The sequence below is a fragment of the Salmo salar genome, chromosome 25 (genome assembly GCF_965601325.2).
Source record: "Salmo salar chromosome 25, fSalSal1, whole genome shotgun sequence".
Lineage (NCBI taxonomy): Eukaryota > Metazoa > Chordata > Actinopteri > Salmoniformes > Salmonidae > Salmo > Salmo salar.
This window is the reverse complement of record NC_138315.1, coordinates 35,337,840-35,587,963: the sequence shown is the minus strand read 5'-3', so window position 1 is coordinate 35,587,963 and position 250,124 is coordinate 35,337,840. Positions and strand designations below refer to the sequence as shown.

General features: G+C 44.7%; 5 protein-coding genes, 1 long non-coding RNA gene and 1 other non-coding gene across 9 annotated transcripts; 2 read left to right on the top strand and 5 right to left on the bottom strand.

The window, feature by feature from the left end:
• The first annotated feature begins 21,390 nt into the window (after positions 1-21,390).
• LOC145864072 (uncharacterized) lies at positions 21,391-25,047 on the top strand. Its single transcript, XR_014382647.1, has 2 exons — positions 21,391-21,653; positions 24,181-25,047. It is a non-coding gene; the product is annotated as an uncharacterized LOC145864072 (long non-coding RNA).
• Positions 25,048-35,622: 10,575 nt separating this feature from the next.
• Positions 35,623-41,135, bottom strand: LOC106586573 (cell surface glycoprotein CD200 receptor 1-A). The gene is made up of 7 exons (XM_014174003.3): positions 40,665-41,135; positions 39,429-39,509; positions 38,759-39,064; positions 38,328-38,594; positions 37,836-37,944; positions 37,697-37,730; positions 35,623-37,602 (listed from the first exon to the last, which is right to left on the bottom strand). Exons 1-7 carry the CDS (start codon positions 40,780-40,782, stop codon positions 37,510-37,512), a joined length of 1,008 nt encoding a protein of 335 aa, XP_014029478.1. The 5' UTR covers positions 40,783-41,135; the 3' UTR covers positions 35,623-37,509.
• Positions 41,136-62,619: 21,484 nt separating this feature from the next.
• On the top strand, positions 62,620-126,560 carry nr1i2 (nuclear receptor subfamily 1, group I, member 2). Of its 2 annotated transcripts, none has more exons than XM_045707778.2 (9): positions 62,620-62,950; positions 68,807-68,979; positions 70,010-70,140; positions 71,471-71,637; positions 71,721-72,091; positions 72,170-72,315; positions 121,477-121,593; positions 123,661-123,766; positions 123,928-126,560. In XM_045707778.2, the coding sequence occupies exons 2-9, from the start codon at positions 68,813-68,815 to the stop codon at positions 124,073-124,075; spliced, it is 1,353 nt and encodes a 450-aa protein (XP_045563734.1). In that variant the 5' UTR covers positions 62,620-62,950; positions 68,807-68,812; the 3' UTR covers positions 124,076-126,560. The 2 variants fall into 2 exon arrangements, with proteins under 2 accessions (XP_045563734.1, XP_082825251.1); XM_082969125.1 differs by lacking the exon at positions 62,620-62,950 and adding an exon at positions 65,258-65,353.
• trnat-ugu (transfer RNA threonine (anticodon UGU)) lies at positions 70,590-70,666 on the bottom strand. The gene has a single exon. It is a non-coding gene; the product is annotated as a tRNA-Thr (tRNA).
• A 520-nt stretch (positions 126,561-127,080) lies between the features above and the next one.
• Positions 127,081-182,143, bottom strand: LOC106586650 (glycogen synthase kinase-3 beta). Of its 2 annotated transcripts, none has more exons than XM_014174159.3 (11): positions 181,252-182,143; positions 155,384-155,577; positions 140,754-140,837; positions 135,082-135,192; positions 134,843-134,973; positions 134,526-134,632; positions 134,267-134,364; positions 133,856-133,963; positions 130,995-131,181; positions 130,645-130,749; positions 127,081-130,477 (listed from the first exon to the last, which is right to left on the bottom strand). In XM_014174159.3, exons 1-11 carry the CDS (start codon positions 181,337-181,339, stop codon positions 130,407-130,409), a joined length of 1,284 nt encoding a protein of 427 aa, XP_014029634.2. In that variant the 5' UTR covers positions 181,340-182,143; the 3' UTR covers positions 127,081-130,406. The 2 variants fall into 2 exon arrangements, with proteins under 2 accessions (XP_014029634.2, XP_014029636.2); XM_014174161.3 differs by having other exon boundaries at positions 133,868-133,963; positions 181,252-182,142.
• Positions 182,144-195,767: 13,624 nt separating this feature from the next.
• LOC106586649 (probable G-protein coupled receptor 156) lies at positions 195,768-227,340 on the bottom strand. Its single transcript, XM_014174158.3, has 9 exons — positions 226,544-227,340; positions 212,694-212,848; positions 201,708-201,835; positions 201,432-201,567; positions 201,061-201,171; positions 200,654-200,875; positions 200,283-200,519; positions 198,585-198,743; positions 195,768-198,253 (listed from the first exon to the last, which is right to left on the bottom strand). Exons 2-9 carry the CDS (start codon positions 212,808-212,810, stop codon positions 196,748-196,750), a joined length of 2,616 nt encoding a protein of 871 aa, XP_014029633.1. The 5' UTR covers positions 212,811-212,848; positions 226,544-227,340; the 3' UTR covers positions 195,768-196,747.
• A 15,005-nt stretch (positions 227,341-242,345) lies between these two features.
• Positions 242,346-249,843, bottom strand: lrrc58b (leucine rich repeat containing 58b). Its single transcript, XM_014174157.2, has 4 exons — positions 249,099-249,843; positions 244,296-244,424; positions 243,745-244,022; positions 242,346-243,601 (listed from the first exon to the last, which is right to left on the bottom strand). Exons 1-4 carry the CDS (start codon positions 249,557-249,559, stop codon positions 243,408-243,410), a joined length of 1,062 nt encoding a protein of 353 aa, XP_014029632.1. The 5' UTR covers positions 249,560-249,843; the 3' UTR covers positions 242,346-243,407.
• Between the last annotated feature and the right edge of the window lie 281 nt (positions 249,844-250,124).

The following is a 250,124-nucleotide window of genomic DNA, read 5'->3' as shown; positions in this document are numbered from 1 at the left end:
GTGGATCAGCGTCACAATTTACAAAAATACTAGTCATAAAAGTAGATACAAAATTAAACTGTCATTCAAAGAATTATAGATGAACATTTCCTTTATGCAAACCCTATGAAAGATTTCAAAAAAGCTTCACGAGGAAAGCACTCTTTGCAATAATCTGAGTACTGAGCTCAGAAAAATACACTAGGCTATACAGATAGCCGCCATCTTGGAGTCATCTAAAATCATAAATTGCATTAGAAATATTCTCTTACCTTTGATGATCTTCATCAGAAGGCACTTCCAGAAATCCCAGGTCCACAACAAATGTTGTTTTGTTCGATAAAGTCCATCATTTATGTCCAAATAACTCCTTGTTGTTCACGCGTTCAGTAAGCTACTCCAAATGTAGGAAGAGCGCGGACAATGTCACGACGAAAAGTAAAAAAAGTTGTATTTACGTTCGTTCAAACATGTCAAACGTTGTAAAACGTCAATCTTTAGGGCCTTTAGAACGTGAAGATTCAGTAATATTTCAACCAGACAGTTCATGTGTCTTGAAAAACGTTTTGGAACGGAGGATCCACCCTCATGAACGCGCGCCAAGAAGTGATGTCATTCCCTGCCTCACCAACTTCCCCACCTTCTCATTCGGTCTCTGTTCATCGTAGACGACTCAAACAACTTTGTAAAGACTGTTGACATCTAGTGGAAGCCGTAGGAAGTGCACAATTATTACTACGTCACTGTGTATTCAATAGGAAACGACTTGAAGAGAGCCCATGCATCCAGATTTCCACTTCCTGGTAGGATTTCTCTCAGGTTTTTGCTTGCCATATGAGTTCTGTTATACTCACAGACACCATTCAAACGGTTTTAGAAACGTCAGAGTGTTTTCTATCCAAATCTACTAATAATATGCATATCCTAGCTTCTGAGTTTGAGTAGGAGGCAGTTTAATATGGGCACATATTTTTTCCCGAAATTGTCAATGCTGCCCTCTATCCTTAAGGAGCTGTAAGAGATTGGCTTGGCGATTATAGGGGCAGCAACCTTAAAGAAGAAAGGGTCTAAACCATCTGACCTTGAGTTAAGTTTAAGGAGCTCCTATAGCACCTCGGACTCAGTTTGGATGGGGAGTGCTGCTAAACAGCTATTTTCAGGTCTCTCCAGTGATGTTTGATTGGGTTCAAGTCCGGGCTCTGGCAGGGCCACTCAAGGACATTCAGCGACGTCCCAAAGCCACTCCTGCGTTGTCTTGGCTATGGTCTTAGGGGCCTTGTCCTGTCAGAAGGTGAACCTTTTCCCCAGTCTGAGGTCCTGAGTGCTCTGGAGCTGGTTTTCATCAAGGATCTCTCTGTACTTTGCTCCGTTCATCTTTGCCGATCCTGACTAGTTTCCCAGTCCCTGCCACTGAAAAACATACCCACAGCATGATGCTGCCACCACCATGCTTCACCGTACGGATGGTGCCAGGTTTCCTCCAGACGTGACGCTTTGCAATCAGGCCAAAGAGTTCAATCTTGATTTCATCAGACCAGAGAATCTTGTTTCTTATGGTCTGAGAGTCTTTAGGTGCCTTTTGGCAAACTGTCATTTTACTGAGGAGTGGCTTCTGTCTGGCCACTCTACCATAAAGGGCTGATTCTTGGAGTGCTGCAGAGATGGATGTAATTCTGGAAGGTTCTCACATCTCCACGGAGGAACTCTAGAGCTCTGTCCGAATGGCCATCTGGTTCTTGGTCACCTCCCTGACCAAGGCCCTTCTCCACCGATTGCTAATGATGGAGGCCACTGCATTCTTGGGGACCTTCAATGCTGCAGAAATGTTTTGGTACCCTTCCCCAGATTTGTGCTTTGACACAATCCTGTCTCGGAGCTCTACGGACAATTCCTTCGACCTCATGTCTTGATTTTTTCTCTGACATGTATTGTCAACTGTGGGACATTATATAGATAGGTGTCTGCCTTTCCAAATCATGTCCAATCAAATGAATTTACCACAGGTGGACTCCAATCAAGTTATAGAAACATCTCAAGGATGATCAATGGAAGCAGGATGCAACTGAGCTCAATTTCGAGCGTCATAGCAAAGTGTCTGAATACTTATGTAAATAAGGTATTTCTGTTTTTTTCTTTTTAATACATTGGCAAAAATGTCTAAAAACCTGTTTTCGCTTTGTCATTATGGGGTATTGTGTGTAGATTGCTGAGGATTTAAAAACATATTTAATCGATTTTAGAACAAGTCTAATGTAACAAAATGTGGAAAAGGTCAAGGGGTCTGAATACTTTCCGAAGAAACTGTTGCCAGTTAAATTGTTGTCATTTCTTTAGAAACCTTAAGGACCCATGAGCAGATATGAAACCACAACCTGTGGGGATTCTTTCTGCGAGAAACAGATGATTTTGTTCAGAGACTATCTATGGGTTTATTTGGCTTCTTTACAGAGGCAACTCATTCTGACAAGACCCAGCTACCAACCACACCACTAACACCATGGGCTTATGCCAAAGAGAATGTCTAGTAGTGCAAAAGAGAGAGATGAGATGTTTATCAATTGTAGTTGAATTACGTTTGAATTGTAAAAATAATTATTTTTCTTGCACAAATCTATTTGAATGATATACAGTAATGTGGGAGCGGGATTGGATTTGTTTTGTGAACTGGTTTTAGATGTTTCTCAAAATCACCAGCAATTGTCTTATCGTATATACGTATCCTATAAATTATTGACACAAAGATGGATTAAACGTCAACATTGTTAGAAAAGGCCACGTTTGTATCATGTTGTTTATAACATCAACGGCAACAGTAAACTACAGACTTTTTTCTGCAAATTCAAGATTAAATCATTGAATATTTTGTAGTTCCTTTGCAAATTTCTATAAAAGGGGAAGTCTTTGTGAGATCTGTGAGTTCAAAATAGATCAGGTTAGCTTCTTCTTTAGCCACCAATACAGAAATCACATAATAGTCTACAGCCTAAGCATGCTAACCAAAACATGTAACAATTCACGGTCCAGGAATCATGCTCATCAAAAGATATGATATGGACTGATAACCAGAGGCTGACTAGTTCAAATCCCAGGTGAGTCACAGTGACAGTAAACCTGTAATGTGATGGAGTGTCACTCTGTATCACTGAACCTACTTATACAGGCCTTCCTTTACTAGTCTCCTACACTACTTCCTGATCTGTCATAACAATGGGTCTCTAACATGAAAGTGTGATGGAGGAATGTCCACCCAAGGTTTTCACATTATTCTATTCCCCTGTTCTTTCTCTTTTAGATTTGTGGTTAGGAAAGAGATGAGGAAAAGTAGATCTACAAATTTCTCATTAACTGAGTTTACCAATTTTCTCCAGCAGAGGGTGCACATACAGAGAGCACTAGTTTATCATGATGATGTCACATGTATGAGATGGACCAATACAAACAAGCAGAGTCTGAATTACGCACATTTTTGGGGAAGCATGGCTTCCCTTGGCATCCATGAATACACGCAAGTAGCCCTAATGACAATCACTTAATGTCATTACACAGGGCTCTATCTTTGTCTGGTGCAAGTGTCACATTTCGTCATGTAAAAACAGGCGCATTGGCATTTTCCAGCCCTAACGCCAAGTTCGGCAATTTAACTGTCTAACATCAGCTCGCTTGCCATGAAGTGGGAGGGGTGGCAATATTTGAGCTGTGTCCTTAAAAACAATTGCAAAAGTGAGAATTTCATGATACGTTTTAAGACCCACAAAAAGCAGGTCTTGCAATTGATAGCGGCATGGATTGAGAGGGGAAGCCAGGCTCTCCAGCCATGACACACAGTGCCCATGGACGAGAGAAGTGACTTTTTGCCAGGTGAATCTCATATTTAGAAACATAAAAAAGCAATTTGGTTTAATTTAAATGAAAACCAAGCATAACCTACACTCTAAAAATAAAAGGTTCCTAGAGTATTCTTCAGGGGTTTTAAAACATTGAAACTGTGGGGGGAACCCCTATAAGTTCTTCAAAGAACCCCTTTTAAAGGATCCTCAAATAACCTTTTGGGTACATTTTTGAACTACCCCCATTATTATTATTAATAATACACATAACAATAACAACAATAACACAATATTTTATTATGATTTTAGTGGTAAAGCAGAATAAAAAAAACGAAATATGAGGTTAACTCCCAGCAGAGGCCCAAGTCCAATGCATATATCCTCTGGCATGTTGATGTTAATGTGTTGATGTTCTCCGTATCCATAGCCAGAATTATTTTGCAATGCATGGTGATTGAACAGGTTTCCTGTTATATTCATCAGAGGTGTAGGGAGGGTGAAGTCTGTGAATCCCAAAAATTGTAATTATGCAGATGATTAACAAAACATGCACACAACAGTATTCATACCTTGGTTTTTGTGGTGAATGTGAATGATTTTTATTTTTTTTTATAATGGTTTTCATACACATTCCTTGTCCATAATGTAGAGGCCTATGGGATATTCATTGACGAGGTAAGGAAGGAGGATGGTAAATGTGATCTGCATAACTTACCAATACCAATTAAAATACCTTTATATGCCTCCTTGTCTGTATACCTGCAGACACAGACACAAAAGTGAGCAGTTCAGTCATCTCTACCCAAAAGAGCTAGCCTATCCATTAAATTGTGTCCATTTTCTAATTTAGAAAAATTTGCACAAATATGAAAAAATAGACGGTATCATCATAAAACAATATCAATTCAGATCATACAAAGGACAAACCTTACCTTACATTGAGGTTAAGTGCCTGCACTTGCTGTCCATTCAAATTCAAATCCAAGTGTTTCTGTTGAGCAGTTAGGTTCTTGCAAGAACCCCTCACCATCTAAGGAGGTTCCTCGATTAACCCCATCTCCTATGAGGTTCTTTGAAGAACCGTTTGGGGGCCATTTTGAAGAACCCTTGTTGAACTACTAATTTTTTGTGTGTACTCTCCCCTTAATCAAGGCTGGTTTAGCAGAATCCCATAGGAGCGTCTTTTTATCCTGATCATTAGCCAAGTAGTCTATGAATAAAGGGTTTTTAAATGGTCTACTGAAATATTTAGGATTTTTTTGCCATCATAATTTTTCATTATTCACAATTCACATACCTGCATCTGCATACTTAATTTCGATGTTCAAGTGGGCTATCATCAAACATTTTCAAAGAGCGCCCCTCGTCCGATTACCAAAGACATGCTCCTCCAAACAATTCAGTCCTCCTTTATTATATATTTTTTATTATTATATAATTTTTCTTGTTTCAGGTCAACATCGTAAACAAGTTGTACATATGTACATATATTTGAATCCCAAAATTACACAAGTTAACATAAAACATAGCATAACCAACAAACACCAAAACAAAAGAAAAATATACTGCGGTTGAAACCGGCACTTTTAATGAAACGTTGATTAATGTGCACTGTCCCTGTAAAAATAAAAAATGGACTCAAACTCAAACATACAAAAACAATAAGATTATACATCCCCTTTGAGTGTTCTGCTCTTAATTTTTCATTACTTTAATCATATATTTTTTTTATATTAACATTATCTGTATTTTCCTTACACACCTTTATTAATTTGACTGTGGCAAAATGTGTGACTGTTCCCGACGACACCCAGTACAAATAGCAACCGGTCCATTCCTATACGACATATGAACATGCCCTCCAGCTCCGTTTTAACATTTTCCCAGAAAATTGGAATTAATGGGCAAGTCCAAAACAGATCGCCAGGAGTGGCTTTTCCCTTCTTACACTTCCAACAGGTTTCAGATAATTCTGCTTTCATGTTCATCCATATAATGGGAGTCCTATGAACCCTTTGCGTAATCTTATATTGCATCTATTGCACATTGTTGCAGGTGAACAGTTATCTTGCTTTTAGCAAAGCCTTTGTCCAATTTTGAATATGTGGGCCTCTTCCCAGCTCCGTTTCACATAACCTAACCAGAGCACTTGAGTTACTTTCAACCTTAGATTGTATAGCCACATAAAATTAAGAGATAAAGTGTTTAGGCCATTCAGCTTTCAACATCAGGGTTCTTGTTGGATTTGTTGGATTTGCTGAAACGATAGCAACGTGTCAACATCAAACATATCTGATATTGACCTTATACCTTTCTGGTACCAGATGTGAAACATACTATCAGAGACGCCAGGGGGAAAGACCTTGTTATTAATATGGGGAGTCAGAGCAGAAAAGTAATCCTTTCTCCCAAGGTGTTTTCAAATATCTCTCCAGATCTTAAAGGTACTGTTAAGAATCGGGTTATTTTTAACTTCTGTGCTGACTGAGTTTCTGTCATCAGTCATAACACTGATTAATGAGTATCCGAGATGTGAAGCAGGATTCATTACTGACCCAATTAGAGCAATGTTAATCTCTGAGCCATTCTGCAATTATGCGAGCATGACATGCCAGGTTATAAAATAGCAAATGAGGTAGTGTTAGGACTCCTAAATTATATGGTAGCTGCAGTTTACACATTTACGAACTTGGTCTTTTACTGTACCATATCAAATCTGAGAGGTATTTAGTGAGTTCATTAAAAGTATTTTTCGTTATATGTAATGGGACCATCTGGAGAGGATACAGTCTGGGGAAAACATTCATGTTAATCAGATGAATTCTACCCAACCATGATAATGGCAGGTCCATCCAACTATCTAGGTATTCCTTAACTGCAAAGTTGCAAAGCTTGCTGTTAGACAGGTTGTGAATTTTTTCAAAATGTTCTGTCACGTCCTGACCAGCAGAGGGAGTAATTGTATTAGTTTTGGTCAGGACGTGGCAGAGGGTTTGTGTTTTGTATGTATTTCTACGTTCTGTCTAGTTAAGAGGCAGGTGTTTCTAGTTGCCTCTGATTGAGAGTCCTATATATAGGTGTGTGTTTGGTTCGGGTTTTTGGTGGGTAGTTGATTTTGCACTGCTGTATGTAAGTACTTAGCCTGTAAAACTGTCGGTCTGTCGTTCTCTTTTGTTTATGGGTTTTCCATGTTCACGTTTATTTAATAAATTATCATGATGAACACGCAATCCGATGCGTATTGGTCCACCTTTTCTGACAGTGATTTTAACATATCGTCAGATGAAGGAGAAGACTGTTACAGAACTACCCACCACAACAGGACCAAGCAGCGGAGGAAATCTGGCGAGGACCGGGGAACACGGCTGGTAAGGGAGCCCGAGAGGCAGCCCCAATAATTTTTTGGGGGGGGGCACAAGGGCAGTTTGGCGGGGCGAGGACGGAGCCCCAGGCCAGCTCCCCGTACCCTTTTTGGGCAGAGACGAACTGGACAGGTCCCGTGCCTTGGGGTGATGGGTACGGTGGCGAGGCCGAGCATTTTCAGGCCAGTACGTGCAGTACCAGCACCCCGCATGTGCCAGGGGAAAGTGAGCATCCAGCCAGTAGGGGTGATGCCAGTCCTGCGCTCGAGACCGCCAGTGCGCCTCTACGGTCCAGTGTGTCACCCCAGTCCGACTCGGCCTGTTCCCGCTCCCCGCACTAGCCCTGAGGTGCGTGTGCCCAGACTGGCACATCCTGTACCAGCCCCACGCATCAGGCTTCTAGTGCGTCAGCCCAGCCTCGCCAGTCAGGAGCCGCCAGAGCTGCCAGCCAGTCTGGAGCCGCCAGAGCCGCCAGCCAGTCTGGAGCCGCCCGAGCCGCCAGCCAGTCTGGAGCCGCCAGAGCCGCCAGCCAGGCCGGAGCCGCCAGCCAGGCCGGAGCCGCCAACCAGGCCGGAGCCGCCAGGGTCATCAGCCAGGTGAGCGCAGCAAGTGTCGCCCGCCAGCCGGGCGCAGCCAGGATCGCCCGCCAGCCGGGCGCAGTCAGGGTCGCCCACCGGTCCTCCGAAGCGGCCAGGGGCGCCACCTAAGTGGGTGACGCCGAGGGTGGAGCGGGGTCCACGTCCCGCACCCGAGCCGCCTCCGATATAGGTGGGTTGGGGAGGGGGGGTGTAACACAGTGCCGTCGTTGATGGCAGCCACCCTCCCTTCCCTCCCTTTAGTTTAGGGGGATAATTTTGTTGTTTGGGGGTTTTTGTCTTTTCTTTTAGGTGCTGTCGGGGTCTGCACCTTTAGGGGGGGTACTGTCACGTCCTGACCAGCAGAGGGAGTAATTGTATTAGTTTTGGTCAGGACGTGGCAGAGGGTTTGTGTTTTGTATGTATTTCTACGTTCTGTCTAGTTTAGTTTTTCTATGTTTAGGTTTGGGTGTTGGACTCTCAATTGGAGGCAGGGGTTTCTAGTTGCCTCTGATTGAGAGTCCTATATGTAGGTATGTGTTTGGTTCGGGGTTTTGGTGGGTAGTTGATTTTGCACTGCTGTATGTAAGTACTTAGCCTGTAAAACTGTCGGTCTGTCGTTCTCTTTTGTTTATGGTTTTTCCGTGTTCACGTTTATTTAATAAATTATCATGATGAACATGCAACCCGCTGCATATTGGTCCACCTTTTCTGACAGTGATTTTAACATATCGTCAGATGAAGAAGACTGTTACATGTTCATACCAAGATAAACAAAATAATTTTTTGGCAAATTGAACAGGAAGTCATTCAAATTGTGTTTGTCTGATTTATTGAAATTAATTTTGTAGCCAGAAAAATAGCTAAACCTCTTAAGGCAATACAAATGGGAATAGGGGTTTCTGGGTTAGAAATGAATGGCAAAATATAATCTGCATATCGGTCGCGTCATGCCATTGTTATGAATTATCTCAAGTCGCCCTCTACCGGCGATGCAATTGTGGTGCCCTAAAGTCATGATAAAGCCAGTCATTCTGGACGAAGGCTAATGACTGTCTAGTTTAAATTACACTATAGTGCCTGGAAATACGATCACATTGCTAAAGTCAAATGTTTAGTAGGAAACAACTTTGCCAGCATTATCATGTCATAAAACGTACTTTAGACAGATGCCAATGTTGTCATTAGCTAGCAAAGTTCATCCAAAAATTGCTAGCAATGCTAATGTTAACTAGCTAAAATCAGTTGACCTCCCCTCAATCTCAGCTAACTAGCTAATGTTGTAGCTAAACTCCATTTGGCGACATCAAAATGATGACAAAAGGTTTTACTACAAATTATTTGCCTCCCTTTGAATGTCATATTTTCCAAGCCACTGTAACGCACTCTTGATTAAATCTAATTCAGTGCTCATTGACAGTGCATTGAGTAGAATGCTCAGTTGGGCATCAGTACAAAATGAATGTTCAAAACAATATTGTGATGAAACATGCAAAACATGAATAGCCTCTGTCAGGGGTTCTAATACCAAGGCAAATAACAGAAAGACAGTGGGCAACCCTTGTATGTCCCTCGACCCCAAAATAAAGTGGGTGACTGCATTCCATTTGTTATCACAGTGGCCTAAGGTGCATGGTATATCAACTTTATCCAGTTAACAAAATTCTCTCCCACTTCAAATCTGTTAAGTACTTTCAATAGGTGGGCCATTCTACTCTAATGCCTTCTCGGTATCCAATGATAGAGACACTGCTCTATGTTGTGACTGCTTACAGTGTTGTGTTATGCTAAAGCTGGACTAAACTGGTTTTATAAAGTTGATAGAAATCTTTCTAGTCTCCTAGCTAGGATCTTAGATAAGATCTTACTGTCCACATTAATAAAGGACACTAAATCTAGGGCAGTTTTCAGCTGTTTTTTTTCTTCTTAAGAATGAGCGCAATATTAAAGGAATATGTATACATTCTGAAAAGTGGTTCCGTTATGAAATCCTGACAATTCTTATAAAACTCTTGTCCAAACCCATCAGGTCCTGGGGATTTCAAATCAAATCAAAGTTTATTTGTCACATGCGCCGAATACAACAGGTGTAGACCTTACAGTAAAATGCTTACTTACAGGCTCTAACCAACAGTGGAAAAAAGGTATTAGGTGAACAATAGGTAAGTAAAGAAATTAAAAAAGCAGTAAAAAGACAGTGAAAAATAAGAGTAGCGAGGCTATAAAAGTAGCGAGGCTACATACAGGCACCGGTTGGTTAGGCCAATTGAGGTAGTATGTTCATGAATGTATCGTTAAACTGATTATGCAGATATGATAAACAGAGAGTAGCAGCAGCGTAAAAGATGGGTTGGGACGGGGGGGTGTCACACAATGCAAATAGTCCGGGTAGCCATTTGATTACCTGTTCAGGAGTCTTATGGCTTGGAGGTAAAAGCTGTTGAAAAGCCTTTTTGTCCTAGACTTGGCACTCCGTTACAGCTTGCCATGCGGTAGTAGAGAGAACAGTCTATGCCTGGGGTGGCTGGGGTCTTTGACAATTTTTAGGGCCTTCCTCTGACACCGCCTGGTGTAGAGGTCCTGGATGGCAGGAAGCTTGGCCCCAGTGATGTACAATGCCGTACGCACTACCCCCTGTAGTGCCTTGCAGTCGGAGGCCGAGCAATTGCGTACCAGGCAGTGATGCATCCTGTCAGGATGCTCTCGATGTTGCAGCTGTAGAACCTTTTGAGGATCTGAGGACCCATGCCAAATCTTTTTAGTTTCCTTAGGGGGAATAGGCTTTGTCTGCCATCTTCACGACTGTCTTGGTGTGTTTGGACCATTCTAGTTTGTTGGTGATGTGGACACCAAGGAACTTGAAGCTCTCAAACTGCTCCACTACAGCCCGATCGATGAGAATGGAGGAGTGCTCAGTTCTCATTTTCCTGTAGTCCACAATCATCTCCTTAGTCTTGGTTACGTTGAGGGATAGGTTGTTGTTCTGGCACCACCCGGCCAGGTCTCTGACCTCCTCCCTATAGGCTGTCTCGTTGTTGTCGGTGATCAGGCCTACCGCTGTTGTGTCATCAGCAAACTTAATGATGGTGTTGGAGTTGTGCCTGGCCATGCAGTCGTGGGTGAACAGGGAGTACAGGAGGGGACTGAGCACACACTCCTGGGCTGGCCCTGTGTTGAGGATCAGCGTGGCAGATGTGTTGCTACCTACCCTCACCACCTGGGGTGCGGTGATTTCCAATTTATAAGGATTTTAATCGCCTCTTGTATTTCTTCTTTGGATATCTCCTTGCATAATAATTCTCTGTCTCCCACATGTATTGTTGTGAGAGATAGTTTATCCAAAAAGGATTGCATGTCAACCAGATTATTGCTGGTCTGAGCTGTAGAGTGACAGGTAGTAGTCCCTCATAATGGTATTTATTTCCCTAGTGGTGAATTGTTCCACCCCTGATATATGCTTTAATGAAGGTATAGTGTGGTGCAGTTCTATTCTTTGACAGTCTTGAGAGGAGTTGACTTGTTTTATTTCCATGTTCATATAATCTGTGTATAGCCTGGAAAATAGATGCTTCTGCTTTCTCTGTAAACAGTTGGTTGAATGCTGATCTTGAGTAAATTGGGTAAATTACTATGCTGACCTGGGAATGCTCCGACAAACATATGATATCACAAGCCTGTGTTCGGTCTAATAACAGTTGTGAAGTTATACAAGTAGTCAATTCCTTTTCATTTGGATACATAATCACCCAGGCATCATGCAAACAGAAATCATTACAAATATTATGCATACCCTTCAGTGGTGTGTATTCATGGTTGCCAAGGGAAGCCAGGCTTCCCCAAATACTTGACCAATAAATGAATTAAAATACTACAATTATTTATATTTCGTCTCTCTCTGTGTTTTCATAATTTTCCAGCAATTCGAAAGTGGCTGAATCTCACCGGAGAAATCATTGGAGCGAGGGAAACAGAACCCCTCTGTCTCAGTATGTGTAGCCCATGTATCTGATGCTGTCTCGACCAAAAGAGTATAACATGTTGCCGCCACAGCATTTGATTGATTGATGAAAGCAGCATTTGGCCTTCCTTGATAAAAAGAATTATAAAATAATTAGCCCATCAGCTTTGAGTTAAGCTAAGTATGGGTTTTCCCGGTACAGCAAAACACCCCCCAAGGCAGGCGAGTTTGAATTTGGCTTCAGACCAATCAAATCACTTCCTTTGCAAAACGTCAATTTCAGAAAAACTTGTCTCTTTCTGGTCTGCATATGTTGATGTCCTGCAGTAGCTAGCTAGCTAAATCAGCCCTCTCCTAAGACATGGATGGAGATGGAGATTTGGACTTGTGGCTTTGACTGTACAGATTAGATTAGCAAATTTAGGCATGACATGCCAGCAACAAACGCTGACCCTACACATCCAAGTATAACTGACCAAATGATGAAAGACAAGGATTGTAATTTTGAATTCCGAAAAGTGAGTGTGGAAGAGGTGAAAAAAATATAGTTGTCTATCAACAATGATAGGCCCACCTGGGTCTGACAACCTGGATGGAAAATTACTGAGGATAATAGTGGACGATATTGCCACTCCTATTTGCCATATCTTCAATCTACTCCTACAATAAAGTGTGTGCCCTCAGGCATTGAGGGAAGCAAAAGTAATTCCGCTACCAAAGAATAGTAAAGCACCCTTTACTGACTCAAATAGCAGATAAGGATTAGTGAAAAAAGGCTACCTAAATTCTACCAGAACATTCAACCATGGAAAGATGTCGGGGAATTTGGCAGAATATAAACATTGTAGTTATTCCCTCCCCAAGGCAATCAAACAAGCGAAATGTCGGTATAGGGACAAAGTGTAGTCGCGGACTACAAAAAGAAAACCAGCCACATCACGGACACCGACGTCTTGCTTCCAGACAAACTAAACACCTTCTTTGCCCGTTTTGAGGATAATACAGTGCCATCGACGCGGACCGCTACCAAGGACTATGCCCCCACCCCTCTCCTTCTCCATGGCTGACGTGAGTAAGACATTTAAACGTGTTAATCCTTGCAAGGCTGCTGGCCCAGAAAGCATCCCTAGCCGCATCCTCGGAGCATGTGCAGACCAGCTGGCTGGAGTGTTTACGGACATATTCAATCACTCCCTATCCCAGTCTGATGTCCCCACATGCTTCAAGATAGCCACCATTGTTCCTGTAGCGAAGAAGGCAAAGATAACTGAACTGATTGACTATTGCCCCGTAGCACTCACTTCTGTCATCATGAAGTGCTTTGAGAGACTAGTCAAGGATCATATCATCTTCACCTTACCTGCCACCCTAGACCCACTTCAGTTTGCATACCGCCCCAATAGGTTCACAGACAATGCAATCGCCATTACACTGCACACTGCCCTATCCCATCTGGACAAGAAGAATACCTATGTAAGAATGCTGTTCATTGACTACAGCTCAGCATTCAACACCATAGTACCCGCCAAGCTCATCATTAAGCTTAAGGCCCTGGGTCTCAACCCCGCCCTGTGCAATTGAATCCTGGACTTTCTGACGGGCCGCAGGGGTTGAAGGTAGGAAACAACATCTCCACTTCGCTGATCCTCAACACTGGGGCCCACAAGGGTGCATGCTCAGCCCCCTCCTGTACTTCCTGTTCACCCATGATTGCATGGCCATGCACGCCTCCAACTCAATCATCAAGTTTTCAGACGACACAACAGTAGTGGGTTTGATTTCCAACAACGACGAGACAGCCTACAGGGAGGAGATGAGGGCACTCGAAGTGTGATGTCAGGAAAACAACCTCTCACTCAACATCAACAAAACAAAGGAGATGATTGATCGTGTACTTCAGGAAACAGCAGAGGGAGCACACTCCTATCCACATCGACAGGACAGTAGTGGAGAAGGTGGAAAGTTTTAAGTTCCTCGGTGTACACATCAAGGACAAACTGAAATACTCCACCCACACAGACAGTGTGGTGAAGACGGCGCAACAGTGCCTCTTCAACCTCAGGAGGCTGAAGAAATGTGTCATGTCACATGTCACAGGAAGGCCAAAAAGATCATCAAGGACAACAACCACCCAAGCCACTGCCTGTTCACCCCACTACCATCCAGAAGGCGAGGTCAGTACAGGTGCATCAAAGCTGGGACAGAGAGACTGAAAAACAGCTTCTACCTCAAGGCCATCAGACTGTTAAACAGCCATCACTAACACAGAGAGGCTGCTGCCTACATACAGACTCAAATCATTGGCCACTTTAATAAATGAATCACTAGTCACCTTACATAATGCCACGTTAATAATGTGTAAATATCTTACATTACTCATCTCATATGTATATATTGTATTTTATACCATCTACTTCATCTTGCCTATGCCGCTCTGTCATTGCTCATCCATATATTTATATGTACATATTCTTATTCCATCCCTTAACATTTGTGTGTATAAGGTAGTTGTTTTTGCGGAATTGTTAGATTACTTGTTAGATATTACTGCACTGTCGGAACTAGAAGCACAAGCATTTCGCTACACTCACATTAACATCTGCTAACCATGTGTTGACCAATCAGCCTATTAGCAACCCTTACTAAACTTTTGGAAAAATGGTGTTTGACCAGACACAATGCTATTTTACAGTAAACAAATTGGCAACAGAGTTTCAGCACACTTATAGGGAAGGGCATTCAACATGCATGCCACTTACACAAATGACTAATGATTGGCAGAGAGAAATTGATGATAAAAATGATTGTGGGGGCTGTTTTGTTAGACTTCAACCGTTGACACTATCTGCTGCTGGAAAAAACTTGTGTTATGGCTTTACACCCCCGTTATATTGTGGATAAAAAGTTACCTGTCTAACAGAACGCAGAGGGTGTTCTTTAATAATGGAAGACTCTCCAACATTATCCAGGTAGTCAGGATTTCACCAGGGCAACTATCTAGGCCCCTTACTTTTTTCAATCTTTAATGACATGCCACTGGCTTTGAGTAAAGAGTGTGTATGTGATGACTCAACATTAAACACGTCAGCTACTAAAGTGTGTAAAATTACTGCAACACTCAGTTTCAGAATGAGCGGCAAGAAATAAGTTAGTCCCAAATATCTCAAAAACTAAAAGCATTGTATTTGGGACAAATCACATAGATGTTGTATTGTAGATACGTGATAGTAGAGTAGTGGCCTTACGGCACACACTTAATGTGCTGTGAAAAGTGTTATGAAATTAAATGTCATGTAATATTTTTTAATAATGTCGCTGGACTCCAGGAAGCTCAAGGCAGCAGCTAATGGGGATCCTTAATAAATACACATTTGTCAAACATTAAAATATAAACAAAACATATACATCCAACTTTACATAAGTTAAAAACGCCTGACAAAGATTGAATCAGTACATGATACTGAAGCCGGCATGGAGGTGATGTCTTGAAAATTCAAATAATTTCTCTTGCCCAAACCGTTCACTGAGCTGAGAAGCATGGACGCAACCTCTCAATCTTCCAATTCTAACCTTACATTTTGAAACCAGGAGAAAAGAAAATGCATCATTGAAAACCTCCCTCAAATAAACAAGCTCATAGTGGAATAAGAACACAGTAAAATTAAGAAAAAAAAGGTATTTGTTCATGACAGCTGGCTTCTTAATCAAATATCAGTGAAAATCCAATTCTGCTCCATACAAGTTGACAGTAGATGCGCTCGACCCCACCCGCCTCGAGCCACCGGGCATGGAGACGAGCGCACCCACAAACCCCACTCCAAAATAACATTAAAAAAACAAAAAATTACAAATAAATCAGTCAGATATTATTTTCATCAACACAAAGAATATATATGCAGTTAGCCTATATTTTCCTATTTTAATGACATGAAGCATGTGACCAGAGTGCAACAGTCACCGTTCGAATACCTCGCCAGTAATTCATATCTATTTGAAGTGTGTAGTCGTATAACATACAGTTGAAGTCGGAAGTATACATACACCTTAGCCAAATACATTTAAAGCTTATTCACAAATGGGTCTTCCAAATGGACAATGACCGCGAGGAAACTTCCAAAATTGTGGTAAATTGGCTTAAGGACAACAAAGTCAAGGTATTGGAGTGGCCATCACAAAGCCCTCAATCTTATGGAACATTTGTGGGCAGAACTGAAAAAGCGTGCAAGGAGGCCTATAAACCTGATTCAGTTATACTAGCTCTGTCAGTAGGAATGGGCCAAAATTCACCCAACTTATTGTGGGAAGCTTGTGGAAGGCTACCCGAAACATTTGACCCAAGTTAAACAATTTAAAGGCAATGCTACCAAATACTAATTGAGTGTATGTAAACTTCTGACCCACTGGGAATTAGATGAAAGAAAAAAAAGCTGATAAAAGCTGATATAAATAATTCTCTCTACTAGTCTTCTGACATTTCACATTCTTAAAATAAAGTGGTGATCCTAACTGACTTAAGACAGAGCATTTTCACTAGGATTAAATGTCAGGAATTGTGATAAAATGAGTTTAACCTGTTATGGATAGGGGGCAGTATTTTCACGGCCGGATAAAAAACGTACCCGATTTAATCTGTTTATTATTCCTGCCCAGAAACTAAACTATGCATATACTTGTTTGATTTGGATAGAAAACACCCTAAAGTTTCTAAAACTGTTTGAATGGTGTCTGTGAGTATAACAGAACTCATATGGCAGGCCAAAACCTGAGAAGATTCCAAACAGGAAGTGCCCTCTCTGACCATTTCTTGGCCTTCTTTAGCCTCTTTATTGAAAACAGAGGATCTCTGCTGTAACGTGACACTTTCTAAGGCTCCCATAGGCTCTCAGAAGGCGCCAGAATGTTGAATGATGACTCTGCAGTCCCTGGGCGAAAAACAGTAGCGCATTTGGATAGTGGTCGATCTGAGAACAATGAGACGGGTACACGCGTGCACGTGAAGAGTCCATTTTACATTTTCAGTCTTTGAATGAAAAGGACGTCTCCTGGTCGGAATATTATATTATATTATAATTGATTTTAAACAACGTTTGACATGCTTCGAAGTACGGTAATGGAATATTTTGAAATGTTTTGTCACGATACGCATCCGCGCGTCACCCTTCGTTACCCATCGGATAGTGTCTTGAACGCACAAACAAAACGGCGCTATTTGGATATAACTATGGATTATTTGGAACCAAACCAACATTTGTTGTTGAAGTAGAAGTCCTGGGAGTGCATTATGACGAAGAACAGCAAAGGTAATCCAATTTTTCTTATCCTCTCTAGGGTATGTGGGACGAAATCGTCCCACCTACTCAACAGCCAGTGGAATCCCGTGGCGCGTTATTCAAATACCTTAGAAATGCTATTACTTCAATTTCTCAAACATATGACTATTTTACACCATTTTAAAGACAAGACTCTCCTTTATCTAACCACACTGTCCGATTTCAAAAAGGCTTTACAACGAAAGCAAAACATTAGATTATGTCAGCAGAGTACCCAGACAGAAATAATCAGACACCCATTTTTCAAGCTAGCATATAATGTCACATAAACCCAAACCACAGCTAAATGCAGCACTAACCTTTGATGATCTTCATCAGATGACAATCCTAGGACATTATGTTATACAATACATGCATGTTTTGTTCAATCAAGTTCATATTTATATCAAAAACCAGCTTTTTACATTAGCATGTGACGTTCAGAACTAGCATACCCACCGCAAACTTCCGTTGAATTTACTAAATTACTCACGATAAACGTTCACAAAAAACATAACAATTATTTTAAGAATTATAGATACAGAACTCCTTTATGCAATCGCTATGTCCGATTTTAAAATAGCTTTTCGGCAAAAGCACATTTTGCAATATTCTGAGTAGATAGCCCAGCCATCACGGCTAGCTAATTTGACACCCACCAAGTTTGGCCCTCACCAAACTCCGATTTACTATTAGAAAAATTTGATTACCTTTGCTGTTCTTTGTCAGAATGCACTCCCAGGACTTCTACTTCAATAACAAATGTTGGTTTGGTTCAAAATAATCCATAGTTATGTTCAAATATCCTCTGTTTTGTTCGTGCGTTCAAGACACTATCCGAAGGGTGACGAAGGGTGACGCGCCCGACGCGTTTCGTGACAAAGAATTTCTAAATATTCCATTACCGTACTTCGAAGCATGTCAACCGCTGTTTAAAATCAATTTTTATGCGATTTTTCTCGTAAAAAAGCGATAATATTCCGACCGGGAAACCCTGTTTAAGTTCATAGACGAAAAAATAAAAACATGGTGTCGCCTCGTGCACGCGCCTCAGTCTCATTGTTCTCTGATCGACCATTATCCAAATGCGCTACTGTTTTTCAGCCAGGGCCTGCAAAGACATCATTCAGCATTTTGCCGACTTCTGAGAGCCTATGGGAGCCGTAGGAAGTGTCACATTACAGCAGAGATCCTCAGTTTTCAATAAAGAGAGTGTAGAAGCCCAAGAAATGGTCAGACAGGCCACTTCCTGTAAGGAATCTTCTCAGGTTTTTGCCTGCCATATGAGTTCTGTTATACTCACAGACACCATTCAAACAGTTTTAGAAACTTTAGGGTGTTTTCTATCCAAAGCCAATAATTATATGCATATTCTAGTTTCTGGGCAGTAGTAATAACCAGATTAAATCGGGTATGTTTTTTATCCGGCCGTGCAAATACTGCCCCCTACCCTAGAGAGGTTATAGTAAATCTGAGTTTGGTGAGTACCAAACTTGGTGGGTGTCAAAATAGCTAGCCTGTGATGGCTGGGCTATCTACTCAGAATATTGCAAAATGTGCTTTCACCGAAAAGCTATTTTAAAATCGGACACCGCGATTGCATAAAGGAGTTTTGTATCTATAATTCTTAAAATAATTTATGTTTTTTGTGAACGTTTATCGTGAGTAATTTAGTAAATTCACCGGAAGTGTTCGGTGGGAATGCTAGTTCTGAACGTCACATGCTAATGTAAAAAGCTGGTTTTTGATATAAATATGAACTTGATTGAACAAAACATGCATGTATTGTATAACATAATGTCTTAGGAGTGTCATCTGATGAAGATCATCAAAGGTTAGTGCTGCATTTAGCTGTGGTTTTGGTTTTTGTGACATTATATGCTAGCTTGAAAAATGGGTGTCTGATTATTTCTGGCTGGGTACTCTCCTGACATAATATAATGTTTTGCTTTCGTTGTAAAGCCTTTTTGAAATCGGACAGTGTGTTTAGATAAAGGAGAGTCTTGTCTTTAAAATGGTGTAAAATAGTCATATGTTTGAAAAATGGAAGTTTTGGGATTTCTGATGTGTTTGTAATTCGCGCCACACCCTATCATTGGATATTGGAGCGGTGTTCCGCTAGCAGAACATCTAGATGTAAGTTCACTTCCTGACTGATGGTTTTTGAGATGTTGCTTCAATATATCCACATAATTTTCCTACCTCATGATGCCATCTTTTTTGTGAAGTAAACCAGTCCCGCCTGCAGTAAAACACCCCCACAACATGATGCTGCCACCCCCGTGCTTCACGGTTGGGATGGTGTTCTTCAGCTCGAAAGCATCAACCTTTTTCCTCCAAACAAAACAATGTTCATTATGGCCAAACAGTTCTATTTTTGTTTCATCAGAGGACATTTCTCCAAAAAGTACAATCTTTGTCCCCATGTGCTGTTGCAAACTGTAGTCTGGCTTTTTTATGGCGGTTTTGGAGCAGTGGCTTCTTCCTTGCTGAGCGGCCTTTCAGGTTATGTCGATATAGGACTCGTTTTACTTTGAATATAGATACCTTTGTGCCTGTTTCCTCCAGCATCTTCACAAGGTCCTTTGCTGTTGTTCTGATTTGCACTTTTCGCACCAAAGTACGTTCATCTCTAGGAGACAGAACGCATCTCCTTCCTGAGCGGTATGACGGCTGCGTGGTCCCATGGTGTCTATACTTGTGTACTATTGTTTGTACAGTTGAACGTGGTATTTTCAGGCGTTTGGAAATCGCTCCCAAGGATGAACCAGACTTGTGTAGGTCTACAATTTTTGGGGCTGATTTATTTTGATTTTCCCATTATGTCAAGCAAAGAGGCACTGAGTGTGAAGGTAGGCCTTGAAATACATCCCCAGGTACACCTCCTATTGACTCAAATTATGTCAATTAGCCTATCAGAAGCCATGACATCATTTTCTAGAATTTTCCAAGCTGTTTAAAGGCACAGTCAACTTAGTGTATTTAAACTTCTGACCCACTGGAATTGTGATCCAGTGAATTATAAGTGAAATAATCTGTCTGTAAACAATTGTTTGAAAAATGACTTGCGTCATGCACAAAGTAGATGTCCTAACCGACTTGCCAAAATTATAGTTTGTTTAACAAGAAATTTGTGGAGTGGTTGAAAAACGAGTTTTAATGACTCCAACCTAAGTGTATGTAAACTTCCGACTTCAACTGTACTTAATAGGGAGAAGAAAAGAAAACTAAACAAGAAACAAAATAATTACATCACATGACTGCCATTTCCTTTAGTCTACATGCCGCTTTCAAAACAACTGGAAACTCTGAAAAATACGAGGTCAAATCATGACGTCAATGAACTACAGGTCAGACGGTCAGAGCTGTAGAAAGAGGCTCGAGTTCCCGAGGTGGAATTCCCAATTGGATGACCATTCAAATAGATTTTTCCCAGTCAGAGCCTGTTTTTTTCCAGAGTTCCCAGTTGTTTTGAACGAGGTATTGGTAGCCATGTCTAAAATAATTGAGTTAGATTAACCCCTTCGGTTCATTCTCTCAGTTTTGACATTAATATTGCCTCTGAGACTTCAGTCTCAAAAATAGACAAGAGTTTCAGTCAGTTTTTCCACCATTTTCTCCAGTGTTGTAACCCTTACAGTTAGCATGGTGGCGGAGTCCTCTTGACATAAACATATAGTTTAGTTTCAATTGTAACAAGGGTGGCAAAAATATCTTATATTTCTCGTCAATCGTGGTGCTCAGGTTTTCTGTAATTGCTTTGACAAGTTCAGGGTTTGGTGCAATTTCATCCAACTCTGCCATGCTGTCAGTGTAGGCTTTGTCCTCCCGTTACCCCAAAGTTTATGTCTGTTTTTCTCCCCTCTGTGTAATGCTTTGGGTCGATTAATGAATAATAACCTGGATGTCACATTTAGATGCTGGAATCTCCCGCCCAAAAATTGGGTTACATGCTAAATAAACTTAAATGAAAGTATTTTCAGGTTGAACAGGGTAGCTCGGTCGTGTTGATCAGACCCAACTTCACAAAGCCACTCATGAGAAGCGATTTATGAGATCATGCTTCTGACCCCATCCTACTTAGAAATATTGTTGTAGTTTTTCAAAACAGATTGCTTGTTTTCCGTTTCATATCAAGTCCCCCATAGGCTACTCTTACCCTAGGCTAAGGCTGGTTCAACATCAATGCATTGTCACTTTTTTTCCCTGGCCACGCAATGTAGCCTATCCATAAAATATGTTTTAATGACCTGTTTGTCAGAGTGGAAGGGAATTGAAAATATACTGCACATTCTAAAACATACACTTATATATGGAACGCCGTTTGAGTCTTAAAGCACGTGGTCAAAACGCAATCTTTTTAATTCTACGTGTGTAAAGTAAACAGGTGCAGGCGCTAAATTAACGCCTACATGCGTAAAATAAGCACATGCAAATGTGCTTGCAGGCGGTTCAACAAACAGTCCTGCACACGTCAAGTTAACGCCTACAGCTGCTAAATATACACCTACAAATGCTAACTTAACACGTTCTTTAATATGCTCATTTTACTAGCCAATTTCCCTAGCTCCTCTTTTCAACCAGATTTCACAGTTTGAAGAAACTTCCTTTTCCACTGCAAGCAGAGTTTGAACCTTTACAAGGTAACGGTTTTGTCTTTGAAATTTGTTTTTTACTGAATCGTAAAGTTTATCATCTAGTTTACAGTGGAAGGATCTGTTTCTCATCACTGGCTATAAAATTCAGCTAACATTCATCTAGCACCAGGATCAGCAGTGCTTAGCATAAACTAAGTCAGATACTTGCTAGCTAATTTAGCTAACGTCGGTAGCTTCGAACCCTGGCCATATTATATCATATAGTTAGCCTCAAACTTTGCCCGGTCATCTGCTAGCTGCAGAGAACGGCATCTTCTTGTGTTTTATTAAAAGCCCTGCTGAAAAAACATGTAAACTATAACAGCCACGGAAACACATTGGATTGTGTTAATACTATCAAGGTAAATTACATACTAGCAAGATTGTTGCTTGAATGCAGGGCCAGGCATACATAGATTTGACAATGGAGATGCTCACAATCCTGGTAGTTCTCAATTTTTGGACTATTGTCTTTATTTTGCTTTATTATTGACTTAAGGAAGACGAGCTACTTAAATGTGACTTATCGGCAGTACTGAAGCAGGACATGTTTTTGAGTTATGTTTTTAGCCCAAAGCCTTGTATTTAAGCAAAACAACAATTTAAGGTAGGCAACTTCTTCAGCCTGACTGGCCTTCATTTAAATGCTAGCGTTAGCCGCGCTAGCATGAAGACACAGAAAAGCTCACGAAGCAAATTCGGCTAGTGACAACCATGTTAAACCTTTTCTAACGTCTAATGTAACGTCAGCTTTCGAACAGAGTATACTTTAATGTGCACGTTCACTTTTTGAATATTTATATTCCGTCGAAGCTTATTAGGTAAAAATAACATCAGGCATATACCCAGTACTGCTTCAGAGGAATAGGGTTCACATTCCTTCCGCATTATTTTTACACAATTGTGTCTTGCAGAAGGGAAGCATGAAGAGGAGCTTGGAGTGGGCAAGGGGGGGGAGGCTGATAAAGCAGCAGAGAAGACCTGATTCATCAAGTATCAATTAATTCTGGTGATTCTCACCTGGTTGGCATGCATTCGCAACATTAAGCCCAATAAAATATCCAATGTTAATAAAACATGTATCCCAATTTACAGTCAAGCAACATTTGTCAGTCGTGTTAATGTTATGAACTACAAACAATCTATGGTTCTTGGAGTCAAGGAATCAATTGAAAGTGACTACAATTAGACATTTTAAAACTGTGCCAGTAAAGAAATCTGCTCTTATGATTCTGTTTACATTTTTTCCCAGACACTTCTGACACTCTTGTTAATGTTTGACGTCAGGCAAAACGTCTTCAGCAACCGTAGGACGGAGAGCCGCTGGTTGGCATTTGACTGCAGTGTCTGTGGGTGTACCAGAAAGGACGCTAGACGTTAGGTCCCCATGATATCGAAACTTCTTACCATCTCCACTGCAGCCCAGTCGATATCGATTTTAAAAAACTGGAACAACAGATAGTGTAGCACAATGCACAACTCCAGTTTGCCTATTGTCCCAACAAATGTCAATTATACATGTTTACATACGTCAGAGTGCATTTTATTTTATAGCTCTGCTTTCAACGACATCCTGACCCACAAACTGGTTAGCAGACTCAGGGCTCTGGGTGTAAATCCTGTAATAACAAATTCGATTTTTTACATTATAAGAATGTGTGTCCACAGAATGGACCCGGCACTACCATGGTACACATGAGTACATGGAGCTGTGGGACCTGACATAATGGTGATAGGAAAACAGTCTCAGCGTAAACAAACAAAGTAGGTGGTGATACTTGACCATTTTCCCATCTGGTGAGGAGACTAGGATACTGGTGAGGAGAGAGGGAGGAGACTAGGATACTGGTGAGGAGAGGGAGGAGACTAGGAGCGGGAGGGGGGGGGGCTGGGCTGGTGAGGAGAGAGGGAGGAGACTGGACGGGAGGGGGGGGGCTGGGCTGGTGAGGAGAGAGGGAGGAGACTAGGAGCTGGGAGGGGGGGGGGCTGCTCGGCATTGACATGGAGATGATCAGCAGCTTCAAGTTCCTGGGCACCCTGATATCCTTTTCTGCCCTCAGTTACTTCACTCAAAGTCCCACTTGTGCTTCTCCACTACCCTCAAACTGGCTGCTCCACGACCTATGTACCAACTACAGTGTATTTTATTGCCATTACACATGTAAATGAAATGTCCATATTTACTGTAAGATTTATTGGGTTGGCGCCCCCCCTTGGGTTGTGTTGTGGCGGAGATCTTTGTGAGCTATACTCGGCCTTGTCTCAGGATGGTAAGTTGGTGGTTGAAGATATCCCTCTAGTGGTGTGGGAGCTGTGCTTTGGCAAAGTGGGTGGGGTTATATCCTGCCTGTTTGGCCCTGTCCGGGTGTATCATCGGATGGGGCCAAAGTGTCTCCTGACCCCTCCTGTCTCAGCCTCCAGTATTTATGTGTCGGGGGGCTAGTGTCAGTCTGTTATATCTGGAGTATTTGTCCGGTGTCCTGTGTGAATTTAAGGATGCTCTCTCTAATTCTCTCTTTCTCTCTCTCGGAAGACCTGAGCCCTAGGACCATGCCTCAGGACTACCTGGCATGATGACTCCTTGCTGTCCCCAGTCCACCTGGCCGTGCTGCTGCTCCAGTTTCAACTGTTCTGCCTGCGGCTATGGAACCCTGACCTGTTCACCGGACGTGCTACATGTCCCAGACCTGCTGTTATCAACTCTCTAGAGACAGCAGGAGCGGTAGAGATACTCTCAATGATCGGCTATGAAAAGCGAACTGACATTTACTCTTGAGGTGCTGACTTGTTGCACCCTCGACAACTACTGGGATTATTATTATTTGACCATGCTGGTCATTTATGAACATTTGAACATCTTGGCCATGTTCTGCTAAAATCTCCACCCGGCACAGCCAGAAGAGGACTGGCCACCCCTCATAGCCTGGTTCCTCTCTAGGTTTCTTCCTAGGTTTTGGCCTTTCTAGGGAGTTTTTCCGAGCCACCGTGCTTCTACACCTGCATTGCTTGCTGTTTGGGGTTTTAGGCTGGGTTTCTGTACAGCACTTTGAGATATCAGCTCATGTAAGAAGGGCTATATAAATAAATTTGATTTATTTATTGTAACATTGCACATATTGTAACAGTCCCTTGACTAACATGACTTAACTACTTTGCATAATGCTCAGTTTACCCACTAAGAAATCATACATTTATTAGAGCTGCATTATCTATTATTGTGTCCAATTGATTCTGGTTGGTTGTAATGTTTTTGAAAACTTTCACTACACAACTTTTATTGCTGATAGACAATCCTGTTGGAAACTTTCATAATATCAATTATTTTGGGACACATCAATTAACATTGGCTGCAGTATTCCGAACTTACTAGGTAGTCATGCAATAAACGTTTTGGATAATTCCCCTTAAATTAATTCTTCAAATCAAACTGTATTTGTCACATGTGCCAAATACAACAGTGAAATGCTTACTTACAAGCCCTTAACCAACAATGCAGTTAAAAATACAAAAAAAAAAAGTACATAATTAAAAAGCATCAGTAAAATAACAGCGAGGCTATATACAGGGGATACTGGTACAGAGAATGTGCGGGGGCACCTGTTAGTCAAGTTAATATATACATGTAGGTAGAGATATTAAAGTGACTATGCATAGATAGTAGCAGCAAATAGTCTGGGTAGCCATTTGATTAGATGTTCAGACTAGACTTGGCGCTCCGGTACTGCTTGCCGTGCGGTAGCAGAGGCGTAGCTGTGGCTCCACTGGCAATCCCAGCCTAGGGAATGCTGAAGCCCCCAAAGTGAAAATGAAAACCTTCTCCATGGTTAAAGGGTATGTTTTCCCCCCTGAAAAAAGGGAAGGGGGGACGTTAAAGTCCGTAAGTAACACTTGTTGGAGAACACAATACTCTAAGTGAAAGTAGTTTGGGATTTTATTCATCTATTACATTATTAGGGGGCCCATGGAAGAATATGCTGTCCCACAGTTGTGAGAGTGATTAGGTGATGTTTTACTGATGTGGGCCGTGTTACTTCAATGATCATTGTTTTGCATCTAACCTTCCACCTCCAGAAGCCAGTCCCTCCAGAAACATATGACTCTTCTCTCTATTGGTCTTTGATTGGTACCAGGTGGGGAGCGCTCTGCTTTGAAGAGAGAAGCTATGTCTGGCCAAAAGAGGTTTCTCAGCATAGATGAAAACCTCTCTGAAGAGGCTTGAGTGTCTATTCATGTAAGGCAGGAGACCTAGACACTCCAGACCCTCTTTGAATCTATAAAGTCAAAAAGTCAATGAATTTACCCTGAAGAATATAACTAAACTTCAGATTCCTTAGATATATGGAAACTCACTACTCAAGAGCATCCCGTATCCTGCTTTCTAAGTAGAACTTTGTGGCTGACTCCACCAGGGCATCCCTCCCCAACATGACCGCTTCCTGTGCCCCGTCAACAGTTTGTGCTAACTGGATCTTAGATTGTTTATTGAACTGTGTTTTGGGACAAATTAGCAAAACAATAAACTGATTATCATTACACTTATAAAAGATTGACTGCCAGCAAAAGGAAACCAAATCCATGTGGAAAAGTATTCATGAACTACGACCCACATTTTTTTCAAACTTAGTGCAAATTAACAGTAACATAACATCCATCACAGTATAAAGTCACTTACCTTCTCCAACTTCTCTCTGAAGTCATATTCCACAATGTCTTTCAGTTCTGGCACAGGAGGTTGTAGGCCACACACTTGCCTGTATAGCCTCTCAGAAAAAAATGTGGCTCTACACCCCCATGTACCAGACAGCAATCATACGGCACACCTGCTTGTATACACCATCATAGAGTGCTGTCACACAGAAGACAAACAGTAAATAAAGGACACATTACATACAAAAATCAAATATCTTACTCAAGTCATATATATTGCCATAAACAAATGTGTCTTTGTTGGTGTAAAAGTGTAACTCACCTTGAGAGTTGCAAGAAAGGCATTTTTGCCAATCAGGTCCCTCAAATATTGCAGAGGAATGGATGGCACTCATTAGCAGCCGGAGAAATTCTCTTGAGGGACCACCCTCATCAGCTGCCCCTTTTCTGTCAGCATCCCTAAAAACCATGTCTATTTTTGCCTCAGGATTAATGCGGGCTCTCTTAAAGCCTGTCATTGCACAATCATAAACGTTGTCCCTCATCACATTAATTCGGTTGGCATCTCATTAACTTCAGCAGTGTTTGGAGGTCAAAACTAAAAGAGACATTCAGAATAACAAAGCTCAGATAGTTCCCACAATTCATCTGTAATAACAAGACATTTAATATATTTGCAGGGATGACTTACTCATTGTCATCACCAACATCAACAGAAGAGTGGTGAAGGTGGACGATAAGCCTCTGGGAATGGTGGAGGGGAGGCCACAGGAAGTGGTGCAGAAGATGGGGGGCCACAGGAATAGGTGCTGCCACAAGTGTAGCCTCGTTTGTAGAAGTCGTCTGTAAAAGGTCATTTAAAGGCTTTTACATTTCAAAAACATGGAGAAAGCAATAAAGCTGTCAAACATAATGTAATTGCGTTCTGAAAATGATTTTCAGAAAAAAATAAATGTAGCCGCATGCATCACTCACTATAGAATGTAATCAATGTGTAGGTCAAGAAGACATTTTAAGGATGCATGTAGCTCTATTTTTTAAATAATATTTTCAATATGTATTACATTCAACAAGCAGACAGTGTTGTTTTCTCTTCCATGGTCCGTCCTAACTCTGGAGGGAACGCCATATCTGGAGACAGCATTCATGAAGCAATCCATTACAGTACTGCTGCGATTGTTGTTGGAAGCACAGAGAAACAACGAGCCGGCTGAACCCATCAATGCCACCATGTATGACTATCCTCCACCTAAATCAGAAAATAAGGCACTGGTTGATACAAAAGCTGAAGACACATTAATAAATATACAAACATCACCATCCTCCTTTACCACTTAAATGCTGCATCAGGTTCCTGCAGTATATAACAAAGCAGCAGACCAAATATTAAATTAACATCCAAAATGTGGAACAATGTTATTGAACAGTCTACCGCGGATCACAACTATAAGTACTTCCGTTAGCCGTCTGAAGGCTACAACAAGGGTTTGTTCTAGACAGTTTCCTGCAGCGGAAGATGTGTGATTACAATATCTACTCTTGATGAGTCAAGAGGACACTCTCCTGTTGTTCACACTTAGGCACAAATACTTCGCTCCAACGGTTTTTTCCTCCATATGTCCTCAATATAAGCATGTTTGTTAATTTCATGATGCAGATATTCTATCAATCACAGAGGTAGCAGAAACACAATAAAACAATTATCCACATGCTTACTGAACTGTTAGTTGTTGATGAACAAGTTGAGATGTTACAATGTACAACTTCTCACCAGTGATATAGATACTTGTGTCTATCACAAAGATACATCTACCTTATCAGTTTGTGGTTTCCATCAAGGTGCCATAACGAGTTTGGTCCAGCAACACGGTATGACCTTCTATGCAGCCTCTGCGACATGGCTCTGAGGGCAGCCGCCCTCGGGTTAACACGAACCATGCTGTCCCTCACTCTGCGTCTCTGCACCCAGAGCCCTTATTTGTGATTGAACAGCCTCCGGTCCACGTTTGTCGTTCCCAGCCTCCAAGTCCTTAATCTTTTCATCCAGAGCCAAGTCTGACATGTCAGAATATAATGGTGCATGTGACAGATTGAAGTGTCTGGAAAAAATAGTAACAATGGACAGGGATGAGGTAATGTATATCATCATAGTCATTTTAAAGTCCTGTCTTGATTGTAGTCATTCTAAAGTTGTTTGATTGGTAAGAAACTGGAAACCATGCATCTAAAGTCTGTGGTTTATAGCAGTACTCCCAAGCACAACTGACCTTAGATGACATTTGACTGTCGATCGGGACACATGTAGAATATCTGCCATCTGAGACACACTGAAAGCACATGACATCAGAAACCTCAGTTGCTCTTGAGTGATGGCATAACAAGGCGCACCTCTAGCTCCTCTCCAAGTCCGAGGAGCCCGGTAACTGGAACTAGCTGTGACAATAATACACTGTGTTTAAGCTGCTTAATGTATTGTGACACAGCCCACCCCCCTCGTTCCAAAAGCACTTTTAAATTATAGTAACTGTCACAAATTGTGGCCAAGTAATGTTTTTATAATATTGGATTTTAAAGCCAAGACATAAATAGAAATGTTGACCAAGAACGAATAGAATGGGCAGCAGGAGAACAGAGAGTGAAAAAAACACACAAAAAAAAAACAGTATAATTAACCACACCCAACATTTAACAGCTTCCCCCTAGCCCACTCAAGGCTCCTCTGCACGGTTTCCATTCTGCAAGGACACAGTTTTGTGAAAATAGAGACCATGGATGGGACCACGATTCCTGTTCAAACAGTGCCATCATAGGCTTAGATGAAATATTCATAGTTCAAAGGGTATTCAAAAATATATCTGTGCTGTTGGAAAGCTGATATGTTATTATATGTTATTATATTAGCAAAGTTTTTACTAGGTTGTGCTAGGTCAAATGAGCATTGTGAGCTTTGTAAATGTTTTCATGCTAATTGCGAGCTAGCGCGGCTTAAGGCTAGGTAGCATTGACATTATAGCTAGCCAGACAGCCTGCCTGAAGTTTTAGACCTTCAGTTGTTATTTTGCCTAAAAATACAAAAACATGTTTGACGTCAGTACTCCTCGATAATAAGTCACCTTTACGTAACTAGCAGGTCTGTAAAAATATTACAAGACGGTGCCGTTCACTGTGGCTATGGCCGGGGTGTGCGGCTAAGGAATGTTATCAAGCGAACTAGTAACTAATTAGCATTAAATACCAGCATTCATTACAACAAAATATACACTGCTCAAAAAAATAAAGGGAACACTAAATAACACATCCTAGATCTGAATGAATTAAATAATCTTATTAAATACTTTTTTCTTTACACAGTTGAATGTGCTGACAACAAAATCACACAAAAATAATCAATGGAAATCCAATTTATCAACCCAGTGGAAAACCACACTACAGGCTGATCCAACTTTGATGTAATGTCCTTAAAACAAGTCAAAATGAGGCTCAGCAGTGTGTGGCCTCCACGTGCCTGTATGACCTCCCTACAACGCCTGGGCATGCTCCTGATGAGGTGGCGGATGGTCTCCTGAGGGATCTCCTCCCAGACCTGGACTAAAGCATCCGCCAACTCCTGGACAGTCTGTGGTGCAACGCGGCGTTGGTGGATGGAGCGAGACATGATGTCCCAGATGTGCTCAATTGGATTCAGGTCTGGGGAACGGGCGGGCCAGTCCATAGCATCAATGCCTTCCTCTTGCAGGAACTGCTGACACACTCCAGCCACATGAGGTCTAGCATTGTCTTGCATTAGGAGGAACCCAGGGCCAACCGCACCAGCATATGGTCTCACAAGGGGTCTGAGGATCTCATCTCGGTACCTAATGGCAGTCAGGCTACCTCTGGCGAGCACATGGAGGGCTGTGCGGCCCCCCAAAGAAATGCCACCCCACACCATGACTGACCCACCACCAAACGGGTCATGCTGGAGGATGTTGCAGGCAGCAGAACGTTCTCCACGGCGTCTCCAGACTCTGTCACGTCTGTCACATGTGCTCAGTGTGAACCTGCTTTCATCTGTGAAGAGCACAGGGCGCCAGTGGAGAATTTGCCAATCTTGGTGTTCTCTGGCAAATGCCAAACGTCCTGAGCCACCTGAGCCACTTGTGTGGGTTTTAGACTCCGACTCATGCTACCACTAGATTGAAAGCACCGCCAGCATTCAAAAGTGACCAAAACATCAGCCAGGAAGCATAGGAACTGAGAAGTGGTCTGTGGTCACCACCTGCAGAACCATTCCTTTATTGGGGGTGTCTTGCTAATTGCCTATAATTTCCACCTGTTGTCTATTCCATTTGCACAACAGCATGTGAAATGTATTGTCAATCAGTGTTGCTTCCTAAGTGGACAGTTTGATTTCACAGAAGTGTGATTGACTTGGAGTTACATTGTGTTGTTTAATAACTAACCTCCAGACGAGACTTCAATGCCATACAACACTCCTTCCATGACCTCCAACTGCTTGTAAATGCAAGTAAAACTAAATGCATGCTCTTCAACCGATCGCTGCCCGCATCTGTCTGCCCGTCCAGCATCACTACTCTGGACGGTTCTGACTTAGAATATGTGGACAATTCCAAATACCTAGGTGTCTGGTTAGACCGTAAACTCTCCTTCCAGACTCACATTAAGCATCTCCAATCCAAAATTAAATCTAGAATTGGCTTCCTATTTCGCAACAAAGCATCCTTCACTCATGCTGCCAAACATACCCTCGTAAAATTGAATATCCTACCGATCCCTGACTTCGGCGATGTCATTTACAAAATAGCCTCCAACACTCTAATCAGCAAATTGGATGCAGTCTATCACAGTGCCATCCATTTTGTCACCAAAGCTCCAAATACTACCCACCACTGCGACCTGTATGCTCTCGTTGGCTGGTCCTTGCTTCATTTTCGTCGCCAAACCCACTGGCTCCAGGTCATCTATAAGTCTTTGCTAGGTAAAGCCCCATCTTATCTCAGCTCACTGGTCACCATAGCAGCACCCACCCGTAGCACGCCCTCCAGCAGGTATATTTCACTGGTCATCCCCAAAGCCAACTCCTCCTTTTGCCACCTTTCCTTCCGGTTCTCTGCTGCCAATGACTGGAACAAATTGAAAACATCACTGAAGCTGGAGACTCATATCTCCCTCCCTAACTTTAAGCATCAGCTGTCTGAACAGCTCACAGATCATTGCACCTGTACATAACCCATCTGTAAATTGGCCATCCAACTACCTCATCCGCATATTGTTATTTTTGTTTTTGCTCCTTTGTACCCAGTATCTCTACTTGCACATTCATCTTCTGCACATCTATCACTCCAGTGTTTAATTGCTAAATTGTAATTATTTCGCCACTACAGCCTATTTATTGCCTTACCTCCCTAATCTTACCGCATTTGCACACACTGTATATAGATTTTTTTCTATTGTGTTATTGACTGTACGTTTGTTTATTCCATGTGGAACTCTGTATTGTTGTTTGTGTCGCACCGCTTTGCTTTATCTTGGCCAGGTCGCAGTTGTAAATGAGAACTTGTTCTCAACTGGCCTACCTGGTTACAGTTTTTTACAATAGCTAGGACCCATTTCTCAATACTTAGGTCACTTTTTCAAAACTCTTCTCACAGTGAGTACAACCGCAGTCTATGTGGGCTAAACTGTGGATCATTTTTCATTGCTTTGGCACAAAATGCATTCAAGGATTACATCTTTCAAATTTCATGAATTCTTTTCTCACACAGACACAACCACCACCAAAACTCTATGTACCTACAGGCCAATTTGCACATGTTAACATACTGTTCCAACATACTGTTCCAAATCTAAAAGATGAAATACTATCAAAACAATTAGACCAACCACAGCTGATTTGTCACACCCTGACCATAGAGAGCCCTTGGTTCTCTATGGTGTTTAGGTCAGAGCGTGACTAGGGGGGTGTTCTAGTCATGGATTTTCTATGTGGCTGGGTTGTATGGTTCCCAATTAGAGGCAGCTGGTAATCGTTGCCTTTAATTGGGGATCATATTTAGGAAGCCCTTTCTCCCACCTGCTTTGTGGGATATTGTTTTCAGTGAGTGCATGTAGCAATACGGTACTTCACGGTCGTTGTTTGTTTCTTGGTTTGTTTAAGTTTCACTAAAATAAAGATGCGGTACTCCAATCACGCTGCGCCTTGGTCCATCTCTCCTCACGACTGTGACAGAATATCTCACCAACGCAGGACCAAGCAGCGTGTTATGGAGGTTAAGGAGTTTTGGACATAGGAGGAAATCATGTCTGGATGTGAGACCCTTCCTTCGAAGGCGACACAAAGGAAGGTGGAAGGACAGCGACAACGCCGGGGACCGTGGCCACAGAAACACCAAGATTTTTTTTGGGGGGGGCACGAGGGGTGGTCGGCGAAGCAGCGGAGAGTGGAAGAGCGGGTCATCAGTCCGGTGCCATCTGTGCCAGCTCCCCGTACTCACCCTGAAGAGCCAGAGATCGTCAGGGAGGCGATGGAGAAGTTGGGAGAGAGAGAGAGAGGAGAGAGATGTTGGTCAAGCGTGTTCTGCTCTACATTCGACCTGAAGAGCCTGTCAGCAGTCTGGTGAAGTCTGTGCCGGCTTCACGCATCTGGCCTCCAGTGCACCTTCCCAGTCCGGTACGTCCTGTGCCAGCTCCCCGCCCTCGCACTGAAGTGCGTGTCACCAGTCTGGTGCCACCTGTGCTGGCTCCATGTACCAGGCCTCCAGTGCACCTCCCCAGTCCGGTACGTCCTGTGCAAGCTCCCCGCACTCGCCCGGAAGTGTGTGTCACCACTCTGGTGCCACCTGTGCCGGATCCACTCACCAGGCCTCCAGTGCGCCTCCCCAGTCCGGTACATCCTGTGCCAGCTCCCCTCACTCACCCTGAAGTGCGTGTCACCAGTCCGGTGCCACCTGTGCTGGCTCCACACACCAGGCCACCAGTGCGCCTCCCCAGTCCGGTACGTCCTGTGCCAGCTCCCCGCACTCACCCTGAAGTGCATGTCACCAGTCCGGTGCCACCTGTGCCGGCTCCATGCACCAGGCCTCCAGTGTGCCTCCCCAGTCCGGTACATCCTGTGCCAGCTCCCTGCACTCTCCCTGAAGTGTGTGTCATCAGTCCGGTGCCACCTGTGCCGGCTCCACGCACCTTCCTCTGCGCTGGTGCCCAGTCCAGGCACAGTGTCCAGTCCAGCTCCAAGGCCGGATCCTTCCTCGGTGCCCAGTCCGGGCGCGGCGTTCAACCCAGCTCCATGGCCGGAGCCTTCCTCTGCGCTGGTGCCCAGTCCAGGCACGGCGTCCAACCCAGCTCCATGGCCGGAGCTCTCCTCTGCGCCGGTACCCGGTCCGGGCGCAGCGTCCAACCCAGCTCCATGGCCGGAGCCTTCCCCTGCGCCGGTGCCCAGTCCAGCCACAGCGTCCAAGCCAGCTCCATGGCCGGAGCCTTCCTCTGTGTCGGTGCCCAGTCCGGGCGCGGCGTCCAACCCAGCTTCATGGCCGGATCCGTGGTCGGCACCGACACTAGTCACCCCCCCCCCCCCCCTACCCTCCCCATTTGGTTTCAGGTTTTGCGGTCGGAGTCCGCACCTTTGGGGGGGGGGGGGTACTGTCACGCCCTGTTTAGGTCAGAGCGTGACTAGGGGGTGTTCTAGTCATTGATTTTCTATGTGGCTGGGTTGTATGGTTCCCAATTAGAGGCAGCTGTTAATCATATTTAGGAAGCCCTTTCTCCCACCTTCCAAAAGGGAGAGGTAGATTTTCACTGCTGTGCAGGAAACTGCAACTTTGATATGGTAATCAGAAACAATGGCATAAAACTCATAGATATTCGGGACAGTGTTGGCAGACAACATTACATTTGGAAATATTCACAATGTAAGCATGGCAACTATTTCTAGAGTCCGGAAACAACATCAAGTCAGGATGAAGCAGTTGTACACTGTTCCCTTTGAGTGGAACTCTGAACAAGTCAAGCAACTCAGGAACCAATATGTCCAGGTAAGATGACTATAAAATACAGAACTGGCCTTGATCAAAACCAAACAGGGCAGAGGCGCACAATGGCATGTTTTTAGGTATAATGTAAACTAACATAATAGCCTAAATCTTATGTTGCCTTGTGGATTTATTTTAGAGAGTCATGGAGATTGAAGCCAGGCAAACACCCCACATATTCATCTTTGCGGCGAGGAAGAAATGTGATTGGGAAAAGAGCCACAGTGGATGTCCCGGGTCAGAAGGGTGCCAACATCACAATGTGTGCAAAAATATCCTCTGATGGATTGCTGTTACACAAACTGATAATTGGGCCATACAACACCAAGCATCTCATTTCATTCCTGGATGACCTCTATGGAAGGGTTGTGCCAGGTGAGGAAAGAATTGCAGTGAGGCAAAATCGGGCAACGTTTGTAATTGTATGGGACAATGTGGCATTTCACCACTCCCGTGCAGTCACAGAAGGGTTTGCAGCCCATCCCAGGATGGTGTCGCTTTTCCTCCTACCTTACTCTCCATTCCTCAACCCCATAGAGGAATTATTTTCCTCAAGGAGGTGGAAGGCTTATGACCACCATCCACATGATCAAATGTGTATTGCCCAAGATGACATAAGATGTGATGTGGATGAGAACCTGTGGCCAAATGCAGAAGACAGGGTTGACTAGCATTGCTACTGTATCTGTATCAGTAGATGGTGTATATACAAATTCTTGTATTTTTCGAATCACTCAATGCCAAAAAATGACATAAAACATATTGAAGCATATTGCATCATGTCTGATTCATTCCTGTAACATATACTGCAGTGAACATATACTGCAGTGAATAGAGAGGTGTTATTCTTGTTTTGTAAAGAAATTTGACAAAAGAAAACATTGTGTAATGCTACCTGTTGTTAGTGTTTTTTAGGTCATTGTTTTATGAGTGACAAAGTGTGCTTGTTGGGTGACAACCTTTGCTAGTGTTATGGAAGAACGAGTTGATTTGAGACATGTATGAAGTGTTTTGGTACTTTCCGTGCATTTTGGATGTGAAATGAACTGCTGTGCCAAGCTGAAAGTTGGTTAAGAGAACTGTGTGGAAAGTTTAGAAAAAGTGAACTAAGTATTGAGAAATGGGTCCTAGCAATTGTAAAAAACGGTAAATTAAGGTGAAATTTAAAATAAAATAAAATAAATAAATAAACATGCTCCTCCAAACGTATTTCAATTATTCAGTTTTATAATGCAGTAGCAACGGTAGGCCTAGGTTATATTTTGCTTATTGCGAACATGCCTTACACATACAATACAACATTTACAGGAGTTTAGTATTTTTTATTTTAGGTGAAGTATGATGCGTAAAGACATGTAGGCTAAGCTCATTGAAGCCAATTATAACAATGTTAACTGCCAACACTCCAAACATAGGCTTTTGAGTACTGGATTTTTTTTTTTACTGTTGCTATTATTTGTTATTGTACACTAAATAATAAACTGTAGTATCAATCCACAATGGACCAGAACAAAAATATTCCGTGCCCCCAGCTGAATTGGAGTTGGTGACAATGCAAAGACAGTCAATAACCTACAAAACTTGAGGCAAGCACATGCAGTATTAAGCCAAGGAATGTGTTGATTGGCTAGTGAGTGTCCAAGCCCTCAGCACACCTACAACTTGTTTATTCATCAAAAGGCAGCCCTTTTGCACCACCTCCAGCTATTGCGCTCATAATTATGGCTGTGAAAATGGCCCAAAAATATTTCTGACACATCCCAGGAACTATAGCACTACCAATAGAACTACAGATGTCTCCTTACATTAATCAAATTCCGCGAGCACAGTGCACTGTTTGGATTGGAATTTTTGGGGATGAACGTGGGCAGCCGCAGGTAGCTTACTTTTAGAAGTGATTTGTTTGACAAACAGATGAAAACATTGTGACTGGTTGTGTTCATTCCACATTAAAATGTAATACATTTTTACCATTAAATGACGTCTTTACCAGGACAATTTTAAATAGAGGCTCCCCCAAATGTCACAGTACAATTTGCACTCTGCAAACAAGCATACACATTTTCTAAATCAAAAGCAACTGACTCAATTAAAAAGCTTAGTTGTAAACTTAGTTCTCAGATTCAAACTCTTCTCTCCTGAATGAAACCACAGAGAATGTGGTGTGTGCTTTACGTCCTTTTCCCATCAGCTCAGGATGTACGTTTCTAATGTTGTTATTATAAAGAAATTTAATAAACATGATATTTAAATTCAATCATAAATATTAACTCAACAAAAACAATGTAATCATACTTCAGTGTGATATACATTTTGATTTTGATTAAACATCTCAAAATTGCACTCTTGCCCACGAGTAGCAGATGATACACAAGTGTGTGAGAACAGTCAAATGTGTGTGTTATGAGAGCTGTGGTATACAGTTGTGGTATACAGACTACACACAGTCATAGTTCTAAGTGTGCAAATTAGGAAACTGGAAAGATCATCTCTGATCTGCCCACATGTCACTTTGGTTGTAGAAATCTCTGTAGAACTGTCTAATGTTTGGCCATTTTCTCACGCCTCCAGGATGTCATTATTATATAGTTATCTGTAAGGAAAGTTTATGAGTTGTGAGGTAAGTTCTCCAGGTTATCATTGAGACAGAGGCCTGTGGTTCGGTAGAGATGCAGGGGGAGTGGGGGCTGTGTCTGCACTGGTGACACACGTCTGCTGGGTGGAATCCCTTTTTCATCTGCCTCCACAGACCGGAGTGATCTGTGAGGTTTTCCTCTCCTACCTGAAGCTCTGCATCATGTCCTCCGTTATCTACCTGTTTCATTTACTGGCTCATTGTGGCCTTTCTTAGTTTCATCAACCTCCAACTTTGTAAAGACTGGTGTACAGAGGTCTGTCTGTCTGTCTGTCTGTCTGTCTGTCTGTCTGTCTGTCTGTCTGTCTGTCTGTCTGTCTGTCTGTCTGTCTGTCTGTCTGTCTGTCTGTCTGTCTGTCTGTCTGTCTGTCTGTCTGTCTGTCTGTCTGTCTGTCTGTCTGTCTGTCTGTCTGTCTGTCTGTCTGTCTGTCTGTCTGTCTGTCTGTCTGCCTGCCTTCTGTCTGTCTGTGTGTGTTTGTGTGTGGTTGGGTGTGTGTGTGTGTTTGTGTGTGTGTGTGTGGTTGGGTGTGTGTGTGTGTGTGGTGTGTGTGTGTTATGTGAACAGGTCTGCAGAGGAGTTGTAGATGGAGTTTACACGCTGCACATAGCTGGCATAGGGCTCTACTTCCTCCACATAGTCCTGTGACTGAGAGAGAAACACACACAATCATCACCATTTACAGTAAACTGTTAGCTAAGACATGAAGCATAATGCAGGATACGGTGCATACTCTACATACCTGAGGAGCCTTGGACTCAGATGGTGTGGCGGGGCTGTGAATACACAGATAAAGCTCTTTATTACACAAGCAATGATATTGAAAAAAACGTTTGCATTCATTAATGATGTAAAAAAAACGGAATAATTCGTATTCATACCTAATTCTGCAGAGGTGTTTTCGTGTGAAGTATAAACCACCCAGAGTAGCCATAATGACACTGACGGTTACCACGGAGATGCTGACATGTAACCAGGATATTAAGGCCCCTGAAAGGGAGATGGAATTATAAATAATAATAGTCATAATAAACCTATTATCCTCCCATCGTATATCAATTACATTCAATCTGATAAACATCTAGATTTCAATTCTATGTCATATTCACAGTGAAATTCACAATGAATTAATTTCAAGTAATATGCCAATGCAGCAACGTCGTCTAATAGACATTTGAGAATAGGGGTTATTTATCCCTCCCAACTCCCATACCTCATAATGCCTCAAAATAGTAATCTGATATTCCCGGCCAAAAAAAGCTATGATGTTAACTCCTATTCTAAAATAGTGATATATTAGTCATACAGTATCCATCCGACCCAACCTGTATTTTATAGTCCCAAACAATGTGGTTCACAATAGCAGTCTTTACCTTTGGGGATCGGTAGTGTCACAGATTGCACCTCAACCCAGAAGGGATGTCTGACATCACAGGTCAGGTTGTCCATAGGGATGACCTCTGGCAGGACCAACTGACTCTCCACTCCGTTGGAGCCATCATGTTTCCATGTGGTAGTTGAAGTAAAGTTCCATGGGTTCCTCCAGGAGACGGAGGCAGCTGGTTTCCCCCCTTCAGCCAAACACAGAGCCAACCTCTTATTGTCCTCCCACTTCAGCGAAGTAGACACTGTGGGAGGGGCTATTGTTCACACAGGGGGTAGGAGGGCGGGAGAATCAGCCCTACTGTATAGGCCAACACTACACAACACAGGCTACACTAACTTGGAATAAAAATATGACATACATCACATAATCCTAAAATGTAGGCTACAGATTAATGCATGGAAAAAAACTGTTTCTTACCTATAACTGATACCTTAATGTTTGCAGAGTTGCTCCCTCCTCTGTATACTGACTCACAGTAGTAGAATCCCTCATCACTGATTGAGAACTTAGGAATGCGTAGGTAAGATTCACCACTGGTTGTGTTTAGCATGACTTTTCCATCATTGCATGAGTCAAGAGGTTGGTCATTATCACCTGATGATATTTGACACACTGTTCCACGCCGGTCTATTTTCCAGATGGTGTAGATCATTTCACTCCAAGTCTTATTGCAGCACGTTAAGATGACCTCACGGCCTTGATGAAAATGTTCACTTCTGGCAACTGGGGAAATTATGTTAAAAGACATCAGATTGAATACAAAATTAATAAAAAGATGACTACATGCATAGATGCAAATTAATTCTATGGTATGTGAAAATCATATTTTGATACCACTGTAAAAATGTACAAGACTGGTCTACAGTATATTGAGAAGCTTGATTGGGCTATGCCGGTCTAAAGCCTTATCTCTGAGAATCATGCAGACTAACCGGTCTCGTCCCAGGAACAGGAAACTAATAAAGATAATTTTCTCTTTCTCCTCTTCTGACAATAAAGTTCCATTCCTCTCTGAACATGAATGTGACCCCATGCCAGTTAATAGAGTGGCACCAGTGAAGGTTTGGTTAAACATAATGATTTTTACCATGCAGTCGAAGTTCTGTAGATGTAATTGAAGTGGAAGGAGGTGTAGTGTGAGAGGTCACAGAAATGTGGTTGTTATGTCCTGAGAGACGAATCAAAGTGCATGTTAGTGGTATACAGTAGCATGTCAGAAAAATGTTGTGGCAGTCATTAGCATACACCGATAGGGATTTCATCAAGTGTAAGAACAATAAACAATCCAGCAATCATTGAAGCATGGGCCTGATAGAAGAGTGAATCAAAACAGTTGATTATAAGGCTCAGTATCAGAAAAAGTGTTGAGTAAGGGAAGTAGGTTGACTTAATTATTGACTTTACCAAAAATGTCCAGTGATAGTATTTTGGCCATTATTGAAAAGTTCATTAGTTTGTTAGTAAAAGCATTTTAGATTTTTGTTTTTGTGAGGAAATAAAATATTACATACAGTATTTAGCTTCCAAGACATATAAGTATGGTTATAACCATACGTTCCACTCCTTAAACAACCCCCAGTGTCATACCTAAGACATGATATCATGGGAAGTTGACTGTTAGGTTACTGAACTTTCTGAAGTGTTTTTTTTTTCTGGGCCACAGAGTGCTCTTTTATTATTGTCTATGTTTACTTTCGACAGGTGCAATCTCTATGGTGGTTACAGAAAGCCACACGACCCCCATACAGTGCCTGACTAGTAATATCACTTCCTCCTCAGAGTCCCCCCATCATGGAGAAAAGCTGTATCATTGTCTCAATCTCCTCTCAAACACAGGAGAAAACATGCGTTCCTTCCTCTGTAAAGCATGCCACCACCCACACACTCAAGTCTTTACTATGTGGCACTCTGCATTTTCCTTCCATTGGTAGAATCAAATGGAACTCTTTTTTTAAAAGGTTCCATTTGATTTTTTTATAATCATTCAAATCTGTTCCACTGACTTGGTTTTTAGTTTGAACTCGAAATAATAATCAGAGCAGAGTTCTCAATTCATGTCACAGTAATCTACAGCCCTAGGGGATTCTACAAGCAGCCCACACAGTCTACAATTTAAAGCAAGGGTCTCCCTAGTCAGAGCATAGTTTTCAGCAATATTATTCAGTCATTAAATACATATTTTGACTGTATGATATTTCATCATATCATATTAAAGCTATAGTAATGCTTTGAATGTTTTATGAATAATTGAACTCTTAACGCGGTAGTCAACAGAAACCAAAACCAGACAGATAAACAAAATGAAGTAATGAGATGCCCAAACCGGTTTCCAAACTCCAGGTAGCAGAAACAGCCAGGAGAGAGATGACTCCTATAATCCATGTGTTCCCCATCTCTGTGCTTGTTCGTTCTATGACTCCTGACAGCAATGCTGTACTCATCAAGACACTGCTGTTCGTTCCACCTGTCCACACCCCCCAAAAAACTAAAATAAACCCTAAACTCTCCCCCTGGTCCCTATACCCTTATCCCTGAACCCCAAAATGACCTCTATTATTGTTCAATTCGGTCTCCTCGTCTCAATGTGTTATAACTGTACTGTTTGTCTTGCCTTGCCTCTGTACCCCAAACTCTAAATCTGACTTGATCTCTCTGCTCTCATAAAACCTGTCTGTCTCTGTCCTGATCTACACCTTTCATCCCTTTACTGATGTTACTCTACTGTAACAAGCCCCTACATAAACTAAATAATCCTTCCCTCTCTCCCCCTTTCTCCTCTGTACATCTCTCTTTCTGAAAATCTCCCACACAGGGGTGACGCCTGTTTCCTCTCGCGCCTGTCACATGATCACAGAGTACAACACAGCCTCTAAACTCTATGAAACAGCAATAACTGTTGTGTGGGAGATGAAACTCAAATCATAGTTCTTACTGTCATTCTGTTCCAAGTCATTGAATTTCATTTGTTTAATGGGCCCTAACATGTAGAGGAAACTCTTTCTCTAAGTTATTATTACCTTCGTAATGAAATACTATTATGCATGTCATAGAAATATCAGATTGGAAACTCAAAAGCCACAAGTGGCAGACCAGCCAATAGGTCATTGAGGTCCTTACATTACTTGACTTGTTACTTTAAGTCAAAGTCATGTCATTTTCCTAATGTCATGTTGCCTTTATAATTACTAATCAGCTCAGAGTGAACACTGTCATTACCAGCTAATAGATGTTAAGCTGGCCTATGCTATATGTGCATAAGTGTTTGTGTTGAACAAATCTAGGTAACATTTACATTGTTTGCAGTGTACGGAGAGTACACTGCAAACAATGTAAATGTTACCTAGATTTTTTTTGTATTGTAAAATAATTGCTTGTTTTGAGTTGATCTCGCTCACCAAGAAAATGCATTTACTTGTTTTGAGTTGACTTAGCTTACCCAGAAAATGCATCCAGATCATTTTTATTGTTTTAAGATATTCTGACTTGTTTCGAGCCTTGTTTAGGTTAAAGTAGGAAAAATGAGCTGCCAGTGCACTAAGATCATTTGTCTTGGTAAGATGTCTTATTAAGATCAAATAACTTGAAGATAATGTATCTTCCCCCACTTGTATCACATCTTTTTGGGGGTTAAAATAAGCAATATTATCTGCCAGAGCACTAAGATAATTTACCTTGGTAAGATAAGTCAATGCATTCTAATGGGAAGAGATACCTAGCTAAGATTTTTTTAAATTCCAGTTTATGACTGTTATCTCACTCTGCAGAGATGATGTAACTGTAATGCCCCACGTGACATGGGTGGGCGTTCTAGGTTTCTTTTTCTATATTGGTGGTTTTCTTTGTTTTGGCCGTGTATGGCTCTCAATCAGGAACAGGTGTAGATCGTTGTTGCTGATTGGGAGTCATACATAGGCAGCCTGTTTTTCCTTTGGGGTTTGTGGGTAAATCATTTCTGTTTAGTGTTTGCACCTGACTGTACTGTTTGGCTGTCAGTTTCTTGTTTTTTGTCTAACGTGTTCTTTCTTGAATAAATTCATTTAAGATGAACACATCCTCCGCTGCACCTTGGTCTCATTCTGACGACGGCCGTTACAGTAACACTTACTGCGGTGTGTTAACGAAAGAGGGAAGATGTTGATGACTATCACATTGAGCTTTTCAGATGGGGAGATTAGTGAACATGAACAAACATTTAGCTTGTGCGGTTTTGACAGAGACATGCTGTTTTACAGGATGTGGTAACAAATACCCCTAATTAACATTCAACAGATATTAACACCATCAACAGATAGGATATAGTCTAGCAGAACAACAACCCATAACCTTTTACCCCTTGCAATCCTGTTGACATCAGCACTGTTTTTCTGAACCGCAGATGTGATAGAAGACTAAGATGTTGAGAAGAGGGGGGCTTGGTTTTGTCTGTGTCACTTCTCTGTTCTTTGGAAACTTGATTGTGTGCAAGCTGGCAAATAAATAAAAAAGAGCTGATGATTATGAATCTGATGCCGAGTCTAAAACATATGCCCTGGCCACAACCAAAATAACTTTTGGCCTTGCCCAGTAATATCTGGTATGTAAATTGATGTTCAGTAACTCCTTGTGTTCTAACTAAGGATGGGTATAGGTAGGATTAGAGTAGGATATTCAAATATGCTTTGTGGTTCAGTGTTCAGAAATTGTACTAAACTGTTCTATAAATAAATCGATGTGGACATTATTTACATAGTATATTAATACATTTGGATCTGATCTGGTCTCACAGTGTAATATCAAACCCCAGTTAAAGCAATTCACAAAACATCAAATGCCTGCTTTCTTTCTACCTGGCAGCCACATTTTGAAAGACCTACTGCATAGGTTAATCAGCAAGCGTGGTGGAATTGCCTTAGTGTGCCTTGCTCATAGGCTGAAGTTAATTGGTGAATGACATTCCGCACGCTTGCTAATAGTAAAGGAAGTGGAATGATGTGACGCTAGGCTGATGAGGTACAATTATGACACTACCATATAAATACCTGATATGCCTGAGGTAACGGTATAATAATTACAATATAATAACTGCTATGCTAATGAGGTAACATCATAAACACTACCCTATAAATACTGGCTATACTGATGAGGTAACATTATAGACACTACCTTATAAATACCTGCTATGCTGATGAGTGAGTTTTATGAGTTTACTAGATGAATGAAAAGTGAAGATCCATTTAGACCAGCCTTACTGATTGAACTTCCGTAACTACATTTCAATTGAGTACAGGGTTAACTAAATACAATATGGAATTTTATTGATTAGTTTGGGGTAGGCCTCATCTCTGAGGAATGCTCCTCAAAGCCAGATGCTGATGACAGGTTGCCCTATGCTGGGCAGCTGGCATCAAAACCCCCCCAAAATAGTTAAGTTACTCATCATGGAGGAGGTACACAGCAGAGCAATGGTTGGATATAAAGATTGAAGATAAATAGATGTAAAAGAGATGCATGTGAAGAATAGAACAAAAGCTCAATTATGCTTTAATGGAAAGTATCATATGGAATGTTAATTATTGCAATCTCGCTGAACGCAGGAAGAAAATCGTGTAATGTGTTTTGTTGAAATGAGACGTCTGTGTGTAAGTCTACCCAGCTACGCATGCTGTAAGAGATATGTATGAATAAGATGAAATGTTAAACGAGCGTTGATCCCAACAGTGCATGCCGTAATGCTATAATGCTAGAAACAGGAGACAAAGGGCTGTGAGACATGGGTTTGATTCCAGACACATGAAAAGTAGGATGTATATGGAGCGTACGGGGCAACAGGAGACGAACAGCAGAAGGGCTAATGACCTTGGAGATGGGGAAAGGGCGGATAAACCGGAGGGAAGGGTTGCGGAGGTGGAGGTGGTCTTGAGAAGGGCCGACGGGTCACTCTTCCAGGTACGACGACAGTGCGGACAAATATCTAGGCTGAAGATATTCCGACCTCTTCCTCTTGCTCAGGAAAGAGCGGGGGCTGATAAACCAGGAAACACTCAAAGGGCGAGAGACCCGTGGCAGAGCAAGGAAGGATGTTGCAGGCGTATTCGACCCACACTAGCTGCTGGCTCCAGGTGGTGGGGTTGGCGGAGACCAGACAGCGAAGAGTCGTCTCCAGGTCTTGGTTGGCTCGCTCCGACTGGACGTTGGACCAGGAGGACAGGCTGGCCGACGACCCAATGAGTGTGTGGAAAGTGTTCCAGAACCAGGACTACAGCTGAGGACCCCGGTCAGAGACCATGTCCACTGGGAGTCCATGGATCCGGAAGACATGCTGCACCATGAGCTGGGCCATCTCTTTGGCAAAGGGTTGCTTGGGGAGAGGAATGAAGTGGGCAGCTTTGGAAAACCGGTACGCTACTGTCAGGGCGGCGGTGTTGCCATCAGACGGGGGGAGACCCTAAAAGTAAAAAAATGGAATTTAGAAATATATAAATTAGATCGAGCAATGTCGGAGTTATGAGGGCAGACGCTGGGAGTCGAGAAGCAAGTACAGGAAGTGACTATTTAATAAATAACAGACATGAAACAAAACACGGACAGCGTCTGGACAAGTGAAACATAACAGCATTAATCCTGACACGTGGATTAAACTGAGGAATAGACAGATATAGAGGAGGCAATCAATAAAGTGATGGAGTCCAGGTGAGTCCAATGAAGCGCTGATGCACGTAACGATGGTGACAGGTTTGCGTAATGATGGGCCGCCTGACGCCCTCGAGCGCCTGAGAGGGGGAGCGGGAGCAGGCGTGACAGGAGTGGCATTGGCTAAAATACAGTAGAACAGAATATAGTATATACGATACATATGAGATGAGTAAAGCAGTATGAAAACATTATTTAAACATTATTAACCCTAGGATGCATAGTAAACATGGCCCCCCAAGAGTGCATATGCCGGGTCAAAATGACCCGATAAAGTAATCTGTGTTTTATTTATATGGGTCTAAAATATTATCAATTTTGTCGAACATAATTGTTTTTAGTGATGATTTGGACCTTTCAATAATTATTTTATTGTTTGAAATGTTTTTAGTCGCTCTTCAACAGTTTGATACACATTTCAATGATAACATATTATGAAAATGTATAACAGCTATTGAAAATTTTAGCATATTTTTCTTACAATCAATCTTACTGTCAAAGTTTCACATTCAACCTTTTAATGAGTAGAACAAAATAAAACCACCTTAAGCATGTTTCATAGTATTTCAAAACATTTATTTGAAAATACAAAGTTCATCATCAATATAAACGACAACACTAACAATTGTGAATTTAGAAAACATGAACACTACAAAGTAACAAAGTGTGTGTGTGTGTGTGTGTGTGTGTGTGTGTGTGTGTGTGTGTGTGTGTGTGTGTGTGTGTGTGTGTGTGTGTGTGTGTGTGTGTGTGTGTGTGGATGCTTACTTATGCTGTCTTAGTCCATGCATTTGTTATAAACCACAAGCACGTGACTGTGCTCTTTGCAGACGGGTGTGTTACACTGAGAACACCAGCAGCTGACTTTTATGCTTGGTCGGAGCTGGCACCTCTTCCTCTTCTGGCCCTGGCTGCTCTGAGTAGTGGTGGCATGGCTCTATTTCATCAACCCACATCTTTACATTTCCTCAGTTCTTCTGTGGAGATGGGAGAACCTTACAGAAGGACAACCATCTCTGCAGCACTCAAACAATCAGTGGCCAGACGGAAGCCACTCTTCAGTAAAAGGCACATGACAGCCCGCTTGGAGTTTGCCAAAAGGCACCTAAAGGACTCTCAGACCATGAGAAACAAAATTCGCTGGTCTGATGAAACCAAGATTGAACTCTTTGGATTGAATGCCTCCTCATGTCTGGAGGAAAGCTGCTCATCCACTGTGATGCAGTTGATGGGAATGAACCTTCCTCTACAGTTTGCTAGGAAAAGGTCCCACACATACCGGAAGGCTGCCAGGTGGTCCGTTGCCTCTCTGAACACTCTGGTCCTCTTGTCATGTCTCAGGTAGCAACGGATATCCTCATATCTTCCAAAAGACATGGAAGTCATATACATTGGATCCTGCGGTGGATCAAAAAATAGCTCCCGTGTGGAGACAACCCACTTTTTCTCCATGCCGGCGAGGAAGGTTATATCAATAAAGGCCTTTAGTTCCTCTTTATTGACCTCTCTCCACTCTGTCCCTTTTGCTGTCACTTTTCTCTGTCCTTCTACATTTGTACACTTTAGGACCTCCTCAATGATGTTGTCACTAATGAACAGATCCCAGGCAACTTTTGTACAGGTTATTGTACAGGTACAGGAATAAGTACAGGTTATTGACACTTCCCAAAATACTGTGACCCGGAAGTATTGTTGTTGAAAAGATGCTGATGGGAAGCATGACCTGAAACATATCAGAGTTTTAGTAAAGAAGTTCTGAGTTCTGTGCCAAACACTTGGACAAAACGAGTATCATAACGTATATGGAGAATTTTCTCAATACGATTATGACACAGGTAAAACAATTTTTTACCATGATCGTAAAAAAATTATGCATCTCTCTTTTACTCAAACAGTGTGAAGCGCTGTGCACTCTAAACAACTATTGGCTAGTTCTTCTGTCTGTAAAGAAACGGGTGTGGTATCGGTTGAGCCTGCTGCAACTATTGGATTAGTACAAGCTGCTCTCCCTCTGCTCTCATTTCCCTAGACAGACACACGTGTGGCTCTGTTTCACTCACTCACAGTCACTCGTCTCAGTGCAAAAGTCTCCCCTTCTCCAAATATTGTGTATGAATCCGTATCCGTAGCTAGTCATTGTTGTTCAATGTACAGTAGATATTTCCTGTTGACATTGCTGACATGATGTGGTTGTTTTGTGTGTCAACTTGACATTGTTTAGTAGGCTTAGTTTGTCTGTATGTATAATTATATTGGGAGTAGTGCCTTTCCTCAGGCACAGTGTGTTATATGTGCAAAAGTACTATCTCCCAACTCGATGAAACCTTCACTCTTGCGCAGACATTTAGAAACAAAACATGCCAATTTGAAAAATAAGCCACGGGAGTTTTTTGAGAGAGAATTAAGACGACTTTCGAGTAGTAAGACATGTATAAAAGCAACAGATACCATTAATAAGAAGGGGCTAGAAAGTGTCTTATATGGTGAGCTACCAAGTGGCTAGGACAGGCAAGCCCCATACTATTGTGGAAGACTTCATTCTTTCTGCTGCTGGGACAATGCTGGGGGATAAAGGCAAAAAAAACTATACAGACAATGCCTTCATCAAACAACACTGTTTCACGACACACCAGTGATATGGCAGGAGATGTTTTGAAACAATTACTGCTTCACATACAAGCCAGTGAATTCTATGCATTACAGCTGGATGAGTGAACAGATGTGGCGGGCCTGGCACAGCTCCTGGTATATGTCCATTACGTTAATGGAGGGTCATTTAAGGAAGACATCCTCTTCTGCAAACCGCTGGAAACCAGGACAACAGGAGAGGATATTTTTAAATTACTGGACCTCTTTGTGACATCAAATGGACTTTGTTGGTCAAGATGTGTTGGTATCTGTACTGATGGCGCAAAAGCCACGACAGGGAGACATAGTGGAGTGGTAACGCGCGTGTAAGCAGTTGCTCCCGCCTCCACTTAGGTACACTGCAGCATCCACGAGAGGCTCTTGCTGCCTAGACAGCCTGACAGGCCTGACAGCTTGAAAGACGTTTTGGACACTACAGTGAAATTGGTTAACTTTGTTAAAGCAAGGCCCCTGAACTCTTGTTATTACACAATGATATGAGCAGCGACCATGTAAAGTTTTTACAACATACAGAAGTGTGCTTGTTATCAAGGGGCAAAGTATTGACTCGTTTTTTTAAAATGAGAGACGAGCATAATGTTTTCTTTACTGACCATCATTTTCACTTGTCTGATCGCTTGCATGATGACGAGTTTCTCACACAACTGGCCTATCAGGGTGATGTTTTTTAATCGCCTGAATGATCTGAATCTAGGATTACAGGAACTCTCCGCAACTGTATTCAATGTGCGGGACAAAATTGAGGCTATGATTAAGAAGTTTGAGCTCTTCTCTGTCTGCATTAACAAGGACAACATACAGGTCTTTCCATCATTGTATGATTTTTTGTGTGCAAATTAACTCAAGCTTACGGACAATGTCAAACGTGATATAGCGAAGAACCTGAGTGAGTTGGGTGCGCAATTATGCAGGTACTTTCCCGAAACAGATGACACAAACAACTGGATTCGTTATCCCTTTCAAGCCCTGCCTCCAGTCCACTTACCGATATCTGAACAAGAGAGCCTCATCAAAATTGCAACAAGTGGTCCTGTGAAAATTTAATTTAATCAGAAGCCACTGCCAGATTTCTGGATTGGGCTGCGCTCAGTGTATTCTGCCTTGTCAAATCTCTCTGTTAAGACATTGATGCCCTTTGCAACCATGTACCTATGTGAGAGTGGATTCTCGGCCCTCACTAGAATGAAAACTAAATACAGGCACAGACTGTGTGTGGAAAATGATTTATGACTGAGACTCTCTCCAATACAACCCAACATTGCAAAGTTATGAGCATCCTTTCAAGCACACCCTTCTCATTAACATGTGGTGAGTTATTCATAATTTTTGATGAACAAATAAGATTTTATATGTAAGATAGTTAAATAAAGAGCACAATTATTTATTATTATTATTATATTATTATTTGTGCCCTGGTCCTATAAGAGCTCTTTGTCACTTCCCACGAGTCACGTTGTGACAAAAACACTCATTCTTATGTTTAATAAATGTATCGTGTGGCAGGCTTACAATGATGGTAAAAAACAACATTTGAGAGTGCGCTGACCCTGGTGCTAGAGGGGGTATGCAGCTGGAGGTTAAATGTTTGAAGGGGTACATAGGAATGAAAGGATTTCTTCAGTATTTCAATTAAAATGTTTCTAGGACAAAATGACATGTATTTAAGTATTTTTGTTGTTGTTGTTGTAGTGGGGACAGTAACATTAGTAATCTCAAAAAAAAAATACAAGTATGCATAAAAGTCTTTGTAATAGAACAAATGTGGAAAAAAAACTAATGTAGAGATAAATAAATGAATTTCTATAGCGTCCGACATATTTTTTTTTACAATGGTAAGGGAGTGCCAAGATGGAGGCGGTGGCTAAAAATGTCTTGCATTCATTTGCATACGTGTGTGTGGAGACTCTCTGTTTCTCTGATAAAGCTCGGCAGTTTCCTGTGCAGAGTCACAGTCTATTCTCTGAACTGAAACAATGCCATGAGTGGAGTCTGCCATGATAATCACAAAAGCCACAGGGACAATACAACTGCATGGACATGGGGAGAGTCCCCAAGGAGCTAACATAAATGGTGGCCTGATATCAGCTATCACAAGCACCTATAACTTCTGAAAATGAAAATAAGATTCAGCAAAACATCAAAAAGATTACTTCCAACCGTGGTCTTGTGTACAGACTTAGACTTAAGACATGTGCAAACTTTACCCTGATGTCCCTGACTTTACCCTGATGTCCCTGACACGATGTGTTGTCATTTATAGTAACTGCATAGTGTTTGTTGGTAAAGTGTGGTTGGAAAATGATGTGTATGTGGGTGGGTGTGTTATTCTTTTCAAAGACGTGATCCACATAGGCCCTACTATGTGATGTTGCAGAGATGCGTAACCCCTAATTAGTCATGTTTCCATTTGGTTGACACTGTGCCCTCTATTTCTTTGAACACAGCTTTTCGTTCTTGATTACTTCAGCCAAACTGTAGGAAAGACACAGGCATCCCTGACCCAAATACAACAGTCCAGAGCAGTTTTTCTATGTGAAGGAAAAAATGCAAGTTAGGATGTTTGATTTGTTTCTTTTAGTCTTCATATGGAATTTTTCATTAAAAAAAAAAGATAATTAGAAAAATTCTAAATAACTTCACAGATGTTCATTGTAAAGGGTTTAAACACTGTTTCCCATGCTTGTTTCCCATGCTTGAACCATAAACAATTAATGAGCATGCACCTGTGGAACGGTCGTTAAGACACTAACAGCTTACAGACGGTAGGCAATTAAGGTCACAGTTATGAAAACTTAGGACACTATAGACGCCTTTCTACTGACTCTGAAAAACACCAAAAGAAAGATGCCCAGGGTCCCTGCTCATCTGTGTGAACGCGCCTTAGGCATCTGCAAGGAGGCATGAGGACTGCAGATGTGGCCAGGGCAATAAAATGGCCTTTACCGTGAGACGCCTAAGACAGCTCTACAGGGAGACAGGACGGACAGCTGATCATCCTCGCAGTGGCAGACCACGTGTAACAACACCTGCACAGGATCGGTACATCCGAACATCACACCTGCGAGACAGGTACAGGGTGGCAACAACAACTGCCCGAGTTACACCAGGAACGCACAATCCCTCCGTCAGTGCTCAGACTGTCTGCAATAGGCTGAGAGAGGCTGGACTGAGGGCTTATAGGCCTGTTGTAAGGCAGGTCCTCACCAGACATCACTGGCAACAACATCGCCTATGAGCACAAACCCACCGTCGCTGGACCAGACAGGACTGGCAAAAAGTGCTCTTCACTGACAAGTCACGGTTTCTTCTCACCAGGGGTGATGGTCGGATTCGCGTTTATCGTCGAAGGAATGAGAGGCCTGTACTCTGGAGGCCTGTACTCTGGAGCGGGATTGATTTGGAGGTGGAGGGTCCGTCATGGTCTGGGGCAGCGTGTCACAGCATCATCGGACTGAGCTTGTTGTCATTGCAGGTGATCTCAACACTGTGCGTTACAGGGAAGACATCCTCCTCCCTCATGTGGTACCCTTCCTGCAGGCTCATCCTGACATGACCCTCCAGCATGACAATGCCACCAGCCATACTGCTCGTTCTGTCCGTGATTTCCTGCAAGACAGGAATGTCAGTGTTCTACCATGGCCAGCGAACAGCCCGGATCTCTATCCCATTAAGCATGTCTGGGACCTGTTGGATCGGAGGGCGAGGGCGACGGGCCATTCCCCCCAGAAATGTCCAGGAACTTGCAGGTGCCTTGGTAGAAGAGTGGGGTAAGAGTGGGGTATCTTACAGCAAGAACTGGCAAATCTGGTGCAGTCCACGAGTAGGAGATGCACTGCAGTACTTAATGCAGCTGGTGGCCACACCAGATACTGACTGTTACTCTTGATTTGGACCCCCCCTTTGTTCAGGGACACATTGTTCAATTTCTGTTAGTCACATGTCTGTGGAACTTGTTCAGTTTCTGTCTCAGTTGTTGAATCTTGTTATGTTCATACAAATATATACACATATTAAGTTTGCTGAAAATAAACGCAGTTGACAGTGAGAGGACGTTTCTTTTTTGCTGAGTTTATAAATGTAGGCTTCTTCAGACATTAAAAGTAAAGGTATGTGTTACGCTTGTCGATGGAAGGATCGGACCAAGGTGCAGCGTGGTAGGCGTACATCTTACTTTTATTGATGACACCGAAAAAACAACAAATACATTTTTTTTGTTGTAAACGCAACAGTTCTGTAGGGCTGGAAAGCAACAGTACAAAAACAAGATCCCACAAACTAAAGGTGGAAAAAAGGCTGCCTAAGTATGATCCTAAGTATGATCCCCAATCAGAGACAACGATAGACTGCTGCCTCTGATTGGGAACCATACCCGGCCAACAAAGAAAGAGAAAACATAGATTGCACACCCTAGTCACACCCTGACCTAACCAAATAGAGAATAAAAGGGATCTCTAAGGTCAGGGCGTGACAGTATGTAAAGGGATGAACAATTCCCCTAGGCTGTTTGACAAGGTTTGAATCCTAAGCAACCTGCATATACATTGTTTGAAGTACAATAGACCAACATAGCTACTGTAGTAGGTCAACACTGTGTGCTGGAAAGCCTTGGTAGAGCATTGGTGGAGTAGGCATTGTGGTGCTCATGTCAATTTCCTTTCTTTTATGGCTTCAGACCATTGCCTACTTCTCAATTAAAACATTGTTTTTTGTTTTTAATTTGAAATTAAGATTGTGCTCAAAAGTGATAGAAATGTGGCCGAAACGCCACATAAACTTAGTACTTATACTCCAAGTCGATATTCACATAATTCACATAATAATAAGGAATTCCCCTCTACCAACCCAGTTGGGGAAAACAAACGTTCTTTCCAACTGACCCCCATTGTAAAAGAGACAACTTCATCTTAGATATTTTGTTATACAGAAATAACAAAGCATGTTGAAAAGCTGCTATGTTGTTGTAGATGTAGATGTATGTAGATGTAACCAGGTCAAAAATCCCGATCGACGGTTTGCAATGGTCCCACGTAGGGAAATAGAACCTACGAGAAGAGCACGGTGTGGGCGAGTGGGAAATGTTGGGACCCAGTGTCCAAGTAGGCAACATGAAAACATTTCATCACAGGCAAGACATTTAACTTGTTTAGTATAGTCCATTTTTAACTCCACTCACTACTTGTACAGTGTGGGAGAGTGGGAAATGTTGGGACCCGGTGTCCAAGTAGGCAACATGTAGCTACAGTATGTGTGTGGAAAACATTTAATCACAGGCAAGACATTTAACTTGTTTAGTATAGTCCATTTTTAACTCCACTCACTACTTGTACAGTGCATTCGGAAAGTATTCGGACCCCATTACTTTTTCCACATTTTGTTACATTACATCCTTATTCTAAAATGGATTTAAAAAAATGTTGCCTCATCAATCCACACAATACCCCATGAGCAAAAACAGGTTTTTATAAAATTTTGCAAATGTATTACAAATAAAAAATGGAAATATTACATTTACATAAGTATTCAGACCCTTTACGCAGCACTTTGTTGAAGCACCTTTGGCAGCGATTACAGCCTTGAGTCTTCTTGGGTATGATGCTACAAGCTTGGCTCATAGCGAAGGGTCTGAATTCGTATGTAAATAAGGTATTTCTGTTTTCACTTTGCCATTATGGGGTATTGTGTGTAGAATGATGAGGGAAAAATGCATTTTATCCATTTTAGAATAAGGATGTAACGTAACAACATTTGGAAAAGGTCAAGGGGTCTAAATACTTTCCGAATGCACTGTAGCTGTATAGTCCATTCGTTTGTGTTGTTGGTCTTGGCTAGCTTAACCAGTCGGTAGCTAATGCTGTGACCACACGCAGCAGTTTTAGGAGCTGGAGATTCACCGTGTTCAGGTGGCAGGTGATGTCAGTTAAAAAAGCCAGCTTTAATATCCACCGTGGATCATCCAGCTCTGGCTCCTCTCTCCCCTTGCCTGCAACCTATTCACGGATTTGAGGGAGGAGTGAGAGAAATCGTTCCAAAACTCTGCCACGAGACAGCCATCTCACCTCATTGTGAATTATTAAGTCGCCGTATTCTGTCTGGTATTCCTCCAGCAACTCGTGGAATTGCCGGTGATTCAGTGCCCTCGCAATAATAATTTTCACCACACGCACAAATTGCTGCATCACACTCTGTAAGTCACAGTCATAATCATTTGTTGTTTTCCTTTGAGCTGTCCTTTGAGTTGCACTATTTTGTTGTTTCTGAGGTTGCTTTGTGGCGGATATGTTTTGTCAAAATGAACATGGTGTGACTGGAAATGACGCTCTAAGTTTGCTGTTTAAAACAATTGACTTCCTTCTTTTTAGAAACATACAATATACCTGCAGTGAAGCGGCTCAACAACTACATCATACCAGTCATCCAACAGATTCCCATTCAGAGCGACACACAGAAGCATCCAGGATCAATGCCCTGCTCAAGGGCACGTTGACAGATCTACCACCAGGCCAAAAAACGTGAACCTGAACACTCCAAGATCCCCCCACAGTTCCCCAATAGCTGTCCCTCAACCATTCGAGACCCCTCCCACAGTCGTCCTCCCCAAGAATAAAATAAAAAATACTATGAATTCCATTTCACACCCCCAAGAACCCCCCAATGCACCAACAACCAAGAGAATGAACTAAAGAGAAAAAAGGAAAATACAGAAGAAAACAGCAAACAACAATGCAAAAAAAGTATAAAACAAAATATTAAACTTAAATAAAACGACATCAAGGTCAACTAAAATCATAACAGCAATGCCAACTGTATATGTTTGTGTACATGTCTGGCACTATTACATGTATGTGTGTGTTCTTGTATGTGTTTATTTGAATGAGAGTGTGTGTATATGCATGTGTCACGACTTCCGCCGAAGTCGGTCCCTCTCCTTGTTCGGGCGGCGTTCGGAGGTTGACGTCACCGGTCTTCGAGCCATCGCCGATCCACTTTTCATTTTCCATTTGTTTTGTCTTTGTTTTCTACACACCTGGTTTCTATTCCCCAATTACATGTTCATTATTTAACCCTCTGTGTCACGACTCCTGCCGAGGGAGACTCCTCTCCCTGTTCGGGTGGCGCTCGGCGGTCGTCGTCACCGGCCTACTAGCTGCCACCGATCCCTTTTTCCTTTTCTGTTGGTTTTGTCTTTATTGGTTTCACCTGTGTCTCATTAGTGTTTAGTTGGGTATTTAAGCCCGTTTCCCCACCTGTTCTGTGTGCGGGCTCATTTCTGTCGTTCACTGTGTTTCGTGTAGTGGAATGTGTTTTTGGATCCTTGTGTTTTTTGATTACACTCTGTTGTTGTTCTTGGGTGTATATTCTTTTGACGGTGCATTTATTAAAGCCCGATAGCAAACACTCTTGTTTCCTGCGCCTGACTCCACACCCACTACATCAAGCGTTACAGAAGCCCGCACCTTCAAGTATGGAGTCAGCAGGAGCAGCTGCCACCCCTCTCCCCTCTATGGAGGAACGGGTCCTCCACCACACCACCGTACTCCATCGAATCGGGTCAGCGATGGACCAAATGATGGAGAGGATGGACCGATGGGAGAGGAGTGGTCTCCTCTCTTCGCCTCCGACTCACCAGATGAGTCCAGCTACTCCGCTCCCTCCTACGTCTGGTTCTGGAGCATTACGTCTTGCACTCCCAAAGGAGTATGATGGAGCAGCAGCGGGGTGCCAGGGGTTTCTGCTTCAGATTTACTTATACCTGGCTACCGTGAGGCCGACTCCCTCGGGAGAGGAGAGTGTGAGCCTCCTCGTCTCCTGCCTGACGGGGTGAGCGTTGGAATGGGCCAACGCTATCTGGAACAGCCCCAACTCAGCGAGAGAGAACTACCCTGAGTTCAACCACCATTTCCGGGCCGTATTCGATCACCCTCCAGAAGGCCGGGCGGCGGGTGAGCGACTGTTTCATCTCAGGCAGGAGACGAGGAGCGCGCAAGACTTCGCTCTGGAGTTCCGGACCTTGGCTGCGGCGGCCGGGTGGAACGACAGGGCCCTAATGGATCATTACCGGTGCAGCCTCCGGGAGGACGTCCGCAGGGAGCTAGCGTGTCGGGACACTACACTCTCCCTGGATGAACTGATTGACATTTCAATCCGACTGGACAATCTGCTGGCTGCCCGCGGGCGTTCAGAAAGGTTCCTGTCAGTTCCACCTCCTAGCCCTCCCGCGCCCATTCCCATGGAGCTGGGAGGGGCTGCATCTAAGGGAACCGGAGGAGGGCGCTCCTCCTGCACCAATTGTGGTCGCCGAGGACACACGGTCGACCGGTGCTGGGGGGGTCCCTCTGGGAGTCGAGAAAGCAGGCAGAACACTCCTCGTTCACCCCAGGTGAGTCAGCACCAAACTCACCCAGAACCCTCTGTTGGTCATATGTTTGTTTTAATTTCTTTTCTTGATTTTTTCCCGTTCCCAGCATAAGGCGCTAGTCGATTCAGGCGCAGCGGGGAACTTTATGGATCGCGGACTCGCCCTCAAGCTGGGAGTTCCACTAGTACCGTTAGATTCCCACTTCCCCGTGCACTCCTTAGATAGCCGGCCATTAGGGTCAGGGCTGGTCAGGGAGACTACGGTGCCACTGGACATGGTAACACAGGGGAATCATAAGGAGTGTTTCCAGTGGTGCTGGGGGTGCCTTGGCTGGCCAGTCACAATCCCAAGATTTTGTGGAAACAGGGGTGGTCAGAGGAGTGTTCGGGTAGGTGTCTGGGAGTTTCCATCGGTGCCACATCGGTGGAGAGTCCAGACCAGGTTTCCACTGTGTGCATTCCCCCTGAGTATGCCGATTTGGCTCTCGCCTTCTGTAAGAAGAAGGCGACTAAATTACCACCCCATGTGTGATAAACCTCCAGGTAAACGCTGCACTTTCCAAGAGTCACGTGTACCCATTGTCCCAGGAGGAGACGTTGGCTATGGAGACATATGTCACGGAATCTCTGAGACAGGGGTTCATTCGGCCCTCCATCTCACCCGTCTCCTCGAGTTTCTTTTTCGTGAAGAAAAAGGGGGGAGGTCTGCGTCCGTGCATTGATTATAGAGGTCTCAATTCCATCACAGTGGGGTTTAGTTACCCACTATCTCTCATCGCTACGGAGGTGGAATCATTTCACGGAGCGCGTTTTTTCACGAAACTGGATCTCAGGAGCGCGTATAATCTGGTGCGTATTCGGGAGGGAGACGAGTGGAAAACCGCATTCAGTACCAAATCGGGCCACTATGAGTACCTCGTCATGCCATATGGGTTGAAGAATGCTCCAGCCGTCTTTCAATCCTTTGTAGACGAGATTCTCAGGGACCTGCATGGGCAGGGCGTGATAGTGTATATCGACGACATTCTGATTTACTCCGCCACCCGCGCCGAGCATGTGTCCCTGGTGCGCAGGGTGCTTGGGAGATTGCTGGAGCATGACCTATACGTCAAGGCTGAGAAGTGTGAGTTCTCCAAACGAGCCGTCTCCTTCCTGGGTTATCGCATTTCCACCTCGGGGGTGGTGATGGAGTGTGACCGCATTAAGGCCGTGCGTAATTGGCCGACTCCAGCCATGGTGAAGGAAGTGCAGGACCTCTCTCTAATTCTCTCTTTCTCTCTTTCTTTCTTTCTTTCTTTCTCTCTCTCGGAGGACCTGAGCCCTAGGACCATGCCTCAGGACTACCTGGCATGATGCCTCCTTGCTGTCCCCAGTCCACCTGGCCATGCTGCTGCTCCAGTTTCAACTGTTCTGCCTGCGGCTATGGAACCCTGACCTGTTCACCGGACGTGCTACCTGTCCCAGACCTGCTGGAACCCTGACCTGTTCACCGGACGTGCTACCTGTCCCAGACCTGCTGTTTTCAACTCTCTAGAGACAGCAGGAACAGTAGAGATACTCTCAAAGATCGGCTATGAAAAAGCCAACTGACACTTACTCTTGAGTTGCTGACTTGTTGCACCCTCGACAACTACTATGTTTATTATTATTTGACCATGCTGGTCATTTATGAACATTTGAATATCTTGGCCATGTGCTGTTATAATCTCCACCCGGCACAGCCAGAAGAGGACTGGCCACCCCTCATAGCCTGGTTCCTCTCTAGGTTTCTTCCTAGGTTTTGGCCTTTCTAGGGAGTTTTTCCTAGCCACCGTGCTTCTACACCTGCATTGCTTGCTGTTTATGAACATTTGAATATCTTGGCCATGTGCTGTTATAATCTCCACCCGGCACAGCCAGAAGAGGACTGGCCACCCCTCATAGCCTGGTTCCTCTCTAGGTTTCTTCCTAGGTTTTGGCCTTTCTAGGGAGTTTTTCCTAGCCACCGTGCTTCTACAACTGCATTGCTTGCTGTTTGGGGTTTCAGGTTGGGTTTCTGTACAGCACTTTGAGATATCAGCTGATGTAAGAAGGGCTATATAAAATTTGTGGAGTGGTTGAAAAATTAGTTTTAATGACTCCAACCTAAGTGTATGTAAACTTCCGACTTCAACTGTATAATGGGAAACTTGCTCAATTTGGCCTCAATGTGCAAATATGCAGGTCATCAGGGTCAATATTACGAGAGCAACATAAACTTGGTTTTATTAGCATTTAGCACTAGTTTAAGATCAGTAAGCAATTTTTTCATTGTCACGGATGTCGTAGGAAGGAGTGGACCGAAGCACAGCGTGTGTCGTTCCACATTTTATTTTCACTGTGAAACTATGCAATACATATAACTAAACTGAATACCAGAACAACAAACCGTGACGCAGAGGTGAAACATACACTAACTCAAAGACAATCTCCCACAAACCCAGGTGGGAAAAACACCTACTTAAGTATGATCTCCAATTAGAGACAACGATGTCCAGCTGCCTCTAATTTGAGACCATCCCAAACAAAACCCAACATAGAAATACAAAAACTAGAACTTAACAACATAGAAAATCTAAACTAGAAAAAAAACCTGTCAGCCCTGACCTACTCTACCACAGAAAATAACATCTTTCTATGGTCAGGACGTGACATTAATTCAGTCAAAACCATGCTGAAAGTCATAAATGGCCTGCTGTACTGAGTGGGCACAGGAGTAAATAACTGTATAATCCGCACAGAGATGAATGTTACAGGTTTTAACAGATAGACCAATATTATTTATATAAATAGTGAAGAGAACAGTGCCCAAAATCTACCCCTGCGGCACACCTTTTGTAATATTGAGGAAACTCGAATTGATATCGTCAAATTGTGTCCTGTCCGTTCGGTAGATATTGAACCAATTGCAAGATGCCTGATCTAGGCTTATTTCAGACAACCTTTGAAGATTTAAGAAATGGTCAACCGTATCAAATGCCTTCGACAGGTCAATAAATAAGGCAGCACAATGATTTGTATTCTCTAAACAATATAACACATCATCTAAGACAAGTGTAGCTGCTGAAACAGTGCTATGTCCAGGTCTAAAACCAGACTGGTGCTCATTAAGAATAGAATGAGAAGTAAAACAAAGTTCGAAACTGAGAGTTCGCCAGGGACTCTACAACTTTGGCAAGGTAAGATTGCTTGGATATTAGACGGTAGTTGTCAAAGTCAGACGTATCTCCGCATTTGTTTAGGGGGAGGAATGCTGCCGTTTTAGAGATCTTAGGGATAACCCCAGAAACAATTTTCAGGTAAAAAAAGATATGTTTTACTTGACAATCAATGATTCTGCAACTAGTGGGGCAGAAAGCTGCAACAAAAAATGGATCAATTGAGTTAGACCCAGTGGATTGTTTTACATCGATCTTCAATAAGGCACTAAGTTCATCATAGACATCAAATGCTTGGAATGAAAATGAGGAATGTGTATCTGGGAATGTATCGTTCCCTGCAACCTGGTTTGAGGTGAGTAAAGGACTTCATCTGCTGCAATCAAAGTTTTAAGAAGCTATTTTATCAAATAGGTGGCACGCTGAGGCAAAGTGGTTATTAAATGCACCATAAATGTCCATCTTATCTGTTATGGGACCAGAGGTTGTCATAACCTGCTGGGATAATGAATGGACAGAGTTTTGTTTCAGAGATTTGACTACATTCCGGATGGCAGCTGGATTCCCACCATTCTCAGATACACAGTTCAAGAAGTATGACGAATTTGACGAATAGTATCCAGCAGTCTTATTTAGCCAAGTTTCAGATATTATCAGAATGTCCATGTTGGTTTGAGAGGTCAGAGTTCAAATAAAATAGATTTTCGAGATCAAACTTCTGGCATTGACATGAATCAATGACGCAGCTGCAGGATTTCAGTCTGTAATACAAGCATACTATGCTCAGTTGGTAACCCCTTATTTGAAAATACCAAAGGGATAGCTTGAATTGGTTCAGATACAAGATAGTCTAAAACTGTACCATTGGGCCTACGCTTTGAGCAAAGATGTGGATTTAAACAAGAGTCAATGAGGGTTACCTGTTGTGGGCTTGAAGTATGATGATAATGCGGATCATTTATGGTTGGGCTTACCTGAGCGGAACCTGTTTCCAAAAGATTAAAGTCAGAGACAGGGGTGGGTTGTCTATCCCCACCACACAATAATAATACATGATAGCACAGTAACACAGTAATAACATAATATTACCTTCCCTCTCTTTCTTTCCTTCTCTCTTCCCTCCCCACGGGAGTGAAAATCAATTAATGTCCTGTCTTGTACTGTCAGTTTTTTTCCCGTGTTGTCCTGATCCTGCAACAGTTCTATAACATTCCTGTCCTGTCCCGATAAGCATCACTCGCCTCCCGTGCTAATTTTTATGTGCAGAAATCAGAAATAGTTTATTATGTTAGTTGCTCGTCTGTCTGTCCCCCGCTCTGCGTGTGAGTAGCCATAGCAACTGCTCCATTGGGCTGCTGCTCATGGTTCACTAGACAGTAAAAAAAATAATTGGCTACAAAGGGATCTTTATATAATTGGGACAGTGCTTCTGTCCAAGGCAGAGGACCTGTCTCGCTTTGTGTACACCTCGTTATCTTTATTTGTAAGTCCCTCTGCCTGTATAGAGATCAACAAGACCTTTCTTGACTTCATCTGGAAAAATAAGTCTCACAAACTAAAAAAGTCAGTCCTCTCATATAAAAGAGTTGAAGGAGGTCTGAAGCTGTTGGATTTTGTTGACATAAATAACACTTTCAAGATCAATTGGTTGAAAAGATGTTTGGTCAATACAGAATCAATTTGGTATTTCATTCCAAACAATGTGTTTAATAGGTTGGGAGGTCTTCAGTTTTTACTGCAATGTAATTATATTCCTGAAAGATCACCAGCTAAATTGGCTAGGTTTCACCAACAAGCTTTAATGGCCCAGAAAAGATGTTTCCTGCACAATTGTCCACCACAAAGTTATTTTGTGGAATAATTCAGACATAACTGTAAGGAATAAGTCATTGTTCTACCCTAGCTGGCATGAGAGGAATATTGACTTTGTTCTTGATGTTTTTGACAACAGGGGTAATATTCTTGAATATGAACAATTTCTGACATTGAATGAGTTTCCAATACCTTTAAGAGAGTTTATTTCTGTGATTAAAGCCATTCCCAGTGGTCTAACTACAGCTTTGGTGATGATCACAGAGCTTATCCAGAACTGAGTTTGGAAGGTGTGGGCTTACTTGAGAAATCTTGTTGTAATAAATACATAACACTAATTTTCCATTCACGGAACCGACTTTAATTAGAGGAACATTTTTCTGGAACTTGTGTATTCCTAACATTGTCTGGAAAAAAACTTTGTTAATGCCTTACAAATATTGTATACTTAACAAATTGAAGGAAGTGCACTTTAAAATTCTACATAAGATATATCCATGTAATTCTATGTTGTCCAAATTTGTGGCTATTGATGATATCTGCATTTTCTGTGAAAAAGAAGGTGAAAATCTGACTCACTTGATCTATGAATGTAAATTTGCGTTAGAAATTTGGGAAAACCTTGCAGAATACTTATTTACCATTTTGAACACTACCCATGTTTTTGACATGAAGGATATAGTATGTTACTATTGCAATGATAACAAGACCATTGAAATTATTGTGAATGTTTTTATTCTTGTTGCCAAAAACTTTATACACAAACAACAATTCCATAATTCCATACCAATAGTAAAAAATATGTTTGATTGAATTGAATCATCCTATTAAGACATTATGAATGAATAACATCAAGAATAACATCTTCCTAAATCATTATAATGAGATTTTTTCAGAGTGAATACAATTGCACTCGAATTATTATTTTTTATTATTATTTATATATTATATTTTTTGGTATGTATTTAGTATTTTCATGTTAATACCTGTGTTTAGTTTGTTAGACGTTTTGACGTAGCGATGTAAATTGTTGATAATAAAAAAAAATAATAATAATAATTTAAATAAAAAATTAAAAAACCTCCAGGCAGCTCAGCAGATCATTGGGTTTGGCTTGTTTTTCTCGTGCTGCGCTTGAAATTGAAGTGAATTGATTCGAATTGTATAAATTCAGAGATTTCATGGGTCTATGGTTGAGTAGGTTTAGGATCTTTCTTGTATGGGTTGTGTTACTACAGTTACTATTACAGGCTACTACAGATGTAGGATCTTAATTCGAGCCAGTTTGCTACAGCAGGGAATTAATCCTGCAAAAAGGAAATGTGAAATATTATGTGGATTATAATTATGGACATGTTTGTAGGGGTGAATGAAATTCAAGACTAACATTTCAAAGTGAAAATTACAATCTTCAGAAGACTATTAAACTTCAAATACACTACAAGTTTAAAGTGTCCTGCTTTGCAGGAAAGTTTTCCTGCAACAGGGTGATCCTACATATGTACAATACGTCATCCTCCTAACACGAGTATAGTGTGTGGGAAAGCCTGCAATGTGGATAGGCCATTGGCTGAGAAATCAGTCCGTCTCATGTTGAGAGAGCTCGGCATTTAACCTGATACTGTAGACAGCACAACTAATAAACCTGAATTACTAATACAGTGGTTTTGTTGTATTCAACTTTTGAGGCGTTTCTGTCAGTTTAACCTAGGTCTAAAAAATATAATTATTATTGTCATCATCAACCTAGAGCGTAACCAGGAAGTGAGTGGGCGCTCTGGAGACGAGGGAGCTTTGGTGTTGAGGAGTGCGCTTCTCAGTCAGTGATTCTGGATAAACACTTTCACTTGAAAGTCGCAGCTACAATGTTTTCTTCAAAGTAGTCATGGCCCACGGGAAGTCGCCTTCCAAGACCCGGGGATTATGATATTAGTGCTGTAATGTCTTTGTAAGTAAATCAGTCTTTCATGCTTTATGTTGCCTCTAAAATGAAAAAGAAAGACCGTAGGATAGGCTCGTGCTCTACTCCGTGTATACACAGGATACTTTGTAGTGAAATTCACAGCTTGGATCGCTCGCGGCTGCAGTAATAATTGTCATATTTTTTGCAACATTCATTCACTGTTAAAATGCAATGTTTTGGCTATTGCTACGTTTGTGAAGTGGACCATTTTGTGTCACTGCAATCAGTGTTCATGACAAAGTACCGTAGGCTGCTATACCACCTGCTTGTCTCTGTTCAGAGAAGTATTTCAAACGTTTACACAGAACTTTGGACCCGAGCCATGGCATAGAAGTGTGTGTGTACGCGCATGTGTTTTGTCTGTGTTTTTGTATCTGTGTGTGTGGCAATTGCTTCATAGTTATACCATTGTTATTCTCACAATGGTAGGACCTGGATTACGAGTCCAGATTCCAGTTGTTGTTCTCTCTCTCTCTTTCTCTCCCTCTGTGTGTGCTGTTATTCAGAACACTAACTTATTTCCTGTCTACATGTAATTTGAATCATATCACAAGGTGGCACACTGACATTTTTCAACATGAATGAAGTCCTAGATAGGGAGAGCACTGAAGGCCAAGCAGAGAACCAGTGAAAGTTAAATTACACTATTTGAGTGACATGTCCCCATAATGTGTGGGTAATGGTACTATGTAATTAAAGTACATTAAACAAAAGCACTAAAAGGGTTGTGATTGGCAGCAGGTCTTGAGCAGACCACCCCCACCAGCCTGGTCTCATAGACTATACGTAACATAGTAAAGATACATCCTCAATACCCAAATTAGTATGATATGTTACATTTGACATGGTTACGTAAGACAGATTGTTACTTAAAGGGTTAAGGTTAGGTTTAGCTAACATTTTAAGTAGTTTCAAAGTAGATAAAAAGTAGTAGAAAAATTGCTAATTAGCTGAAATGCTAAAGTTGTCCGTGATGAGATTTGAACTCGTAACCTTTGGGTTGCTAGACTTTCGCATTAAACACCTACCCATCCACCTCGAACAACCACCCACCTCGAACAACCATACATTTTACATTAACCTGTTATGGCTAGGGGGCAGTATTTTCACGGCTGGATAAAAATACATGCATGTTTTGTTCAATCAAGTTCATATTTATATCAAAAACCAGCTTTTTACATTAGCATGTGACTAAATTACTCACGATAAACGTTCACAAAAAACATAACAATTATTTTAAGAATTATAGATACAGAACTCCTTTATGCAATCGCGGTGTCCGATTTTAAAATAGCTTTTCGGTGAAAGCACATTTTGCAATATTCTGAGTAGATAGCTCGCCATCACGGGCTAGCTATTTTGACACCCACCAAGTTTGGTACTCACCAAACTCAGATTTACTATAAGAAAAATTGGATTACCTTTGCTGTTCTTCATCAGAATGCACTCCCAGGACTTCTACTTAAACAACAAATGTTGGTTTGGTTCCAAATAATCCATAGTTATATCCAAATAGCGGCGTTTTGTTGTGCATTCAAGACACTATCCGAAGGGTAACGAAGGGTGACGCGCCCGGTGCGTTTCGTGACAAAAAAAATCAAAATATTCCATTACCGTACTTCGAAGCATGTCAAACGCTGTTTAACTTGTTATGGATAGGGGGCAGTATTTTCACGGCCGGATAAAAAACGTACCCGATTTAATCTGATTATTACTCCTGCCCAGAAACTAGAATATGCATATAATTATTAGCTTTGGATAGAAAACACTCCAAAGTTTCTAAAACTGTTTGAATGGTGTCTGTGAGTATAACAAAATGCTCTGAAACCAGGTGTACCCCACTTCAATCTCTGTTTCTCGCTCTCACTCACTCACTCACTCACTCACTCACTCACTCACTCACTCACTCACTCACTCACTCACTCACTCACTCACTCACTCACTCACTCACTCACTCACACACACACACACACACACACACACACACACACACACACACACACACACACACACACACACACACACACACACACACACGCACACACACACACACACACACACACAAACCCGCACACACACACACACACACACTGGACACCAACATAATGTCATTAACCTCAGGTTATTACACAATATCAATTAAATGTCATTACATTCCCTAATATATTGCTATTACAGTTTTGTTACAAAGCAATAAAGGAATTCTGTGTCAGAGAGTCATCAGTGGTGCAACATATAGGTACTCTCATGCAAAGAGTGAGAGTTTTTCTCCATCTCTCCAGCTCTTAATTTTGCCTGACATTGGAGCTCTCTGTCCTTCTGACAACAACTATGAGAGATTGAGAAGGAAGAGAACTGAATCAGAAGCAAAACATCATCTGGTAAAATGTAAATAAAAACACTTTATCTACATATTTATTTCACCTTCCCACCCCTGTTGTGTGTTTGTCTGCATTTGACTGTGTGTACATGTGTGTGTTGTTACAAAACCAATAACTAGCCTATTTATTTTTCTTCTCTCCTTATGTCTAGGGGTTATAGGCCTAGCTACATGGTACAGTTGAAGTCGGAAGTTTGCATACACCTTAGCCAAATACATTTAAACTGTTTTTCACAATTCCTGACATTTAATCCTAGTAAAAATTCCCTGTCTTAGGTCAGTTAAGAGCACCACTTTATTTGAAGAATGTTAAATGTCAGAATAATTGTCACGTCCTGACCAGTATTTAAGTATTATTTGTATTATATTTGGTCAGGGCGTGGCAGAGGTATGTTTGTTTTGTATGGTGGTGTTTTTTGTGTGTGGTTTAGAGGGGTGTGTTATTTAGGTGTTCCTGGGTTTTGGGTGTATGTTTCTGAATTAGTATGTTCTAGGTTAGTTTTTCTATGTGTAGGTTTGGGTGCTGGACTCTCAATTGGAGGCAGGTGTTTCTAGTTGCCTCTGATTGGGAGTCCTATAAGTAGGTGTGTGTTTGGTTTGTCATTTGTGGGTAGTTACATTTTGCACTGCTAAGTATTATTGCTTTTGCCTGTGAAACTGTCCTTCGTCGTTCTTGTTTTTTGTGTATGCTTCATTATATCTAATTAAAAGATGAGCATCCACATTCCTGCTGCGTATTGGTCCTCCCTTCAACACGGCAATAATTGTGACAATAATAGTAGAGAGAATGATTGATTTCAGCTTTTATTTCTTTAATCATATTCCTAGTGGGCCAGAAGTTTACATACACTCAATTAAATTGTTTAACTTGGGTCAAACGTTCCGGGTAGCCTTCCACAAGCTTCCCCCAATAAGTTGGGTGAATTTTGGCCCATTCCTCCTGACAGAGCTGGTGTAACTGAGTCAGGTTTGTAGGCCTCCTTGCTCGCACACGCTTTTTCAGTTCTGCCCACAAATTTTCTATAGAATTGAGGTCAGGGCTTTGTGATTGCCATTCCAATACCTTGACTTTGTTGTCCTTAAACCGTTTTGCCGCAACTTTAGAAGTATGCTTGGGGTCATTGTCCATTTGGAAGACCCATTTGCGACCAAGCTTTAACTTCCTGACTGATGTCTTGAGATGTTGCTTCAATATATCCACATAATTTTCCTCCCTCATGATGCCATCTATTTTGTGAAGTGCACCAGTCCCTCCTGCAGCAAAGCACACCTACAACATGATCCTGCCACCCCCGTGCTTCACGGTTGTGATGGTGTTCTTTGGCTTGCAAGCCTCCTCCTTTTTCCTCCAAACATAACGATGGTCATTATGGCCAAACAGTTCTATTTTTGTTTCATCAGACCAGAGGTCATTTCTCCAAAAAGTACAATCTTTGTCCCCATGTGTCCCCAGATTTACACATCTAGTTTTTCTGGATCTATGTCAAGTAATGCAAGTGGAAGAAATGGCACAGCAGCCATTTTGGGAGGCGGTGTGGATGACCACACACCATAGCAGTCATCTTTATTTAGTCATCATAGCAGTCATCATAAATATTATTTTTGAAAATGTCTAAAAGGTACATATGGATCCACCTATGAGCTGTTGCTGGTCCTAACAATAATCATACACATTGGCTACTCATAAGTGTTTGCTCTTTAAGCTCCTAATTTCTATCTGCAAACCATAGTCTGGCTTTTTTATGGCGGTTTTGGAGCAGTGGCTTCTTTCCTGCTGAGCGGCCTTTCAGGTTATGTAGATATAGGACTCGTTTTACTGTGGATATAGATACTTTTGTACCTGTTTCCTCCAGCATCTTCACAAGGTCCTTTGCTGTTGTTCTGGGATTGATTTTCACTTTTCGCACCAAAGTACGCTCATCTCTAGGAGACAGAACGTGTCTCATTACTGAGCGGTATGACGGCTGCGTGGTCCATTGGTGTTTATACTTACGTGCTATTGTTTGTACAGCTGAACGTGCTACCTTCAGGCGTTTGGAAATTGCTACCAAGGATGAACCAGACTTGTGGAGGTCTACAATTTGTTTTCTGAGGTCTTGGCTGATTTCTTTTGATTTTCCCATGATGTCAAGTAAAGAGGCACTGAGTTTGAAGGTAGGCCTTGAAATACATCCACAGGTACACCTCCTATTGACTCAAATGATGTCAATTAGCCTATCAGAAGCTTCTAAAGCCATGACATAATTTTCAAGGAATTTTCACAGATGTTTAAAGGCACAGTCAACTTAGTGTTTGTAAACTTCTGACCCACTGAAATTGTGATACAGTGAATTATAAGTGAAATAATCTGTCTGTAAACAATTGTTGGAAAAATTACTTGTGTCATGCACAAAGTAGATGTCCTAACTGACTTGCCAAAACTATAGTTTGTTAACAAGAAATTTGTGGTTGAAAAACGAGTTTTAATGACTCCAACCTACGTGTATGTAAACTTCCGACTTCAGCTGCATGTAACCTGATTTGATGTGTGCATAAATGTGGGAAGTAAGTGTGTGTGATCATTAAGTGTTGAATGTGTGCCCAGGAGACAGCCACCTTAACTTAGGTCCAGGGCCAGCTCCGTCTTGACAACATGGGCGGCCAGTCCAAGCGGATTATTATGTGTTCAGATGGTGACGAAACATAAATATGTACAAAAAGTAAAAATACAAAAAGGCATGCCCAAACTAAAGACCCAATAACAAAGGTATTGTGTGGGACTGGGATTGTGTTGGTTTCAGTAGCTGTCAGCTTTGTATTTTTTTGACAGGGTCAGCGGATGGATTAGTTATCTCCAGTTTGATTGTTAGTTGATTTCAAATGTTCAGTTTTCTTTAGACATTTAGACATATTGTCAGTCTGTCTGATTTTGATGTGACATTCAGTTTATTAAATGATTGGTTTTGTGTAATTGTTAATCTGCCCCATCTAAAGAGAAGCTGAGGTGTCCCTGTTCTGCATGCTGCAAATAATAGAAATATATTCTATAGAACTGACAGAGAAGTGCATGTCTGTTCGTTCTATTTTTATATATAATTCAGAACATTATGTAACAGACATGTAGGACAGACTCTTTCAAGACAGAAACTCATGAACCACCTGTTTAATGCCTGACCTAAGAAGCAGGAGCCTATTTTATTTTCCGTCATAGATCTAATGACTGCTATATTTAGAAGAACCGACTGACCCTTACATTTGTAAATAAGATCACACCAAAGCTCTTATAATATAAATGTTTATCTGTTTTGACCTGATAAGACTGTGATGTTTACCTGAAATTGAATATTTGAAAAAAAGATTTACTTCAATTAATTAAAAATGATATTCATCTCATATTGAATAGTCAGTAGTTGGTCTGATTGGAATCTATTCCATTCTCATTAGTAACAGTGCTGAGGGCTCTGTTATAACACCTCCCTCAGGTCAGAATGAGTAAGGAGAACCTCAGCGACTGGCCCTCTTCCCAGACCTCTGCAGAGGAGGAAGAGGATGAGGAAGATGATGGGGAGCCCAAGGTGTGTCAGGTGTGTGGAGATCGGGCTACAGGCTATCACTTCAACGCCATGACATGTGAGGGCTGCAAGGGATTCTTCAGGTAAGTGAAACACACACACTCAAGCATTCAGTACTGTGTTAGCATACACAAGGAATTGAGTGTTTGAGAACGTTTGTGTTTTACAAATTAAGTGGTTAATACATTGTGGCCAATAGTTGCTCACAGGTGAGAGCAGTAGATACATCTCCTGAATTATGTGGAATATAATTAATGGTTGATATAGTTTTCATTTGGGCAAATCTAGTCTGACATTTTAAAGTGGAAATTACAAACTTTTGAAGCCCTTTTTAAGCTGCAATATGTAACTTTTTGGGCGTCCTGACCAAATTCACATAGAATTGTGAGTTATAGATATGTCATTCTCATTGAAAGCAAGTCTAAGCGGTAAATAGGTTTGGAGCATGTCTATCAGTGGTATCCATTGGCGATGAAGATACGCAGATGTCAAATTAGCTCATTAAAACACACACACACACACACACACACACACACACACACACACACACACACACACACACACAATCTGTCTCTTATACACACGCATGCACATGTATTTTCTTAAAAAGCATAGTTAAGATAATAACTGAATCCATGTAATTGTCACACCCTGATCTGTTTCAGCTGTCTTTGTGCTTGTCTCCACCCTCCTCCAGGTGTCGCTCATCTTCACCATTATCCCCTGTGTATTTACACCTGTGTTCTCTGTTTGTCTGTTGCCAGTTCGTTTTGTTTCGTAAAACCTACCAGAGTTTGTTCCCCTGCGCCTGTTTTCTAGTCCTTCCCGGTTTTGACTGTTCTGCCTACCCTGAGCCTGCCTGCCATTCTATACCTGCCTGCCGTTCTGGACCTTTTGCACCCTCTCTGGATTACTGACCTCTGCCTGCCTTTGACCTGTCGTTTGCCTGGCCCTGTACTAGAAAAATGTTGTTTCTTCAACACTGTCTGCATCTGGGTCATACCTGAAACCTGATAGTAATAATGTTTAAATCTGTGGCTGAAACTCACCTCTTCCACATACAGTATAGTATATTTATAGTATGTGTATCATGTGCCTCTGATGTTGTGCCAGGCGTGCCATGAAGCACCCCACTAAGTTCTGCTGCCCGTGGCAGGGTGCCTGTGTCATCACCAAGAACAACCGCCGCCAGTGCCAGGCCTGTCGACTCCACAAATGCCAGTCCATAGGCATGCTGAAAGAGTGTGAGTTCACACACTAACACGAACACACTTACACCCATACACTGGGTTACCGTTGGCTTTTTAATAATCTTTCTGTAGTGACATGCAGACCTGGGTTCAAATACATGTGTTATTTAAATACTTGTATTCTTTGTATTTGAGTATTTTAAAATAATGTGGTGCTGAATCAACTACTTCTACTACAAGTATTTGAAAGTATTTTCTAATTTCCTATAAATAGGCTGTTATTTGAAAATATTTTCTAAGACTTATTTCAAATAACCCTAGGATCAATCAGACCAGGGTTCAAATGCATGGAGTATTTCAATATTTGTATTCAAATACATGCCAATACATTCCAAGTGTCTGGAACATATGAACCATTTTACATTTTAGTCATTTAGCAGACACTCTTATCCAAAGCGACTTACAGTAGTGAATGCATAATTTCATACATTTTTTCTCCATACTGGTCCCCCATGGGAATCGAACCCACAACCCTGGCGTTACAAACACCATGCTCTACCAACTGAGCCACACGGGAACCCTCTATCGCTGTCCCCTGGACCATATGAACCCTCAATCCCTCTCCCCTGGACAATATGAACCCTCTATCTCTCTCCCCTGGACCCTATGAACCCTCAATCCCTCTCCCCTGGACCATATGAACCCTCTCCCCTGGACCCTATGAACCCGTAATCCCTCTCCCCTGGACCATATGAACCCTATATATATATACTGAGTGTACACAACTTTAGGAACACCTTCCTAATATTTTGTCCTCAGGACAGCCTCAATTTGTCGGGCGTGGACTCTACAAGGTGTCGAAAGCGTTTCATAGGGATCCTGGCCCATGTTGACTCCAATGATTCCCACAGTTGTGGCAATTTGTCTCTATGTCCATTTGAGGTGGTGGACCAATCTTTATACACACGGGAAGCTGTTGAGCTTGAAAAACCCAGCAGCGATGAAGTTCTTGACAGAAACCGGTGTGCCTGGCATCTCTACCATACCCTGTTCAAAGGCATTTTGTGTCTTGCCCATTCACTCTCTGTATGGCACACATACACAATCCATGTCGCAATTGTCAATCCTTTTTTAACCTGTCGCCTCCCCTTCATCTACACTGATTTGAAGTGGATTTAACAAGTGACATCAATAAGAGATCATAGCTTTCACCTGGTCAGTCTATGTCATGGAAAGAGCAGGTGTTCTTAATGTTTTTTATATACTCAGTATTCCAATATATTAAACTTCTTCTTCAAACTTAAAAATGTATGTAAAAGTAATTGAAATAGTATTTGAACCCAGGTCTGCCGTGGTGGCAAAGCATTTGTCTCTGTTGCCATAGTGATCATGTCAAAGGAGGCTGTGGAGAAGAGGAGGAGTCAGATCAGGAGGAACAGGATGGTTGAAGAGCCCCCAGTCCTCTCGCCACAACAGGAAGCTGTCATACAGGAACTGTTCAACGCCCATGAAAAGACCTTCGACATCACCTTTTCCCACTTCCAGTTCAGGGTGTGTGTGTGTGCGTCTGTGCATTTGTGTCCTGTGTTGCATATTGGGTGGATGATATCTGATTGAGTTTGTGTCTGTTTCAGCCCATCGACAGAGACCTCAACCCCATGTCTGTGTGGAACCAGACTGCCACTGGGCAAAGTGCAAAACAGACTAGAAGAATGGATAACTTGTCATCATCTTACTCCACTTCCACCTCCACCAGCTTCTCCTCTTCCTCCTGTTCTTTAGAGGATGAGGAGGACAGGAGTGATGGAGGGAAGAATATGGTTTTCACCACTCTGCCCGATGTAGCTGACCTTACCACCGACATGGAGCAGGAGAAGGAGAAGAAGGAGGACAGGAGTGATGGGGGGAAGAATACGGTTTTCACCACTCTGCCCCACATAGCTGACCTCACCACCTACATGATCCAAAACATCATCAACTTTGCCAAAGGACTCCCCTCCTTCAGGTGTGTGTGTTTGCGTATGTCCCTCCTTCTCTCTCTATTGCTCTCTTATCTGTGAGGGTGTGTGGGTGTATCTGACAGGGCCCTGGCCATAGACGACCAGATCTCTCTGTTGAAGGGGGCCATGTTTGAGATGATGCAGATCCGCTTCAACATGATGTTCAATGTCAAGACGGGCATCTGGGAGTGTGGTCCCCTGACGTACTGCATGGACGACGCTGTCCGGGGTGAGTGAACCTTCATACTACATAGCCAAACATACATACATAGCATACATAACCATGCTGAATACGGAGTCCCAAAGTGGTAGAATGTCCTGTATTGAAGGCCCATTATAAACTAGTCACACGGTTCATGGCTGAGAGGGGTGACTTACTGCAGGTTAATAAGCTGCATGGGGCTCACTATGGAACCTCTCTAACGAGGAGGAAGAGAGGTGGATATGCAGGTAGAAGGAGAATAGAGGAGGTGGAGGAGAGGGAGGTGTGTCAGCAGGTTTAATTACCTCTGGTGGAGGAGAGGGAGGTGTGTCAGCAGGTTTAGTTATCTCTGATGGGAGGTGGAGGAGAGGGAGGTGTGTCAGCAGGTTTAGTTACCTCTGGTGGGAGGTGGAGGAGAGGGAGGTGTGTCAGCAGGTTTAGTTATCTCTGGTGGAGGAGAGGGAGGTGTGTCAGCAGGTTTAGTTACCTCTGGTGGGAGGTGGAGGAGAGGGAGGTGTGTCAGCAGGTTTAGTTATCTCTGGTGGAGGAGAGGGAGGTGTGTCAGCAGGTTTAGTTATCTCTGGTGGGAGGTGGAGGAGAGGGAGGTATGTCAGCAGGTTTAGTTATCTCTGATGGGAGGTGGAGGAGAGGGAGGTGTGTCAGCAGGTTTAGTTACCTCTGGTGGGAGGTGGAGGAGAGGGAGGTGTGTCAGCAGGTTTAGTTACCTCTGGTGGGAGGTGGAGGAGAGGGAGGTGTGTCAGCAGGTTTAGTTACCTCTGGTGGAAGGTGGAGGAGAGGGAGGTGTGTCAGCAGGTTTAGTTACCTCTGGTGGGAGGTGGAGGAGAGGGAGGTGTGTCAGCAGGTTTAGTTACCTCTGGTGGGAGGTGGAGGAGAGGGAGGTGTGTCAGCAGGTTTAGTTATCTCTGGTGGAGGAGAGGGAGGTGTGTCAGCAGGTTTAGTTACCTCTGGTGGAGGAGAGGGAGGTGTGTCAGCAGGTTTAGTTACCTCTGGTGGGAGGTGGAGGAGAGGGAGGTGTGTCAGCAGGTTTAGTTACCTCTGGTGGAGGAGAGGGAGGTGTGTCAGCAGGTTTAGTTATCTCTGGTGGAGGAGAGGGAGGTGTGTCAGCAGGTTTAGTTACCTCTGGTGGGAGGTGGAGGAGAGGGAGGTGTATCAGCAGGTTTAGTTATCTCTGGTGGGTGGTGGAGGAGAGGGAGGTGTGTCAGCAGGTTTAGTTATCTCTGGTGGAGGAGAGGGAGGTGTGTCAGCAGGTTTAGTTATCTCTGGTGGAGGAGAGGGAGGTGTGTCAGCAGGTTTAGTTATCTCTGGTGGAGGAGATGGAGGTGTGTCAGCAGGTTTAGTTATCTCTGGTGGAGGAGAGGGGGGTGTGTCAGCAGGTTTAGTTATCTCTGGTGGGAGGTGGAGGAGAGGGAGGTGTGTCAGCAGGTTTAGTTATCTCTGGTGGAAGGTGGAGGAGAGGGAGGTGTGTCAGCAGGTTTAGTTATCTCTGGTGGGAGGTGGAGGAGAGGGAGGTGTGTCAGCAGGTTTAGTTACCTCTGGTGGGAGGTGGAGGAGAGGGAGGTGTGTCAGCAGGTTTAGTTATCTCTGGTGGGAGGTGGAGGAGAGGGAGGTGTGTCAGCAGGTTTAGTTACCTCTGGTGGAGGAGAGGGAGGTGTGTCGGCAGGTTTAGTTATCTCTGGTGGAGGAGAGGGAAAGTGTGTCAGCAGGTTTAGTTACCTCTGGTGGAGGAGAGGGAGGTGTGTCAGCAGGTTTAGTTATCTCTGGTGGAGGAGAGGGAAAGTGTGTCAGCAGGTTTAGTTACCTCTGGTGGAGGAGAGGGAGGTGTGTCAGCAGGTTTAGTTACCTCTGGTGGAGGAGAGGGAGGAGTGTCAGCAGGTTTAGTTACCTCTGGTGGGAGGTGGAGGAGAGGGAGGTGTGTCAGCAGGTTTAGTTATCTCTGGTGGGAGGTGGAGGAGAGGGAGGTGTGTCAGCAGGTTTAGTTATCTCTGGTGGGAGGTGGAGGAGAGGGAGGTGTGTCAGCAGGTTTAGTTATCTCTGGTGGAGGAGAGGGAGGTGTGTCAGCAGGTTTAGTTATCTCTGGTGGAGGAGAGGGAGGTGTGTCTGCAGGTTTAGTTACCTCTGGTGGAGGAGAGGGAGGTGTGTCAGCAGGTTTAGTTATCTCTGGTGGGAGGTGGAGGAGAGGGAGGTGTGTCAGCAGGTTTAGTTACCTCTGGTGGAGGAGAGGGAGGTGTGTCAGCAGGTTTAGTTATCTCTGGTGGGAGGTGGAGGAGAGGGAGGTGTGTCAGCAGGTTTAGTTACCTCTGGTGGGAGGTGGAGGAGAGGGAGGTGTGTCAGCAGGTTTAGTTATCTCTGGTGGGAGGTGGAGGAGAGGGAGGTGTGTCAGCAGGTTTAGTTATCTCTGGTGGGAGGTGGAGGAGAGGGAGGTGTGTCAGCAGGTTTAGTTATCTCTGGTGGGAGGTGGAGGAGAGGGAGGTGTGTCAGCAGGTTTAGTTATCTCTGGTGGAGGAGAGGGAGGTGTGTCAGCAGGTTTAGTTATCTCTGATGGGAGGTGGAGGAGAGGGAGGTGTGTCAGCAGGTTTAGTTACCTCTGGTGGGAGGTGGAGGAGAGGGAGGTGTGTCAGCAGGTTTAGTTACCTCTGGTAGGAGGTGGAGGAGAGGGAGGTGTGTCAGCAGGTTTAGTTATCTCTGGTGGAGGAGAGGGAGGTGTGTCAGCAGGTTTAGTTACCTCTGGTGGAGGAGAGGGAGGTGTGTCAGCAGGTTTAGTTACCTCTGGTGGGAGGTGGAGGAGAGGGAGGTGTGTCAGCAGGTTTAGTTATCTCTGGTGGGTGGTGGAGGAGAGGGAGGTGTGTCAGCAGGTTTAGTTATCTCTGGTGGAGGAGAGGGAGGTGTGTCAGCAGGTTTAGTTATCTCTGGTGGAGGAGAGGGAGGTGTGTCAGCAGGTTTAGTTATCTCTGGTGGAGGAGAGGGAGGTGTGTCAGCAGGTTTAGTTATCTCTGGTGGAGGAGAGGGGGGTGTGTCAGCAGGTTTAGTTATCTCTGGTGGGAGGTGGAGGAGAGGGAGGTGTGTCAGCAGGTTTAGTTATCTCTGGTGGAAGGTGGAGGAGAGGGAGGTGTGTCAGCAGGTTTAGTTATCTCTGGTGGGAGGTGGAGGAGAGGGAGGTGTGTCAGCAGGTTTAGTTACCTCTGGTGGGAGGTGGAGGAGAGGGAGGTGTGTCAGCAGGTTTAGTTACCTCTGGTGGGAGGTGGAGGAGAGGGAGGTGTGTCAGCAGGTTTAGTTACCTCTGGTGGAGGAGAGGGAGGTGTGTCGGCAGGTTTAGTTATCTCTGGTGGAGGAGAGGGAAAGTGTGTCAGCAGGTTTAGTTACCTCTGGTGGAGGAGAGGGAGGTGTGTCAGCAGGTTTAGTTATCTCTGGTGGGAGGTGGAGGAGAGGGAGGTGTGTCAGCAGGTTTAGTTATCTCTGGTGGAGGAGAGGGAGGTGTGTCAGCAGGTTTAGTTACCTCTGGTGGAGGAGAGGGAGGTGTGTCAGCAGGTTTAGTTACCTCTGGTGGGAGGTGGAGGAGAGGGAGGTGTGTCAGCAGGTTTAGTTACCTCTGGTGGGAGGTGGAGGAGAGGGAGGTGTGTCAGCAGGTTTAGTTACCTCTGGTGGGAGGTGGAGGAGAGGGAGGTGTGTCAGCAGTTTTAGTTATCTCTGGTGGGAGGGGGAGGAGAGGGAGGTATGTCAGCAGGTTTAGTTATCTCTGGTGGGAGGTGGAGGAGAGGGAGGTGTGTCAGCAGGTTTAGTTACCTCTGGTGGAGGAGAGGGAGGTGTGTCAGCAGGTTTAGTTATCTCTGGTGGAGGAGAGGGAGGTGTGTCTGCAGGTTTAGTTATCTCTGGTGGGAGGTGGAGGAGAGGGAGGTGTGTCAGCAGGTTTAGTTACCTCTGGTGGAGGAGAGGGAGGTGTGTCAGCAGGTTTAGTTATCTCTGGTGGAGGAGAGGGAGGTGTGTCAGCAGGTTTAGTTATCTCTGGTGGGAGGTGGAGGAGAGGGAGGTGTGTCAGCAGGTTTAGTTACCTCTGGTGGAGGAGAGGGAGGTGTGTCAGCAGGTTTAGTTATCTCTGGTGGGAGGTGGAGGAGAGGGAGGTGTGTCAGCAGGTTTAGTTACCTCTGGTGGGAGGTGGAGGAGAGGGAGGTGTGTCAGCAGGTTTAGTTATCTCTGGTGGGAGGTGGAGGAGAGGGAGGTGTGTCAGCAGGTTTAGTTATCTCTGGTGGAGGAGAGGGAGGTGTGTCAGCAGGTTTAGTTATCTCTGATGGGAGGTGGAGGAGAGGGAGGTGTGTCAGCAGGTTTAGTTACCTCTGGTGGGAGGTGGAGGAGAGGGAGGTGTGTCAGCAGGTTTAGTTACCTCTGGTAGGAGGTGGAGGAGAGGGAGGTGTGTCAGCAGGTTTAGTTATCTCTGGTGGAGGAGAGGGAGGTGTGTCAGCAGGTTTAGTTACCTCTGGTGGAGGAGAGGGAGGTGTGTCAGCAGGTTTAGTTACCTCTGGTGGGAGGTGGAGGAGAGGGAGGTGTGTCAGCAGGTTTAGTTATCTCTGGTGGGTGGTGGAGGAGAGGGAGGTGTGTCAGCAGGTTTAGTTATCTCTGGTGGAGGAGAGGGAGGTGTGTCAGCAGGTTTAGTTATCTCTGGTGGAGGAGAGGGAGGTGTGTCAGCAGGTTTAGTTATCTCTGGTGGAGGAGAGGGAGGTGTGTCAGCAGGTTTAGTTATCTCTGGTGGAGGAGAGGGGGGTGTGTCAGCAGGTTTAGTTATCTCTGGTGGGAGGTGGAGGAGAGGGAGGTGTGTCAGCAGGTTTAGTTATCTCTGGTGGAAGGTGGAGGAGAGGGAGGTGTGTCAGCAGGTTTAGTTATCTCTGGTGGGAGGTGGAGGAGAGGGAGGTGTGTCAGCAGGTTTAGTTACCTCTGGTGGGAGGTGGAGGAGAGGGAGGTGTGTCAGCAGGTTTAGTTATCTCTGGTGGGAGGTGGAGGAGAGGGAGGTGTGTCAGCAGGTTTAGTTACCTCTGGTGGAGGAGAGGGAGGTGTGTCGGCAGGTTTAGTTATCTCTGGTGGAGGAGAGGGAAAGTGTGTCAGCAGGTTTAGTTACCTCTGGTGGAGGAGAGGGAGGTGTGTCAGCAGGTTTAGTTATCTCTGGTGGGAGGTGGAGGAGAGGGAGGTGTGTCAGCAGGTTTAGTTATCTCTGGTGGAGGAGAGGGAGGTGTGTCAGCAGGTTTAGTTACCTCTGGTGGAGGAGAGGGAGGTGTGTCAGCAGGTTTAGTTACCTCTGGTGGGAGGTGGAGGAGAGGGAGGTGTGTCAGCAGGTTTAGTTACCTCTGGTGGGAGGTGGAGGAGAGGGAGGTGTGTCAGCAGGTTTAGTTACCTCTGGTGGGAGGTGGAGGAGAGGGAGGTGTGTCAGCAGGTTTAGTTATCTCTGGTGGGAGGTGGAGGAGAGGGAGGTATGTCAGCAGGTTTAGTTATCTCTGGTGGAAGGTGGAGGAGAGGGAGGTGTGTCAGCAGGTTTAGTTATCTCTGGTGGGAGGTGGAGGAGAGGGAGGTGTGTCAGCAGGTTTAGTTACCTCTGGTGGGAGGTGGAGGAGAGGGAGGTGTGTCAGCAGGTTTAGTTATCTCTGGTGGGAGGTGGAGGAGAGGGAGGTGTGTCAGCAGGTTTAGTTACCTCTGGTGGAGGAGAGGGAGGTGTGTCGGCAGGTTTAGTTATCTCTGGTGGAGGAGAGGGAAAGTGTGTCAGCAGGTTTAGTTACCTCTGGTGGAGGAGAGGGAGGTGTGTCAGCAGGTTTAGTTATCTCTGGTGGGAGGTGGAGGAGAGGGAGGTGTGTCAGCAGGTTTAGTTATCTCTGGTGGAGGAGAGGGAGGTGTGTCAGCAGGTTTAGTTACCTCTGGTGGAGGAGAGGGAGGTGTGTCAGCAGGTTTAGTTACCTCTGGTGGGAGGTGGAGGAGAGGGAGGTGTGTCAGCAGGTTTAGTTACCTCTGGTGGGAGGTGGAGGAGAGGGAGGTGTGTCAGCAGGTTTAGTTACCTCTGGTGGGAGGTGGAGGAGAGGGAGGTGTGTCAGCAGGTTTAGTTATCTCTGGTGGGAGGTGGAGGAGAGGGAGGTATGTCAGCAGGTTTAGTTATCTCTGGTGGGAGGTGGAGGAGAGGGAGGTGTGTCAGCAGGTTTAGTTACCTCTGGTGGAGGAGAGGGAGGTGTGTCAGCAGGTTTAGTTACCTCTGGTGGGAGGTGGAGGAGAGGGAGGTGTGTCAGCAGGTTTAGTTATCTCTGGTGGGAGGTGGAGGAGAGGGAGGTGTGTCAGCAGGTTTAGTTACCTCTGGTGGAGGAGAGGGAGGTGTGTCAGCAGGTTTAGTTATCTCTGGTGGAGGAGAGGGAGGTGTGTCTGCAGGTTTAGTTATCTCTGGTGGGAGGTGGAGGAGAGGGAGGTGTGTCAGCAGGTTTAGTTACCTCTGGTGGAGGAGAGGGAGGTGTGTCAGCAGGTTTAGTTATCTCTGGTGGAGGAGAGGGAGGTGTGTCAGCAGGTTTAGTTATCTCTGGTGGGAGGTGGAGGAGAGGGAGGTGTGTCAGCAGGTTTAGTTACCTCTGGTGGAGGAGAGGGAGGTGTGTCAGCAGGTTTAGTTATCTCTGGTGGGAGGTGGAGGAGAGGGAGGTGTGTCAGCAGGTTTAGTTACCTCTGGTGGGAGGTGGAGGAGAGGGAGGTGTGTCAGCAGGTTTAGTTATCTCTGGTGGGAGGTGGAGGAGAGGGAGGTGTGTCAGCAGGTTTAGTTATCTCTGGTGGGAGGTGGAGGAGAGGGAGGTGTGTCAGCAGGTTTAGTTATCTCTGGTGGGAGGTGGAGGAGAGGGAGGTGTGTCAGCAGGTTTAGTTATCTCTGGTGGAGGAGAGGGAGGTGTGTCAGCAGGTTTAGTTATCTCTGGTGGGAGGTGGAGGAGAGGGAGGTATGTCAGCAGGTTTAGTTATCTCTGATGGGAGGTGGAGGAGAGGGAGGTGTGTCAGCAGGTTTAGTTACCTCTGGTGGGAGGTGGAGGAGAGGGAGGTGTGTCAGCAGGTTTAGTTACCTCTGGTAGGAGGTGGAGGAGAGGGAGGTGTGTCAGCAGGTTTAGTTATCTCTGGTGGAGGAGAGGGAGGTGTGTCAGCAGGTTTAGTTACCTCTGGTGGAGGAGAGGGAGGTGTGTCAGCAGGTTTAGTTACCTCTGGTGGGAGGTGGAGGAGAGGGAGGTGTGTCAGCAGGTTTAGTTATCTCTGGTGGGTGGTGGAGGAGAGGGAGGTGTGTCAGCAGGTTTAGTTATCTCTGGTGGAGGAGAGGGAGGTGTGTCAGCAGGTTTAGTTATCTCTGGTGGAGGAGAGGGAGGTGTGTCAGCAGGTTTAGTTACCTCTGGTGGAGGAGAGGGAGGTGTGTCAGCAGGTTTAGTTATCTCTGGTGGGAGGTGGAGGAGAGGGAGGTGTGTCAGCAGGTTTAGTTATCTCTGGTGGGAGGTGGAGGAGAGGGAGGTGTGTCAGCAGGTTTAGTTATCTCTGGTGGGAGGTGGAGGAGAGGGAGGTGTGTCAGCAGGTTTAGTTATCTCTGGTGGAAGGTGGAGGAGAGGGAGGTGTGTCAGCAGGTTTAGTTATCTCTGGTGGGAGGTGGAGGAGAGGGAGGTGTGTCAGCAGGTTTAGTTACCTCTGGTGGAGGAGAGGGAGGTGTGTCAGCAGGTTTAGTTACCTCTGGTGGGAGGTGGAGGAGAGGGAGGTGTGTCAGCAGGTTTAGTTATCTCTGGTGGAGGAGAGGGAGGTGTGTCAGCAGGTTTAGTTACCTCTGGTGGGAGGTGGAGGAGAGGGAGGTGTGTCAGCAGGTTTAGTTATCTCTGGTGGGAGGTGAGGGAGGGAGGTGTGTCAGCAGGTTTAGTTACCTCTGGTGGAGGTGGAGGAGAGGGAGGTGTGTCAGCAGGTTTAGTTATCTCTGGTGGGAGGTGGAGGAGAGGGAGGTGTGTCAGCAGGTTTAGTTATCTCTGGTGGAGGAGAGGGAGGTGTGTCAGCAGGTTTAGTTACCTCTGGTGGAGGAGAGGGAGGTGTGTCAGCAGGTTTAGTTACCTCTGGTGGGAGGTGGAGGAGAGGGAGGTGTGTCAGCAGGTTTAGTTACCTCTGGTGGGAGGTGGAGGAGAGGGAGGTGTGTCAGCAGGTTTAGTTACCTCTGGTGGGAGGTGGAGGAGAGGGAGGTGTGTCAGCAGGTTTAGTTATCTCTGGTGGGAGGTGGAGGAGAGGGAGGTGTGTCAGCAGGTTTAGTTATCTCTGGTGGAGGAGAGGGAGGTGTGTCAGCAGGTTTAGTTATCTCTGGTGGAGGAGAGGGAGGTGTGTCAGCAGGTTTAGTTATCTCTGGTGGAGGAGAGGGAGGTGTGTCAGCAGGTTTAGTTATCTCTGGTGGGAGGTGGAGGAGAGGGAGGTGTGTCAGCAGGTTTAGTTACCTCTGGTGGGAGGTGGAGGAGAGGGAGGTGTGTCAGCAGGTTTAGTTATCTCTGATGGAGGAGAGGGAGGTGTGTCAGCAGGTTTAGTTATCTCTGATGGAGGAGAGGGAAGTGTGTCAGCAGGTTTAGTTATCTCTGGTGGAGGAGAGGGAGGTGTGTCAGCAGGTTTAGTTACCTCTGGTGGAGGAGAGGGAGGTGTGTCAGCAGGTTTAGTTACCTCTGGTGGAGGAGAGGGAGGTGTGTCAGCAGGTTTAGTTACCTCTGGTGGGAGGTGGAGGAGAGGGAGGTGTGTCAGCAGGTTTAGTTATCTCTGGTGGGAGGTGGAGGAGAGGGAGGTGTGTCAGCAGGTTTAGTTATCTCTGGTGGGAGGTGGAGGAGAGGGAGGTGTGTCAGCAGGTTTAGTTACCTCTGTTGGGAGGTGGAGGAGAGGGAGGTGTGTCAGCAGGTTTAGTTACCTCTGGTGGGAGGTGGAGGAGAGGGAGGTGTGTCAGCAGGTTTAGTTACCTCTGGTGGGAGGTGGAGGAGAGGGAGGTGTGTCAGCAGGTTTAGTTACCTCTGGTGGGAGGTGGAGGAGAGGGAGGTGTGTCAGCAGGTTTAGTTATCTCTGGTGGAGGAGAGGGAGGTGTGTCAGCAGGTTTAGTTACCTCTGGTGGAGGTGGAGGAGAGGGAGGTGTGTCAGCAGGTTTAGTTACCTCTGGTGGGAGGTGGAGGAGAGGGAGGTGTGTCAGCAGGTTTAGTTACCTCTGGTGGGAGGTGGAGGAGAGGGAGGTGTGTCAGCAGGTTTAGTTACCTCTGGTGGGAGGTGGAGGAGAGGGAGGTGTGTCAGCAGGTTTAGTTATCTCTGGTGGGAGGTGGAGGAGAGGGAGGTGTGTCAGCAGGTTTAGTTATCTCTGGTGGAGGAGAGGGAGGTGTGTCAACAGGTTTAGTTACCTCTGGTGGGGGAGAGGGAGGTGTGTCAGCAGGTTTAGTTATCTCTGGTGGGAGGTGGAGGAGAGGGAGTTGTGTCAGCAGGTTTAGTTATCTCTGGTGGAGGAGAGGGAGGTGTGTCAACAGGTTTAGTTACCTCTGGTGGGGGAGAGGGAGGTGTGTCAACAGGTTTAGTTACCTCTGGTGGGGGAGAGGGAGGTGTGTCAGCAGGTTTAGTTATCTCTGGTGGGAGGTGGAGGAGAGGGAGGTGTGTCAGCAGGTTTAGTTACCTCTGGTGGGAGGTGGAGGAGAGGGAGGTGTGTCAGCAGGTTTAGTTATCTCTGGTGGAGGAGAGGGAGGTGTGTCAGCAGGTTTAGTTACCTCTGGTGGAGGTGGAGGAGAGGGAGGTGTGTCAGCAGGTTTAGTTACCTCTGGTGGGAGGTGGAGGAGAGGGAGGTGTGTCAGCAGGTTTAGTTACCTCTGGTGGGAGGTGGAGGAGAGGGAGGTGTGTCAGCAGGTTTAGTTACCTCTGGTGGGAGGTGGAGGAGAGGGAGGTGTGTCAGCAGGTTTAGTTATCTCTGGTGGGAGGTGGAGGAGAGGGAGGTGTGTCAGCAGGTTTAGTTATCTCTGGTGGAGGAGAGGGAGGTGTGTCAGCAGGTTTAGTTACCTCTGGTGGGGGAGAGGGAGGTGTGTCAGCAGGTTTAGTTATCTCTGGTGGGAGGTGGAGGAGAGGGAGGTGTGTCAGCAGGTTTAGTTATCTCTGGTGGGAGGTGGAGGAGAGGGAGGTGTGTCAGCAGGTTTAGTTATCTCTGGTGGAGGAGAGGGAGGGGTGTCAGCAGGTTTAGTTACCTCTGGTGGGAGGTGGAGGAGAGGGAGGTGTGTCAGCAGGTTTAGTTATCTCTGGTGGAGGAGAGGGAGGTGTGTCAGCAGGTTTAGTTATCTCTGGTGGGAGGTGGAGGAGAGGGAGGTGTGTCAGCAGGTTTAGTTACCTCTGGTGGGAGGTGGAGGAGAGGGAGGTGTGTCAGCAGGTTTAGTTACCTCTGGTGGAGGAGAGGGAGGTGTGTCAGCAGGTTTAGGTATCTCTGGTGGAGGAGAGGGAGGTGTGTCAGCAGGTTTAGTTACCTCTGGTGGGAGGTGGAGGAGAGGGAGGTGTGTCAGCAGGTTTAGTTACCTCTGGTGGAGGAGAGGGAGGTGTGTCAGCAGGTTTAGTTACCTCTGGTGGGAGGTGGAGGAGAGGGAGGTGTGTCAGCAGGTTTAGTTATCTCTGGTGGGAGGTGGAGGAGAGGGAGGTGTGTCAGCAGGTTTAGTTATCTCTGGTGGAGGAGAGGGAGGTGTGTCAGCAGGTTTAGTTATCTCTGGTGGAGGAGAGGGAGGTGTGTCAGCAGGTTTAGTTATCTCTGGTGGAGGAGAGGGAGGTGTGTCAGCAGGTTTAGTTATCTCTGGTGGAAGGTGGAGGAGAGGGAGGTGTGTCAGCAGGTTTAGTTACCTCTGGTGGGAGGTGGAGGAGAGGGAGGTGTGTCAGCAGGTTTAGTTACCTCTGGTGGAGGGGGAGAGGGAGGTGTGTCAGCAGGTTTAGTTATCTCTGGTGGGAGGTGGAGGAGAGGGAGGTGTGTCAGCAGGTTTAGTTATCTCTGGTGGAGGAGAGGGAGGTGTGTCAGCAGGTTTAGTTAACTCTGGTGGAGGAGAGGGAGGTGTGTCAGCAGGTTTAGTTACCTCTGGTGGAGGAGAGGGAGGTGTGTCAGCAGGTTTAGTTACCTCTGGTGGGAGGTGGAGGAGAGGGAGGTGTGTCAGCAGGTTTAGTTATCTCTGGTGGAGGAGAGGGAGGTGTGTCAGCAGGTTTAGTTATCTCTGGTGGGAGGTGGAGGAGAGGGAGGTGTGTCAGCAGGTTTAGTTATCTCTGGTGGAGGAGAGGGAGGTGTGTCAGCAGGTTTAGTTACCTCTGGTGGAGGAGAGGGAGGTGTGTCAGCAGGTTTAGTTACCTCTGGTGGAGGAGAGGGAGGTGTGTCAGCAGGTTTAGTTACCTCTGGTGGAGGAGAGGGAGGTGTGTCAGCAGGTTTAGTTACCTCTGGTGGGAGGTGGAGGAGAGGGAGGTGTGTCAGCAGGTTTAGTTATCTCTGGTGGAGGAGAGGGAGGTGTCAGCAGGTTTAGTTATCTCTGGTGGGAGGTGGAGGAGAGGGAGGTGTTTCAGCAGGTTTAGTTACCTCTGGTGGAGGAGAGGGAGGTGTGTCAGCAGGTTTAGTTATCTCTGGTGGGAGGTGGAGGAGAGGGAGGTGTGTCAGCAGGTTTAGTTATCTCTGGTGGGAGGTGGAGGAGAGGGAGGTGTGTCAGCAGGTTTAGTTATCTCTGGTGGGAGGTGGAGGAGAGGGAGGTGTGTCAGCAGGTTTAGTTATCTCTGGTGGGAGGTGGAGGAGAGGGAGGTGTGTCAGCAGGTTTAGTTATCTCTGGTGGGAGGTGGAGGAGAGGGAGGTGTGTCAGCAGGTTTAGTTATCTCTGGTGGAGGAGAGGGAGGTGTGTCAGCAGGTTTAGTTACCTCTGGTGGAGGAGAGGGAGGTGTGTCAGCAGGTTTAGTTACCTCTGGTGGAGGAGAGGGAGGTGTGTCAGCAGGTTTAGTTACCTCTGGTGGGAGGTGGAGGAGAGGGAGGTGTGTCAGCAGGTTTAGTTACCTCTGGTGGAGGAGAGGGAGGTGTGTCAGCAGGTTTAGTTATCTCTGGTGGGAGGTGGAGGAGAGGGAGGTGTGTCAGCAGGTTTAGTTATCTCTGGTGGGAGGTGGAGGAGAGGGAGGTGTGTCAGCAGGTTTAGTTACCTCTGGTGGAGGAGAGGGAGGTGTGTCAGCAGGTTTAGTTACCTCTGGTGGAGGAGAGGGAGGTGTGTCAGCAGGTTTAGTTACCTCTGGTGGGAGGTGGAGGAGAGGGAGGTGTGTCAGCAGGTTTAGTTACCTCTGGTGGGAGGTGGAGGAGAGGGAGGTGTGTCAGCAGGTTTAGTTACCTCTGGTGGAGGAGAGGGAGGTGTGTCAGCAGGTTTAGTTACCTCTGGTGGAGGAGAGGGAGGTGTGTCAGCAGGTTTAGTTATCTCTGGTGGAGGAGAGGGAGGTGTGTCAGCAGGTTTAGTTATCTCTGGTGGAGGAGAGGGAGGTGTGTCAGCAGGTTTATATATCTCTGGTGGAAGGTGGAGGAGAGGGAGGTGTGTCAGCAGGTTTAGTTACCTCTGGTGGGAGGTGGAGGAGAGGGAGGTGTGTCAGCAGGTTTAGTTATCTCTGAGTGGAGGAGAGGGAGGTGTGTCAGCAGGTTTAGTTATCTCTGATGGAGGAGAGGGAAGGTGTGTCAGCAGGTTTAGTTATCTCTGGTGGAGGAGAGGGAGGTGTGTCAGCAGGTTTAGTTACCTCTGGTGGAGGAGAGGGAGGTGTGTCAGCAGGTTTAGTTACCTCTGGTGGAGGAGAGGGAGGTGTGTCAGCAGGTTTAGTTACCTCTGGTGGGAGGTGGAGGAGAGGGAGGTGTGTCAGCAGGTTTAGTTATCTCTGGTGGGAGGTGGAGGAGAGGGAGGTGTGTCAGCAGGTTTAGTTATCTCTGGTGGGAGGTGGAGGAGAGGGAGGTGTGTCAGCAGGTTTAGTTACCTCTGGTGGGAGGTGGAGGAGAGGGAGGTGTGTCAGCAGGTTTAGTTATCTCTGGTGGGAGGTGGAGGAGAGGGAGGTGTGTCAGCAGGTTTAGTTACCTCTGGTGGGAGGTGGAGGAGAGGGAGGTGTGTCAGCAGGTTTAGTTACCTCTGGTGGGAGGTGGAGGAGAGGGAGGTGTGTCAGCAGGTTTAGTTACCTCTGGTGGGAGGTGGAGGAGAGGGAGGTGTGTCAGCAGGTTTAGTTATCTCTGGTGGAGGAGATGGAGGTGTGTCAGCAGGTTTAGTTACCTCTGGTGGAGGTGGAGGAGAGGGAGGTGTGTCAGTAGGTTTAGTTACCTCTGGTGGGAGGTGGAGGAGAGGGAGGTGTGTCAGCAGGTTTAGTTACCTCTGGTGGGAGGTGGAGGAGAGGGAGGTGTGTCAGCAGGTTTAGTTACCTCTGGTGGGAGGTGGAGGAGAGGGAGGTGTGTCAGCAGGTTTAGTTATCTCTGGTGGGAGGTGGAGGAGAGGGAGGTGTGTCAGCAGGTTTAGTTATCTCTGGTGGAGGAGAGGGAGGTGTGTCAGCAGGTTTAGTTACCTCTGGTGGAGGAGAGGGAGGTGTGTCAGCAGGTTTAGTTATCTCTGGTGGGAGGTGGAGGAGAGGGAGGTGTGTCAGCAGGTTTAGTTATCTCTGGTGGGAGGTGGAGGAGAGGGAGGTGTGTCAGCAGGTTTAGTTATCTCTGGTGGAGGAGAGGGAGGTGTGTCAGCAGGTTTAGTTACCTCTGGTGGGAGGTGGAGGAGAGGGAGGTGTGTCAGCAGGTTTAGTTACCTCTGGTGGGAGGTGGAGGAGAGGGAGGTGTGTCAGCAGGTTTAGTTACCTCTGGTGGAGGAGAGGGAGGTGTGTCAGCAGGTTTAGTTATCTCTGGTGGAGGAGAGGGAGGTGTGTCAGCAGGTTTAGTTACCTCTGGTGGGAGGTGGAGGAGAGGGAGGTGTGTCAGCAGGTTTAGTTACCTCTGGTGGAGGAGAGGGAGGTGTGTCAGCAGGTTTAGTTACCTCTGGTGGGAGGTGGAGGAGAGGGAGGTGTATCAGCAGGTTTAGTTATCTCTGGTGGGAGGTGGAGGAGAGGGAGGTGTGTCAGCAGGTTTAGTTATCTCTGGTGGAGGAGAGGGAGGTGTGTCAGCAGGTTTAGTTATCTCTGGTGGAGGAGAAGGAGGTGTGTCAGCAGGTTTAGTTATCTCTGGTGGAGGAGAGGGAGGTGTGTCAGCAGGTTTATATATCTCTGGTGGAAGGTGGAGGAGAGGGAGGTGTGTCAGCAGGTTTAGTTACCTCTGGTGGAGGAGAGGGAGGTGTGTCAGCAGGTTTAGTTATCTCTGGTGGAGGAGAGGGAGGTGTGTCAGCAGGTTTAGTTACCTCTGGTGGGAGGTGGAGGAGAGGGAGGTGTGTCAGCAGGTTTAGTTACCTCTGGTGGGAGGTGGAGGAGAGGGAGGTGTGTCAGCAGGTTTAGTTACCTCTGGTGGGAGGTGGAGGAGAGGGAGGTGTGTCAGCAGGTTTAGTTACCTCTGGTGGAGGAGAGGGAGGTGTGTCAGCAGGTTTACTCTGGTGGAGGAGAGGGAGGTGTGTCAGCAGGTTTAGTTACCTCTGGTAGGAGGTGGAGGAGAGGGAGGTGTGTCAGCAGGTTTAGTTACCTCTGGTGGGAGGTGGAGGAGAGGGAGGTGTGTCAGCAGGTTTAGTTATCTCTGGTGGGAGGTGGAGGAGAGGGAGGTGTGTCAGCAGGTTTAGTTATCTCTGGTGGAGGAGAGGGAGGTGTGTCAGCAGGTTTAGTTACCTCTGGTGGAGGAGAGGGAGGTGTGTCAGCAGGTTTAGTTACCTCTGGTGGAGGAGAGGGAGGTGTGTCAGCAGGTTTAGTTACCTCTGGTGGAGGAGAGGGAGGTGTGTCAGCAGGTTTAGTTACCTCTGGTGGGAGGTGGAGGAGAGGGAGGTGTGTCAGCAGGTTTAGTTATCTCTGGTGGAGGAGAGGGAGGTGTGTCAGCAGGTTTAGTTATCTCTGGTGGGAGGTGGAGGAGAGGGAGGTGTTTCAGCAGGTTTAGTTACCTCTGGTGGAGGAGAGGGAGGTGTGTCAGCAGGTTTAGTTATCTCTGGTGGGAGGTGGAGGAGAGGGAGGTGTGTCAGCAGGTTTAGTTATCTCTGGTGGGAGGTGGAGGAGAGGGAGGTGTGTCAGCAGGTTTAGTTATCTCTGGTGGGAGGTGGAGGAGAGGGAGGTGTGTCAGCAGGTTTAGTTATCTCTGGTGGGAGGTGGAGGAGAGGGAGGTGTTTCAGCAGGTTTAGTTATCTCTGGTGGGAGGTGGAGGAGAGGGAGGTGTGTCAGCAGGTTTAGTTATCTCTGGTGGAGGAGAGGGAGGTGTGTCAGCAGGTTTAGTTACCTCTGGTGGAGGAGAGGGAGGTGTGTCAGCAGGTTTAGTTACCTCTGGTGGAGGAGAGGGAGGTGTGTCAGCAGGTTTAGTTACCTCTGGTGGGAGGTGGAGGAGAGGGAGGTGTGTCAGCAGGTTTAGTTACCTCTGGTGGGAGGTGGAGGAGAGGGAGATGTGTCAGCAGGTTTAAGGAGAGGGAGGTGTGTCAGCAGGGTTAGTTACCTCTGGTGGGAGGTGGAGGAGAGGGAGGTGTGTCAGCAGGGTTAGTTACCTCTGGTGGGAGGTGGAGGAGAGGGAAGTGTGTCAGCAGGTTTAGTTACCTCTGGTGGAGGAGAGGGAGGTGTGTCAGCAGGTTTAGTTACATCTGGTGGAGGAGAGGGAGGTGTGTCAGCAGGTTTAGTTACCTCTGGTGGGGTTGCAGCGGTTTGAGGTGGAGGAGAGGGAGGTGTGTCAGCAGGTTTAGTTACCTCTGGTGGAGGAGAGGGAGGTGTGTCAGCAGGTTTAGTTACCTCTGGTGGAGGAGAGGGAGGTGTGTCAGCAGGTTTAGTTATCTCTGGTGGGAGGTGGAGGAGAGGGAGGTTGTCAGCAGGTTTAGTTATCTCTGGTGGGAGGTGGAGGAGAGGGAGGTGTGTCAGCAGGTTTAGTTATCTCTGGTGGGAGGTGGAGGAGAGGGAGGTGTGTCAGCAGGTTTAGTTATCTCTGGTGGGAGGTGGAGGAGAGGGAGGTGTGTCAGCAGGTTTAGTTATCTCTGGTGGGAGGTGGAGGAGAGGGAGGTGTGTCAGCAGGTTTAGTTATCTCTGGTGGAGGAGAGGGAGGTGTGTCAGCAGGTTTAGTTACCTCTGGTGGGAGGTGGAGGAGAGGGAGGTGTGTCTGCAGGTTTAGTTACCTCTGGTGGAGGAGAGGGAGGTGTGTCAGCAGGTTTAGTTACCTCTGGTGGAGGAGAGGGAGATGTGTCAGCAGGTTTAGTTACCTCTGGTGGGAGGTGGAGGAGAGGGAGGTGTGTCAGCAGGGTTAGTTACCTCTGGTGGGAGGTGGAGGAGAGGGAGGTGTGTCAGCAGGTTTAGTTATCTCTGGTGGGAGGTGGAGGAGAGGGAGGTGTGTCAGCAGGTTTAGTTACCTCTGGTGGGAGGTGGAGGAGAGGGAGGTGTGTCAGCAGGTTTAGTTATCTCTGGTGGAGGAGAGGGAGGTGTGTCAGCAGGGTTAGTTACCTCTGGTGGGAGGTGGAGGAGAGGGAGGTGTGTCAGCAGGGTTAGTTACCTCTGGTGGGAGGTGGAGGAGAGGGAAGTGTGTCAGCAGGTTTAGTTACCTCTGGTGGAGGAGAGGGAGGTGTGTCAGCAGGTTTAGTTACCTCTGGTGGAGGAGAGGGAGGTGTGTCAGCAGGTTTAGTTACCTCTGGTGGAGGAGAGGGAGGTGTGTCAGCAGGTTTAGTTATCTCTGGTGGAGGAGAGGGAGGTGTGTCAGCAGGTTTAGTTATCTCTGGTGGAGGAGAGGGAGGTGTGTCAGCAGGGTTAGTTACCTCTGGTGGAGGAGAGGGAGGTGTGTCAGCAGGTTTAGTTACCTCTGGTGGGAGGTGGAGGGGGGGGTGGCAGCAGGGACCGGTGGGGGGGGGGTGTGCAGCAGGTTTAGTTACCTCTGGTGGAGGAGAGGGAGGTGTGTCAGGGGCCGGGGAGGGGGGGGTGTTAGCGGTTAGCCTCTGGTGGAGGAGAGGGAGGTGTGTCAGCAGGTTTAGTTACCTCTGGTGGGAGGTGGAGGAGAGGGAGGTGTGTCAGCAGGTTTAGTTATCTCTGGTGGGAGGTGGAGGAGAGGGAGGTGTGTCAGCAGGTTTAGTTATCTCTGGTGGGAGGTGGAGGAGAGGGAGGTGTGTCAGCAGGTTTAGTTACCTCTGGTGGAGGAGAGGGAGGTGTGTCAGCAGGTTTAGTTACCTCTGGTGGGAGGTGGAGGAGAGGGAGGTGTGTCAGCAGGTTTAGTTACCTCTGGTGGGAGGTGGAGGAGAGGGAGGTGTGTCAGCAGGTTTAGTTACCTCTGGTGGAGGAGAGGGAGGTGTGTCAGCAGGTTTAGTTACCTCTGGTGGAGGAGAGGGAGGTGTGTCAGCAGGTTTAGTTACCTCTGGTGGAGGTGGAGGAGAGGGAGGTGTGTCAGCAGGTTTAGTTATCTCTGGTGGGAGGTGGAGGAGAGGGAGGGTGTCAGCAGGTTTAGTTATCTCTGGTGGGAGGTGGAGGAGAGGGAGGTGTGTCAGCAGGTTTAGTTACCTCTGGTGGAGGAGAGGGAGGTGTGTCAGCAGGTTTAGTTACCTCTGGTGGGAGGTGGAGGAGAGGGAGGTGTGTCAGCAGGTTTAGTTACCTCTGGTGGGAGGTGGAGGAGAGGGAGGTGTGTCAGCAGGTTTAGTTACCTCTGGTGGAGGAGAGGGAGGTGTGTCGGCAGGTTTAGTTACCTCTGGTGGGAGGTGGAGGAGAGGGAGGTGTGTCAGCAGGTTTAGTTATCTCTGGTGGAGGAGAGGGAGGTGTGTCAGCAGGTTTAGTTACCTCTGGTGGAGGAGAGGGAGATGTGTCAGCAGGTTTAGTTACCTCTGGTGGGAGGTGGAGGAGAGGGAGGTGTGTCAGCAGGGTTAGTTACCTCTGGTGGGAGGTGGAGGAGAGGGAGGTGTGTCAGCAGGTTTAGTTATCTCTGGTGGAGGAGAGGGAGGTGTGTCAGCAGGTTTAGTTACCTCTGGTGGGAGGTGGAGGAGAGGGAGGTGTGTCAGCAGGTTTAGTTATCTCTGGTGGGAGGTGGAGGAGAGGGAGGTGTGTCAGCAGGTTTAGTTATCTCTGGTGGAGGAGAGGGAGGTGTGTCAGCAGGTTTTGTTACCTCTGGTGGAGGAGTGGGAGGTGTGTCAGCAGGTTTAGTTATCTCTGGTGGGAGGTGGAGGAGAGGGAGGTGTGTCAGCAGGTTTAGTTACCTCTGGTGGGAGGTGGAGGAGAGGGAGGTGTGTCAGCAGGTTTAGTTACCTCTGGTGGAGGAGAGGGAGGTGTGTCAGCAGGTTTAGTTACCTCTGGTGGAGGAGAGGGAGGTGTGTCAGCAGGTTTAGTTACCTCTGGTGGAGGAGAGGGAGGTGTGTCAGCAGGGTTAGTTACCTCTGGTGGGAGGTGGAGGAGAGGGAGGTGTGTCAGCAGGTTTTGTTACCTCTGGTGGAGGAGAGGGAGAAGTGTCAGCAGGTTTAGTTACCTCTGGTGGAGGAGAGGGAGGTGTGTCAGCAGGTTTAGTTACCTCTGGTGGGAGGTGGAGGAGAGGGAGGTGTGTCAGCAGGTTTACTTACCTCTGGTGGAGGAGAGGGAGGTGTGTCAACAGGTTTAGTTATCTCTGGTGGAGGAGAAGGAGGTGTGTCAGCAAGTTTAGTTATCTCTGGTGGGAGGTGGAGGAGAGGGAGGTGTCAGCAGGTTTAGTTACCTCTGGTGGAGGAGAGGGAGGTGTGTCAGCAGGTTTAGTTATCTCTGGTGGGAGGTGGAGGAGAGGGAGGTGTGTCAGCAGGTTTAGTTATCTCTGGTGGAGGAGAGGGAGGTGTGTCAGCAGGTTTAGTTACCTCTGGTGGAGGAGAGGGAGGTGTTTCAGCAGGTTTAGTTACCTCTGGTGGAGGAGAGGGAGGTGTGTCAGCAGGTTTAGTTATCTCTGGTGGGAGGTGGAGGAGAGGGAGGTGTGTCAGCAGGTTTAGTTATCTCTGGTGGGAGGTGGAGGAGAGGGAGGTGTGTCAGCAGGTTTAGTTATCTCTGGTGGGAGGTGGAGGAGAGGGAGGTGTGTCAGCAGGTTTAGTTATCTCTGGTGGGAGGTGGAGGAGAGGGAGGTGTTTCAGCAGGTTTAGTTATCTCTGGTGGGAGGTGGAGGAGAGGGAGGTGTGTCAGCAGGTTTAGTTATCTCTGGTGGAGGAGAGGGAGGTGTGTCAGCAGGTTTAGTTACCTCTGGTGGGAGGTGGAGGAGAGGGAGGTGTGTCAGCAGGTTTAGTTACCTCTGGTGGAGGAGAGGGAGGTGTGTCAGCAGGTTTAGTTACCTCTGGTGGAGGAGAGGGAGGTGTGTCAGCAGGTTTAGTTACCTCTGGTGGGAGGTGGAGGAGAGGGAGGTGTGTCAGCAGGTTTAGTTACCTCTATTGGAGGAGAGGGAGGTGTGTCAGCAGGTTTAGTTATCTCTGGTGGGAGGTGGAGGAGAGGGAGGTGTGTCAGCAGGTTTAGTTATCTCTGGTGGGAGGTGGAGGAGAGGGAGGTGTGTCAGCAGGTTTAGTTACCTCTGGTGGAGGAGAGGGAGGTGTGTCAGCAGGTTTAGTTACCTCTGTTGGAGGAGAGGGAGGTGTGTCAGCAGGTTTAGTTACCTCTGGTGGAGGAGAGGGAGGTGTGTCAGCAGGTTTAGTTATCTCTGGTGGAGGAGAGGGAGGTGTGTCAGCAGGTTTAGTTACCTCTGGGGAGGTGGAGGAGAGGGAGGTGTGTCAGCAGGGTTAGTTACCTCTGGTGGGAGGTGGAGGAGAGGGAAGTGTGTCAGCAGGTTTAGTTACCTCTGGTGGAGGAGAGGGAGGTGTGTCAGCAGGTTTAGTTACCTCTGGTGGAGGAGAGGGAGGTGTGTCAGCAGGTTTAGTTACCTCTGGTGGAGGAGAGGGAGGTGTGTCAGCAGGTTTAGTTATCTCTGGTGGGAGGTGAGGAGAGGGAGGTGTGTCAGCAGGTTTAGTTACCTCTGGTGGAGGAGAGGGAGGGTGTCAGCAGGTTTAGTTACCTCTGGTGGGAGGTGGAGGAGAGGGAGGTGTGTCAGCAGGTTTAGTTACCTCTGGTGGGAGGAGAGAGGGAGGTGTGTCAGCAGGTTTAGTTACCTCTGGTGGAGGAGAGGGAGGTGTGTCAGCAGGTTTAGTTACCTCTGGTGGGAGGTGGAGGAGAGGGAGGTGTGTCAGCAGGTTTAGTTATCTCTGGTGGGAGGTGGAGGAGAGGGAGGTGTGTCAGCAGGTTTAGTTACCTCTGGTGGAGGAGAGGGAGGTGTGTCAGCAGGTTTAGTTATCTCTGGTGGGAGGTGGAGGAGAGGGAGGTGTGTCAGCAGGTTTAGTTATCTCTGGTGGGAGGTGGAGGAGAGGGAGGTGTTTCAGCAGGTTTAGTTACCTCTGGTGGAGGAGAGGGAGGTGTGTCAGCAGGTTTAGTTATCTCTGGTGGGAGGTGGAGGAGAGGGAGGTGTGTCAGCAGGTTTAGTTATCTCTGGTGGGAGGTGGAGGAGAGGGAGGTGTGTCAGCAGGTTTAGTTATCTCTGGTGGGAGGTGGAGGAGAGGGAGGTGTGTCAGCAGGTTTAGTTATCTCTGGTGGGAGGTGGAGGAGAGGGAGGTGTTTCAGCAGGTTTAGTTATCTCTGGTGGGAGGTGGAGGAGAGGGAGGTGTGTCAGCAGGTTTAGTTATCTCTGGTGGTAGGAGAGGGAGGTGTGTCAGCAGGTTTAGTTACCTCTGGTGGGAGGTGGAGGAGAGGGAGGTGTGTCAGCAGGTTTAGTTACCTCTGGTGGAGGAGAGGGAGGTGTGTCAGCAGGTTTAGTTACCTCTGGTGGAGGAGAGGGAGGTGTGTCAGCAGGTTTAGTTACCTCTGGTGGGAGGTGGAGGAGAGGGAGGTGTGTCAGCAGGTTTAGTTACCTCTATTGGAGGAGAGGGAGGTGTGTCAGCAGGTTTAGTTATCTCTGGTGGGAGGTGGAGGAGAGGGAGGTGTGTCAGCAGGTTTAGTTATCTCTGGTGGGAGGTGGAGGAGAGGGAGGTGTGTCAGCAGGTTTAGTTACCTCTGGTGGAGGAGAGGGAGGTGTGTCAGCAGGTTTAGTTACCTCTGTTGGAGGAGAGGGAGGTGTGTCAGCAGGTTTAGTTACCTCTGGTGGAGGAGAGGGAGGTGTGTCAGCAGGTTTAGTTATCTCTGGTGGAGGAGAGGGAGGTGTGTCAGCAGGTTTAGTTACCTCTGGTTGGAGGAGAGGGAGGTGTGTCAGCAGGGTTAGTTACCTCTGGTGGGAGGTGGAGGAGAGGGAAGTGTGTCAGCAGGTTTAGTTACCTCTGGTGGAGGAGAGGGAGGTGTGTCAGCAGGTTTAGTTACCTCTGGTGGAGGAGAGGGAGGTGTGTCAGCAGGTTTAGTTACCTCTGGTGGAGGAGAGGGAGGTGTGTCAGCAGGTTTAGTTACCTCTGGTGGAGGAGAGGGAGGTGTGTCAGCAGGTTTAGTTATCTCTGGTGGAGGAGAGGGAGGTGTGTCAGCAGGTTTAGTTATCTCTGGTGGAGGAGAGGGAGGTGTGTCGGAGAGGAGGGGTGTCAGCAGGTTTAGTTACCTCTGGTGGAGGAGAGGGAGGTGTGTCAGCAGGTTTAGTTACCTCTGGTGGGAGGTGGAGGAGAGGGAGGTGTGTCAGCAGGTTTAGTTACCTCTGGTGGAGGAGAGGGAGGTGTGTCAGCAGGTTTAGTTACCTCTGGTGGAGGAGAGGGAGGTGTGTCAGCAGGTTTAGTTACCTCTGGTGGGAGGTGGAGGAGAGGGAGGTGTGTCAGCAGGTTTAGTTATCTCTGGTGGGAGGTGGAGGAGAGGGAGGTGTGTCAGCAGGTTTAGTTATCTCTGGTGGGAGGTGGAGGAGAGGGAGGTGTGTCAGCAGGTTTAGTTACCTCTGGTGGAGGAGAGGGAGGTGTGTCAGCAGGTTTAGTTACCTCTGGTGGGAGGTGGAGGAGAGGGAGGTGTGTCAGCAGGTTTAGTTACCTCTGGTGGGAGGTGGAGGAGAGGGAGGTGTGTCAGCAGGTTTAGTTACCTCTGGTGGAGGAGAGGGAGGTGTGTCGGCAGGTTTAGTTACCTCTGGTGGGAGGTGGAGGAGAGGGAGGTGTGTCAGCAGGTTTAGTTATCTCTGGTGGAGGAGAGGGAGGTGTGTCAGCAGGTTTAGTTACCTCTGGTGGAGGAGAGGGAGGTGTGTCAGCAGGTTTAGTTACCTCTGGTGGGAGGTGGAGGAGAGGGAGGTGTGTCAGCAGGGTTAGTTACCTCTGGTGGGAGGTGGAGGAGAGGGAGGTGTGTCAGCAGGTTTAGTTATCTCTGGTGGAGGAGAGGGAGGTGTGTCAGCAGGTTTAGTTACCTCTGGTGGGAGGTGGAGGAGAGGGAGGTGTGTCAGCAGGTTTAGTTATCTCTGGTGGGAGGTGGAGGAGAGGGAGGTGTGTCAGCAGGTTTAGTTATCTCTGGTGGAGGAGAGGGAGGTGTGTCAGCAGGTTTTGTTACCTTGGTGGAGGAGTGGGAGGTGTGTCAGCAGGTTTAGTTATCTCTGGTGGGAGGTGGAGGAGAGGGAGGTGTGTCAGCAGGTTTAGTTACCTCTGGTGGGAGGTGGAGGAGAGGGAGGTGTGTCAGCAGGTTTAGTTACCTCTGGTGGAGGAGAGGGAGGTGTGTCAGCAGGTTTAGTTACCTCTGGTGGAGGAGAGGGAGGTGTGTCAGCAGGTTTAGTTACCTCTGGTGGAGGAGAGGGAGGTGTGTCAGCAGGGTTAGTTACCTCTGGTGGGAGGTGGAGGAGAGGGAGGTGTGTCAGCAGGTTTTGTTACCTCTGGTGGAGGAGAGGGAGGTGTGTCAGCAGGTTTAGTTACCTCTGGTGGAGGAGAGGGAGTTGTGTCAGCAGGTTTAGTTACCTCTGGTGGGAGGTGGAGGAGAGGGAGGTGTGTCAGCAGGTTTAGTTATCTCTGGTGGAGGAGAGGGAGGTGTGTCAGCAGGTTTAGTTATCTCTGGTGGAGGTGGAGGAGAGGGAGGTGTGTCAGCAGGTTTAGTTATCTCTGGTGGAGGAGAGGGAGGTGTGTCACCAGGTTTAGTTACCTCTGGTGGAGGAGAGGGAGGTGTGTCAGCAGGTTTAGTTACCTCTGGTGGGAGGTGGAGGAGAGGGAGGTGTGTCAGCAGGTTTAGTTACCTCTGGTGGAGGAGAGGGAGGTGTGTCAGCAGGTTTAGTTACCTCTGGTGGGAGGTGGAGGAGAGGGAGGTGTGTCAGCAGGTTTAGTTACCTCTGGTGGAGGAGAGGGAGGTGTGTCAGCAGGTTTAGTTACCTCTGGTGGAGGAGAGGGAGGTGTGTCAGCAGGTTTAGTTACCTCTGGTGGGAGGTGGAGGAGAGGGAGGTGTGTCAGCAGGTTTAGTTATCTCTGGTGGGAGGTGGAGGAGAGGGAGGTGTGTCAGCAGGTTTAGTTATCTCTGGTGGGAGGTGGAGGAGAGGGAGGTGTGTCAGCAGGTTTAGTTACCTCTGGTGGAGGAGAGGGAGGTGTGTCAGCAGGTTTAGTTACCTCTGGTGGGAGGTGGAGGAGAGGGAGGTGTGTCAGCAGGTTTAGTTACCTCTGGTGGGAGGTGGAGGAGAGGGAGGTGTGTCAGCAGGTTTAGTTACCTCTGGTGGAGGAGAGGGAGGTGTGTCGGCAGGTTTAGTTACCTCTGGTGGGAGGTGGAGGAGAGGGAGGTGTGTCAGCAGGTTTAGTTATCTCTGGTGGAGGAGAGGGAGGTGTGTCAGCAGGTTTAGTTACCTCTGGTGGAGGAGAGGGAGGTGTGTCAGCAGGTTTAGTTACCTCTGGTGGGAGGTGGAGGAGAGGGAGGTGTGTCAGCAGGGTTAGTTACCTCTGGTGGGAGGTGGAGGAGAGGGAGGTGTGTCAGCAGGTTTAGTTATCTCTGGTGGAGGAGAGGGAGGTGTGTCAGCAGGTTTAGTTACCTCTGGTGGGAGGTGGAGGAGAGGGAGGTGTGTCAGCAGGTTTAGTTATCTCTGGTGGGAGGTGGAGGAGAGGGAGGTGTGTCAGCAGGTTTAGTTATCTCTGGTGGAGGAGAGGGAGGTGTGTCAGCAGGTTTTGTTACCTCTGGTGGAGGAGTGGGAGGTGTGTCAGCAGGTTTAGTTATCTCTGGTGGGAGGTGGAGGAGAGGGAGGTGTGTCAGCAGGTTTAGTTACCTCTGGTGGGAGGTGGAGGAGAGGGAGGTGTGTCAGCAGGTTTAGTTACCTCTGGTGGAGGAGAGGGAGGTGTGTCAGCAGGTTTAGTTACCTCTGGTGGAGGAGAGGGAGGTGTGTCAGCAGGTTTAGTTACCTCTGGTGGAGGAGAGGGAGGTGTGTCAGCAGGGTTAGTTACCTCTGGTGGGAGGTGGAGGAGAGGGAGGTGTGTCAGCAGGTTTTGTTACCTCTGGTGGAGGAGAGGGAGGTGTGTCAGCAGGTTTAGTTACCTCTGGTGGAGGAGAGGGAGGTGTGTCAGCAGGTTTAGTTACCTCTGGTGGGAGGTGGAGGAGAGGGAGGTGTGTCAGCAGGTTTACTTACCTCTGGTGGAGGAGAGGGAGGTGTGTCAACAGGTTTAGTTATCTCTGGTGGAGGAGAGGGAGGTGTGTCAGCAAGTTTAGTTATCTCTGGTGGGAGGTGGAGGAGAGGGAGGTGTGTCAGCAGGTTTAGTTACCTCTGGTGGGAGGTGGAGGAGAGGGAGGTGTGTCAGCAGGTTTAGTTATCTCTGGTGGGAGGTGGAGGAGAGGGAGGTGTGTCAGCAGGTTTAGTTACCTCTGGTGGAGGAGAGGGAGGTGTGTCAGCAGGTTTAGTTACCTCTGGTGGAGGAGAGGGAGGTGTGTCAGCAGGGTTAGTTACCTCTGGTGGGAGGTGGAGGAGAGGGAGGTGTGTCAGCAGGTTTTGTTACCTCTGGTGGAGGAGAGGGAGGTGTGTCAGCAGGTTTAGTTACCTCTGGTGGAGGAGAGGGAGTTGTGTCAGCAGGTTTAGTTACCTCTGGTGGGAGGTGGAGGAGAGGGAGGTGTGTCAGCAGGTTTACTTACCTCTGGTGGAGGAGAGGGAGGTGTGGAGAAGGAGGTGTGTCAGCAGTTAGTTACTCTGTGGGAGGTGGAGGAGAGGGAGGTGTCAGCAGGTTTAGTTACCTCTGGTGGAGGAGAGGGAGGTGTGTCAGCAGGTTTAGTTACCTCTGGTGGGAGGTGGAGGAGAGGGAGGTGTCAGCAGGTTTAGTTACCTCTGGTGGAGGAGAGGGAGGTGTGTCAGCAGGTTTAGTTACCTCTGGTGGGAGGTGGAGGAGAGGGAGGTGTGTCAGCAGGTTTAGTTATCTCTGGTGGAGGAGAGGGAGGTGTGTCAGCAGGTTTAGTTACCTCTGGTGGGAGGTGGAGGAGAGGGAGGTTACCTCTGGTGGAGGAGAGGGAGGTGTGTCAGCAGGTTTAGTTATCTCTGGTGGGAGGTGGAGGAGAGGGAGGTGTGTCAGCAGGTTTAGTTATCTCTGGTGGAGGAGAGGGAGGTGTGTCAGCAGGTTTAGTTACCTCTGGTGGAGGAGAGGGAGGTGTGTCAGCAGGTTTAGTTACCTCTGGTGGGAGGTGGAGGAGAGGGAGGTGTGTCAGCAGGTTTAGTTACCTCTGGTGGAGGAGAGGGAGGTGTGTCAGCAGGTTTAGTTACCTCTGGTGGGAGGTGGAGGAGAGGGAGGTGTGTCAGCAGGTTTAGTTATCTCTGGTGGAGGAGAGGGAGGTGTGTCAGCAGGTTTAGTTATCTCTGGTGGGAGGTGGAGGAGAGGGAGGTGTGTCAGCAGGTTTAGTTATCTCTGGTGGGAGGTGGAGGAGAGGGAGGTGTGTCAGCAGGTTTAGTTATCTCTGGTGGGAGGTGGAGGAGAGGGAGGTGTGTCAGCAGGTTTAGTTATCTCTGGTGGGAGGTGGAGGAGAGGGAGGTGTTTCAGCAGGTTTAGTTATCTCTGGTGGGAGGTGGAGGAGAGGGAGGTGTGTCAGCAGGTTTAGTTATCTCTGGTGGTGGAGAGGGAGGTGTGTCAGCAGGTTTAGTTACCTCTGGTGGGAGGTGGAGGAGAGGGAGGTGTGTCAGCAGGTTTAGTTACCTCTGGTGGAGGAGAGGGAGGTGTGTCAGCAGGTTTAGTTACCTCTGGTGGAGGAGAGGGAGGTGTGTCAGCAGGTTTAGTTACCTCTGGTGGGAGGTGGAGGAGAGGGAGGTGTGTCAGCAGGTTTAGTTACCTCTATTGGAGGAGAGGGAGGTGTGTCAGCAGGTTTAGTTATCTCTGGTGGGAGGTGGAGGAGAGGGAGGTGTGTCAGCAGGTTTAGTTATCTCTGGTGGGAGGTGGAGGAGAGGGAGGTGTGTCAGCAGGTTTAGTTACCTCTGGTGGAGGAGAGGGAGGTGTGTCAGCAGGTTTAGTTACCTCTGTTGGAGGAGAGGGAGGTGTGTCAGCAGGTTTAGTTACCTCTGGTGGAGGAGAGGGAGGTGTGTCAGCAGGTTTAGTTACCTCTGGTGGAGGAGAGGGAGGTGTGTCAGCAGGGTTAGTTACCTCTGGTGGGAGGTGGAGGAGAGGGAGGTGTGTCAGCAGGTTTAGTTACCTCTGGTGGGAGGTGGAGGAGAGGGAGGTGTGTCAGCAGGTTTAGTTACCTCTGGTGGGAGGTGGAGGAGAGGGAGGTGTGTCAGCAGGTTTAGTTACCTCTGGTGGAGGAGAGGGAGGTGTGTCAGCAGGTTTAGTTACCTCTGGTGGAGGAGAGGGAGGTGTGTCAGCAGGTTTAGTTACCTCTGGTGGGAGGTGGAGGAGAAGGAGGTGTGTCAGCAGGTTTAGTTATCTCTGGTGGAGGAGAGGGAGGTGTGTCAGCAGGTTTAGTTACCTCTGGTGGAGGAGAGGGAGGTGTGTCAGCAGGTTTAGTTACCTCTGGTGGAGGAGAGGGAGATGTGTCAGCAGGTTTAGTTACCTCTGGTGGGAGGTGGAGGAGAGGGAGGTGTGTCAGCAGGGTTAGTTACCTCTGGTGGGAGGTGGAGGAGAGGGAGGTGTGTCAGCAGGTTTAGTTATCTCTGGTGGAGGAGAGGGAGGTGTGTCAGCAGGTTTAGTTACCTCTGGTGGGAGGTGGAGGAGAGGGAGGTGTGTCAGCAGGTTTAGTTATCTCTGGTGGGAGGTGGAGGAGAGGGAGGTGTGTCAGCAGGTTTAGTTATCTCTGGTGGAGGAGAGGGAGGTGTGTCAGCAGGTTTAGTTATCTCTGGTGGAGGAGAGGGAGGTGTGTCAGCAGGTTTAGTTACCTCTGGTGGAGGAGAGGGAGGTGTGTCAGCAGGTTTAGTTATCTCTGGTGGGAGGTGGAGGAGAGGGAGGTGTGTCAGCAGGTTTAGTTACCTCTGGTGGAGGAGAGGGAGGTGTGTCAGCAGGTTTAGTTACCTCTGGTGGAGGAGAGGGAGGTGTGTCAGCAGGTTTAGTTACCTCTGGTGGAGGAGAGGGAGGTGTGTCAGCAGGTTTAGTTACCTCTGGTGGAGGAGAGGGAGGTGTGTCAGCAGGTTTAGTTACCTCTGGTGGAGGAGAGGGAGGTGTGTCAGCAGGTTTAGTTACCTCTGGTGGAGGAGAGGGAGGTGTGTCAGCAGGTTTAGTTATCTCTGGTGGAGGAGAGGGAGGTGTGTCAGCAGGTTTAGTTATCTCTGGTGGAGGAGAGGGAGGTGTGTCAGCAGGTTTAGTTATCTCTGGTGGAGGAGAGGGAGGTGTGTCAGCAGGGTTAGTTACCTCTGGTGGGAGGTGGAGGAGAGGGAGGTGTGTCAGCAGGTTTAGTTACCTCTGGTGGAGGAGAGGGAGGTGTGTCAGCAGGTTTAGTTACCTCTGGTGGAGGAGAGGGAGGTGTGTCAGCAGGTTTAGTTACCTCTGGTGGGAGGTGGAGGAGAGGGAGGTGTGTCAGCAGGTTTAGTTACCTCTGGTGGAGGAGAGGGAGGTGTGTCAGCAGGTTTAGTTACCTCTGGTGGGAGGTGGAGGAGAGGGAGGTGTGTCAGCAGGTTTAGTTATCTCTGGTGGAGGAGAGGGAGGTGTGTCAGCAGGTTTAGTTATCTCTGGTGGGAGGTGGAGGAGAGGGAGGTGTTTCAGCAGGTTTAGTTACCTCTGGTGGAGGAGAGGGAGGTGTGTCAGCAGGTTTAGTTATCTCTGGTGGGAGGTGGAGGAGAGGGAGGTGTGTCAGCAGGTTTAGTTATCTCTGGTGGGAGGTGGAGGAGAGGGAGGTGTGTCAGCAGGTTTAGTTATCTCTGGTGGGAGGTGGAGGAGAGGGAGGTGTGTCAGCAGGTTTAGTTATCTCTGGTGGGAGGTGGAGGAGAGGGAGGTGTGTCAGCAGGTTTAGTTATCTCTGGTGGGAGGTGGAGGAGAGGGAGGTGTGTCAGCAGGTTTAGTTATCTCTGGTGGAGGAGAGGGAGGTGTGTCAGCAGGTTTAGTTACCTCTGGTGGGAGGTGGAGGAGAGGGAGGTGTGTCAGCAGGTTTAGTTACCTCTGGTGGAGGAGAGGGAGGTGTGTCAGCAGGTTTAGTTACCTCTGGTGGAGGAGAGGGAGGTGTGTCAGCAGGTTTAGTTACCTCTGGTGGGAGGTGGAGGAGAGGGAGGTGTGTCAGCAGGTTTAGTTACCTCTATTGGAGGAGAGGGAGGTGTGTCAGCAGGTTTAGTTATCTCTGGTGGGAGGTGGAGGAGAGGGAGGTGTGTCAGCAGGTTTAGTTATCTCTGGTGGGAGGTGGAGGAGAGGGAGGTGTGTCAGCAGGTTTAGTTACCTCTGGTGGAGGAGAGGGAGGTGTGTCAGCAGGTTTAGTTACCTCTGTTGGAGGAGAGGGAGGTGTGTCAGCAGGTTTAGTTACCTCTGGTGGAGGAGAGGGAGGTGTGTCAGCAGGTTTAGTTATCTCTGGTGGAGGAGAGGGAGGTGTGTCAGCAGGTTAGTTACCTCTGGTGGGAGGTGGAGGAGAGGGAGGTGTGTCAGCAGGTTTAGTTACCTCTGGTGGAGGTGGAGGAGAGGGAGTGTGTCAGCAGGTTTAGTTATCTCTGGTGGGAGGTGGAGGAGAGGGAGGTGTGTCAGCAGGTTTAGTTACCTCTGGTGGAGGAGAGGGAGGTGTGTCAGCAGGTTTAGTTACCTCTGGTGGAGGAGAGGGAGGTGTGTCAGCAGGTTTAGTTACCTCTGGTGGAGGAGAGGGAGGTGTGTCAGCAGGTTTAGTTATCTCTGGTGGAGGAGAGGGAGGTGTGTCAGCAGGTTTAGTTATCTCTGGTGGAGGAGAGGGAGGTGTGTCAGCAGGGTTAGTTACCTCTGGTGGGAGGTGGAGGAGAGGGAGGTGTGTCAGCAGGTTTAGTTATCTCTGGTGGAGGAGAGGGAGGTGTGTCAGCAGGTTTAGTTACCTCTGGTGGAGGAGAGGGAGGTGTGTCAGCAGGTTTAGTTACCTCTGGTGGGAGGTGGAGGAGAGGGAGGTGTGTCAGCAGGGTTAGTTACCTCTGGTGGGAGGTGGAGGAGAGGGAGGTGTGTCAGCAGGTTTAGTTATCTCTGGTGGAGGAGAGGGAGGTGTGTCAGCAGGTTTAGTTACCTCTGGTGGGAGGTGGAGGAGAGGGAGGTGTGTCAGCAGGTTTAGTTATCTCTGGTGGGAGGTGGAGGAGAGGGAGGTGTGTCAGCAGGTTTAGTTATCTCTGGTGGAGGAGAGGGAGGTGTGTCAGCAGGTTTAGTTATCTCTGGTGGAGGAGAGGGAGGTGTGTCAGCAGGTTTTGTTACCTTTGGTGGAGGAGTGGGAGGTGTGTCAGCAGGTTTAGTTATCTCTGGTGGGAGGTGGAGGAGAGGGAGGTGTGTCAGCAGGTTTAGTTACCTCTGGTGGGAGGTGGAGGAGAGGGAGGTGTGTCAGCAGGTTTAGTTACCTCTGGTGGAGGAGAGGGAGGTGTGTCAGCAGGTTTAGTTACCTCTGGTGGAGGAGAGGGAGGTGTGTCAGCAGGTTTAGTTACCTCTGGTGGAGGAGAGGGAGGTGTGTCAGCAGGGTTAGTTACCTCTGGTGGGAGGTGGAGGAGAGGGAGTTGTGTCAGCAGATTTTGTTACATCTGTTGGAGGAGAGGGAGGTGTGTCAGCAGGTTTAGTTACCTCTGGTGGAGGAGAGGGAGTTGTGTCAGCAGGTTTAGTTACCTCTGGTGGGAGGTGGAGGAGAGGGAGGTGTGTCAGCAGGTTTAGTTATCTCTGGTGGGAGGTGGAGGAGAGGGAGGTGTGTCAGCAGGTTTAGTTATCTCTGGTGGGAGGTGGAGGAGAGGGAGGTGTGTCAGCAGGTTTAGTTATCTCTGGTGGGAGGTGGAGGAGAGGGAGGTGTGTCAGCAGGTTTAGTTACCTCTGGTGGAGGAGAGGGAGGTGTGTCAGCAGGTTTAGTTACCTCTGGTGGGAGGTGGAGGAGAGGGAGGTGTGTCAGCAGGTTTAGTTACCTCTGGTGGAGGAGAGGGAGGTGTGTCAGCAGGTTTAGTTACCTCTGGTGGAGGAGAGGGAGGTGTGTCAGCAGGTTTAGTTACCTCTGGTGGGAGGTGAGGAGAGGGAGGTGTGTCAGCAGGTTTAGTTACCTCTAGTAGAGGAGAGGGAGGTGTGTCAGCAGGTTTAGTTATCTCTGGTGGGAGGTGGAGGAGAGGGAGGTGTGTCAGCAGGTTTAGTTATCTCTGGTGGGAGGTGGAGGAGAGGGAGGTGTGTCAGCAGGTTTAGTTACCTCTGGTGGAGGAGAGGGAGGTGTGTCAGCAGGTTTAGTTACCTCTGGTGGAGGAGAGGGAGGTGTGTCAGCAGGTTTAGTTACCTCTGGTGGAGGAGAGGGAGGTGTGTCAGCAGGTTTAGTTATCTCTGGTGGAGGAGAGGGAGGTGTGTCAGCAGGGTTAGTTACCTCTGGTGGGAGGTGGAGGAGAGGGAGGTGTGTCAGCAGGTTTAGTTATCTCTGGTGGGAGGTGGAGGAGAGGGAGGTGTGTCAGCAGGGTTAGTTACCTCTGGTGGGAGGTGGAGGAGAGGGAGGTGTGTCAGCAGGTTTAGTTATCTCTGGTGGGAGGTGGAGGAGAGGGAGGTGTGTCAGCAGGTTTAGTTACCTCTGGTGGAGGAGAGGGAGGTGTGTCAGCAGGTTTAGTTACCTCTGGTGGGAGGTGGAGGAGAGGGAGGTGTGTCAGCAGGTTTAGTTACCTCTGGTGGAGGAGAGGGAGGTGTGTCAGCAGGTTTAGTTACCTCTGGTGGAGGAGAGGGAGGTGTGTCAGCAGGTTTAGTTACCTCTGGTGGGAGGTGGAGGAGAGGGAGGTGTGTCAGCAGGTTTAGTTATCTCTGGTGGGAGGTGGAGGAGAGGGAGGTGTGTCAGCAGGTTTAGTTATCTCTGGTGGGAGGTGGAGGAGAGGGAGGTGTGTCAGCAGGTTTAGTTACCTCTGGTGGAGGAGAGGGAGGTGTGTCAGCAGGTTTAGTTACCTCTGGTGGGAGGTGGAGGAGAGGGAGGTGTGTCAGCAGGTTTAGTTACCTCTGGTGGGAGGTGGAGGAGAGGGAGGTGTGTCAGCAGGTTTAGTTACCTCTGGTGGAGGAGAGGGAGGTGTGTCGGCAGGTTTAGTTACCTCTGGTGGGAGGTGGAGGAGAGGGAGGTGTGTCAGCAGGTTTAGTTATCTCTGGTGGAGGAGAGGGAGGTGTGTCAGCAGGTTTAGTTACCTCTGGTGGAGGAGAGGGAGGTGTGTCAGCAGGTTTAGTTACCTCTGGTGGGAGGTGGAGGAGAGGGAGGTGTGTCAGCAGGTTTAGTTATCTCTGGTGGAGGAGAGGGAGGTGTGTCAGCAGGTTTAGTTATCTCTGGTGGGAGGTGGAGGAGAGGGAGGTGTTTCAGCAGGTTTAGTTACCTCTGGTGGAGGAGAGGGAGGTGTGTCAGCAGGTTTAGTTATCTCTGTTGGGAGGTGGAGGAGAGGGAGGTGTGTCAGCAGGTTTAGTTATCTCTGGTGGGAGGTGGAGGAGAGGGAGGTGTGTCAGCAGGTTTAGTTATCTCTGGTGGGAGGTGGAGGAGAGGGAGGTGTGTCAGCAGGTTTAGTTATCTCTGGTGGGAGGTGGAGGAGAGGGAGGTGTGTCAGCAGGTTTAGTTATCTCTGGTGGGAGGTGGAGGAGAGGGAGGTGTGTCAGCAGGTTTAGTTATCTCTGGTGGAGGAGAGGGAGGTGTGTCAGCAGGTTTAGTTACCTCTGGTGGGAGGTGGAGGAGAGGGAGGTGTGTCAGCAGGTTTAGTTACCTCTGGTGGAGGAGAGGGAGGTGTGTCAGCAGGTTTAGTTACCTCTGGTGGAGGAGAGGGAGGTGTGTCAGCAGGTTTAGTTACCTCTGGTGGGAGTTGGAGGAGAGGGAGGTGTGTCAGCAGGTTTAGTTACCTCTATTAGAGGAGAGGGAGGTGTGTCAGCAGGTTTAGTTATCTCTGGTGGGAGGTGGAGGAGAGGGAGGTGTGTCAGCAGGTTTAGTTATCTCTGGTGGGAGGTGGAGGAGAGGGAGGTGTGTCAGCAGGTTTAGTTACCTCTGGTGGAGGAGAGGGAGGTGTGTCAGCAGGTTTAGTTACCTCTGTTGGAGGAGAGGGAGGTGTGTCAGCAGGTTTAGTTACCTCTGGTGGAGGAGAGGGAGGTGTGTCAGCAGGTTTAGTTATCTCTGGTGGAGGAGAGGGAGGTGTGTCAGCAGGGTTAGTTACCTCTGGTGGGAGGTGGAGGAGAGGGAGGTGTGTCAGCAGGTTTAGTTACCTCTGGTGGGAGGTGGAGGAGAGGGAAGTGTGTCAGCAGGTTTAGTTATCTCTGGTGGGAGGTGGAGGAGAGGGAGGTGTGTCAGCAGGTTTAGTTACCTCTGGTGGAGGAGAGGGAGGTGTGTCAGCAGGTTTAGTTACCTCTGGTGGAGGAGAGGGAGGTGTGTCAGCAGGTTTAGTTACCTCTGGTGGAGGAGAGGGAGGTGTGTCAGCAGGTTTAGTTATCTCTGGTGGAGGAGAGGGAGGTGTGTCAGCAAGTTTAGTTATCTCTGGTGGGAGGTGGAGGAGAGGGAGGTGTCAGCAGGTTTAGTTACCTCTGGTGGAGGAGAGGGAGGTGTGTCAGCAGGGTTAGTTACCTCTGGTGGGAGGTGGAGGAGAGGGAGGTGTGTCAGCAGGTTTAGTTATCTCTGGTGGAGGAGAGGGAGGTGTGTCAGCAGGTTTAGTTATCTCTGGTGGGAGGTGGAGGAGAGGGAGGTGTGTCAGCAGGTTTAGTTACCTCTGGTGGAGGAGAGGGAGGTGTGTCAGCAGGTTTAGTTACCTCTGGTGGGAGGTGGAGGAGAGGGAGGTGTGTCAGCAGGTTTAGTTACCTCTGGTGGAGGAGAGGGAGGTGTGTCAGCAGGTTTAGTTACCTCTGGTGGAGGAGAGGGAGGTGTGTCAGCAGGTTTAGTTACCTCTGGTGGGAGGTGGAGGAGAGGGAGGTGTGTCAGCAGGTTTAGTTATCTCTGGTGGGAGGTGGAGGAGAGGGAGGTGTGTCAGCAGGTTTAGTTATCTCTGGTGGGAGGTGGAGGAGAGGGAGGTGTGTCAGCAGGTTTAGTTACCTCTGGTGGAGGAGAGGGAGGTGTGTCAGCAGGTTTAGTTACCTCTGGTGGGAGGTGGAGGAGAGGGAGGTGTGTCAGCAGGTTTAGTTACCTCTGGTGGGAGGTGGAGGAGAGGGAGGTGTGTCAGCAGGTTTAGTTACCTCTGGTGGAGGAGAGGGAGGTGTGTCGCAGGTTTAGTTACTCTGGTGGGGGGGAGGAGAGGGAGGTGTGTCAGCAGGTTTAGTTATCTCTGGTGGAGGAGAGGGAGGTGTGTCAGCAGGTTTAGTTACCTCTGGTGGAGGAGAGGGAGGTGTGTCAGCAGGTTTAGTTACCTCTGGTGGGAGGTGGAGGAGAGGGAGGTGTGTCAGCAGGTTTAGTTATCTCTGGTGGAGGAGAGGGAGGTGTGTCAGCAGGTTTAGTTATCTCTGGTGGGAGGTGGAGGAGAGGGAGGTGTTTCAGCAGGTTTAGTTACCTCTGGTGGAGGAGAGGGAGGTGTGTCAGCAGGTTTAGTTATCTCTGTTGGGAGGTGGAGGAGAGGGAGGTGTGTCAGCAGGTTTAGTTATCTCTGGTGGGAGGTGGAGGAGAGGGAGGTGTGTCAGCAGGTTTAGTTATCTCTGGTGGGAGGTGGAGGAGAGGGAGGTGTGTCAGCAGGTTTAGTTATCTCTGGTGGGAGGTGGAGGAGAGGGAGGTGTGTCAGCAGGTTTAGTTATCTCTGGTGGGAGGTGGAGGAGAGGGAGGTGTGTCAGCAGGTTTAGTTATCTCTGGTGGAGGAGAGGGAGGTGTGTCAGCAGGTTTAGTTACCTCTGGTGGGAGGTGGAGGAGAGGGAGGTGTGTCAGCAGGTTTAGTTACCTCTGGTGGAGGAGAGGGAGGTGTGTCAGCAGGTTTAGTTACCTCTGGTGGAGGAGAGGGAGGTGTGTCAGCAGGTTTAGTTACCTCTGGTGGGAGTTGGAGGAGAGGGAGGTGTGTCAGCAGGTTTAGTTACCTCTATTAGAGGAGAGGGAGGTGTGTCAGCAGGTTTAGTTATCTCTGGTGGGAGGTGGAGGAGAGGGAGGTGTGTCAGCAGGTTTAGTTATCTCTGGTGGGAGGTGGAGGAGAGGGAGGTGTGTCAGCAGGTTTAGTTACCTCTGGTGGAGGAGAGGGAGGTGTGTCAGCAGGTTTAGTTACCTCTGTTGGAGGAGAGGGAGGTGTGTCAGCAGGTTTAGTTACCTCTGGTGGAGGAGAGGGAGGTGTGTCAGCAGGTTTAGTTATCTCTGGTGGAGGAGAGGGAGGTGTGTCAGCAGGGTTAGTTACCTCTGGTGGGAGGTGGAGGAGAGGGAGGTGTGTCAGCAGGTTTAGTTACCTCTGGTGGGAGGTGGAGGAGAGGGAAGTGTGTCAGCAGGTTTAGTTATCTCTGGTGGGAGGTGGAGGAGAGGGAGGTGTGTCAGCAGGTTTAGTTACCTCTGGTGGAGGAGAGGGAGGTGTGTCAGCAGGTTTAGTTACCTCTGGTGGAGGAGAGGGAGGTGTGTCAGCAGGTTTAGTTACCTCTGGTGGAGGAGAGGGAGGTGTGTCAGCAGGTTTAGTTATCTCTGGTGGAGGAGAGGGAGGTGTGTCAGCAGGTTTAGTTATCTCTGGTGGAGGAGAGGGAGGTGTGTCAGCAGGGTTAGTTACCTCTGGTGGGAGGTGGAGGAGAGGGAGGTGTGTCAGCAGGTTTAGTTATCTCTGGTGGGAGGTGGAGGAGAGGGAGGTGTCAGCAGGTTTAGTTACCTCTGGTGGAGGAGAGGGAGGTGTGTCAGCAGGTTTAGTTATCTCTGGTGGGAGGTGGAGGAGAGGGAGGTGTGTCAGCAGGTTTAGTTATCTCTGGTGGGGAGGTGTGTCAGCAGGTTTAGTTACCTCTGGTGGAGGAGAGGGAGGTGTGTCAGCAGGTTTAGTTACCTCTGGTGGAGGAGAGGGAGGTGTGTCAGCAGGTTTAGTTACCTCTGGTGGAGGAGAGGGAGGTGTGTCAGCAGGTTTAGTTACCTCTGGTGGAGGAGAGGGAGGTGTGTCAGCAGGTTTAGTTACCTCTGGTGGAGGAGAGGGAGGTGTGTCAGCAGGTTTAGTTACCTCTGGTGGAGGAGAGGGAGGTGTGTCAGCAGGTTTAGTTATCTCTGGTGGGAGGTGGAGGAGAGGGAGGTGTGTCAGCAGGTTTAGTTACCTCTGGTGGGAGGTGGAGGAGAGGGAGGTGTGTCAGCAGGTTTAGTTATCTCTGGTGGGAGGTGGAGGAGAGGGAGGTGTGTCAGCAGGTTTAGTTATCTCTGGTGGGAGGTGGAGGAGAGGGAGGTGTTTCAGCAGGTTTAGTTATCTCTGGTGGGAGGTGGAGGAGAGGGAGGTGTGTCAGCAGGTTTAGTTATCTCTGGTGGAGGAGAGGGAGGTGTGTCAGCAGGTTTAGTTACCTCTGGTGGGAGGTGGAGGAGAGGGAGGTGTGTCAGCAGGTTTAGTTACCTCTGGTGGAGGAGAGGGAGGTGTGTCAGCAGGTTTAGTTACCTCTGGTGGAGGAGAGGGAGGTGTGTCAGCAGGTTTAGTTACCTCTGGTGGGAGTTGGAGGAGAGGGAGGTGTGTCAGCAGGTTTAGTTACCTCTATTAGAGGAGAGGGAGGTGTGTCAGCAGGTTTAGTTATCTCTGGTGGGAGGTGGAGGAGAGGGAGGTGTGTCAGCAGGTTTAGTTATCTCTGGTGGGAGGTGGAGGAGAGGGAGGTGTGTCAGCAGGTTTAGTTACCTCTGGTGGAGGAGAGGGAGGTGTGTCAGCAGGTTTAGTTACCTCTGTTGGAGGAGAGGGAGGTGTGTCAGCAGGTTTAGTTACCTCTGGTGGAGGAGAGGGAGGTGTGTCAGCAGGTTTAGTTATCTCTGGTGGAGGAGAGGGAGGTGTGTCAGCAGGGTTAGTTACCTCTGGTGGGAGGTGGAGGAGAGGGAGGTGTGTCAGCAGGTTTAGTTACCTCTGGTGGAGGAGAGGGAGGTGTGTCAGCAGGTTTAGTTATCTCTGGTGGGAGGTGGAGGAGAGGGAGGTGTGTCAGCAGGTTTAGTTACCTCTGGTGGAGGAGAGGGAGGTGTGTCAGCAGGTTTAGTTATCTCTGGTGGAAGGTGGAGGAGAGGGAGGTGTGTCAGCAGGTTTAGTTACCTCTGGTGGAGGAGAGGGAGGTGTGTCAGCAGGTTTAGTTACCTCTGGTGGAGGAGAGGGAGGTGTGTCAGCAGGTTTAGTTATCTCTGGTGGAGGAGAGGGAGGTGTGTCAGCAGGTTTAGTTATCTCTGGTGGAGGAGAGGGAGGTGTGTCAGCAGGGTTAGTTACCTCTGGTGTGAGGTGGAGGAGAGGGAGGTGTGTCAGCAGGTTTAGTTATCTCTGGTGGGAGGTGGAGGAGAGGGAGGTGTGTCAGCAGGTTTAGTTACCTCTGGTGGAGGAGAGGGAGGTGTGTCAGCAGGTTTAGTTACCTCTGGTGGGAGGTGGAGGAGAGGGAGGTGTGTCAGCAGGTTTAGTTACCTCTGGTGGAGGAGAGGGAGGTGTGTCAGCAGGTTTAGTTACCTCTGGTGGAGGAGATGGAGGTGTGTCAGCAGGTTTAGTTACCTCTGGTGGGAGGTGGAGGAGAGGGAGGTGTGTCAGCAGGTTTAGTTATCTCTGGTGGGAGGTGGAGGAGAGGGAGGTGTGTCAGCAGGTTTAGTTATCTCTGGTGGGAGGTGGAGGAGAGGGAGGTGTGTCAGCAGGTTTAGTTACCTCTGGTGGAGGAGAGGGAGGTGTGTCAGCAGGTTTAGTTACCTCTGGTGGGAGGTGGAGGAGAGGGAGGTGTGTCAGCAGGTTTAGTTACCTCTGGTGGGAGGTGGAGGAGAGGGAGGTGTGTCAGCAGGTTTAGTTACCTCTGGTGGAGGAGAGGGAGGTGTGTCGGCAGGTTTAGTTACCTCTGGTGGGAGGTGGAGGAGAGGGAGGTGTGTCAGCAGGTTTAGTTATCTCTGGTGGAGGAGAGGGAGGTGTGTCAGCAGGTTTAGTTACCTCTGGTGGAGGAGAGGGAGGTGTGTCAGCAGGTTTAGTTACCTCTGGTGGAGGAGAGGGAGATGTGTCAGCAGGTTTAGTTACCTCTGGTGGGAGGTGGAGGAGAGGGAGGTGTGTCAGCAGGTTTAGTTACCTCTGGTGGGAGGTGGAGGAGAGGGAGGTGTGTCAGCAGGGTTAGTTACCTCTGGTGGGAGGTGGAGGAGAGGGAGGTGTGTCAGCAGGTTTAGTTATCTCTGGTGGAGGAGAGGGAGGTGTGTCAGCAGGTTTAGTTACCTCTGGTGGGAGGTGGAGGAGAGGGAGGTGTGTCAGCAGGTTTAGTTATCTCTGGTGGGAGGTGGAGGAGAGGGAGGTGTGTCAGCAGGTTTAGTTATCTCTGGTGGAGGAGAGAGAGGTGTGTCAGCAGGTTTTGTTACCTTTGGTGGAGGAGTGGGAGGTGTGTCAGCAGGTTTAGTTATCTCTGGTGGGAGGTGGAGGAGAGGGAGGTGTGTCAGCAGGTTTAGTTACCTCTGGTGGGAGGTGGAGGAGAGGGAGGTGTGTCAGCAGGTTTAGTTACCTCTGGTGGAGGAGAGGGAGGTGTGTCAGCAGGTTTAGTTACCTCTGGTGGGAGGGGAGGAGGGGAGGTGTGTCAGCAGGTTTAGTTACCTCTGGTGTAGGAGAGGGAGGTGTGTCAGCAGGGTTAGTTACCTCTGGTGGGAGGTGGAGGAGAGGGAGGTGTGTCAGCAGGTTTAGTTATCTCTGGTGGAGGAGAGGGAGGTGTGTCAGCAGGTTTAGTTACCTCTGGTGGGAGGTGGAGGAGAGGGAGGTGTGTCAGCAGGTTTAGTTATCTCTGGTGGAGGAGAGGGAGGTGTGTCAGCAGGTTTAGTTACCTCTGGTGGAGGAGAGGGAGGTGTGTCAGCAGGTTTAGTTACCTCTGGTGGGAGGTGGAGGAGAGGGAGGTGTGTCAGCAGGTTTAGTTATCTCTGGTGGAGGAGAGGGAGGTGTGTCAGCAGGGTTAGTTACCTCTGGTAGGAGGTGGAGGAGAGGGAGGTGTGTCAGCAGGTTTAGTTACCTCTGGTGGAGGAGAGGGAGGTGTGTCAGCAGGTTTAGTTACCTCTGGTGGAGGAGAGGGAGGTGTGTCAACAGGTTTAGTTATCTCTGGTGGAGGAGAGGGAGGTGTGTCAGCAAGTTTAGTTATCTCTGGTGGGAGGTGGAGGAGAGGGAGGTGTGTCAGCAGGTTTAGTTATCTCTGGTGGAGGAGAGGGAGGTGTGTCAGCAGGTTTAGTTACCTCTGGTGGAGGAGAGGGAGGTGTGTCAGCAGGTTTAGTTACCTCTGGTGGGAGGTGGAGGAGAGGGAGGTGTGTCAGCAGGTTTAGTTATCTCTGGTGGAGGAGAGAGAGGTGTGTCAGCAGGTTTAGTTATCTCTGGTGGAAGGTGGAGGAGAGGGAGGTGTGTCAGCAGGTTTAGTTACCTCTGGTGGAGGAGAGGGAGGTGTGTCAGCAGGGTTAGTTACCTCTGGTGGAGGAGAGGGAGGTGTGTCAGCAGGTTTAGTTACCTCTGGTGGGAGGTGGAGGAGAGGGAGGTGTGTCAGCAGGTTTAGTTATCTCTGGTGGGAGGTGGAGGAGAGGGAGGTGTGTCAGCAGGTTTAGTTACCTCTGGTGGAGGAGAGGGAGGTGTGTCAGCAGGTTTAGTTACCTCTGGTGGAGGAGGGAGGGAGGTGTGTCAGCAGGTTTAGTTACCTCTGGTGGGAGGTGGAGGAGAGGGAGGTGTGTCAGCAGGTTTACTTACCTCTGGTGGAGGAGAGGGAGGTGTGTCAACAGGTTTAGTTATCTCTGGTGGAGGAGAGGGAGGTGTGTCAGCAAGTTTAGTTATCTCTGGTGGGAGGTGGAGGAGAGGGAGGTGTCAGCAGGTTTAGTTACCTCTGGTGGGAGGTGGAGGAGAGGGAGGTGTGTCAGCAGGTTTAGTTATCTCTGGTGGGAGGTGGAGGAGAGGGAGGTGTGTCAGCAGGTTTAGTTATCTCTGGTGGAGGGGAGGAGGGGAGGTGTGTCAGCAGGTTTAGTTATCTCTGGTGGAAGGTGGAGGAGAGGGAGGTGTGTCAGCAGGTTTAGTTACCTCTGGTGGAGGAGAGGGAGGTGTGTCAGCAGGGTTAGTTACCTCTGGTGGAGGAGAGGGAGGGGTGTCAGCAGGGTTAGTTACCTCTGGTGGGAGGTGGAGGAGAGGGAGGTGTGTCAGCAGGTTTACTTACCTCTGGTGGAGGAGAGGGAGGTGTGTCAACAGGTTTAGTTATCTCTGGTGGAGGAGAGGGAGGTGTGTCAGCAGGTTTAGTTACCTCTGGTGGGAGGTGGAGGAGAGGGAGGTGTGTCAGCAGGTTTAGTTACCTCTGGTGGAGGAGAGGGAGGTGTGTCAGCAGGTTTAGTTACCTCTGGTGGAGGAGAGGGAGGTGTGTCAGCAGGTTTAGTTACCTCTGGTGGGAGGTGGAGGAGAGGGAGGTGTGTCAGCAGGTTTAGTTATCTCTGGTGGGAGGTGGAGGAGAGGGAGGTGTGTCAGCAGGTTTAGTTACCTCTGGTGGAGGAGAGGGAGGTGTGTCAGCAGGTTTAGTTACCTCTGGTGGAGGAGAGGGAGGTGTGTCAGCAGGTTTAGTTATCTCTGGTGGAGGAGAGGGAGGTGTTTCAGCAGGTTTAGTTATCTCTGGTGGAAGGTGGAGGAGAGGGAGGTGTGTCAGCAGGTTTAGTTATCTCTGGTGGAGGAGAGGGAGGTGTGTCAGCAGGTTTAGTTACCTCTGGTGGGAGGTGGAGGAGAGGGAGGTGTGTCAGCAGGTTTAGTTACCTCTGGTGGGAGGTGGAGGAGAGAGAGGTGTGTCAGCAGGTTTAGTTACCTCTGGTGGAGGAGAGGGAGGTGTGTCAACAGGTTTAGTTATCTCTGGTGGAGGAGATGGAGATGTGTCAGCAAGTTTAGTTATCTCTGGTGGGAGGTGGAGGAGAGGGAGGTGTGTCAGCAGGTTTAGTTACCTCTGGTGGGAGGTGGAGGAGAGGGAGGTGTGTCAGCAGGTTTAGTTACCTCTGTTGGGAGGTGGAGGAGAGGGAGGTGTGTCAGTAGGTTTAGTTAACTCTGGTGGGAGGTGGAGGAGAGGGAGGTGTGTCAGCAGGTTTAGTTATCTCTGGTGGAGGAGAGGGAGGTGTGTCAGCAGGTTTAGTTACCTCTGGTGGGAGGTGGAGGAGAGGGAGGTGTGTCAGCAGGTTTAGTTATCTCTGGTGGGAGGTGGAGGAGAGGGAGTTGTGTCAGCAGGTTTAGTTACCTCTGGTGGGAGGTGGAAGAGAAGAGGGATGGATGGAGTTAGAACGTCTAATTATTTCTGTAGGTAAGTTTACGTGTTGTATGCATGGGGTCTAGGGCCCAAAGTAATTGGGGGCCCAGGGTTCAGACTCACATCTCTACCCAGAACGAGAGGAAAAGCAGCAGAGTAAATGATAGAGGAAGACAAGGGGCTGAGGTCTGTAGACCTTCATGGAATATTTTTGGCTCTCTTTTGTAGCTCAACTACTCGTTGACCAAGCCCTGACCAGACTACACAACATAATTAGACTTCACAACATAATTACATTCCTGGAATAACAACCTTCTCTAATACACCTGATCCAACTTGTGTATACAGGTTCAGAGATCCTATCTGTTTCTTCATTTCTGTTTCCACACTCATCTGATGGAAAGCTGCACCTTTTCTCAGATTTTATTTATTTTGCTCCTTTTCACCCCAGTATTGCTACTTGCACACTCATCTTCTGCACATCTATCACCCCAGTGTAGTGTTAATTTGCCATACTGTAATAATTTTGGCACTATGGCCTATTTATTGCCTCACCCCCCTTATCCTACCTCATTTGCACACACTGTATATAGACTTTCTCTATTGTATTATTGACTGCATGTTTGTTTATTCCATGTGTAACTCTGTGTTTGTGTCGCACTGCTTTGCTTTATCTTGGCCAGGTCGCAGTTGTAAATGAGAACTTGTTCTCAACTAGCCTACCTGGTTAAATAAAGGTGAAATGGCTTTTTTTAAAGACCAAGCACCTGTGGTTGGATCGTTGTCTGTGCACCTCGTGTCTACACCTGGCAGTAAAATGCATCAAATGTATATCCTACGTATGCATTGTGATTGGATTACATTGCCATGTTACAACCACAAGTTCATATCACATGCCACGTGCAGTAAGGCAGAATGAATGATTGGGTCTCACCAGATATAGGCACAAAACTGATCACAAGATGCATGTTATTTATTTTTTCAAATAGATTGTTATACTTTTATTCTAATAATTCAACACCCTCTAATACAGTCGTGGCCAAAAGTTTTGAGAATGTCACAAATATTAGTTTCCACAAAGTTTGCTGCTTCAGTGTCTTTAGATATTTTTGTCAGATGTTACTATGGAATACTGAAGTATAATTACAAGCATTTCAAGTGTCAAAGGCTTTTATTGACAATTACATGAAGTTGATGCAAAGAGTCAACATTTGCAGTGTTGACCGTTCTTTTTCAAGACCTCTGCAATCCGCCCTGTCATGCTGCCAATTAACTTCTGTGCCACATCCTGACTGATGGCAGCCCATTCTTGCATAATCAATGCTTGGAGTTTGTCAGAATGTTTGGTGTTTTGTTTGTCCACCCGCCTCTTGAGGATTGACCACAAGTTCTCAATGGGATTAAGGTCTGGGGAGTTTCCTGGCCATGGACCCAAAATATCGATGTTTTGTTCCCCGAGCCACTTAGTTATCACTTTTGCCTTATGGCAAGGTGCTCCATCATGCTGGAAAAGGCATTGTTTGTCACCAAACTGTTCCTGGATGGTTGGGAGAAGTTGCTCTCGGAGGATGTGTTGGTTTCATTCTTTATTCATGGCTGTGTTCTTAGGCAAAATTGTGAGTGAGCCCACTCCCTTGGCTGAGAAGCAACTCCACACATGAATGGTCTCAGGATGCTTTACTGTTGGCATGACACAGGACTGATGGTAGCGCTCACCTGGTCTTCTCCGGACAAGCTTTTTTTCCGGATGCCCCAAACAATCGGAAAGGGGATTCATCAGAGAAAATGACTTTACCCCAGTCCTCAGCAGTCCAATCCTTGTACCTTTTGCAGAATATCAGTCTATCCCTGATGTTTTTCCTGAAGAGAAGTGGGTTCTTTGCTGCCATTCTTGACACCAGGCCATCCTCCAAAAGTCTTCACCTCACTCTGCGTGCAGATGCACACACACCAGCCTGCTGCCATTCCTGGTGGTGCCCCGATCCCGCAGCTGAATCAACTTTAGGAGACGGTCCTGGCGCTTGCTGGACTTTCTTGGGCGCCCTGAAGCCTTCTTCATAACAATTGAACCGCTCTCCTTGAAGTTCTTGATGATCCGATAAATGGTTGATTTAGGTGCAATCTTACTGGCAGCAATATCCTTGCCTGTGAAGCCCTTTTTGTGCAAAGCAATGATGACGGCACGTGTCTCCTTGCAGGTAACAATGGCTGACAGAGGAAGAACAATGATTCCAAACACCACTGGAAATGTTTTGGGGGGGATTCAGTTCATTTGCATGGCAAAGAGGGACTTTGTAATTGATTGCAATTCATCTGATCACTCTTCATAACATTCTGGATTATATGCAAATTGCCATCATACAAACTGAGGCAGCAGACTTTGACACAAATATTAATTTTCACATTCTCAAAACTTTTGGCCACAACTGTAGAATGCCAGCCATACAACATTATACTATGGAAGTAAAATAGTGACTTAAGTGTACAACCATGTAAAGTATGATTTGCAAATGTCAAATATGAGTTGCACCTGAATAATGAGTTTTGTAATTGCAAAAAATATTTGCAAACATTTAACTTATTTTGAGAATAAATGCAACATCACTTGCAAGTGCATAACTTGATGTTTGAATAAATACAACACTTGTAAACATGTAAGTTGATATGTGAATAAATTCAATAAGATTTGCAAGTATGCAACATTTGAGAATGAATGCAACTCATTTACTAAACTTGCGACTGTTTAATCTTTTCCTGCGAATCAAAACTATATTTGCCGATGTCGAATCTGTGTGCTCAGAGTTTTGCCACTAATTTAGCGACTAACCTCTGCCAATAGTTTTGTAGTTGTAAAAAAATAATTCTGCGAGCAAGCAGCAGAGAAAACACGAGTTCTGGTGGACAGGGATTATTCTGACCAATCAGGTGAGGTGTTTATCCTTCTTGAACGTGCGTTCACGTTTCACAGGGTTCCGGTCTGACTAGCCTGTATCTAGTGGTTCTTACGTTGTGTAACAGAGAAATTAGTCTAGTTATGTACTTGTTATTTGGTTGAGACTAACAGTTTAGAAAGTAATTATTTGCTCTATGTATATTTGGTGTGTAGTTGGTTGGTTTTGAATGTTAGCAAGCTGAGCTCTCTTCTCAAGTTGGTTAAAGTTAGCTAGCTTGCTAATAATGTTTTGAGAAGAACAGGCGAGCTCCCTGTAGAATCAAGACAAGGGGATGGGGAAGGAGATTAGCTAGATGTGCAGTTGCTTCATCTGTTTGATGCAGTGCCGAGGCGAGATGAGAGCTCACTGCTACTGTGATAAAAAGGTGAGATCTCCAGGGCCATTTATTTTTTTAATCTGGCCCTGGACACAACCTTTGGCTTTTTTCAGTCCTCAACAAATCTATTTTGTTTATGGAAGTAATAGCTATCATAGTCCTGTTTTATATACAGCTACAGAAAAACATACTTTTATTATATATATATATATACACACACACACACAAAAGTATGTGGACGCCCCACTAAAATCAGTGGATTCGGCCATTTCAGCCACACCCGTTGCTGTCTGGTATATAAAATTGAGCACACAGCCATGCAATTTCCATAGAGAAAACATCGTCAGTAAAATGGCCTTACTGAAGAGATCAGTGACTTTCAATGTGGCACCGTCAAAGAAAGGATTTCTGCCCTGCTAGAGCTTCTCCGGTCAACTGTAAATGCTGTTATTGTGAAGTGGAAACATCTAGGAGCAACAAAACGGACAGAATGGCTCACAGAACGGAACTGTTGAGTGTTGACACGTGCAGCGTGTAAAAATCGTCTGTCCTCAGTTGCAACGCTCATTACCGTGTTCCAAACTGCATCTGGAAGCAACTTCAGCACAAGAACTGTTCATAGGGAACTTAATGAAATGGGTTTCCATGGCTGAGCAGCTGCACACCAGCCTAAGATAACCATGCGCAGTGCAAGCGGTGGCTGTTGTGGTGTATAGCTCGCCGCCATTGGACTCTCAAGCAGTGGAAAAGCATTCTCTGGAGTGATGAATCACACTTCACCATCTGGCAGTCCGACGGATGACTCTGGGTTTGGCGGATGCCTGGAGAACGCTATCTGCCTGAATGCATGGTGCAAACTTTGGAGGAATAATGATCTGGGGCTGTTTTTCATGGTTCAGGCTAGGCCCCTGAGTTCCAGTGTAGGGCAATCTTAACGCTACCGCATACAATGACAAGACGATTCTGTGCTTCCAACTTTGTGGCAACAGTTTGGGGAAGGCTCTTTCCTGTTTCAGCAAGACATCTTTTTTTTTTTACCTTTATTTAACTAGGCAAGTCAGTTAAGAACAAATTCTTATTTTCAATAACGGCCTAGGAACAGTGGGTTAACTGCCTTGTTCAGGGGCAGAACTACAGATTTGTACCTTGTCAGCTCAGGGATTCGATCTTGCAACTTTTTGGTTACTAGTCCAACACTCTAACCACTAGGCTACGCTGCCGCCCCTGTGCAGAAAGCGTGGTCCATACAGAAATGTTTTGTCGAGATCGGTGTGGCAGAACTTGACTGGCCTGCAGAGCCCTGACCTCAACCCCCATCGAACACCTTTGGGATGAATTGGAACGTCGACTGCAAGCCAGGCCTAATCGCCCAACATCAGTGCCCGACCTCACTAATGCTTTTGTGGCTGAATGGAAGCAAGTCCCCTGAGCAATGTTCCAACATCTAGTGGAAAGCCTTTCCAGAAGAATGGAGGCTGTTATAGCAAAGGGGGACCAACTCCATATTAATGCCAATTATTTTGGAATGAGATGTTCGAATAGGTATCCACATACTTTTGGTCTTGTAGTGTACACACATATACAGTTGAAGTCAGAAGTTTACATACACTCTAGCCAAATACATTTAAACTCAGTTTTTCACAATTCCTGACATTTAATCCTAGTAAAAATTCCCTGTCTTAGGTCAGTTAGGATCACCACTTTATTTTAAGAATGTGAAGGGTAGCCTTCCACAAGCTTCCCACAATAAGTTGGGTGAATTTTGGCCCACTCAGTTACACAGAGCTGGTGTAACTGAGTCAGGTTTGTAGGCCTCCTTGCTCGCACACGCTTTTTCAGTTCTGCCCACAAATTTTCTATAGGATTGAGGTCAGGGCTTTGTGATGGCCACTCCAATACCTTGACTTTGTTGTCCTTAAGCCATTTTGCCACAACTTTGGAAGTATGCTTGGGGTCATTGTCCATTTGGAAGACCCATTTAAGACCAAGCTTTAACTTCCTGACTGATGTCTTGAGAAGTTGCTTCAATATATCCACATAATTTTCCTCCCTCATGATGCCATCTATTTTGTGAAGTGCACCAGTCCCTCCTGCAGCAAAGCACCCCTACAACATGATGCTGCCACCCCCGTGTTTCACGGTTGTGATGGTGTTCTTTGGCTTGCAAGCCTCCCCCTTTTTCCTACAAACATAACGATGGTCATTATGGCCAAACAGTTCTTTTTTTGTTTCATCAGACCAGAGGACATTTCTCCAAAAAGTACGATCTTTGTCCCCATGTGCAGTTGCAAACAGTAGTCTGGCTTTTTTATGGCGGTTTTGGAGCAGTGGCTTCTTCCTTGCTGAGTGGCCTTTCAGGTTATGTCGATATAGGACTCGTTTTACTGTGGATATAGATACTGTTGTTTCCTCCAGCATCTTCACAAGGTCCTTTGCGGTTGTTCTGGGATTGATTTGCACTTTTCGCACAAAGGTATGTTCATCTCTAGGAGACAGAAGACGTCTCCTTCCTGAGCAGTATGACGGTTGTGTCGTCCCATGGTGTTTATACTTGCGTACTATTGTTTGTACCGATGAACGTGGTACCTTCAGCTGTTTGGAAATTTCTCCCAAGGATGAACCAGACTTGTGGAGGTCTACAATTTGTTTTCTGAGGTCTTGGCTGATTTCTTTTGATTTTCCCATGATGTCAAGCAAAGAGGCACTGAGTTTGAAGGTAGGCCTTGAAATACATCCACAGGTACACCTCCAATTTACTCAAATGATGTCAATTAGCCTATCAGAAGCTTCTAAAGCCATGACATTTTCTGGAATTTTCCAGACTTAGTGTATGTAAACTTCTGACCCACTGGAATTGTGATACAGTGAGTTATAAGTGAAATAATCTTTCTTTAAACAATTGTTGGAAAGATGACTTGTGTCATGCACAAAGTTGATGTCCTAACCGACTTTCCAAAACTGCAGTTTGTTATTAAGAAATTTGTGGAGTGGTTGAAAAACGAGTTTCAATGACTCCAACCTAAGTGTATGTAAACCTCCGACTTCAACTGTGTGTGTGTGTGTGTGTGTGTGTGTGTGTGTGTGTATATATCAAATCAAAGTTTATTTGTCACGTGCGCCAAATACAACAGGTGTAGACCTTACAGTGAAATGCTTACTTACAGGCTCTAACCAACAGTGCAATTTTTAAGTAAAAAAATAGGTATTAGGTAAACAATAGATAAATAAAAAAAAAAAGTAAAATGACAGTGAATATAACAGTAGTGAGGCTATATACAGTTTGTACCTGTACAGAGTCAATGTGCAGGGGCACCGGTTAGTCAGGCTAATTGAGGTAATATGTACATGATTGTATAGTTAAAGTGACTATGCATAGATGATAAACAGAGAGTAGCAGCAGCGTAAAAGAGGTGTTGGTGGGGGGCGGGACACAATGCAAACAGTCTGGGTAGCCAATGCGCAGGGGCACCGGTTAATCGGGCTGATATATATATATATACACACACATACCATACATACATACATACATACATACATACATACATACATACATACATACATACATACATACATACATACACACACAGTAGTAATGCTCTTTACACATTGTAACATACATACACACACACAGTAGTAATGCTCTTTACACATTGTAATCTACATAATATATCGTCACTAACTGTAGAAAGAAAATCAAATCGCACTTTTGCCTATAAAGTGAACTACTGTTTGCTAAGCCACATCGTGCACTATATCCAGAATATGAATATGTTAATGTGGATCCCAGGAGGAACTGTATGTTAATACCAGGTGTAATGCTAATGGGGTCAGAGAGACAGACAGTTGCGTGTCAGAGTTAACATACTTTCTATGAATGCTGATGTTCGAGTCAGAATGTGCCCAAACCCGTTCTTATTACCAACCAGTATTGTAACTATAGGAAGCTCAAATTGGACTCAGGCATTCACAGCCTCTGCTGTGTCTGCTTTCCTTTGAAGTGGATTCAATCCCAATGTCTTGTGCTTGAATCAAATGTATGTCTATCTACAGTTGTATATCATCAGGCTGACTGGCCAACCCAAGCCACAGTTTACCAGCACTGGTAGTCATTGTTCAGTAGAGACTAGTCTCTGAGCTCTACAACTGACGAAGCTACGTGGAGCCAGATCTTTACTCACCTGACTAGCAGCCTCATTGCTGCTGCTAATTTATAGCCGTCGCTAATAAAAGCTGCTAATAAGAATATCATAAGAGCTTTATGTTTTTTTTTCACTAAGCCCTGGGGGACCTTAATGAGCCCCTCCCATTTCAACAGGTGTAGCCCATCTGTTTGTTTATGTCTCTGTGGCTGTTCTTATACACGCAGCCAAATTCTGATATATTGCCCAATTATTTGCAAAAGATCTGATTGGTCAAAAGAACCATCATTACATTATAGATAGAATTCTGTAATTAGGGCACCAGCCTCCCTGTTACCGTTGCCATTGGCGACCGGCTTGAGGGGCAGCTGTATGAAATCTTATGTTTTCCAATCTGGAAAAGTGGTGTCCACTTGAAAGGAAATAATTGGCCAATCAGTGACCCCTTGTAACTGTCAGAGTATCAGGATAATGTGATGAAGGTTTCTCATGTAATCAAATAAGTAGTGTCAAGTTAAATATAATCAAGGTAGATGAACAGCCTGGTGAGGTTACACCATGGTCAACTTTAATTTGAGTGTGTTGTCCTGTTATTACTGGATGTTTCTATGGTTCTGTGTAGCCTAGTCCTTGACCTAGCTGTTAACGGGTGTTGGTATAAATCAGTGTTCCCTGTTGTTTTGCCTGTAGGTGAGGGTTAGTAGATGTATTTATTGTCTTTATCACATGACTGTAGACGATCATCACCCTGTCTCTCTCTCATCACCCTGTCTCTCCCTATTACCCCACACCCCACAATTAAAAAAAGAATAATTCTCTATCTCCTTAGACAGTACACCCTCAATTCTCTATACCGCATCTCTCTCCTCCCTCTCCCCTATCTCTTCCCTCTCTCACCCTCCTCACTCCCACCCCTTCCCATATCTTCCTCTCTTCTCCCCTTCCTCCCTCCCCTCATCCCCCTATCTCTGTTGTAGCTGGGTTTCAGCGCCACCTGTTGGACCCTCTGATGCGGTTCCACTACTCCTTGAGGAACCTACAGCTGCAGGAGGTGGAGTATGTTCTCATGCAGGCCATCTCCCTCTTCTCTCCAGGTAACATTATGCCACACACACAGACTCCGTACCACGCTGTGACTTTGCTTCATTCTTCCTACTTTCAATACATTTAAAGGCCCAGTGCTGTCAAAACGTGATATTCCTGTGTTTTATATTTCCACACTATGAGATTGGAATAATATTGTGAAAATGATGATAATGCCCTTATAGTGTAAGAGCTGTTGGAAGACCGCCTGAAATGTTCAGCTGGTTTTGGTGGGATGGAGTTTTGGCATGCCTGGTGACAACACCAGGCAATAAATTAGTTAATAGACCAATAAGAGTTCCAAACCTTTCTGCCAATAACAGCTAGTTTTCAGTTTTCCCCTCTCCGCTCAAACCACTCCCAAACAGTCCTAGCAAAAGTATTGCTTGAGAAATGTCTCTTTACTAAGAAGCTATTTTTGGTTCTTTTTGACCATTTCTTTCAAAACATTTACAGTACGGTCCTTAATTGTTACCAATAAATTATTTGATATTGAGATAAAAAGGGCTACATTAGACCTTTAAATACATCCAAACTTGTGAAGAAAGACTGTTGAAATTAGTGTTTAACTTCTCTTGGGTAGGGGGCAGTATTTTCACGGCCGGATGAAAAACGTACCCAAATTAAACGGCCTACTACTCGGGCCCAGGAACTACAATATGCATATTATTATTAGATTTGGATAGAAAACACTCTGAAGTTTCTAAAACTGTTTGAATGATGTCTGTGAGTATAACAGAACTCATATGGCAGGGAAAAACCTGAGAAAAATCTAACCAGGAAGTGGGAAATCGGGTGCTTGGAGTCTTTTCAAGTCATTGCCTATCCAACACACAGTGACTTAGGGTTCATTTTGCACTTCTTAAGGCTTCCACTAGATGTCAACAGTCTTTAGAACCTAGTTTCAGGCTTTTGCAGTGAACAGAGAGCGAACAAGAAGGCCGGGAAGTTGGTGACTCAGGAAAGGACATGAGTTCATTGGCGCGCATTCACATGAGAGGTAGCTGTGTTCCAAAACGTTTTTCAAGACATTGGAATCATCCGGTTGGAATATTATTGAAGTTTTATGTTAAAAAGTGCCTAAAGATTGATGCTATACAACGTTTGACATGTTTCAACGAACGTAAACATAACTTTTTTTTAAACTTTTCGTCGTGAAATTTTGGCCGCGCTTCCTACATTTGGAGTAGCTTACTGAACGCGCAAACAACAAGGAGGTATTTGGACATAAATTATGGACTTTATCGAACAAAACAAAATTTATTGTGGACCTGGGATTTCTGGAAGTGCCTTCTGATGAAGATCATCAAAGGTAAGTGAATATTTATAATGATTTTAGATGACTCCAAAATGGCGGGTATCTGTATTGCCTAGTGTATGTTTCTGAGCGCCGTACTCAGATTATTGCAAAGTGTGTTTTCCCCGTGAAGCTTTTTTTTAAATCTGTCACAGCGGTTGCATAGAGGAGATGGTTATCTAAAATTCTTTGAATAACAGTTTAATATTTTATCAACGTTTATGATGAGTATTTTTGTAAATTGTTGTGCTGATTCACCGACAGTATTGGAGGCAAAATATTTTCTGAACATCACGTGCCAATGTAAAAGGCTTTTTTTGGACATAAATATGAACTTTATCGAACAAAACATACATGTATTGTCTAACATTGAGTCCTAGGAGTGTCATCTGATGAAGATCGTCAAAGGTTAGTTCTTAATTTTAGCTGAATCTCTGGTATTTGTGACCCCTCTCCTGCTTGGAAAATGGCTGTGTGGTTTTTCTTGTGTTGTACCTGTCCTAACATAATCTAACTTTATGCTTTCACCATAAAGCCTTTTTGAAATCGGACAATGTGGTTACATTAAGGAGAAGTGTACCTTTAAAATGGTGTAAAATAGTCGTATGTTTGAGAACTTTGAATTATGACATTTTGTTGTTTTGAATTTGGCGCTCTGATTTTTCACTGGCTGTTTAATAGTGTGTCCCGTGCCCAAGAGAGGTTAAATGACTTTGTGAGGCAGTGGTAGTTGTCTCCCCAAATGCTTATGTGGTTGAAAATGTTGTGTCCTGATTGGCAGATCGTCCGGGTGTGATCAATCATGGTGTGATTGATAGTCTGCAGGAGAAGCTGGCTATCGCGCTGAAGGTCCACATCGACTCCAAGAGGGCCAGGCCTGAGAAACAGTGAGTCTGTCTAAATATTGGATTTCATTGAGACATGAGACGTGTCATTAGGCATGATGTTGGATAATGTGCCTAGGAATACTCTGTCTTCATAGTGACCTCTTGGGCCCTATATCCCTGTCTCTCTTGTCCTCCTGTCCCTGTCCTCCCTGTCCCCCCAGCCTACTGTACCCTAAGATTCTGGCGTGTCTGACGGAGATGAGGACTATGAATGAGGAGTATACCAAACAGGTCCTACAGATTCAGGACATCCAGCCAGGCAACTCATTTGACCCACTCATCCTGGAGGTGGTCAGCAAGGACCCCTGAGACAGACACACCCAGACAGGCAGCAGCAGGGATGCCTAAATCACTTTCCGTCAGGTTTCAACAAGGACATCTAGGGAGAACCTCAATTACATACTCCCTGTGTCCTCTCTCCTCGACTCCTTCTCAAAACCCATTGGATGAAAGAGCCAGAGGTCCCTCCCTTCTGACCTTCTCTTCCAATGGGTTTTGAGAAGGAGGCGAGGAGAAAGGACACAAGGAGTATGCAATTGAGAAAAGGACCTAAATCACTTTCAGACAGCTTAATCCACCTTCCTCAGCCCGATATACAGAACGGATGCCTAAATAACTGTGATGCTTCAACAGAGACATGTAAAACTGCCTATGGGGTGATTGAATCATTTTCCCTCTCAAGACTGTAGCTTTTATTTTATTCAAAATAGATCAAAATATATCAAAAGAGCTATACGTAGTTTTTTAATGTGTGCTTGCTTGTATGTTTTTTTTCTTTCATCATTCAATTATGCATATTGCCAACGCAAAATGATTGTCAGAGACTCAGACAATTGTGTTTAAAGCACTAATGCAAAATCATCTTATACAGGACTGAACAAGGGGATGTCCCCTATGGTTCTACAGAGGTTTAAGGAGTGATTTTGTTTTCTGTGAACACTCTTTGGCTGCTGTATTTCCTAAAAGATGGTCAAGTGCCTCCTTAAGTGTGAGACAAAATCAATCTAGTACATATTAATTTATCCTCATCGCAGAAATGTCACAGTTGAAAAGAACACAGTACAATCAGAATCTAAATGTGATATACATCATCTTATATGTATTGTTAACGTTACAAATGATGCAGGTACCTATATTCTGTGTTTTAGTGTATTTGTGTTCTTGCCTTGTGACGTGAATGTTGGGTTGTGTTTTTTGTTTCTAGACATGTACAGACATGTGTTTGGCTGTGTGAGCATTGGGTCATGGTTTTGTCGTTGGTGTTTTCTGCCTTAAATATTTATATTTCTGTGTGCTGTAACACTAGTAGACACACAGGACCCTCCATGGCCAGAACCTTATCACCTTTGAACTTTGTTTTGACCTACTAGTCCTACCTCCCATGACCTCAGGTCTAAAATTCCTTAGGCTTTCCTCATTCTATTAGTGTACTGCCACACAAAGATTTGGTGTCTGAAATGTATGGATTGAGACAATAGTTTTTCAATGGACGTCATCAGATAATGCAGCCTGGTCTCATAGACTAGATGTAACATATTAAAAGCAAATACAGAACACTCAAATGAGTATGATAGGTTACATTTGGTATGGTTAAATAAGACAGATGGATACATAAGGCAAAAACAAAAGTAGGGTGATTGGTGTATATCGCAAAAGTCTAGTAACCCAAAGGTTGCGAGTTCGGATCTCATCACGTACAATTTTAGCTAATTTTAGCTAATATCAACCTTTCAACTACTTGCTACTATGCAACTACTTAGCATGTTAGCTAACCCTTCCCCTATCACTAATCTTAACCCTTTAACCTAACTCCTAAACCTAACCTTAACCCTAACACCTAGCCCAGCTAATATTAGCCAGCTAGCTAACGTTAGCCACCTACCTAGAATTCGTAACATATTGTACATCATGCAAATTCTTAGCACATTGTACGTTTTGCTAATTTGTGACATATCATACGAAATGGGTGATGGACAACCACAAATGAATACATATCATACGAAACATAACATATCATACTAAAGGGAGTATCTCAGATTTACGTACAGAATAATAGGAAATGCTTTGAGACCAGGTTGGATAATGGATGATAATCTGTAAAAAAAAAAAAAAGAAACACACAAGCTGTCTGCCTTGCATGTGTATGTAACTCATCCAGAAAACAGTTCATGAGTAGAACTTTTGACATACAAAAACGGACAATGGTGAATGCATTTGCATTTTCATGTCTCAACTGAAAATCTCACTTTTTAAAAGTTAATATTCTGTTAACTCATGCGTCATACCCAAATAATGTTGTTGACTCATCCTATACAAAGCATAAATTGGAGAAAAACACTTCAAACACCCCACCTCAAACTTGTATCTCAAACAGTGTTTCAAAAATGCTTTCCTCATAGATGATGTCATCACAGGTGGTCCTATGTGTCTCAGCCAATAGAGTATGGCGTTTACAAGGGTTGTGGGTTAGATTCCCACTGGGGCCACCCATATGTAAAATGTATGTATGTATGACTGTAAGCCGCTTTGGATAAAAATGTCTGCTGAAATGTTATATTATCAGCAGTCTACTCACATGCATTTTTTGAATGACCGGTATACGCCCACTCCATTCCAACACAGAAAATATGCTTTTTAACATAAGAAAACTATTTCACTCATATTGTAATTAATTATAGGTCATATTTCATAGAAATCTGCAAACACTGGACAGTTATTTTAAGCTCTTTTGTTGGAAACAAGCTTTCAGGAAGCTGTTCTATGTTAAAATAAAAGTTATACATTTAAATTGTTATATTAGCCTGAAGTGCTCTCTTCAATCAAACCCTCAAATGAAGAGGAATCTAAGTTTGACTATAACAGAACCATGTAGAACAGGGCTGGGCAACATATTTCCCATGGGCCGGAGACCATTCAGTCTGTCCCACGGGAGGTTTGAGTCATTTGGAATATTAGTATTTTGGGTAAAAAAAACACTGCAGGCTACTCTTGAACACCTAAAACTACATAAAAATTATGTTGAAATTATAATGGACCTGTGCGTTTTTAAATAACTGCCCTTTTCCTGGCCCGCAAATGGCTTTTGACAAACAAATCAATCCGAACGCAATCCTCCTCTGAATTTTGATACCCCTTATTGCCCACCCGACATAGAATGTGTGGCTGGATGAAATGGATGGGCTGTGGCCTCATGTGGCTAGTCATCTACTGTAGTGTGTTGTTAGTCATAGCCTGCTGTTCTACTGTACATACTTAGCTCTACGACAGATGTCACAACAGGGAAAGAACACACACACACAGACAGAGGTCAAGACTTGTTCATTTCCAGGCTATCCTACTCTTTATTTAATGCAAATGACAGTACCAGGAAACCAGGGAACTATTCCTCAGGGCACGCAGGGGGAAGTATTTACAGGGGCGAACATTTAGGATACCTTCACAGAACCAAAAAAAAAAACATTTAAAAATGAAATAAAATGTCACAAACCGAGGCATTCAAGTAGTAGTGGTATTGTTATACAGTTAGTTTTCCGTCGTCTTTTAGTTTTTCTTTAAACTCAGTTAGCATATTCTTCTGCCACGAGGGTGACGATGCCACAGTCGGTATATTATAGTCCACTATCCTTGCTTGTCTTTTTGTTTTGGTAACTGAAACGGTTGTGGTGTGGATTGACATGGTTCACTCTGGTTGAACTGGAGTCAGGGGAGAGAGGTGAAGTGGTCACACTGGTGGGATAGATAGCAACACGTTGATGAACACAAATATTACAGCAAACAGGATGGGGTGGCACGGGAGGGGGACATGATAAACCCCTCAGAACACAGAGGGATGGAGGGTGGAAAAGAGAAGGGGTGTGTAGACAATGAGATACAAGGTACTGCATTACCTCTGAGGATGGCTTGTCACAACATCAATATCATCAATTGGCGTAATGGCTTTGATACCAGAAGCATCATTTTGACTGAATACATAATGTACTCTAATGTATGTCTATGCTATGTTGACTCTGTTGTCTGTTGTGTGTGTGGAAGATATTTCTGCACCCTAGTGAAACCATAACAACCATTCAAGCACAGACTTTTCTTCAAATCGGGACAACAATCTTGAACTATATATAGATAATGTTTAAAAAACAGATTTGTAACAAAAAGCTTTAAACATGGGGGAAAGGAGGTTGAAGATGACTTGTACATACAGAGAAAGAGAGAAATTCTAACATTAAACTAACATTGGCACAACTCTTGACTGAAACTGAGATCTGAGAGGAGGGGGCAGAAAGTCATTCAACAGCACCTAAGGAGGATGTAAGGTTATGTGATGGGAGGGGAGGGGTGGGGTGGGAGGTAAGGGGGGCAAGGCGAAGGTGTATGAAAGAAAAGGCACTCCAAACTATAGATACACTATACATGACTAGGTGTTGTTCCAATAATAAAGCTGTCATCTACTGTAATGTACAGGTAAAGATTGAACTACATGGCTGGATAAAGCATCATCATCATCATCATCATCATCTACAATATCCAACAAACAAGTCTGTTTTTTTCTTCTTTTCTTTTCTCCCCCCATATCTTTGTTTTTGCTCATAAACAGTACATGGCTCTACATATATACTGTACATGCCATGATCACAACATAAAAACAGAAGAAACTAACAAACATAAAAAACGAAAATATGAGTCAGGATTTGGTGAGGAGCATATGAACTGTATACATATACACAGTGTAGTTGTGTTGTCCTATTGAACCTGTGTGAATATGTCTGGGTAAGTAAGACGCTCTACTCTGAGAGACTGTACCAGAGAGGTGCTTGTGTGGTTCAGGTGGAGAGAGATAGAGGAAAGAACAGAATGCTAGACTAATGTTCAATTAACGTTGGACAAACATTTGATGAACATTGTACTAACACTGAGTCAGTGGTCACAATCGGAGAGCCAGGAGGGACAGAGGACTCCTCGCAATCTAGCCAGAAACAACAAAGACCTCTCTCCATGGCTGAATTCCAAATCAAATGCTAAGGGGGTAGAAGCTAGGGGCTGGTTTGGAAGAAAAAGTCTTCATCTAAAGAGACGGAAAGGTGTGGGGGAGACATCCCCTCCAAACTGACTGCATTACAACACAGTCATCTGATAGAGATAAATAAAAATAGTTAAGGAACAGAGCGTTTTTCTAGTCCTGTCTACAGCATTAACATACCAATAATTACATAAAGGAAAACAGGGAAGTGACTGCTGAAAAAAAGGCTTTTCTAACCAAAGAAATCACACCACCTTGCCTCTTCACGTCTTTAGGCAGTAGCAAATATTGCCCCTGCTCTGTGAGCCAACAACTAACCGTTACGGATTCTGAACCATTGAAGTTAAATATACATATATCTATATATATTTGTACATAATGCAAAGTAATTTATAAACTGTATGTATGTATACACTGAGTGTACAAAACATTAGGAACACCAGCTCTTTCCATGACAGACTGTCCAGGTGAATCTAGGTGAAAGCTATCCCTTATTGATGTCACTTGTTAAATCTACTTCTCAGCATAGAGATAAAGGTGAGGAGACAGGTTAAAGAAAGATGTTTAAGCCTTGAGACAGTAGAGACATGGATTGTGTACAGTATGTGTGACATTCAGATGTAATGGGAAAGACAAAATATTTGAGTGCCTTTGAATGGGGTATGGTAGTAAGTGCCAGGCGCACCGGAGTGTCTCAAGAACTACAACGCTGCTGGGTTTTTCACATGCAACAGTTTCCCGTGTGTATCATTTATGGTCTACCACCCAAAGGACATCCAGCCAACTTGACACAACTGTGGGAAGCATTGGAGTCATCATGGGCCAGCATCCCTGTAGAACGGGGGTGTTCCTAATGTTTTGTACATTCAGTGGAAACGTAATACAAGCACACAGAACCATAGACATCTGACATGTCAATCTAAATGATCCCACCCATCCTAAGCCAAGGGAATATAAAATAAAAACAGAATAAAACTGTTCGCTAACCGTTTAAAAACAACCCCGAGCAAAACCTCCCTTCTGATTGGACTGTCCACATATATCAGGACCTTCATGCATCGGCGTGTGTTGGTAAGAATGTATGTGTGTGTATGTATGTGTGCCTCATGCCTAATTAGCAGAAGTGTGGACGTCAATGCAGGGGTGAAAGGTCACTCTGGGTGCTCCTAACTATACTCAGGCCATGCACTACAGGAGGAGGAGCCTGGGTGGCCATCCCAACCAGGGGGTGTCAGAGGGGAAGTGATGAGGATATGAAGTTGGGGGGGGGGGCTTCATTGTGGACAAGGAAGAGGAGGAGGGTGAGGGGACAGATAATTACTTTGATACATAGATTGTCCTCTTGAAAACATTAGCAGGCTAGTATTGTGTATATATGGTACGTTTATATATGAATACTCTTATATTTCATCAGCCCCCACCACTCCCTCCCTCTAACAGACCATAAAGATGTCCTCAGTGGAGTAGGTTGCAGAAATCAAACACTTAGATGGGTGACGTGGAGGGCTCAGTTAGTTGCGTTGTTGTTGTCATCTGTTTTAAACCCTGCCATGTCATCATTCTTACAGCTGGCACCCAGGTGCACCCCTGATTGGGGCGATGTGGGGGGGGTCAGAGAGGGAGGGTTCAGGAGGTGGAGTTGGAGGCAGAGGCTGAGGCGGTAGTGGTGCTGGGGCCACGATCTGTGCTGTTACCATCTAGAAAGGAGGACAGGAGAGTAGGGAGAGGAAAATTATTTACTCATTTACACAATGAGTAAACAGGTGTTTTTTATAAGACATTTTCCTGGGAGAGAGAGAGACAGAGAGAAAAGAGAGAGAGAGAACATAGAGAGTTGGAGAGGGATGGAGAGGTGTGGGTCAACCTGTGGTGACGGTGGCGGTGGCGTTGGTTGGGGTGGAGGTGGCGACCTGAGAGCGGGCGTGGGCGGGGATTAGGATGTTGGCCAGCGAGGGATTACTGGACAGCTCTGTGAGAGAGACACGGTACACCAGATTACAGCAGATCACATCCACCACAGATAAACACATCAAAACACACCTCGCACATAGGTCACACACAAACACACACACACACAGATTACAGCAGGTAGCATTAGTACAGAGACTGACAGAGAGAGACCACATCATTATACATGTAAGAGAAGAAACTCTCCATACCGCAGATAAAACAGACAGACAGACAGGCAGACAGTGTATTGAGAAGGTGTTGTACCCTGGGTGGTGAAGTTGAAGAGAGAGGGTTTTTCTCGCCCGTTGGGCAGCTTGACATTGGGGTCCCTCAGCTCGTCGAAGAAGGAGTGTGCACACGCCTCCAGGGGGGTGAGGCGCGAGGTGGGCGTGTACTCCAGCAGCCGAGAGCACAGGGCAATGGCCTCCGGGGGCGTGCGCGGCCTGAACACCTAGCAACCAATCCAACGCAATGACGAGTCAGGGAGCCAATCACAAAGGTGAGACTAGAATCAATAAACCAATCAATTTCAAACTAGTATCATGAACACAATGATGTATGCGGTCATGATAGCAGGTTTGAGAGAGGAGGATTTCAGTTTCTGCTTATAGATATGAAATGGAGAGAGAATGTAATTATTATTAACTACTGAATGTTACAGATATTACCTAACTAACCTGACAAGGGCCGGCACAAAGGTGAGGGTGATATACATAGAAAAATACACGACCGTTCAAAAGTTTGGGGTCACTTAGAAATGTCCTTGTTTTTGAAAGAAAAGCTATTTTTTTGTCCATTAAAATAACATAACATTGATCAGAAATACAGTGTAGACATTGTTAATGTTGTAAATGACTATTGTAGCTGGAAACAGCAGATTGTTTATGGAATATCTACATAGGCGTAGAGGCCCATTATCAGCAACCATCACTTCTGTGTTCCAATGGCACGTTGTGTTAGCTAATCCAAGTTTATCATTTTAAAAGGCTAATTGATCATTAGAAAACCCTTTTGCAATTATGTTAGCGCAGATGAAAACTGTTGTGCTGATTAAAGAAGCAATACAACTGGACTTCTTTAGACTAGTTGAGTATCTGGGCATCAGCATTTGTGGGTTCGATTACAGGCTCAAAATGGCCAGAAACAAAGACCTTTCTTCTGAAACGCATCAGTCTATTCGTGTTCTGAGAAATTAAGGCTATTCCATGTGAGAAATTGCCAAGAAACTGAAGATCTCATACAACGCTGTGTACTACTCCCTTCACAGAACAGCGCAAACTGGCTCTAACCAGAATAGAAAGAGGAGTGGGAGGCCACGGTGCACAACTGAGCAAGAGGACAAGTACATTAGAATCTCTAGTTTGAGAAACAGACGCCTCACAAGTCCTCAACTGGCAGCTTCATTAAATCGTACCCGCAAAACACCAGTCTGAACGTCAACAGTGAAGAGGCGACTCCGGGATGCTGACCTTCTAGGCAGAGTTCCTCTGTCCAGTGTCTGTGTTCTTTTGCCCATCTTAATCTTTTATTGGCCAGTCTGAGATATAGTTTTTCTTTGCAACTCTACCTAGAAGGCTAGCATCCCAGAGTCGCCTCTTCACTGTTGATGTTGAGACTGGTGTTTTGCGGGTAAAAGTATGCACTCACACCTGCTTGCTGCCATTCCTGAGCTAACTCTGTACTGGTGGTGCCCCGATCCCGCAGCTGAATCAACTTTAGGAGACGGTCCTGGCGCTTGCTGGACTTTCTTGGGCGCCCTGAAGCCTTCTTCACAACAATTGAACTGCTCTCCTTGAAGTTCTTGATGATCCGATAAATGGTTGATTTAGGTGCAATCTTACTATCAGCAATATCCTTGCCTGTGAAGCCCTTTTTGTGCAAAGCAATGATGATGACATGTGTTTCCTTGCAGGCAACCATGGTTGACAGAGGAAGAACAATGATTCCAAGCACCACCCTCCTTTTGAAGCTTCCAGTCAGTTATTCGAACTCAATCAGCATGACAGAGTGATCTCCAGCCTTGTCCTCGTCAACACTCACACCTGTGTTAACAAGATAATCACTGACATGATGTCAGCTGGTCCTTTTGTGGCAGGGCTGAAATTCAGTGGAAATGATTTTGGGGGATTCAGTTAATTTGCATGGCAAAGAGGGACTTTGCAATTAATTGCAATTCATCTAATCACTCTTCATAACATTCTGGAGTATATGCAAATTGCCATCATACAAACTGAGGCAGCAGACTTTGTGAAAATGTATATTTGTGTCATTCTCAAAACTTTTGGCCACGACTGTATATTATAAACTTTGTGCGTCTGTTAAAACCACGAGGAGGGCTCATTGTCCATAGATTGTCCTCTGTATTTGTCCAGTTCAAGTGTAAAGAGCGCCCTACAGGAGCAGGGTAGGAGACTCTAGACCAGTAATGGGCAACTCCAGTCCTTGGGGCTGGAGTGTTGTCAAATTTTTCCCCATCCCTAGCAAACACAGCTGATTGAACTATTTGCATTTTAAACTGAAGATCAGGATTAGTTGATTATTGGGAGTCAGGTGTGTTAGCTGGGGCTCGGGAAAAAGTATGACAATAATCAGAACCCGAGGACTGGAGTTGTCCATCCCTGATCTAGACAGGCAGCACAGAGACTGGGTGGCTAGAGGATGCAGTACTAGAGAACAAGCACAAGGTGGAGTTTAGGGAGATGACACGAGGACCTGCTCTACAACACTGCTCATTTGCCATTTGACTTGGGCCCTGTTCAAATACTGTGACAATGTCCTCTTTGCTAACTCTGTTTCTTGAGGTTATCACCGACCTGACCTGAGGACTTCGTCATGTGCCCTTGCAGATTAGAAAGAATCTGATGGTTGTAAGCAATATGGTAGAAACCCCAGCTAGCCTACCAGTAAGCTAGTGGGGCTAGACGCAAGCTTACACCTATCCAATCCTTACAAATCTAGGTGGGGCTCATCATGAAGTGTCTAGGTGAAGGGGTTTATTTTGGATATTAGGGGATACAGATATATGGGATGGCAGAGATGAATGTCTGGCAGGCTGGCGAGGCGAGCACAGGGAGATGATGCTAGGGGAGGGGGTGGATTGTAGAGTAGTAAAAGAGTTCCTGTACCTGTTGACTCACCTTAGTCCATGGGTGTGCCTTAATCTGGGGGAATTTGAACTCAGTGTAGTTGGGGTTCATCTCTCGGATCTGCTCCCGTGTAGGGGTCCCCAGAACCTACAGCACAGAGACAGGAGAGGAGAAGAGAGGGGAAGGAAGAGATGGAGAGAGAGAGGGGAGGGAGAGACGGAGAAAGAGAGGGGGAAGAGAGGGGAGGTAGGGAGAGAGGGGGAGGGAGGGAGAGACGGAGAGAGAGGGGGAAGAGAGGAGAGTGCATGAGCAGTGAGGAGAGGGACAATTGAGAGCGAGAGAGAGAGCGAGAGAGCGAGAGAGAGACAGGTGAGAGTGTGCCAACTTTCATTCAATGAAATAGAGAGAATTGGTTGACAGACATCCTAACTGACAGGCTAGTATCAGTACCTTGATGATCTCCACCAGCTGATCAACTCCACTGTCGCCAGGGAAGATTGGTTGCCCTAGCAACAGCTCTGCTAGCACACATCCAGCTGACCACACATCTGTAGAGGGGGCGGAGCATAAACAGGAAGATGTTGTGATTAGCATACCTGCTTTAGAGGTGTAGTTTGACTTTAAACAGGGTTAGCATTTAGCCTATATATGCTAGGGTGTATATGAATTTCAATTGGGTTTAGCTGTAAGCGGTTAGCTGTTAGCTCACCTATGCTGGAGGTGTAGTCGGTGGCACCAAAGATGAGCTCGGGGGCTCTGTAGTAGCGAGAGCAGATATAGGACACGTTGGGCTCTCCACGTACCAGCTGCTTAGCACTGGAGACACAACATCACCACCACACACTGTCAGTCACATATACTCCTCATCAATCATCATCATCATCATAGTCATCAATATCATAGTCATCTTCATTATCATTAACATCACTGCCATAATCATCATCATCATCATCCTCATCCTAATCCTAATCCTAGCCAATCAAAGCTAATGACAACTGCAAATTCTTTCACAAAGTTCAAACTGACCTGCCGAAGTCACAGAGTTTGAGCACAGCCGTCTCGGGGTCCAGCAGCAGGTTCTGAGGCTTGATGTCCCGATGGCAGATCCCAAACGAGTGGATGTAGGCCAGACTCCTGAACAACTGGTACATATATAACTACAACACACACACACACACACACACACACATTAGAAATGGAAAGCAGAGGATACACATGATGGCAACATAGTGTGCACACACACAGGCACTCACACACACACACACCTTGACATAGACTATGGGCAGAGTCTGTTTGGCTCGGCTGTAGTGTCTGGCAACTCTGTAGACTGTCTCAGGAACATAGTCCAGAACCAGGTTTAGATACACCTCATCCTTCTGTTACAGAGAGAGAGAGAGACAGAGACAGAGAGACAGAGACAGAGAGAGAGAAAGAGAGAGGTTAGGCAACACACATAGACAATGTAACTATTGTTTGACGATCAGTGACACTTCACTCTGGCATGCCCATGTCCATCTCATAGACTGTCTGCATTTCTTTTCTCCCTCCATGTCTCTCTCTCTTGTCTTGTCTTCTCCCTCTCTCTCCATCTCTCTTTCTCTCTCTCTAAAGCATTGGTTGCTGTGGTGACAGCGAGGAAACAGCCTGTTTGTGTGATGATGTCACTGTGTCTGTACTGTGCTCCATTGTGTAGTGTTTCCCCCGAGGGCAGGAAAAGCACGCCTGCGTCACCACCCTCTTGACGTGATGCACTGCCGCAGACAGTGATGTCATTTCCTGCCAAGGGCACCAGGGGGCTGGGTGGAGACAGGAAGTGCTCGTCTGGGCCTCAGTGAGCCCTAAAGGATGTAATTTGTCCCCCTAATGCACCCCACCCCTATACCAAGCCTACCACTCTATTCCTCTTCCTCTTCCTTTTCCTATGATCTGATTAGTGAAGGTCGATGGCCTGCCGTGACGTCACATGCCATCCGTTCTTCATCTTTGAGCTCAGACTTTACCCATAATGCCTCTGGAGATACCCAAAGAAGGTTGCAGTGAAAGGCAGGTCTATGAGTGTACCTTCTTTCCTAACTAAACCTTTGTTTTCTACTCCCTCTGTTCCATTTTCTAGCAGAGCCAGTCAGCAAACTAACCCAAGCAGACAGAGTGTAGCGTGAGAAGCTAGCTGGCTGTTCAGTTGAGCTAGTGTTATCATGGATTCTGAACAGACTGGCAGTCTGAAACAGTTCTGTCCACTAGAATAGACCCGTCTGGACCCTTTTCTCTTTCTCACGCGTAGTCTATAGACACACACACACGCAAACGCGCACACACAAAAGACATGCCATCCAGCCTGGTTTATACAGGTTAAAGGTGATGGTGTTCACACTTCTTCCACATACTTTATTGATAACAGTAGGATTTACAGAGAAAGCGAGACTCCGGGGTCCTCCTGCTGTTAGCGTAGCGCCCAGCAGGCTATATTTAGCCTAACAGCAGTGATGACTCACTTCCTGCCTCACTACAAAGGCACTTCCTCTCAATAACACAGCTAAACCTTGCACCTTTACCAGCTAATACCTTGACTTACTTAACTCACTTAATCCTCTTGGTTCCTGGAGGAACATAGGGCCTGTACTAAAGTCTCCCAACATTGGCGGTAATGCATATTATAAGTATTGTAACGAACACCAGGGTAGGGAAGCAAACCCGGGTCACTGGCGTGAAAGGCAAACACACTACGCATCGCGCCAATAGGGTTAACCCACTTGGTGGGAATTGTAACGTGGCTCCAATTTGTAAGTCGCTCTGGATAAGAGCGTCTGCAAAATGACGTAAATGTAAATGTCATATAGCGAGGATTGCTACAGTATTCAAGTGACCAATCCTGCATGTGAGTGAGAGAAAGGAGAGGGAAAGAGTGTGATAGTCAGAGAGAGAGTGCGAGAGAGAGAGAGAGAGAGAGAGAGAGAGAGAACTAGCACTCATTTCAGAATGCTTTTATTCACACTAGATTGTACGTCTGAACACAGGGTACATAATCATCTCGGAAGACTAGAGCACTGTTAAAATGCATACGCCTGGTATACTGTCAAAAACATGTAAAGATATTGGCACTGCCAGCCAGCTGCAGACTGGTACCCGTCTGCACAACCTCTCCTCCCCCATTCTCTGTACCTGGGCACTGATCACACACACACCTCTCAGTTCTGCCAACTGTACACGAGACAAGGCTTAGCCAAACCTAGAGGCATGCCGTGATCTCACAGTGCCACTGTGTGATAGAGCTCTTAAACTCGCACTGTGTTTGACGTGTGTTGTGTAAGTGGGTAAAGAGTGGACCGGAACAGTGTTTAATCAGTCCAGACTCCAGACCTTACATAACTCCACATAGCCCTAACTCTATTGCTACTGCTAACCCTATTGCTACTGCTAACACTATTGCTACTGCTAACACTATTGCTACTACTAACACTAATGCTACTGCTAACCCTATTGCTACTGCTAACCCTATTGCTACTGCTAACACTATTGCTACTACTAACACTAATGCTACTGTTAACTCTATTGCTACTGCTAACACTATTGCTACTACTAACACTATTGCTACTGCTAACTCTATTGCTACTGCTAACACTATTGCTACTGCTAACTCAATTGCTACTACTAACACTATTGCTACTGCTAACACTATTACTACAGCTAGTGCTACGCTCCTGGTTGGAGCCATCACTGCTGTTAAAAGCTACCACTACTGTTAACAGCTAACATAGCTCCTAGGCTGCTAAAAGCTAACAACTGTTAACAGCTAACACAGCAACAAGGCTGCTAAAAGCTAACAACCGTTAACAGCTAACACAGCTACTACTAACAGCTAACACAACTGTTAGTCTGCTACTAGTGGCACTACACTCTACACTAGACATGAGCCATCTGACCAGGACCCATCTTCAGACCTGACTGGTATTATACATACACACTCTCTCTCCCTCTCTGCCTGTCTTTTTCCCTCCTACGTGTCAGCAGAGCTATAATCCCCATACCAATCACACTATGCCAGCTATCCACAATTAGAACAGAGAGAGTGAAGGGGGTAGGAGGAAAAGATGCCAGAGAGGAGAGAAAGAGGAGAAGAGTGAGGCTCACGAGAGGCCCTCTTGCACGTGGTGGTTCCTAAAATTAGCAAGTGGCTTTTGGTCAGGCAACCCCTTTACTCAATGCCCTTTGCTCCAGCCTCTCTCCCTCACCCTCACCCATGGGCATCCCAAACCAAGTCCAAACTAGGTTTCCTGAGTGGGAGTATCCATTACTGCAGTGTCATGGACCTGGCACTGTGCATGCTGCACACATGCACTCTGACATATTGGGCACATGAGTGTGGTCTATATTTGTCAGTGCTCCTCCTGCCAGCATGTGAATGACAGATTCTACGAACTGAACCATTCATGTGTTATGAATATTCAGAATACTCAGAGAGGGAACATGACAGACAGACAGACAGACAGACAGACACACTTATTCTAAAATTGAAAAATGTGCTCAAACCACTTTGTAAAGACTGGCGACATCTTGTGGAAGCAATAGGAAGTGCTCACTAAACGATATCTCACGGTGTGAATTTTAGGCGATGACGTGAAGTTGAGTCCACAATTCAGAATTCCACTTCCTGGTTCAATCGGTCTCGGGGTTTTGACTGCCATTTGAGTTCTGTTATACTCACAGACACCATTCAAATAGTTTTAGAAACTTTTGGGTGTTTTCTATCCATATATAATAAGTATTTGCATGTCCTAGCTTCTGAGTTTGATTAGTAGGCCGTTGAAAATGGGAACGAATTTCTTTCAAAATGCGCTTTGGCGCCCCCTATCCTAGGATATCCTCAAGAGGTTAAATAAAGAAAATCCTCAGCTATCTATACAAAATACCCCATAAAACATTATTATAATTTTTTTTGCAAATGTATACAAAATAAAAAACAGAAATACCTTACTTACATAAGTATTCCCGACTATTTGTTATACAACTTGATTGGAGTCCACCTGTGGTAAATTCAACTGATTGAACATGATTGAACATGATTTGGAAAGGCACACACCTGTCTATATAAGGTCCCACAGTTGACAGTGCATGTCAGAGTATAAACCAAGCCATGAGGTTGAATTGTCCGTAGAGCTCTGAGACAGGATTGTGTCAAGGCACAGATCTGGGGAAGAGTACCAAAACATTTCTGCAGCATTGAAGGTCCCCAGGAATACAGTGGCCTCCATCATTGTTAAATGGAAGAAGTTTAGAACCACCAAGACTCTTCCTAGAGCTGGCCGCCCGGCCAAACTGAGCAATCGGGGGAGAAGGGCCTTGGTCAGGGAGGTGACAAAGAACCCGGTGGTCACTCTGACAGAGCTCTAGAGTTCCTTTGTGGAGATGGGAGAACCTTCCAGAAGGACAACCATCTCTGCAGCATTCCACCAATCATGCCTTTATGGTAAAGTGGCCAGACGGAAGCCACTCCTCAGTAAAAGGCACATGACAGTCCGCTTGGAGTTTGTCAAAAGGCTCCTAAAGACTCTCTGACCATGAGAAACAAGATTCTCTGGTCTGATGAAACCAAGATTGAACTCTTTGGTCTGAATGCCAACGTCACGTCTGGAGGAAACCTGGCAACATCCCTACGGTGAAGCATGGTGGTGGCAGCATCATGCTTTGGGGATGTTTTTCAGTGGCAGGGACTGGGAGACTAGTCAGGATCGAGGCAAAGATGAATGGAGCAAAGTACAGAGAGATCCTTGATGAAAACCTGCTCCAGAGCGCTCAGGACCTCAGAATGGGGTGAAGGTTCACCTTTCAACAGGACAACGACCCTAAGCACGCAGCCAAGACAATGCAGGAGTGGCTTCGGGACAAGTCTCTGAATGTCCTTGATTGGCCCTGCCAGATCCTGGATTTCTACCAGATCTAACATCTCTGAAGATACCTGAAAATAGCTGTGCAGCAATGCTCCCCATCCAACCTTAAAGAGCTTGAGAGGAGCTGCAGAGAAGAATTGGAGAAACTCCCCAAATACAGGTGTGCCAAGCTTGTAGTGTCATACCCAAGAAGACTCAAGGCTGTAATCGCTGCCAAAGGTGCTTTAACAAAGTACGGAGTAAATGGTCTGAATACTTATGTCAATGTGATATTTCAGTTGTTGTTTTTTCATAAATTAGCAAAAATGTCTAAAAACCTGTTTTTGCTTTGTCATTATGGGTTATTGTGTGTAGATTGATGAGGGGGAAAAAAACAATTTAATCAATTTTAGAATACAGCTGTAACCTAACAAAATTTTGAAAAAGTCAAGGGGTTTGAATACTTTCCGAAGGCACTGTACAAGACAGAGAAACAGAGACAGCGACAGACAGACAGACAGACAGACAGACAGACAGACAGACAGACAGACAGACAGACAGACAGACAGAGAAACAGACAGAGAAACAGACAGACAGAGAAACAGACAGAGAAACAGACAGACAGACAGACAGACAGACAGACAGACAGACAGACAGACAGACAGACAGACAGACAGACAGACAGACAGAGAGACAGACAGACAGAGAAACAGACAGACAGAGAAACAGACAGAGAAACAGACAGACAGAGAAACAGACAGAGAAACAGACAGACAGAGAAACAGACAGACAGACAGACAGACAGACAGACAGACAGACAGACAGACAGACAGACAGACAGACAGACAGACAGACAGACAGAGAAACAGACAGAGAAACAGACAGACAGACAGACAGACAGACAGACAGACAGACAGACAGACAGACAGACAGACAGACAGACAGACAGACAGACAGACAGACAGACAGACAGACAGACAGACAGACAGAGAAACAGACAGACAGAGAAACAGACAGACAGAGAAACAGACAGACAGAGGCAGACAGATCGACGGACAGAGAGGCAAAGGGACCTTGTCTCCGCTGGAGTAGAAGAAGTAGCGCAGGCGTACAATGTTGCAGTGGTCCAGTTTCCTCATGATCTGCAGCTCGCGGTTCTGACAGGGAGAGAGACAGACAGACATCAGTCAATACTACTTACTGTTACAACAGGATACAGCATGAGAGAACTACAAGACAAAGGTGGGTCAACAGCAAACAGCAGCAGAGAGAGAGAACCAGGTTAACGTAAGAATCATACATAACGTAAGATAATTACTTGCCCTCAGTCTGGAGAACTCTAAGTCCACAAAAGACTCCAGCCAAACAGACCAAGAGGAAGAGTAGCCACCCACAGAGGAAGAGTAGCCACCCACAGAGGAGGACAAGTAGCCACCCACAGAGGAAGAGTAGCCACACACAGAGGAAGAGTAGCCACACACAGAGGAAGAGTAGCCACACACAGAGGAACAGTAGCCACACACAGAGGAACAGTTGCCACTCAGAGGAATGGTAGCCACCCACAGAGCAAGAATAGCCACCCACAGAGTAAGAGTAGCCACCCACAGAGTAAGAGTAGCCACCCACAGAGAAAGATTAGCCACCCACAGAGAAAGATTAGCCACCCACAGAGCAGGAAAAGTAGCCACCCACAGAGGAAGAAGAGCACCCACCCCCAAAGGAAGAGTAACCACCACAGAGGAGGAGTAGCCACCCACAGAGGAAAAGTAGCCACCCACAGAGGAAGAAGAGCACCCACCCCCAAAGGAAGAGTAACCACCACAGAGGAGGAGTAGCCACCCACAGAGGAAGAGTAGCCACCCACAGAGGAAGAGTAGCCACCCACAGAGGAAGAGTAGCCACCCACAGAGGAAGAGTAGCCACCCACAGAGGAAGAGTAGCCACCCACAGAGGTAAAGTAGCCACCCACAGAGGACAAGTAGCCACCCACAGATGAAGAGCAGCCATCCACAGAGTAAGAGTAGCAACAGGCAAGATATCTACTCATGTTTCAACAGTGGAGGACAGAATCTCCCCTCGTTCTTATGGAAACCATGGATTTCATACATGGACTGACAACTGTTTCATGCATTATGTACTCAGGAGCTTACTGTATGCACTAAGCGATTTTGTGCAGAGAATTTTTCCAGCATGTGCCTGTGTTATCTGTACATTTTAAAAGGCTGCAGCATATGAGCGAAGAAATCACATGTATAGCTGTGTGTGTGTGTGTGTGTGTGTGGAGAGAGAGAGCGATAGTGTGTGTGTGTTTACTTACCTTACTCGATATTATACTGTCTTAGCCAGCTCTCTCTCTTCCTCCTTCTCTTTCTCACAGTTTCTTTTAAGAACATGAACACTCCATATCCACTCTACGCTCCATACAGAGTGATTGTGTAACGGTTAAACTAGAACATGGAGTGTTCTGTAGCGATTACAACATATGTACCACAACCACAAAACGGTTTTAAAATGGTTAGAACATACGTGTTCCATGCAGAACAGTTGTATAATGGTTAGAAAACAGAGTGTAGAAGAGCAGCTCCTTGGATGGAGAGTAGTGTGAAAGACAGAGGATACAGAGGGTCAAGAGGGAGTCCAGACCAGACAGAGAGCCCTCTGGGAGTTTATAATATCCTGAAGGCCAACCAATATTTTAGACCTGAGTCCAGCCTAGTCATTGAACCTCCACGGAAACACACTTCCATCCCACCCTCCCAGCTCTGATCCACACTGGAATGCAGAGAGAGCGAGAGAGAGGGGGAGGGAGAGGGAGAGAGAGGGAGAGAGAGAGAGAGAGAGAGAGAGGGAGAGGGAGAGAAAGCGGGAAAGCCAGGAGTGTTGAAAATAGAACTCCAGGAATGTTTCTAGGATACACAGCCATTTCAGAGTGACTGGGAGTGGAGGTTGGGAATTACTTGAATATAACCCTGTCACTAAGGACGAACAGGGCCGCTGAGTTGTTAGTACACTGACAGAGACAAACCATCTTATACTCTTACAAACAACCAAAATGAATATATTACTGTATGCATGGACACAAATGAGCAACGTCAGCCAACTACTTCAATCCCGTCAACCATTGAGCCACGCCCTCAACTTGCCAGTGTCATCACCATCCTCCAATGTGGTTTTTCTGTGTCTCAAAGACATAGAGACAGACCGCCAGACCAGCATGCATTGTAGTAAGGCAACGCCCTCTTTCCCACCGCCAGGGAGAGAAGAGGATGGTAGTGCCATATGGAGCAGAGCAGAGCAGCAGACGGCACTGCAGTCATTACTGCTGACCTGTCATATACTGCAATGGGACAGAGAGGGTGAGGAGAGAGAGAGAGAGAGAGAGAGAGAGAGAGAGAGAGAGAGAGAACGAAGGAAGGAAAGAGAGGGGGTGAGAGAGGGAGAGAGAGAGAGAAGGAAAGAGAGGGGGTGAGAGAGAGAGAGAGAGAGAGAGAGAGAGAGAGAGAAGGAAAGAGAGGGGGTGAGAGAGAGAGAGAGAGAGAGAGAGAGAGAGAGAGAGAGAGAGAGAGAGACTTGTTCATTATCTATTTCACTTGCTTTGGCAATGTAAACATATGTTTCCCATGCCAATAAAGCCCTTAAATATAAATTGAAAATGAAAGACTGGTAAACCGCAGTGACATCATGACACAATCACCATGGATGGTGTCATACAGACAATGGCCCTATCAGGATGGTGGAGCAGAGCACACTCCACACCAATCAGGAAGAAATGGATGGAAAAGAGCAGACGCTCTGAGCTATCAGACCAAGAAAAATCTACAATGCACAGGGCTCTAAAGTGCGACCAATTTGGCCTATGCTCCGAAATATTTTGCTGTGTGACCTGGAGTTTAACGGCTGAGATCCTTTTAACGCATAAATTCAGACAGCCACGCTTTCGTCGCCCTCATGCTGATGCTAGTAAGCAGGCTAGGTAATGCTAGGTATCAACAACCAATCCAGTAGGGGCTGGAAACTATAGTGAACTTCGATTGGTCAATAGCAATGCGATGTCACGGAGTACACAACAAAAGTGAATATTTTCTCAGCTTTGGTCCCGCCCTGTTCATGCTCCCTCGCCCATGCTCACGTCACCCAACGGTCCACCCACCCACTTCGCTTCCTTCATTGAAAATGAATAGGCTTCCGCTGTTTCATCGCCCCGAACATGCTATATGGAGCTCTTGTGTGAATTTGGGAGCACAGTGAGACAAAATAAATTCCAATATATACAGTACCAGTCAAAAGTTTAGACACACCTACTCATTCTAGGGTTTTTCTTTATTTTTACTATTTTCTACATTGCAAAATAATAGTGGAGTCATCAAAACTATGAAATAACACATATGGAATCATGTAGTAACCAAAAAAGTGTTAAACAAATCAAAGTATATTTTAGAATTTAGATTCTTCAAAGTAGCCACCCTTTGCCTTGATGACAGCTTTGCACACTACTCTGTGTCTCACAAAGACACGGCGGTTGGAACAAAAAATCTCAAATTTGGACTACCTCATGAAGCTGGTTGAGAGAATGCCAAGAGTGTGCAACGCTTTCATCTTGGCAAAGGGAGGCTACTTTGAAGAATCTCAAATATAAAATATATTTAGATTTGTTTAACACTTTTTTGGTTACTACATGATTCCATGTGTTATTTCATAGTTTTGATGTCTTCACTATTATTCTACAATGTAGAAAATAGGAAGAAATTAAGAAAAATCTGGGAAATTCATTATATTTTTATTTAACCTTTATTTAACTAGGCAAGTCAGTTAAGAACAAATTCTTATTTACAAAGGCGGACTACCCCGGCCAAACCCTACCCCGGGCGATGCTGGGCCAATTGTGCGCAGGCCTATGGGACTCCCAATCACGGCCGGGTGTGATACAGCCTGGAATAAAACCAGGGTCTTTAGTGACGTGGTGACGCCTCTAGCACTGAGATGCATTGCCTTAGACCGCTGCGCCACTCGGGAATGAGTAGTTGTGTCCAAACTTTTGACTGGTACTGTATATACAGTGGCAAGAAAAAGTATGTGAACACTTTGGAATGACCTGGATTTCTGCATAAATTGGTCATCAAATTTGATCTGACAATAGACAAACATAGTGTGCTTAAACTAATAACACACAAATTATTGTATTTTTCTTGTTTATATTGAATACATAATTTAAAAATGAACAGTGTAGGTTGGAAAAAGTACTGTGAACCCCTAGGCTAATGACTTCTCCAAAAGATCATTGGAGTCAGGAGTCAGCTAAGCTGGAGTCCAATCAATGAGACATGATTGGAGGTGTTGGTTAGAGCTGCCCTGCCCTATAAAAAACACTCACAAAATGTTTGTTTGCTCTTCACCAAAAGCAATGCCTGAATGTGAACCATGCCTCAAACAAAAGAGATCTCAGAAGACCTAAGATTAAGAATTGTTGACTTGCATAAAGCTGGAAAGGGTTACAAAAGTATCTCTAAAAGCCTTGATGTTCATCGGTCCATGGTAAGACAAATTGTCTATAAATGGAGAAAGTTCAGCACTGTTGCTACTCTCCCTAGGAGTGGCCGTCCTGCAAAGATGACTGCAAGAGCACAGTGCAGAATGCTCAATGAGGTTAAGAAGAATACTAGAGTGTCAGCTAAAGACTTACAGAAATCTCTGGAACATGCTAACATCTCTGTTGATGAGTCTACGATATGTCGAACACTAAACAAGAATGGTGTTCATGCGAGGACACCACGGAAAAGGCCACTGCTGTCCAAAAAAACATTGTTGCACGTCTGAAGTTTGCAAAAGTGCACCTGGATGTTCCACAGCGCTACTGGCAAAATATTCTGTGGACAGATGAAACTACAGTTAAGTTGTTTGGAAGGAACACACAACACTGTGTGGAAGAAAAAAAGGCACACCACACCAACATCAAAACATCATCCCAACTGTAAAGTATGGTGGAGGGAGCATCATGGTTTGGGGCTGCTTTGCTGCCTCAGGGCCTGGACAGCTTGCTATCATTGGCGGTAAAATGAATTCCCAAGTTTAGCAAGACATTTTGAGAATGTAAGTCTATCTGTCTGCCAATTGAAGCTCAACAGAAGTTGAGTGATGCAACAGGACAACAACCCAAAACACAGAAGTAAATCAACAACAGAATGGCTTCAACAGAAGAAAATACACCTTCTGGAGTGGCCCAGTCAGAGTCCTTACCTCAACCCGAATGAGACGCTGTGGTATGACCTCAAAAGAGCAGTTCACACCAAACATCCCAAGAATATTGCTGAACTAAAGCAATTTTGTAAAGAGGAATGGTCCAAAATTCCTCCTGACCGTTGTGCAGGTCTGATCCGCAACTACAGAACATGTTTGGTTGAGGTTATTGCTGCCAAAGGAGGTCAACCAGTTATTAAATCCAAGGGTTCACATTGTTTGTGTGTTATTAGTTTAAGCAGACTGTGTTTGTCTGTTGTGATCTAGACGAAGATCAGATCAAATTTTATGACCAATTTATGCAGAACTCCAGGTATTTCCAAAGGGTTCACATACTTTTTCTTGCCACTGTGTATATATTTATTTTTATTGTTTCCCAAGCGCAGATTCGTTAGCGTCATGCCTGCACCATTAATACAGCGAAAACTGCTTGTATCCAACCCAAACAGTTCAAAAGATCAGGCCTGGTTGCATAAAACATCTTAAGTGTTTCCCTTAATGATTTAACTTAAAGAACCATTTCCTCTTACCTAAGGAAATTGTTTAAGGGTGCTGCAGAGAGCCCCTCAAACGTTTTCCTTAGGCAAGGGAACACTTAAGGGGTTTTACAGTAGTTTGAAGGCATGTATGGCAGAAAGTCTCTGGTTACCATGGAGATGACCTGATTCACTGATTGAACTTCTCCTCAAAGATTTCACATTTATTTTGTGAGATCGCAAAATATAATTTCTTCATTCAAGAAAGGAGAAAAAATTGATTGAGAAGAAGTTTATTTTACTTACTTTTTTACATTCATAAACCATGTCGTAGGCCATTCACGGGCTGCATCTGTTTTACACTTTGTTCATTCGTATTTGTTACCTCATTAGCTAGCTAGCTTACAACCTGGTGACTTTACCAGTATATCCAAACATGTGGGGGCACAGAAAGAAAGGAAAAGGGATAGCTTCTTCAGGAGATCACTGGTCATAGCAATGAATGAATGACAGATATCTTGCATGTCCTCGTCACAAACTTGCTCTTAAAGAGAGGGAGTACAATTTTCAATGCAATGCATCGCAATAGGAAAATTGTGCATTTCCACAAAGTAGAAACCTAATATTCCACAAATCTTTTTAATTTCAATGACAGGTATTTGTATCAACATTTTAGTTTTATATTAAACTAATTCATTTACAGTGTTACATATTAGTTTCTAAGACACAACTTGTGCTTCAGAAGTAGCTAGAATTCATATAGGCTATATCTCTAATTTTCTGGTGTTCCTAAATGTTATGTTGTGCTCCTAACTTTTTAAAGCTGGGAGCACCAGTGCTACCAATATTCTTTTTAATTTATAGCCCTGACTATGCAGAGTACAAGCACATGCACACACACTCACACACGCTATACTTACACACTATGGGTATTACACTGTAATTCTTCCACTGGGTGGAAATATGATCCCTCAAAAAAGTCCAGAGGGACATATCCCAAGATGCACTGGGAGAAGCCTGAGCCCACCCAGCGCCTGACACTAGAACACACACACACAGTTACTTTAGCCAGCTGCATTATGGTACAGAGCCTGCTCACGTGTGTGTGTGTGCGTGTGTGCGTGCGTGCACATGTGCCGACTGGTCACAAAGCTCCCAGCTTACGGCTCACTCCTTGTGTGAGGCACACTGCAAAAAGAGAGAGAAACAGAGGAGGAGACAAAGATGTTGGTGTGTGTGTGAACTGTTCGCATGTGTTTGCGTGTGTGTGCAGCAGTCATGTGAGGAGACTTAGCGCTCAACGCTCATTGAGTTCATTCTGCATAACAGTCCACACATAGGGAGAGAGAGAAAAGAAAGAGGGGGGTTGGCTGCTATAAAGGGAAAACAGAACACCCAAACCTCAACGTCTGACTAGGGCTGATTTTATACAGGCTGCCCAATTCTGAAAAAGATCTAATGTGATTGGTAAAAAGACCAATTAGTGGAAAAAGATCAGAATTGGGCTGCCTGTCTAAACAAAGCCTAAGAACCCATCTGCAAGTAACTGGTTTGAAAATGATTAAACGGACAGAAGGCAGTGTGTATTTACTGATGGTGTTGAATCCAGTTTTCTGTACATAACAAATGGTGTCCCATAAGGATCGATTCTTGGTCCGGTTCCTTTTACTATTTACATTAAGAATATTGGTTTATCTTTAAAAAAGATATATTTCACCTGTATGCAGATGACACTGTGGTGTATGCTATTGCCTTGCAGAACTGAAATTGGTACTTAATGCAGGTAAAATTAAGTATATGTTATTTTACAAATCAGGTAAGAAAGTATCTGATAATTTATGTATCCATACTAGAGGTCGACCGATTAATCGGAATGGCCGATTAATTAGGGCCGATTTCAAGTTTCCATAACAATCGGTAATCGGTAGTTTTGGCCACCGATTTGCCGATTTTTTTTATTTGTACCTTTATTTAACTAGGCAAGTCAGTTAAAGAACACATTCTTATTTTCAATGACGGCCTAGGAACGGTGGGTTAACTGCCTTGTTCAGGGGCAGAACGACAGATTTTTACCTTGTCAGCTTGGGGATGCAACCTTACATTAACTAGCCCAACGCTCTAACCACCTGCTTTACGTTGCCAAGGTAAGTTGCTAGCTAGCATTAAACTTATCTTATAAAAAACAATCAATCAATCATAAACACTAGTTAACTACACATGGTTGATGATATTACTAGTTTATTTAGCCTGTCCTGCTTTGCATATAATCAATGTGGTGCGCATTCACGAAAAAGTACTGTCTTTGCTCCGACGTGTACCTAACCATAAACATCAATGTCTTTCTTAAAATCAATACACAAGTATATATTTTTAAACCTGCATATTTAGTTAATATTGCCTGCTAACATGAATTTCTTTTAACTAGGGAAAATGTGTCACTTCTCTTGCAAACAGAGTCAGGGTATATGCAGCAGTTTGGGCCGCCTGGCTCGTTGCGAACTGTGAAGAATATTTCTTCCTAACAAAGACAGCAGACTTCGCCAAACGGGGATGATTTAACAAAAGCGCATTTGCGAAAAAAAGCACAATCGTTGCACGACTGTACCTAACCATAAACATCAATGCCTTTCTTAAAATCAATACACAGAAGTATATATTTTTAAACCTGCATATTTAGCTAAAAGAAATCCAGGTTTGCAGGCAATATTAACCAGGTGAAATTGTGTCACTTCTCTTGCGTTCGTTGCACGCAGAATCAGGGTATACAGAATCTGGCTCGTTGCGAACTAATTTGCCAGAATTTTACGGAACTATGAAATAACATTGTAGGTTGTGCGATGTAACAGGAATATTTAGACTTATGGATGCCACCAGTTAGATAAAATACGGAACGGTTCCGTATGTCACTGAAAGAATAATGTTTTCGAGATCATAGTTTCCGGATTTGACCATATTAATGACCTAAGGTTTATTATATTATAGTTAAGTCTATGATTTGATATTTGATAGAGCAGTCTGACTGAGTGGTGGTAGGCAGCAGCAGACTCGTAATAGTCAAAGGTATATGGTTTAGAGAGAAATAGTCGACGCGTCATAATTCCTGTAATAACTTGCGGCTGAACTTGAAAGGGGTTCCTTCGTTATTTTACCGTTCATGTCTTCCATAGAGAATGTCTTGGTCTACTTCAAATAAGGTCTGTGTTTTGTGCTTAAACCGCCTCGGCGTTTTGATACCCGTGTAAATCTCACTAGGTAACATTTGTCAACATATATTCATAAATCCACTCTACAAAAAAATGTATCTTCGCTTATATTGATCAGAGTTATATCCTATGGATATCTACACAGTTATACAATTGGCAAGGTGGTGTAAGCCTAAACCAAACCCAGACCTTATTTTAAGTTAATCTAAAAATATCCTATGGAATAAATGAAGGAACCGCTTTTCAGATTTTGCTAGAAGGTGTCATGGGAATTATGACTCGCACTTTGTTAGTCAATTCTTACCATGCCCATTATTAAAATAGGATTTCCTGCGTATAGAAATTACAGTTTTTGTTTTCAGCATTCATCACAGGTAACTTAAACTCTATTTTTATTATTCAAACAGTTGAGAGTATTTGTCTCCTAAGCAGACTCTTCAGTATCGTTGTCACTTCAGAGCTGTGTGTGTGTGTGTATACATATAAAACAAATCATAATAATAATAATCGGCCGATTAATCGGTATCAGCTTTTTGGCCCTCCAATAATCGGTATCGGCGTTGCAAAAATCATAATCGGTCGACCTCTAATCCGTACATTGGATGGTGGCCTCATTGATTGTGCTCCTGCTTATTATAGGCATCTGGATTGATGATAGGCTTTCCTTCAAAAAGCATTTTAATGAATTAGTTAAGAACTTAAAGGTAGACTCATCGATGACGTAGATGCAGAAAATAATTTCCACAACAACGCAGAGCGTTGAAACTTCCCTGGCTACCTCACTGTGAACAGTGTGAAGCGAACACGTGCACATACAGTGTGTGACTGTGTGAGAGCGAAGTCTTGCATCTCGCTCATCTCAATATCTGTGGTGCTGCTTGTGGCAACGAGTCTAACTTTAAGAATTAAAATGGCCTTATTTTATAGGACTGGTTATGCTTTTTGTTAAATAGCAGAAAACAAATAATTCAGTCAACATTCCTTCCGGTCTTAGATTATGGTGACCTTATCTATATCATGTGTCAAACTCCTCCCTTGTACTTGATTGATGAATTAAGGTCACTAATTAGTAAGGGACTCCCCTCACCTGGTTGTCTAGGTCTTAATAATTGAAAGGAAAACACAACCTAAAAGACAACAGCAACACAACAGTCAGTCCTATTCACAGCCCCACATTGAGATAGTGATGGTATCGTCAGGCCTAGGAGAAATTGGCTTAACATGGCGACAATCTGGAACTTGACACACACACACACACGCAAAACACAATGCTACATTGCACAGCCATCTGTGCATTCACTGCTACTACTGAGCAGATGTAGATATAGGAGTTTGTTTCTGTAGTAGTGGACCTAGACTAGAGAGTGGCAGGGAACTCAGTAACACCTGTATAGTGTGTGTGTTTGTTTCTCTCTTTGTTCTACTAACAGAGTGTGGAGCCTGTAATCCATTCACAAAAGACCAGAGAATAGTAGTGTGAATGGATGGAGTCATAGTCATGAAAGTTATAGTAGAACCCACTCCGAATTAAAGTTATTGTAGAACCTACTCCGAATGAAAGTTATTGTAGAACCCACTACGAATGAAAGTTATAGTAGAACCCACTCCGAATGAAAGTTATAGTAGAACCCACTCTGAATGAAAGTTATAGTAGAACCCACTCTGAATAAAAGTTATAGTAGAACCCACTCTGAATGAAAGTTATAGCAGAACCCACTCTGAATGAAAGTTATTGTAGAACCTACTCTGAATGAAAGTTATAGTAGAACCTACTCTGAATGAAAGTTATAGTAGAACCCCACCTGAATGAAAGTTATAGTAGAACCCACTCTGAATGAAAGTTATAGTAGAACCCACTCTGACTGAAAGTTATAGTAGAACCCACTACGAATGAAAGTTATTGTAGAACCCACTCTGAATGAAAGTTATAGTAGAACCCACTCTGAATGAAAGTTATAGTAGAACCCACTCTGACTGAAAGTTATAGTAGAACCCACTACGAATGAAAGTTATTGTAGAACCCACTCCGAATGAAAGTTATAGTAGAACCCACTCCGAATGAAAGGTATAGTAGAACCCACTCTGAATGAATGTTATAGTATGTCCGACTCTGAATAAAAGTTATTGTAGAACCCACTCTGAATGAAAGTTATTGTAGAACCCACTCTGAATGAAAGTTATAGTAGAACCCACTCTGAATAAAAGTAATAGTAGAACCCACTCCGAATGAAAGTTATTGTAGAACCCACTCCGAATGAAAGTTATAGTAGAACCCACTCCGAATGAAAGTTATTGTAGAACCCACTCTGAATAAAAGTTATTGTAGAACCCACTCTGAATGAAAGTTATAGTAGAACCCACTCTGAATAAAAGTTATAGTAGAACCCACTCCGAATGAAAGTTATAGTAGAACCCACTCCGAATGAAAGTTATTGTAGAACCCACTCTGAATAAAAGTTATAGTAGAACCCACTCCGAATGAAAGTTATTGTAGAACCCACTCCGAATGAAAGTTATGGTAGAACCCACTCCGAATGAAAGTTATAGTAGAACCCACTCTGAATGAAAGTTATAGTAGAACCCACTCTGAATGAAAGTTATAGTAGAACCTACTCTGAATGAAAGTTATAGTAGAACCCACTCTGAATGAAAGTTATAGTAGAACCCACTCTGAATGAAAATTATAGTAGAACCCACTCTGACTGAAAGTTATAGTAGAACCCAGTACGAATGAAAGTTATTGTAGAACCCACTCTGAATGAAAGTTATAGTAGAACCCACTCTGAATGAAAGTTATAGTAGAACCCACTCTGACTGAAAGTTATAGTAGAACCCACTACGAATGAAAGTTATTGTAGAACCCACTCCGAATGAAAGTTATAGTAGAACCCACTCCGAATGAAAGTTATAGTAGAACCCACTCTGAATGAATGTTATAGTATGTCCGACTCTGAATAAAAGTTATTGTAGAACCCACTCTGAATGAAAGTTATTGTAGAACCCACTCTGAATGAAAGTTATAGTAGAACCCACTCTGAATAAAAGTTATAGTAGAACCCACTCCGAATGAAAGTTATTGTAGAACCCACTCCGAATGAAAGTTATAGTAGAACCCACTCCGAATGAAAGTTATTGTAGAACCCACTCTGAATAAAAGTTATTGTAGAACCCACTCTGAATGAAAGTTATAGTAGAACCCACTCTGAATAAAAGTTATAGTAGAACCCACTCCGAATGAAAGTTATAGTAGAACCCACTCCGAATGAAAGTTATTGTAGAACCCACTCTGAATAAAAGTTATAGTAGAACCCACTCCGAATGAAAGTTATTGTAGAACCCACTCCGAATGAAAGTTATGGTAGAACCCACTCCGAATGAAAGTTATAGTAGAACCCACTCTGAATGAAAGTTATAGTAGAACCCACTCTGAATAAAAGTTATAGTAGAACCCACTCTGAATGAAAGTTATTGTAGAACCCACTCTGAATGAAAGTTATAGTAGAACCCACTCTGAATGAAAGTTATAGTAGAACCCACTCTGAATAAAAGTTATAGTAGAACCCACTCTGAATAAAAGTTATAGTAGAACCCACTCTGAATAAAAGTTATAGTAGAACCCACTCTGAATGAAAGTTATTGTAGAACCTACTCTGAATGAAAGTTATAGTAGAAACCACTCTGAATGAAAGTTATAGTAGAACCCACTCTGAATGAAAGTTATAGTAGAACCTACTCTAAATGAAAGTTATAGTAGAACCCACTCTGAATGAAAGTTATAGCAGAACCCACTCTGAATGAAAGTTATAGTAGAACCCACTCTGAATGAAAGTTATAGTAGAACCCTCTCTGAATGAAAGTTATTGTAGAATCCACTCCGAATGAAAGTTATAGTAGAACCCAATCAATGAAAGTTATAGTAGAACCCACTCTGAATAAAAGTTATAGTAGAACCCACTCTGAATGAAAGTCATAGTAGAACCCACTCTGAATGAAAGTTATTGTAGAAGCCACTCTGAATGAAAGTTATTGTACAACCTACTCCGAATGAAAGTTATTGTAGAACCCACTCTGAATAAAAGTTATAGTAGAACCGACTCCGAATGAAAGATATTGTAGAACCCACTCCGAATGAAAGTTATAGTAGAACCCACTCCGAATGAAAGTTATAGTAGAACCCACTCTGAATGAAAGTTATAGTAGAACCCACTCTGAATGAAAGTTATAGTAGAACCCACTCTGAATAAAAGTTATAGTAGAACCCACTCTGAATAAAAGTTATAGTAGAACCCACTCTGAATGAAAGTTATAGTAGAACCCACTCTGAATGAAAGTTATAGTAGAACCTACTCTGAATGAAAGTTATAGTAGAACCCACTCTGAATGAAAGTTATAGTAGAACCCACTCTGAATGAAAGTTATAGTAGAACCCACTCTGACTGAAAGTTATAGTAGAACCCACTACGAATGAAAGTTATTGTAGAACCCACTCCGAATGAAAGTTATAGTAGAACCCACTCCGAATGAAAGTTATAGTAGAACCCACTCTGAATGAAAGTTATAGTAGAACCCACTCTGAATGAAAGTTATAGTAGAACCCACTCTGAATAAAAGTTATAGTAGAACCCACTCTGAATGAAAGTAATAGTAGAACCCACTCTGAATGAAAGTTATAGTAGAACCCACTCTGAATGAAAGTTATAGTAGAACCCACTCTGAATGAAAGTTATAGTAGAACCCACTCTGAATGAAAGTTATAGTAGAACCCACTCTGAATGAAAGTTATTGTAGAACCCACTCTGAATGAAAGTTATAGTAGAACCCACTCTGAATGAAAGTTATAGTAGAACCCTCTCTGAATGAAAGTTATTGTAGAACCCACTCTGAATGAAAGTTATTGTAGAACCCACTCCGAATGAAAGTTATAGTAGAACCCACTCTGAATAAAAGTTATAGTAGAACCCACTCTGAATGAAAGTTATAGTAGAACCCTCTCTGAATGAAAGTTATTGTAGAACCCACTCTGAATGAAAGTTATAGTAGAACCCAGTCCGAATGAAAGTTATAGTAGAACCCACTCAATGAAAGTTATAGTAGAACCCACTCTGAATAAAAGTTTTATTGTAGAACCCACTCTGAATGAAAGTTATAGTAGAACCCACTCTGAATGAAAGTTATAGTAGAACCCACTCTGAATAAAAGTTATAGTAGAACCCACTCTGAATGAATGTTATAGTAGAACCCTCTCTGAATTTACATTTACATTTTAGTCATTTAGCAGACGCTCTTATCCAGAGCGACTTACAGTAGTGAATGCATACATTTCATACAATTTCATTTAAAAAAAAATTCTGTGCTGGCCCCCCGTGGGAAACGAACCCACAACCCTGGCGTTGCAAACACCATGCTCTACCAACTGAGCTACAGGGACCCCATGAAAGTTATTGTAGAACCCACTCTGAATGAAAGTTATTGTAGAACCCACTCCGAATGAAAGTTATAGTAGAACCCACTCCGAATGAAAGTTATAGTAGAACCCACTCAATGAAAGTTATAGTAGAACCCACTCTGAATAAAAGTTATAGTAGAACCCACTCTGAATGAAAGTTATTGTAGAACCCACTCTGAATGAAAGTCATCCGTTACAAAGAAAGGATGGAAGAAAAAGACTTCAACTGAAAGATGAATGAAGGATTTTATCTTTGAAAAGACATGAATGATGTAATCGTTTCATGAGATCAAAGAAATGTGCGTGTGTGTGTGTGTCTGCGAGCAACCTGCAGTCTCTCTCACCTTAAACCTCTTGTCCTGCAGAACCTTCTTGATGGCCAGCAGCTCTCCAGAGTCACACAGCTTGGCCTGGTAGACCACTCCGAAGGAGCCGTTCCCAATCACCTTGGTGTCTGTATAGCTGACCTCTTGGGGCCTGTCGGGCCCTTGGCCTGGGGTGGCCACCACCGTTGTCACCTTACTGCCATCCTTGTCCCCTGCAGGAGGTACAGAGAGAGGATGAGGGTAGAGCTGAGATAGTCTTCAGTGACCTTAAGTGAAGAGTGTGTCTAATGACAAATAAACAAGCGAGACTAGATGACAGACACACTCGCATGACCACACTGTCAGAGTTATAATACGAAGCCTGACACACTCGCATGACCACACTGTCAGAGTTATATTACGAAGCCTGACACACTCGCATGACCACACTGTCAGAGTTATATTATGAAGCCTGACACACTCGCATGATCACACTGTCAGAGTTATATTACGAAGCCTGACACACTCGCATGACCACACTGTCAGTTATATTACGAAGCCTGACACACTCGCATGATCACACTGTCAGAGTTATATTACGAAGCCTGACACACTCGCATGATCACACTGTCAGAGTTATATTACGAAGCCTGACACACTCGCATGATCACACTGTCAGAGTTATATTATGAAGCCTGACACACTCGCATGACCACACTGTCAGAGTTATATTACGAAGCCTGACACACTCGCATGATCACACTGTCAGAGTTATATTACGAAGCCTGACACACTCGCATGACCACACTGTCAGAGTGATATTACGAAGCCTGACACACTCGCATGATCACACTGTCAGAGTTATATTACGAAGCCTGACACACTCGCATGACCACACTGTCAGAGTTATATTACGAAGCCTGACACACTCGCATGATCACACTGTCAGAGTTATATTATGAAGCCTGACACACTCGCATTATCACACTGTCAGAGTTATATTACGAAGCCTGACACACTCGCATGATCACACTGTCAGAGTTATATTACGAAGCCTGACACACTCGCATGATCACACTGTCAGAGTTATATTACGAAGCCTGACACACTCGCATGATCACACTGTCAGAGTTATATTACGAAGCCTGACACACTCGAATGACCACACTGTCAGAGTTATATTACGAAGCCTGACACACTCGCATGATCACACTGTCAGAGTTATATTACAAAGCCTGACACACTCGCATGACCACACTGTCAGAGTTATATTACGAAGCCTGACACACTCGCATGATCACACTGTCAGAGTTATATTATGAAGCCTGACACACTCGCATTATCACACTGTCAGAGTTATATTACGAAGCCTGACACACTCGCATGATCACACTGTCAGAGTTATATTACGAAGCCTGACACAATGCATGACCACACTGTCAGAGTTATATTACGAAGCCTGACACACTCGCATGATCACACTGTCAGAGTTATAATACGAAGCCTGACACACTCGCATGATCACACTGTCAGAGTTATATTACGAAGCCTGACACACTCGCATGATCACACTGTCAGAGTTATATTACGAAGCCTGACACACTCGCATGACCACACTGTCAGAGTTATATTACGAAGCCTGACACACTCGCATGACCACACTGTCAGAGTTATATTATGAAGCCTGACACACTCGCATGACCACACTGTCAGAGTTATAATACGAAGCCTGACACACTCGCATGACCACACTGTCAGAGTTATAATACGAAGCCTGACACACTCGCATGACCACACTGTCAGAGTTATATTACGAAGCCTGACACACTTGCAGATCACACTGTGGGACATCTTAGATAAGCATGCCCCTTTCAAAAAATGTAGAACTAAGAACAGATATAGCCCTTGGTTCACTCCAGACCTGACTGCCCTTGACCAGCACAAAAACATCCTGTGGCGGACTGCACTAGAATCGAATAGTCCCTGCGAAATGCAACTTTTCAGGGAAGTCAGGAACCAGTACACGCAGTCAGTCAGGAAAGCAAAGGCTAGCTTTTTCAAGCAGAAATTTGCATCCTGTAGTTTTGGGACACTGTAAAGTCCATGGAGAACAAAAGCACCTCCTCCCAGCTGCCCACTGCACTGAGGCGAGGTAACACTGTCACCACCGATAAATCCACGATAATCGAGAATTTCAATAAGCATTTCTCTACGGCTGGTCATGCTTTCCTCCTGGCAACCCCAACCCCGGCCAAGAGCTCTGCACCCCACGCAGCTACTTGCCCATGCCTCCCCAGCTTCTCCTTCACCCAAATCCAGATAGCAGATGTTCTGAAAGAGCTGCAAAACTTGGACCCATACAAATCAGCTGGGCTAGACAATCTCTTTCTAAAATTATCTGCCGCCATTGTTGCAACCCCTATTACCAGTCTGTTCAACCTCTCTTTCGCATCGTCCGAGATCCCCAAAGATTGGAAAGCTGCCGCGGTCATCTCTAGATCCAAACTGTTATAGACCTATCTCCATCCTGCCATGCCTTTCTAAAGCCAAGGTAATAAACAGATCACTGACCATTTCGAATCCCACCGTACCTTCTCCGCTGTGCAATCTGGTTTACGAGCTGGTCACGGGTGCACCTCAGCCCCGCTCAAGGTACTAAATGATATCATAACCACCATCGATAAAAGACAGTACTGTGCAGCCATATTCATTGACCTGGCCAAGGCTTTCGACTCTGTTAATTACCGTATTCTTATCGGCAGACTCAACAGCCTTGGTTTCTCAAATGACTGCCTCACCTGCTTCACCAACTACTTCTCAGACAGAGTTAAGTGTGTCAAATTGGAGGGCCTATTGTCCGGACCTCTGGCAGTCTCTATGGGTGTACCACAGGGTTCAATTCTCGGTCCGACTCTTTTCTCTGTATATATCAACGATGTCGCTCTTGCTGCGGGTGATTCCCTGATCCACCTCTACGCAGACGACACCATTCTGTATACATCTGGCCCTTCTTTGGACACTGTGTTAACTAACCTCCAAACGAGCTTCAATGCCATACAACACTCCTTCCGTGGCCTCCAACTGCTCTTAAACGCTAGTAAAACCAAATGCATGCTTTTCAACCGTTCGCTGCCCGCACCCGCCCGCCCGACTAGCATCACTACTCTGGACGGTTCTGACTTAGAATATGTGGACAACTACAAATACCTAGGTGTCTGGCTAGACTGTAAACTCTCCTTCCAGACTCATATTAAACATCTCCAATCCAAAATGACATCTAGAATCAGCTTCCTATTTCGCAACAAAGCCTCCTTCACTCACGCCGCCAAACATACCCTCGTAAAACTGACTATCCTACCGATCCTCGACTTCGACGATGTCATTTACAAAATAGCTTCCAATACTCTACTCAGCAAACTGGATGCAGTCTATCACAGTGCCATCCGTTTTGTCACCAAAGCCCCTTATACCACCCACCACTGCGACCTGTATGCTCTAGTCGGCTGGCCCTCGCTACATATTCGGCGCCAGACCCACTGGCTCCAGGTCATCTATAAGGATTAATAGTATAAGGATTAATTGTTATTGTAGTTTGGTCAGGACGTGGCAGAGGGTATTTGGTTTATGTGGTTCGGGGTGGTGTTTTTTCTAAAATGGCATTTGATTTAAGTATTCCGGGGTTTTTGGGCACTGTTCCTTGTTTACGTATTTCTATGTTGATCTAGCTGGTTGTATGTCTATGTTTGGTTAATTGGGGTGGACTTCCAATTGAAGGCAGCTGTGTGGTGTTGCCTTTGATTGGAAGTCCTATATTAGTTGGGTGTGTTTGTCTGTGTATTTGTGGGAGATTGTTTCTTGTTTTGCCGAGTGAGCCTTTCAAGACTGTTTCGTTGTTCGTAAGTTCGTTTCGTTTTGTTGTTTTGGTGTTCACTTAGTTTGTAAATAAATACACAAGATGAGCATCAACATTCCTGCTGCGTTTTGGTCCTCCTTAACCAACGACGACCGTGACAGAATCTCCCACCACCAAAGGACCAAGCAGCAGAGGAAGGAGCAAAGGGATTTTGAGTTGGACTATGGTGAGAGATGGACTTGGGAGGAGATCTTGGGGGGAGAAGGCTCCTACACTTGGGAGGAGATCCAAGCAGGAAAGGATCGCCTTCCATGGGGACAGGTGGTAAGAGAGAGGGAGGAAAGGCGAAAGGCTGGTATGGACCGGGAACGTTTCCGAGGAACACGACTGGCGTTGAAGCACGAGAGGCACCCCCAATACATTTTTTTTGGGGGGCACACGGGTAGTTTGGCTTGGCCAAGGAAGAGCCAGAAGCCAGCTACCCGTGGTTATATGGAGGAGCGTATGAGGTGGAGAGCGCCATGTTTCGCTGAGGAGCGCACTATCTCACCCATACGCACGCACAGTCCGGTGCGCGTTATTCCAGCCCCTCGCAGGTGCCGTGCTAGAGCGGGCATCCAGCCTGGTAGGAGGATGCCTGCGCAGCGCATCTGGTCGCCGGTACGCCTCCAAGGACCAGGCTACCCAACTCCCGCTCTACGCACGGCTACCATCAGGCCCCTGCACAGCCCAGTCCGCCCTGTACAAGCACCCCGCTCGTACAGGGCTACTAGTTCCATCCAGCCAGAACGGGTTGTGCAGGAGGTAAGATCAAGACCGCCTGTGCGCCTCCATAGCCCTGGGTTTCCAGCTCCTGTCTCTCGTGCGGACCCGGAAGTGCGTCAGCCCAGTCCGACTCGTCCTATTCCCGCTCCCCGCACTAGCCTGGAAGTGCGTGTTCCCAGTCTGGTACGTCCAGTACCAGCACCACGCACCAGGCTTCAAGTGCGTCATCCCAGTCCGACGTCGCTAGAGCTGCCCGTCAGTCAAGAGTCGCCAGAACTGCCCGTCAGTCAAGAGTCGCCAGAACTGCCCGTCAGTCAAGAGTCGCCAGAACTGCCCGTCAGTCAAGAGTCGCCAGAACTGCCCGTCAGTCAAGAGTCGCCAGAACTGCCCGTCCGTCAAGAGTCGCCAGAGCCGCCCGTCAGTGAAGAGCCGCCAGAGCCACCCACTAGTCAGGAGCTGCCAGAGTGGCCAGACTGCCCGGAGATTGCAGAGTGGCCAGACTGCCCGGCGATGCCAGAGTGGCCCGACTGTCTTCCGGGTCTGCCAGAGTGGCCCGACTGTCTTCCGGGTCTGCCAGAGTGGCCCGACTGTCTTCCGGGTCTGCCAGAGTGGCCCGACTGTCTTCCGGGTCTGCCAGAGTGGCCCGACTGTCTTCCGGGTCTGCCAGAGTGGCCCGACTGTCCTCCGTCCCAGCCCGAGTGGCCCGTCTACCCGGAGCTACCGGGGTGGGTCGTCTGCCCGGAACTGCCAGAACCAGAGCCACCTCCAGATATAGGTGGGTTGGGGAGGGGGGGTGTAGCACAGTGCCGTCGTTGACGGCAGCCACCCTCCCTTCCCTCCCTTTAGTTAGGGGGATTTTTTGTTGTTGTTTGGGGTTTTTGTTATTTTTGAGGTGCTTCCGGGGTTAGCACCTTTAGGGGGGGGTACTGTCACGTCCTGGCCAGTATAAGGATTAATTGTTATTGTAGTTTGGTCAGGACGTGGCAGAGGGTATTTGGTTTATGTGGTTCGGGGTGGTGTTTTTTCTAAAAAGGCATTTGATTTAAGTATTCCGGGGTTTTTGGGCACTGTTCCTTGTTTACGTATTTCTATTTTGATCTAGCTGGTTGTATGTCTATGTTTGGTTAATTGGGGTGGACTTCCAATTGAAGGCAGCTGTGTGGTGTTGCCTTTGATTGGAAGTCCTATATTAGTTGGATGTGTTTGTCTGTGTATTTGTGGGAGATTGTTTCTTGTTTTGCCGAGTGAGCCTTTCAAGACTGTTTCGTTGTTCGTAAGTTCGTTTCGTTTTGTTGTTTTGGTGTTCACTTAGTTTGTAAATAAATACACAAGATGAGCATCAACATTCCTGCTGCGTTTTGGTCCTCCTTAACCAACGACGACCGTGACAGAAATAAAATATTTTAAAATAAAAACTCACATGATCACACTGTCAGAGTTATATTATGAAGCCTGACACACTTGCATGATATTACACAATCATACACATAATAACAGTAATGCTTTACTAAACATTAATGGGACTGGGTTTGAATATCAGCCAGCGACTTGCTTGGTTTAGATTTTTAAACACATATGATTGTAGTACAGTCAAGACCCATAATGCTGCAGTATGAGCAAGGCACTTAACCCTAATTGCTCATGTAAATTGCTCTGGATAAGAGCGTCTGCTAAATTACTAAAATGTTAAATGTAAATCTGAGAACCAGGCCAACCTAGATAAAATATAATTTTCACATACAAGCTCTCTTCTCCTCCTCCTCTAACTGTCCCCCTCTCCTCTAGTTCCTTCCTCTACAGTAAATTGCACGGCATGTCTTTCCCTTAGGATTAATGGAAAGCCTACTCCTGTTTAAGTGGGTTTAAACTGAAGTGCACTGGAGAGTGTGCGTGCGTGCGTGCGTGCGTGCGTGCGTGGGTTGAAGCCTATATCTATGTCAGGGTTAGTCCCTGTTAACTTCTTGTTAAAGGATAACCAGGACTGCCTAGTGTACCGTGTGTGTCGCGTGCGATGTGCAAGCCGTAGCCATACCACCACTATACATCCCCAGGCCAAGGCCCCACCCCTGTTACCACCCCTACCTCAACCCCAAAACTGCACAGCACCCACCCCAACCACCAACTGCAAATCAAGCTATGAATGAAATCTGTTCATATTATAATCATCCTTGAATGTCAATGCCTAGGTAAAATAATTGACAGCTCTGGCGGCCATATTGCCTGACTCTCACTCACACTTGACATCTATAATAACTGGATCTCCCTCCCACTCAAATCTAGAAACTCAGTGACTCTCCCTAGCCAGCTAAAATACTAAACCTCTGTCTAAAGTTCTCTCACAGACAGCCAAGTCACATTTACATTATCTATCCCTTACACAAGACCCAGGAAAAGTAGATTACACATTAGCTAAAATAAAATGTATATCTTCAATATAACGCTTCCATTCCATATTCCATATCATCCAACCTGAATGTGTTGAGACAGTACACAGAGATGTTCTATCATGGCAGAATTCACTCTTCTGCCAGACATGGACCACTGTCAGCACACACACACACACACACTACAATGAGACTACAGTAGCAGCTGCTCCTGTGGTGAGTGTAGATGGAGTGCTGACAGGCGGGCAGGCAGTGAGAAGTTCAGCTGGATGAGTCTGATGTGTGTTAATGCTGCTGAGTCAACACTAACCTGACCCAGTCTAGTCTCTATGGCCACGATGCAGAGGAGACAGTGAACTAGGCCTAAAGCCTTGACACCGACTGAGCACCAAGAAACAAGACATATTAGTACTGAATGCCTACTTACAGCTTCTGAACCTGTCCAAATGAAACAGTGGATAAAAGCTGTACCGGAAAAGGAGAACATTCATTTGGTTGATGGTGTGTGTGTGTCAGAGGAAAGGTTAAGCAGCAGTAATTATTCCAGCAGCCCTGCAGTGATGTAGTCTTTAACCCCAATCAGAGACAACACTCACACACTCAGCAATTAGACCTGCTCTGGATCTGACTGGCCCACCTGCAGAAACACACACACACACTGCATCTCTTCCTGACTGGGTGTGCAGGAAATGAAGTGGGGTTCTGTGACACAAAAATTACCAAAATAGACTTTCACAAACAAGAAAAGGAGAAAAGAAAGAAACTAGAGGAGGGAGGAGGGGAGAGAGAGAGAGAGAGAGGTATTGAACTCTGCTTACACAATCCAGCAGGATTGTTTTCAAGAACGCCTCTTCACTTCCTGAAACCATAACAAACTTCCACATCATCCACAAACACCCACAAACAAATAGACAAACACACAACCTTAGCCCTTACCTCCACATCGCCTATTTCTGCATTTCTGCCAAAAGTGATGCCGTCATGAATAAAAAAAAACATGTTGTGTCTCAACCTATGGCGTGTAGCACAACAAAAACATTTGATTATGTAAAATAAGGTCTAAACTACAGCATTTGCCAATATGAAAAAAAAATATGAGTTTACGACCTTTTATAAAATTGAAATTAAAGGGGGAAAAAAATGTTGCCAGAAAATATTAAATTGTTTCACAACCCTCTTTGTAAACTTTTATCTCAAACGTTTCTCTTTTTCAAGGATGAAGAGATGGATGTCTCATGGTAGGGTGGGGTAAGCAAAATAGGTCAACTTTTATCTCTTTATCTCAAGAAAATCGTGCCGTCTGGTTTGCTTAATATAAGGAATGTGAAATTATTTATACTTTAACTTTTGATACTTAAGTATATTTTTGCAATTACATTTACCTTTGATACTTAAGTATATTTAAAACCAAATATGTTTAGACTTTTACTCAAGTAGTATTTTACAGGGTGACTTTCACTTTAATTTTCTATTTAAGGTAATTGGGCACTTTTTCCAAAACTGATGAAATGTGACCATACTTTAAAAGTAATTTATCATCAATGATACTATTTAGGCCTATATAGCGTTTTCAAAGTCATCAACATCAATTGTTTCTTTTATAGGCACAATACAATAGGCACAATGCAATAAGCCTAGGGTTTCAAGCTCTGGTTGATTTCAAATTGAATGCTATTTAGTGGTATTGAATTGTGTTTGGTTGTCAATGCAAACAAATATCAACATTTGAAGGAGATGCATCTTCTGCTTGGATAGTTTCATCAGTGCCACTAACTTAGTCTGGCTTTAATTCCATTTTGTCTACAAAATAAAAATTAGCATCTCCATCTCAAATAAAAATTAAAATTAAACATTAGGACTAAATCAAATCAAACTTTATTTATAGTGCATTTAAAGTTTAATTTGATTTAGTCCTATTTTTTACTTACATTTTTGGTTGAGATGGAGACGTCAATCCAACATTTTAATTATGAATTGTAGACAAACTGGAATTAAAGCCAGACTAAGTCAGTGGCACAGATTGAACTATCCAAGCAGAAGATAAATCTCCTTCCAAATGTTGGTTGCGTTGACAACCAAACACAATTCAATAACACTTTTGAAATACAATAAATTGCCTACTAACTTGTCGAAAAGTCAACAAATGATTTGTTGGATTTACGTCTCCAATTCAACCCAAAAAATGTTAGTTAAAGAATGGGATTAAACCGGTGGCTCATATGGAACTACCTAAGCAGTAGATACAAATCCTTTAAATGTTGATATTTGTTTGCATTGTCAACCACAATTCAATATTATGTTTGTAATACAGTAAATAGCCTAAAGTTAAAGGAAAACTCCACCCAAAAACTATTTTTTGGTATTTCTTTCATTAGTCCATTGTTGAACCAGTCCCTAAATGTGACTCGTTTCAGGAAACTAGGCATATGTTGCACGTCACTGCTTCACAGGAGAGGCATTTGAAAGTAAACATTTATTTTTTATCAAAATGCTTTTTTTTGGCAGAAAAGCCTTCTGGAACATGTGAACTTGCATGTACCTTAATAACAAAGCACCCCTATACCATCACAACTCCTCCTCCATGCTTCAGGGTGGGAACCACACATGCGGAGATCATCCGTTCACCTACTCTGCGTCTCACAAAGACATGGCAGTTGGAACCAAAAATCTCAAATTTGGACTCATCAGACCAAAGGACAGATTTCCACCGGTCTAATGTCCATTGCTCTTGCTTGGGCCATGTCCAAGTCTCTTCTTATTATTGGTGTCCTTTAGTTGTGGTGTTTTTGCAGCCCATTAATGCCTGATTCAAACAGTCTATTCTGAACAGTTGATGTTGAGATGTGTCTGTGACTTGCCAAGAGTGTGCAAAGCTGTCATCAAGGCAAAGAGTGGCTACTTTGAAGAATCTCAAATCTCAAATATATTTTGATTTGTTTAACACTTTTTTGGTTACTACATGATTCCATATGTGTTATTTCATAGTTTTGATGTCTTCACTATTATTATACAATGTAGAAAATAGTAAAAAAAAAATAAGAAAAACCCTTGAATGAATAGGTGTGTCCAAACTTTTGACTGGTACTGTATATTTTATTATTTTGTCAGAAAGTCGTTTTCATTGCAAGTTAAAGCGTACTGTTAGCTAGCTAGCTAACGTTAGTTGGCTGGCTCGCTAGCTAACGTTATGTGTATGATCTGTGTAGTAATATTATTTGTATCTCAGAGCCATTTGCATTGCTAGTTATTGCCTGTTAGCTAGCTAGCTAACATTGAACCTAAGTTAGATGGTTAGCTTTAGCTACCTGCAGATTCATGCAGGGTAGTAACATTATGAGTTGGGATTATGGTTAATTGTTTTTTAGCTAGCTAGCTACATATCTAAACAAAAGACTCCACTATGCAAGTAACCATTTCCCTGTACCGTTTACACTTGTGCATGTGACAAATAAACACTATTTGATATAGTGTGTGTTTACCAGAGACGGTAATGTGAAGAACAACATGACCTGCACCAAAGTTAAATTCTCTGGTAGAATGCCCTGCTTTTATTTCGTCACACTCACAACCGTAAGCTATTTTCTGTCATTAGCTACCTATTAACTGGAAAATAACTATCTTGTTGTGAGTTTATTTTCCTGTAATTATGAATACAAATTAGTTAAGACATCGTCAGCTATATGATATGGTTATTACTTGAACGTAAGCTAGCTAACAGGCTAGAAATGAATCAAAACATTGTTTATAAAGTTGCTTTTAGTTGCCTGGTTTGCATTTTTAAACGTATGTTTTTATTGGTGTTAAAATACACCAGTTATGCTATTTTGGACCGCCAGGCTACTGAAATCATGCAGCCTGTCATTTTTGTTTTCATACTTTTTCACAACGTCAAGTTTGATGCCGGACGACAATAGAATGTTAATGATGGTACTGCAACAACTGTCTACAGACGTAGAATAAACCCGCCTTTAGTCTTGAAATCTTTGGTTGTTTAGTACATTACCATACTTACTCTGTTTAGCACATGGCCACACGTGAACCCTTAAAGAGCTGGGTGTGGCTAAGGCTTAAGAGGGTGTGAATGATGCTGTAGACAAATTAGAGCTCTCCAGTAGGTGTACCACGACATTCAAGTGCCATTTTCTCAAAAGTGGGGTTACAAGTTTTATCAACTTTCAAAGCAGAATTACTTTCCCATTGTTCCTCAACTGTAGCTTATAATATTGTATTTTTTATTTGACCTTTATTTAACTAGGCAAGTCCGTTAAGAACAAATTCTTATTTACAATGACGGCCTAGGAACAGTGATCAGGGGCAGAACGGTAGATTTTAACCTTTTCAGCTCGGGGATTCGATCTAGCAACCTTTCAGTTACTGGCCCAACACTCTACCCACTAAGAAACCTGCCGCCCCAAATATATACCATGTTCAAGCTCTGAGTCTCTACTTTTATTCAATGTAAAAAACACAATTTCAAAATTTGCTTCAAAAGAGCGAATCGAGCCGGTTGGTCAATTTTTTTTACTCATACTGGGATGATTTCTGTGTTTTGAAACTTACATATCTTGAAAACTTGATTGCTGAAAGCAAAACATTTTGGGACATTGTCAACAATGGACTAATGAAAGTAATACCAAAAGATAGGTTTTAGGTGGAATTTTCCTTTAAGGCTATTTTACAAACTAATTCAAATGAGTAACATCCATGACCACATGGAGGCTAATGTTACTACACATTTTTTCATATGTAATCATATAAAGCGTGCATGTTCAAGATAGCATGCATATGTCATTGCAGCTCTATACAGATCTTCACAATTGCTGTAATAATCTGTGCAGAATCTCAAACGGGATTGATCACTTGTAATCTCAATTACAATCCAGGTCATTTGGTTCTGCTATTAGATGAAGCATATTAATATGTTGTATAAATAAATCAAATGGGAATACAATGTCAGTTATTTTAACATTGCTGTGCTTTTAAAAGGTTGAAAGCGCAGTGATATACATTTGGGTGACAACTAAACCAAAAATCAGAAATAGTTTTTCCATTGGAATTTGGTTGAGTTTTAAGGTTTTTGAAAGCATAGTGATAACACATTGGAAATTCAACTAACTACTGGCTGTCTTTTTGAATAGAGGTTGTAATTAGGGATGCACAATATATTGGTGAACATATCAGAATCGGACGATATTAGCTAAAAATGCCAACATCGGTATCGGCCGATGTCTAGTTTAAGCCCAATGTGCAAAACCGATGTCAAAGCTGATGTTTATACCTACAGTTGAAGTCTGAAGTTTACATACACTTAGGTTGGAGTCATTAAAACTCATTTTTCAACCACTCCACAAATTTCTTCTTAACAAACTATAGTTTTGGGCAAGGTGGTTAGGACATCTACTTTGAGCATGACAAGTAATTTTTCCAACAATTGTTTACAGACAGATTATTTCACTTATAATTCACTGTATCATAATTCCTGTGGGTCAGAAGTTTACATACACTAAGTTGACTATGCCTTTAAACAGCTTGGAAAATTCCAGAAAATTATGTCATGGCTTTAGAAGCTTCTGATAGGCTAATTCACATCATTTGAGTCAATTGGTGGTGGATGTATTTCAAGGCCTTCCTTCAAACTCAGTGCCTCTTTGCTTGACATCATGGGAAAATAAAATAAAATCAGCCAAGACCTCAGAAAAAAAATGGTTGACCTCCACAAGTCTGGTTCATCCTTGGGAGCAATTTCCAAATGCCTGAAGGTACCACGTTCATCTGTACAAACAATAGTACGCAAGTTTAAACATCATGGGACCACGCAGCCATCATACTGCTCAGGAAGGAGACGCATTCTGTCTCCTAGAGATGAACGTACTTTGGTGCGAAAATCAATCTCGGAACAACAGCAAAGGACCTTGTGAAGATGCTGGAGGAAACAGGTTCAAAAGTATCTATATCCACAGTAAAACGAGTCCTATATCGACATAACCTGAAAGGCCACTCAGCAAGGAAAAAGCCACTGCTCCAAAACCGCCATAAAAAAGCCAGAGTAGGGTTTGCAACTGCACATGGGGACAAAGATCGTACCTTTTGGAGAAATGTCCTCTGGTCTGATGAAACAAAAATATAACTGTTTGGCCATAATGACCATCGTTATGTTTGGAGGAAAAATGGGGAGGCTTACAAGCCGAAGAACACCATCACAACCGTGAAGCACGGGGGTGGCAGCATCATGTTGTGGGGGTGCTTTGCTGCAGGAGGGACTGGTGCACTTCACAAAATAGATGACATCATGAGGAAGGAAAATTATGTGGATATATTGAAGCAACATCTCAAGACATCAGTCAGGAAGTTAAAGCTTGGTCGCAAATGGGTCTTCCAAATGGACAATGACCCCAAGCATACTTCCAAAGTTGTGGCAAAATGGCTTAAAGACAACAAAGTCAAGGTATTGGAGTGGCCATCACAAAAAAAGTGTGTGCGAGCAAGGAGGCCTAAAAACCTGACTCAGTTACACCAGCTCTGTCAGGAGGAATGGGCCAAAATTCATCCAACTTATTGTGGGAAGCTTGTGGAAGGCTACCCGAAACGTTTGACCCAAGTTAAACAATTTAAAGGCAATGCTACCAAATACTAATTGAGTGTATGTAAACTTCTGACCCACTGGGAATGTGATGAAAGAAATACAAGTGGTGGTCCTAACTGACCTAAGACAGGGAATTTTTACTAGGATTAAATGATGTTGGCTTTCGACGACTGGTCGATCACCGGTTAACACTACCAAGTGCGCTATTTTTCCAATGTTGCCCTACTGGAGTTAGACAGAAATAGCGTCACTGCTATTAGCTTCACAACATACATACTATGGAACGCTGTTTGAGTCTTTGCATGTCAAAAAACATACAGTAGCACTGTCAAAGCTGTACAAAAAAGTCAGCAAACACCGGCCACGAACGATGTGTTTACAATACCGCGTTGGTAATAAAACATAATTTCTTCGACCGCAAGTTCTGTGGTAGCTAGCTTTAGCTTGGTACCTAGCTAGCACCAATACAACCAGCCTGAAAACAATGACCAACTGCAGTGATTTAAAAACTGCAATCATTTTCATTATTCTTAGCAATGATTTAGGAATCCTTGTGAGTAAGTATTAGCTAGGTTGCCACTTGTTGTTCGCCTATTGAAATTGAACTTCAGTTCATGAAAATAAATAGCTAGCCAGCTACTTAACCATGTTGCCCAAAGCTAACGTTATAAGCTGCCAGCTAGCTTCATCTGGCTAGTGAGGCTCGATCGAACCGGGTCATGTGTTGTGAAGCTAGCCACAATATGGATTAGGCACAATAGTGGAATTTGCGGTTTGCCTTCAAAATAAAAGTATGTCATTGACAGTGATGCAAATGAATACAAATAGTAGAATTATGCCATACTTTTATTTTGAAAGCTACCTGCAAAGTCCATTATTGTGGCTAATTCTTATTGTGACTAGCTTCACATAGATGGGTCTGACCACCATTAATCAAATAAGAACTGTCTTATAAATTAGAGTTATTTTAGATGATGACACCTAACTATATAGTTAGCTAGCTATCTATATCTACTGAAACGGATTATGTCATGTTATTTGACGTGTATCTTTTTTGACACGCAAAGACCCAAATGGCGTTCCATAGAAATCCTGGTTGAGAATGAAACGACTGAACAAATGAACAACGAAACAGTACAGCAAGTAAGTGAAAGAAGTAGGTTTTGATTATGTTTTACTGGTAAAAATTTCCAAGATGGCGTAGCAGTCAGACGTCTTTGTCCTGTCGTGTCCCTTGTGTATATCTTTTTACATCCTTTTCTTCTCATATCTTTTAAAAATATTTTCCTAAACCTCAACTTCTAAACACTCTCCTGCAACCCGCCTCACCCAATGTGGCGTGGATCTGTTTTTTTTTTCTTTATAAAGTATTTCTATTTACTTCGGATCTGGAATCCCTCAACTGAAGCTAGCCAGCTAACTACCTACCAGCAATCAAACCATTGCTAGCGGTCATCAGCTAACCTTTAGCTTGGAAAGCTCTCGCCAGTTCGAACAACGTGACTGAAACCAGAGCATAACGGACCAATTATTATTTTATATATTTTTTTTTCTTCCCATATCCCCGGATTCCTACCGCAAACTCTGAACATTTTCAACTGGATCTTCACAACTAGCTAACCACAATCCCGGGTGACTACTCCTGGCTAGCATTTCCATCCCGGAGCAAGCACCAATTAGCCTGAAGCTAGCTCGGCCAGGGCTCCTGTGCTACCACCGAAGCCCACTCCTGGGCTACAATATCCGGACCCCTTCTACTGACGGTACGGGGCACGGAACCCCGCCGATCCTCTACGACTGGAATACCGACATAATCTGCCCGAGGATTCCAACAGGCCCCTCAGGCGCGACGTCCGCTGAAGGCCCATTCTGCTAACCGGCTTGCTAGCTATCTAGAGCTACTTGGAACCCTACTAATTCCACGACTGGTCTATCGACATCACCGCACGAAGAGGCAAAAACAGACTTACCCCCATCGCGAAGTCCCACAAAGGCTAACTTGCTATCCCCGGTCTGTTAACTGCTAGCTTGCCTGCCCCGGTCTGCTAACTGCTAGCCCCGGTCTGCCAACTGATTTCTTGCTAACCCGGTCTGCTAACTGCTAGCTTGCCAGCCCTGGTCTGCTAATTGCTAGCTTGTTTAGCCCCGGCCTACTAACTGTTAGCTTGTTAGCATCGGTCTGCTAACTGTCTGAATCGCCGTGTCCCCAGTCAGCCCAACCAATCACTGGACCCATATGTTCACTTGGCTACGCATGCCTCTCTCTAATATCAATATGCCTCATCCATTACTGTCCTGGTTAGTGATTCCTGTCTTATTTCACTGTAGAGCCTCTAGCCCTGCTCAATATGCCTTAACCAACCATGTTGTTCCACCTCCTACATATGTGATGACATAACCTGGTTTAAACGTCTCTAGAGACTATATCTCTCTCATCATTACTCAATGCCTAGGTTTACCTCCAATGTACTCAGATCCTACCTTACCTTTGTCTGTACACTATGCCTTGAATCTATGCTATCGTGCCCAGAAACCTGCTCCTTTTACTCTGTTCCAAATGTGCTAGACGGCCAGTTCGTATAGCCTTTAGCCGTACACTTCTCCTACTTCTCCTCTGTTCCTCTGGTGATGTGTAGGTTAATCCAGGTCCTGCAGTGCCTAGCTCCACTCCCACTCCCCAGGTGCTCTCATTTGTTGACTTCTGTAACCGTAAAAGCCTTGGTTTCATGCATGTTAACATTAGAAGCCTACTCCCTAAGTTTGTTTTACTCACTGCTTTAGCACACTCTGCCAACCCGGATGTCTTAGCCGTGTCTGAATCCTGGCTTAGGAAAACCACCAAAAACCCTGAAATCTCCATCGCTAACTATAACATTTTCCGCCAAGATAGAACTGCCAAAGGGGGCGGTGTTGCAATCTACTGCATAGATGGCCTGCAGAGTTCTGTATTACTATCCATTGCACAACCTTCAATGTTATGTCATAATTATGTACAATTCTGGCAAATTAGTTCGCAACGAGCCAGGCGGCCCAAACTATTGCATATACTCTGACTCTGCGTACAATGAACACAAGAGAAGTGACACAATTTCCCTAGTTAATATTGCCTGCTAACATTATATATTTTTTACAAAATATGCAGGTTTAAAAATATCTACTTCTGTGTATTGATTTTAAGAAAGGCATTGATGTTTATGGTTAGGTACATTCGTGCAACAATTGTGCTTTTGTTAAATCATCACCCGTTAGGCGAAGTAAGCTGTGATTCGAAGATAAATTAACAGGCACTGCATTGATTATATGCAACGCAGGACAAGCTAGTCAACCTAGCAATATCATCAACCATGTGTAGTTAACCTGTTGGGGCTAGGGGGCAGTATTTTCACGGCTGGATGAAAAACGTACCCAATTTAAACAGGTTACTACTCTGGCCCAGAAAATAGAATATGCATATTATTAGTAGATTTGGATAGAAAACACTCAGAAGTTTCCAAAACTGTTTGAATGGTGTCTGTGAGTATAACCGAACTCATGGACAAAAAACCTGAGAAAAATTGAATCAGGAAGTGGGAGAAATTAGAAATGTATTTTTTCTTTTGAATCCCTTGTAAAACTACAGTGACATAGGATTTACGTTGCACCTCCTAACTCTTCCATTGGCTGTCAACAATCTTTAGGAACTGGTTTCATCCGTCACCTGTTACTGGGCAGACAATTGTGGCTCAGTCAATCACTGGCCAGTCTGAGGACAGGTGTCTTATGACGCGCGTGCACGTGACTTGTTTTTAATTTTTCTTCTGGGATGAATACCTATTGCCCGGTTGTAAAATTATCGCAATTTTACGTAAAAAAATACCCTAAAGGATTGATTGTAAACATCGTTTGACGTGTTTCTACAAACGGTAATAGAACGTTTGACCATTTCATCTATGGATTTGCATCCACGCCACATGGCATTGTAAAGTGTTCTGGATGGGTCAACAAAACGGACGTATTTGGACATAAATTATGGACTTTGCAGAACAAATGAACATTTCTTGTGGAAGTGGGTGCCCTTCCGAGTGCATTCCGCCGAAGATCAGCAAAGGTAAGAAAATATTTCGAACATATTTTTAGAGATTTGTCAACGCCGTGGTTGTAGGCTAACTGTATAGCTTAGCATTGAAGGCTAAGTTCTGTACTCAGAATATTGAACAATGTGCTTTTTTTCGTAAAGTTATTTTGAAATCTGACAAAGTGGTTGCATAAAGGAGTAGATTACCTCTAATTCTTTAAATAATTGTTATAAATTTTGTCAACGTTTATGAGTTCTTCTGTAAATGTATGTGAATGTGAATGTAAATGTACATTTTCTGAACGTCACGCGCCAATGTAAAAATTGGGTTTTTGGATATAAATATGAACTTGATCGAACAAAAAATGCATGTATTGTCTAACATGATGTCCTAGGAGTGTCTGATGAAGATTGTCAAAGGTTAGTGCTTAATTTTAGCTGTATATCTGGTTTTGTGACGGCTATCCGTGCTTGGAAAATGTATTTTTTTTTTTTTTTTTTGCTAATGTGCTATGCTAAAATAATCTAATGTTTTGCTTTCACCGTAAAGCCTTTTTGAAATCGGACAATGTGATTGGATTAACAAGTAGAGTATCTTTAAAATGCAGCATAATACTTGAATTTTAATTTTGAGATTATTCTTTTTTTAAATTTCGCGCCGTGCTATCTCACTGGTTGTTGTCCAACCAATCCCGTTAACGGGATTTTATCCTCTAGAGGTTAACTAGTGATTGTGTGAAGATTGATTGTTTTTTATACGATAAGTTTAATGCTAGCTAGCAACTTACCTTGGCTCCTTGCTGCACTCGCGTAACACGCAGTTTCCTCATGGAATGCAATGTAATCGGCCATAATCGTCGTCCAAAAATGCTGATTACCTATTGTTATGGAAACTTGAAATCGTCCCTAATTAATCGGCCATGCCAATTAATCGGTCGACCTCTAATAAATACCTGGTAGAAACTGCCATGCAGTATTGAGAGAGTCTACCAGAACAAAGTACTTATTTTGTTCAAAACTCCTAATCCCCCAAAATAGGAGAACTAAACAATATTTCTATTTTTGAGAATGCAGTAATGGTCCATGGCCACTTAAGGGAGAGCTATGACAAGTGTGTTTCATTTGGTGATCTCATGAAGGACAGGAAACACACATAACTGTATCTCTTAAAGTGTATATTTCCCAGCTGTCAGGTTTACATCTAAATATTGTGAAACATATGTGATTAAACATGAAACTATTTGTGAAAAGATGTAATGTGATGTTAACCTTCTAAATGAGAGTATGGATTTTCATATAAAGATTAACTAGTCAATGGACACACCACTGTGAGCCCAGACATCACATTTGGCATCATGGACCAGCCTTTTCTCTGAAGTGTATAAAACCACCCGTGACAAAATGTACATTTCATGCCAAAGAGACGCACAGTAAGCCAGACGTCTCGCATGGTTATGAAGTCAGAGAACGCCAGAACAGAGTCCCCACGTAGGAATGGCTACAATTCTATAGACCATTAGACCATACAGCTGTAGTTTGGCTACACGGCTGAAAATGGTTCAACTCTGAGACTATCGATCACTACAGAAGAAGACAATTCTAGATGACACAAATTACTAGTCTGCAGCTAGAAATTACGTAAACCTAGAACGAGAATACAGACAACCGCCACAGCATCTATTCTATGAAAAAATTTCCGAATGGTACTCTGAAGTATTCATTCTAACCACCTACAACCACAAAAGATATTGTGACTGCTGGGAAAGTTAACCAGAGACTCTGATGAACTTTACTGGACGATTGAGTGTTTTCAACAGAGAGACAACAACGACATCCAGGTGTAAATATGTACATTCCAATTTCTTTCAGAATGAGCAGCCGGTCATGTGCAAAGTATTAGCATTTCAATGAACATAATTATAGACTGTGTGTAGGTGAATCCATGTTGTTTTTCCCGCTCTTTCTCAGTCCTCACCCCTTTCCCTTTGTCCTTTTGTCATATCGGCTTAGCCCACTAGAGACTTTTCTATCATTGTTAGTAACCAATATCTACTGTTTGTTTGTGATGTATTTCTGTGATTATTTAGTTAGTTAGTAAATAAATAATTAAGCCAATTTGTATTTTGCTGAGTCATTATGGAAACTAGGGTTCGTGCAGATAAGGTAATAACTATCACATTACAGAGTAATAACTTGGACCCAATATCTGACATCTCTCTCTCTCACTCTGTCTCTCTGTCTCTCTCTAACTCTGTCTCTCTGTCTCTCTCTAACTCTGTCTCTCTCTAACTCTGTCTCTCTGTCTCTCTCTAACTCTGTCTCTCTGTCTCTCTCTAACTCTGTCTCTCTGTCTCTCTCTAACTCTGTCTCTCTGTCTCTCTCTAACTCTGTCTCTCTGTCTCTCTCTCACTCTGTCTCTCTGTCTCTCTCTCACTCTGTCTCTCTGTCTCTCTCTAACTCTGTCTCTCTGTCTCTCTCTAACTCTGTCTCTCTGTCTCTCTCTAACTCTGTCTCTCTGTCTCTCTCTGACGCTCAGTCTGTCTCTCTCTGTTTCTTTCTGTTTGTTCTTCAATTTGTTCAGCTCGCTCTTATCTTTTTTTTTCAATCTTAAAGCGGCAATTTAAATTTAACATCATGTTCAATTTGTTAATTTTGTTCCCATCTCCATTGAGAGCGAGGGAAATACAGAAAAAAAAGACAGAGAGCGGGAGCTTTGAAATGCTAAACAAGATTGTTCTTGGCCAGCTGCCTCTCCCCAAAACAAAACTTGTGTATGTGTGTGTGTGTGTGTGTGTGTGTGTGTGTGTGTGTGTGTGTGTGTGTGTGTGTGTGTGTGTGTGTGTGTGTGCGCGCGAGCGAGCGAGAGAGACAGAGAGAGAGAGAGAGAGAGAGCAGGAACCTGGACTTCACCAAAGAAATCAGAAATACAGACATTGTCATCCTACAAGAAACATGGTATAGAGGAGATGGACCCACTGGTTGCCCTCTAGATTACAGAGAGCTGGAGTCCCACCCACCAAACTACCAGGTGTGAAACAGGGAAGGACTCAGGGGGTATGCTAATTTGGTATAGAGCAGACCTAACTCAATCTATTAAATTAATCAAAACAGGAACATTTTACATTTGGCTAGAAATTCAAAAGGAAATGCTCTGTCGCACGCTGGGTATGTACATTGTCAATGGTAGGCATCGAGGGAACTCCTAGAGTTCACCTATAGTACACCTATAGCTCATCTCTTGGCAGTAGTACTGTAGACTACTTTATCACTGACCTCAACCCAGAGTCTCTCAGAGCGTTCACAGTCATCCCACTGACACCCCTATCAGATCCCAGCAAAATCCCAGTCTACTTGAACAGAGCAATACTCAAACATGAGGCATCAAAGCCAAATGAACTGAATAATATTAAGAAATGCTATAGATAGAAGGAAAGTAGTGTGGAAATATACCAAAAACAATTAGGCAACAACAAATTAAATCCCTTTTAGACAACTTCCTGGACAAAACGTTTCACTGTAATAGTGAAGGTGTAAACTTGGCAGTAGAAAACCTAAACAGTTTATTTGACCTCCCAGCTTCCCTATCAAATCTAAAAATTTCAAGCAGAAAACCTCAGAAAATTAACAACAATGACATATTGTTTGATGAAGAATGCAAAAACCTAAGAAAGAAATTGAGAAACCTATCCAACCAAAAACATAGAGACCCAGAAAACCTGAGCCTTCACTATGGTGAATCACTAAAACAATACAGAAATACACTACAGAAAAAGAAGGAACAGCAAGTCAGAAATCAGCTCAATGTAATTGAAGAATCCATAGAATCAAACCACTTCTGGGAAAATTGAAACACACTAAACAAACAACATGAAGAGTTATCTATCCAAAACGAAGCTGTATGGATAAACCACTTCTCCAATCTTTTTGTTTCTATAACAAAGAACAAACAGCAAAAAAAAATTACATAATCAAATACAAATCTTAGAATCAACTATTAAAGACTACCAGAACCCACTGGATTTTCCAATTACATTGAATGAAATACAGGACAAAATACAAAACCCTCCAACCCAAAAAGGCCTGTGATGTTGATGGTATCCTAAATGAAATTATAAAATACACAGACCATAAATTCTAATTGGATATACTTAAACTCTTTAACATCATCCTTAGCTCTGGCATCTTCCCCAATATTTGGAACCAAGGACTGATCACCCAAATCTGCAAAAGTGGAGACAAATTTGACCCCAAAAACTACCATGGGATATTCGTCAACAGCCACCTTGGGAAAATCCTGTGCATTATCATTAACAGAAGACTCGAACATTTCCTCACTGAAAACAATGTGCTGAGCAAATGTCAAATTGGCTTTTTACCAAATTACCGTACGAAAGAACACGTATTCACCCTGCACACCCTAATTGACAAACAAACAAACCAAAACAAAGGCAAAGTCTTCTCATGCTTTGTAGATTACAAAAAAGCTTTCAACTCAATTTGGCATGAGGGTCTGCTATACAATTTGATGGAAAGTGGTGTTGGGGGAAAAACATACGACATTATAAAATCTATGTACACAATTAGGATCTGGCTAAAAATACTTGAATCAGTTATAGAACCCATTGCCCTTTATGGTTGTGAGGTCTGGGGTCCGCTCACCAACCAAGAATTCACAAAATGGGACTGCATGCAGAATTCTGCAAAAATATCCTCTGTGTACAACGTGAAACACCAAATAATGCGTGCAGAGCAGAATTAGGCCGATACCCGCTAATTATCAAAATCCAGAAAAGAGCCGTTAAACCAAACTTTCCATAACAAAGCCATCACCTACAGAGAGACGAACCTGGATAAGTGTCCCCTAAGCAGACTGGTCCTTGGGTTCTGTTCACGAACACAATCAGACCCCACAGAGCCCCAGGACAGCAAAACAATTAGACCCAAACAAATGATGAGAGAGAGAGAGAGAGAGGCCTGGTGTCTGGCTGTGTGAGAGCCTGGCTATTGCCTGGCAATTATAGTCTGGCAATTGAAACAAGATGCCATCGAAAAACATGGCTGGCTAGAGAAGACAGACTATGTCATAACTGTGGGTCAGGAGAGATAGAAAGTGAAGAACACTTTCTAATCGTATACCACAAACATAGATTACTTAGAGAGTCCTTCCCAAAATTCACAATTTAAATGTCTACACATTTTACAAAACAATCAAACAAAGATAAAATGTGTATATTTTGGGGGGGAAAGGTCTGTTGTGATAGATTTGGCCTCATAATAAGTAACAGCTTGTTACAAGTTAAGGGAGGAAACATAAAATGTACTATTGTATAATTTTATTATAATAATGGCATATAGACAATATAAATACCACCAATATTTTTGTATTTATGGATTAGATTCTGAACGTTGACCATTATTACATTTTTGTATTAGATATTTATTTATTTTATATATAGTACCAGTCAAAAGTTAGGACACACCTACTCATTCAAGGGTTTTTCTTTATTTTTACTGTTTTGTAGAATAATAGTGAAGACATCAAAACTATGAAATAACACATATGGAATCATGTAGTAACCAAAAAAGTGTTAAACAAATCAAAATATATTTTATATTTCAGATTCTTCAAAGTAGCCACCCTTTGTCTTGATGACAGCTTTGCACACTCTTGGCAGTCTTGAAGGAGTTCCCGTATATGCTGAGCACTTGTTGGCTACTTTTCCTTCACTCTGCGGTCCAACTCATCCCAAACCATCTCAATTGGGTTTAGGTCGGGTTATTGTGGAGGCCAAGTCATCTGGTACAGCACTCCATCACTCTCCTTCTGGGTCAAATAGCTCTTACACAGCCTGGAGGTGTGTTGGGTCATTGTCCTGTTGAAAAACAAATGATAGTCCCACTAAGCACAAACTAGATGGGAGGGCGTATCGCTGCAGAATACTGTGGTAGCCATAATGGTGAAGTGTGCCTTGAATTCTAAATAAATTACTGACAGTGTCACCAGCAAAGCACTCCCACACCATCACACCTCCTCCATGCTTCACGTTGGGAACCACCATGCGTAGATCATCTGTTCACCTACTCTGCATCTCACAAAGACATGGCGATTGGAACCAAAAATCGAATGAACTTATCCTCTGCAGCAGAGGTAACTGTGGGTCTTCCTTTCCTGTGGCGGTCCTCATGAGAGCCAGTTTCATCATAGCGCTTGATGGTTTTTGCGACTGCACTTGAAGAAACTTTCAAAGTCCTAAAAAATGTCTGTATTGACTGACCTTCGTGTCTTAAAGTAATGATGGACTGTCGTTTAACTTTTCTTATTTGAGCTGTTCTTGCTATAATATGGACTTGGTCTTTTACCAAATAGGTAGCCCACACACAGAGACTTACAGAAATGCAGAAGGTGATAGGCCTAATGGTACTGTATGTAAAGCAAGGCTGGGTTTGAAGTATGTCAACATCTGAACTCTGAGGTGCAGGTGTGTAAATGTCTGATGCATGTGTATGTGCAGGGATGCAACTTTCACTGAGGACCACCACCACATTATGAAATAGCATTTTTGTCGCCCCCAAGTTTTATCATTGGAATGTGATACAAAACGAGGCAACGGTGTGCTTCATTCAGGACCATGCAGATGCCTCCGAGCGGTCGGGTATGCTGTATGGAGTGTTTATCCGGCTGGATTTTAAAAATATATATACAAAAAAAAAAATTATGTTCACCCCTACTTCTAAAACCAAAGTTGCACCACTGTCTATGTGTAATAGGAATAGGCTAAATACAATTACAGGCTATATGTATACTATAGGCTGAGGCATCAGAAGCATAGGCTTTATTATTTTATTTTGACAACAGTTTAAAACACCATTAAAGTTGTCAGGAGCATATATCCTGGCCCAGGAGCACATTGAGGATGGCAATATTGTAGCAACTTCAGTCTGATACATTGTCAATTCAAATCAAATTGGTCACATACAGGTGTTTAGCAGATGTTATTGCAGGTGTAGTGAAATGCTTGTGCTTCTAGTTGTGGCACATAGATGTGTTGACAGTGGAGTCGGCGATCTGGCGATCATTTTTACATTTTGGAACATTCAGTTGAACGGAAACGTTGCTGTACTGAACGATCATTTGAAAAACAGAGAGTTTTTTTTTTTTATCTTTATTTAACTAGCCAAGTCAGTTAAGAACAAATTCTTATTTTCAATGATGGCCTAGGAACAGTGGGTTAACTGCCTTGTTCAGGGGCAGAATGATAGATTTCTACCTTGTCAGCTCGGATTTGAACTTGCAACCTTTCAGTTACTAGCCCGACGCCACCCTGCCACAACCCCATCCTGGGTTGTGGGTTCAAAATGCACCGCTGCCCTTTAAATATGTCACTCATTGCTTCAAGCCACACCCTGGCACACCCACCCAACAGAACAAACGTATCTCAAAGTCTGTTCAATAACGTTTAAGGAAAACGTGCCATTCAGTACAATCCGATCCGCAACGTAGCAAACGTTCATGCGAACTGAACGCACCCCAAATTCCACAACAACTCAGTTTACACAAACGAGAAACTCGCCCCTTTACCCTGAAAGATCAAATCCCCATCACCTCGCCACCACCGCCCCCCCCCCCCCCCCCCCCCCCCCAGTCAAATTCTGCATGGGCACACCTTCTTATTGACAGTTGTGTAATAGACCGATCCTGTCACTTGCTGCATCTGGCTGCTAAGAAATTAATACTATCTGAGAAAACTGCTCGCAAAGCAAGCAAAACTACATATAAATAAGTAATATATACAAAATATCCCCATGTAATAATAATATAAGAGTGTGTGCCTAGTCATGACCCTAAACCAGGCGCTCCATTCGACTAGAGATCAGTAATCGGTTGAAATACACGTTGTGATCTAATGGAATGGACACCTAGATGAATCTGCAAATGAGGCAAATCACCACGATGCTTTGTAATGCCACTCGCCACTATGCTGGTTTGGGTGGTTGCCAGCCCTGCCCCTCTCTCCCCGGCGCGGCCCTCTACCTCTGTCTGCTGACCAGCCTAGAGTCGGACGTCACAGCGGTCTCTCCCGCAGAAACCAGGGTGACACTACGCCTGACAATCTCAGCCAGTGACACAGAATGACAAGCCTGCCTGTGCTATCAGACCTGGCGTCGAGTCAACGTGCTGAACAAGGCCAAAACTAGTTTAAATTGGTTTCATTCGCAAGGCAGGTAATTGAGGCAAATTAGTTTGATTATAAAAAATTGTAGACTTACTGCTGACTTTCACAGAGCCAAAAGCCGAGGGCTGCGGCACTGGTTTGCAGCTCTCCGCGAAGGAGGTGGTTCGGGGCCGCCCCGACATGATCCAATCCTCGAATCAAATACTGTATGCTACGTGATTGTAACTTTGGTGGCTTGGTAGATTTCTTTCTAAACCTTTGCATTCAAAGAATGACAGTTCCTTAATCTGAATGTTAGATTATTTACAATATTTTTTTTTTTATCAACTCCTCTCCACGAGCCTTCACAGTCGTTATTTTGACCTATCAATCTACCCTTTCTCGTCCCCCAATAGTCGTTCAAAGCATCCTTTCTTCCTTTGGTTCCTCGTTTTCCTTCAGTTGATTATAGGCCTTGGAGGCGCGTCTTCGACTAAATAGTCATGAATCTGGCCCTGTGGCCCCCAAATGAACCCACTGCTGGTTTGATTTCCCTAACTTGGTCACAGTTGAGTACAAAATTACAGAAGTGAAACAATCAGATAATGCGTTAATGGGGAATGGTTGCTGTATATTCCTATAGATCCAGGACCATGCAGATCCTCTTCATATTCCGATGGAGACTCAACGATCCGTCCGCCATGCCGGCTCCCTTGCTCTTCTACCCTACCGACGATTCAAACGAAAAATCTGCCAGTTGCTCAATTTTTACATTAACGATTTCCACGACCCTGCAAACTCGTCCCAACTCCACACACCGCGACGTCCAAATCCGGTTATTCCAGTTGGCTATCGGGTCTTGTGCACTTCGTTCCTCTGGAAAGAACAGTTCCAGTCAGACCCGACGATTCTGGTATTATATTTTATTCCTTCCCCATCGGTTTCGGGCTCGCTGTCTTATTCACTACGAACCTTTGTAACGCTATTTGCGTAAATGGTGAGGCTTGGTTCTATGCGCGTGGAGACGGGGTTACGCCAATAAACCGCTGTTGAGAATCGGAGAAAAGTGCACGCGCAATGGTATAAGGGGGGTTGCCGATTCAACCAATCCGAAGCGTATCCCTTGGCGATGGGCCGAGAGCCCCGTACTGTAGACCAATAAGGACGCTGTTCTTGTAGAACACATGGCATAGTTTGCTTGACACCGCCCCTGGTGTTCGGAAGCTCGTGTCCGTGCGTTATTGTGACTGGGGTAATGGGCGTTAATCGGGGGGGGGGGGGGGGGTAGTCAGAGAGATTGATAGCAGTCTCAGCCAATCCAACTGAGAGAAATGGTACGTGCACCAATGGCTGAAAAGCTGCAACCGGTAATCTACCCAATAGCATTAGGCGCGCAATTAACGCCACTTTTTACGGGCGACCCGTGACAGTCAAATGAACAGAATCAATGGGCTTGTTTGAGTGGTAAGGCTGAAGCAACCGACTGCAGACGAAAATCGAGGAGTGAAGTTGGGGGAGGTGCATCTGGGACAGCCGAAAGTCGTACATGTATGTTGTTTTCCAACAGCAAGACTCAGTGCAACATAGCAGTGTTGCCATGTTTGTATTTTTTTAATTCTTTGTAATGTCGAAATGATCATGTCTCCAAACACTTTATCACACACTCTCAATTGTAGCCTAAATAGTTCTGAACAAAATATAAACGCAAGATGCAAAAATTTCTAAGATTTTGCTGAGTTAGCATTCATATAAGGAAATCAGTCAGTTGAAATAAAATAGGTCCTAATGACTGGGCAGTGGTGCAGCCATGGGGGGCATAGGCCCACCCACTTGGGAAACAGGCCCAGCCAATCAGAATGAATTTTTGCCCACAAAAGGGCTTTATTACAGACAGAAGGCATTTATTTCAATTAACTGATTTCACTTGATGTCACTTGTTAAATCCAGGCAAAGCTATGATCCCTTATTGATGTCACTTGTTAAATCCACTTAAATCAGTGTAGATGAAAGGGAGGAGACAGGTTAAAAGTAGGATTTTTAAGCCTTGAGGCAATTGAGACATGGGTTGTGTATGTGTGCCAGATGCACCATTTTCTGTCAAGAACTGCAACACTGTTGTGCTTTTCGCACTCAACAGTTTTGCGTGTGTATCAAGAATGGTACACCACCCAACGGACATCCAGCCAACTTGACACAACTGTGGGAAGCATTGGAGTCAACATGGGCCAGCATCCCTGTGCACGCTTTCAACACCCTGTAGGGTCCGTGACCCGACAAATTGAAGCTGTTCTGAGGGCAAAAGGGAGAAGGTGTTCTTAATGTTTTGTAAACTCAGTGAAAATTCCTCCTAATAGTGTACAATCTGTGTCTCTCTTCATAGCATGGGCTATTGTTTGCATTCAAGACCAGGTTGTTTTTATTGCTCTCAGTTTGTCAGAGTAACCACTCATTTTGGTAATTTGTGTGGTATTAAATAAATATTCTGTTAATATCTTCTAACATGTAAATTACATAGAATTGCATGAAATGTGTTTATAAAAGGTGCATTTTAGGCCTCCCGTGTGGCGCAGCAGTCTAAGACACTGCATCGCAGTGCTTTAGGTGTTACTACAGAACTGTGTTCGAACCCAGGCTGTGTTACAGCCAGCCGTGATAGGGAGACCCATGAGGCAGTGCACAATTGGCCCAGCATCGTCCGGGTTAGGGGAGGGTTTACCGGCTGGGATTTCCTTGTCCCATCGCACTCTAGCGACTCCTTGTGGCAGGCTGGGCGCCTACAAGCTGACATTCGTCACCAACTGATCAGTGTTTCCTAAGACACATTGGTGCGGCTGGCTTCCGAGTTAAGCGAGCAGTGTGTCAAGAAGCAGTGTGGTTTGGCAGGGTCGTGTTTTGTGGGATGCATGGTTCTTGACCTTCCCCTTTCCTGAGTCCGTAGGGGAGTTGCAGCGATGGGACAAGACTGTTACTACCAATTGGATATCACGAAATTGGGGTGAAAATAAATTTTAAAAATGAATAAAAGGCACATTTTCTGCCCAAAAAAATTCCCCATGTGTAGAAATCCTGAAAACACCTCTGCTTAACTGTATGCCAATATGCAAATGCAATTATGGATGCAGGGGCCCTGACCTCCAGGGGGCCCCCATTGCTTTTGTTTGTCACTCTCACTCAGATATCATATCAACATGGTATACAGTGGCGGTCGGTGCCGTTTAAAATGAGGGAGGACAATGTATTTATTTATTAGCATGGCTTCACTTCTATTACAGCATACTGGATGACTGTCATTCATATTCCATTACCCGGCTCAATGTAACATCAATAGGCATAGGCTACTTACTACATGATACTCACATTTTCCTTATACCCATCATGAATGAAAATGTACAATGTAGGTGCACAGGTCGAGATACATTTTTGTTATCAAGGTGACAGACATTGACACATTCAATACGCCTTGCACAATTCCTTCTCACATCTACGCACTCTCCTCCTCTCACCGTTTCCCTTTGCTTGTGGACTTCAGTGCACAACACATCAGCTGTCTGCGACCAGGCGAAAAAACCTTTCCAAGCCAAACCTTCATATCATAACCGCTAACCGCTACACACAGCCTACATTGTTGTTACCCAATTAGCTAACGTCAAGTCAACAAAATAGCTACTAGAACTAACATGTTAGTAAGCCCACTACAATCATACAGTACAGTGTACAGTTAGCAAGAAGTTTAGCAGTTACACCGGCGGGCCCGGGTGCCAATAAATTAATAAAACCAAAAGCTTACCTTGACTTGTAAGAGTTCCAGTGTTGGATAGCCAAAGCCAGCTAGGTAACATAGCATCCCTCTCTGTTTGAGCTGGGTGTTTGTGTAGGCTAAACTAGCTAGCTGCACTCGCTAGCTAATTAAGTGAAAGGGAAAGTGAAAAAAATATGAAATATAGCTAGCTCTCTCTCTCTTGCTTTTCCTTCATTTTTTAAGAAATTAATTTATTAAAAGCTATTCAACTATTGTCTGTCTCTCTCTTTGAGTCAACTACTCACCACATTTTATGCACTGCAGTGCTAGCTAACTGTAGATCATTACTAGGCTCATTCTCGGATTCCTTTGATGGGGTGGACAATATGTTCATGCTGCAAAAGCTCTGATAGGTTGGAGGACGTCCTCCAGAAGATGTCATAATTACTGTGTAAGTCTATGGAAGCGGTTGAGAACCACGAGCCTCCAAGGTTTTGTATTGAAGTCAATGTACCCAGAGGAGGATGGAAACGAGCTGTCCTCTGGCTACTCCATGCTGCTACCCTACAGAGCGCTGTTGAGGCTACTGTAGACCTTCATTGCAAAACAGTGTGTTTCAATCAATTATTTGGTGAGGTGGATATATTTAGTATAATTTTATTTAAAAAATATATTCATTTCTGAGGAGGATGGTCCTCACCTTCCTCCTCTGAGGAGCTTCCACTAATGGCATAAGTCATGGCAAATGTGTAAAACTTAAAAACATTTCTCCCTGCACATGGAAGAATTAGTAGAATTGCATGACATTTGTTATAACATTGCTAAATGTTCTCTTTGCCCCATGGCAAAATGTGTACAATTGCAGGAAATTAACTTAAAAATGTACATTTCGCTCTCCACAGTCAAGAGGGGGGGACATTAAAATGTTTTGCCCACAAGGCCCCCCTAACCAAATCTCACTCAGTCTGTGGTTGGAGGGTAGGCCTAATGATCATTGCCTATTCTTATGTCACTACAATGACATTACATTTGTAGGCCTACAGTATGAGAAGCCACAACCTCACAACCTCACACACATACCCAAGTCATTATGCTTATGCTCATTACTAAGGCAGCAGAGCCCAGTTCTTATGCTCATTACTAAGGCAGCAGAGCCCAGTTCACCGTGATTGGTTGGTACACTATTATAGATTAACATTTTTAGTAATTTCCTGCATTTTTTTTTTAGGACTACACAATAGACCCAAATGCTATCCAAAGCTTCTGTTTGAATCCACACCATGCTTATTGTGTTCAAACACTCTGAATGCATTGGTATTAACATTCCATTTCCTACACAGATTTGTAAGGGTAAATTGAGGACAAAAGTTGTGTTTTTTGATTACGGTAGAAGTTGGGTAAAATGGGTAATTTCACAAATTATTCAGATGTCAGAAATATGAATTTGTAATATCCTGACTTGGACTGATTTTAAAGATAACTTTCCTTTCTCCACCACTTTTCCACCCCTCTCTTTCTTTTACCTCTCCCTCTCCCTCTCCCCTCTCTGCCGCCAGCTCTGTAATAATCAGCCTCTCTCTGGTCTGAGTCGGTTACTTTGGAGAGCTGAAGTCTTTCAGCACTAACCTTCCACCCATTATTGATTGGGGAGGATGCAGACACTGACACTTTCACTGCCAAAATGGCAGCCTGGTAAAGATTCCAGAATGTATTGTGTGTGTGTGTGTGTGTGTGTGTGTGTGTGTGTGTGTGTGTGTGTGTGTGTGTGTGTGTGTGTGTGTGTGTGTGTGTGTGTGTACAAAACAATATTAACACATTCGTGCCAGGTGAATAAACACAATATGATTCAGACTGTATATGTGGGGAAAAACCATCTTAAAGAATAGAAATTAGTCAACCTTGATGGTTGCTCTACTCAAGTCATCTGCAGTCTAAGAAGTTAATGGGTCTTTTATGCTGTTTATTTTTACTCTTTTATGTATTTTATGTTGATCTGAGGATGCCGTGTCAAAGTGGTCTTTCAGTTGTGATGACGGATTCAAGATAAAAAGGAGTTACTGTTTTCACTTTAAGCACTTAACACTTCTGTAAGGGTCCTGTGTGTAGCTGGTGTAGAGAGTCAGGCGCAGGACAGCAAATATGAGTAATCAACGTACTTTAGTCAAAAAGACAAATTTACAAAGTAACATCACGAGCCCACAAAGACGGACCGAATTGCAATAAACAATCACTCACAAACACAACATGGGGAACAGAGGGTTAAATAATAAACAAGTAATTGGTTGAGTGAAGCTAGGTGTGTAAGACAAAGACAGAACAAATGGAAAATGAAAAGTGGATCAGTGGTGGCTAGAAAGCCAGTGATGTCGACCGCCGAACGTCGCCCAAACAAGGAGAGGGACCGACTTTGGCGGAAGTCGTGACAACTTCCCACAGTACACACGCACACACACACACACACACACACACACACACACACACACACACACACACACACACACACACACACACACACACACACACACACACACACACACACACACACACACACACACACACACACACACACACAGAGAGATCAGTGTATTCTTAGCAAGAAAAACTGTGGGTTGAAAGAGCCTTGAGGAGAGAAAGGAGGAGAGATGAGTGCATACAAGAGAAAGAGAATGTAACGTTATGACTATAACCACCGTTCTCTGAAGGAGGGAAACGAGGCGCAACATACTATGGGGAGTCGCACTCTCGTGACTTTGGATGAAGGATCCACTATCATGCCTGACAAGGCCAATAAAATCCACACCTCGCTGGAAGCCCTGCCTTCCACAGGGGATAAGCGTGAGGCTCGGATTCATTACTTCAATGTAATACTGCTCTTCACCAAGCCCAGGAATGGGTGGTGCAGGGCCAAACAGGTGTTGTACCTTGTTTCCCTCCTTCAGAGAACAGTAGTTATAGTCATAACATTAAATTCCCTTCAATCAGTCAACTTCTGTACAACATTCTATGGGGAAATATAATCACGCTCAAGCCAACCCCAACAGATACGAAATGAAACGGCCCGTGGCAGACCACCCAGACCTGGCCCTGCCAGATGCAGCAGTCTGGGTATTACATTGTGTGCTGTACTGGAAGCAGTGACATTCAAGTGATAAAACCTCACAAATATGTGTGGTGATTCCCAACTCTCCGCAGCACAAATATCTCCTATAGTCAACCCATTAAACAAGGCCAATATGCTGGCAGATCCCTGGTGGAGTGGGCGCATACACCGCTATGTAACCCTTACCCTTTGCCTGCTATATGCCAGGGAGATAAAGCCATGTCCAGGAAGGTTTTGTAGGAGAGGATCTTCAGATCCACTGACTCCAGAGGCTCAAAGGGGGCCACACACAATGGTTCCAAAACCAACACCGAGTCCATGTGGGCGCAATAGGTTTAGAGACTGGTATGTGACGACGTACACCTTTCAGGAACCGTACCAGCAGGGGGTGAGCCCCCGTTGAGGTTCCGTCAATTCACACACGATGAGACAGCGGCCATGTACACTTTAAAAAAAAGTGGAGAATGCTTGAAAAGCTCCTGTAGGAACATAATCTTGGCATCACAGCTCAAACGCTTGCCACTTATACGCATACAGCCCTCACGTGGAGGGCACCCTTGCAGACTGAATGGTAGCAATAACATTTGCAGGTAAACCTCTATCCATCAGCTTAGCCCTCTTAGGGGCCAGGTCCATCAAATCACATTTTATTGGTCACATACACATGGTTAGCAGATGTTAATGCGAGTGTAGCGAAATGCTTGTGCTTCTAGTTCCGACAGTGCAGTAATATCTAACAAGTAATCTAACAATTCCCCAACAACTACCTAATCCACACAAATCTAAAAGGGGTGAATGAGAATATGTACATATAAATACATGGATGAGCGATGGCCGAGCAGGCAATGGCAAGGTGCAATAGATGGTATAGAATACAGTATGTATATATGATATGAGTAATGTAAGATATGTAAACATTATTAGGAGGATAAAGGAGGATCACGTAAAGGAGGATCCGAGAACACTGGTGTGCCAGAGCAGCACTTGGGTCCATCATCGAGAAAAATAGACGACACTGCACATTTTCTTGCAATGCGTAAAGATCTACATCGGCCCTGCTGAAAAAACAATGAGAGAGAGTGTCCCACCTGGATAAAAGAGTCTCTCCCCATCTGTTGATGCATGCCACCACTGACATATTGTTGTTTCTGTCCAGCACAAGCCGGCCCAATAAAAACAGGGAAAAGCGCCTGAGCGCCAGATACTCTGGCTAATTGACATGCAGTGCGCTCTGCACCACTGTCCATACCTCCCGAATCGAGTTGCCTTCATACAGTGCAACCCACCCTCGGAGGGATACATCTGTCGTGATCACCTTGCGGGACACAACTCAGCCCATGGGAGCCCCCTGATAATAGCAGAGGGTCCCACCACTGGGCCAAGGCCCCTAGGCCTGACAGGGACACCCGAAGCAACCAGATTTGGTTGCGAGATGCATCCAGGTTTGTTCTCCAGGTGAGTGGCTAGCCCCACGGGATAGACTTCCATCACAGAAGCCATCATCCCAGGTACGAATAGGCACTGGTGAAAATGCAATGTGTGATACAATCCGAAATGTGGCTAAGCAGAGCTGGAAACCGGACACATACATGGGGATAGAAAAGCATGATACAGGAGTCTAGCTCGAGACCCAGAAACAGAATGCGCTGAGATGGAGTCAGTCAGCCCATTTTCTGGTTTCTTATGAAGCCTAGAGACTGAATACTGGTCCCCCGTGGGAATCGAAATAACAACCCTGGCGTTGCAAACACCATGCTCTAGTTACATGAATATCACACCCCACAAAAAATGCTAACCTACCATGTCATTGTAATGGTGAGAGGTTAGAATGTCTTGGGGGAATGATATTTGTGTGTCTGTAACTTTCTCACTCATCATTATTCATGATTTATTCAGGACTATCCACAATCATGGTAGCATCCAGCCCCGGTCTGCTAACTGCTAGCTTGCCTGCCCCGTTCTGCTAACGGCTAGCCCCGGTCTGCCAACTGCTTGCTTGCTAACCCGGTCCGCTAACTGCTAGCTTGCCATCCCCGGTCTGCTAACTGCTAGCTTGGTTAGCCCCGGCCTACTAACTGTTAGCTTGTTAGCATCGGCCTGCTAACTGTCTGAATCGCCGTGTCCCCAGTCAGCCCAACCACTCATTGGACCCATATGTTCACTTGGCTACGCATGCCTCTCTCTAATATCAATATGCCTCGTCCATTACTGTCCTGGTTAGTGATTACTGTCTTATTTCACTGTAGAGCCTCTAGCCCTGCTCAATATGCCTTAACCAACCATGTTGTTCCACCTCCTACATATGTGATGACATCACCTGGTTTAAACGTCTCTAGAGACTATATCTCTCTCATCATTACTCAATGCCTAGGTTTACCTCCAATGTACTCAGATCCTACCTTACCTTTGTCTGTACACTATGCCTTGAATCTATGCTATCGTGCCCAGAAACCTGCTCCTTTTACTCTCTGTTCCGAACGTGCTAGACGGCCAGTTCGTATAGCCTTTAGCCGTACACTTCTCCTACTTCTCCTCTGTTCCTCTGGTGATGTGGAGGTTAATCAAGGTCCTGCAGTGCCTAGCTCCACTCCCACTCCCCAGGTGCTCTCATTTGTTGACTTCTGTAACCGTAAAAGCCTTGGTTTCATGCATGTTAACATTAGAAGCCTACTCCCTAAGTTTGTTTTACTCACTGCTTTAGCACACTCTGCCAACCCGGATGTCTTAGCCGTGTCTGAATCCTGGCTTAGGAAAACCACCAAAAACCCTGAAATCTCCATCACTAACTATAACATTTTCCGCCAAGATAGAACTTCCAAAGGGGGCGGTGTTGCAATCTACTGCAAAGATAGCCTGCAGAGTTCTGTATTACTATCCAAGTCTGTACCCAAACAATTCCAGCTTCTACTTCTAAAAATTCACCTTTCCAGAAACAAGTCTCTCACTGTTGCCGCTTGCTATAGACCTCCCTCTGCCCCCAGCTGTGCCCTCGATACCATATGTGAATTGATTGCCCCCCAACTATCTTCTGAGCTCGTGCTGCTAGGTGACCTAAACTGGGACATGCTTAACACCCCGGCCATCCTACAATCTGAGCTTGATGCCCTCAATCTCACACAAATTATCAATGAACCTACCAGGTACAACCCCAAATCCGTAAACACGGGCACCCTCATAGATGTCTTCCTAACTAACTCACCCTACAAATACACCTCTGCTGTTTTCAATCAAGATCTCAGCGATCATTGTCTCATTGCCCATCCGTAATGGGTCTGCGACCAAACGACCACCCCTCATCACTGTCAAACACTTCTGCAAGCAAGCCTTTCTAATCGACCTGGTCGGTGTATCCTGGAATGACATTGACCTTATCCCGTCAGTAGATGATGCCTGGCTATTCTTTAAAAGTGCCTTCCTCACCATCTTAAATAAGCATGCCCCACTCAAAAAATGTAGAACTAGGAATAGATATAGTCCTTGGTTCACTCCAGACCTGTCTGCCCTTGACCAGCACAAAACATCCTGTGCATTCTGCATTAGCATCGAATAGCCCCCGTGATATGCAACTTTTCAGGGAAGTTAGGAACCAATATACACAGGCAGTGAGAAAAGCTAAAGCTAGCTTTTTCAAACAGAAATTTGCATCCTGTAGTACTAACTCAAAAAAGTTCGGGGACACTGTAAAGTCCATGGAGAATAAGAGCACCTCCTCCCACCTGCCCACTGCTCTGAGGATAGGAAACACTGTTACCACCGATAAATCCACTATAATTGAGAATTTCAATAAGCATTTCTCTACGGCTGGCCATGCTTTCCACCTGGCTACCCCTACCCCGGTCAACTGCCCGGCACCCTCCACAGTAACCTGCCAAAGCCCCCTCCATTTCTCCTTCACCCAAATCCAGATAGCTGATGTTCCGAAAGAACTGCAAAATCTGGACCCATACAAATCAGCTGGGCTAGACAATCTGGACCCTCTCTTTCTAAAATTATCTGCCAAAATTGTTGCAACCCCTATTACTAGCCTGTTCAACCTCTCTTTTGTATCGTCTGAGATTCCCAAAGATTGGAAAGCTGCCGCGGTCATCCCTCTCTTCAAAGGGGGTGACACTCTAGATCCAAACTGCTACAGACCTATATCTATCCTATCCTGTCTTTCTAAGATCTTCGAAAGCTAAGTTAACAAACAGATCACCGACCATTTCGAATCCCACCGTACCTTCTCCGCTATGCAATCTGGTTTCAGAGCTGGTCATGGGTGCACCTCAGCCACACTCAAGGTCCTAAACGACATCATAACCGCCGATAAGAGACATTACTGTGCAGCCATATTCATCGACCTGGCCAAGGCTTTCGACTCTGTCAATCACCACATTCTTATTGGCAGACTCGACAGCCTTGGTTTCTCAAATGATTGCCTCGCCTGGTTTACCAACTACTTCTCTGATAGAGTTCAGTGTGTCAAATCGGATGGCCTGTTGTCCTGACCCCTGGCAGTCTCTATGGGTGTGCCACAGGGTTCAATTCTCGGGCCGACTCTCTTCTCTGTATACATCAATGATTTTGCTCTTGCTGCTGGTGATTCTCTGATCCACCTCTACGCAGACGACACCATTCTGTATACGTCTGGCCCCTTTTTGGACACTGTTTTAACTAACCTCCAGACGAGCTTCAATGCCATACAACTCTCCTTTCTTGGCCTCCAACTGCTCTTAAACGCAAGTAAAACTAAATGCATGCTATTCAATCGATCACTGCCCGCACCTGCTCGCCCATCCAGCATCACGACTCTGGACGGCTCTGACTTAGAATACGTGGACAACCACAAATACCTGGGTGTCTGGTTAGACTTTAAACTCTCCTTCCAGACTCACATTAAGCATCTCCAATCCAAAATTAAATCTAGAATTGGCTTCCTATATCGCAACAAAGCATCCTTCACTCATGCTGCCAAACAAACTGACCATCCTACCGATCCTCGACTTCGGTGATGTCATCAATAAAATAGCCTCCAACACTCTTTTCAACAAACTGGATGCAGTCTATCACAGTGCCATCCGTTTTGTCGCTCTCGTTGGTTGGCCCTCGCTTCATACTCGTCGCCAAACCCACTGGCTACAGGTTATCTACAAGTCTCTGCTAGGTAAAGCCCCGCCTTATATCAGCTCACTGGTCACCATAGCAGCACCCACTCGTAGCACACGCTCCAGCAGGTATATCTCACTGGTCACCCCCAAAGCCAATTCCTTCTTTGGTCATCTTTCCTTCCTGTTCTCTGCTGCCAATGACTAGAACGAACTGCAAATATCTCTGAAGCTGGAGACTCATTTCTCCCTCATTAGCTTTAAGCACCAGCTGTCAGAGCAGCTCAGAGATCACTGCACCTGTACATAGCCCATCTGTAAACAGCCCATCTATCTACCTACCTCATCCCCATACTGTATTTATTTATTTATCTTGCTCCTTTGCACCCCAGTATCTCTACTTGCACATTCATCTTCTGCACATATACCATTCCAGTGTTTAATTGCTATATTGTTATTACTTCGCCACCATGGCCTATTTATTACCTTAACTTACCTCATTTGCACTCACTGTATATAGACTTTTTGTTTTCTTTTGTTCTACTGTATTATTCAAAATCAAATCAAATTTATTTTTATATAGCCCTTCGTACATCAGCTGATATTCTCAAAGTGCTGTACAGAAACCCAGCCTAAAACCCCAAACAGCAAGCAAAGCATGTGAAAGAAGCACGGTGGCTAGGAAAAACTCCCTAGGAAAAACTCCCTAGAAAGGCCAAAAACCTAGGAAGAAACCTAGAGAGGAACCAGGCTATGAGGGGTGGCCAGTCCTCTTCTGGCTGTGCAGGGTGGATATTATAACAGAACATGGTCAAAATGTTAAAATGTTAAAATGTTCATAAATGACCAGCATGGTCAAATAATAATAATCATAGTAGTTGTCGAGGGTGCAACAAGCACGTCCGGTGAACAGGTCAGGGTTCCATAGCCGCAGGCAGAACAGTTGAAACTGGAGCAGCAGCACGGCCAGGTGGACTGGGGACAGCAAGGAGTCATCATACCAGGTAGTCCTGAGGCATGGTCCTAGGGCTCAGGTCCTCCGAGAGAAAGACAGAAAGAGAGAAAGAGAGAATTAGAGAGAGCATATTTAAATACACACAGGACACCGGATAAGACAAGAGAAATACTCCAGATGTAACAGACTGACCCTAGCCCCCCGACACATAAACTACTGCAGCATAAATACTGGAGGCTGAGACAGGAGGGATCAGAAGACACTGTGGCCCCATCCGATGATACCCCCGGACAGGGCCAAACAGGCAGGATATAACCCCACCCACTTTGCCAAAGCACAGGCCCCACACCACTAGAGGGATGTCTCCAACCACCAACTTACCGTCCTAAGACAAGGCCGAGTATAGCCCACAACGATCTCCGCCATGGCACAACCCAAGGGGGGGGGGGGGGGCGCCAACCCAGACAGGAAGACCACGTCAGTGACTCAACCCACTCAAGTGACGCACCCCTCCCATGGACGGCATGGAAGAACACCGGTAGGCCAGTGACTCAGCCCCTGTAAAAGGGTTAGAGGCAGAGAATCCCAGTGGAAAGAGGGGAACCGGCAAGGCAGAGACAGCAAGGGCGGTTCGTTGCTCCAGCCTTTCCGTTCACCTTCACACTCCTGGGCCAGACTATACTTAATCATAGGACCTACTGAAGAGATAAGTCTTCAGTAAAGACTTAAAGGTTGAGACTGAGTCTGCGTCTCTCACATTGGTAGGCAGACCATTCCATAAAAATGGAGCTCTATAGGAGAAAGCCCTACCTCCAGCCGTTTGCTTAGAAATTCTAGGGACAATTAGGAGGCCTGCGTCTTGTGACCGTAGCGTACGTGTAGGTATGTACGGCAGGACCAAATCGGAAAGATAGGTAGGAGCAAGCCCATGTAATGCTTTGTAGGTTAGCAGTAAAACCTTGAAATCAGCCCTTGCCTTAACAGGAAGCCAGTGTAGGGAGGCTAACACTGGAGTAATATGATCAAATTTTTTGGTTCTAGTCAGGATTCTAGCAGCCGTATTTAGCACTAACTGAAGTTTATTTAGTGCTTTATCCGGGTAGCCGGAAAGTAGAGCATTGCAGTAGTCCAGCCTAGAAGTAACAAAAGCATGGATTAATTTTTCTGCGTCATTTTTGGACAGAAAATTTCTGATTTTTGCAATGTTACGTAGATGGAAAAAAGCTGTCCTTGAAACAGTCTTGATATGTTCTTCAAAAGAGAGATCAGGGTCCAGAGTAACGCCGAGGTCCTTCACAGTTTTATTTGAGACGACTGTACAACCATCCAGATTAATTGTCAGATTCAACAGAAGATCTCTTTGTTTCTTGGGACCTAGAACAAGCATCTCTGTTTTGTCCGAGTTTAAAAGTAGAAAGTTTGCAGCCATCCACTTCTTTATGTCTGAAACACATATTATTGACTGTATGTTTGTTTATTCCATGTCTAACTCTGTGTTGTTGTATGTGTCGAATTGCTATGCTTTATCTTGGCCAGGTCGCAGTTGCAAATGAGAACTTGTTCTCAACTAGCCTACCTAGTTAAATAAAGGTGAAATAAAAAAATGAATGTAGAAGTGTTTAGAAGCATTCTACTTATATTTACAAGTGTCTCCAAAATGACACAATACATTATTTACCATTCATTTCTATTGGGCACAAAATAATCTGAAACACAAGAAAAACAAAAAGCAAAAGTTTGTGGAGTCACAAGCTTGCGGTAATCATTGGACTACTTTAATACATACAATACCAGTCAAAAGTTTGGACACACCTACTCATTCAAGGGTATATCTTTGTTTTTACTATTTTCTACATTGTAGAATAATAGTGAAGACATCAAATCTATGACATAACACATATGGAATCATGTAGTAACCAAAAAGAGTGTTAAAGAAATCAAAATATATTTTATATTTGAGATTCTTCTAAGTAGCCACCCTTTGCCTTGATGACAGCTTTGCAAACTCTTGGCATTCTCTCAACCAGCTTCACCTGGAATGTCTCTATACTTTTGGTCCCCTAAAATATGAGGACAGTGTACAAAAAGTGCTGTAATTTCTAAATGGTTTACTCAATATGGATGAAAATCACCTGAAATTAAAGCTGACATTCTGCACTTTAACATCCTAGTCATTATATCAGATAAATAAAATCAAGTCCTTTTTTGTAACATGTAACAATCTACATGATCTACTGTAAATACTGTATCATATTTAGCTACAAATATACATTTTTTTATAACATGACCTAGAGACATTGGCAGTTAGAGCAATACATGAAAGACAAAGTCAATCAATTAAAAGCAGATCCCAGACATCATACAGCAAACTCAACCCATTGAACAACATACCCCAACTTGGTCCCATTTCTAAAACACTTGCAACCAATGAAAGAGTTTCTAAAGTGATTGATGTGAGGTAATGTGTTGCAAGGATACTCCACATGTAGATAAGGAAGAACATAACCATGAATGCAAAGATGTTTTGCCTTCTAAATAGCCATGTTGGATGGGTAGGACTACAAGGCAAGCATTTACATCAGTTCACGCTCAATTTACAACTTCTCAATAGCGTTATAACAGTGCGTAAACTCAATTGTTCTGCCGTGAACTGGCCATTGAAAGTAAATTACAACACCATTTGATGTGAATGATTCTTCTGCAGTACCCATTCAAATGAGGCTCCAGACAGGCTCATACGAAGGTGGGATTGAGGTCTTCCTTGAAGTTGACCACAGGGTGTGTGGAGCTGCACAGGCTGGCGAAGCCGCCGTACTCACTGTCCGAGGAGTATGAGGAGGAGCTGTCGCTGGAGGGGTAGGAGCCGTGTGGCAGGCAGGCATCGCAGTAGGGTCGGTGGTAGTAGCAGTAGTCAGCCGAGCTGCTGGAGTCTGAGTCCCAGTAACCATACGAGTCCCTGTCACGGTCTTGGTCTAGCCCTCCCTCACCGCCCCCCTCCCCGTTTGAAGGGCCTGGGTGGGTGTGTCCTGAGAAGGGGGTGATGGAGCATTTTCGAGGGGGTGGTAGCCGGTGCTCCCACCTCGAGCCACGCCTCCCACACCTAATTGTTACTCTATGCCCTGCATCTTCCCATTCTTCTGAATCACTGTCTTCAGGGCGGAGGGGACTGGTCTCTGTGCCGACAGCCTCGAGCTTGGTTTGTGTTTCTGAGGGGTGCTTATCTAGTTGTAAGGATCTAGCATCCCTCCTCCTTCCCCAGCGAGGAAGCTCTGACCCTGGGTAGCAACAGGGCGGAGGCCCCCCTCTGGGTTGATGGAATGGAGGTCTGCGTTTCCTCATCACGTAGGGGGAGATACTGGGGTAGCGGAAGAGGAGAGGGGGATGATGGGTGCGAGGGGTATGGAGGGAGAGAGGAGAGCGGACCAAGGGGTCAGTCGAGGAGGGCAGAGTGGGTCTCCTGATCTCCCTGCTGTGATTGAGCGAGCGGAGGGCCGTTTCCATGACAGGGACCACACTCAGTTCCTGGAGGATCTCCTGCAGATGCTCACTGCTCACAAACCCTGCCGGCCTGACGCTTGTCACCCACGGCAACACGGGATGGCCATGGCAACCCGAGGGTTCCGACTTTCCCACCGGAAAGAGATTGGAAGAGGAAGTGACATAGTTTGACTGACAGGAGGGTGTGGTTTGAGTCCCTGCCCTCTTCCCTGGTGTCCTGACTCCTGTCCTGGAGAAGACAGAGGGCTTAGGGGAGACTGGGAGGTTAGACACCACCCCTCCACACTGCTGCTGGGACCCAGTCCCCTCAACCTTACACCACCCTGTCTCAGTCTCCATCCCTGCACCCTGGATGTCTTGACCAAATTCTACACTCCACTGTTTAACACTCACACCATCCCCTGGGGGAGGAGAGAGGGCAGGTGGAGGAGGAGTAGAGAGAGGAGCAGAGGGAGAATCAGAAGGAGGTGTATAGACAGCAGAAGTAGTGGGAGGAGCAGACAGAGGATGTGGAGAAAAGGGAGGAGAAGAGAGGGGAGGTTCTGCTATGTCCCTCTGTGGCAGGAGAGTTGGAAGGCAGTCGGACTGCACAACTATGGTCTGGGTGGATGAGGAGTGGAGGTTGGTGGTGGAAGAGTCAATTTCCTGGTCCTCGTGGGGGTGGCTACTGGACATGAGGCGCAGTAGCTTGTCTTTGGCGTTGTTCACCTGTTCCTGCAGACTGTCAATCACAGCATTCTTCTGCAAAATGACAACAACAAGCTTTAAAATCCCCATCAATACAAAAAACATTATCAACAACAATCTGAGACCTAAAGAGTCAGATGAAAGTTTAACCTAAAGATGCGTGTAAGGTTAAAGGTTATATGTGAAGTTAGTGATGAATAAAAGAGTATTCAGAATACAAAGTAAATGAGTTTAGGTAGGTATGTATTCTAGTGTTGAGTCACAGAGATTATGTTGAATACAGGACCATGTAGGGACCTTTTTATTCAGTAAGGGGGAGATTCACTACCTTCTATAACCAGGGCAAGTGAGGGTTAAAATACTACATTGCCTACACACTGACTACCTCACTGAGGAGCCTCTTCATGGAGTTGTTCTCTCCCAGGAGATAGTAGATCTCATCCTGGCTGTAGACAGACTGGACACTCTTACTGGGGCTGCTGAAGTACTTCGCCATTTGACTAGGGTTGTTGTGCTCCTCCTCAAACCGACGCCACTGGGTCAACTGGAAAGAGGGGAGAATGAGGGAGGGAAGAAAGGGAGAAGGGAGGGCCAAGGGAGAGAAAGAGGGGGATTATGATGGATAGTCGGAGAACTGTCAGACAAGTGTGCCACACCCTTGGAATCTCCAGGTGTGTGTGTGTTGCTCATTGTTAAAGTACTTCCTTTCTGTCTAGGATGCATTCCTGTATCATTGCATCAGCTGACCACCAGCTATTTATGCGGAGTCATTAATGTGTTGGGGCAGGCTGCAGCGTGTTGACTCATGGAGAGCATATGTGTGTTTGTATGAGTCACACTCCAGTGTTAACACACACACACACACACACACACACACACACATGGCGAGGTATGGGAAACACTCACGTAGCCACTCAAATCGGGCCTGGAGGTTTCTGTCTGTGTCTGTCTGTGATGTGTAGGGGCACGTCGATCTCGTCATACTCGACTTCGTAATAGTAACCGTTTTTATCACACTTGATACTCGTAATTGGATTTACTCATGATTGGAAAACCCGGAAGTGCACTTGAAATGCAGCCAGGTCACCCATGATACAAGTCAGTATTCAACGTCCATCCATGTTTGAGGACGTTGGGAGATGACGTGGAAACTGGACACTAGGGGGAACAAAACCTTCAAATAGTTTTCCGTTTCAGGGTATTGTGGGCGGGGATGGTGGATGGGCATAAGCATCTGCCTCTGATTCCAAAGGTTGCAAGTTTGAATCCAGCGATAGAAAGTCATTTTTAAATTTTTGTTTTAAGACTATGCAAAACCTTAACCCTTACCTTAACCATTCAGAGTTAATGCCTAAACTTGTCTAATTCTGAAGTGAGACAGAGAGTTAGTTGTTTAAATGCCGGTAAAGCCTATACCTCAAGTGCACATTACTGTGCTATCACTCAGAGTGCATTGTTATGTTCCTTCACTCATTCACACACATTGTTATACGACCCTGACAGATGAAAATGCACATGATTTTCTTACTTAGTCCTATTCAATTATCAACAAAATAGGCAAAAAAACATGCCTAATGCATGGCTGGCTACTACTGCCTGCATTTATTCCAGACACAGATTTAGATGAAGGTAGGCTAATTCACTTGCCCCATGTACTGTTTAACTTTACAGAGGAGAAAAACTTCTCTCCTGACACTTATGCCACAACATTTGTACAATCAAAATAAACAATCTACATTTGTCATTTTATTTTCTAATGATCTGTCGCTCTGTAAACATGTCTTGTGCAGAATAAATAATAATAGCAAGAAGGCATGGGCTTGTTATACGGCTGTTCTAATCCAATTGTTGTAGCAAGCTCAACCGGTACTTTACAGACAGAAAAACTAGACAATAGTTGTTTAGAGCACACAGCGCTTCACACTATTTGAGTGAAAGAGAAATGCGTGCTGGCAGCTGAAAATTACTTTTTTCCGATCACAGATAATTAGATACTCGGAATATTCTCCATATCCGTTACAATACTTGTTTTGTCAGAGTACTCGGCATATCCCTAGTAATGTGCGCTAACGGTCTCTCTCACCTGAGGTACAAACAGCATACAGTCGGTGGCGAGGGTACAGATGAAGATGGCTCCAGCAATCATACTATAGACCACGTTGGGCCAGGCCTGCAGGAACCGTGACACCGGGACCGCCACCGCTGTGGACAGGGTGACCAGGCTGACCGCGGTCATGATGGTGGGGGACTGGTTGACCGGGGGGAGGCTGACATTGCTGGTGAGACCAGCCAGGTAGGTCCCATACAGGAGCAGGCTACCCTGGAGAGACCGCAACACAACCACATAACGTTCATGACATGTTTGACATGACAAACCAACACAAACTCAGGGGAAACAGCAACTATTTGCTCTCTTATGTTTATCTGAGTATTTCTCCCAGTTGCATGCTTTACCTTCATCACGATGAGGAGGATATGCCACAGGTCTGAGTAGAGAGAGGAACAGGAGTCCTGCTGAGACAGAGAGTAGGACATGTCCCTCTCCACCACCTTGACCACAGCCCCAATGGACCGTGCACATTTGACCGGGTCGGTTAGACTCCAGGCGGTGAGAACCAGCAGGTCCACCAGAATCAACAGAGATACCAAGCCCATCAACTGGATGTCTCTGATGATCTGAAACACAGAGTTCAGTAGTACACCATGCAACACATACACTCTATGACACACAGATCCTTTAATACAAGCCTTTACCCCCCCCCCCCCCAAACATACACACACAAAGGAGGAGTGACATGAGTTACAACACCACAACACACACGTCGACCAGAGAGACAGAGTGAGAGGAGCAGCCTGCTTACCACTCTCTTGTCAGGAACACGTTGGGTGAATACTCTGTAGAGCCGCCATGTTTTCCCCAGGATGGGCACAAATACCAGAGTGCTGCCAATACACAACGTCCAGATCCTGGCCTAGGATACAACACAGTAACACCCCATAATATCACACAGTATGGCATCATCAGAACAATGTTTATGTCTGTGTGTGCATGTGTATGTCTGTGTGTGTGTGTGTGTGTGTGTGTGATACTTCAGCTCCACTATAAGCGTTGTGCTGCTTTGCCATCAGCGTCGCGTCAATGTGACATTCTACCCACTACACAGAGGGTGTTGTTTTGAAAGTGGAGAGGAGCGGAGGGGAAGAGTGTAGCAGGGTAGTGGGTGTGTCTTACCTGGAGTATTGCTCTCGCTCCTCCCCCTTGTAGGTGGATCCGTTCCTCAAAAGCAAATAGGAAACCACTGCTGTAGGTGAGGATACTTCCACACAGAGTCAGCACATTAAGGTTAGGACTGGACATCTTCACTATCCTGAGACAGAGAGAGAGAAACACACACACATATCAACAAAATAAAGGTAAAACTGTTCACGCCTGTCAATCGATTTGAGCAAGTGCATATGCTTTTAAACGTGTGTTTGTGTATACGTGTGTATGTGTGTGTGCATGTACCTGTTGTTCTTGAAGCGCAGGGTGAAGAGCAGGAAGCAGAAAGCCAGCAAGATGCCACAGGAGAGCATGGTCCAGACAACTGCACAGAGCACTGGGGAGAGAGACCGCCTCTGCAGCTCCACTCCCATCTACAGTAGATATCAATCACATTTCAATTAGGAGTTCGTCGCGAATAAGAAACATGAGTAATTACCAAAACTTTTGGTATGTGTGTGTTTGTGTATGTTTTTAATGTGTTAAAAGTATTATATGTGTTTTGGCTGCTATTATTTGCTTTCTGGAATGATTGGAGTATGCCCAAAACCTTCAACCTGTATAGCGTTTATTTTGATCTCCTAAAACATTTATTGCATAGAACTTTGCAAGCCTAATGCACAGAAAACAGACTACTTTCAATATAGATTTTTTAAATCAACTACACATTACATAAGGTTGAGAAAATATATCATACCTCAAAAGCTTCAATAACAAATTAAACTGACACAACACTCAGGCCTTTTCTCATTTGGACAAAAGTCCATCCTCCACCCTCCCTCCTCTCTCCTCCGTGACATGGAAACCAAGTGGTTGGCAAGGTTGGGTAGGTTACTTTCTAAATCCGTTACAGTTACCTGTCCAAAATTGTAATCAGTAACATAACTTTTGGATTACCCAAACTCAGTAACGTAATCTGATTACATTCAGTTACTTTTAGACTACTTTCCCCTTAAGAGGCATTAGAAGAAGAAAAAAAATGATGTTACCAATTGAACAACATCTATTGCAGGATAAATCAATGTAAAAGTTTAGATAGCTTCCCATATATGGATGTTACATTTTACTTTATGGATTGGTTATGTAGGCTTCGTCTAACCCATCGCTTTTTACTACATATAATACTACGATTAAATGTTATCTTTAAATTAATAAATATAATTTATGTCCAAAATTGGATGTAGCAACTACAGATTGCCCCTTTAAGTATATCAAAAGTGTGCGAGTTTGAGCATTTGTCCATTAGGCCTATGGATTATTATTATATTTTTTATCAGCATGAATTAGATTGAGCAATTAGATGAGCCACTTTAATTCCATAGGCTTGGATCTGCACTATGCAGCTGTTGCAAGAGCGCATTTTTCACTGTCTGTCCACTGGTTTCAAAAACCATGATTGATAGGCAGCTTAAAATTCTTGAATTCAACCATTAATGCTAAACGAGAGAGCAGCAGTGTGATCACATCTATGCGCTATGTAGATTTCAATAATAAGTGATATCCATATCGCTGTAGACTACACCTCTGCTGTCATCCTTACCTCCAAGCATTTAATCAAGTTGGTTCATCTTTGGATGCCGACAGCAATCGCACCATTAGAAGACATAGCTTGGACTGTAGCCTACAAAAGCCAACTCCTGCACTTTTTTGGGATCCATCAAACATATTTGGTGTGTCTTCATAGTGGTCTCTGACTTGTGGTCAGACTTACTCAGGTGGAACGAACTTAAACTTGCGACATTTTTCAATTATGATTTGAATGTCATTGAGAAAACAGAGAAGTGTCAAATATGTTTTGCCGCAAACATCCTTTCAGAATTTATAAGTAATCCTCGAAGTAATCATCTAGTTTTTCAAAAGTATCTGTAATCTCATAACAATATTTTTTCTGGTAACATAACGGATTATGGTTACCGGTTTTTTGTAATCCCTTACATGTAACGGATTACATGTAATCTGTTACTCCCCAACCCTGGTGGCTGAGTGGAGGAGGAGAGTGTCAATTCGTTAGTAGGCAAATGAAAGACAGTCTCCTCGATTGGCTCCTTTTTGTGAGGAAGTTTATGCGACCGGAGGAATTTGAGGAAGAGTTTTGAAATCTGCCACTCCCCATTTGAACCAGCTATTGTTTCCTTGAAGGAGAACAGCAGGCAAACATTTAAAAATGATATGCTACTTATCCTTTTACCTATAAAATGTCTTGCAGAACAAGCTACATTTGGTTTTATCACTTAATGCATTTCTTTTGGGATTCCACCCTGTAAAAATAATTTGCCTAATGACGCGCGATTTCATGCAAGCGCATTTTTGTCCACTTTCCCTTTCCTCGCCGCCTCTCCTTCATTACCTTTGACATTTTTCAAAAAGAGACAGAGGAGAGAACAGAGGACAGAGGAGAGAGTACAGAGGATGCAGGAGTTGAGCAAATGCAAATGAGAAAAGGCCTCAGTGTCCTCTTCTCATTAGAGGTGGAAGTTTAAGATGTGGAGATGAGGTCACTGATGGGAGAGATCACTAATGGCGCTGACCCCACTGTTATTCTTTCAGGGGTTGAAGTATGGACAGAGTCTCTCTGCGAAGATGTAACTGTGAATGAGTAGATATGAGACCTGGACTCCACATCATGCCCCCCTTCCCAGTCTACATACACCCCCACCCTCTGGTGCTTCTCGACCAGTGGCAGGGGGACAGGGGGGTCTGCAGAGCCCAGTACTTAGTCCTGTTCCTCAGGCCGACTGTCCAGTAGCGACGCTCAGGGTTTAGGCTATTCCCTCCTTTCTTGTTGACAGACTCTCTCCCCACTCCTATGTCCCACTCGATCTTACCCTTCACCTGCACCTTGTAGTAGAACCTCCCTGAGGAGAAGCCCTCCTTCCTCAGGACACTGCGACAAGGGTAAAACCTCTCAGAGTTGTCAGGGAGGTGCAGCGCTGTGTTGCCGTGGGTCACTTGTTTACTGTTGTCAGAGAGGATGAGTTTGGGGGAGCTGTATCAGGGTCAAGGGTCACATCCACGGCACACTGCTTAATTCTTGTAAGTTCTGTGTCACACAATCTTTTCACGTCATTCTTCAGTGACTTCTCAAACTGGGACCTAGCTCTACTCACAGCTCTCCTTACTGTTCTTACGTACACAACACTTTGACCACTGATCTCAGACCAGTTCTTGGTGAGAGGAGGGGTGCACAGGGATGGGAAGCTATGGATGAGGTGAAGGTGGTCCTCAGGGTGTGAGAGCTGCTCCAGCTCAGTGTCTCTCCTTCAGCCTGCCTCTCTGCTGCTTTCTGCTCCTCCCCAATCACCTCAATGAGCTCAGCCTGGCTTCTCTGAATAGAGCGCACCAGAGCAGTAAAGACCTCCAAGCTCTCCCTAATATCTCTCTCTGCATTTATTCTGCCTGATTGTATTGTGCCTTTGATGTCCTTCACTTTCTGCAGTCGACCTTGAATCATCTGCTGCATGACATCTTCCATGTTCGCTAGATGAAGGCTCCTTTTTTTCTCCAATGGGACAGTGTTGTGTTTCTTGTGTCTTTTCTCAGTGCATACCTGACACATGTACGTCTGGTTACTTCTACAGAACAGCTCAAGAAGCTTCTGGTGCCTCTTACACACTCTGTCCTCCATGTTCATCACAGGCTTGATCAGGTTGTGTTTCTTGAAGGTGGTCAGTACGTGGTGAGGTTCCAAGTGAATCTCACAGTAAGAGGCCCGACACTCTAGGCAGGACTTCAAGGCCTTGCCTTTCCTCCCAGTGCAGACGTCACAGGGTACTTCTCCACATTGGGCAGCTTGGGGTTGGGCTTGGTCCAGCGGTGTGTCCTGGGTAAAAAGTAGCAGTCGCACTCGTTTCAACTGACCTCCTGAACTGATTGGCCATTTCAGATATGTAAGTATTGACTTTGAGATCAGGTCTTCTGCTGAATTTCTGCTTACACATGGGACACTGACACGGGCTGGTGGTATGCCAGTACCCATGTATGCAGTCCTTGTTGTGTCCACATGGGGTTAGGCTGGTGAACACGTATAGACAGATGGGGCACAGGAACTGTTCCTGAGACAGCAGGTTGCTGGTGGAAGCCATGTCTGTGTCTGGGAAGAGATCCAACAAAAAACCACATGGGACTTTATGAAATCTCTTGGCTCTTGACAACAAAATGTTTTACTGTAATTTTTTCTCTAGTGTACGGTTGTAGACAACCACACTACACAGTTATGCCCAACTAGCTTTCGCAATACATGTAAACAGTAGTACTAATGTATCATTATGGTTTTATATTTTATTCAGAAATATGGTGTTTAGGAACAAATGTTTATTAATTAAGAGATAAAAACAAGAAAGGGCACTGTGAGGACATTCCCACTTGTTCAATCTGTCAATCAGCATAACACAGTGAAGTGTAATGTAATACAAAAACTCAATTGAACTGTATTTATCCCCTTCACGATAGTTATAACTGGGCTGTGACAGGTGTTGAAACTTCAATAAACAACAACATAACATAAGGCCCTGTGTTCTGAACAATCACTTGACATAGCAAGATTTTATCCTGCATTTAAAAGTGTTATCCATAAAGGAGAAATACAACAAATATTTAAGCAATTCTCTAAGGATGGTGCTGGACCATCTGATATAAAAAGAAATGGGGACAGTTTGATGTAAAATCTTTGAACATAGTGTAAGGGGTGCGTAACTGGTGGCAGGGAAGTCAGATGCAGGAGAGCAGAACTGAGTAATAACCGGAGCAGTTTAATTATCAAAACCAACGGCATCCAGAAATACAAAATATGGGTACAAAACCCATCGCGCACCAGTCAAAATGTGCACATGCACTTACAACAAACAATTTCACACACAGACATGGGGGGAACAGAGGGTTAAATACACAACAAGTAATGAGGGAAATGTAAACCAGGTGTGTGGGAAAACAAGACAAAACAAATGGAAAATTAAAAGGTGGATCGGAGATGGCTAGAAGACCGGTGACGTCGACCGCCGAACAAGGAGAGGAACCGACTTCGGCGGAAGTCGTGACACATAGGTTATAATCCAGGCATGTCACATGATTGTGCAAGACACAAGGCCCTAAACATAACATACAACAGACGCAATGCAGCACAAATTAAATAACCTGTAAAAAAAGGCCAGGCCAATGCACGTGACTTTCCCCAAAGACTCATTAGGGTGATTTCTCCCCTTCTCAGCTGTCTATCACAACCTCCTGGTTTCCACCAATCAGAGTGCCCAAATGCACATTTGGACTCTGACCCCTCCCACTCCAGGTCAGAGTGGGTATCGCTGTCGGCAGATGAAGACACAAGTTCCCAAGGGCCGGCATTTATATGCCCTCCAAAGAAAGGTCGGTGGATGAAGATTCAGAGGTCAGATTAAGAAGGAAGAGGTGGTGTTTGCTCGATTGTGCTTAGGGCATTTTTTTGTTTGTTTGTACCTTTACCCCTTTTTTCTCCTCAATTTCATGATATCCAATTGGTAATTACAGTCTTGTCCCATCGCTGCAACTCCCCTACGGACTCATAAGAGGCTAAGGTCGAGAGCCCTGCGTCCTCCGAAACACGACCCTGCCAAGCCACACTGCTTTTTGACACACCAATGTGTCAGAGGAAACACCGTCCAGCTGGTGACCAGGGTCAGCTTGCATGTGCCCGTCCTGCCACAAGGAGTCGCTAGAGCGTGATGGGATAAGGAAATCCCGGCCGGCCAAACCCTCCCCTAACCTGGACGATGCTGAGCCAATTGTGCGCAGCCTCATGGGTCTCCCGGTCACGGCCAGCTGTGACACAGCCTGGGATCGAACCCGGAGCTGTAGTGATGCCTCAAGCATTGTGATGCAGTGCCTTAAACAGCTGCACCACTCGGGAGGCCCCACTTAGGACATTGTACATTGAACTCGTTATTACATCTGGTTGGTAAGCATGTGAATGGTTTGTGTCTGGACTGTATTGTCGATGAAACGATGGAGCATGTGCTGTTATATTGTTGTAAGTATGTTAAAGAGATGGAAAGATTGAAGTGTAGGGTCATTGAGGTTGGGGGGTGGAAGGGATATGGGGGATGGGGGAGGGTTTATTAGAAGTTAGTAGGGCTCTTCTTTTCTCAGAAGTACTGAGTTACAGTGGGGGAAAAAAGTATTTGATCCCCTGCTGATTTTGTACGTTTGCCCACTGACAAAGAAAGGATCAGTCTATAATTTTAATGGTAGGTTTATTTCAACAGTGAGAGACAGAATAACAACAAAAATATCCAGAAAAACGCATGTCAAAAATTTTATAAATTTATTTATATATATATATATATATTGGTATATTTGGATAGAAAACACTCTAACGTTTCTAAAACTGTTAAAATAATGTCTGTGATTATAACAGAACTGATTTGGCGGGCGAAACCCCGAGGACAAACCATCCAGGGGAAAACAAAATTGAGGTTATAGTATTTCCCATTAGTTTTCTATTGAAAGCCCTGGTTGCAGTTCCTATGGCTTCTACTAGATGTCAACAGTCTTTAGAAATTGGTTGATGTTTTTCTTTTGAGAAATGAAGAAGTACGGCTGTTCTTTGTAAGTGTCACTCCAGATGGATTCTACTGTTTGGTGCGCGTGAACTGGAACTCGCTTCACGTTGTTTTTATTCGGTATTGGAAACAGTTTATCCCGTCTTCAATTTTATCGATTATTTACGTTTTAGGATACCTTAGGTTGGATTAGGAACGTTGTTTGAAATGTTTGGACCAAGTTTACAGGTAATTTATTAGATACTTTGTAGTCATGTTGGAACCGGTGTATTTCTGAATTACATTTACATTTTTAAATTTTAGTCATTTAGCAGACGCTCTTATCCAGAGAGACTTACAGTAGTGAATGCATAAATTTCATTTCATGCATTTTTTTTTGTACTGGCCCCCCGTGGGAATCGAACCCACAACCCTGGCGTTGCACACACCATGCTGGCTTTGCAAACACCATGCTCTAATCAAACGCGCCAAATAAATGGACATTTTGGGGATATAAAGAAGGACATTATCGAACAAAAGGACCATTTGTGATGTTTCTGGGACATTTTGGAGTGCCAACAGAAGAAGATCTTCAAAGGTAAGGCATTTATTATATCGTTATTTCTGACTTTTGTGTCGCCACCTGCCTGGTTGAAAATGATTTTCATGTGTTTGTATGCAGGGCGCTGTCCTCAGATAATCACATGGTCTGCTTTCGCTGTAAAGCCTTTTTGAAATCTGACACTGCGGCTGGATTAACAAGAAGTTAAGCTTTATTTTGATGTATTACACTTATATTTTCGGTTATCTTGAATATTGATATTTCTGTAGTTTGAATTTGGCGCTCTGCAATTTCACTGGATGTTGTCAAATTGATCCCACTAAAGGGATTGGCGCACGAAGGGATCACTAACAGGTTAACAAACAGCAATAATTACTAGCGGCTGAGGGCATTCACAGCTGACTGCTCAGACAAGCTCCAGCTAGCTGTTTTTACAAACTTCCACTCACCTCTGTGTGTGTATTCAGAAGGTGCAGCTGTGTCAAAGTCAGTATATTTTGTACTCACTCTTGTAGAGCGATCTGTGAGGGAATTTTGCTATGCCTAAGCATAAAGTTCTCCAGTCTCACTTAAGAGTGCCATTTACCATGGCTTGTCCCTGTCTCTTACTGCTGAGCTGTACTGCAGCTTCTCTCAAAGGTAAAGTACATGTATGAATTAACCCTTAACATGACTGTCAGCTGAACCATGTATCTTTATGGTTGCCATTTATCCAATACCTTCACACTTTCTGTTCATATTATGTAGGAGTTCATAATGCTGTTTTTGTTGTAGCCACAGAAGATTTACTGAGGATTTGACCAAATAACAAAGATATCGAGAAGCAGTGTGACCATTTCAGATAATTTTATTCATGCAAAGATGATTAAATGTAATATTTTCACACACTATTTTTCAGATACAGATGTATATATTGGGCCAGGATTAGTAAGGAGCTACATGTTCCGTTTGTCATCATACAATCGTAAAAGACATCACAATAGACTCCAGCAAATGTGATTCCAGATTTCTGAGCAAGATACAATCTATATATCTACACTGAACAAACATATTAACGCAACATGTGAATTGTTGGTCCCATATTTCATGGGCTGCAAGAAATGATCCCAGAAATGTTCCATAGGCATAAAATGCTTATTTCTCTCAAATTTTGTGCACGAAATGTTACATCCCTGTGAGTGAGCATTTCTACTTTGCCAAGATGATCCATCCACCTGACAGTTGTGGCATATTAAGAAGTTCATTAAACAGTATGATCATTACACAGATGCACCTTGTGCTGGGGACAATAAAAGGCCACTCTAAAATGTGCAGTTTTGTCACACAACACAATGCCACAGATGTCTCATGTTTTGAGGGAGTGTACAATTGGCATGCTAACTGCAGGAAGGTCCACCAGAGCTGTTGCCAGAGAATTTAATGTTCATTTCTCTATCATAAGCTTCCTCCAACGTTGTTTTAGAGGATTTGGCAGTACGTACAACCGGGGTTGGATAGATACATGTTGGCTGGGTGAGGTTGGGGAAATGGGATGAGATGAGAGGTTGGGGGTGTGAAATAATGAATTGAGAATATGAATTGATTTGAATTTAAATATTATACCTGTAACCTCTCAATAACAACAAAATATATACCTCTCTAGTGATTGATTTATATTCAATGTATGGAAAGTCCTGTTCTTTAGGATGTCAACAACACATGAGTGAAATCTCAATCAGATTGTCTCACAGGAGAGATGATCAATGGTGCTGACATTTTATCAATGCCACAAAACCCAAGGTTGAAGTATGGGTAAAGTTTGTCAGTGAAGGTACAACCAGTAAACAAGTAGATACGAGACCTGGTATGAGCATCGTACAAGGAGACCTCACCCTCTTCATAGTCCACATAAACCCCTATCGTCTGGGGCTTCTTACTCAGGGAGAGGGGGGGTAGGGTCAGGCCTGGTAAACATTCCCTTTTCCCAGCTGGACAGTCCAGAGTCCATTCTCAGGCTTTGCTGCAATAACCTTTCTGTTGATGGACACTGGCCACTCCTTTACTCCAGAGAGTATTTCCCTTCACCTGCACCTCGTAGTAGAATCTCCCTGAGGAGAAGCCGTCCTTTCCCAGGACGCTGGAAATGTAGAAAAACATTTCTGGGTTGCCAGGGAGGTTTTGTCTTCTACCAGCATATCTTGCATCTTCAGAGAGGAGAATATTTGGGTGGGCAGAATCAAGGTCCAGAGTTACATCTACTGACCACTGCTGTATCATCTTCAGCTCAGCATCTCATAACCACTTCACTTCCTTGTTCAGGGTCTCTTCAAACTGAGAGCCAGCTCACCTCGCAGCGTTCCTCACCGTCCCGATATACTCAACACTCTGAATCCTGATCTCCGACCAGTCCTTGGTGGTTAGTGTTGCTCAGGGATGGGAAGCTCTGGAGGAGGTGAAAGTAGTCCCTGGTGTGTGAGAGATGCTCCAGCTTAGAGCGTCACTGCTTTAGCTCAGTGATTTCCGTCTCCAGCTCTTTAATAAGCCCTTCAGCCTGTCTCTCCACTGCTTTCTGCTTCTCCTCAATCACCTCAATAAGCTCAGCCTGGCTACTCTCAATAGAGCGCATTCATTCTGTAAAGACCTGCAAGCTTTCCTTTATCTCTGTCTCTGCATTTATTTTGTTGGACTGTGCTGTTCCTTTAATCTCCTTAACTTTCTGCAGTCGACCCTGAATTATTTGCTTCACATCAACGTCCATCTTTTCCAGCTGAGCTTTCATGTCCCTGCTTTCGTCCACTAAAGAGACGATGTTGTGGGCATTGTGGTCAGAATTGACACACATATGTCTGGTCAGTCTTACAAAACTGCTCCAGAGGTCTATCATGCCTCTTACACAATCGTTCTTCAAGATTCCCCACAGGGTTGATCAGCTTGTGTTTCTTTAAAGCTGGGACATTCTTATGAGTCTCCAGGTGAGTCTCACAGTATGAAGCCTGATAATTTAGACAAGACATCATGGCCTTGACCTTCCTTCCAATGCAGAAGTAGCAGTTCACTTCTCCAGCACCAGGTTTGGCTGCCACTTGCTCCAAGTGGTGCCCAGAAGCGATCAACCAGTTCAGAAATTAAAGTATTGACCTTTAGCTCAGGTCTTTTGGGGAATGTGTGCTTACACAGTGGACACTGGCACATGACATTGGTTCTCCAGTATTAGTTGATACAAGCCATGCAGAAGTTGTGATCGCATGGGGTTGTGACTGGGATCTTGAAAACATCCAGACAGACAAACATCCAGACAGACATTGCAATGGAACTGATCTTCAGACAGTACAGTGCTAAATGATGCCATGCCTGCGAACAAACAAAGTGAAATCAACTTTCCTGAATGAGTCAGCAATCTGTGTTATTTTGGCATTTACAAAATAAGTACACTTACTGTATGTATTTCCTTCTCACTTATTTTATTTATTAAATAAACAATAAAGCAGGAATTTTAAACACAGAGCAAACAAGAGAAGCTATGATACATAAGAAAATGAGAAGATTTGTTCTCTCTCTTCCCACTGGGCACACACTGGTTAGGTTGAACCAACGTGGAAGAGACGTTTAATTGAAGTCAGTGCCCAGTTGGTTCTTACCTGAGACGATGGGTGTTGTTGACTGATCTTTTTTTTCTCTTGAATCCTGAGGACTCCAAGTGCAGGAGACTTAGTGCAAGTACTCAAAGAAATGTATAAGGAGAAAGTGTGTTTGGGTCCTCAACATTCACCTCTGCTGTTTAGTTTCATTTCAGCACCAGGCTCCTCCTGACACCACATTGAAATACATTGAGATTCCTTTTCCATCTCTTAAAGGAGCAGATAACTAATACAATTATACCATAAAAATATCACAACGTTCACATGATATGTTATTAGTTTAGCTCATTAAATTGAAAAGAGATCATTTAGAAGGGTGTAACACCAACCTTACACCTGATCCTCCCACTGGGCACGGATGTCAATTCAACGTCTATTCCACATTGCCACAACGTCATTTTATTGAAACAATGTGGAAACAACGTTGATTCAACCACTGTGTGCCCAGTGGGCTGACACTTTGGGCAATGGAACAGAGGTCAATACAAAAGCAAGTGTTTATGTGTGTACACGTGTGCGTGCATATGCGTGTGCGTGTGTTTACCGTGCTGAGGGTGCATAGTCTCTGCAGTATCTCCAGGCCCTTCTGTGTATTGACTCCAGGGTGGATGAGGCAGAGTCTTGAGTCACAGTAAGAGCTGCAGTTCTGCTCTGATTCCATGGCTGGACCCAGTCTGTCAGCCCTCACACACACACATCCTGAGGAACAACACATAGCTGTCATTAACTGTTTCAACACGCTACAATACTACATATATACACTTACATATAAACTGGAGAGGAGAGATACAAACATATATTTAATACCGTTCTTAAATATGTTTAATAACACACAAACTCCTATTCTCTCTTCCCAGTCTCCCACCAGGGTAGAAATATTGAGTTTCACAATACACAGGAGTGCAGAAGTAATGCTAGATTTAAAAAAAAAAACTATACCAAGTCTCCTACTACTATTTATTTTTATTTAGATTTATTTTATTTTGTTTATTTAGATTTTTAATCCTTGCCCCCATCCCTGCATGAGGCCTTTTGCCTTTTTGTAGGCCGTCATAGTAAATAAGAATTTGTCTTAACTGACTTCCCTAGTCAAATAAATACATAAACAAATTCACTCAGCACACTGCTCAATGCCCACCACAGGGTGGAGCCATTACAAAGGTCCCCATCCCATCTAACAGGACAGGAATGGTTTTAGCAGTGGCCAGTCACACTGCTCATGGGAAGTGTAGTGTAGACTAAGGTGAAACACTGACAGTGAACTTTGAAACACTAGACTCATATAGGAGTGTGCGGTAGGTAGTTAGAATGGAGTGTGTGGAAGGTAGCCTAGCGGTTAAGGGTATTGGGCCAGTAACTGAAAGGTCGCTGGTTGAATCCCTGAGCCGACTAGATGAAAAATCTGCCTCTCCCCTTGAGCAAGGCACTTAACCCTAATTGCTCCTGTAAGTCGCTCTGGATAAGAGCGTCTGCTAAATTACTAAAATGTAAATGTTAAATTAATGTGACAGTAAAAATGACACAGCTTTGTGAATAAGGGTAGACTGGACACAGACAATTACCACAGAAACTTCAGGAAAGCTACTGGGAAAGGCAATGCTTAGAAGGCCTCAGCGAGGTCTGACCAAACCCGACAAAGAGCACAGGATGTGGCCAATTGGAGAGGAAGATTGCATGCTTCTGCTTGTCCTCAGTCTCCACAAAACAACACAGAGCTGAACGACATAATATATGACCACACTTCAGAAAGAAGCATTTAGATGTATGTGAGAGTGTATTTATTGTGCACTAGTTTCACTGTAATATCATAATGTTGTACATGACTTACCCGGACACCACAGATGTTATTGAGCTTGACAGGTAACTTACAATGCAAGACAGTGGTCCTGCATATAAGTGAGTGGTCTGGTCCTTGACAAATAAACAACAAATACATCCATAAACCAGAACATGCAGCAGCTAGAAGAACCATAGGATTATTTTAGGTGTTTTATGAGGTTTCCCCTGGGTTACACTGACATGTTGCTGATATAATTATGTACAATGGAACATGACATCATACAATGTTTCGATCTGTCTTCTACAGTACCCCTTTAACAACCACACTGACTCATGGGCCACATGTCGTTTGTGTACATCTATCTGTATGTTTATAGTTTATAATTGTGTGTATGTGCATATATGCGTGAGTGTGTGTATCTGGCTGTACCTGGGTCTAGATTAATGTGTTTATGTGTGTCCTAATTGGCAATTATGTGTGTGTGTCCTTTATGTGTCACTGTCTGTGTGCTGACTAAGACATCCCCAGGGCTGTGACTGTCTCTCAGTATCGATAGTCGCAGGCTGATGACAGGGTAGGCTACTCTCACTATACTGTGTGACATACATTGTTTTACTCACAAGTCTAGTGCAGTCAAAAAATGAGATTTTCCTGTGTTTTATATACACTCAGTGGCCAGTTTTTTAGGTACACGCATTTAGTACCCGGTCAGATCCCATTGTAGACTTGAAGGGATGCACCTGGTCAGCAACAATGTTTAGAGATGATGTGGCGTTCAAATGTTGCTAAATTGCTATTGGTATCAAGGGACCTAACTTGTGAAAGGAAAACATTTCCCACACCATTACACCACTGCCACCAGCCTGTACCGTTGAAACCAGGCAGGATGGGACCATTGACTCATGCTGCTTATGCCAAATTCTGACTGCTATCAGCATGACGCAACAGGAAAAGTGATTTGTCGGACCAGGCAATGTTTTTCCACTCCACAATTGTCCAGTGTTGGTGATGGCGTGCCCACTGGAGCCACTTCTTCTTGTTTTTAGCTGATAGGAGTGGAACCTGGTGTGGTCGTCTGCTGCAGTAGCCCATTTGTGACAAGGACTGACGAATTGTGCTTTCTGAGATGCCTTTCTGCACACCACTGTTGTACTGCGCCGTTATATGCCTATTTGTGGCCGCCTGTTAGCTTGCACGATTCTTGCCATTCTCCTTCGAACTCTCTCATCAATGATTTGTTTTCACCCACAGGACTGCCGCTGACTGGATGTTTTTTGTTAGTGGCACCAATTTTGGTAAATCCTAGAGACTGTTGTGCGTGAAAAACCCAGGAGGCTGGCCGTTTCTGAGATAATGGAACCGGCGCACCTGGCACCGACGATCATACCAAGCGCAAAGCCGCGTAGGTCACTCGTTTTGCCTATTCTAATGTTCAATCGAAGAGTAATAATGCCTCAACACCTGTCTGCTGCTTTATACAGCAAGCTGTAAGGATCGACACTGCAGACGAGAAGCAAGTACAGGGAGTGAACATTTACTGGGAAAACGGACATCAAACCAAAACAAGAACAGCATCTGGACAGGGGGAATATAACGACAATACGACAATAATGCTGACACGGGGGAACCAACTGAGGAACAGACAGATATAGAAGGGCAATCAACAAAGTAATGGAGTCCCGGTGAGGCCAATATTGCGCAGCTGCACGTAATGACGTTGACAGGTGTGCATAATGAAGGACAGCCTGGCACCCTCGAGCGCCAGAGAGGTGGAGGGCGAGCGGGAGCAGGCGTGATAGTACCACAACCTCTAGGGGCGCCACCTGGCATACCACCTGGGCAAGCCTGACGGGCCGGCCGAGGCATGGGCGTTAGAAAAGCTGGCTGAAGCATAGAAGCCCGACGAACCAGCAGAGATGTGGGAGCCTGGCTAACCACATGAGGCATGGGAGCCTGACGATCCGGCTGAGGTATGAAAGCCTGACGATGCCGCTAAGGCGTGGGAGCCTGACGAACCGGCTGAGGCGTGGGAGCCTAATGGGCCGGCTGAAGCATGACGTGGGGTGGGCGTCTGCCGATCCAACCGAGGCAAGAAAACCTCTCGAGTCAGCTAAGGTGGGAAGCCCGCCGAGCTAGCTGAGGCACCCCCAGTTCCATCGGCAATGGCACCCGGACCTGACGTCACCAACCAAAACCAAAAACTCCCTGATGCTTCCTTTAGAGGTGTCAGCATTCTGTAAGGATCGACGCTGGAGCCGAGAAGCAAGTACAGGGAGTGAACATTTACTGGGAAAACAGACATCAAACCAAAACAAGAACAGCGTCTGGACAGGGGGAACATCACGACAATCCGTCAATAAGGCTGACATGGGGGAACCAACTGAGGAACAAACAGATATAGAAGGGCAATCAACAAAGTAATGGAGTCCAGGTGAGTCCAATATTGCGCAGCTGCGCGTAATGATGGTGACAGGTGTACGTAATGAAGGGCTGTCTGGCGCCCTTAAGCACCAGAGAGAGGGAGCGGAAGCAGGCATGACAGCACGTCACGGCCACGTGACTCCCTGTCTGTAGGAGCGAACCATTTTCGTGAACGGGATGGTGTAACTAATAAACTGGCTACTGAGTGTATATTTCCACATTGAGGTTGGAATAATACTGTGAAATTGTGAAAATGATGATAATGTCCTTTAAGTTTAAAGCTGTTTGAAAAGACGCATGGAATTTCTGCCTGTCTAGGTGGGATGGAGTTTGCTCTTCACAGCTCTGTATGGGTTTTGACTGACAGCCGTTCTGAACTTGAGCATTGCGCGTGACAAGAAGTTGTCCCCATCACTCCTGCTAATTGGGCAACTTTTACTAAATGTTTGTTGTCTGAGTGAGGGTAATGCTGTAAATTACGAGCACTCTATGTATTTTGAAAGACAAGACATTGAGGATTATAATAAATACTGATTTGATCTCATACAAACAAGCCAAACACCTGTGAGTCCAAATGTGCACTTCAGATTTCCATATCATACGCCCCGCCGCATGTGGCAGGGGCTACAGTCCATTACGGATTACAAAGGAAAACCCAGACATGATCTGCCCAACGACACCTCTCTACCAGATGAAACTCAATGCATTCTATGCAGGCTTCGACAATAACAACATCGTGCTGGGTGTGAGGGCCGCCACTAACCCATTGGACTGGTGTGCTTAGTCCCCTCCTGTACTCCCTGTTCACCTACGACTGCATGGCCACGCACGACTCCAACACCATCATCAAGTTCTCTGACAACACGACGGTGGTAGGCCTGAACACCAGTGACTATGAGATAGCAAACAGGGAGGAGGTCAGTGGCCTGGCAGTGTGATGCCGGAACAACAACCTCTCCCTCAATGTCAGTAAGACCAAGGAGCTGTTCGTGGACTACAGGAAATGGGGGGGGGCAAGCACGGCCCCCATCCACATCAATGGTGTTGCAGTAGAGCGGGTCGAGAGCTTCAAGTTCCTCGGTGTCCAAATCACAAAGGACTTAAAATGGTCCACACACATCAACAGTCATGAAGAAGGTGCAACAGCGCCTCTTCCCCCTCAGGAGGTTGAGAAGATTTGACATGGGCCCTGAAATCCTCAAAAAGTTCTACAGCTGTACCAATGAGAGCATCTTGACTGGCTGCATCACTGCTTGGTATGGCAATAGCACCACCCTCTATCACATGGTACTACAGAGGGTGGTGCGAACAGCCCATTATATCAGGCGGTGTGAAAGGAAGGCCCGGAAAAATCATTAAAGACTCCAGCCACCCAAGGCATAGACTGTTCTCTCTCCTTCCGCACGGAAGGCGGTACCGGTGCTGCTACTATGTTTATTATATATCCTGATGCCTAGTCACCTTTCCCCTATACATATCTACCTCTATCATTCCAGTATCCCTGACCATTGTAAATATGGTACTGAAACTGACTGACCCTGTATATAGTATGCTTACTTACTTTCTCATATTCTTCTTATTTATATTTCTCATGTTTTTGTTCTACCTTGTTATTTTTAGTATTACATTGTTATTGATTACTACATTGTTGGGTTTTGAGTTTGCAAGAAAGGCATTTCACTGTACTTGTGCATGTGACATTAAAAGCAGGAAACTAGGCCTCTTATTCAAACCCTTGTTATTTTTTGTCTTATGTTGCACCTACCCCACATTCTCCAGGAATATTCTTATCATGTTACTGAATGTATCCAGAGTATTTTCAGATTGTGTTATCAACAAACGTGGCAAAAAGTACAGTAAATGTAAAACGCACATAAAATCAACAGTGTAACATTTGGATTCAGTCGTGTGTCAGGTGAACTGTTGTGTTCTCACCTTTAGTTAAAAAAATCCCATAATCTCCAAACTGTTACCTTCAATTGCTTCCATGGTTATGTATACTGTATGTTTTCCATATTTCTTCTGTAAGAACATTTCAATTTATCCCTATCCATATAGGCCAATTCCCACGAGTATAGGGGTTACTAGACCAATACAAAAGAGAGTTCCAAACCTCTCTGCCAATAACAGCTAGTTTTCTGTTCCCCCCACTCAGACCACTCCCAGACAGTACTAGCAAAATTCTTGATTGAGAAATTGCCCTTTGCTAAGAAGCTATTTTTGTTTATTTTTGACAATTGTAATTGTAAACAATGACAATAAGGTACTTAATTGTTACTCAGAAATGATTTGATATTGAGATTTTTAAAAAGTGGCTGCATTGGATCTTTAATCAGAAGACTAGTGCTAGGATTGTTTTTCAATTTCAGTGGGTAAATAAGTTATCGACTAAAACAAGGATCATCAGAATGTACATGCTTCCTCTCTGGCCAACAACCCTCAACAACTACCAGTTAAAAAGACACAAGTTACTATAATGCCACCAAAGCCTGTAAGCATACAAACAACCATGCCTTACATCAGACAGCATATGGTATAAGTCGTAATTAGGCCGATTAAGATGACATGAATTGTAGTTGTCTTGTCCAATGAACAATGACTTCTTCCGTTTCTTTTCTGGGGGTCTGGGAAATGCCTGTAGTTTCCTTCCTCGTATCCTTTCATAATTTTCCCAGTTTAGATCACAGCTTTAGGTTTTCCTGCAGACACAACCGGGCCAAAGAGGCTTTCCACCGGTTTTTAAAAATCCTCTCCATCAGTTTCAACCACGTTGAAAAGTGTGCCACCTTGACGAGATCAACAAAGGTCAGTTAACACCTAACACGGAGTTCAGCGTGAGCAATGCACATGAAACCCGATTCCAGCCCCGGCTGCAAGGTGACGGACATGTTTTGACAGTACACTGCATAATGGTTATAAGGTGTGTCTCTGTCTACATTTGTCCTGGCCTCGGGCGGAGAAGACAACTTTACTGTAAGAGCTTATAGTTAGCCTCGTGACAATGTTCACTAGTCACCTCACTCGGCTACATCCATTATGTTCACCTGATAGATGATGTGCTATCATAATACAAAGCGAGGCCAGTGTTCTGCAGGGGCAACATTGAAACATTCCACCTCACGCTGTAATCCATTGAGAAATTTATTATAAAGATGATCAAGTGTAAGAATGCAGTTATTGGCATTGCTTGCCCTTGCTTAAAGCCAATGGGGAGAAAATGTATAGATTCGATTTATGTTTAGGTTTTCTGCTTTCCCTCTTCGAAAAATTTTTTTGCTAATAAAATCATCCTACTTTGGATTAGCACCTTCTCTACATGATGTGGGCTTAGATCATAGCTGTTGCAGAGTTAGTCTAGCTTGTCTCTGCTTGGAGATATTGAAAGTGTTACATTCATCCCTGGTCTCCCATACCCATGAACATTAAATAAATTCCAGAATGTGTTTTACTTTAAACAGCTTGAAAATAAGCATGTTTTCAAACAGACTGCTTTGCATTACAATCCTCTAATAAAAAATATTTTAGAAAATAAAATGAGTGAAAAATATTAAAATCTCAACTAAAAACAATTAAAGGTTCAATGCAACCATTTTTATCTCAATATAAAATAATTTATGGGTAACAATTACCCAGAAATTACCTTACTGTGATTGTTTTAAATTAAAATGGTAAAAAAAAAAAAAAAATAGCTTCTTAATAAAGAGCAATTTCTCAAGCAAAAATGTTGGCAGAACTCTCAGGGAGTGGTCTGAGTTGGGAGGGGAAAAATGGAAAATAGCTGTTATTGGCAGAGAGGTTTGGAACTCTCTTATTGGTCTATTAACTAATTTGCCGCCTGGTGATGTCACCAAAACAGGCTGAAATTACAGGCAGTCTTTTCAAACAGCTCTTACATGCTGATCGAACCGTCTCAGCGCATGCGTCTGCCATTGTGCGCATGTTGATTTTGTTTATCCCCACCAGACGCATTCATGACACACAGGTTAAAATACCAAAACTAACTATATTCATTTGGGGACAGGTCGAAACACACATGAAACATTCTTGGACATTTAGCTAGCTTGCTGTTGCTAGCTAATATGTCCTGTGAGATAAACATTGGGTTGTTATTTTACCTGAAATGCATATGGTCCATTTTTTTTGCTGGATCTTTGTAGAATTTTGACTCAGAAAATCATGTTCTCTACTCCGACAATTAATCCACAGATAAAAAGGGGGAAGCCAGTTAGTTTTTAGTTATTCATCAAAGAAAACTCCTCATTCATCTATATTTCTTCTTCTTCTCTTCTGTGGATTTATTATGGTGGTTGGCAACCAACCATTATGGTGGTTGGCATTACCGCCACTGACTGGACTGGAGCGTGGACCTCGCTCAGCTTTCACATCTTTTAATCACCCACGTGGGTATATGCTTGTAAAAATCAATGAGTAGAAGGGAGGATGGGACTTTCAGCAAGTCAAGCATCTAAAATAAAACCAAGTTCAAGAACCAAGTTCTATTTTAGCGCCTGGCTGTAGTAAGGATCGACGCTGGAGATGAGAAGCAGGTACAGGGAGTGAACATTTAATAACCACGGACAGGAACAGAATACAGATACCGTCTGGACAGGGGAAACGGAAACGACAATAATGCTGACACGGAGAGGAAACAGACAGATATAGAGAAGGTAATCAAAACGTGAAGGAGTCCAGGTGAGTCCAATGTGCGCTGATGCGCATAATGATGGTAACAGGTGTGTGTAATGAAAGGTAGTCTGAAAGGGAGAGCGAGAGCAGGTGTGACAGTACGCCCCCCCTCTAGGGGCGCCTCCCGGCATCCTCCCTGGGCGAGCCTGACAGGCCGGCCGAGGCAAGGGAGCCTGGCGAGCTGGCTGAGGCATGGGAGCCTGACGATCCGGCTGAGGCGCGAAAGCCTGACAATCCTGCTGAGGCCTGGGAGCCCGACGAGCCGGCTGAGGCGTGAGAGCCTGATGGGCCGGCTGAGGCATGACGTGGGATGGGAGCCCGATGAGCCGGCTGAGGTGTAGGAGCCCGACGAGCCGGCTGAGGCATGATGTGGGATGGGAGCCTGCCGACCCAACCGGGACAAGGAAACCTCTCGAGCCAGCTAAAGCATGGAAGCCCGACGAGCCAGCTGAGACACCCCCGGTTCCATTGGCGACAGCACCCAGACACAATGTCACCAACAAAACAAAAAACAAAAACCTCTCTGATGCTTCGTACAGTGGTGTCAGCATTCTGTAAGGATCAACGCTGGAGACGAGAAGCAGGTACAGGGAGAGAACATTTAATCACCACGGACAGGAACAGAATACAGACAGCGTCTGGACAGGGGAAACGGAAATGACAATAATGCTGACACGGGGATGAAACAGAGGAAACAGACAGATATATGGAAGGCAATCAAAACGTGAAGGAGTCCAGGTGAGTCCAATGAGCGCTGAAGTGCGTAATGATGGTGACAGGTGTGCGTAATGAAACGCAGCCTGGCGCCCTCAAGCACCTGAGAGGGAGAGTGGGAGCAAGCGTGACAGCTATGCAGACCCTGCGAGCAGTTTGGATGAAAATATTGAATAACATGTAGAGTATCAGTCAAAAGTTAGGACACACCTACTCATTCAAGGGTTTTTCTTTATTTTTACTATTTTCTACATTGTAAAATAATAGTGAAGACTTTAAAACTATGAAATAACACATACAGAATCATGTAGTAAACCAAAAAAGTTATAATTATATTTGAGATTCTTCAAAGTAGCCACCCTTTGCCTTGATGACAGCTTTGCACACTCATGCAATCTCTCAATCAGCTTCATGAGGAATGCTTTTCAAACAGTCTTAAAGGAGTTCCCACATATGCTGCGCACTTGTTGGCTGCTTTTCCTTTACTCTGCGGTCCAACTCATCCCAAACCATCTCAATTGGGTTGAGGTCGGGTGATTGTGGAAGCCAGGTCATCTGATGCAGCACTCCATCACTCTCCTTGGTCAAAAAGCCCTTACACAGTCTGGAGGTGTGTTTTGGGTCATTGTCCTGTTGAAAAACAAAAGATAGTCCCACGTTGCGCAAACCAGATGGGATGGCATATCGCTGCAGAGTGCTGTGGTAGCCATGCTGGTTAAGTGTGCCTTGAATAAATAAATCACTGACAGTGTCACCAGCAAAGCACCATCACACCACCTCCTCCATGCTTCATGGTGGGAACCACACATTCGGAAATCATCTGTTCACCTACTTTGCTTCTCACAAAGACACGGGGGTGTGAACCAAAAATCTCAAATTTGGACTCATCAGACCAAAGGACAGATTTCCACCAGTCTAATGTCCATTGCTCGTGTTTCTTGGCCAAAGCAAGTCTCTTCTTATTATTGGTGTCCTTTAGTAGTGGTTTCTTTGCAGCAATTCAACCATGAAGGTCTCCTCTGAACAGTTGATGTTGAGATGTGTCTGTTACTTGAACTCTGTGAAGAATTTATTTGGGTTGCAATTTCTGAGGCTGGTAACTCTAATTAACGTATCCTCTGCAGCAGATAATTATATAATTGGATAATTTTTATAATTTTTGTATTTCTTATTATGAACACAACAAATACAAAAACAGAAATATACAAACAAGAGTACATAAATCTAACAGACAGGGGTATTACATATCGAGATACATTTTCAATTTGTCAAAAAGTTTTATGGTGCGTATTGCTTTTTTGTTTTTACATTTACTGATGATTTCAAAATAATATTTCAATTCTATCTTAACCAATGTGAAGAGGGGTTTGTTCTCTGCCCACTTCATTTTATGGATAAAGAATCTTCCATGAAAAATAAACAAATTAACAATGAAAGCTAAACCAGAGTCATATCATTTGGATCAAAATAAAACAGAATATCAGAGTTTCTCAGATTAACATTAATAGTTGTTTCTTTTAAAATAAAATATTTTAACTCACTCCATAATCTTCTGACATAACAATCCCAAAATAAATGGCCACGAGTTTCTGGGTCACAACCACAAAATACACATTTATTATCAATAGCTATTTTGAATCTGTTTATAGTAAAGGTCTTCCCAGGGTAGATTCTATGAATGAGTTTGTATGATACTTCTTTCACCTTATTAGATATACAATATTTGCTAGACAACAACGAGACTTTGTTCCAGTTCACTTGTCCTAGGGCTGCATTCCAGTACATTTTAGCAGAGGAAATAGTAACATCTTGACATAGTTTTCTTATATACATGTTATTACATTTATAGTTTAAAATGTAAATTCCTTCTAGCTGTATTGAGGCTACAAAATCCTCAACAGTTGCACTTGGAGTACTGTTATATTCTCCTAAAAGAAGAATAGCACCTTTAGGGACAGCTCTAACAACAATGTGATACTCCTCAGGAGTGAATGTAACATTGTGTGTTCTCCTGAATTCTGGATAATCATATAGTTGTCCATCATTATTCAATAATTGTTTAACCGAGATAATGCTGTTGTCAAACCAGTTCTGGGAAAAAAAGAATTGTTTTTGTAGTTTATGTCTTTATTATTCCAAATTGTATATCTATGTGGAGAAAAATTATGTTTGTACATGAGGTTCCAAGTTAAATTAGGGATTATATTCCAAATGCAATCCTTATTTCTTAAATAGTATTTTATCCATTTGATTTTAAAGATGATATTAGAGGTTTTAAAATCCAGAGCATTCAACACTCCCTCACTTTGGGTGCTACATAATATCGCTTTTATTAAATAATGAGGTTTGGTATCAACCATTTTAGTTATTGACAGAGGAACATCCAAGGCAAGGGAGGTATAAACTAATCTGGACAGACCTTCAGATTTTGACAAAAGTACATGTCCAGATAAAGAAAAATATCTTAATAACCAGGAGTTAAATCTATTTCCAATTTTCTCTACAATAGGAGAGCAATTTAAATTGGCCCTTTCTTTCTGATCTTTGCGTACATTAATACCAAGATATGTGATCACATTTTTTACAGGGATATTACATACTGAGTTTAAGTCACATTTCCTAATATACAGAGATAAACCAGACACATGTGAAAAGGCGTTAATACACTCAATAGCTTTCCTGACTTCATTGTGATCTTTCAAAAAAAATTGTGAACATTTTATCTCTTTATCTTGTATCTGATTACCCCTAAAACTATCCTTATTTATATGAAGAGCCATAACTTGTGTAACTAATAAAAATAAGAAAGGAGAAATTGGGCATCCTTCTTTAATTCCGCGTCTAATGTGAAGTTTCATGGGATAATTTAATGGAACTGTTACTATTATTGTAAAATGTCTTAATTACACTTTGAAAATATTGACCAAGACCAAAAAAAGATGAAGAGTCTCAAAAAGAAAATAATGTTCAACTGTATCAAAAGCCTTGTAAAAGTCTACAAATAAAATAAAGCTATCTTCCATAATGTGCTCATTGTAGTCTATCAAGTCCAATACTAGTCGAATATTATTACATATATGTCTCCCCTTCATAAAACCAGAATGAGTATCATCAATGAATTGGCCAATACCTTTTTAAGTCTTTCTGCAAAGATGGATGCAAGTAGCTTTCCATCATTGTTCATTAATGTGATTGGTCTCCAATTTTCTATCATAGGATCTTTGTTTGGTTTGGGGAATACAGAAATGAGGCCTTGTGTCATAAAAACAGACAGGACCTCTAAATCAATTGCCTCCTTAAAAACATTAAATATAAATTCAACAATATCCTCCTGAAAATATTTATAGAATTCACTAATAAGGCCATCATTCCCTGGATATCGGATGGGGCCACAGTGTTGGATGGGGCCACAGTGTCTCCTGACCCCTCCTGTCTCAGCCTCCAGTATTTATGCTGCAGTAGTTTATGTGTCGGGGGGCTAGGGTGAGTCTGTCACATCTGGAGTATTTCTCTTGTCTTTTCCGGTGTCCTGTGTGAATGTAAATATGCTCTCTCTAATTCTCTCTTTCTTTCTTCCGTTCTTTCTTTCTTTCTTTCTTTCTTTCTTCTCTTTCTTTCTTTCTTTCTTTCTTTCTTTCTTTCTTTCTTTCTTTCTCTCTCTCCGGAGGACCTGAGCCCTAGGACCATGCCTCAGAACTACCTGGCTTGATGACTCCTTGCTGTCCCCAGTTCACCTGGCCGTGCTGCTGCTCCAATTCCAACTGTTCTGCCCGCAGCTATGGAACCCTGACCTGTTCACCGGACGTGCTACCTGTCCCAGACCTGCTGTCCCAGACCTGCTGGAACCCTGACCTATTCACCGGACGTGCTACCTGTCCCAGACCTGCTGTTTTCAACTCTCTAGAGACAGCAGGAGCGGTAGAGATACTCTCAAAGATCGGCTATGAAAAAGCCAACTGACACTTACTCTTGTGTTACTGACTTGTTGCACCCTCAACAACTACTATGATTATTATTATTTGACCATGCTGGTCATTTATGAACATTTGAACATCTAGGCCATGTGCTGTTATAATCTCCACCCGGCACAGCCAGAAGAGGACTGGCCACCCCTCATAGCCTGGTTCCTCTAGGTTTCTTCCTAGGTTTTGGCCTTTCTAGGGAGTTTTTCCTAGCCACCGTGCTTCTACACCTGCATTGCTTGCTGTTTGGGGTTTTAGGCTGGGTTTCTGTACAGCACTTTGAGATATCAGCTGATGTAAGAAGGGCTATATAAATACATTTGATTTGCTTTGATATTTGTTCTCTTTTAACTTGCTGATAATTTTTTTTATTTAATTAATATAAATAAATTAATCTAGTAGGACAGGCATTACTGGAATTTCACAGTATTATTCCAACCGAATAGAGTGGAAATATATATATAAAACACAGGAAATCACGTTTTTGACTGCACTGGGCCTTTAATAAAAAAAAAAACGTGCAGGGTTCACGTCCTAATTTTCAATTTCAAAAGTCTACCACCAACTCAATGAATGGCATACTTTCCTGCACTGGTTTATCATATAGGTTATCATGAAAATCTCATTTAAAATCACATTCCATTTCAAAAGCTATGACGTTAATCAAACGTTATTTGATACATCGGGTGGGTATTTTTGCAATAGCACAATCACACAGATTAGCAACTCATTTCGGTGTTATGGTCTATGATTCATCCTATCGATAATAAAGGATCAATCGTATTAACAGAGAGAAGCGACTAAACAGAAAGATAACGTATGCAGACGAACCTGACGGAGTAGATAACTTCCCGGTAATAATGTCAGTATGGTGAGTAGAGTGTCCCGGCGCCTCGCCGCTGTCCTCGCTCCATCGCTGGCGTCTCACGAAGTAAAACAAACTGTCCCGTGAAGTTTAGCTCCAACTCCACTGCGACCCATAGTGAAACACTCCCAAGAATCCAACTCGAAGACTTCTTTAATAATCCTGTTTATGACAAATGAGAACTCTCCTAAATCCTATCCCAAAATATGCCCTGGTGTCAGTGAGAAAAAGTACATTCAGAATTGCAACAAGTTTTCATGAGCAGGGGGGAGTGAGATATTGAGGGAGGGAGTGTGTGTCGCTGTAATTAGTGGGTAGCGCGGAAGCTGTAGCCAACTCGCGGGCGCATATTGTTTGCAAATAGAGAACATGGGAGCACAGGGAGTATTTGACAATGCGGTTTCACCCAACACACGACCGTTTGTTTCTTTTTGACAGAGTTCCCCAGCCGAGAAACCAACTCACGGAAATAAAAATTGCCTGTGTCGACTCCCACTGGGCAACAACTGGTTACATCAGCGTTGTTTCCGCGTCATTTAAACAACACATATATATCTGATGACATTGAATCAACGTGGAAAACTGATTGGATTTGCAAAACGTCATCAACGTAATTGTTAATTTAGTATTTTTTTCACCTAACTTAAAACCTTCCTGTAAATCTAATGACATGGTGACACGTTGAATTCACGTCAGTTGACATCTCAGCCAAATGTTACTCAAAACTAACCGTTGAAGTGAAGTGGCCTATTAACCTGATCAAACCCCAGGCGAAGAGCCCCACAACACCCAAGGTCCCGGCGGACACGGCCTGACAGCGCTGCGGCGCCTAGGGGAGGGATATCCTCTGGGCCCCGAAGGACGGGGCAGTGATTGATTCGGAAGAGCAGGAGGAGGCGAGTTAGATAAGGACTCACCTTGCTCCTGTACAAAGGACCTAAGACAGCTTTCTTTTTTTTAGATGTTTTCATGTCTTAAAAATGTTTTACTTTTGTTAAATAATTTGTACACATTTTAAATGGATTTTACAGATTTGATGTTTTTTCAAAGAAAATTACTTTTATTCACGGTTTTTCTATTGGTTTTAACAACATGTACTTTTTTAACAAATGTAAATGTAATATTCGTATGCCGTTTTTATGTGTATAAAATGATGTACAAACATATGTATGAACTGTTTTAAAGGAAATGTAATAATAAAGATTTTCCAAAAGTAAAAACAAATGAACATGATCAAAGGGAGTGGTTATGAATGGTTATGTAAAAACAGTAAAGTAATGTAATGGTTAGGCCCATGGCTGTGTTGCTTATAGGCTACAGTTTGCTTTCATTTGTCAAATGACATTATTTCTGTACAATCTGAATGGGAGTTCCATGCTAAAAATCGCGCCACGTACACGCTATGTCCAAATGGTTGATACCAGGCAGGTAAATAATACATGTGTTCACCATTGTTGCGCTTTGATGGGCAGCAGGTGACACTGAACAGTCACATGGGACTGGGTGGCGCGTGGGACAGGCTCGGGCGTCCCCTTACTGTACCAATACATATTATTGGAATACCCCATAATACAGTGGAAAGAAACACAGATGTATTTAAAACAATATCACTCCATTACGTATGGAGAGGGCAGACGGCGATGAGGTTTGTAGGCCTACTGCAAAGTGATGAACAATTTACAAATTACAGTGATATATATATATATATATATATATATATATATATATATATACTGCTCAAAAAAATAAAGGGAACACTTAAACAACACAATGTAACTCCAAGTCAATCACACTTCTGTGAAATCAAACTGTCCACTTAGGAAGCAACACTGATTGACAATACATTTCACATGCTGTTGTGCAAATGGAATAGACAACAGGTGGAAATTATAGGCAATTAGCAAGACACCCCCAATAAAGGAGTGGTTCTGCAGGTGGGGACCACAGACCACTTCTCAGTTCCTATGCTTCCTGGCTGATGTTTTGGTCACTTTTGAATGCTGGCGGTGCTTTCACTCTAGTGGTAGCATGAGACGGAGTCTACAACCCACACAAGTGGCTCAGGTAGTGCAGCTCATCCAGGATGGCAGATCAATGCGAGCTGTGGCAAGAAGGTTTGCTGTGTCTGTCAGCGTAGTGTCCAGAGCATGGAGGTGCTACCAGGAGACAGGCCAGTACATCAGGAGACGTGGAGGAGGCCGTAGGAGGGCAACAACCCAGCAGCAGGACCGCTACCTCCACCTTTGTGCAAGGAGGAGCAAGAGGAGCACTGCCAGAGCCCTGCAAAATGACCTCCAGCAGGCCACAAATGTGCATGTGTCTGCTCAAACGGTCAGAAACAGATTCTATGAGGGTGGTATGAGGGCCCGACGTCCACAGGTGGGGGTTGTGCTTACAGCCCAACACCGTGCAGGACGTTTGGCATTTTCCAGAGAACACCAAGATTGGCAAATTCGCCACTGGAGCCCTGTGCTCTTCACAGATGAAAGCAGGTTCACACTGAGCACATGTGACAGACGTGACAGAGTCTGGAGACGCCGTGGAGAACGTTCTGCTGCCTGCAACATCCTCCAGCATGACCGGTTTGGCGGTGGGTCAGTCATGGTGTGGGGTGGCATTTCTTTGGGGGGCCGCACAGCCCTCCATGTGCTCGCCAGAGGTAGCCTGACTGCCATTAGGTACCGAGATGAGATCCTCAGACCCCTTGTGAGACCATATGCTGGTGCGGTTGGCCCTGGGTTCCTCCTAATGCAAGACAATGCTAGACCTCATGTGGCTGGAGTGTGTCAGCAGTTCCTGCAAGAGGAAGGCATTGATGCTATGGACTGGCCCGCCCGTTCCCCAGACCTGAATCCAATTGAGCACATCTCGGACATTATGTCTCGCTCCATCCACCAACGCCATGTTGCACCACAGACTGTCCAGGAGTTGGCAGATGCTTTAGTCCAGGTCTGGGAGGAGATCTCTCAGGAGACCATCCGCCACCTCATCAGGAGCATGCCCAGGTGTTGTAGGGAGGTCATACAGGCACATGGAGGCCACACACACTACTGAGCCTCTTTTTTACTTGTTTTAAGGACATTACATCAAAGTTGGATCAGCCTGTAGTGTGGTTTTCCACTTTAATTTTGAGTGTGACTCCAAATCCAGACCTCCATGGGTTGATAAATTGGATTTCCATTGATTATTTTTGTGTGATTTTGTTGTCAGCACATTCAACTATGTAAAGAAAAAAGTATTTAATAAGATTATTTCATTCATTCAGATCTAGGATGTGTTATTTTAGTGTTTCCTTTATTTTTTGAGCAGTGTATATAAAGAGAGAGAACAAAGCTCCAGAAAAAAAATATCTCCTTCCAGCTCGCTCTGCAGCCGAACCCCATGAAAATAATTCAGCGCTTGTTACATCAGCCAACCTAGGCATAAAGGTGTTATTAGAACATCACAGGGATTTACGGTGTGAGCCTGCACGCGGGGTCATTCCTGACAAGGGAGTGTCACCTGTAGACTACTGACAGCTATGTTTTGGGGGAGAGAGAGAGTTGAGAGAGAAACACACAGCAAGAGAGAGACACAAAAAAAGGGCAACCAGTGAAGAACAAACACCATTGTAAATACAACCCATATTTATGTTTATTTATTTTCCCTTTTATACTTTAACTATTTGCATATCTTTACAACACTGTATATACACATAATACGATGGCGCCGGAGGGGAGGGCTGCTGTCTTATCGGCTCTCAACCAACCATGCTATTTTGTTTGTTTGCGTTGTTCATAACTTGGTTTGTACATAATGTTTCTGCTACTGTCTCTTATGATCGAAAAGAGCTTCTGGACATCAGAACTGCGATTGCTCACCTCAAACTGGACAAAGAGTTCTTCTTCAATGAGTCAGACAGGAGGGATATACAACTACAGACACCCGACCAGGCCTAGATCTCTGTGATTTGCTGGAGAAGGAAATTGAGATTTCGTGGAAAAATATCAGGGTGCCTTGTGAGGATCAGGCGACGAGTGGCTAATCTGCCCTTGCCTTCCGTCCTGCTAGCTAATGTTCAATCACTGGAAAATAAATGGGACGAACTGAAAACACGTATATCTTACCAACGGGACCTTAAAAACGTTAATATCTTATGTTTCACCGAGTCGTGGCTGAACGACGACATTAAGAACATACAGCTGGAGGGTTAAACACTCCATCGGCAGGACAGAACAGCAACCTCTGGTAAGGCACGGGGCGGGGGCCTATGCATATATGTGAACAACAGCTGGTGCACGATATCTAAGGAAGTTTCAAAGTTTTGCTCGCCTGAGGTAGAGTATCTCATGATAAGCTGTAGACCACACTATCTACCTAGAGTTTTCATCTGTATTTTTCGTAGCTGTCTACATACCACCACAGACCGATGCTGGAACTAAAACCGCGCTCAATGAGCTGTATACTGCTATAAGCAAACAGGAAAATGCTCATCCAGAGGCGGCGCTCCTAGTGGCCGAGGACTTTAATGCAGGGAAACTTAAATCGGTTTTACCTAATTTCTATCAGCATGTTTTTATTTTTTTATTTAACTTTTATATAACTAGGCAAGTCAGTTAAGAACAAATTCTTATTTACAATGACGGCCTACCAAAAGGCAAAAGGCCTCCTGCGGGGACGGGGCCCAGAGATTAAAATAAATAAATAAATACAATATAAATATAGGACAAAATACACATCACAACAAGAGAGACAACACAACACTACATAAAGAGAGACCTAAGACAACAACATAGCAAGGCAGCAACACATGACAACACAACATTGTAGCAATACAACATAACAAAAACATGGTAGCAACACAATATGGTAGCAGCACAAAACATGGTACAAACATTATTGGGCACAGACAACAGCACAAAGGGCAAGAAGGTAGAGACAACAATACATCACACAAAGCAGCCACAACTGTCAGTAAGAGTGTCCATGATTGAGTCTTTGAATGAAGAGATTGAGGTAAAGCTGTCCAGTTTGAGTGTTTGTTGCAGCTCGTTCCAGTCACTAGCTGCAGCGAACTGAAAAGAGGAGCGACCCAGGGATGTGTGTGCTTGGGAGACCTTTAACAAAATGTGACTGGCAGAACGGATGTTGAATGTGGAGGATAAGGGCTGCAGTAGATATCTCAGATAGTGGCGAGTGAGGCCAAAGAGGGTTTTATAAATAAGCATCAAAAAGTGGGTCTTGCGACGGGTATACAGAGATGACCAGTTTACAGAGGAGTATAGAGTGCAGTGATGTGTCCTATAAGGAGTATTGGTGGCAAATCTGATGGCCGAATGGTAAAGAACATCTAGCCGCTCAAGAGCACCCCTACCTGCCGATCTATAAATGATGTCTCCGTGATATAGCATGGGTAGGATGGTCATCTGAATCAGGGTTAGTTGGCAGCTGGGGCAAAAGAGGAACGATAGAGGAAACCAAGTCTAGATTTAACTTTAGCCTTCAGCTTTGATATGTGCTGAGAGAAGGACAGTGCACCGTCTAGCCATACTCCCAAGTACTTGTATGAGGTGACTACCTCAAACTCTAAACACTCAGAGGCAGTAATAACACCTGTGGGAAGAGGGGCATTCTTCTTACCAAACCACATGACCTTTGTTTTGGAGGTGATCAGAACAAGGTTAAGGGTAGAGAAAGCTTGTTGGACACTAAGAAAGCTTTATTGTAGAGCATTTAACACAAAATCCGGAGAGAGGCCAGCTGAGTATAAGACTGTATCATCTGCATATAAATGGATGCGAGAGCTTCCTACTGCCTGAGCTATGTTGTTGATGTTAAATGTGCAACCAGAGGAAAAAAAATTCTAGACCACCTTTACTCCACACACAGATACGCGTACAAAGTTCTCCCTCGCCCTCCATTTGGCAAATCTGACCATAATTCTATCCTCCTGATTCCTGCTTACAAGCAAAAATGAAAGCAGGAAGCACCAGTGACTCGGTCTATAGAAAAGTGTCCAGATGAAGCAGATGTTAAACTACAGGACTGCTTCGCTAGCACAGACTGGAATATGTTCCGGGATTCTTCCGATGACATTGAGGAGTACACCACGTCAGTCACTCGCTTTATCAATAAGTGCATCGAGGACATCGTCCCTACAGTGACCGTACATACGTACCCCAACCAGAAGCCATGGATTACAGGCAACATTCGCACTGAGCTAAAAGGTAGAGCTGCTGCTTTCAAGAAGTGGGACTCTAACCCGGAAGCTTACAAGAAATCCCGCTATGCCCTACGACAAAACATCAATACATGGCAAAACGTCAATACATGACTAAGATCGAATCATACTACACCGGCTCCGACGCTCGTCGGATGTGGCAGGGCTTGCAAACTATTACAGACTACAAAGGGAAGCACAGATGAGAGCTGCCTAGTGACACAAGCCTACCAGACGAGCATAATAACTTCTATGCTCGCTTCGAGGCAAGTAATACTGAAACATGCATGAGCACATCAGCTGTTCCGGACGACTATGTGATCACGCTCTCCGCAGCCGATGTGAGTAAGACCTTTAAACAGGTCAACATTCACAAGGCCGCAGGGCCAGATGGATTACCAGGACGTGTACTCTGAGCATGCGCTGACCAACTGGCAAGTGTCTTCACTGACATTTTCCACATCTCCCTGTCTGAGTCTAATACCAAGCAGACCACCATAGTCCCTGTGCCCAAGAACACGAAGGTAACCTGCCTAAATGACTACCGACCCATAGCACTCATGTCTGTAGCCATGAAATGCTTTGAAAGGCTGGTCATGGCTCACATCAACACCATTATCCCAGAAACCCGAGACCCACTCCAATTTGCATACCGCACCAACAGATACTCAGATGATGCAATCTCTATTGCACTCCACACTGCCCTTTCAAACCTGGACAAAAGGAACACCTATGTGAGAATGCTATTCAATGACTACAGCTCAGCGTTCAACACCATAGTGAACGCTGATCATAGCTCATCACTAAGCTAAGGACCATGGGACTAAACACCTCCCTCTGCAACTGGATCCTGGACGTCCTGACGGGCCGCCCTGGCGTGGTAAGGGTAGGTAACAACACATCCGCCACGTTGATCCTCAACACGGGGGCCCCTCAGGGGTGTGTGCTCAGCCCCCTCCTGTACTCCCTGTTCACTCATGACTGCACAGCCAGGCACGACTCCAACACCATCATTAAGTTTGCTGATGACAGAACAGTGGTAGGCCTGATCACTGACAACGATGAGACAGCCTATAGGGAGGAGGTCAGAGACCTGACCGTGTGGTGCAAGGACAACAACCTCTCCCTCAATTTGATCAAGACAAAGGAGATGATTGTAGACGACAGGAAAAGGATGACCAAGCACTCATCGATGAGGCTGTAATGGAGCAGGATGAGAGCTTTAAGTTCCTTGGCATCCACATAACCAACAAACTAACATGGTCCAAGCACACCAAGACAGTCGTGAAGAGGGCACGACAAAACCTGTTCTCCCTCAGGAGACTGAAAAGATTTGGCATGGGCCCTCCAATCCTCCAAAGTTCTACAGCTGCACCATCGAGAGCATCCTGATGGGTTGCATCACCACCTGGTATGGCAACTGCTCGGCCTCCGACCGCAAAGCACTACAGAGGGTAGTGCGAACGGCCCAGTACATCACCGGGGCCAAGCTTCCTGCCATCCAGGACCTCCATACCAGGCAGTGTCAGAGGAAGGCCCTAAAAATTGTCAAAGACTCCAGCCACCCCAGTCATAGACTGTTCTCCTGCTACCGCATAGCAAGTGGCACCGGACCGACAAGTCTAGGTCCAACAGGCTCCTACATAGCCTCTACCCCCAATCCATAAGACTCCTGAACAGCTAATCAAATGGCTACCCAGACTATTTGAATTGCCTGCCCCCCCATCCCCCAGAATGCTGCTGCTACTCTCTGTTGTTATCTATGCATAGTCACTTAAATAACTCTACCTACATGTATATATTACCTCAATTACCTTGACACCGGTGCCCCCGCACATTGACTCTGTACCGGTACCCCCTGTATATAGCCCCGCTTTGTGATTTGCTGCTGCTCTTTAATAACTTTTCAAGTTCATAACTGTGCACTTTCCTCAAACAATAGCATGGTGTACTTTCACTGTAATAGCTACTGTAAATTGAACAGTTAGATTAACAAGAATTTAAGCTTTCTGCCCATATCAGATATGTCTATGTCCTGGGATTTTTTTTTGTTTCTAACAACCTCATGCTAATCACATTAGCCTACGTTAGCTCAACCGTCCCGCGGACGGGACACCGATCCTTTTTTAGGTATTTTCTTAAGGGCTTGTAAGTAAGCATTTCACTGTTGTATTCGGCGCATGTGACAAATAAAATTTGATTTGATTTGATAATATGACATTGGAAATGTCTATTATTTTGGAACTTTTGTGAGTGCAATGTTTACTGTTCATATTAAAAAAAATTGTTTCACATTTGTTTATTATCTATTTCACTTGCTTTGGCAATGTAAACATGTTTCCCATGCCAATAAAGCCCCTTAAATTGAATTGAATTGAGAGAGACAACGTTTAAATGTAAGGTTTATCTTCAACCACATGCGAAGCATCCCATCCAAGATGACGCATATCGCCCAAAAGTCTCTCTCTCTCTCTCTCTCTACCCCTCTCTCTTTCTCTCTCTTTCTCTCTCTGACACACACACACACACACACACACACACACACACACACACACACACACACACACACACACACACACACACACACACACACACACACACACACACACACACACACAGTTTCCTTCTATTGCCTTCCTCCCTCCCTGCAGAGCTAGGTCAATGTGTGGTCATTGTCAGGAGGACTGGAAACATATTGGTAGCCTGGGCAGACCCTGGGACCATCAGGCTTATTTAAACTGATATGCCCTGTGTGTGTGTGTGTGTGTGTGTGTGTGTGTGTGTGTGTGTGTGTGTGTGTGTGTGTGTGTGTGTGTGTGTGTGTGTGTGTGTGTGTGTGTGTGTGTGTGTGTGTGTGTGTGTGTGTGTGTGTGAGACAGAAAGCAGTCAGAGTGATATTGTGAGATCCCAGCTTTAAGAGGAAGAGGTACCAGATCAGAGCATCCTGTGTTCCTGTCATCCTGTGTTCCTGTCGTCCTGTGTTCCTCAAAAAACACATCTATTGTGTCTTTCCACTGAAGGGACAGTAGGTGGAGCTGTTCACTTACATCAATGACTCCTTACTGCCGCCCCTGTTTTCAGTGAAATGTCTTTATACTGTACATGCTGACCTGACCATCGGGCATATAACATGGGACTGCTGACGCTAGTGGACCATCTAATAGTAACACCTCTACTAATGGAGGGTCACGTGGTTGCTGGTTACCATGCACTTAACAGACAAGCTGCAACATGATCTCATCTACTCCGCATTACTGTGATGCATGGCCAAGTTATCCAACAAATTCCTGAGGGTGGACCTTTCATCAACTCTGCATTATTCCGGAGACACCTGAAACCCCACCTCTTTAAGGAATACCTAGGATAGGATAAAGTAATCATTCTAACCCCCCCCCCCCCTTAAAAGATTTAGATGCACTATTGTAAAGTGGTTGTTCCACTGGATATCATAAGGTGAATGCACCAATTTGTAAGTCGCTCTGGATAAGAGCGTCTGCTAAATGACTTAAATGTAAATGTAAATTACTGTGATGCATGGCCAAGTTATCCATCAAATTCCTGGGGGTGAACTATTCATCAACTCTGCATTACTGTAATGCATGGCCAAGTTATCCATCAAATTCCTGAGGGTGAACTATTCATCAACTCTGCATTACTGTAATGCATGGCCAAGTTATCCATCAAATTCCTGAGGGTGAACTATTCATCAACTCTGCATTACTGTAATGCATGGCCAAGTTATCCATCAAATTCCTGGGGGTGAACTATTCATCAACTCTGCATTACTGTAATGCATGGACAAGTTATCCATCAAATTCCTGGGGGTGAACTATTCATCAACTCTGCATTACTGTAATGCATGGACAAGTTATCCAGCAAATTCCTGAGGGTGAACTATTCATCAACTCTGCATTACTGTAATGCATGGACAAGTTATCCAGCAAATTCCTGGGGGTGAACTATTCATCAACTCTGCATTACTGTAATGCATGGACAAGTTATCCAGCAAATTCCTGAGGGTGGACCATTCATCAACTGGACACATAATGATGAAATGCAGACGTGCGGTAGGCGAATCCTAACACAAACAGACAAAAACCTCTGAGATCAATGTCTTGACCTCAACGCTCAGATCAACTGTCACAACGTCAGTCCCCCCATTGAAGCTCACTAGTGATGAAGTCATCTCTGTTTCAGTCATTGTGTAGAGATCACTATCAGATTCCCCCAAGATCAGGTTGATGGTGGGTTGTTCCATAAAAGCAGGTGGATTGCACCAATACTCGGGTTACCAGGAGTTTAAATATTTTACAGAGAAACAACAGCAGAGCAGTTAGGGACAGATTAAGTTAAAGGAAAACTCCACCTAAAAACTACACTACATGGCCAAATGTATGTGGACACCTGCTCGTCGAACATGTAATTCCAAAATCATGGGCATTAATATGGAGTTGGTCCACTATTTGCTGCTATAACAGCCTCCACACTTCTGGGAAGGTTTTCAACTAGATGTTGAAACATAGCTGCACGGACTTGCTTCCATTCAGCCACAAGAGCATTAGTGAGGTTGGGCACTGATGTTGGGTGATTAGACTTGGCTCGCAGTCGGCGTTCCAATTCACCCCAAAGGTGTTCGATGGGGTTGAGGTCAGGGCTCTGTGCAGGCCAATCAAGTTCTTCCACAACGATCTCGACAAACCATTTCTATATGGACCTCGCTTTGTGCGCGGGGGCATTGCCATGCTGAAACAGTAAAGGGCCTTCCACAAACTGTTGCCACAAAGTTGGAAGCACAGAGTTATCTAGAATGTGATTGTATGCTGCAGCGTTAAGATGTCCCTTCGGCCTCCCGAGTGGCGCAGTGGTCTAAGGCACTGCATCGCAATGCTAGCTGTGCCACTAGAGAACCTGGTTCAAGTCCAGGCTCTGTCTCAGCTGGCCGCAACCAGGAGACCCATGTGGCGGCGCACAATTGGTTTAGGGGAGGGTTTGGGTGGCAGGGATGTTCCTGTCCTGTCGTGCTCTCAACCTTTGCCTCTCCCGAGTCTGTACGGGAGTTTCAGCGATGGCACAGGATTGTAACTAGCAATTGGATACCATGAAACTGGGGAGAAAAAGGGGTAAAAAAAATAAAAGTCCCTTCACTGGAGCTAAGAGGCCTAGCCTGAACCATGAAAAACAGCCCCAGACCATTATTCATCCTCCACCAAACTTTACAGTTGGCACTATGCATTTGGGCAGGTAGCATCTGCCGAACCCGGATTTGGCTGTCATTCTGTGATCTTGTGTGGCCTACCACTTCACGGCTGAGCCGTTGTTACTCCTAGACGTTTCCACTTCACAGTAACAGCACTTACAGTTGACTGGGGCAGGGTAGACATTTTACAAACTGACTTGTTGGAAAGGTGGCATCCTATGACGGTGCCACGTTGAAAGTCACTGAGCTCTTCAGTATGGGCCATTCTACAGCCAATGTTTGACTATGGAGGTTGCATGGCTGTGTGCTCAATTGTATACACCTGTCAGCAACGGTGTGGCTGAAACTGGCAAATCCACTAATTTGAAGGGGTGTCCACATACCAAAATATACACTATATATATATATAAAAGTATTTGTTTCAATATATTTTATTTACTTCAAAATACAGAAATCATTCCCGTATGATGCATTTTGGATGATATGATGCTTCGTTTTCCATCATATAATGCGAAATGCATCATACGGGGATGATTTCTGTATTTTGAAAACTTGATTTTCCTTTAAGGAGGAGCAGGTGGATGGGAGGAGTATGAGAGGGAGGGTTGGTGGGTATGAGAGGGTGGGGAGGAGAGAATAATGTTATTGGAGAGCAGTGAGAGATTGAACTTGACGAAAGAGATCATGAGAAAAAAAGAAACACTGTCCTTGGAGAAACACCCTGTGTTTGGGCAGTCTCTGTAACTGTTCTAAAACACAACGTCTCATTACATTCAATGTAAACCAGAACTGAACTACTGTATATGAATGGGCCAAAGACAAAATAAAGAGAGAAGAGAGCGCTAAATTCTTTGTTTTTGTGATTTGAAATCCTGAGGCCCATTTCCTGCCATATCATAAACCCTTTCCTGTGCTGCATTGATTCCAGAGTGCGCCAGGTTTCCGCTGAGTTCCACTCTCTATTCCTAATCCACCGGCTTTGATGGGCGGAAATGGATTGTTCTTCAGAACTTGGCATCACATACTTCCTCCAACCCCCTCTCCACTCCAGCCCCGCCCTGACCTTCCCGAAACAGGGATCATGACCATTCCCTGTGGCATGTCCAGATCTGCCTGATAATGTACGCTTCCTGTTTGCAACCCAGCTCCCAAATCTGGCTCTGGAACACTGAAACACTTCCATGCTTTGCCAGGTTCCTAGATGACCTGTACTCTAGTTCCCTGTGGCTCAGTTGGTAGAGCATGGTGTTTGCAACGCCAGCATGGTGTGTGCAACGCCAGGGTTGTGGGTTCGATTCCCACGGGGGGCCAGTACAATTGTTTTATTTTTTTTAATGCATGAAATTAAATGTATGCATTCACTACTGTAAGTCGCTCTGGATAAGAGCATCTGCTAAATGACTAAAAATGTTAAAAAAACTCTGTTGTGTATATTATTCCTTGATGCTGCAACTGAATTGCCTCCACTAAATTGCCTCTCGCTATGTGCTTCTGGCCACATGAAGGAAGGGGATTTACAGTCACACAGATACAGAATTCTCAACGTGACCCATATCAAACACAGAGGCAGATGGAGCCAGAGGTGATTGGAGAGAGGTTATAAGAAATTAGAACAGCATGGAGAGGTTTGAGAGGTGCTGGAAAAGACATGAGAGAAAAGATGGATTAGGAGAGAGGGGTAGAACAAGATATTTGCAGACAGAAGCAACAAGAGAGAAAGGTGGGAGGATAAAGGAGTGCAGACAGAAGCAACCAGAGAGAAAGGTGGGAGGATAAAGGAGTGCAGACAGAAGCAACCAGAGAGAAAGGTGGGAGGATAAAGGAGTGCAAACAGAAGCAACCAGAGAGAAAGGTGGGAGGATAAAGGAGCGCAGACAGAAGCAACCAGAGAGAAAGGTGGGAGGATAAAGGAGTGCAGACAGATGCAACCAGAGAGAAAGGTGGGAGGAAAAAGGAGTGCAGACAGAAGCAACCAGAGAGAAAGGTGGGAGGATAAAGGAGCGCAGACAGAAGCAACAAGAGAGAAAGGTGGGAGGATAAAGGAGTGCAGACAGAAGCAACCAGAGAGAAAGGTGGGAGGATAAAGGAGTGCAGACAGAAGCAACAAGAGAGAAAGGTGGGAGGATAAAGGAGCGCAGACAGAAGCAACAAGAGAGAAAGGTGGGAGGATAAAGGAGTGCAGACAGAAGCAACCAGAGAGAAAGGTGGGAGGATAAAGGAATGCAGACAGAAGCAACAAGAGAGAAAGGTGGGAGGATAAAGGAATGCAGACAGAAGCAACAAGAGAGAAAGGTGGGAGGATAAAGGAATGCAGACAGAAGCAACAAGAGAGAAAGGTGGGAGGATAAAGGAGTGCAGACAGAAGTGAGATGAGAGGGGTGTGATCTTAGATGTTTTTCTATTATTTATTCGTCACCATGGTGATCTAACATGGTTACATAACAGTGGACAATCACGCCCCTCCCTCCTCGTTCCTCTCGTGCTTCCATCACCACCTCCCCTCCCCCAGAGAGCCCAGAGGCAGCAGATTAGCAGTCCCCTGCTAATCCCAGGACAAGGTCTAATTGTCAGGGTCTGGAGTGTGTGGCATCGTGTGCTGAGTGGAGTGTGTGTGTTTGTGAGTGTGTGTGCATGCGCGTGTGTGTTTGTGCGTACGCACAGATGTGAAGTTTATCATGTGTGAGGTCAGGAATGTACGTTAGTTGAGGCACACGCAGCCAAGTCATAGTGTTGAGGGTGAGCTGATTTGAATGAATGGTGTAGTAAAGGTGATAAGAGGCTTACAGTATCAAAATCCCCCTTGTCAAACCACTCTGTTCTTTAAGCCACAGATCACCTCTACTGTGCATTGTAGACTCTATATGGCAGAGCAAAAACCCTGTCAGACATCAATCAGGTGGAATTAGCCTGCATACAGTACATACTATATGTACACACACACACAATCTGTCTTTACCTTTAGCAGGAAGTTCAGTTGTCCAGAGTATTGGTACTCTGTGGATCTTGGGTCTTTCTCTTCCATTTACTGCTGACAGACAAGCAGAGTCACAGCTGTGCTGATGGAAGAGATCCAACTCACCAAACTCAGAGGTCCAAATCCCAAGCTCTTAGTTATGCTCTGAATTCTGAGTTCAAGATTTAGACTTCCCTGTTTTGTATTCAAAGTGTCGGAGTTGTGACTTGTGATCTGTGAGTGTACACTCCTGACCTGTGTTGGCTGGTGACAGAGCGCTCATCTCCTCTCCTTGTTTAATTCGCTCTGGCTCAGTTTCATCATGGCCACTTCAGCGTCTCTGTCTCGGATTGCAGCTGACACACACACACACACACACACACACACACACACACACACACTCTGACATAGGAAATAGATGTAACAGCTCCACACACACCTGGCTGATGTAACATACAGTAAGTAGGCTTCTCTGAAATACCTGCTGTTGAGAGAAGGAATCATGGTGGTGGATAACATCTGAAATACATATCACACTCATAACCAGCAGATATGGAGAGCACTCGGAGCACAACCCTGTCAGCATATCAGCTTCTCACAGTGAAATGAGTGTGTCAGAGAGAACAGATAAAGGGGTCAGAGTTAAAGCGACCCCAGGCCTGAATGAGGACGGCAGGACAGACAGACTGACACAGAACTTTGAGCTCTCTGAACACTTGTGGGCAAACAGACAAAACAAGTGAAACATCTGTCCCTCCAAAAAAAAAACAGCCTACTCGGGTGAAAGGAAAAAACGAATGAGAGGCAGAGAGAGAAGCTGAGCGAAGGGCAGAGAGAGGGAGAAAGGAGAAGGAGAAAAAGATTAAGAGCGTAGCAGGGAGAGATGTTTATATCACTAGGTCTTGGCAGGGTAACTATATAAATCTGCAAATTGAGACAGGTAGGCAGAATGCGCTCACCCTGGCATCTCTTAGTGCTGGGTTAAAGACTAGGTCCCTCTGCATTCAAATGAACCAGACGAATCAGACCTGAAAGCAACTCATTCTAACTACAATGGCACAAAACAAAATGCTTTGTCAAGCTCATGTACAAGTGCACACAGTCTTGCATTCTAGCATAATTCCAACTGTCAAACGTTTGGCAGTTAGTCCTGGAGAAAGATACTGTGGAAATTCATTGTAGTCATTTTTGCAACAGGCTGTCAAACAAACAAAAATGGACACTATTTGGCATGACAGGCTCACTGATTCTTCTTCCATACAGTTTAGTCTACATAGCTTCTGACGTCATTGTTTGCTAAGGAGAAGTCATTATTGCTTCAGCAGATACGGGATGTGGACTATAAGCTAACTAGACAGATCAGCTGATGTTGCAAGTTATACCTCACCATAGCAGGTGACAATTAAGATATCCCACACATTTTAGATATTCAAATCAAACTTTATTAGGGATATTATATACTGTACAGTCTATATTAAAGGGGAAAAGTGCACATACTTCAGTACAGATCGTTGACCTGTATGAGTACTATATTCCATAAGTCATCTTCAATAAAAGCACTGTATTAGTGTGTGAGCCATTGTGTGTCAAGACAGTAGAATGATGGATTTGTATAAGCGCAGTACAGGCTACAAAAGAAAAATGCTTTTTTCACATTGGTTTAGGATCATGAATAGAAAATCACATTCAGGAAACAAAAGACAAACTCAAATGGTGAATTGTCACATATTTCAGGGTGCAAAAAGTAATGTTTGTTTTGTTGCTGTTCCATCCACTTAATTTCACTTCCACTTCTCCATAGCATTGTAACATTAGACAAGCGTTTTTAGTCTTAACATTGTCTTAAAGGCCAACTACTGTAGAACCTGTTCACCTTGAAGATGTACCTTCTGAGGACATTGTGTAAATGTTCCCACACAGATCAAAAGACACATCTATAACTGTCTATATTTAGAGAAAACCCAGGGCTGGAAATACCAACTTTCATTGTATCTTGTCAGATTCGTTTGGTCTTCTCCTTTCACAGTAAATGTGTGTATTGTGCTGTGAGGTGTCCATACACACTCTGCCAACCTACATCGACTTCCTGTGTGTGAGAGAAAACAAAGCTTTCACCGAGTACTGGGTCAGACACTTTTCCAGCACTTGGAAATCTCACATTGTTCATATCCTGATTCTCAGGAAAGTCGTGATGGTGTTCGAAAATCATGAAAACCCCTTTCAATGGCTAACATAGCGAGTTGGCAATAGTTATGTTTTCTACTGCCCTCCTATGCTTATCCAGGAGATCCCTCACAATTTGTCCCCCAATTTTAGATCGCTATAGTGACAGTCAATAGGTTCCTGGGGACACACACACCCCTAAAGACATCTCTCATATGTGTGTGTCTGAGTCTAGCATCACACACACACACGAGAGACCAGAGCGGTCAGATTTCATTCCTTTATCATGGTTACGACCAGAGGACTCTCCACTTCCTGCTATCCCAGCAGCACCTTCTGCAGGCGGTCAGCGGGCACGCTGATCTCATCCTCTGACTCTGCGTCACTCTGGGGGTTGGAGCTGCAGGGTGAGGTGCATTCTGGGGAGCACAGGTAGTGCATGAGGGGCAGCCGGTACTTCCCACAGAAGTCCACAAACTTGATGTGGCGCACGCATGAGTCAAAGTACACACCTGTGGAGAGAGAAAGCAGAAAGACATCGAATAAGCACACTAAAATAGGACAGACATATATAATACATTATATACAGACAAGAAGACAGGTACAGAAATACAGACACACAGTCCAATGAGAAGCTAGTGTGTAGTAAACGTACCAGCACACTTAGGATTGGGGCACTTGCTGGCCAGGTCTAGGTAGTGCAGCAGGTGGCAGGGCATGTCGCAGGGCGAGTATGGAACGTTCCGGCTCTTGATGGTACGACCCGCCAGCTCCAGCAGCGACGGAGGGTCATAGGTCATTTCCTTGACGAAGCGCACAACTAGGGGGTTGCCACGGAGACTGAGCTCCTGCAGGTGCACCAGGCTGAGAATCTCCCGGGGCAGGTAGGTCAGCAGGTTGTTATGGAGACTGAGGGAACGCAGGGAGTGGAGCCTGAGGGGAGAGAGATGGCATGGTCATCGTTATTATAGACAAAAATCTAGACTTTGTTTAGGTTATGATAGTCCATGATGGATGTGGTTCTGTTAACCAGTTGAGTTGTTGTGGAGGTATGCTTTGAATATGGTTGGGTTATCACAGTCTTGTGGCAGTATTATCGTGTTATGGTTATATTACGGTTGTGTTTACCTGGTGAGCTGTGGCAGTATGCTCCAGATAGGGTTGTAGTTGTGTTATGGTTTGCTTTATGGTTAGCTTTATGGTTACCTGGTGAGCTGCGGGGGTACACCCTGGATGCGGTTGTCACACAGGACCAGGTAGCTGAGGTAGGGCAGGTTGGCCAGCTCAGGAGGAATAGAGGTGATGAGGTTACCACCCAAATACAGAAGCTCCAGACTGACAGAGAGGTTTAAATATGTTAAGCATCATATCAAGTGACAATTAACATGACAGTAACAAGTACAGCATGAACCCAGATGGTCTTTGGGACATCAAAAACACCATAACATACTGTTTACTGGGCAGTTCCAAGTGCATATGCGGCTAGCCATGTTTTGACACATCAGTACTACACTGGGGTTCCCATGTGTTGACATAGATGCTGTATGTGACAGCGATGTGTTAACAGACTGAGTGAAAGGCATCAAAGGGCTCGAGCAGTGGAGCTGCTGAACAAACAGTTTGAAAGGGAAGACACTAGAGAGACACACACTGACACATACCACAGAGAAGTGCCGGAATTTCTAGCTCTGTCTTTAGCCTGCCTGCGTGTGCGTTTACTCTGACTTGCGTAGAGGCCGCCAGAGGTAGAGTCCAAAACATTCTCTCATGGCTAGAGTGAAGTTTAGGTCGAGTGTAATCAAATGTCTGCTGCTTAGCCTACACCATAACCATGTGGGGTAGTCCCATACAAAACAGATGATGACTGAGGCAGAGAGAAAAAGATTAGATAAATGTATTATCCACATCTCAAAACAGAAATGTACACATTCTCAAGTGTTTCATCACATTCCCTCTGAAAGGAAGAAAGAGTGAAAGGACAGCTGAACACTGGGAAAATGGAGAGAGAGAGGGGAGCAGCAGGCAAAGAGAAACAGGGAGTGAAAGGGAGATGTAATTGCCTGACACTGAAAGTGAGCCGTCAGCAGAACTGATGATACAGCAGCAACTGGGACAGAGGAGGCCATTCTGTGTCCTTGGCACATAATGGCCTCCTCTGTACAGTTACCCCACACGGGTGGGTGGGGCCCCTGGAAGTCAAGCCCTGGGGCCCCTGGAGCTCTGTTTCTGGGTAACAATTAAATAACTGATTATTTTAAATTAAAATGATCAGAAAGGTGCCTCCAGAGTGGCACAGAGGTCTAAGGCATTGCATCAGTAGAGACCTGGGTTTACAGCAGAGACATTCAATCCCCTCCTGGCTCAAGATCCCTGTTGCCTAAATGGTTATGTGCACCCCTCCAAAAAAACATGAATTATTGTTAGTATTTAAAAAAAAAAAAAATTGTGCCCCTTGTGTGCACTTCTGGTAATACCGTATTCCCCAGAATGGGACAGAAACGGTGTGAAAAAAATCGGGATACTGTCCACCCTTATTTGAAACTTTGTTATTGGTCTATTAACAAAATTGACCACATGGTGACATCACGATGGAAGGCCAAAACTCCACCCCACCAAAATTGGATGAGATTTCAGGCAGTCCTTTCAAAAGCTCTTACAATAAAAAGGGCATTATCATTTTCAAAGTTTACAGTATTATTCCAACCCGTGTCAAATTGCGTTTGAACTTTTTTTCTTCTTTTAAATATACATTTTGTATGCACTGGCCCTTTTCCTTCTCAAGTGGGGTTACACCAACTTTCAAAGCAGTGTAACTTTCTCCAACTACAGACTATAATATACAATTTTGAAGCTATGAGTCCACTTTTTCCTTTGTTTAATAAAATATAAAAAAAATCCTACAATACAAAAAACATACACCTACAAAATGACATCACACAAACAGCAACTACATCACATCTGCCCAGACCCTCATGCTCACACCCCAATCTCCAGCACACTTATTACTCTCCGCCACATGGCCTCAAACTGCACCATTTGGTTTTTCTCCATCGCCCAAGCACTTTCAACATTTAGATAATGAAGCATTTGACCTTTCCATTGTGTTAACGGAGGATTGGTTGATTTCCAGTGTTAAAGTAAAAAAATCTTTCAAGATGATTAACAAGAACAAGTATCTTACTGCATCCTCATATGCCATGGCTTGAAATTTGCAGACTAATAGTTCTGACATCCAACTTTCTAACTCTACCCATACCTTTTGGACTTTATAACATTCCCAGAAGGCATGGATTACTGAGTCATTGTAGTTTTACACATTGTGCTGTGGAATTTGTGAATTTTGGCCATTGTATAATAAAATCTAGTTTATACTGGAATAAGCATACATTTTCGTTAATTAATTATGTTCCAAAATTCCCTCCATCTTGTGCCAATTTTTTTTGTATAGCTTAACCATTATTGGAATATAGTTCTGACTCAAATAGGATTCCCTCAAGTTTGTTCTGATGTCCAAAATATTGTGAGTTGATACAAGTCCAAGTCTGGAAGGTTAAAACCACCCTCAGACTTAGGAAAGTTTTACATCTTCCTATGAGTTTTATTTGCCCATATAAAGTATGTTATGACCGGGCATACTTTTTAAAGAATGTCACTAAAAAGCAATGATCAAATCAGTTGATGACAGTCAGCCAATAGGGTCAGGGTTAGTGAACTATTAAAGCCAATCAGGATCTATTGCAGCTGAAGTCAAAGTACTTATACACTTGTCTTTGGTTAGTCTATAAATAGGCTACTGTTTATTACTGCTTGACATGACCCACATCGAGGTTGCACCCACTGATCTGACTTTACAATGCCTTCTCTTTTATAATGTTAATTGGCTATATAGTCAGAACCTAAACTGTGCTCACTGATATTAGAATAATGTGACCTGTATGGGGGAGGGGTAGATGGAAGAATGAATTGATCTTCAGTAGGTCACTGTGACCTGTGCTAAGATACCACTGGCAGACTTGTCTCAGGGTAAACGCATGACATGAGAAATAGACTTTCCCAGATAACATTGTTTTTTACTATCCTGGGAACACACTGCCCTTGCAGTTTATACAAACTTGGCATTTTTTCACATATTAAACCACGAGAGGCTTGAATGTGTCTGTGTGTGTATCATGACATCTTTGCATACATGTGTGACTTGACTATGTGGAAGTGAGTGTTTGTGTGGAATTGATAAATAAGAGTTAGTCATCCCAGAGGCTGTTACGTGTAAACTGTACAATGTGTACCCCACTACATGAACCATATTCATGTCCTCCTCTGAGCAACTTAGGCAGTCAGTCATGCCCCGGCCAGAATAGATCCTGACCCTACACTTGATAACAGTTGCACTGGGGTCGGACAGCTTCCTGTTTAGATTAAGACACGGCGGAGCTGGTGTGAGATATGGTTCAGAAAACATACCACAATCCAGGGATAAGAAATGTGTTGTATTCCAAGTTCCCATTAGGAGAGAGAAGAATGAACGACTGAATTTTTTATTTTATTTTTAGATGTTCTCGGTGTAACAGTTGGCATAATGGAACAATTCAGAGTTCAATGCATTTCTCATCCCTGAATTGAGGTACATTTTCCGAGCCATATCTGCCGCCGCTGTGTCTTAATCTAAACAGGAAGCCTGTCCGAACCCAGTGCAGCTGTAAGCAAGCGTAGGGTCGAAATCTATACTGGCAAACCCAGGCACAGTGTTGGTCAAGGCCTGATTGCATGGTAATTGTGATTAGCTGCAAGTTGTGAAAAGTATACCGTTTTCATTTCCTGAAAAACCTACAGGTTAGGACTTAAAGTCTGCTTCAGTGTACTGATACAGTAGCCTACTGAAGGACTGAGGATGTGTTAAAATCCATTTAACCATAGTCCTGGCAATCAAGGGAGCGCATTGTTTTTGTGAAGGTAAGCATCCATGGAAGTAGGCTACAAGACAGCACAGCTTGCTCCCACCGCTCTGCCTCTGCATTGATGTAATGGCATCACTTAAGCCTTTACAACAACCCAAACCCCCAACAGCAGTGGCAGTTGAAATGGCCTGTACCCACTGAGCTCACTCGTCGCCCGTAAACCTGACTACACTAGGCCTAAGCTGGCCATTGTGACAGTATCAGGCAGTTGACACTTTTGCTAACTATGTGAGGTTGTGATGCAATCACTGTGGAACGATAGTAACGTGTTACTACAGCCACAAAGTCATAAACCCAGCCTATTTAAAAATATGTTTGAATTTAATCCTAACCCTAAACTTAGCCACACTGCTAACTGTATGCCTAACCCAAACCTTAAATTAAGCAAAAAAAAAACAGCAAAGTCTGGTTTCCCTTAACTTTTATGATAGGCCCATAGCCAATTGTGACTGTGCTATCTAGTGGAAACCATGGTGAACTGCAACATTGTAACAAGCTAATGCGACAACGCCGTAGCTGTCTAGTGATGGGCATTCAACGGTTTCCGTGAGCCAGCTCATTTGGCTCCGTTCACGTAAAAGAGCCGGTTCATTTGGCTCCCAGACGGCTCTTTGTTCAAAATGCTTAAATCGACCTGGAACCACGAAACAAATGCAAATCGCCCATGTAAAGCCAAGTAGGCTACCATTATGTCAGATCGTGAAATATGCGTTGAAATACATGTTTAACTGGCCACACTATTAGATCGCTTGAAAAAGGAAGTTGCCCCCCAAAAAATTCACAAAAAAAACCCCAAAAACATTCTGCATGGACCAAATTTACGCGCTCTCCCCACTATTTATTGTGTCACCCTCTAGATACTTATTTTGTAACTTTGCAGAAACACGTTTTGAGCTCAAAACGGAGTATGCAACTCGGCGAGCCAAATGGACAGCTCTTTCACTAATACGATTCGGTCCCCGACGTTCAACAAGATCCGTTCGTTTGCGAAAGACCCATCACTTTCTTTAGCAGCTGGCGAGGCCGTGCACGTCAAGTTATGTAGTCTACATACCTGGTTAAGTTTTCTATTTCTGCAGGAATACTTTGTAATCTGTTTCCCCCAAGGGAAAGTGATTGTAGCCGCTGCAACTTCATGAACTGCGCTGGCATCTCCTCAAATCGATTGCCACTTAGATTCAACACCTCCAACGGCAAAGACCCAAACTCCTTAGGCAGCGAGAATTCGTCCAGACGGTTGTTCTTGGATATTAGTGTTCTGAGCTTGGTTAACCGAGTAATGTCTTCACAGATGACCGATAGTCCGTTGTTGCTAATGTCCAGAAACTCGAGGTTGTAGAACATGCAAACTGATCCGGGCAGCGAGGCCAATCGATTGAAGCTTAGACACAACTGCTTGGTGTCTCTCTTTCGCTCCTCGCTGATATTGACCAAGCTCAAACTGTTCAAATTCCGACGCGACAGGTCTAAAACACCTTCACAATGACCGTTTGCGGCTCCTTCATGCAAATCCATTTCGTAGTGTAGGCTACTCTTCAATATTCTGAACAACGTGGTGGTTGCAAACTCTTTATGGGAGTCCAATGGCCCCGAACTGCTGTCTGTTTCAAATCAATATTCCTTGCAGTGGCCGAATGGTGGCGACCCACATTGTCGCTAAGAATGTATTCCCAAGCAGTGGGCTACAACTGCATCTGTCAGGAAATAAATAAACCTGTGTTGGTAAATTACACTTGGAAAAGATGACTGTGTGGAATAGCTCTCTATGATTTGTCAGAACATGGCTGGTACAATTGACAAAGCAACTGTTTAGTATATATATAGTACATGTTTCGGGGTTGGCCAGTAGTAGCTCCGCCCTAAATTAACCCTTTCATTGTTTTACATGCATTATCTAAGTTGGATCTGATCTAGTTATAGAGTAACATCACGACGTTTGTCACCGTTTACTAGTAAACAGAATAATCGTTGTGCATAAATGTTGTAATGGGTGCATAAAACTGGGAGAAAGTTGAAGGTGGTAATTAACTCAATTTGCAGTCTGCTCCCTGGTCCCCTTGCCCTTGGATATTATGTAATC

Coding starts and splice junctions, on each gene's coding strand:
- LOC106586649 (XM_014174158.3), bottom strand. CDS start 212,810: ATGGAATCAGAGCAGAACTGCAGCTCTTACTGTGACTCAAGACTCTGC. Junction 201,836..212,693: donor GACTATGCACCCTCAGCACG/GTAAACACACGC, acceptor TATCTACTGTAG/ATGGGAGTGGAGCTGCAGAG. Junction 201,172..201,431: donor GAGCGAGAGCAATACTCCAG/GTAAGACACACC, acceptor GTTGTATCCTAG/GCCAGGATCTGGACGTTGTG.
- lrrc58b (XM_014174157.2), bottom strand. CDS start 249,559: ATGGATTTGCATGAAGGAGCCGCAAACGGTCATTGTGAAGGTGTTTTA. Junction 244,425..249,098: donor GAAATAGAAAACTTAACCAG/GTATGTAGACTA, acceptor CCTCTCTGTCAG/TCTGGAGCTTCTGTATTTGG. Junction 244,023..244,295: donor GTACCCCCGCAGCTCACCAG/GTAACCATAAAG, acceptor CTCTCCCCTCAG/GCTCCACTCCCTGCGTTCCC.
- LOC106586650 (XM_014174159.3), bottom strand. CDS start 181,339: ATGTCGGGGCGGCCCCGAACCACCTCCTTCGCGGAGAGCTGCAAACCA. Junction 134,633..134,842: donor AAACTCTGTGACTTCGGCAG/GTCAGTTTGAAC, acceptor TTGTGTCTCCAG/TGCTAAGCAGCTGGTACGTG. Junction 130,478..130,644: donor CACCGCCACCGTCACCACAG/GTTGACCCACAC, acceptor CCTCCTTTCTAG/ATGGTAACAGCACAGATCGT.
- LOC106586573 (XM_014174003.3), bottom strand. CDS start 40,782: ATGAGTACAGCATTGCTGTCAGGAGTCATAGAACGAACAAGCACAGAG. Junction 39,510..40,664: donor TACCTGGAGTTTGGAAACCG/GTTTGGGCATCT, acceptor TTCGTCTCTCAG/GACATAACAACCACATTTCT. Junction 37,731..37,835: donor AAACACCTCTGCAGAATTAG/GTATGAATACGA, acceptor GTGTATTCACAG/CCCCGCCACACCATCTGAGT.
- nr1i2 (XM_045707778.2), top strand. CDS start 68,813: ATGAGTAAGGAGAACCTCAGCGACTGGCCCTCTTCCCAGACCTCTGCA. Junction 72,092..72,169: donor AAAGGACTCCCCTCCTTCAG/GTGTGTGTGTTT, acceptor TGTATCTGACAG/GGCCCTGGCCATAGACGACC. Junction 121,594..123,660: donor CATCTCCCTCTTCTCTCCAG/GTAACATTATGC, acceptor CCTGATTGGCAG/ATCGTCCGGGTGTGATCAAT.